Source organism: Syngnathus floridae, chromosome 6, assembly GCF_059516105.1.
Source record: "Syngnathus floridae isolate MCC-2025c chromosome 6, RoL_Sflo_1.0, whole genome shotgun sequence".
Lineage (NCBI taxonomy): Eukaryota > Metazoa > Chordata > Actinopteri > Syngnathiformes > Syngnathidae > Syngnathus > Syngnathus floridae.
Window position 1 is genome coordinate 583914 of NC_142418.1, and position 288358 is coordinate 872271.

A 288358-nucleotide genomic window follows, 5' to 3' on the forward strand; every position below is an offset into this window, starting at 1 on the left:
TCGTCCGCGCCCGGAACTTCACGGTACCACGTGTAGCCCGCGCGCATACGTACGGGGCTTACGCAAAAAGTGTCCACCTCGGCTGGTTCCCTCGGTCGGCCACGGAATGTGAAAATTCGGCCTCTTGCTCCGGATGTCCTGCCAACTTCTGCGAATATTTTCTAAGTGCCATTGGCTCTTGCTTGGTAAAGTGTACGCCTCGGCTGGTTATTCCGGTCGGCCTGAACAAGTGAAAATTCGGCCTCTTCCCCTGGATGTCCAGCCAAGTTTGGCGAATAATTTCAAAGTACCAACGGCTCTTCCGCGGTTAAGTGTCCGCCTCAGCTGGTTCCTCCTGTCAGCCAGCCAGAACAAGTGAAAATTCGGCCTCTTCCCCTGGAAATCCAGCCAAGTTTGGCAAATATTTTGAAAGTGCCAATGGCTCTTCCGCCGTAAAGTGTCCGCCTCGGCTGGTTCCCCATGTTGGCCACCACAAGCGAAAATTCGGTCTCTTCCCCTGGAAGTCTGGCCAAGTTTGGCAAATATTTTCAAAGTGCCAACGGCCCTTCCACCGCAAAGTGTCCGCCTACACTATACAAACACGACGATTATCAACAGAAATATCTTTATTTTCTCCTTGCAATGTGACCGTCTAGAGCGTACACGGTAAGTACAACTCATTATGTTTAAAAAGATTTACGTTTGTGTAGTTTGCGTTGCGTTGTATCTGTGAATGTTGGTTGAGGCTAAATGTTTAATTCCATTCCTTTAGGTTCCACGGTGGTTTTTTTTTGGCTGTATGTTTTCCACTGCAAGAAGAGGCTCGTATCATTGACCAGGAGCTACAATGGTGAGTACTCCTTTTGTCCTCCAATTATGTTAAACACTTCCTATTTCATGTCTAACAGTACCCGATTTAACAAATAACCATAAATAAATACAGTGTGGGCACTCAAGTTAACATATGTGATTATACTGCCTAATATGTCACATAATCACAAATATGTCACTAATCACTAATATGTTTATTTGTTTATCACAACACCTTTGGACCTTCAGCAATCGATTATTTCCCTTCATCTACATAGAGACAGAACGATGGTGTCTTAAACATCTCATTCATTTCACCAAATAACTTCATGCAGGTGGATAACGGCCGTCTCGGTCACGCTATGTTGCGTGATGCAGTTTTGAAGAACCAAATGCATTTATTCAATGACTAAGTCAAGCTAGATCTACGTTTATGATGTTGTAAGTGACGGTACCGATTGAAGTTGAGTCCGAAGCCAGTGGAAAACAGCGCTGCGTTTGTGCTCTCCAGGTACAAATGTTGTGATCTCTGACTGACGACCGGGCGAGACTCGAGTAAGAGATGTCCAAACGAGCTCCGGCAGGGCGGGCCAAGGCGGAGCGAAGGGACGCCCTTCAAGCTGCCAATGACGAGCTGAGAGCCAAACTGATGGACGTCCAGTTAGAACTTCAGCAGGAGAAGAACAAGGTGAAAACCTCAACAGACAGACACTGCCTCCCTGCCTGCCTCCCTGCCTGCCTCCCTGCCTGCCTCCCTGCCTGCCTGCCTCCCTCCCTCCCTCCCTCCCAGTTTTCCCGATGTAGATTTGACATGCGTGTGCCATGACTGTGTCAGCCTACATCAACAAATGCACCGAGGACGTCAACACCACTAAGAATATCATCACCCGGGGCAACCAACGACCCTGGATGACTGAGGAGGTACGTCAAACGCTGCAAGCGCGGAACTCTGCCTTCAAGTCTGGCGACAAGAAGACACTGAGGACAGCGAGTGTTAGAGATTTGTTCACTCAAACAATATCTTGCAAGAACCACACGGAGACAAGTAAGTCCTTTTTGACACCTGCAGGTGGAGAGTTCACTCACTCCAGAATGAAGTCTGAACCCTCGTTCCTGCGATGGGATATTTATTAAGAGAAACAGAGTGGGGGTTTGGGTACACTGGCTAAAGCCCTTGTCCTCTAGTCTAAACATGTCAGGGGATGTTTTACGACCTTGTGATAAGGAGGACAAGGTAAGGTATTTATTACCTGTTGCATTCCAACATAATCCTATGGTAAAGATAACCTGGAAAACCCTAACATCTCCCTCCTGATTTATCATATGATTATGTTACCCCAAACAACAAAGACAAGTAAAAAAAACATATATACGTATAATGAAGAAAGTAGAATGGTAAAAATAAAAACAACAAACAATGATAGCAACACTTTCTAGTGAAGATGAGGCATTACCTCAATACCCCAAATCAAACTTATTGTGTAAGCGAAAAACCTGCTGGCCAGATGTTATTAGCAGGAAAATTCTTACACGGCCCCGTTGCCACAGGCGACCAGAATGCTATCAATAATAAAATAAAATAAAAAGAAAAACACAGAAACAGTACATCATTGTATCCATCACTTGCGAAGCATTTTCGATGGTCAAATCATCAAGTTTCTGTAAAACATGCTCAACAGAACAGCATCTACGCAATCCACGTTTCATTATCGTCATCACATCCGTCATCTCTAAGAAGTTGTATATGTGCTCGCGTTTTCGTCAGCTGATGATGTTCTAGTCTGTAGGTGAGGTCTGTCACACACTGGCGCACACACTCGTGTCCAGTTGGCAGGCAGCATCGGACTACTCTTGTGACCACAAAACCATGATCCGTACTGAACAGGCACGTGCACTCATAGGATGCAGGTGAGGCAGTGCCTCTGAACTTCTGGATGAAGTAGGTCCCGTCCGATGGTGCAGCCATGTCGGTAGTAGAGCCCTTACACCTTGAAAACGGCTCTCTCATCCTGGCACACAGTGGTGATGTCCAAAGCTCCCATCCAGTTTCCTCCTGGAGAGCAGTCGTCGTTAATGCATTTGTGGGTGCTGCAACCCTGGATGCAACATGTGTAGTCAGCAAGACTTGGAATGGTCCCTCCCGTCGTGGCTGGCCCAGTTCCTTCTTTTGATGACCTCGATGTAGACCCAGTCTCCTGGATTGATGGGGTTGTCGACCTGTGAGGAGGAAAGATCAAGCGGCAGTAAATTTGTCTTTGACACAGTTTGAGCGTCCTGATCATATAATCTGCCAAGGACTGCTCTTCATCTGTTGTTTGCAACTCTCGTAGTCAATTGTAGTGTCCATTTAACTGGCAAATAGGAGTGTTTGCGGGAAGAGTTTGAACACTTCCTAATGATTCCCTTTAACCAAAAACTATTTATGACAGGGGCGTTCCCATTTATTGCCTCTTGGTTTGAAAGAGATTGTCTCACCCATGCCTTCTTTCTCCTCACATGCTCGTACCCACACAGGGCGTGAACACACACACACACAAAGCGATTCTAATCCATCTCTCATGTAGCTTCTTTTGATATAATCTCCTATCGGCAACTGTATAGCAGACGTTTTAGCATATAATCCCATACTCTGCTCTCTCGCTTCTACTTTTTCATGTCGGTGCAGTCGTAGGTGGCCCCTATTGCAGTCATCGACTTGTTAACTGTCGCCGTGTGACTCCTATGCATGATTGTGTGAATGTCAAAAATTGAACGTACCTAACTTTCTGACCATCAGACCTCCACTGTGGTACAAAAAACCTTACTATTGTATTGAGTAGGTACATTGAGCAACCTAGCTCCCTCCTGACTGCCAAATGTCCTGTTCTAAAATTTATATAACTCGACCTCTACGTCTTAAGCTTGATGAGCCAAAACACCAGATCTTGCTCTTGTTTCCTACCGTTTTAGCCTATTTGTTTTATCCAAATCCGTTCAATCTCTGATTATAACGTTTTCCTCTGTAGCCCTACGTATTTTTCAAATTTTTATTTATTTATTTATCAAATCTCCTCAGTTCTGTCAAACTCAGTGCACAATGAATCTCCCTTCCACTTTGAACCAAGCTTCACCAAATTTGGTAACGCCGTACCAAGGAGTGCGATTTGGTTGTCGGACACTCCAAGTCCATATCTTTTTGCCGCACGTCACCCTCTCAAGTTGGTGTTCTTTTGTTGTTGCTTCAGAGCGACCCCATCCATCACTCTTGAATGAGTCCATTGTTCAAATGAGTCAATTTTCATCATTGTGAGTTCCTCCGCTTTTCACTGTCTTTTCTCGTCCCCGAGGATGTTGTCTGTCCTCCGGAGTGTACTTGTCCCCCTCCAAGCACAACAGCAGTCTTTTCTTGTCCTTCGCCAAAGGTCAAAGGTGCTTCAGAGCCAGGCACCATTTTGTAGTTGTTCACGGCTGCAGGCGAAGACTCGGATTGGGTTTCAGGGACCCTGACACTGAGAATGACAGGCTGGGACATCAAACTTGTAAGACTATCTCCAAATGTAGCTGCTTCCATCAATTTGCTGGTAACGTTTGTTTACCAAACTTCAAATTCTTCTAATAACCGCGGTCTCATTTTTATATCGTAAATCCTGCAACTCATCCTATTTTTGAGCTACATTTTATCTATAGTTTCAATTTAATCAGACAGTATGTTGTCTTCAGTATCATTATTGAAAATCAACTCATCGAGGTCTGCTTTCCACATCAAGCCCTGATCTGTATGTCTTGACCTCTCACATATTATTGTCATGCTTGCTCAAAAATGTGACTTAGAGTATGGTGCTGTGAATTCTCAATCTCCCCAATGAAATTGGATCCCACCTCGTAGTTCTTATCGTTCTCATGTTCCTGTTAGCCTGCAATTGTCCAAATCAAAAATGTTTTCTTTTAACTGTCTTTCTTTTGAACCTCTAAATCTCTCGTGTTGCTAACCTATCTACACCAGAACAAAAATTTTTTTTTACCACAGTTTAACACCAAATGTATTCGAAAATTAATTGTCATAAAGTGTTGTATTCTTACTATCTTCCACTATCTGTCCTACTCACCCCCTCCTTTTGAGGCTTGGCAACGCCCATGCCTCACACCTTGACAAACTTTTTGGGAGAATGCGTTCTGTACTACATATGATTCCATCATCATTTAATTTGACTTTCTTTCCAAAACGCTTCTCAATTTCTCAGTTCACACATCTTCCACATGTTACTGGTTCTCCAGTTTTTCTTTCTAGTTAATTATCAATCCAAAAGCTACGTGTTTCTTTCTAACATTCAACCTGCTCAAAATCACTCTTTCATCAAAGTTGTTCTACTAATTTTCCATAGTAGTCGCCAACGACTTCAACCATTCAACCTCTCATTCAGGCAATCATCCATCAATGCTCATCATATGCATCTCACACAGTCTCCAAAAAGGAGTCATACTATCACATTGGTCCCAATTCATCCAAGCTCACCACACAACATTCATATATCATTTTCAACTCAGGTTTCCTGGTAGAACAATCCACCAGTCCAAAAAAAACTTAACTAAACCAAACAACTGGCAAATTAATCTGAATTTTTTCTTTGTTTTTAAATTTGAAGAACTCAATCTCTCAGATTTAGCTTGCATTTAGAAGTTTGTTTAATCTTATAACACAACCAATCAATTATTCCTATTAAATGTAGCATTGCAAAATCTTAAATTCACAATTTAGCTCCTTCCAATTCCTGAAAGCATGTTCTGTCGTTTTTTTTTTTTTTTTTTTTTTTTTTTTTTTTCTTTCTTCATCGAATTTCTCATGTGAGCTCGACACTTAACATGCACTAGTGTGGATTAGTTTCTGCTCGCAAACAGATTTCTCTCTTTTCCTCTCATTTTTATCTGTCAAAATTGTTTCTGTTCTGCGGTGTAAATTGAATAGACAACAGTCTAGCAAATTTCTTTATACTAAAAGTTTAGCCAATCTTCATCAATTTGGGACTTTAACTTTAACTTTAACACATACGCACACACATGCACAGCTCTCGCGTGCAGAAGGTAGGTCTCAGCAATCAATGATTCGTCACAGGCTGGCCATTTCCTGTGGTCGATCATGAGCTGGTCCCTCCCATGCACACGAGGACAGCACATTCTAATTTTATTTATTTATCTTCTAGAAGCAAGTTGCATTTCTTTACCACTTGATTTGCATATTTTAACTTTAGTGTAACACAAATTGAGCTCTAGTCATTTGTAATTTGCCACCTTATTATTATTGTTATTATTATTAAACTCCTCTTGCCCCTCGCTTGAGCCGCGGTTTGAGCTGCGGCCTTGCACCCGCTCACAGGGGCCTTATTGTGTCCTGGTCTGACGAACACTTATGACCTCATCAGTTTTCATCTTTCTAGCTTTTGTCTCTTGAATTTGTTCTCATCTCTTTGTGAAGATTTCAACCACACTCTAGCACTTCTACTACTTCTTCCACATTTCAAATTTTCTTGTACTCCATACATTTTCTTCCACTTCAGCATGTATTGCATACAATTAAGAAATCTACTTGCCATGAACTTCTCATCTCAAAGAAGAGCAGAGCAAGAGATTTACTGTTCTTATTTCCCATCTTAATTTTAGTAGTTTAAGGTTTTACAATTTTTATTTTTTTTTTTTCAATTTTTTTTTCTTTGAGGATCCTCAATGCAGGTTTAAATTGACCTTTCAACAAATTACTAGCCTGTATTAATGCCGTGGATCAATGCTAGAACTGCTATTTAGTCAATTTATCCTACCAGTCACACACTCAATCACACAAGTTATCCCTGCCTACGCGAAGTCCTCCTTTTAAAAAAAAAAGGAGCTGCTTCATCCAGTGAGGGGACTCTACAACACCCCCCACCTTCCCTGGGAACTAAAGACAACAGTCCTTGTCCCCAGCCCTGCCAACGCGAAGTTGTACTCTTTAGAATAGTGGTCGTCAAATAATGAACCACGGAGGTACTGAGATTTTATAACAGTTTGAGAACCACTGCTCCAAAAGAGACACCTCATCCAGAGGGGGACTCTACAACACCCCCTCCTTCCACAAAATTTAGTTTTTCCTGTGCACTTCTACCTTTTTACGCGTTTCACAAACAACAACACAATCACACAACTTCAGGCCTTTAACTTACTTGTCCCCTTGGTTCGTTGCACTGCCGGGTCCCGTCAATCCACCTCTGTCAGACGAAGGCAGACCAAAGATGCTGGCCCAGCGAAGAATTCTCTTCCCAGGACTTTCTTCTCCAGGTCCTCCTAATGGACGCTGGCTTGTCGACAATGCAGCACGTCCTCCTTCGTCAGCCAGATAGCGGGTATGAGGGATCCCGGGTTTCGGCACCAAAATGTTAGAGATTTGTTCACTCAAACAATATCTTGCAAGAACCACACGGAGACAAGTAAGTCCTTTTTGACACCTGCAGGTGGAGAGTTCACTCACTCCAGAATGAAGTCTGAACCCTCGTTCCTGCGATGGGATATTTATTAAGAGAAACAGAGTGGGGGTTTGGGTACACTGGCTAAAGCCCTTGTCCTCTAGTCTAAACATGTCAGGGGATGTTTTACGACCTTGTGATAAGGAGGACAAGGTAAGGTATTTATTACCTGTTGCATTCCAACATAATCCTATGGTAAAGATAACCTGGAAAACCCTAACAGCGAGAGCCAACTTGAACCGTGCCATCAGAGTAGCGAAGCGAGACCACAGTCGAAAAATTCAGGATCGTTTCCAAGACGCCAACAACACCAGGAGTATGTGGCAAGGCATACGCGCGATTACAGACTACAACTCACCCTCCCCCCCCGGTGGGTGAAGTTGATGCTGACTTCCTAAATGGTCTAAATAACTTCTTTGGGAGGTTCGAGGCACTAAACGGCACTCCAGACGCCGATGTGTTGAAGACTGTTGGTTCTAAATACGATTAGACATTAAATCACTCGCTGAAGAGGAGAAGACAACCAGAACAGGTTTACTCGCGAGGAGACCGACACTCAGTTACAACCTCCATCAGTTCTTAGTCTTTACTCCACGTGCCTCTCTTTTTAATGTTATGGTTGCCCTGGTTACAGATGCGTTGCTACACTAAGGGAGGGGAGATTGTGTCTGTAGCAACGCTGATTAGCTAAAGAATGTAGTTTGGTGTGAATTAGCACTTCATTGTTGGTTTGTGACCCCCCGCAGAGGCCGTTCCCTTTCCTCAACCAGCCGTCTTCTCTCACAGTTGGTTGACTCGTCCTCGACTGTGATCAAATACCTTGAAGCATGTTGATTGCCGCTTTGCTGTGGAACAAATGCAACTAAACCTTTGCTAAATGTATCTACTCGGTAAATTAACACACAATAACAATAAGTAACTTGTCCTAAACACACCTTAAGCAAACGTGAGGTAACTGGTATGCAGTTCCTTAAACAAACATTGAGTAAATATGGGATAACTTTTATGCAACTACTTCTAACTATATATAACCCTTAACAAAGAAAAACAGGTCTGATAAACTACAATCTATGAACCAAACCTACAGCTAAATGAAAAGGAATGAAGTTCCTGTGAATAAAACAAAGAACATGTCACCTATGCAAATAAGCCCTGCTCATTGTTAGTGAAGGCCTCTTACGGGACCAAAAACACACAGACAACATAAGCACAGGCAGGATACAAATGGCTGACAGGGATCAAAAGACATCCCTATTACATAAAAGGAAGAACCTAGATAAAAGGAAAGATAAACTCGTAAAGGCGAGGCCTCCAGGTCTGGCAGGCCAAGGCTTTACTTAAAATTAATCCAACAAAGACCCTGAGGAAAGTCAACCCCCGTAAGGCCCCTGGCCCCGACAACATTCCTGGGCGTGTGTTCAGGGAATGTGCAAGTCAGCTGGCTGGGGTCATCACAGACATCTTTAACACCTTGCTGGGCCAAGCCACAGTGCCAGCGTGCTTTAAGACTGCCTCCATCATTCCGGTGCCGAAGAAACCTCAAATAACCTCATTTAATGATTACCGGCCTGTTGCACTGACTCCGATCATGATGAAGTGCTTCACGCTGCATCGCGCTGCACCGCGGTGCACCGCGCTGCACCACTGCACCGCGCTGCACCGCTGCACCGCGCTATGGTGCTGCAACGCGCTGCACCGCGCTGCACCGCGCTGCACCGCGCTGCACCGCGCTGCACCGCGCTGCACCGCGCTACACCGCGCTGCACGACGCTGCACTGCGCTGCACGACGCTGCACCGCGCTGCACGACGCTGCGCCGCGCTGCAACGCGCTGCACCGGGCTGCACCGGGATGCACCGGGCTGCGATGACAGGGCGCTGCTGCCTATTGGTGCGGCACCCTCTCGGTGCAACCCCTCGACACTGCGCGCACGCCCTCTCGGCGCAAGGCCCTCTCGGCGCAGGGCCCTCTCGGCACTACGCCGAGAGGGCGCGCGCCGAGTGGTCGCTGCGTTGCATCAAGAGGGAGCTGTGCCGCGGCAAAACGGGCCACACGGCGAGAAGGCACCACACATAGAGGTTGCGCATCGTAAGGGCGCAGCGCCGAGAGGGCGCCGCACCAAGAGGGCCCTGCACCAAGAGGGTGCTGGACCGAGAGGTTGCGCGTGCTGTTAGCGCTGCACCTAGAGGGCGGGCCCAGGGTGCGCCAAGATGGCGCACGCATGCTGCACCAGGAGTGCACTGCGTCGACAGCACAGGCACGCTGCGCCGAGAGGGCGCTGCACTGACAGGTCAAGCGTGCTGCGCAGAGTGTGCGCTGCGCCCAGAGAATGTGCGCGCGCTGCGCTGGGAGGGCACGGTGTCTATAGGGCGCCGTTCTGCATCAAGAAGGCGCCACGCTGCGACGACAGGGCGCCGCGTCTCGCCGTGCCGAGAAGGCGCCGTGTTGCGTCAAGAGAGCGCAGCTCTGAGTGGATGCCACGCTGAGAGGACGCCGCACCAAGAAGGCGCCGCACCGACAGTGTGCGAACTGCGCAGAGAAGACACGAGCCATGCGCGCACTTCGCGTGCTGCGCCGGCAGAGTGGGCCGAGGGATGTAACGCGCCGAGAGGGCGCCGCGCTGAGAAGGCACCGTGCCGAGAGAGTGCTGCGTCGCGCCGGGAGAAAGCTGTGTCGCGCCAAGAGAGTGACGCGAGGATGCCGAAAGGTTGCCACGCCGAGGGTGCCGTGCTGCGCCACACCGACAGAGAGCCGCGTCGATAGGGTGCCGGACCATGGCGAAAGCGTGCGGCACGGCGCCACGAGGACGCCGCGGATAGAGGGAGCCGCTGCGAGAAGGCGTCGCACCGAGAGAGGTCACGGCGAGGGGGTGCGCGCGCTGCATGCGCTGCGCAAGATACGCGCGCTGCGCACGCTGCGCTGTGATGGCAGGCCGAGGGTGCGATGCAGCAAGATGGAGCTGTGCGGCAAGGGCGCTGCGCCGAGAGGGTGTTGCGCCAAGAGAACGCTGCGTCGAGAGAGCGCTGCATCGAGAAGGATCCCGCACTGCGAGCGCTGCTGCGAGAGGCTGCGCCGAGAGGACACGCGCGCACTGCGCCTAGAGGGCGCGTGCGCTGCACCAAGAGGGTGCTACGGTGAGTTGGCGCTGTGCCCAGTCAAGAGGTTCCCGGGCCGACAGGGCGTCGCCCATGCCGAAAGGTTGCTGCACCGCAGTGCTTGGGCGCTGCAAGGGCGCCGCGAGAGGGCACAATCCGTTCCAGAAAGCGGTTTGAGAAGTGAATCGGTCAAATTCCGAATCTATTTTTCCCATTACTAATAATGGAAAAATATTTAATCCGTTCCAAGACTAAAACAAAACACCTTTTTTAAGCATTTTTTAGGTTGCGCTATTTTGTCCGATCACGCAACTGCAGCGCACCACCAAACGCGCAACCTTAGGACGGCGCCGACGGCAACACTGCATTATTTAAGAAGAAAATAAGAAAAATATTCTTAAAGTCCTGATGTACAAACCAAAATTTAATTGGACCTCAGGGTGCAGGGAGCTTAATTTGGTCTGATCGGGCAACCGCAGTGCGCCGGGCACTATCTGTCGCATTGCTTTAAGAGCATCTTTGTGTTTCAGGATGGCTTTACTGCTCCCACTTGCTTTCTTTAGAGGCATGATTGGGGTTTAATACAATCCTCAAAGTAACGAAAATACAATAACGAGCGGAGTCAGTCTGCATCCGGGCCGTGCAGTCCGATTTTCTCGAGTCCTTTCAGCTCATCTCGCGAGGTTCGACCGCCGAATTTTGTTTGACAACCGAAGCAAAGAAATCTCGAATTTTTCGTTCGAATTCCGATTTGTTCGAGAACCGGGACATTCCAAAACCGAGGTTTGACTGTAACAGTAAATATATTGGAGCGAACCGGATGTGAGCGAACGCTGGTGCATCTTGCTGCCACTGTTCTCCAGTCATTTTCTTTAAAGATTTGCTCTGACATTATGCACATTCTGCATTAAACCACAAAACCTTGATGGATGTGGTACTGTTTGGCTTCATTCTGGGTTAACTTCCTGGCGGACCTGTCTGTCTGGAGCGTGTCTTTGACCGCCTTGATCAGGGGTCGGCAACCCAAAATGTTCAAAGAGCCATATTGACCCCCCCTCTCCAAAAAAAGAAATAACTGTCTGGAGCATCAAAAATCTAAATGCTTTTTATCAGCATATAATACATGAACTATTTTTGGCCCAGCCATCGCGGTAAGAGCCGGTGGAGACGGATAAATACGGAGGACAAATATAAGGCATAGACATGAATTTGGTTTGGCCTGCATGTGATCACCTTTGTGAATGAGCTCCTGCTATTTATGGATTGCACACAGGTGTGTAACCACACCCACACTCACTGGGTCACAGGGTCAATTAGGGACATGACATATCCATAGTCCATAGTTCAGTTACCAAATAGAAAACATACAAATTTCTCCATCCTGACTTTATCAACAGACTTAGTAAAAACATCGGCCACTATATATAAAGCAGTAACCAGTAACACTGCGCCGGTCATTCTGGTCAGCTGCCCAGTGTGCATCAACAAGGCAACAAGCTTCAAGTTTACATTTAGCTTTTTGTAGCACAACTCCTGGTCCAGAGAGCATTTCAAACATCTCAGAACATGTTTAGCTGCCACCCAGTGCTGTTCTTTAAGTTCAGACAAGTATTGGGATAATTTACCAACAACAAAACTTCACAACATCACTCACTGCAAGAAAATCGTCAACCCAAATAATCAACAGGATTCTGTCATTTCCAACTTTTTTACAGTAAAAACAATAGTCAGCAATATTTTGAACAAAACCATTTTCAATAAGGAAATTGTGTAACATCCTGTTAGGGTTTTCCAGGTTATCTTTATCATAGGATTATGTTGGAATGCAACAGGTAATAAATACCTTACCTTGTCCTCCTTATCACAAGGTCGTAAAACATCCCCTGAGATGTTTAGACTAGAGGACAAGGGCTTTCTATTCAGCCCACTCATACCCCCACTCTGTTTCTCTTAATAAATATCCTCTTGCAGGAAGGAGAGTCCAGAGCTCTATTCGAACATCGCTGCACGCACAGCGACGAATGGACTCTCCACCTGCAGGTGTCCAAAAGGACTTACTTGACTCCCGTGTGGTTCTTGCAAAATAAGTTGGAGTGAACAAATCTCTAACACATCCTATTCCAGTTTCGTCTTGACTGTTTCAAACCATACAGTGACTTATTGATCTTACACACAAGTTTCTCTCCTGTTTTAGATTTAACCTCAAACACTTCAGGCTGCTCCATGTAAATCACACAGTCTGTAGAGCATGGAGAACTTCTGTTTTAACATTCATCCGATGGAGCACTAAATTGTACTGTACTGCGAGCTGCATCAAAATAGGAATAGAAGTCATATCAGCAGTTGGTGAGAAGGTTTCATTATAGTCTAATCCTGCCACTTGACTACAACCTTTTGCTACATATCTGGTAAAGTCGTCAAAGTAAAAGTACTGTTCTCTATTAGAGAGTCCATTTCCTCTTTCATAGCTTTGGCCCACTGCTTATAGTCTAATCCTGCCACTTGACTGTAACCTGCTCGTCAAAGTAAAAGTATCGTTCTCTATTAGAGTTCCCATTTCCTCTTTCATAGCTGTGGCCCACTGCTTTGATTTAGAAGAGCTCAAAGCTTCTTTGGGGTTCGTGGGACATCACAAGTCACACGATAACAATAATCAATACTTGTGAATGTTTCGTCACATTTGACCTCATAATCACAATCTGAATAATATTGAGGGGCTCTCCTCTCGCTTTGGATAACGACCACTCTGGCTGCTCTCACCATCACATTTTAAGTTTGAATCACAAAACTCTATTTTTACATCAGGTGGGATATGTTGTGTCTCATCCGGTTTTGGTTGTGGGGTCTCCACCCTCTTTCTAGACTCAAAATGTTCATACGGGTCATCTGTCTGAGTGTCACATTCAATAAAACTTTTTGTAACAAACTTCACCAGTCTATTTTTGGTTACTTTCTCTGTCTCTGGATAGAAAATAAGATATGCTGAATGTTTTGGTCATAGCAAACAAATTCATATGAATATAAAAACCCGTACCATTTTTATAGATGAGCTGATTCTGTCCCTCCTTGAAGATGACTGTCGCTCCTTGCGCTGTAGCCGATTTAACAGAAAAGAAGATTATGGCACATAGAGCGCCTCCATTAGGAACATATCCACAACGCGGCCTTTACCGTTTCTCAAGCGCAACTTGGCGTGCGTGAGTGCACCAGCTGCCGGAAGTCGAATGAGGCTCCGCGATCTCATCCGCGGTGCTCATAAAGTGCCGATACGCTCGGCTGGAGCTATTTTCGGCCACCTGGCGCGAGCGCACGGCCTCCCGGTGGTGCTCCAAGTCCCACGAACTGTTAAAAAAATGTCAAATGAGCCTTCCTTAAGAGAGTTATAGTTACTCCCGCCGTTTGGCCGCTTAAAGTGTCATCGGACGCGGAGTAACGCGAGTGTCCGCTAAGTGCGACAGGTGGTGTAATTTTTCACCGTGGCCGCCAGAGGGAAGTAATTCCCCGCCACAGCTTCACCGGCAGCTTACAAATGTCTCCCTGAGCGCTTAGAAGTCCGCGCGGGGGCAGAAGCAGGCCGTGCAAGGCACCAGATGGAGCTGGACGGTCACCGGCGCCACTTGTCGTGCGCGCGCGGCCCGCTGGAAGTCCAATAAGGCTCCGCAATCTCATCCGCGGTGCTTATAAAGTGCCGAGCCGCTCGGCTGGAGCTATTTTCGGCCACCTGGCGCGTGCACACGGCCTCCCGGTGGTCCCGGGCGGCGTGCATGAGTGCGCCGGCCGCCGGAGGTTGAATGACGCTCTGCGATCTCATCCGCGGTGCTTATAAAGTGCCGATCCGCTCGGCTGGAGCTATTTTCGGCCACCTTGCGCGGGACCACCGGGAGGCCATGCACACGCGCCAGGAGGCCGGAAATAGCTCTAACCGAGGGGATCGGGACTTTATAAGTACCGCGGATGAGATCGCGGAGCCTCATTCGACTTCCGACGGCCGGCGCACTTACGCACGCCGCCCGGGCCAACCGGGAGGCCTTGCGCACGCGCCAGGTGGCCGAAAATAGCTCCAGCCGAGTGGATCGGCACTATATAAGCACCGCGGATGAGATCGCGGAGCCTTATTCGACGTCCGGCAGCCTGCGCATGAACGGGCGCCGCCCGGGACCACCGGGAGGCCGTGCGCACGCGCCTGGAGGCCGAAAATAGCTCCAGCCGAGCGGATCGGCACTTTATAAGCACTGCGGATGAGATCGCGGAGCCTCATTCGACTTTCGGCGGCTGGCGCACTCACGCACACTGCCCGGGACCACCGGGAGGCCATGCACACGTTCCAGGTGGCCGAAAATAGCTCCAGCCGAGCGGATCGGCACTTTATAAGCACCGCGGATGAGATCGCGGAGCCTAATTCGACTTCCGGCGGCCGGTGCACTCACGCACGCCGCCCGGGACCACCATGAGAACTGTGCACGCACCAGGTGGCCGAAAATAGCTCCAGCCGAGCGGATCGGCACTTTATAGGCACCGCGGATGAGATCGCGGAGCCTTATTCGACTTCCGGCTGCCGGCGCACTCACGCGCGCCGCCTGGGACAACCAAGAGGCCGTGCGCACGCGCCAGGTGACCGAAAATAGCTCCAGCCGAGCGGATCGGCACTTTATAAGCACCGCGGATGAGATCGCGGAGCCTAATTCGACTTCCGGCGGCCGGCACACTCATGCACACCGCCCGGCACCACCGGGAGGCCATGCGCACGTGCCAGGTGGCCGAAAATAGCTCCAGTCGAGCGGATCGGCACTTTATAAGCACCGCGGATGAGATCGCGGAGCCTTATTCGACTTCCAGCGGCCGGCGCACTCACGCACGTCGCCCAGGACCACTGGGAGGCCATGTGCTCGCGCCAGGTGGGTGAAAATAGCTCCAGCCGAGCGGATCGGCACTTTATAAGCACCGCAGATGAGATCGCGGAGCCTCATTCGACTTCCGGCGGCCTGCGCACTCACGCACGCCGCCCGGGACAACTGGGAGGCCGTGCGCAAGCGCCGGGTGGCAGAAAATAGCTCCAGCCGAGCGGATCGGCACTTTATAAGCACCGCAGATGAGATCGCGGAGCCTCATTCGACTTCCGGCGGCCTGCGCACTCACGCACGCCGCCCGGGACCACAGGGAGGCCGTGCGCATGCGCCAGGTGACCGAAAATAGCTCCAGCCGAGCGGATCGGCACTGTATAAGCACCACAGATGAGATCGCGGAGCCTCATTCGACTTCCGGCGGCCTGCGCACTCACGCACGCCGCCCGGGACCACAGGGAGGCCGTGCGCACGCGCCAGGTGACCGAAAATAGCTCCAGCCGAGCGGATCGGCACTTTATAAGCATTGCGGATGAGATCGCGGAGCCTAATTCGACTTCCGGCGGCCGGCACACTCATGCACACCGCCCGGCACCACCGGGAGGCCATGCGCACGTGCCAGGTGGCCGAAAATAGCTCCAGTCGAGCGGATCGGCACTTCATAAGCACCGCAGATGAGATCGCGGAGCCTCATTCGACTTCCGGCGGCCTGCGCACTCACGCACGCCGCCCGGGACCACAGGGAGGCCGTGCGCACGCGCCAGGTGGCCGAAAATGGCTCCAGTCGAGCGGATAGGCACTTTATAAGCATCGCGGATGAGATCGCGGAGCCTTATTCGACTTCCGGCGGGCCGCGCGCGCACGACAAGTGGCGCCGGTGACGGTCCAGCTACATCCGTCACCTTGCACGGCCCGCCTCTCCCACCGCGCGGACTTCCAAGCGCTCGGGGTGACGTTCGAAAGCTGCCGGTGCCGCTGGAGCGGGGAACTTCCTCCCTTTGGGGGACACAGTGAGAAGTTACACCGCCTCTCGCACTTCGCGTACACTTGCATTGCGCCGCGTCCGATGAGACTTTGCGCGGGTAAATAGTGGGAGTAACGATGACTCTCTTAAGGTAGGCTCACTTGACATTTTTTTAACGGTTCGTGGAGGCGACCGGGACCGCCGGGAGCCCGTGCGCACGCGCAGAGTGGCTGAATAATGCTCCGGCGGCCCCGGGTGATTACTAAGAGGCTCCCCGGTTGGCGTCGCGGAGCTCTGATGGTCTTCCGCGGGACTTCCAGCAGCCGGTGCACTCGTGCGCGCCGCCCGGGACCACCGGGAGGCCGTGCGCATGCGCAAAGTGGCCGAAAATAGCTCCAGCCGAGCGGATCGGAACTTTAGAGGCACCGCGGATGAGAAGGCGGAGCCTTATTCGTCTTCCAGCGGCCGGTGCGCTCACGCACGCCACCCGGCACCACCGGGAGGCCGTGCGCATGCGCCAGGTGGCCGAAAATAGCTCCAGCCGAGCGGATCGGCACTTTATAAGCACCGCGGATGAGATCGTGGAGCCTTATTTGACTTCCAGCGGGCCGCGCGCGCACGACGAGCGGCGCCAGTGACCGTCCAGCTCCATCCGGTACCTTGCACGGCCCGCTTCTCCCCCCGTGCGGACTTCCAAGCGCTCAGGGAGACATTCGGAGGCTGCTGGTGCCGCTGTAGCGGGGAACTGCCTCCCTCTGGTGGACATGGCGAGAAATTACATCTCTGGCCAAACGGTGGGAGTAACTATGACTCTCTCAAGGTAGGCTCACTTGACATCTTTTTAACAGTTCGTGGAGGACCCAGGGGACTTCCAGCCGGTCCTCGGGGGTGCATTCCTCCTCACTTTTGAGGCCCGAGGAGGCTTCCAGCAACTCGGCTAAGCATTTACCATGGCCCGCTGAGCTTCCAGAAGACTTCCAGCCGGTTCTCCGGGTGCTTTCCTCCTCACTCTTTAAGCCGGCCGAGGCTTCCAGCACCTCGGCTAAGAGTTTTCCAAGGCCCGCTGAGCTTCCAGAGGACTCCCGGCCGGTTCTCAGGGTGCTTCCCTCCCAGCTTTTTAAGCCGGCCGAGGCTTCCAGCACCTCGGCTAAGCGTTTTCCACGGCCCGCCGAGCTTCCAGAGGACCTCCAGCCGGTTCTCAGGGTGCTTTTCTCCCAGCTTTTTAAGCCGGCCGAGGCTTCCAGCACCTCGGCTAAGCGTTTTCCACGTCCCGTTGATCTTCCCAGATCTTGTAACGGGGAAATACTTCCCTCTGGTGGACATGGCGAGTAAATACACCACCTCTCGCACTTAGCGCACACTCGCATGGCTCCGCGTCCGAGGACACGGTCGAACGGCGGGAATAACTATAAGCCTCTTAAGGTAGGCTCGTTCGACATTTTTTGAACGGTTCAAGGATATATATATTATATATACTATATATTTTCACATATATAGTCAAACAATGTAAAATTATCAGTCGTTTATAATTATTATATCTATATAGTTTACATGTGATGTGTGATTTATATAATTATTATGCATATAATGTTATAATTATGTTACACTTGTTATATTATCATGATGTGATCATATCAGCGGAAGTTGGCCTGGGCTGCGGGGGAAGAGGCGGATTTTTTGCCATTGTGGCCGACCGGGGAACCAGCCGAGGCGGACACATCACGGCGCGTAAGCTCCCGGTCGCGGATACGAACCCACGCCGGGCATGAGCCACCGAGAGGCGGATAGGTGTGTGGGGGAGGGGGTTTGTGCGTGTTGGCTTCACTTGAGTTCAATTTGGTATTTTCGTCAAAAGCCATAATTTTAAGATGTAACACCTTGAGCAATATCAATATTTCTGTTTAAGTTGGAGGAACCCATTATTATGTTAAGTACTATTATGGGTTGAGATTGATCTTTATTAGACAAGATATATGTGATTAATGTTGCAATGTTTTGTCCAACCTGTATTTAACATTGGTGTTCCATCCATACCTGAATATATTAAGTTGAGAGGAGACATTAAGGGCTAGTAGGGAAAGAACGAGCAAAACAGGAAACACCTGCATCCGGTGGCCGGTGGCTGTCGGGCGCAGTGGTTGCTGCTTGAAGCAGGGTTGCCAAGACAACCAGAGGTGCAGGGATTCTGACTTTTTATCTACATATTCCAATGAGGTAATGCCGGAAGCCTATAAATATGATGCCCGAATGCAGAGAGGCGCTTCTTCCTAGTCAGGGCGTTAGCCGTGACGCTGCCCGGAGTAAAAGAACGAAGATGGATTTTTCATTCTTTTTGAGATTGAACTAAAATCTACTAAGATGAATTTCCAGAGTCTTCAAATTGGACTTGGTCAAATTTTAAGCTTCGAGGAAGGGCAGAGGAGACAGCCGCTCCGGGCAGAAAGGGGAAGTCAAGGCTACAATGCGGTCACTTCGAAGTCTTGCCTCGAATTGAGTTACTCGGCTCGAGCTTCGGGTGACTTGAGAGGGATTGGCGTCGTAAAGAAATTAGATTGATTCTGGTAGAGTCAATTTAACTCGGGTGGTTAGATTACGGACGAATCCCCTAATCCCGGCTAAAACAAACCCGATACCGGGAACCCGGTGCCACTTTGATAAAAAGTGCGCGTTTGACAACACAGAAAACATCATTCCCAGGATCTACGGTATATCTAAAATACCTAAAAGAGCTTTCAAGATGGCGGCGCGTGCACACGCAGCGGCCACTCTCTGTCCCGTCAGTACGGTGATTTGTTCGTCTAATGAGTGTTCGTCCGATAGTCTTGTGTGTTCGTCTCATCCGTGCTACAAGTACAGCAGGCAGGTTCTGCTTGACATCGGCAGAAGTGGGTTTTGCAGCGTTCTGGACTTTGAAGCGTCGACATTAAAGGCGCTCGGACTGCTACGTCCTGAAACGTCGCCGACCTCACCCGCTATTCCTCCCCCGGTTGGGAGCCGTCGGAAACGGTGTGCGAGGAAGCAGAAGAGGGGCAAGCGCGGAGGCGTCCGGGCCAGGCTGGCGGCCAACCCAGCGCGACCGGCGGTGCCCTCCATTCTTCTGGCGAACGTTCGATCGCTGGACAACAAAATGGATTACGTTCGCCTGCTAAGGTCTACGAACCGGACGGTGCGGGACTGCTGTGTGCTCGTGTTCACCGAGACCTGGTTGAGTGACAACATTCCGGACTCTGCAGTGCATCTGGAGCGGCTAGCGTGCTATCGGGCGGACCGTGCCATTGTACGAGGGGGAAAGTCGCGAGGAGGTGGAATATGCGTCTACATCCGAGAAGAATGGTGCCAGGACTCTGTAGTGGTATGTAAGCACTGCTCGCCGCTTGTGGAGTGTGTGATCATTAAGTGCCGTCCTTTTTATCTGCCGAGGGAATTTACCACGATTCTGCTAGTCGCGGTATACATCCCGCCTTCCAACATCGAAGGAGACAGGATTGCGGCGCTTGGTGAACTGTACCAGGCTGTCAGTGAACAGCAAACAGCGCACCCTGACGGTTTCACCATCTTCGCTGGAGACTTCAATCATGCCAACCTGAAGTCTGTTTTCCCGAGGCTTCACCAGCATGTTCCTTTTCCGACACGTGGATACAGCTTCCTGGACCTAGTCTACTCGGTGCAAAAGGGAGCTTTCAAAGCCACCCCCCTCCCCCATCTGGGGCTTTCTGACCATCTCACCGTTTTGCTTTAGCCCGCATACAGACAATTGGTAAAGGCATCCAGGCCGGTTCGGAGGCAGGTTCGAGTGTGGCCTGAGGGTGCCTCCGATGCACTTTGTGACTGCTTCGACACCACTGACTGGGACTTGTTTAAGCAGGCAGCCACCTACAACAATTGGACGGACATAGAGGAGTATACTGACTCTGTTACCTCTTACATCACGAAGTGCATCGATGATGTGACTTGCTCGAAATCCGTCGTCACTCGTGCGAACTGGAAGCCGTGGCTGACGGGGGCTGTCCTCAGACTGTTGAGGGCCAGGGACAAGGCTTTCAGAGCGGGGGATGAGGCTGGCTTGAGGACAGCGAGGGCCGACCTGTCCCGAGGCATCAAAGAAGCGAAGAAGGCGTTCTCGTGCAAGGTCTCCACCCACTTCAAGGACAGCAAGGACGCACGTAGCCTTTGGCGGGGCATTCAGACCATCACGGACTACAAGCCCGCGCCGAGGAGCTGTGAGGGCGATGCCCGTCTGCTGAACGATCTGAACCGCTTCTTTGCTCGCTTCGACGCCCAGAACAGCACTTGCCCGCTGAAGACCACTCCCCTCCCACAACAGCAGCCCCTGCTCCTCTCTGCCGACGGTGTGAGGAGGGCGCATGCCGCTATTGACACCCGTAAGGCGGCGGGCCCTGACAACATCCCGGGTCGAGCGCTGAAGGACTGCGCTGGGGAGCTGTCAGGTGTCTTCACGGACATCTTTAACGTTTCCCTGCAGCAGGCCATCGTCCCCTCGTGTTTCAAGGCTGCCACCATCGTTCCTGTGCCGAAGAAACCTGCACCGTCCTGGTTCAATGACTACCGCCCTGTGGCACTGACGCCCATCATCATGAAGTGCTTTGAGCGGCTGGTCATGGAGCACATCAAGTCCGTTCTCCCCCCCACCATTGACCCTTTCCAGTTTGCGTACCGTGCCAAGCGGTCCTCTGAGGATGCCATCTGCTCTGCCCTCCACTCGGCCCTCACCCACCTGGAGCGAAAGGACTCATATGTGAGGTTGCTGTTTGTGGACTTCAGCTCTGCCTTCAACACCATTTTGCCGCAGCGACTCATCTCCAAACTCGACGAGCTGGGCCTCAGTACCTCCCTCTGCAACTGGCTACTGGACTTCCTCTGTCGGAGGCCTCAGGTGGTGCGTGTTGGCGACAAAATCTCCGCCAGCATCACGCTGAGCACGGGGGCCCCCCCAGGGCTGCGTGCTCAGTCCATTGCTCTTCACCCTGCTGACGCATGACTGCTCTGCGACCTACAGCGACAAACGCATAGTGAAGTTTGCTGACGACACGACTCTGGTGGGTCTCAGCACGAAGGGCGACGAGACTCGGTACAGGTCGGAAGTTGACCTTCTGACCACGTGGTGCAGGGACAACAACCTCCTGCTGAACGTCAACAAGACCAAGGAAATCATTGTTGACTTCCGGAAGGGTCACACAACACACCTGCCGCTGATCATCGACGGTGCTGTGGTGGAGAGGGTGAGCTGCACCAAGTTCCTGGGGGTGCACATCAGTGAGGACCTCTCCTGGTCCGCAAACACCTCGTCACTGGCAAAGAAAGCTCAGCGCCGCCTGTACTTCCTGCGGAAGCTCAGGCGTGCATGTGCTCCTCAGGCAGTCCTGTCTACATTTTACCGTGGCACCATTGAGAGCGTCCTCACCAGTTGCATCGCTGTCTGGGGTGGTAACTGCACTGAACAGAACTTGAAGGCCCTTCAGCGCATAGTGAATACGGCTAGTAAGATTATTGGTGCTTCGCTCCCCTCCCTGAAGGACATTTACACCTCCCATCTCGCCCGCAAGGCAACCTCGATTGCCAGTGATGTGAGTCACCCGGCTCACTCTTTGTTTGACCTTCTGCCCTCTGGGAAAAGGTACAGGAGCCTGCGCTCCCGCACCACCAGAGTCGCCAACAGCTTCTTTCTCCAGGCTGTTAGGGCCCTGAACTCGCTACCCCCTTCTGCGTAGCGTGCGGCACTGTTGCGCTATTTTCGGGAATGTCTGCTGTACGCGCACTTGCTCCTTTTTTTTCTGCTCCTCTTATTTATTTATTGTTGTGTTATTTATTCATTATTTATTCAGCACGCTTTTGTTGTACTTGTTTACTTGTTTGTCTGTTGTGAGCCATGTCTTGTCACCGTGGGATAGGGGGGAACGAAATTTCGGTTTCTTTGTGTGTCTCTGGCATGTGGAGAAATTGACAATAAAGCTGACTTTGACTTTGACTTTGACTTTGATCCATAAACGAGGTACATCTCTCCGCCCCATTGTAGACAGCATAGGATCATACAACCTTTCAAAATCACTCACAGAAATAATAAAACCATTACTAGGACTCAGATGATCATTGCAAAAAGTCAAAACATCCCACTATCGAACTCAACCACATAAAAGTACAAAAACATGAAATGTTCATATCAAATGAGGTTATTTCACTCTTCACAAAAACACCCACACAGGCCACCATACACATAGTGCATGACAGATTATTGGCAGACAGGACACTCAAAAAGTGCACAAATCTAACAGTGTACTGTTCGATTACCTGTAGGATATCATTCAAACAGTACAGGACATCCTTCAGCTACTCCATCTCATTGCCACTTCCACATACTTCCAATTCAGAAACACAATTTACAGAAAGAAAGAAGGATTCCCCATGGGAGACCCACAGTCTGCCACCATGTGCAGTTTTTTCATGGAGGACCTGCAACAGAAAGAACTCAACAGCCCTGGATGAATACAGACCCACATTATGGGAACACTACATAGACGGCAATCTGGAAAAAGTGGAAACAGGACATACACAACACCTCACATACCATCTCAACAACATAGACACCACTGGCAGCATAAAATTCACTTACAAAGAGGAAACGGATCAATCCATAGCCTTTCCGGACATAAACATACACCACACAGACAACAGAGATATAAAAGTAAAAGTACACAGAAAACCCACACACACCGACCAATACCTGGCCTGGACATCTTAACACCCCACTATCCACAAACTGTCAGTATTCAGAGCATTACACGAACGTACAACAATAATCACGGACCAGGATGACAGAACACAGGAAGAAAAACACATACAACACGCACTTAAAAGGTGTCAGTATCCACAGTGGCAATAACTAAAAGTGAAGGACGGGTCATAAACAACACAACACAGGGAGAAAGCGCATCCACAGAGCCTTGATAAAACACAACATAAAAACCCCGGTCAAACCACACAACACTCCATCAGATACTAGTTCATCCAAAGGACAAAATACACACGCAAAATAAATGCAACTCCATATACGAGATCCCATGCAAATTATGCAATAAATCGTACATCGGGGAGACCGGGAGGAACTTTACTACGAGAAAAAACGAACACAAGGAGTTTGAGAAGGAGACAGCAACAAGACAAATGAGGAAAAAAAAGAACAAGCATAACAGGAACACTACAAGTCAGCCATCACCGACCATTGCAAAAAAGAAAATCACATAATGGCCTGGGAGAAGGCCAGACTCATCCGTAACGAAGAAAACAAACATCAGAGTTGGATCAGGGAGGCCATCGAGATCCGCAAGCGGGGCCTGAGGACCATCAACATGGACGAAGGAGCTTTCATGCTCTCTACCACCTGGAGCAGCATTCTGGAGGGGTGAACGGACAGGAGAGGGCGTGACTCACCTGTCAAATCTGACAGGTGAGCCACACCTCCATTCATCAGTTGATAGACACCTACACCAGTGACACTGATGAAGGCAAAAATACACGCCGAAACATGTAAGGTAAGTAAAACTACCTAAACGATTTTTCTGTGATAAAAGAACCAGTCAACTAATTTATAAGTGAAGACAAAATGAATTTAGTACAACTGTGGTAAGGTACTTCAGTTTTTATATTTTGTTATATGTTTTGATTTATATGCCAAATATAACTTTATAATTTGTCTTTCACAATTCATTTCCAAAAGGTAGGTAATAAGAGTGTTCTTTGATAATGAGATATGTGTTTGTATATATGTTGCAAAATATTGAGTTTTCATCCATCCATCCATCCTCTTCCGCTTATCTGGGATCGGTCACGGGGGCAGCAGCTTTAGGAGGCACTCCCAGACTTCCCTCTCCCCAGCCACTTCGTCTAGCTCATCCCTGGGGATCCCAAAGCGTTCCCAGGCCAGCTGAGACATAGTTTCTCCAGTGCGTCCTGGGGAGTCCACGGGGTCCCCTGCCGGTGGGACATGCTCGTAACATCTCCCCAACGAGGCATCCAGGAGGCATCCTAATGAGATGCCCGAGCCACCGCATCTAGCTCCTCTCAACGTGGAGGAGCAGCGGCTCGACTCAGCGTCTCTCCAGGATGACCGAGCTTTTCACCCTATCTCTAAGCCCGGACACCCTGCGGAGGAAACTCATCACTGCCGCTTGCGTTCGGGATCTTATTCTTTCGGTCACGACCCATAGCTTGTGACCATAGGTGAGGGCGGGAGCACAGATTGACCAGTAAATTGAGTGCTTTGCCTTTTGGTTCAGCTCTCTCTTCACCACGACGGACCGGTACATTACAGCCGACAGCCGACTGCACCGATCCGCCTGTCGATCTCACGCTCCATCCTGCCCTCACTCGAGAACAAGACCCCTAGATACTTGATTCCTCCACTTGGGGCAGGATCCCATTTCGGATCCGGAGAGGGCATTCCACCCTTCTCCGACTGAGGACCATGGACTAAGATTTGGAGGTGCTGAACCTCATCCCGACCGCTTCACACTCGGCTGTGAACTGCTCCAGTGAGAGCTAGAGATCACAACTTGAAAAAGCCAATAGCATCACTTTGCCTGCAAAACTGCTCCTCCTAAATCCATGATCGACGGACCCTCCTGTCCAGCACCCTTGAATAGACCTTACCAGGGAGGCTGAGGAGTATTTTCTCTGTAGTTGGTCCACACCCTTTGGTCCTCCTTCTCAAAGAGGGGAAGCACCACCCCACTCTCCCAATCCAGATGCACCGTCCCCGATGTCCACGTAATGCTGTAGAGGCGCGTCCACCATGACAGCCCCACAACATCCAGAGCCTTTAAAAACTCGGGACGAATCTCATCCACCCCTGGGGCCTTGCCTTGAGGAGTTTTTTAACTATCTCAGTGGCTTCGACACCAGAGATTGGTGGGTTCACCGGAGAGTCTCCAGGCCCTGCTTCCACAACGGAAGGCGTGTTGGTGGATTGAGGAGGTCTTCAAAGTATTCTCTCCTCTGACTCACGACCTCCCAAGTTGAGGTCAGCAGCAAGCCATCTCCACTGTAAACTGCTCCCCCCTCCTGAGACGCCGGATGGTGGACAAGAACATCCTCGAAGCCATCCGAAAGTCATTCTCCATTGCCTGGCCGAACTCCTGCCACGCCTCAGCAACTGCCAAAGCCGCGTTCCGCTTGGCCAACCGGTACCTGTCGGCTGCCTCCGGAGTCCCACAGGCCAAAACGGCCTGATAGGACTCATTCAGCTTGACGGCATCCCTTACTGCGAAGTTCCACCAGCGGGTTCGGGGATTGTCTATGACAGGCACCGACAACCTTATGGCCAGACCTCAGGTCGGCTGCCTCAACAATGGAGGCACGGAACATTGTCCATTCGAATACACCATTGGAGTCATGCGGCTCCCCAATTGGGTATGCGGCTCCCCAATGGGGTCATGCGGACCCCAAACCCCGGCTACTTTTCAGTGGTTTTTCACACTTGCCGTTCTCATCCCTGGAACCAGCCGCGCCAAGAGGGTGCCGTGCCACGAGGGTAGCGCGAGGGCACCGAGAAAACGCCGCGCCCAGAGAACTCTGTGCCAAAAAGTTGTCGCAACAATAGGGGGCCAGAAGGGCGCCGCGCCATGAGGGCGTCGTGTCGAGAGGGCCTGCGGGCTGTGCTGAGACGGCACTGCGGCGAGAGACCACTGCGCCTAGAGGGAACCGCCCCGAAAGGGCACCTTCCCGAAAGGGTGCCACACCAAGATGGCGCATCCCCGAAAGGGCGCCGCGCCAAGAGGGTGCCATGACGAGAGCGGGACACGCTGTCTTAAAAGGGCCTCACCATGAGAGGGCGTCACACTGCCAGGGAGCCGCTCCTTCTCGGCAAAAGCCATCTCGGCGCAGTGCGCAACCCTTGGCGTGGTGGCGAATGTGCGCAGCGCTGAAAGGACAACGCGGTGAGAGGGCGCCGCGGTGAGAGTGCCCTGCGTGACGGCAAAGGGATCGTCGTGACAGGGTGCCGCGCAGAGAGGGCGCCACGCCGAGAGGGCGTTGCACCGCGCTGCATTGCTTCATCGCGCTGCACCGCGCTGCACCGCGCTATGGTGCTGCACCGCGCTGCACCGTGCTGCACCGCGCGGTACATGGGTGAGTCTTTGGGTGTGTGATTGTGATTCTAGTGTGTGTGATTATTGTATGAAGTGTGTGTGTGTGTGCGCGCGCGCGTGCGTATGTGATTCTGCAACAGAGAAATACTGCACATAAGTCAACGCTCAACTTCTGACGTCACACATTATTAGTAGACAGCACACATTACATAACTAACTGTGCGTAATGGTTCCGCTATACTAAATAACCCTGAATGAAATACTCTCGGTAACGTACTAAACATAAGTCATCGAGACAACAAAATACATTTGCTGGCGACCGTTAGTCGCTGTGCCGCTGCGTAACGGCTGTAGTCATGCGTGTACGCTGCGCGTACGATACGAGACAAACTTAAAGGAGCGCGCCGAAGCTGTCAATCTCATGAAAATTTAAATATGTAAACTAAAGTACAATCACATTTGTAAATGAATGGCTTCTGGTTTTTGAAATGTAAATAAACCAATCTACTGTGATAAAACAACAAAATTGCAAGAACTGCATTAACCATCAAAGTGAAGTCTAACTGTAACTGTAGTCTTGAAACAAATATGCATAAGGAAAAACATTGCAATAAAATAATGCAAACTGCTACCGCTATTGTTGGGGAGCCTGAAGATGTTGTGTTCTTCGCTCTCGGGTGTCGGTCAAAACCAGTGACATGCGGTGAGGTACATGACTGGGGAGGCACTGATGTCATCCCCCTCGGTAAAATTTGTCTGGCACCTAACCGTGTCACAAAAAATGTTGTGGAACGCTGCTCTAGTGTGGCCTATTCATTATTTGATTTGAACTATTTTAATTAAAATCTCATATCAGCAGTCTTCACACATAAAGACACTCAATAAAGCACATGTAATATTAAACTTGTTTTCGATCGTGCGTACCACTCCGTTCCGAAGTCCCGTTGTCCAAATCAAACCTTTTAACTCCGGAGTTACTCTTACTTGACTGATGACCTCCTGCTTCGACTGAAATTCCATAGCTGAAATTTGTTTGGATATGTAATTCTCCATTGTAAAATGAATATAAGTTGCTCCGGAGTATTAGTCGCATTTTGGGGGAAATTTATTCGAAAAAATTCAACACCAAGAACAGACATGAACGAGCAACAACAAGATACGGTATGTAAAGGGAAATGTGCTTTCGGGAGTTTGGAAACATATTTTTTAAGGTTGTGTTAAACTTATAATCATATTAATATCTAGTATTGAAGTGCTCGTGTGGATTGGTGGGTGGCGAAGAATGTGCAGGCAAACTGCATGAACTTGTTTTCTTCGAAGTGTTGTGGAATAGGCCCAGATAGGGAGTACCGGACGAGAACACCTCAAGGTCGGTGAGAAACGAGAACAGCACGTCTATGTGGCCGGGCTTTGCGGGGAAAACCCAACCGCCTGACCTTAGCAACACCTGGACGGGGAGGAGATGGCCATCGACCAATCATCTCACAATGTTTTGCATGCTTTAATATTCATATTGTGTTTCTTCAAAACTGGGCAACCCGGAAGAATGTGTTGTTAGAGATTTGCTCACTCCAACTTATTTCGCATGAACCACACGAGAGACAAGCAAGTTCTTTTAGACACCTGCAGGTGGAGAGTTCACACGTTGAAGGAGTGAAGTCTGAAGCTCTCCCAACTGCAAGGACATATTTATTAAGAGAAAGAGTGGGGGCAAGAGTAGTGCTCTAGTCAAAACATATCAGGGGGTGTTTTACAACCTTGTATAGAATGGGATTCATTACCGGTTGCATTCCAACATAATCATACGATAAGGATACTCTGTAAAACCCTAACATGTGTCGTCTTTTGGTGGTCACAAAAACGCACGAGTTTTAGTGTGAGGGACCCGGGACCCAGGCCTGTATGAGTGCGCTTTGTCAGGAATAAACAATTGGTAAATTTGGTCTGATTGATCTACTGGTCTTCTCTTTGACAGAACAAACTCGCAAAATTGTTAGGTCCGCCAGTGTGTGGATTAGGACATAGCAATTTATGTGTTAAGTGTTGATCGCAATTTGGAGTCAGATCAATAACTAAAATCCGTAATCTAACAGTATGCTAACGTAACATAAACACAAACGAGAAGCTGAGAACGGGCCTGATAATAATAACTATAACATAAATAACACCTTTATCAAAACATCTGTGTCACTCCAAATCATTAAAGCCATCGATCAAGTTGGTCCTCCTTTATGTAAACAAGTCCGACGTCAGCGGCGCGTTGCAGTTCAAAATTTTCTACAGGCCCATATAACAATATATAAACTATGCATGAAATAACAATAATATAAACAACAATTTTATTGAACCATCCCTGTCACTCCAAATCAATAAATCCATCAGAATCTTCGTCTTCCGTGTCACTTGAAAAAAAAGAAAAAAAGAAAAAAAACACAGCTTTTGACGCTGGAAAGGCTACGTGCGCTGCGGACGTCAGACTAGATATATCAAATAAATGTAATATAAACAACAATTTTATCAAACCATCGGTGTCACTCCAAACCAATAAATTCATCAGAATCTTTGTCTTCTGTGTCAAAAGAAAAAAAAAAAAAAACAGCTGTCGATTCCGGACCTAGGTGCGCCGCTAACGTCAGCCTCGTTGTCAGTTGGTGGCTCCAATTATTCCACAGATCTACGTGTATATAACTATAATGTAGCGTTACCAAAGTACCAGTTAAGACATGGGTTTGGTAACAGGTGTTGTGCTCGATTTGGTTCCCCCCATGAGATTTTGTTCCCCCTGCCGAGGGAGCGCGCACGCCTTGTTTGGAAAGCGAAAAACTGATGCCATACTGCGTCGTACGGCGTCAGCGCTATATTGTTTTCAATAAAAACATGAAGAACTCACGTTTAAGTCGGTCAATTTTAATTTTTACAAAGGCTTATTCTCATTTGATTTCTTTAAGTTCATCCGCGTTCTGCCATTGAAGCGGGGTGCATTCAAAGACCGGTCATGCGACGGAAAACTCATTCACTTCACCAAAAAGCAACGATATAATTACGTGAGCTCTTCGCATATTACATATTACAAAGGAGATTTTATAATTAATTGTGATCATTCATCCATCCATTTTATTACTCAGGTATTTTCAAAGCAAATTAATATTGTTGCATTTATTAATTTGCTTTATAATGACAGCACAATATAATTAAAAGCTGACACTAAAGCAATGTCAAACGGCGGCCCCGTGAGAATAAGTACCCCCCTCCTCCCTTATTTTGAGAACGGTGAGTGCTGGACTCCAACTGGTTTTTTTTTCTGTCTTCCTGGGGGTCTGTTCAGGTAGTGTGGCAAATTTGAACAGGTTCCCTCATTCCTAGGCCAAATTACAGGGGGGAACACATCCTCACGGCGGCCCCATGAGGATATGTTCCCCGCCTTATTTTGAGAACGGTGAGTGCTGGACTCAGAGTGGTTTTTTTTCTGTCTTCCTGGGGGTCTGTTCAGGTAGTGTGGCAAATTTGAACAGGTTCCCTCATTCCTAGGTCAAATTACAGGGGGGGACACATCCTCACGGCGGCCCCGTGAGGATATGTCCCCCCCCCCCCCCCCCCCCTTATTTTGAGAACGGTGAGTGCTGTACTCCAACTGGCTCTTTTTCTGTCTTCCTGGGGGTCTGTTCAGGTAGTGGGGCAAATTTGAACAGGTTCCCTAATTCCTAGGCCAAATTACATGGGGGAACACATCCTCACAGCGGCCCCGTGAGGGAATGATCCCCCCTCATTTTGAGAACGGTGAGTGCTGGACTCCAACTGTTTTTTTTTCTGTCTTCCTGGGAGTCTGTTCAGGTTGTGTGGCAAATTTGAACAGGTTCCCTCATTCCTAGGCCAAATTACAGGGAGGGAACACATCCTCACGGCGGCCCCGTGAGGATATGTCCCCCCCCCCCCCTATTTAGAGAACGGTGAGTGCTGGACTCCAACTGGCTCTTTTTCTGTCTTCCTGGGGGTCTGTTCAGGTAGTGTGACGTTATCTGAACAGGTTCCCTCATTCCTGGGCCAAATTACAGGGGGGAACATATCCTCACGGCGGCCCCGTGAGAATATGTTCCCCCCGTTTAGAGAAAGGTGAGACCTGGACCTACACTGACTTTTTTTTTTTTGTCTTTCTGGGGGTCTGTTCAGGTGATGTGGCAAACCTGAACCGGTTGTCTCATTTCTAGCCCAAGTTACAGAGGGGGGAATACATCCTCACGGGGCAACTTTACAATATTGGATACTAAATAAATAAATAAACAAATAGATATTTTTGTTTTCCTTCTTTTGGTCAAACAATATTGTCTGGAATTCAAACTTGTCACCAAATAGCCCCAATGCTTCTATTAGAAACTGGTAAGTAATATTCACCCAAGAGATGTTATTGCCACCCAAAGAATGGTCTTGACTGTGCTATCAATGCTATATACAACTTAGTTAAGTTTTACACAGGGAAGTACTATAGCAATCCTTGTGTCTTTGTTTTCACAGATGATTTATCTAACTTGTGCTTTTTTTGTGGGAAAGCTACACATGACACAGACAACAGATGGGTAATTATGTCCGGTCTTGTTAACTAATGCATGTGATGATTAAGAAATATATTGAATTACAAATTCATTGTAAATTGTTGTCTGTTGTTCTATGTTTTTAACAGTGCACATTTTGATGTTTATAACTTCCTAACGTATAATATTTTAAAATGTATGTGCTGCATTGTATAATCTTGGTTTTTTCTTTGTTTACCAGATTCAGTGTGACGAGTGTTGCAGGTGGTTCCATCTTGTGTGTCGGGGAGCCTCCAACCGAAGGCTCTTTTTTGTGTACATGTACAGAGATTAAATGCTAAATATTTGAAGCTTGCTTGAAGAACATTTTGCTTTTTTAAATTTCTTAATAAAGTTTAAAGTTATTATTTTTTATGTATGTTATATGATTAAGAAACAAAGTTCTTTGACCAAAATAAGGACAACGAAATTGATAAAGTGCAGTAATAAAGGTATCACTGCATAAATCATTTATTTATTTTTTCTTCTCCGTTATTAAGTTCGAACTGCACAAAGCATTCAAGAATTTCCTCACTATGAGTATTCAGCATACAATAGTTAAAAGGAACATTTGTAACCCTCTCCTAAAATATGTATTGGTTTAGCTTTTCAAACATGTAAATCGAAATGCACCTCATTAATTAAACACACACACATATACACCGTTTTGAATGGGGGTAACATTTCTTCGCGGGGTTGCCGTGAGGATATGTTCCCCCCTGTAATTTGGCCTAGGAATGAGGGAACCTGTTCAAATTTGCCACACAACCTGAACAGACTCCCAGGAAGACAGAAAAAAAACAGTTGGAGTCCAGCACTCAACGTTCTCAAAATGAGGGGGGATCATTCCCTCACGGGGCCGCTGTGAGGATGTGTTCCACCCCTGTAAATTGGCCGAGGAATGACGGAACCTGTTCAAATTTGCCACACTACCTGAACAGACCCCCAGGAAGACAGAAAAAGAGCCAGTTGAAGTCCAGGACTCACCGTTCTCAAAATGGGGGGGAACATATCCTCACGGGGCCGCCGTGAGGATGTGTTCCCCCCTATAATTTGGCCTAGGAATGAGGGAACCTGTTCAAATTTGCCACACTACCTGAACAGACCCCCAGGAAGACAGAAAAAAAAACAGTTGGAGTCCAGCACTCACCGTTCTCAAAATAAGGGGGGGGGGGGTACTTATTCTCACGGGGCCGCCGTTTGACATCGCTTTAGTGTCAGCTTTTAATTATATTTTAAAGCAAATTAATAAATGCAACAATATTAATTTGCTTTGAAAATACCTGAGTAATAAAATGGATGGATGAATGATCACAATTAATTATAAAGTCTCCTTTGTAATATATACTCCTTGTAGCATGTAATGGTAGCCAAAAAGAGGAGTTTCTTTGCATCGAGGTTTATGCAAAGAGCTCACGTAATTATATTGTTGCTTTTTGGTGAAGTGAATGAGTGTTCCGTCTGTACAACTGGTCTTTGAATGCATCCCGCTTCAACGGCAGAACGCTGATGAACTTACAGATATCAAATGAGAATAATCCTTTCTAAAAATTAAAATTGACTGACGCAAATGTGAATTCTTCATGGTTTTATTGAAACAACATAGTGATGACCCCATACGGAATCGGTTTTTTGCTTTCCAAATAAGGCGTGCGCGCTCCCGCGGCAGGGGGAACAAAATCTCACGGGGGAACCAAATTGAGCACAACACCGGCTCTTTATTTCACAAATCAAGAGCTCAACATGTGAGCCAACACACACAAGCGCCCCGGATCGCTCTCCCCCCCCCCCCCCCCCCCCCCTGCTGCCTTCACGGCCTCCCTAGAAAATTGTAAACGACTGAAGTCTCCAGGCTGTTAGGACCCTGAACTCGCTACCCCCTTCTGCGTAGCGTGCGGCACTGTTGCGCTATTTTCTGGAATGTCTGCTGTACGCGCATTTGCTCCTTCTTTTTTTTTTTTGCTCCTCTTATTTATTTATTTGTTGTGTTATTTATTCATTATTTATTCAGCACGCTGTTGTTATACTTGTTTACTTGTTTGTCTGTTGTGGGCCATGTCTTGTCACCGTGGGATAGGGGGGAACGAAATTTCGGTTTCTTTGTGCGTCTTTGGCTTGTGGAGAAATTGACAATAAAGCTGACTTTGACTTTGAAAAAAAAAAAAGTCTAACAACATACACGTTGCTACTCTAAATAAACTATATATCAATAACTATGATATAAAATAACAAGTTTATCGAATAATCTGTGTCACTCCAAATCATTAAATCTCCTGACTTCGGAAGTCAGTGAATGGAACTCATTGTCAGTGAGAATCCAATTAATCCACAGCCATAGTGCGCCCTCATGCAGCATGTATGAGTCAAAGTCAGATCTAGCCTGGAATAGAAAGGAATCAACAGAATGTTGATTTTGTGATGTGTAACTACAGTGCAGGGGTGTCCAGCTCAATCTTTGATCTTGCAAGATTACGATAGACCCCTCACGCTAGGTTAGATTAGATTAGGCCTAGAAGATATCTGTAGTGTCGTCCAAGGTTGAGCATCTGGAGAAACAGAAAAACAACCAATACATTTTGGAGCATTGCTACTAAAATACATAAAGTTAGTCATCAATGGAGACTTCTTTGAGATTGACTGGATGTCACTTCCTCCAGCCCCAGTTAGAATCCTGGAACTTGTGTACTGCTCCAGCAAAGAAACACAATGTATGAAGGGGAGATGCACGTGCAAATCAAACGACCTACCTTGTACAGACGTGTGTGTTTGGACTGTCTGAACGCTGTAAATTACAAATGGTAATGTTGTTATTGTGTGACCAATATAAATGTTCTCTACCACTATAACCCTCTCTTTGGTCTTGTTTAATGGTATTGCACTACCCACAACATGCTAGTGTAACACCCAACAAGAATGTGAAACAAGTATTATTAGCATTGGGTTAGGGTTGTTTGACTAACTTTTATGTTAGATTACTATCTGAGAAAGACGGTAAGGCAAAACCAGGAGTTACTGTAGCTACTCTCTGTAACGTAAATTAGCCATGTGTAATCTCTGAAGCCAAAATTGACTGCATATAAACTGCTGATGATTCCTAACATCCTATCACATTTTAGGGCTTTTCACAAATCATTGAGATCTGTTCTTAGCCTGTCTTAGGCTATCCGTAGCCATTTTCAATATGAATTTATATTAAATAAGAGCTTACCAAGTGCAAACAAAGTCCATTGTTGTCAATAGACCAGAGGCAATATTTACTTCCTAGTTCCTGAGTTGGAGGAATGCCATTGGGAGACATCAAGTCACGTTGTTACGAGTTTTGATTGGTTCTGCAGCAAGGACCACTTTGCGGCAGTGCCTGTTGCGTTTTGCAATCAAACATTGATTTTCATAAAACGATGACCAAAAAACATCTCCCAACAATCAGAAATGTGTTAATATAAAATCTATGTAGGTCAGGAGTAGGGTGTGTGTGGTTTGTGGTGTGGTGTGTGTGTGTGTGGGGGGGGGGGGGGGGGGGGGGGTGAGTCTGCAAGAGACAGAAATACACGTCAACGCTCAACTTCTAAAGTTCTACAGTTCCGCTATACTAAATAACCATTTATGAAATACTCTCGGCAACACACGAAACATAAGTCATCGAGACAACAAAATACATTTGCTGCGTAACGGCTACTCGTACGATGCAAGGCAAACTTAAAGAAGCGCGCCGGAGTTGTCAATCAAACGGCGCACACGAAGCAAACCGCGACCGGACAAACGGCACAACAGTGGAAAGTAGTAACAATGAAATGTATATACTCACTTTGTGTCAAAGACGCACACGATCTCAGAAACATACTCAGTCGATACCTGCAACCTTTAACTTACCGTTGCGCACAAACTCTAACAATCGCGATAAGCTGAGGTAACTCACGCGAGACATAAGGCGCTGGGACGTAACTTCGCTGTGAAGGTATCTGGCGACATCTAGTGTTGTGAATGATTATATTGTCTAGACCCGGAATGTAAGACGACCCCCACTTTTTCAGTCTAATTTTCTTTCTTAATTTCAAAAAACAAAAACAAAACAAAAAACTGCAGAAATTCTAAAGAAAGATAACACAGTATACGTACTGTATCAAAGTTCGTGTGGATCGAGCTTATTGTCGCGTTTGCCATGCAAGACTCCCGCGCCAACTGACACACACACACCGGACTCATATTTTGCGATTATTTTTTTTTTAATTTAACCGTTTTGCGCACGACTTTCCACTTTTCGCCATGATCAGCTTTAATGCTCCCACTTGCTCCCTATATATATATATATATATATATATATAAAAAACTCCAAGCTGCCAAGTTACTGTTAACACTAGTACGCTTGATTAGATTAGAACAAAAGTGAATTGGAGTGGGCGGCTCCGTGAAGCACTGGGTAGCGCGTCCGCCTCACAGTTAGGAAGGTGCGGGTTCGATTCCACCTCCGGCCCTCCCTGTGTGGAGTTTGCATGTTCTCCCCGGGCCCGCGTAGGTCTTCTCCGGGCAGTCCGGTTTCCTCCCACATCCCAAAAACATGCTTGGTAGGCCGATTGAGCGCTCCAAATTGTCCCTAGGTGTAAGTGCGAGTGCAAATGGTTGTTTGTCTCTGTGTGGCCTGCAATTGGCTAGTAACCGGTTCAGGGTGTCCCCCGCCTACTGCCCGATGACGGCTGGCATAGGCTCCAGCACACCCGCAACCCCCGTGGGGACTAAGCGGTTCAGAAGATGGATGGATGGATGGATGGATGGATGGATGGATGGATGGATGGATGGATGGATGGATGGATGGATGGATGGATGGATGGATGGATGGATGGATGGATGGATGGATGGATTGGAGTGCATTTATAGTTGAATTCAAGAATGCACAGAATCCCCACGACCTCACCATATGCATCCTGTGCAGTGTAATATTCAATGATTGCAAAGGTGACTGAGAGGGTGACACTACTTCGCGGATTTTCACCTATCGCGGAAGGTCTTGGTACCAATTATCCGTGATAAACGAGGGATTACTGTACTGCCTATTTAATCTCCGGACTCTCGTCTTCACACTGTTGGTTCGTCCTCTTACCCTGCCTGTAACGCTGCCCCTGTGCTCACTGCGCTCTGCCCAAACAATTCCCGTTGCCGACCTTACCCGTGTACTGACCCAACTCGCTTTGCTCGCTGCCCGCCCTGACCACTTGCCTGTCCTTAACTACTATAAGTACTATAAGTACTATAAGTAGCAGTTTATTTTCATAGTTTGGCTGGGGGTGCGATTTATACTCCGGAGTGATTTATGTTAAATTATTAACACATTATTACTTGGTTATTAGCATATTACTTACTTACTAGTATATCACTTCACATGTTATTTTGATACTAAACCGCATAAGGGCGCTCTAGACCTGCAGAATAATTGGAACTGCAACTGACGATGAGTCTGATGTCAGTGCCGCAACTACTTCCGGAGTCAGCGGAGTTGTTTATAAGTGACACAGTGGACGAAGATTTCAATGGATTTAATGATTTGGAGTGACACGGATGGTTCGAGAAAGTTATGTTTTAGTTATTTGATATACAGGACTGTCTCGGAAAAATTAGAATATTATGATGAAATGCAATTAAAAAAAAGTCATACATTCTGGATTCATTACAAATCAACAGAAATATTGTAAGCCTTTTATTATTTTAATATTGCTGATTATGGCTTACAGTTTAAGAAAACTCAAGAATCCTATCTCAAAGTATTAGAATATTTCCTCAGACCAAGTAAAAAAAAAAGATTTATAACAGCAAAACAAAATCAAACATTTGAAAATGTCCATTAATGCACTCAGTACTTGGTTGGGAATCCTTTTGCTCAGATTACTGCATCAATGTGGCGTGGCATGGAGGCAATCAGCCTGTGGCATTGCTGAGGTGTTATGGATGCCCAGGATGCTTCAGTAACGGCCTTTAGCTCATTTGCATTGTTGTCTTTCAGCTTCTTCTTCACAATACCCCACAAATTCTCTTTGGGGTTCAGGTCAGAGGAATTGGTAGGCGAATCGAGGACAGTAATGCTATGGTCAGTACACCGTTTACTGGTGGTTTTGGCACTGTGGGCAGGTGCCAGATCATGCTGGAAAATGAAATCATCATCTCCTTAGAGCTTTTCAGCAGACGGAAGCATGCAGTGCTCTAAAATCTCTTGGTACATAGCTGCATTTACTCTGGACTTGATGAAACACAGTGGACCAACACCAGCAGCTGATATGGCTCCCCAAACCATCGCTGACTGTGGGAACTTCACACTGGATTTCAAGCGACTTGGATTTTACTCCTCTCCAATCTTTCTCCAAACTCTGGCGCCTTGACTTCCAAAGGAAATACAAAACTTGCTTTCGTTTGAAAAGAGGACTTTGGACCACTCTGCAACTGTCCAGTGCTTCTTTTCCATACCCCAAGTCAGACGTTTCTTCCGTTGTCTTGAGTTCAGAAGTGGCCTTACCATGGGAATACGGCTATTGTAGCCCATTTCCCGGACACGTTTCTGAACAGTGGCTTTTGATACCTGGACTCCAGCTTCAGTCCACTGTCTTTGAAGCTCCTCCAAATTCTGGAAGCGACTCTTCTTCACAATGCTGTTAAGGCTGTGGTCATCTCTCTTGGTTGTGCGGCGTTTCTTGCCACATTTCCCCCTTCCAACAGACTTTTTGTGTATGTGCTTTGAAACTGAACTCTGTGAACAACTTGCTCTTTAAGAAATTTCTTTTTCTGTTTTACCCTCCTGATGGAGGGTGTCAATGATGGTCCTCTGGACAGCAGTCAGATCAGCAGTCTTCCCCATACTTGTGATTTAGTTTACTGAACCAAGCTGAGTGTTTTTCAATGCTCAGAAGTGAATTAGATGATTCAAGTGATTAGTTGAATACCCTATTCGTATACTTTTTCATGATATTCTAATATTTTGAGATAGGATATTTGAGTTTTCTTAAGCTGTATGCCATAATCAGCAATATTAAAATAATAAAAGGATGGCAATATTTCAGATGAGTTGTAATGAATCCAGAATGTATGACATTTTTGTTTTTTTTAATTGCATTTCAGAAAATAAAGAACTTTATTACAATATTCTAATTTTCTGACACAGTCCTGTACACAACCAACCAACCAACCAACCAACCAACCAACCAACCAACCAACCAACCAACCAACCAACCAACCAACCAACCAACCAACCAACCAAAAGATATTTGAGTTTTCTTATGCCATAAACAGCAATATCAAAATAATAAAAGGCTTGCAATATTTCAGTTGATTTGTAATGAATCCAGAATTTATGAAATTTTTGTTTTTTTAATTGCATTACAGAAAATAAAGAATTTTATCACAATATTCTAATTTTCTGAGACAGTCCTCTACTGTAATCCCTCGTTTATTGCAAATAATTGGTTCCAAAAACCACCCGCGATAAGTGAAATCCGCAAAGTATTTATTTGTAATTTTTTTGTGTCAATAAATGTATATTGTCATGGAAGGAATGGAGCAGGGCGACCAAATGCAGCTTGGACCAGGGTTTATTGGAGAACTCAAAGACAGACTATAAGAAGCTCGACTAGGGACAAGACTAACTGAACAAAAAGACAAGATAAAGACAGGAACGACGAAGACAGACGAGATGAGAACAATCCGACAGGGGTGTGACACGCACACAGGACTTATATACGCGACAGGTAACGAGAGGGAGGTGACTGTGATTAACATAGATTGAGAGTAGACACAGGAAGGGAGGGGTGAGCACACAGACACTGACAGTACCCCCCCACAAGGGACGGCTCCCGACGTCCCAAAAATCCGAAACCCCCACGCGGTGAGCGGGGGTGATGGAAAGAAGTGCACCAGTCCAAACGACCTCACTGGCCTATGGCAAAGTCCTAACCGTGCTCGGTGGCAACTCTGGGGACATGGACCGCAATCGGCGGCTACTTAGGGACATCAAAGTCAAAGTCAGCTTTATTGTCAATTTCTCCACATGCCAAAGACACACAAAGAAACCGAAATTTCGTTCCCGCCTATCCCACGGTGACAAGACATGGCCCACCCACAACAGACAAACAAGTAAACAAGTATAACAACAGCGTGCTGAATAAATAATGAATAAATAACACAACAAATAAATAAATAAGAGGAGCAAAAAAAAGGATCAAGTGAGCGTACATGAACCGCAATCGGCGGCTACTCGGAGGACACGAACCGCGATCGGCGGCTACTCAGGGGAAACGAGCCGCAATCGGCGGCTACTCGGGGGACAAGAACCGCAATCGGCGGCAACTCTGGAATACGAACCGCAATCGGCGGCAACTCTGGAACACGAACCGCAATCGGCGGCAACTCTAGGGACACCAACCGCAATCGGCGGCAACTTGGGGGACATGAACCACAATCAGCGGCAACTTGGGGGACAGAACCCCAATCGGCGGACACTCGGGGGACAGAACCGCAATTGGCGGACACATGGCGGGTCCTGATGGTGCCGGGAGGAACTCCGATGGCGGCCGCGGGTCCGGCGTCGCGGGAGCGAAGTCCGATGACAGTCACGGAGCCGATGGCGCCGGGAGGAACTCCGATGGCGGCTGTGAGTCTGGCATCGCTGGAGCAAAGTCCGATGGCGGCCGCATAGTCCGTGGCGCTGGAACAAGCTCGGACGACAGACTTGGACCGGGTGTCGCAGCGGGAGCTGATGGAGGAAGGTCCGCATGGTGTGGAGGGGTTTGTGTGTCCTAATGATCCAAGCCAAGTTGTCTGTATACGTATATGTATATTATGGTGGAGGGGTTTGTCACGTGGCTGCGTCACCTGCCACTCGGCCACGGCCCCAATCAGTTGAATCTGAAGCTGTCCGTCTGAGTCCCCTTGCATATTTAATGCTTTCCTTGTTCGGCCTGTCTTGATCGCCCGCTTGCGTGGTCGATCGTTCTTCTTGGTGTGTTCCAGCCCGTAGCCAGCCCGACCCAGTGCAGCCTGGTCCGTCATCCAGCCCCCTTTCCGTGACGGCAACACCCCCGTCCGATCGCCGCTGCAGCGCTCTCCTGCTCCCTTCCTTCCCTGCAATAAAGTCTGTGTCGCTCTGCATTTGGCTGTACTGCCTGTTTCCTCACAGTACAGACTGACCATCACGATGCAGCCAGCGAGCGACCAGACGGCATTGCCCTGACTTTAGCGGACCGAGACCACAGTCTGTCGGTGGAGATCCGAACCTTGATTGAGGAGTGTCAGCAACAGCAGCATCAGCTGCAGCAACAGCAGCAGCAAATCAAGCAGTCCGGGTCACCACCCTCTCTTGGGACATTGAGCGCCAGGTGAAGGCAGCCTCACGCGACCAACCCGGCCTCAGCAATTGCCCGGAGGGTCTCCTATTCATCCCTGAAGACCTTCGGGCATCCGTCCTGCAGTGGGCGCACGACTCCCGTCTTGCCTGTCATCCCGGGGCTACCCGGACGAGGTACGTGGTGGCCCAACATTTTTGGTGGGCCACCTGGAAGGAGGACACTCGCGATTAAATCCGGGCCTGCCCCATCTGTAAATGTATTAAGTCGTCTAACCGTCCTCCGGCAGGGCTGCTCTAACCCTTGCCAGTTCCCCGGCGCCCCTGGTCTCATTTGTCTGTTGATTTTTGTCACGGGTCTTCTGCCCTCCGAGGGGAACACAGTGGTTCTCACGGTCGTGGACCGTTTTAGTAAGATGGCGCACTTCATTCCCTTGCCTAAGCTCCCACCCGCAAAGCAGACTGCGTCGATTCTGCTGCGGGAGGTGTTTCGACACCACGGTCTCCCGCAGGACAATGTGTTGGACCGTGGCCCGCAATTCGCTTCCGCCTTTTGGGCAGAGTTCTGTCGGCTCTTCGGCCAGCCTTTCCTCGGGCTTTCACCCGCAGTCTAATGGGCAAGCGGGGCGCCTTAATCAGGAGCTGGGCAAGTCTCTCCGGTGTATGGCCGCCGGAGATCAGCGTGGATGGGACAAACAGCTTCCAGTTCTGCTACGGGCCTCTCACCATTCCACTGCATCTTCAGGTACCAACCGCCTCTGTTCGACCACCAGGAGCGAAGTGCGGCGTGCCTGTCGGCCCTGGCCTGTGTCGAGTAACATGGTGGATGGGGAGAAAAGATGGTGCGAAAAGTGAGTATGGATTGTTCCCAGGAATAAATTGGCATTGCTGAAATTCCAAATTTTAGTAGCAGATGGTGCAAAATTTGAATTGAGAATTATTGAAAAAATTGGCATTGCTGAAATTCCAAATTTTAGTAGCAGATGGTGCAAAATTTGAATTGAGAATTATTGAATAAATTGGCATTCACTTCACTGGTTTCTTTTATATCAAACAAATTGTTTAGGTTATTCACCTGACATGTTTCGGCGGTTTCTTCCGCCTTCATCAGAGTGTCACAGATGTCATAGTGACGCATCTTTATCAGCAGATGGATGAAGGCGTGGCTCACCTGTCAGATTTGACAGGTGAGCCACGCCCTCTGCTGTCCATTCACCTCTCCAGAATGCTGTTCCAGGTTGTAGAGAGCATATAGGCTCCCTCATCCCTGTTGATGGTTCTCGGGCCCCGCTTGCGGATCTCAATGGCCTCCCTGATCCAACGCTGATGTTTATTTTCTTCTAAATTGGCATTGCTGAAATTCCAAATTTTTCCAAGAGATGGTGCCAAACCGTTACATGAGATCAAAGTTGGGCAAGACAAGTTGAACTAGCAAAAATAGAGATAAACAGAAAAACACGTGGTCGTTTTTGGGTCACGCACGGAAGCACAAATGTGGTTTTTAGTTTTGATCTTATTTTCTTTGCTTGGCTAAGAATATATTCTGTAACAGCTTAAAGCAATATTATCACTCAATCGGACCAAGGTGCCCACAACTATGAAAATGATGGTGTGTTAAAAAAATGTTTAAAAGATTGATTTAAAGGTTTGGATTTTCGATTTTATCTTTGATTGAAATGTAATTTTGAAGTGTTATTTTCATAAAAAGGGAAGTGAAGAAAAGAGGAAGTGATGTGCTTACCAGGGTGTGGCTATACTTATGGTGAGAGATAGTGCGTGGGACAGATGAAGGGCAGAAACAGCTGCAGGTGTATAAGCGTGAGAAACTGGGCAATCTTATCCTATGGGAAATATAGGTGCCAGTAAAGGGGGGGGGCAGGGAAGTCTATAAAAAGACCGCTACAGGCAGCGTCGGGGCTTCTCTCTCCCAAAGAGCGTCCATACGTGAAGAAGTCCGTACGAGTTCCAAGACTTTTTCCAAGCCTCCGGGATCTTTGTGTGAGACGCAAGATCGCTTGCCTGGATTGACTTGGATTTACTCAAAAGAATTGGACTGGACAAATTGCATGAGCAACTAGGTGAGGGGAACGACTTTTTCAGTATTTACGCGAGTGGGGGACAGTCATCAGGCAGTCGGTCCTCTCGAGGCCAACCTATTTCCATAATTGGGATTTTAGAAATAAGATCGAACTGATCACTTGATTTTATTTCCACCAAAAAATAGCACCCATATGGTAGCTACCTTTTCCTTCTTTTCTGATCTATGTTTTATAATCAAAGTACTCCGAGATTGAATGATTTTATTTGCACGGGTATCAGTGAGTGGGATTGTTCAGTTTTTGGAGGATTGAATGATTTTATTTCCACGGGTATCAGTTTGTGAAGTTGTTCAATTTTTGGAGGAATTAAGATTTGCAATTCTATTTCATGCTTCTTCAATAAATGTGTTTTATATACTCATTTAAATCCGTTGTGCGCTAATTTGTATGATATATGCAATCGATTGTTTGCGGTTGGTGTGACAAATCGATTCATTGACGGGTGGTTGTTATGGTATAAAATCGTACCGTAATAAATAAAATTAACGAATGTGTTTAAATTAGATTAGTTGGATTATTGTTAGAAGTCAAATTTGGTTAATTGTCCGTTGGTCACGGTCCCGTCCCATATTTGTCGGGCCGCGTTTACGTTTCACTCGAACAATTGCCAAATTAAATTGCCTTCAAAATTATTTGAAGGATCAGTTCATTTCGTTAAATATTTAATTCGTTTAAATATTTACTTCACTGGAGTGAGATAACGAATGTGTTTGAATTAGATTAGTAGGATTATCGTTAGGTTTAAATTTGTCTGATTGTCCGTTGGTCACGGGCCCGTCCCGTATTTGTCGGGCCGTGTTTAAGTTTCACCCGGACAATTGCCAAGAGTTTACATATAGTTTTAGAACTAGGAATTAATGTATTAAATTTCTTCTCAAATACTATTATTGTCATACTTCCATTAATTCGATCCTTTATCGAATAAAGACAAGTAGGCTCGCTACTTCAGCAACAACGTAGAGCAGACCCATATAAATAGTTACTTCGGCAAAACTAGTGCAAGGGTGCGCTAGACCAACAAATCCCTGAGGTTTTAACAAAGACATCTACAAATATCCATAACATAACAAAAGCATCAGACCCCCGAAGGGAGCCATCATTATGGCGCGGTCATTTTGACGACCTGCCTCGAATTGAGTTACTCGGCATGCGCGTCAGTCGACTTGAAAGGGATTGGCGTCATAAAGAAATTAGATTGATTCTGTTAAAATGAATTTAACTTGGGTGGTTAGATATGGACGAGTCCCTTCACCCCGGCTTATCGAACCCTTTAATGGGAAGCTGGTCACTTTAATAAAAAATGCAGGTTTGACACCTGTGTTGGCCGCTGTCATCGGGCCTGGGCGAGAGCCCGGGTGTCTCTCCTCCACACAGTTTCTGGCTACGCTCGCCAGGCAAACAAGCACCGAACGCCGGCCCCGGTGTACAGAGCGGGGCAGCGAGCGTGGCTCTCGACGCGGGATCTGCCGCTATGATCAGAATCTCGCAAACTGGCACCCCGCTTCGTAGGACGGTTTCCAATACGCAAGGTAATTAGCCCGTCCGCTGTCCGTCTGTACCTTCCAGGCTCCATGAAGGTCCATCCCACGTTCCACGTGTCACGTGTGCATGAGAGCACTTTTTTTTTCTTTGATGTTTTTCTTCCAACACAAAAACCAGATTTACCTCACATTTGCTCAGAAGATTGCTTAGGCCTTTATTATGTTGTATCACGAAAACAACACTACTCTTGAGAATCTAAACATGCACCGAAATTCCTGAAACTTTGCAAGTCCATCAAGTCTGGAAACAACATCACTATTTTACAAATATACTTTTACAAATATATTTTACAAATTACACATTTTTAACGACTTAGCCCCAGTTGTATGTTTCACCAACGTCAACATTTTTGGGAGGTATATGTAACAGACCATGATCTCCAAAACCAGCTGTTAAAGTCCACCATTTTGAAATTTCTTTTGTAGAGGTCGCTTATTGATAAAATAATAATTTAGAGTTAATTGCACATTTGAAAAATATGGGTTTGTTGCACTCTCCACACATTTTCAATGAAACACCCCTGCTGAACATTTCACCAATATCTAACAAAAATTGGAGACATACAGGTATGTAATAGCTCAAGACCTACAAAAACTCTCTGGAGCTCTTCTCTAAACTCAATGGAAAGTCAGCCATTTTCTATTCCCTTTCAGATTTTGCCTGACCATTGGCAATTTAGAGAGCTTTTATCCTGATTTACTTCATAAAAAATAAAATCCAATTTCAATGTGTCAATATTCCAACGTGCCAGTGCTGGGGCTGCAAGGGCCTAAGCTGTTTGCAGCTGTAGTATTATAAATGTATTTATATTCGATAATTAATGCAGTACCGTATTGAGAAATACTTGAATGTCATGCCATGCATCAAGGCACCGTAAGTGGCAGAAAAGTGATGATCATTGTTATGGGCCAATGTATATTTGTGACTTTTAAGCGGTGGTGACCAAAGTTTTGTACTCTAAAATGTAAAGGGGAGAAAAAACATACGTTAAAATAATTAGAATAACATAGAGAATCCATATGAAGCACTCTGTACAGAACAATCATGAGACATCTTCAAAATAAGAGGATTAAAACAACAGTAATGCCATATGCATGGTCTGCGATCCCAAATTCTAAAGACTAAAAAGTGTAACTATCAATTAGATAAATAAACAACAAACTAGTGTTTACCATCTGGTACATACGTAATGATATAAATAAAAAATATTCAAGAGACATATTTAGGTGACCATTGAAAATGTGATGACAACAAACCGCATCTGAGGTAAGCATGTAAACTTGGTCTTAATATAGATTCATGCTCAGTATGTGCAGTTACATGTTAATTTCCATGCCATCACAATAGTTGGACTCTCACTGATCCAGGGCATTATCGTGACTGCCTGGCCGGTAGTGGTGCAGGCAAAACTCCCGGATCCTACCACATGCTTCCATCATCATCTGCTCTGGGACTGTCACCACAATGCGGAAGAAGTTGGGGTACTCAAAAGCCTGTGAGAAGAGAAGAAATGGATGCACTGTGGCTAGTTATGTGATATTTTTATGACAAAGAATGCCAAAAAGTTCTTAGGGTGCATGGGAACGTACTGTGGCAGGCAGACAGAAAACTGACTGCTCGGTCACCAGCTGTTGAGTAAAGTCAACATCATTATGAAAATCTGGAAAGCTCTTTATGTCGATTCCAATCTGAAAACATGCATGCACGCACACACGCACGCACGCACGCACGCACGCACACACACACACACACACACACATACACACACACAGTCAGAGCAAACCCTCAAATTTCACACCAAAATTACAATAGCTGGTGATAATTGAAAACTGGACACAGATATGGATACCTACAGTATTATAGTATGAAACACTGCACAAACCTGTTATTAGCTATCAAAATGTATAGCCTTTGCATCAAAAAGATTCAAATTTAGTAATTGGTAAGCATCACAGTCACTCCATGAGGGTGAGAATGTGAGCGAAAATGATTGCCTGTTGTACATGGGAGTTGTGAAAAATATTGGCCAGTCCAGGGTGTGATCTTCCATTCTCCCAAAGTCACCCGGTATAAGCTCCTGCTCACTCACCCGTGAGCAGGTTAAGTGGTATAGATGGATGGTGGTATGGATGGATGGATGGATGGATGCATTATGCACACAAACAAAACATAATAAACACTTTTAAAAATAACAAGATCGATACAAGAGCTGTATAAAAAAACACCTTTACTGAGATATCAATGCTCTAATTTTTATACTATTTTTTTTTTTTATGGTTGTAGTTCTGCAGTGTTGTGAAATGGTATACAGGTAATGACTGCAGTGTCAGGAAAGGTCATTTTCTATCTCGACCTAGAAGTTCAGTTCACAAATTTTAAAATGAACTTGTTCAGATCATAGTTCTTAATTGAAATTATTTGAACTATAAGTTCATCGTTCCAAATATGAAAGGTTTGTAGTATTTTTCTTCACCACAATCAAAATTTAAAAAGTTGCTGTGAGCTTTCACCCTCTGGCATATCAGAATTTTTTCATTGTTTTCACCTATTCCATTCACACTAACATCCATGTGCTGCTATCACCTTACAATCTCAAATACATTCGAAAATTGCTAAAATTCATTCATGAGTGTGGTCCAGAATATGCCAACATAAACAATCCGCTGAAGGTGCATGACTGAAGTTGGAAACAAATGAAACATTAAATGTGTAACAAATTTAAAGTAATAATAATAATAATACATTTTATTTATAAGGCGCCTTTTAAGGCACTCAAGGTCGCCGTAGAATTATATTTGCTTTAATTAGTTTAAAATTTTTGTTAAAGAATTATTTCTTAACTTGTTTGCCCAAAGAACCAGAAAGCAGCATTACGTGTCACGTCTCGTCCCCAGTTTTGCTATGTGTCTAGGTTGCCGTAGTTTCTGTTCGCGTCACCCCTCCCCTCCTGTGTCACCTCAATCAATGTAATTACGGTCACCTGCCTCGTGTTTCATGTTTTGTATTTAAGTCCTGTCTGCCCCTCACTCCCCGTCGGATCATTGTGTTGTTATTGTCGTTATGTCTTGATGTCTCCATGTCCTGTTGTTTTCTTGTCTCACGTTCCGGTCAGTCAGTCTAGTTATTGTTTTGTTAAGTCATGTCAGTTTGCCGAGTCTGTCTTTTGAGTTCCTCCAATAAACCCTGGTCCAGGCTGCATTCGGTCGCCCTGCTCCATCTGATCCGTGACAAAATGATCAGACCACTATAGCGATCAGCGCTTGCACCCCCCTCCACCACCAGCTCCCGTCCGCGACGCTCGATCCACGTCCGTCGTCCGAGCTTGTTCCAGCGCCATGGGCTCCGCGGCCGCCATCGGGCTCCACCCCAGCGTCGCAGTACCCGCGGGCGTTGCCAGAATTCAAGCCAGCTGCGCCGGACCCGCGATTGTCCCTGGCCCCTCTCCCACTGCTGCGGTGCGTGGCTCTTGCTGCTGCCATAGCTCCGCCTTCCGAATGCCGCTGATCGTGGTCCAGACTTCCAAATGCCGGTGATTGCGGCTTTGACTTTCCGATTGGCGCTGATTGTGGTTCAGACTCCCCGTTTGCCGCAGAGTACGGCTCTGCTTCCCGTGCGTCCGCCAATTGCGGTTCTGTCCCCCGAGTTGCCGCCGATTGTGGTTTATGTCTCCCGAGTTGCTGCCGATTGCGGTTCATGTCCCCCAAGTTGCCGCCGATTGCGGATCATGTTCCCCGAGTTGCCGCCGATTGCGGTTCATGTCCCCCGAGTTGCCGCCGATTGCGGTTCATGTCCCCAGAGTTGTCGCCGATTGCGGTTCGTGTTCCAGAGTTGCCGCCATTTGCGGTTTGTGTCCCCAAAGTTGCCGCCGATTGCGGTTTGTGTCCCCAGAGTTGCCGACGAATGCGGTTCGTGTCCCCAGAGTATCCGCCGCTTGTGGTTTGTGTCCCCAGAGTCGCCGCTGATTGCGGTTCATGTCCCCAGAGTTGCCACTGATTGCGGTTCATGTCCCCACAGTTGCCACTGATTGCGGTTCATGTCCCCAGAGTTGCCGCTGAGCGCGGTTCATGTCCCCAGAGTTGCCGCTGAGCGCGGTTAGGACTTTGCCATGGCCATTTGGACTGGTGCGCTACACGCCCGCCCCCCCGTTCGCCGCGTGGGGGTTTCAGTTTTTTGCAACGTAGGGAGCCGTCTCTTGTTGGGGGAGGGGGTACTGTCACGTCTCGTCCCCAGTTTTGCTATGTCTAGGTTGCCATAGTTTCTGTTCGCGTCGCCCCTCCCCTCCTGTTTCACCTCAATCAATGTAATCACGGTCACCTGCCTCGTGTTTTGTATTTAAGTCCTGTCTGCCCCTCACTCCCCGTCGGATCATTGTGTTGTTGTTGTCGTTATGTCTTGATGTCTCCATGTCCTGTTGTTTTCTTGTCTCACGTTCCGGTCAGTCAGTCGAGTTATTGTTTTGTTAAGTCATGTCAGTTTGCCAAGTCTGTCTTTTGAGTTCCTCCAATAAACCCTGGTCCAAGCTGCTCCATCCGATCCGTGACATTACCATTAATAAAAGTTTGTGGGTTTGTCTTTATGGGTGTGTTTGTCCATCTGGGCTACTTCCACATTAATACACATGGGATGCTCATACAATTCTGGTGGTTGGGTGGTTCCAATTCAGATATACTGGTTGGTAAAATGTAACTTGTCTCTTTGCGTGCCCATTTGTTTTGTGGACATGTGTTAACTCATTTCAAAGAACCAGAAAATGTTTATAATTTGAAACATAAAAATGCAAAGGGTGCAAAGCCCAAATAAATGACTAATACAAGAAAAAACAATCTCATTAAGTGTTTCAACGACATTGAGAGCACGACAATTTTTCATAAAATTCCTGAATGCTCTCAGAAGGTACCCTATTGTTGCTGTTTGACAAGAACGAGTGGGGCTGCACGTTGTGTGGCATATGAGTTTACATCGACTGAAGTGTCATTCTGTCATCTACGCATCTCCAAGCACACGTTGCATTTTAAGTACGCACGCGCCAAGCAACTGTGTGTTGCCGGGGTTGCCAAATTGGTTTTCCACGACTAATTAAGCCTTGTTTAAGGTGTGTTTAACAGTGTTTTATTTTGATGTCTAAGAAGAGCAAACTTGAACAAAAAATAGCTGCTCTTCAAAATCGCTCCAGGCTCATTCTGGGGTGCACAAAAACGTTCACAAAGCAAAAATGCGCAACGTTCAGTTAATTTGTCCAAAATATGAACGAGTTCATGAACTTTTGTTCATTGAATGTATTCAGCTACAAAACTGGGTAGTGTCATAGTTAAATCTGTATTTAAATATTTTGTCACCTCATTTACGTAGCTACATACATGAGAAATTCAGAATTTTAGAAACAGGCCTATTAGTCCATGTAGTTCTTCCCCATAAACAAACCTAAAATACAACCAAAATGATAAATATATTGTTAGAAAATCTCTAATGTTTACCTGACATAGCTACTAAAAGTGAGCATTATTTTCTTTGTAAAGGTAAATTCTTCTTGTATCAAATCTCAGAAGAATGCTCAAGTGATCATAATGATAGTGTATGTTTCACAGTTTTTACTGATACTGTACTGTATAATACAGTGCAAAATTTTGGGCCACCATTATTATTTTTTAAACAGTGTTGTTAGCAGTGTCGTAATGATTACCAGAAGGCCCTTAAGTCTAAGTTCGACATTAAACAAGTCTGAACACCAGCATTACGATTAATAAAAGTTTGTGGGTTTGTCTTCATGGGTGTGTTTGTCCATCTGGGCTACTTCCACATTAATACACATGGGATGCTAATACAATTCTGGTGGTTGGTTCCAATTCAGATATACCGTATTTATTCTAATTATCGCCCATATTCTAATAATCGCCCAGTGTGTGTTAGCGATGACATAAATAAAAAACATTGATACCTCTAATGATCGCCCATGCTGCTAAAAATTCCCCCGAAAGGGAAGTGTGCTTTCGGCAGTTTGCAAACATATTTTTTAAGGTTGTGTTAAAGTTATCATCATATTAATATAATATCTAGTATTGGAGTGCTCGTGTGGATTGGTGGGTGGCGAAGAATGTGCAGGCAAACTGCATGAACTTGTTTTCTTCGAAGTGTTGTGGAATAGGCCCAGACAGGGGAGTACCGGACGAGAACACCTCAAGGTCGGTGAGAAACGAGAACATCACGTCCAGGTGGTCGGGCTTCTCGGGGAAAACCCAACTGCCTGACCTCAGCAATAACACCTAGACGGGGAGGATATGGCCATCGACCAATCATCACACAACTTTTTGCATGCTTTACTATTCATATTGTGTTTCTTCAAAACTGGGCAAACCGGAAGAATGTGTCGTCTTTTGGTGGTCACAAAAACGCACGAGTTTTAGTGTGAGGGACCCGGCCTGTATTAGTGCGCTTTTTCAGGAATAAACAATTGGTAAATTTTGTCTGATTGATCTACTGGTCTTCTCTTTGACAGAACTAACTCGCAAAATTGTTAGGTGCGCCAGTGTGTGGATTGGGACATAGCAACTCATGTATTAAGTGTTGATCGCAATTTGGAGTCAGATCAATAACTAAAATCCGTAGCCTAACACCCCCAAAACTTACGTTTTCCTCCGCGACCGCATGCCGACGTCATTGCACAAGTTTAAATATGACTGGTTTGACAACACGTCGAATGTCCCTTTTAAATTGTTTTTCTCCATAAACTATGATACAATTACACTCGTCACTCCACTACACTATCCTCACACAATTACGTTATCGGGGCGTGTGCTCGAACAAGACGATCGTGATAACATGACGTGTGCAACATGTGTTGTGCGACGGTAACGTGTCGCATCGATGGAGCGTCAATTGACGCACCCGCTGTTAGAGGTAGATCAAAACAGCCGCTGTTCTAGTGCTAAGAACACCAGTGAGATACAGGCATTGCATACTACATAGGGAAAATATACATATTATCGCCCATTTCAGTGCCCCTTGGCGATCGGACAAAAAGGGTTCTCTATTAATCGCCCACCATAAACCATGGACATAAACCTTCTCTAATTATCGCCCTGGGCGATAATTAGAATAAATACGGTACTGGTTGGTAAAATGTAACTTGTCTCTTTGCGTGCCCATTTGTTTTGAGGACATTTATTAACTCATTCTGTGTGAAGCCCTTGTGTTCTATTAGATAAAATTTTACAAGATATTGATTGCTTTAAGAAAAAAAATCACAATATAAACAAAGCTCAGGGTGATGTGGCCACAGAATTTTGCACAGTAACTACTGTAAACATACCATAACTCTGACATAACATAGTTTTTTTTTAATTATTTTTTTTTTTATAGAAAACAGAATTCTGATGCAATACACAGTAATAAACTTTCCTATGAGTAAAAATCAGTGCATTTTCTTTTTTCATAGCAATACTGACCATCAAATACATGGCTCCTGAGGGCATGATGGGGTTCAAGCCAAGTACAGTGGACAGCTCATTAAAACAAATCTCAGCATTGGACTGTGGAAGGAAAAGATAAACACTGTTCATGACATCATTGGGATGAAGTGCAATGTTATACCAGTCACGGTGGGACTTCAAAAATGTAGTTATTTTTGAGCCACTTGGCAATTCCTTAACTATTTTCCTTTCAAATTGATTAACTACAATTTGAATGAGCTATTCCAGAGTTAAACCTGTCACTACAACTCTACATGTATTGTTTACAACACTGTCTTTATTAATTAAGACACTATCTCCCTGAGCAGTGAATGCTTGCTAACGTAGCGAATTCAGATTTTTCATTTGGGTTTGCAAAATGTTGCAAAGATGCCCACTGATAGTCTTTACTTGTCGGAAACAGTTGTGTTTTTGCAAAGGCAGGTTCAGGTATCTTTTCCAACGCATGCTCAAGTGCAAACAGTTTGTCCCCTACTTTAGTACACAGCTCTTTGTGCTGTGTGCAAAATTATTTGGCTGGATTACTTTGCTTAACAACAAAAGTTAAAAAGAAGAAATTGGACAGGTCTCAAGACAAATTAGGAGTATATATAATAGTGTTTTTATTTATTTATTTATTTATTTATTTATTTATTTATTTATTTATTTATTTATTCATTCATTCAGCTAGATAGGGTTGGCTGTCTAACATCTTCTATTTGTAATTAATTGTACACATTGACTGTAACACATCTAACCAGTAATAATTGCTGTTTAGCAACTTTACAACATAAAAATGCCACGCTACCTACCAAGGCGGCTGCCTTAGCTAACATTGCGTGTGCACAGTGGGGCATATTCTTTCACTTGACACACTTTCATGGGGGGCGGATTGGTCTGTCTTGGCTTCTGACACATCCATCTATGCAAACGGTCAAAACCAGTGAAGAGGTGTTGCAAAATCCTGCAAGTCCTGTACGGTAGCATTTTACGTAGAAATGTGAATTCCTAAGAGATCCATTTGGAATATATTCATTCATTCGTCTGAATCTTTCATCATCACGAAGGTTGTGGGGATGCAGTGAGTCTACATTTGAATCTTGCTAGCAGCCTCAACATCACATAGTGCACCTTTAATAATAAACACCATCAGCGCAGTTAACCTATAGCCATAGATATGCTAAAGTCTTGCGTGACTAAACCACATTGACGTTTACATTCTTCTGAGGTATTTTGTCTCAACAATTTTTGTTGAATTCCAAATTGTACATTCAAGGTGTTAACACTGGAGGCACTGTCTTAAACTGTCACTATGCTGCAAATTTGCCTTCTGTTTACCTTAATGAAATGAATGGTATCATCATAGAAACCCAGACGTGTGTTGTTGAGAATTCCCTCCAGTGCACCCTGGACAATGGTGCAGGGTCCAAGAATACGTTGGGTAAGCTTTCCGAGGCCATGTCGAATCTGCAGATGTTACACAGTGTATACAATGTGAATGTTTTGCTTCAGTCTACATACATGGGCAATACAATTTCACATCATTCATTATTAGCATTATAAGTCTCCTGATGAGCACCTGTCTTTCTCTTCATAATGGAGTAAAATATACAGTATATTATATAGTATTTATATATAAATATCAGTGGCCAGGGATGGTCTTCACGTAGCTGCCTGACAGCGACGGTTTGTGGCTTAGAACCATAACAACTTAGCTCCCAGTAATCAATCACTTTTCTTTTGGGTGGGCATCAAATCCCTGGTTTTCCCTTTTCCACCTTTTCTCCCACTATTACTATGAGGAGAAATTTGTGGCAAAAATATTCACACAAATATATCTACAATTTTTACATGTGTTTTAGATCAACACATTTGTGATTTTTACATGTTTTTCCTATCCACAAATATAATTGTGATTATCAGACTTTGTTTTTTATTTTTGTGTATCATTTGTAAATATTCAATTCTGCATGTGAATTGTCATACAGTGGGGCCAAAAAGTATTTACTCAGCCACCAATTGTGCAAGTTCTCCCACTTACAACATGAGAGATGCCGTCATAGGTACACTTCAACTATGAGAGACAAAATGAAAATAAAATCCATAAAATAGCATTGTCTGATTTTTAAGGAATTAATTTGCAAATTAGAGTGGAAAATAAGTATTTGGTAAATAATAAAAGTTCATATTAATATTTTGCTATATACCCTTTGTTGGCAATGACAGAGGTCAAACGTTTTCTGTAAGTCTTCACAAGGTTTTCACGCACTGTTGCTGGTATTTTGGCCCATCGGGCAGTAGGCGGGGGACATCCCGAACCAGTTGCCAGCCAATCGCAGCGCACACAGAGACAACCATCCACACTCGCACTCACACCTAGGGGCAATTTGGAGTGCTCAATCAGCCTACCACACATGTTTTTGGGATGTGTGAAGAAACCAGAGCGCCCGGGGAAAAACCACCCAAGCACGGGGAGAACATGCAAACTCCACACAGGGAGGGCTGGAGGTGGAATCAAACCCACACCCTCCGAACTGTGAGGTGGACGTGCTAACGAGTGCTTCACCGAGCTGCCCATTCTATGTTTTATTTTCAACTAAAAATATTATCCTTAAAAATTACTGTTAAAACATTCCCTAAAAACACATCCAAGAAAGTACTGGTAAAAACACATCATTTTTTTGTATATATATAGTATATATATAGTATAATTGTTGCATTTGCCTTTCAATCAGGAAAGGGGTGAGGGTCGACAGGACTGTAATCACGGCAGGAGGAGAGAGGATCCGGCTCCTAACAGAACAGCCCATCCAAAGTCTCGGTAGGGAGTATACACCAGAGCTCTCAGACAGGCCGATGGGGAGGATGGTCCAGAAATAGCTACGAGAGGGCCTTGCCAAAATTAACAGTAGCCAACTTCCTGGGAAGCTGAAGGGGTGGTGCTACCAGGTCACTCTCTTCCACCGAGTGACGTGGCCACTAAAAGTGGGAGAAATCCCATTGTCCATGACCAGTATGCTTGACGGAATTTCGAACAGTTACATCAGAAAGTGGTTGGGCTTGCCTCGCTGTTTCGGGGCAAAAGCATTCTGCAACTGCCTGTGAACCCCATCAGCACAGGATACAGACAGGAGAAGACTCGCCTCATCTTCAAGCTATGGAAGTCCAGAGAGCAGTAGTGACTGTCCATACCGGGAGGAAGTGGAGAGCCCAGGAGGAGGTGGACCAAGCAGTCGCCAAGCTGCAGCATTAGAAGATCCTTGGAAGAGTCCAAGTCAGTCGGGCAAGGCTGGGGGCAACCAACCCAGTTGTGGTCAAATGCCACAAGTGAGCAGAGGAAGACCATGGTAGTGGAATAGGTCTCATAAGTGGTGCAGGACAATACCTAATCAAGGTGGTGTCCCAGGGGAAACAGAGAGCTTGGATTCATTGGGAGGATACCATCCATAGAGTCATAACGTGGGGCCGACATCTGGCGAACCTCACAGTCACAGCTCAGTTTCCTCCTGAAGGCAGTGTATGACACGCTTCCAGAGTTCCAGAGTCCGACCCCTCCGTGCTGCAGGAATGACCGAAGCAAGCCTGAAGAGGGCAATCAAGGAGTTGGCGGAAGAGGCCGAGAAGGCGAGTTTCTGGATATGGCTGCGGAGGAAGGAGAGCAGTTGTGGCTCAACACCAGAATGAGGTCAGTAGTGCTGTGGGGAGACATCCCAACAAAAACCCTAACCCCCTAACGGCGAGGTGTCCTGATTAGGGGAAAAAACATCACTGAAAGATGGTTCCAGCTGATGACCCAGCAGCTGACATCAAAGTGCACTGGAGGAGGTGTGACAGGCAGACATGCCAAGCAGTTAAACCTCTGCTACTCATTACTCAAATTGTTTTGTTTGCAGAAAGTAACTAATAAAGTAAGTCATAATCCAATTTATAAATCATAATCCAATTTAGCAATTTTTCAAAACAAGTAATCAGTGATGTAACTATGTTACTTTAAAATCAAGAAATCGATATTGTAACAAAATTACTTTTTCAAGGTATCTGTGTCAACACTGTCTCTAGGACCCGAGTTGCCTACCCCTGAAAGAAAACTACTCACCACTGGCAGGTAGTGACGAACTAACTAACCTCAGATTTCTGATGTTATGAAATGTGCTGATGCTTCGGAGCTTGTCTTGGGCAAGAGTGGGCGTGACAAATTAAGCCCCAATTCGGGACAATCATGTAACCATTGACAAACAAGGCCTCTGATTGTGCAGATGATGTCATTGGTTTGTTCAACGTTACTCCAAGGTATCATTGGAGAGACTCCGTGCCGTTTTGTACTAGATGTTGACAGCTTTGTTGTGAGCTTCAGGTTAGTCGGTGAGTTAGAGTTGCTCTGTGCCTGAGAAAAGATTACTCGGAGTGTAGAAGTACTCGAGTGTGTGGTCATTGTATCTTTATGTTTAGTTGCTGCATGTCATATCACCTGTATAATAAAGGTAATAAGGCTCTTTAAATCATTGTGTCCTGGTTTGAAAACCTTCAGGGATTTGGACATTTTGAACTCATTTCCATTTATACTCATAAACAGTCTGCTTATGACTTACTATTATTTACTTTAAGCGAACGTAAACTATACACCGACTGCTAAAACTGAAATATTGCTACTTTTGGTCGTCTTGTTCAGCCTATAATCTTATTTAATTCTGTATATTTTACTGCTTTGTTTTGATGACCACTTGATGGCATCATGGAGTTAATAAAGCACCTTGACACTTCAAACCATGTGCAAACCAATTGGCTGGAAAGCCTCGGTGGTTCACAAGGCTTCATTTCGCCATCATTACCTCAGGTCCAAAGATGTTCTTTCTGTCGTGGATGAGGATCCATCCCAACCTCCAACCGGGCACGAGCCAGCGCTTAGCAAGGCCACCACAAGAAATGATTGGTACATCACTGCTGAGAGATGCCAGGGAGGGGCAGTCACAACCTGGGAATACCTGAGGAAAAACAAACAAAATTAAGTTCAGTGTTGCATTTGGTCGTGGATTTTTTTTTTTTTTGTATAAATACAGAAAACCAAAATGTTCTTTGAATCTTTCGACTCCACAAAGCTTAGTAATTATGTTGGTAATGAATTTTAATGACCTCACAGAACATTCAAGAACTGTAGAAACATAAAAATGGTGACTGGGCTGTCACTTAAAGGGACAATGAAGCGGGGCCAACAATGGCACTTACAATGGGGCAAAAAAGTATTTATCAGCCACCAATTGTGCAAGTTCTACCGCTCACAAGATGAGAGATGCCTGTAATTTACATCATACGTACACTTCAACTACGAGAGACAAAATAAAATTTAAAAAATCCGGAAAATCACATTGTCTGATTTTTAAGGAATTTATTTGCAAATTATGGTGGAAAATAAGTATTTGGTCAATAACAAAAGTTCATATTAGTACTTTGCTATATGCCATTGTTGGCAATGACAGAGGTCAAACGTTTTCTGTAAGTCTTCACTAGGTTTTCACACACTGTTGCTGGTATTTTGGCCCATTCCTCCATGCAGATCTCCTGATAATTACTATTAGCACAGCAAGAATTAATGATAAAGAATTGGGAAAATATAAGAGTACATCTATTGCTGAAGGATGAAAAAATTAGCAACTGGCGGTTCAGTGTCTTGCTCAAAGACACTTCAACGTGGTCACAATGGCTGAGGATCAAATCCACAACTTCTGGGTTGGTAGAAGACCACGCTATCACTGTGCCATGCCAAGTATAAGTAAAATCCTTATTACCGTATTTTTCAGACTAAAAGTCGCATCAGCCATAAAATGCACCATAAAGGGGAAAAAGTCGCACCGGAGTTTAGGTCGCATTTTGGGGGAAATTTATTTGACAACATCCAACACCAAGAACAGACATGAACCAGCAACAACAGGCTAAACAATACGGTATGCTAACGTGACATAAACACAAACGAGGAGCTGAGAACGGGCCTGACGTAACATTAACAGTGATTCAAATAACTATAACATAAACCATCTTTATTTATCAAACCATCTGTGTCACTCCAAATCATTAAATCCATCGAATTCTTCATCCTTTGTGTAAACAACGCCGCGTGTGCGGCGCGCCGCTGACGTCGGACTCGCCGTCAGTTGCAGTTCAAATTATTCCACAGGCCCATATAACTAGATATAAACTACTATATATGACATAACAATAACATAAACAACAATTTTATCGAACCATCCCTGTCACTCTATAATCATTAAATCCATTAGAATCTTCGTGCTTTGTGTAAACACCGGCGCTTCTAACCCCAGAAGTGTGAGCGGTGCACCGCTGACGTCAGTTGCAATTCAACTTATTCCACAGGCCCATATAACTATATATAAACTATATATATCAAACTATAATATAAACAACAATTTTATCAAACTATCCGTGTCACTCCAAATCATTAAACGCACCATAATCTTCGTCCTCTGTGTCAAAAAAAAAAAAAAAAAAAAAAAAAAAACAGCTGTTGTCTCTGGAACTCCATGCGCAGCTGACGTCAGCCTCGTCGTCAGTTGCGACTCCAATTATGCCACAGCTCTACGTATATATTATAGTCACTCCCCGTATACCGCCGATTGCGGCTGGGACTCCCCGTATGCCGCCGATTGCGGCTGGGACTCCACATATGCCGTCGATTGCGGCTGGGACTACCCGTATTCCACCGATTGCGGTGCAGACTCCCCGAATGCAGCCGATTGCATGCGGACTCCCCGAATGCCACCGATTGCGGCCGGGACTCCCCGTATGCTGGGGGGTAATGACATACCAGCAAATCAGTGTGACTTCTGCTGTCGCCTTTGCAAGACCAGTTCAGATATGCATGATCGCGAATTTACACGACATTCAGGTGTGTTCGGCCATCCGCTGGGGACGGGGGGTGGGGGGGGGGGGGGTAATAGCTTATCAGCTCTGCCGAACCCCTGAAGCCGACTCACCGAACCACTGCACTACACACTGTTCTTTAAATTATTTGTCTTGCCGTTATTAGGCCGTTTTAAATGGATAATGAGCTCTTAACTCTTTACTTTCCAGCGGCGAGGATACTCGTCATCAAAAGTAATGACGTAATATCCTGTAGATGAATATTCTCGTCAACTTCTTTTTATTTTATGAATGGGCTGATGAGACTCTTTGCCACCTTTCCACTTAATATCAAGCCTATAGACTTTATAGGGGTGTCAAAATCCAGTCCTCGGGGGCCGCATTCCTGTTTTCCAAGTTTCCCTCATTAAACACACCTGATTCAAATGATCATGTTCTGCAGGAGCCTGGTAATTGAATCAGGTGTGTTTAACAAGGGAAACTTGGAAAACATGTAGGAATGCGGCCCTCGAGGACTGGAGTTTGACACCTGTGCTAGAGCGCTGTAGTGGATAACTGTGACCACATAATGGCAGAGTTGCCCTTTCTGGCTCATAAAGCGGTAATCTGCCAGTCCAAATGAAAGAACAACGGCGAGTAGTTGTGAAGTTATGGAGGAAGAAGTCAGAGAGTAAGAGAACATGGCGAAACGAAAGCGATCGGCTTTCAAGCAGCTTAAAATCGAGCAAGCTACTGCTCGTCGTAAGCAAAATGATGAAGAGCAAGACAATGGAGCGAATTTACAGGAGGTGGCTGTAAATATGTAACAGACACGGGCGTCTATTTCAAAACCCAGCCATACACGTAGTGAGTGGCAATTGTTTGTGCCACAGTTCAGATAAATTGGCGTGGTGATTAATGCTCAGATGTGGGATACAGCGACACACAAAATATGTATAACTTGTAAACAGCAAACGTGCACATGCATGTGAGCACACACGCACAAACATCTTTGTAAATAGCCCCAAATTTGTAAATAGAATCAGAATCAGCTTTATTGGCCAAGTTTATTGGTACATGTAAAAGTTTTGCTGTTTTCATACTTTATCATATATGTAAATAAAAGTTTTTTGTCTGTTATTTATCCTTTTTGAAATGTTGGCACTTGTTTTCTTGCACTCGTTTGCGCTGCTGTGACAAGTAAATTTCCCCGCTGTGGGATGAATAAAGTTCTATCATCATCATCATCATCATCATCATCATCATCATCATCATCATCATCATCTCACCATCATCATCATTATCATCATCATCATCATCATCATCAGTATAAGGTAGAATCATACTTTTTTTTTCTAATGAAAGAACTAGACTGGTGGGACAAGTAGCATGGTTATGTGGGACAAACAACTTTTGGAAGCTTAAGGGATAGGCCCATTTGAGACAAAAGACAGATTTTTTATTTTTATTATAGGGGCAATCAAATATGTCAAAGGTTCAAAGGACCAGGCATTATAAAACTAAAATATACTGTAACTCAGGGGTGCTCAAACTTTTTCAGCTTACGAGCTATTTTTAAAATGACCAAGTCACAAAGAACTACCCACTACAATAAATAAAAAAATAAAAAAATAAATAAATAAATAAATAAATAATATAGTGCGTGTATTTTTGTAACGCACTTAGAAAATGACATTGTGAGAAAAAAGTCCAACTCCTATTCCGTATGAAAGTGATACGTTTTTGGCTTCTTACTTGGTCCAGCAACCCCACTCGTTTTTGATGGTCATAAACTTTCTTTTGTTTAAAAGAAAAAAGTAAGTGCGTGCGTTGATTAGCTTATAAACTTTGGTGGTTGGTGTGTGCGCGGCTGTTAAACATGCTGCGGTGAAGGGTTGTAGTCACTGTCTATTGTGCATGTGCGGTTCACTGTGATTGCCTCCCGACAGGCCTACCTGTATGTCAATCAAGCGATGGGCTGGATTCTAGCATAGAGCTTTTTTTTTTTTTTTTAACGTCATTAAATTGCGATCGACGTATTGAGCACCCCTGCTGTAAGTGAATCTTATCAAAATGAAAAGTGTAAAATACAGTGGAGCCTCGGTTTTCGAACGTCCCGGTTCTCGAACAAATCGGTATTCGAACAAATAATTCGAGATTTTTTTGTTTCGGATGTCGGACGAAATTCGGTTGTCGAACCTTGCGAGATGAGCCGAGAGGACCCGCATGCCAACAGACTCCGTTCGTTATTACATTCTCGTTACTCTGAGGATTGCATCAACTCTAATCATGCTTCCAAAGGAAGCAAGTGGGAGCAGTAAAGCATCCTAAACACAAAGACGCTCTTAAAACAATGCGACAGTGAGCGCCCGGCGCGCTGCGGTTGCGCGATCAGACCAAATTAAGCTCCTTGCGCACTAGGTCCACTTACATTTTGGAAAGTATGTCAGGACATTAAAAATATTTTAGAAATATTGTTGTTGGCTTCCGTCAGTCTCGAGAGACTATGGATTATGTGCCTTGGTGGTCATTGGTTGCTGGACCTGCAGTTCCTTCTGTGACTGAAGAGTCCAATTCTGGAGCCGCATGCCCTGTTGCAGATGTCACAGCTAAAGGCAGTAGAGTTTCAGGGTAGCTGAGCATCTCTTCTGTGTCTTTGAGCCCTTTTCTCTTCCATTTTCTTCTCTCTGTTCTCTTCCGTTTTCTTGATGACTGATTTGGTAACGGCTTTCCACCCTGAGCGATCTGCGGCCAGTGTCTCAAATTGTACTGGTGCGATGTTGCCCTCCTTCAAGCTCCGTTTACAAACATCTTTGAAGCGGAGAAGTGGTCTTCCGAGTGGTCTAGAGCCAGAGGCGAGCTCACCATACAAAATGTCTTTGGGAAGTCGACCATCTTGCATACGGGATACATGGCCAATCCACCGCAGACGTCTGTTTGTAAGGATGGCAAACATGCTGGAAATTCCTGCTCTGGTCAAGACCTCTTTGTTGGAAACGTGATCCTGCCATGAGATGTTGAGGATTCTCCTTAGACAGCGCTAGTGAAAACTGTTCAACTTGCGTGCCTGATGACTATACAGCGTCCAGCTCTCGCTCCCATATAGAAGTGTATTTAGAACGCAGGCCTGATACACTGAGATCTTGGTTTTGATGGTGAGCGAGCTATTTTCCCACACCCTCTTTGCTAGGCGGGCTAGCACCGATGAGGCCTTGCCGATTCTGACATCGATCTCTTTGACGAGGCTGAGACTGTTAGAGATGTTGGAGCCAAGGTAGGTGAAATCTTCGATCACATCGAGGCAACAGTCGTCAATTGAGATGTGAGGGGTAGAGCTGACACCTTGAGCTAAGATGTTCGTCTTCTTTATGCGAATTGTCAGACCGAACTCTCTACAAGCATGGGCAAAGGCATTTATAAGGTCTTGGAGGCCGGCTTCGGTATGTGATGTCAGTGCCGCATCATCCGCGAACAGCATTTCACGAATGAGAACTTTGCGCACACGTGTTTTTGCTCGAAGGCGGGTAAGGTTAAATAGGCTGCCATCACTTCGGGTGTGCAGGTACACCCCTTCTTCGGATGTCTCGAAGGCATATCGTTGCAATAGTGAAAAAAAGATGCCAAAGAGAGTTGGGGCAAGGACGCAGCCTTGCTTTACCCCACTTGTAATTGGGAAGGGTTCAGATTTTAATCCATTGCACTGTACAGTACCTTTCATATCCTTGTGAAAAGAGACAATCAGTCTCAGCAATTTAGGAGGACAGCCAATTCTGTGCAGGAGTGTGAACAGACCCGTTCTACTGACCAAATCAACGGCTTTCGTTAGGTCTATGAAGGCGATGTACAGTGGTCGCTGTTGCTCACGACACTTCTCTTGCAGTTGCCTTAATGAGAAGATCATGTCGATGGTGGATCTCCCTGTTCTAAAGCCACACTGGGATTCTGGATAAATCCGTTCAGCCAGTGGATAGAGTCTGTTTAGTATAACTCGGGCAAATGTCTTTCCCACGACAGAGAGTAGGGATATTCCGCGATAGTTGTTGCAATCACTTCTATCGCCTTTGTTCTTGTATAGTGTGATGATCTTGGCATCTCGCATGTCTTGAGGCACGTTTCCTTCATCCCAGCACTGTAAGAGTAGCTTGTGGAGATGCACGAGGAGACTGGTTTGTTTGGCTGCTTTGATGACCTCTGGGGGGATGCCGTCATTTCCTGGGACTTTACCGCTAGATAGGGAATCGACAGCCTTATACAGCTCCTGAATAGTGGGCGGTTCATCAAGCTCTTCCATGACAGGTAGTGGTGTTATGCCTTCCACAGCATTTACTGTGACTTCAGTTTCCCTCGTTAAAAGCTCTTGGTAATGCTCAGCCCATCTCTCCATTTGTTTGGTTCGATCTGTAATGATTGAACCAGTGCTTGACTTCAGAGGGGCAGTTTTGGTGACAGTGGGGCCGAATGCTATTTTCATCCCATCATACATTGCCCGGATATTGCCACAATCAGCGGAAGTTTGGATATTCTGGCATATACTCTGCCAGTATTTATTTGCGAACTGCCTGGCAAACTTCTGGGTGTCAGCTCTGGCTTTCCTCAGAGCTGCAAGTGTTTTGTCACTGGGATTGGCTTTGTAGTTGGGGAGGGCTGATCGATTACGTGAGATGGCCGGTTCAAGATTCATGATTCCCGCTTCAAACCAATCTGGGTTCATCTTCGTTCTTATTCCAAAGGAGTCGAGAGCAGTTGTGTATACTGCACTTCGCATGTGATTCCATTTTTCTTCTGCACTGCCAGTTGAGCATTTGTTAAGGGCTTCTTCGATGTTAACAGCAAAGCTTTTAATTAACTGAGGGTCCTGGGTCTTGGTTGTGTTTATGCGAGGCTGGCCCTTTGGCTTTGATCTATGAGCTCGTTTAGGTTGGAGGCACACTTGACTGGCGACCAAAGCATGGTCTGTATCACAGTCTGCGCTGTGATAGCTGCGAGTGATGTTGACGCAGTTGAGGAAGGATCGTCGATTGTTTGTCTGTTGTGGGCCATGTCTTGTCACCGTGGGACAGGGGGGAACGAAATTTCGGGTTTTTTGTGTGTCTTTGGCATGTGGAGAAATTGACAATAAAGCTGACTTTAACTTTGAGTGATAATGAGATCCAGTTGATGCCAGTGACGAGATCCAGGGTGCCGCCATGACACTCTGTGGCTGGGCTTTGTAAAGAAGAACGTATTTGTGATGCAGAGATCATGAAAGGAGCATAGTTCCAACAATCTTTGCCCATTTTCGTTCACCATGCCAACTCCAAACTGGCCAATACAGCAGGGCCAAGAGGAATTGTCCGAGCCAACACAAGCATTGAAGTCTCCCAGCAGGACCAGGTGCTCAGATGCAGGTATTTCCCTGATGAAAGTCTCAAGCTCGTCGTAGAATTGGTCTTTTTCCTCTTCTGATGAGGTGAGTGTTGGGGCGTAGGCGCTCACAATGTTTACAAGGCCAGACGTGGTTTCAATGCGCATGATGAGGATGCGGGTGGTGCCCACTGTTGGTGGCGTGCAAGCAGGCAGGAGGGAGTTCCTCACTGCGAAACCTACACCATGCATACGATGTTCCCCTGGGGCCTTTCCTTGCCAGAAGAGTGTGTAGTCTTTCTCTCTGATGCTGCCGTTGGATAATAGCCTGGTTTCTTGCACTGCAGCAACGTCGATGTTCAGACGTGTCAGCTCGCGGTTGATGACAGCTGTCTTTCTAGCATCGTTTATCTGTTTCGGGTCATTGGTGATCCCTGGACATAAAGTTCTAACATTCCATGTTGCCAGTCTAAGCGCTGGCGGCTTTGATTTATTTTTATTATTGCCTGGTGCATGGATTACAGTCCGCCGTTCGGATTTTATCCAAGCTCCAAGCACCCATTGAAGCAGACGGACTGTGGCGGGTCAGCACCTAATTGGCTAGGGGCTGCCCAGTTTAGGCGGGCGGTAGCTGACCAGTGGGATGCGATGATCCCTCCCACCGTTGGAGACAACCCGTAGCGCCTGAGCTGACGCCAATTGGCTCAGGCTTAGAACTCGTAACTGCTGTCTCCCGAATTGTTTCTGTCACTAAGACAGCGACAATGAGTGACCTATCCAAGGCACAGGCCTGGGCACAGTGTATGGAGACCTTGGGTTGCCCAGTCGTCAAGATCCCCCTCTCGGCTTTGTTGGTGTGGTCCAGAGGAATGCAAGCAATACATGAGAAATATAATGCGAACTATAATGCGACCAGCGCGGTGTAGTTGCGCGGTCAGCGACGCGCTACGGTTGCGCGTTCGGTGGTGCGCTGTAGTTGCGCGATCGGAAAAAATTAAGCTCCCTGCGCACTGAGGTCCACTTACATTTTGGAAAGTACATAAGGACTTTACAAATATTTTCTAAATTTCAGCGACAGCTCTGTCACAATAATGCGACCAGCGCATTGCAGTTGCGCGGTCGGCGACGCGCTACGGTTGCGTGTCCGGCGGTGCGCTGCAGTTGCCCGATCGGACAAAAATGCGCAAATGAAAAACTGCTTAAAAAAGGCTTCTTTTTTTTTTTTTTTTGCTTGGAACGGATTAAATTTTTGTCCATTATTTGTAATGGGAAAAAATGACTCGGAATTCAAACGATTCACTTCTCAAACAGCCTACTGGAACGGATTGTGGTCGAAAACCGAGGCTCCACTGTATTAGCATATCCTATTCAACAGCTTCAACATACTGTAAGTCAGTGGTGGATGCTGTTCTTTCAAGGGCTTACATCATTAGGGCTTACATCATAAAATGTGTCGGTTTATTTGTATGTAAATTCTACGTTTTCTTCTGTAACCCTGCCATACCACCAAAGCATCTTTTCCAGGTTCTTGACTAGAGGTGGGGGAAATTTCCGATTCTTAGATTAATCACGATTCGGCCGTGGAAGAATCGAGAACGATTCGCAAATTCAGATTATTTAAATATGCCAAGTAAGGCGGAATTAAAATACTGTAAGCGCATTCTCCGAGATGCTATGCGGAACGGACCGAGAGCACAGTAGCAAACCCAGCACATCCGCATTACACTCCTCCAGAAAAAAAACCCCAAACATGGCTGAGCCTGAGATATTCAATCCACTTTGCCGAGACATCCGACCTGCTCCTATAAATTTAAAAGCAGACGTGTGGAATCATTTTGGATTCTACAATGTTGACGAAGGAAATGAATTGGACAAAAGCTACGTTGTATGCAAGATTTGTCGCGCTAAAATAAAATACTTTGGCAACACAATGAATATGAGAAGTCACACAACACGATTCCACCCTACAGAGGAAGTGAGAAAGCCGGCTGCTGCTGTTGCTACTAGCAGCCAGAGAACAATTGAGGACGCTCTGAGTAAGCTGCCAAACACATTGCAAAAGGCCAAGCGAATTACGAAAGGCATCGCGGAATTCATTGCAATGGGTTTGCAACTGTATTCGGTTGAAGAGAATCGGGGATTTCGGAGAATGACGGAGGCAACGGAGCTGAGGTACGTCATACCATCCTGACGCTATTTCACCAACACGGCCGTCCCGGCACTCTACAAGCAGACTAAAGCAGAAATAACATCATCGCTTTTGAATGTAGACCGAGTCGCCGTTACATGTGACGCGTGGACGTCTGTAGCCACCGAGTCATTTGTTACTCTAACAGCGCATTTTATAACCGGTGAATGGGAGCTGAAAGCACACGTGCTTCAAACAAGAGCAATGCATGAAAGCCACATTCAGTGAGGCAAAAACAAATGTGGAAGAAGTGCGTCATATACATAAATTAAAAATGCATAAATAATCGTTTTATAATTGAATTGTAGCCTCTGAATCGTAATCGTAATCGAATTGTGAGGTGCCTCAAGATTCCCACCCCTAGACTTGACTACTGTCCTCTCAATGGCCAGCAGAGCTAGGCTGCTTAAAAGGCCTTGGCCCATGGTGTTGCAGGTGTAAGACTTGAGTCGCTTTAAACAGGAGAAGCTCCTCTCTTCACCTGCAGATGTAGCTCCAATCGTTGCCACTAATGACAATCTGTTTGTGCACTTGTGCACTTGAGGCATTGCACTGTCCAACTCCATGTCTTTCAGAAACTGCAAGAAATCACATAGATTTCCTCTGCTGCCCTGCAAGTCCTGGTTTTAATACAGGACTTTTAACAAAGAAAATGTCACGAAGAGATTAAGTAAGTCAAGTCAACTCTGAACAGAATGAAAATCAAAAAATGGCTGTCCGATGGGCAGGAGAAAGCCCAGCATTTATCCAATGACGTTTCGCTTTGCTGCAATTTTTGCTTCCCTATTGAACTCGGTGAACGCTCAACGTCTGAACTGTTTAAAGCACTGTGAAGCTGCCGGAATGAGTTGTTGTTACCAGTGATAAGCTGATTCTGAACAAAAGTTCAGCGCGATGTAGTGCATATTTAGTCAATGACATGTACACACAACAGTATATATTTGATAACTTATTTTTTGACATTTTGGGGAAACTCCTCCGTAAGTCATCACCTTATCGTGGTGGAGGGGTTTGCGTGCCCCTATGATCCTAGGAGCCATGTTGTCTGGGGATTCATGCCCCTGGCAGGGTCAACCATGGCAAAAGGGTCCTAGGTGAGGGGTCATACAAAGCACGGCTCAGAAGACCTCTTATGATGACTAAAATATATGGACCTAGTTTTCCCTCACCCGGACGCAGGTCACCGGGGCCCCCCTCTGAAGACAGGCCCGGAGGTGGGGCTCGAAGGCGAGCGCCTGGTGGCCGGGCCTTCGCCCGTTTTGGGGCTGTCCTGGCTGACACGCCTCTGCAACATTCCGTGGACATCGGGGACGGTGCCTCTTGATTGGCAGACTGGGGTGGTGGTTCCCCTCTTTAAGAAGGGGGATCGGAGGGTGTGTTCCAACTACAGAGGAATCACATTCCTCAGCCTCCCAGGTAAGGTCTATTCAGGCGTGCTGGAGAGAAAGGTCCATCGGGAGGACGAACCTCGGATTCAGGAGGAGCAGTGTAGCTTTCGTCTTGGCCGTGGAACAGTGGACCAGCTCTACACCCTCGGCAGGATCCTCGAGGGGGCATGGGAGTTCGCTCAACCAGTCCACATGTGTTTTGTGGACTTGGAGAAGGCGTTCGACTGTGGGCCCTCGGGAGGTTCTGTGGAGGGTGCTTCGGGAGTACGGGGTGCCGAACCAACTGATAAGAGTGGTTTGGTCCGCATTTCCGGCAGTAAGTCGGATTCGTTCCCAGTGAGGGTTGGACTCCGCCAAGGCTTCCCTTTGTCACCTATTTGGTTCATAACTTTTATGGACAGAATTTCTAGGTGCAGCCGAGCCGTTGAGGATGTCCGGTTTGGGAACCTCAGCATTGCGTCTCTGCTTTTTGCAGGGTTGGGGTTAGGGCTGGCTTCTTCAAGCCGTGATCTCTAGCTCTCACTGGAGCGGTTCGCAACCGAGTGTGAAGCGGTTGGGATGAGGGTCAGCACCTCCAAATTCGAGTCCATGGTCCTCGGTCGGAAAAGGATGGAATGCCCTCTCCGGATCAGGAATGAGATCCTGCCCCAAGTGGAGGAGTTCAAGTGTCTTGGGATCTTACTCACGAGTGAGGGCAGGATGGAGCGCGAGATCGACAGGCGGATCGGTGCAGCGTCGGCAGTAACGTAGACTCTGTACCGGTCCGTGGTGGTGAAGAGTGTCACGGAACAGAGACAGGACGACCAAGTGCGCACGATCCTTTATTGAAAAGGAGGAAAGGGGAAGTGGAACGCTGGACTTGCGGTCTGGCGTGGCTGAGCAGCAGAGCACAGCGTGTAGTCGTAGTCGGAGGCAGGCAGGTTGTTGAGACAGGCGGCGATCAGGAGCGTGCTCAAAGGACGAGCAAGTAGTCAGGGCAGGCGGCAATCAGGTGTGGTCGGTCAGTTTACGGAAGCAGTTGGCAACAAAGATTGTTCAGGGGACAAAAAGGCTGTGGTGTCACGGGCAGGGTAAGGAGACGAACTGACAACCACTGGCAGAATGCACAGAGGTTAAGTAGTGGACCTAACGAGCTGTAGCAGGTGCTGGCAATTCCTTGATTTGGGCTTGGCTGAGAGTCAGGTGACGCAGGAACGTGACAGAAGAGAGAGCTGAGCCAAAAGGCAAAGCTCTCGATTTACCGGTCGATCTACGCTCCTACCCTCATCGATGGTCACGAGCTATGGGTCGTGACCGAAAGAACGAGATCTCGGATACAAGCGGCCGAAATGAGTTTCCTCCGCAGGGTGTCCTGGCTCTCTCTTAGAGATAAGGTGAGAAGCTCGGTCATCCGGAAGAGACTCGGAGTAGAGCCACAGCTCTTCCACGTTGAGAGGAGCTAGATGAGGTGGCTCGGGTATCTCATCAGGATACCTCCTGGCACCTCCCTGGGGAGGTGTTCGGGCATATCCCACCGGTAGGAGACCCTGTGGACAACCCAGGACGCACTGGAGAGACTATGTCTCTCAGCTGGCCTGGGAACGCCTTGGGATCCCCGGGATGAGCTGGATGAAGTGCCTGGGGAGAGGGAAGTCTGGGAGTCCCTCCTAAAGCTGCTGCCCCCGCGACCCGACCCCGGATAAGCGGAAGAAGATGGATGGATGGATGGATGGATGGATGGATGGATGGATGGATGGATGGATGGATGGATGGATGGATGGATGGATGGATGGATGGATGGATGGATGGATGGATGGATGGATGGATGGATGGATGGATGGATGGATGGATGGATGGATGGATGGATGGATGGATGGATGGATGGATGGATGGATTTTAGGGGAAGCCCTTGCAGTCTTAGATCAATTGCCTTTGCTCTGAGTGATAGGCTGTAATGCCTGGAAGACATTTATTAGAAAACAAGCAAAATCTTTTTTTCATAACAATTACTGTCAGTGGAGAACAGAAAAGTAAAGAAAATATAACTCCTATCAAGCAGAAGAAACAGTTTTCAGGACAATGCAGCAACCCATATGGTCGCAGCCGACCAACATTTCCTGGCAAGTTGGCTGCTGATATGAATGACCAATGCAGTCTCCCGTTTGAGACTGTTGGTAAGAATGAAGAAGCGTGCACCAGTTTAATGTATGAGTTAGCCAATCAACTATCCCGTCTTTTCTTTGCCTCTTAACATAAGTTAACAGTAGTAGCCAACACCTATGAACGTATTCCTGTTTTAATTTAGGCAAGGTCAAATAACAAAGCAGGACTGATGGCCAATTTGCATGAGGCGGAACAAAGGGTAAAACATCTGTACACGCAATGGCAACGTAAACCGGGACAGGTGGTCACCCTAAAAGCAGACAATTTTCTATTTGGTTTGTTACCATTATTGTTGAGGAGAATAAAAAAGTGTGGAACAAAAGCCAATGAGACCTATGAGTTTCACATACAAGATATTGGTTCACATTAAGGCCAAACAATATTCTTGACGCGGGCACAGGGAAGCGCCCAATGTCCCATTGGCCACAAACAAACACACTTTTGAAATAAAGTGTCACTCAAATCAGCCAACTATTTCGTAGAAAGCTGATTTATTTTATGTTTTGTACTCAGAGTGAGAGCACATACGTACATTTCTGACCTTGTCCTGTTCACTGACAGTCTCCCATCAGTGATGAAAAAAAAGCCTCATGGTCATCCCCACTCCCAATTTCCTCAACAATTTCTTCATTCCTATGCATCTGTTTTGATTGCAAACATATGCAGCCCAACATGCACAGTCATTCTTCTGCTGCAAAATGGGGAATGATCATACGTATCTTGGCAGTGTGGGGAGCTTTTGTGAATGTACTAAACAACCCCAACCTTTCCACTCCCCCAAACTCCTGCTCAACACAAACATGCAAGGCTGAGAACAAAGTGAAGCAATAGATTTGTGCACTGGATAGGAAATTAAAGTGCATTTCGTGAAAAGATGGTTCCTCATAGCTCCTTTTAATTAATGGATGGATTTTTTTTACAATTTGCGTACTATCTATGTAAGGCTTTAACAAAGCAGACTCGTATGTTTAAATAAATTCTATTGAGTAAAAATTGTTCAGTTGGAAATAGATATTAATTCAAGATTATCGTGTTTACATTATTAACATGGAACACTGACTTTAAATACGTTAATATTTACCTGTCAAATATTATTAGTCAAATAAAATTACCATTAGGAGAAATGGCTGGGAAGAAAATATTACAGGTGTCTTTTGTTTAATCACATATTCTTCCAACAGAATTTTTTATGATTACCAACATGTAAATTTCAGTTTAACAAGGGTGGGGTTAGCTCATTTTACTATAGTTAGTTCAGCGTTGCATGAGAAAATTAATACATTTTTAACACGGAACACTGACTTTAAATACGCTAATACATACCTGTCAAATATTATTAGTCAAATAATATTACCAACTGCTGAGAGGAAAATAATACAGGTGTCTTTTGTTTAATCACATATTCTTACAACAGATTTTTTTTATAATTACCAACATGTAAATTGAGTTTAACAAGGGCGAGGTTAGCTCTTTTTACTATAGTTAGTTCAGCGTTGCATGAGAAAATTAAACTAAAATATTCATCCATATTCAACACTGCTTATCCTGTTCAGGTTCGCGGGTGGTGCTGGAGCCCATCCCAGCTGACATTGGGCAAAAGGCAGACTGCACTCTGAATTGGTCACGAGCCAGTTGCAGGGCACATATAGAGACAAACAAACAATCATACCTACATGCACACCACCACAAGGGAATCTATCTGTTGCCTGCACATTGTAAGTCAGGCGAGTGTACCCCTACACCATCAGCGAATTAATAATACATAATTTAATTGATTATAAGATCCTTGTTCTGTGAATTTCCACTGACAGTCAGATCTACAGTACTGTGAAAAAGTATTTGCCCTCTTCTCAAATTATTATTTTTTGCATCGTTTTCTTATTTAAATGTTTCAGCTCATCAAATAAATGTAAATATCAGACCAAAATAACACAAATAACATTTGACAGGCCTGTGTATACCCGTGAATATAGAGGCCAGGAGGACAAAAAAAAAAGCATTTCGATCTGTCCTCAGACCTTTTTTTTTTTTTTTTAAACTTTCCCATCCCGGCCGGTCGGTCGGTCGGTAAGATAGATGGCTGGATTAGACAGATAGAATGTCACGGGGACATTCAATGTATCATATAGTATATAATGCTGTGGTATTGTCTACTATCCTCTAGGACAAATACCACAAAACAAACAATCTCTGCTGTCACTTGTATTGAAAAATGTGTCTTGCCATTTCTCCATAAAGGCTAGCCAAATGCACATGTCAATTTGATACAACATTTTAAAACCACTACAGTGGACTCACCATGTTGCCATAGATTTCATCTGCCAGGATGGGTAAACAGTTTCTGGAAGCCACTGTGAAAAACAACAACCAATAAATAAATCTATAGAGGGGATTTATGTGCAAGAGTTGCAACAGTATTGCTCCTGACCTGTGAGGATCTTCTGTAGGTGTTCTTTGGTGAAAACAGAGCCACATGGATTGGACGGGTTGGTGACAATTAGAAGGGATGTCTTATCATCAACCAGGCTCTCCAAATGTTGCAGATCCACCTCCCATGAGTTCTCCGGCTAGCAGTTTTGGAATTATTAGTTAATCATCAACTTAATGTATCACTTCTGTTAAAACATACGACACAATCAGCTTGCCACAATTGTGGTTCAACCACCTTTGATCCCCGAGAAAAATCCTTGCAAGAACCAGATCACACACAATGCAGGAGAGGAATGTCAGAGTGAGGCTTCCAAGCAGCAAAGCAGTTGAGTATTTCTTTTTAATTGTGGTGTTCATACATCAGATTTCCTGGTGTAGTAATTAGGTCCAATCAAGGCGTAGGTTCAAGGAGGAATAAAATACTCATGTAATTTGCAATTTTACTCCAGTGGATGTCTCAGAAAAGTGTAGGATTGTGCAAAATTATCTTCAAATTCAATTGATCAAATACAAATGAAGTAAAATGAAATTACTCCGCAATGCTGATGTTCTCTTCCATTATACTGGAGTTGCATGCCAAACAGCCTTGTATTAAACCATTATGTTTTGTAAGTTGTTCTATTTTTGAAGTGATGAATAGTTAATTTACATCCACAACCTCAAGATTTCTTGTTGCTTCTATGTCTATTATGTAACATGAAGTTTCAATATACAGTTGAACCCCGGAATCCGTTCCATGAGTGTTGAGAAGCGAAGCTATTGAGTTCCGAAGCAATTTGTCTAATTTTATCTATAAGTACATAAAACCACAAAAAAATCGTATGTGATTTACAAGACAAACAATAAGCTCTAAATAAATTAAACATGAGAAAATAACACGATTTAAATACAAAACGTACTTACCCATGGTAGAAGAGCCAAAGTCTTGGAAATAATGTTCCATAAGCAAATCAATCCAAATGAAAGGATGGCTATAGTTTACAACAGGGGTGTCAAACTCATTTTTGTCGCGGGCCGCATCGTAGTCACATTTTCCTTCAGAAGGCCATTATGACAGTCAACCCAAATAAATATATGAACGCCTCATATTATATACAGTAAAAGCTACAAAACTAACAATTCGTTTTCAAATCAGACTAGTGGAAACATTTCAAATATTTTAAAAAGCTGATTTTTAAAAGTGAAGACAATTTGCAATTTTAGGGATGACATCCATTTGCTGCATCCTTTGTCTTCGCGGGCCACAGAAAATGATGTGACGGGCCTTGAGTTTGACACATGTGGTTGAGAACTACTGTAGTTCTTTTTACACGGTTGTTATCGCGTGAACTCAACTTTTCAGCGTGAACCCCGTGATCTTGTGGTCTTGCTGGTGCAGCTTTCTTGACACCAGCACACTCGACCGCAATCGGGCGTCACTGAACAACAATGCCAACTAACTAACTAACTAACTAACTAACTAACTAACTAACTAACTAACTAACTAACTAACTAACTAACTAACTAACTAACGGAGGAAGCTTTGTTCAACTTCAGAGGCAAAGATTTTTCTACATTTTTCGTCAAAATCCAAATGTTGAGTGCCGAAGCGATTGAGTTCCACTGTACCTACTATGACTATCCAATACATTAATTTTAATTTTGACACTTTTGATGTGTTTGTTGATTTGGGAATCATTTATCTTTTTTTCTCCCTTTAGCAAAGCATTGCAGGCAAGTGCATCAAAAAGTGGCTATGTTCCTGACGATGAAGATTTGGCATCAAAGGGTTGACACTGTCAGACCCTGTGGAAAATCATGTGACGATAAGCTATCTTTAATGGTTGATATTAACTAAATAATTGTGTGTGAGTTAGTTTGGAGTTTAATTTAATTTGTTTAATTATGATGGAGTTTTATGTCTTCCAAAACCGCAAATCCTCACAAGGATCGCGGGAATGCTAGAACCTATTCCAGCAGTCTTTGGGCGGTAGGCGGGCACACCCTGAACTGGTCACCAGCCAATCACTGGTCACTTATAGACAATTTGGAGTGGTTTAACGACCTACCATGCATAAAGAAAATCCACGCAGGCACAGGCAGAACAAGCAAACTGCATACAGAAAGGCCGGAATCAAACCCTGCACTTCTGAACTGTGAGGTGGATGGAGTAACCAGTGCCCCAGCGTGCTGCCTAATTAATTTCATCATCCATCCATTTTCTGGACAGCTTCTCCTCACAAGGCTCACGGGGGTGCTGGAGCCTATCCCAGCCAGCTTTGGGCAGTAGACTGGGGACACCTTCAACTGAACGCAGCCAATTGCAGGGCACACATAGACAAATAGACATTCACACTAACACTCTCACCTACGGGCAACTTGGAGTGATCAATTGGCCTACCGTGCATGTTTTGGGATGTGGGAGGAAATCCGGAGTACCTGGAAGTAACCTACGCAAGCACAGAGAGAACATGCTAGGAGGAAGCGGAATCAAATTCAGCACTCTGCACTGTCACGCAGATGGGCTAATCCATATATGGGCAAACGATGGCCCGCGGGCCACATCCGGCCCACGGGGCCGTTTAATCCGGCCCGCCAAACCTGAATAAATTGTGTTATTAAATTTTTTTCGTCATTTTCCCTGCAATGAATGCATTTCCCCAGTAGATGGGGAAACGCCCGCCCGCGCATTTACTCCCGGAAGCCGTGTCAGAAAGCTCGGTGCACACTCAGAAGTGTGTGTACGTACTCAGTAGTACGGACCCGGCGCACTCCGCGCTCTATTTCTATCAGTGCCGAATTTCGAGTGTGGGTTGTGACGTCAGCATTTTCGTAATTCGCGCGCTGAGCTTTCAGATACAGTTTTACGCTAAAGCCACCCACAAACCTTCCCCTGGAATCATTCCATTAAAATGAGTGGCCCAAGGAAAAGAAAGGCGGACACTGAGTGCCGAGTGTTCAAAAAAAGAGTGGACAATTTAGCTCGACCGACGTGTGTGAGCAGACGTTCAGCCACGTGAACGTCAACAAAGCCCCGTCACAGATCTAGGTTAACGGACACCTCGGCTCTATCCTAAGAATTGCCACAACAAATTTTACTCCAGAATATGATGTACTAGCAAAAAAAAAGAGACACCAACAACACTGTTCCCACTGAAAATGAAGGGGAGTTTCTCTACTTTGTTGTAAAAAAATGCATTTTGAAAATAATTTGTACAAATAGCAGTGATTGAAACAAGCGACCATTCTCATTTTCAAACAATGCAGGATGCTCAAGGACATTGATGCACCACCTGTTTGCGACTAATCTTAACTTTTAAAGGTTTTAAGGCCAACTTTAAGGAAGTGTTTCCCGTTTCCTCTCCTCTGTCACCAGGTGTTTGTGAGTTAAAGCTCTGCTCTAATTTTCAGATATCTGTCACCGTGTTGCCGTTTTGATTCTTTATTACTTTATTTAGATGTATTCTTTCACTGATTCTTCAAGATGATGTAATTGGTCAAAATGTTTGCCGTTTTATGTGATTTTGCATCATAAGATAAACATTTTTCATAAATCTGACCTGTAGCCGCTGAAGTGATGGAAACTGTTATTCATAATAACAGCATCGTATTTAATGAGAATCACTGATAGTAGTTTTTTGGTTAAATATTTTTTTTAATGCTGTTAATAAATGCATTTGTTTTCAAAAAGCTTTTTTTGAATATCCATGCTTTACTACCTACTAAAGGCCAAAACTTTTTAGGCAATGACCTTTACATGTCATTTATATTACAGTGGAGCCTCGGTTTTCGAACGTCCCGGTTCTTGAACAAATTGGTATTTGAACAAAAAAATTCAAGATTTTTTTGCTTCGGATGTCGGACGAAATTCGGTTGTCGAACCTCGCGAGATGAGCTGAGAGGACCCGCATGCCAACTGACTCCGTTCGTTATTACATTCTCGTCACTCTGAGGATTGCATCAACTCTAATCTTGCCTCCAAAGGAAGCAAGTGGGAGCAGTAAAGCCATTCTAAAACACAAAGACGCTCTTAAAGCAATGCGACAGTGAGCGCCCGGCGCGCTGCGGTTGCGCGATCGGACCAAATTAAGCTCCCTGCGCACTGAGGTCCACTTAAATTTGGGAAAGTCCATTCGGACTTTAAAAATATTTTCTAAATTTTAGCGACCACTCTGTCACAATAATGCGACCAGTGCGGTGCAGTTGCGCGGTCGGCGGCGCGCTACGGTTGTGCGGTCGGCGGCGCGCTACGGTTGCGCGTTCGGCGGTGTGCTGCAGTTGCGTGATCGAACAAAATTAAGCTCCCTGCGTACTGATGTCCACTTACATTTTGGAAAGTATATCAGGACTTTAAAAATATTTTCTAAATTTCAGCGACGGCTCTTTCACAATAATGCGACCAGTGCGGTGCAGTTGCACGGTCGGCGACGAGCTACGGTTGCGTGTTCGGCGGTGCGCTGCAGTTGCGCGATCGGACAAAAATGAAAAAATGCTTAAAAAAGGCGTTATTTTTTTTGCCTGGAACGGATTAAAATTTTTTCCATTATTTGTAATGGGAAAACATGATTCGGCAATTCGAACGATTCACCTCTCGAACAGCCTTCTGGAACGGATTGTGGTCGAAAACCGAGGCTCCACTGTACTTCACACAAACACTACATCTATCTGCTCCTGGTTCGGCCCCCCAGTCAAAAGTTAGAATCCAATTCGGCCCGCAAGTCAAAAGATTTGCCCACCCCTGGGCTAACCAGTCGAGAACTCTTGTTATTTAATTTAATTTTTTTGATTTAATAATTGTCATGAGTTTTTTTTGAAGAGGAAATACACTGGATTTTATTAAGGGGATGAGAAGCTGTTGCATACCAGCAGGTTGTACAATCTGACCTCGATGCCAAGGGATAATGCCAAAGTCTTATATAACGAGAAGCCTGGACGTGGAACAAGGATGTTGTCCCCTGGATTACACAGGCCACTGATAGCCAGGTCAATGGCCTGACTACAGCCACTCGTCAAAATTACATCCTGCATTGGAGGGGCAGAGCAAGTAGGACATCACATTACAATCCTATTAATATTTTATGCATTCAATATTTATTCTATTCATATTGCAGAAATTTTCAGTATGTCACATGTATTTCATTTTTACTGTTATCACAGGTTAGTGGAATGTACATATCATACCTCTGCTTCTATAGAAGCCTCAGGGCAGCTGTAAAAGTTGGCTAGCACCTGTCGACTCTTTAAGTAACCTGTCAGAAAAAATACAAAGTATATAGAGATCTTAAAATACTGGTTTAACAAAGAAACAATTACAAACAAATCAAACGAAAGAGATGTGAACAATTTTATGATGCCCAAAAGTATGCACGTGTATTATAATGTAATCTAACATTAATCTTTAATTTTAGAATACACTATTAACAATACGAATTGGAATATTTCTTAATTGAATGTAAATTATTCATACTATTTAGGATTCACTTTGAATACATGAGTAATATTTTTTGACCAGGTACAAAGATTATTCTTGAGAAGATGTATGGTGCCATTTGTAGTGTCTCACGGTAACCCCCCCCCCCCCACACACACACACACACACACACATATTTTGTGACTAGCTTCACACAATGTTTTAAACACTGATGAATTTTTTTGTTTGTTCTAGAGATCTTCTAGTTATCAAATACATATATACCATATTTTCCGGACATTAAGTCGCACCTAAAAACCTAAAATTTTCTCAAAAGCCGACAGTGCACCTTATAGTCCGGTGCGCCTTATATATGGATCAATTGATGAATTTGTTGATCCATACTGGTTGTACACAGTGCTCTGCCAAAATGTTTCAGTACGTTTTAGTTCGACTAGTAAATTACAAGGTCGCATCGCTTCCCAGCATTACGGCAACCGTGATCAGGGGGCGTTCATTGAATAGCCGTTGTACCTGTGAGGCTATTTCATTTCAAAATTTGCTTCTCCGTTAATGTTTCGAGTAAATTTACAGATCGATATGGAAGGGAAACACAGGTAAGCAGGACCAATGTGTTAGATCGAACTTTAGTCAGTTCCGATCATTTTATAGATCGTTTGAGAAACGCGATTGTTTACACTTTGCTGAGGCTCACGGGAGTCTGCAAGCTGAGGCTCATGGGAGTTTGCGGGTGGCTAATGCTATAACGATAGCTGCTATACGCACGAGGCTATTTCACGTCAAAATAGGCTTCTTTGTTAATGTTTCGAGTAAATTTACGGATGGATATGGAAGGGAAACATAGGTAAGCAGTACCAATGTGTTAGATCGAACTTTAGTCAGTTCCGATCATTTTATAGGAGATCGTTTGAGAAACGCCATTGTTTACACTTTGCTGAGGCTCATGGGAGCTGTGTCTGCAAGCTGAGGCTCATGGGAGTTTGGCTAATGCTACGATGATAGCTGCTATAGTACGAGTCCCCAATCACCGGGCCGCGGACACCGGGCCGCCAAGCCGCACAGGAAAAAAGAAACTTTTTTTTTTTTATCGACGATCAATTAATTCAGGTCAAGACGCTCGGGACACGTGACATGTTTCCCCTGTCGAGCCCGCAAAGTTAGCAAAAATGAGTAAGAATTTAATTTGAAAAATATAAAATATCTGGCGATTCTCTCCCAATTACATCCGTCGGTGCATCTAAAGTTCGCCCCGTGTGTCTTGACAGGTTAATTCAGGTCAAGACGTTCGTCCCGGTCACGTGACATGTCACCCCGGTAGAGCCCGCGAAGCTAGCAAAAATGCGCAAGAAACAGAGATGTTTGGAAAGCTTCTTCGGAAAGGGAAAAAAGCCCACTGAGGAGACGGAAGAAGAAGAGACTATGACTTCTAAGAAAAGGAAAGCTGGATTAAAAAGAAAATTTCAGGAGTCCTATTTAAAATATGGATTTATCGCCACAGGTGTCTTTGACGCGCCAAGCCCACTACGCACAATATGTGGCGACAGGCTAGCTTACGAGGCAATGAAGCCTTCAAAACTGCTTCGGCACATGGAGACTAAGCATCCTGCATTAAAAGACAAACCTTTGGAAAGAAAAGAAACGTGAACAAGGACATTGTCTCCAATTACGCCTAGATGGGACCGGCTTGTTTCTGAGAAACAAACGGAGCTAATTCAACGTTATGGTGAGTTTAATTTTTTTTGTGTTTTATATTTGTTTTTATGCCAGTCGTACCATTTTATTTCATCGTATTTATATATCCATCCATCCATCCATCCATCTTCTTCCGCTTATCCGGGGTCGGGTCGCGGGGGCAGCAGCTTTAGGAGGGAGTCCCAGACTTCCCTCTCCCCAGCCACTTCATCCAGCTCATCCCGGGGGATCCCAAGGCGTTCCCAGGCCAGCTGAGAGACATAGTCTCTCCAGCGCGTCCTGGGTCGTCCCCGGGGTCTCCTACCGGTGGGACATGCCCGGAACACCTCCCCAGGGAGGCGTCCAGGAGGCATCCTGATAAGATGCCCGAGCCACCTCATCTGGCTCCCCTCAACGTGGAGGAGTAGCAACTCTACTCCGAGTCTCTCCCGGATGACCGCGCTTCTCACCCTATCTCTAAGGGAGAGCCCGGACATCCTGCGGAGAAAACTCATTTCGGCCGCTTGTATCCGAGATCTCGTTCTTTCGGTCACGACCCATAGCTCGTGACCATAGGTGAGGGTAGGAGCGTAAATCGACCGGTAAATTGAGAGCTTTGCCTTTTGGCTCAGCTCTCTCTTCACCACAACGGACCGGTACAGGGTCCGCATTACTGCCGACGCTGCACTGATCCGCCTGTCGATCTCACGCTCCATCCTCCCCTCACTCGTGAACAAGACTCCAAGATACTTGAACTCCTCCACTTGGGGCAGGATCTCATCCCCGATCCGGAGAGGGCATTCCACCCTTTTCCGATCGAGGACCATGACTCGGATTTGGAGGTGCTGACCCTCATCCCGACCGCTTCACACTCGGCTGCGAACCGTTCCAGCGAGAGCTGGAGATCACGGCCTGAAGAAGCCAACAGCACCACGTCATCTGCAAAAAGCAGAGACGCGATGCTGAGGTCCCCAAACCGGACCCCCTCAACGCCTCGGCTGCGCCTAGAAATTCTGTCCATAAAAATTATGAACAGAATCGGTGACAAAGGGCAGCCTTGGCGGAGTCCAGCCCTCACTGGGAACGAATCCGACTTACTGCCAGAAATGCGGACCAGACTCTGGCATCGGTGATACAGGGACCGAACCGCCCTTATCAGTTGGCTCGGCACCCCGTACTCCCGAAGCACCCTCCACAGAACCTCCCGAGGGACACGGTCGAACGCCTTCTCCAAGTCCACAAAACACATGTGGACTGGTTGGGCGAACTCCCATGCACCCTCGAGGATCCTGCCGAGGGTGTAGAGCTGGTCCACTGTTCCACGGCCAAGACGAAAGCCACACTGCTCCTCCTGAATCCGAGGTTCGACCTCCCGACGGACCCTCCTCTCCAGCACCCCTGAATAGACCTTACCAGGGAGGCTGAGGAGTGTGATTCCCCTGTAATTGGAACACACCCTCCGGCCCCCCTTCTTAAAGAGGGGAACCACCACCCCAGTCTGCCAATCCAGAGGCACTGTCCCCGATGTCCACGCAACGTTGTAGAGGCGTGTCAGCCATGACAGCCCCACAACATCCAGAGCCTTTAAGAACTCCGGGCGGATCTCATCCACCCCCGGGGCCTTGCCACCGAGGAGTTTTTTAACTACCTCAGTGACTTCGACCCCAGAGATTGGAGAATCCGCCTCAGAGTCTCCAGGCCCTGCTTCCTCAATGGAAGGCGTGTAGGTGGAATTGAGGAGGTCTTCGAAGTATTCTCCCCACCGACTCACGACGTCCCGAGTCAAGGTCAGCAGCACGCCATCCCCACTGTAAACAGTGTTGACGTTGCACTGCTTCCCCATCCTGAGACGCCTGATGGTGGACCAGAATTTCCTCGAAGCCGTCCGAAAGTCATTCTCCATGGCCTCACCGAACTCCTCCCACGCCCGGGTTTTTTCCTCAGCAACCGCCAAAGCTGCGTTCCGCTTGGCCATCCGGTACCTGTCAGCTGCCTCCGGAGTCCCGCAGGCCAAAACGGCCCGATAGGACTCCTTCTCCAGCTTGACGGCATCCCTTACCACCGGTGTCCACCAGCGGGTTCGGGGATTGCCGCCACGACAGGCACCAACGACCTTACGGCCACAGCTCCGGTCGGCCGCCTCAACAATGGAGGCACGGAACATGGTCCACTCAGACTCAATGTCCCCCGCCTCCCCCGGGAAGTGGGAAAAGCTCTGCCGGAGGTGGGAGTTGAAGCTCTTCCTGACAGGAGATTCTGCCAGACGTTCACAGCAGACCCTCACAGAGCGTTTGGGTCTGCCAGGTCGGACCGGCATCTTCCCCCACCATCGGAGCCAACCCACCACCAGGTGGTGATCAGTTGACAGCTCCACCCCTCTCTTCACCCGAGTGTCCAAAACATGCGGCCGCAAATCCGATGACACGACTACAAAGTCGATCATCGAACTGCGGCCTGGTGTCCTGGTGCCAAGTGCACACATGGGCACCCTTATGTTTGAACAATGTGTTCATAATTGAAAATCCGTGTCGAGCACAGAAGTCCAACAATAGAACACCGCTCGTGTTCAGATCAGGGGGGCCGTTCCTCCCAATCACGCCCTTCCAGGTCTCACTGTCATTGCCCACGTGAGCATTGAAGTCACCCAGTAGAACGATGGAGTCCCCAGAAGGAGCGCTCTCCAGCACTTCCTCCAGGGACCCCAAGAAGGGTGGGTACTCTGAGCTGCCGTTTGGTGCATAGACACAAACAACAGTCAGGACCCATCCCCCCACCCGAAGGCGGAGGGAGGCTACCCTCTCGTTCACCGGGGTGAACCCCAATGTGCAGGCGCCCAGCCGGGGGGCAATAAGTATACCCACACCTGCTCGACGCCTCTCACCGTGGGCAACTCCAGAGTGGAAGAGAGTCCAGCCCCTCCCGAGAGGGCTTGTACCGGAACCCAAACTGTGCGTGGAGGCTAGTCCGACTATATCTAGTCGGAATCTTTCTGCCTCGCACACCAGCTCGGGCTCCTTTCCAGCCAGAGAGGTGACATTCCATGTCCCAAGAGCCAGCTTCTGCAGCCGGGGATCAGACCGCCAAGGTCCCTGCCTTTGGCTGCCGCCCAGCTCACATTGCACCCGACCCCTTCGGCCCCCCCCACAGGTGGTGAGCCCATGGGAAGGGGGACCCACGTTTCCATTTCGGGCTATGCCCGGCCGGGCCCCATGGGCGAAGGCCCGGCCACCAGACGCTCGCCTTCGAGCCCCGCCTCCAGGCCTGGCTCCAGAGGGAGGCCCCGGTGACCCGCGTCCGGGCGAGGGAAAACAAAGTCCATTTATGTTTTTCATCATAAGGGGCTTGGGTGAGCCGTGCTTTGTCTGACCCCTCACCTAGGACCCGTTTGCCATGGGTGACCCTACCAGGGGCATGAAGCCCCCGACAACATGGCTCCTAGGATCATAGGGGCACGCAAACCCCTCCACCACGATAAGGTGACGACTCGCGGAGGGGCGTATTTATATATTTATTATAAATGTATTTATTTATATAAAGGCCGGTCCGCGAAAATATTTCTGACACGTACTGGTCCGTGGCGCAAAAAAGGTTGGGGACCACTGTGCTATATATAGCACGAGGCTGTTTCATGTCAAAATAGGCTGCTCTGTTAATGTTTCGAGTAAATTTACGGATCGATGTGGAAGGGAAACACAGCTAAGCAGTACAAATGTGTTAGATCGAACTTCAGTCAGTTCCGATCATTTTATAGGAGATCGTTTGAGAAACGCGATTGTTTACACTTTGCTGAGGCTCATGGGAGTCTGCGAGCTGAGGCTCATGGGAGTTTGGGGGTGGCTAATGCTATAATGATAGCTGCTATACGGACGAGGCTATTTCATGTCAAAATAGGCTGCTCTGTTCATGTTTCGAGTAAATTTACGGATCGATATGGAAGGGAAACATAGGTAAGCAGTACCAATTTGTTAGCTCGAACTTAAGTTAGTTCCGATCATTTTATAGGAGATCATTTGAGAAGCGCGATTGTTTACACTTTGCTGAGGCTCATGGGAGTCTGGGAGCTGTAGCTCGTGGGAGTTTGCGGGTGGCTAACGCTATAGTGATAGCTGCTATACGCACGAGGCTATTTCATGTCAAAATAGGCTGCTCTGTTAATGTTTCGAGTAAATTTACGGATCGATATGAAAGGGTATACATAGGTAAGCAGTGCCAATGCGTTAGATCGAACTTTAGTCAGTTTTGATCATTTTATAGGAGATAGTTTGAGAAACGCGATTGTTTACAGAGGGCTCGTTGGTTATTGGCTCGTGGTTGCATATCGCAACGTTCGTCAACCTCAGTTTGTTGCAGTGTAGCTTTTATTTTATGCGCCTTTTACTCCCGTGCGCCCTATATATGAAATCATTTCTAAAATAAAAAATTCAATGAGGGTGCGCCTTATAATCCAGTGCCCCTTTTGGTGCGAAAAATATGGTAAGATAAATTGTTTGCACCTAATTCCCTTTAAAATGATATACAATGCAGTGGTACCTCTACTTACAAACTTAATTCGTTCTGTGATCAGGTTTGTGAGTAAAAAAAATTGTAGGTAGAACGTTTCCCATAGGAATTAATGTAAAAGCACAGGATGACTGTGAGTCAGGCTGAAAACAAATCAATCTTGTAACCACTAGACTCCTTACATTTCCCTTGTGTTACTCATATTGCATGTTATATATTCTTTCTTATGTATTCATATGTATGTATATATTTGTATTTATGTAATGTTTTATTTCTTATGTTTTGGCCTGCCTGGGGACTACTATGAAAACTCGCTTTGTAGCTATTATTTGGCATGTTTACATTCGTTTTTATACTGATGTTCATTCAGGAATAGGCTTATAGCATACCCGCGAGCGACCCTCATGAGGAAAAGCAGTTCAGATAATGAATCAATGGATGAATGAACAGATCTACAAAGAGTACTTAGCTTAAAAAGGTGCGACTGTAATTTGACTGGTTTTTGATTTAACCATTTCATACAGTTTATCTCCAAACTGAAAAAAAGAATAATTCTTAATAGTTTACACCATTTTTGAAAGAGTGCTTGAATCTTGAATGTGACTAAATATAGCTGTTATTTTCAGCATGAGGACATTTACTTGCATCAGTCTGTTATACTCTAAATTTAGGCTTAGATCATACGTATGTTGACAAATTATCACAACCATTACATGAAAAGTGGTAACATTTCCTTTAAATTCAAGTTTTGTGAGTGAGACAAAAAAAACTTAAAATTGTATTTTAATTAATTGGAGGCTTTAAATTACCTGTTGGTGTGAATGTGAAGCACTGTGACTAATCATATTTAGAATTTGCTGCAGTTTGTATTAATTTATAAGTAAAACTCACCAACGGAAGGAGCATAGCCATTGTATTGTTGCGAATCTACAGAATCTTTCATGGCTTGAAGTACTGCATCATCCGTAGGAAGGTTTCCAAAGACAGTAGGATCCCCTAAAGAGCACATGTACAAGTCAGCTTTGTACCTCATACAGTGTACTATAAGTAATAAGTAATACGTAATAAGTATATAATAAGTAAGTAATACGATACGGTTTTAGAAGTTGCTGAGGCATGCACTGTTCCGTCATGATACTGGCATCGTATATAGCTTAAAGAAGCTTCTTACCAATCGAAAGGCTTATCATGGGTTTATCTGGGTTTGGGGAGATCTTCATTTCATCCACAATGGTCCTGATGGGATTAAAGGTGTTGTTAGCCATCAAAGAAGGCTTAACTTCCCATGTCTTGCTGCCGCGGTTGTCTTTGACAGGATAAGAATTTCCATTTACACTGACATTGGCCTTCCCATTGACTCCATTCCCATTCAGGCGTTTGTCATTGGTATTCTCATTCCTCTGAACCAAGTAAGACTTGGTATCCTTTCTGGCACTGTTATGGAGAATGATTGTTAGAAGAGTAAAACAGAAAGATTTCCCATGGTCAAAAGAAAGTAGGCCTACAGTATGTCACTTTCTAATAATCTATTTGCAGTACTTGCGTTTGATCTATAAAATGACTATTATTTAGTAAAAGATTGACATGAACCAGCACAACATAGTGGAAATATATAATATATATATATATATATATATATATATACTCTATCGACCATTATAATACAATCTCACTCATGCATGCAGACCGGACAGCACTTGTGCTATTGTTAGTAGTAGTAGATGTAGTACTAAGAGTAGTTGTTAACGTAATAAGATTTAATAATTAAAATATTATGAAGAAATAATCATTCAAATACGTACAAATAAATGTCATTTATCGACACAGTTTCATTTGTCAACACAATTCTTATTTTGTTTTGGATTGTACAGCTCATCCTGTATGAGTATTAATTACTACATATTATTATATTATTGTTGTTATTTATTGGTATATCTTACAGTAGATGCCGTACTTTTTACAGAAGCAATAGCATGATTTACTGAAACTTTAAAAGTCGGAGTCCTTAAGCAGCGTGTAAATGTAGCCTCACAGTAACCAGCATTGTGAAACCTGGAAAACTTATTTATTAAACCCACACACAACTCATTTTAATAATATCCTCAGAAAAAGAGGTGAATAAACCCGGAAATATTAATATTTAATTCACTTTAAATGCATTTATTATGAAGCAGATGAGCAAGGTACCATCATTATCACCTTAATGTAATAAATAATACGTCTCGTTTTTACTAACAAAATGTTACTCAAATATCAGGTAAATAATGATATTCTTACCTCATGATGAATTCACGGTTTTCCAAAATCAGCTTTGGCGTCAGTTGAGAATTCTTGCAATAATGAATGCAGAGAGCTTTGATTGGCCCATTTTATAGCAGGAGTTCAGAAAATGGGTGTTGAAACAGCCCATATTTTCATTGGTGGAGACTGAGAGGGTTGCGCTGCTACACCCCCCTTACATCACTAACAAGAACCATACCACCTCCAACCCTCACCAGCATTGTATCCACGAGAAGGGGGGTATATTCAACAGAGCACATGCGTCCTGATTTTGCAAGAAGTGCACCAAGTGTCAAAAGAGAAATGCGCCAAAAGTATAGTTGCCGTAGAACTGATTAATTTATATTTAGTTAAGATAATGTTTTATGCTGCATTGTCTACTTTAGTAAACCAATGACTATTGAGAACTAAAATGTGAAAAAGCACCTCTACTTATGGAACACGGTGTTCAAATGGTGTTGAATTGTCTCCAGAAGTGTTTTGTTAACCAACCTGTCCTCAAAGATGACACTAGTCTTCCCTATGAAACCTTACACTCCAAATTGTTTGTTTAACAAAACTATAGCCTCGGGAGCTTAAATGCGTTTTTCATGGAATAACAAAATATTACACGAGCTTTTATCAGCTTATAATTGTAACACAATTTATGGAGCTGAATAACATGCTTAGTCCATCCGAATATGCACTCAAAATTATTGAGTTGACATAATATTTTTATGCCATTTATAATTTCAGTCTTCATGTGTCTTCAACTTTATAATAGTAGAGGGTTAAATTCATTGTTTTTTTTAGCATAGCAGTATACCATAAACGTGTCTTAATGACAAGTTGTTTGGTAAAGGGTAAATGTTGTGTTAAAACAGTAATGCCTATTTACTTTCACATTGAATGTTAACGTGTTTACATAATTCAATTAAGTGTTGTGTTTGTCTCGAAAGTATTTCACTTTAAAATTCAAATTGCTATTGTTATGACTATTTTCTACAAATGTACCCACCCAGCTGATGTTTATTGTAACTAAATAATTGCATTTTTTTTTCAAATGTATAACTATGAGATCTAAAAGAGTAGCCATGGGTCAACAAATGTTATTTGACTTAGAGTTTGCCACAAACCTCCAGAATGTCCAGTGATGTTTTAAAATCAATATTCAGTCAGGCAGAAGAGTTTGAACAAAACACACCAGAGGGGTATTCCAGAAATCTGTGAAAAGTCTGAGTCAGTTAACTCTGAACTGAGGGAAACTCTGAGTTATCCGTTCCAAAAAGAGAAGTAACTTAAACTCTGGGTCCGTTACTGCGGTAACTTACTCTGTTAACATAACCTGCTCGCTGGCATGTTTACTATAAGAGACCCAGAGTTTCAACCTGTCTCCTCCCACACAAAGAAAGCAGTTAATCATGGATTGGCCATTAATTCAAAATCCGATCGACATGGAAGCCGTAATAAATCGGAACGCTTTACGTCGTGAGAGAATCTTCTGAAACAGATTAGATGTTTTATCATTTGTAGAAGAATATCTTTTCAAACGCTACTGCTTTTCTTTGAACAGTATAATTTATCTCAATAATCGTCTCCGGCCGTGGGATGCCAGATAGTGTAGTGCAGTGCTTCTCAATTGTTTTCTGCGATAATATTCAGTTCAAAGTAATCAACAACATTAACTCAGGACCACAATATATAAAACACTTTAACCTACAAAACAAAAATTTGTATAAATATTTGTGCTGTTTTTTTTTTTTGTTTTTTTTTAATCAAAATGAGGCAGCATGGCGGAGACCATAGCCAAAGCTGCAGGCAGTGTATCAGCTCTTCTGCAATGGTGTGTTGTTTTTTTGCACTGAGCAATTTAGAAGTAGCGTACTTTATATGATGCTAACAGTGAAGTAGCGTTAACAAAGCGGGATTATTATTGGTAATATTCAGTCCGTTTTCGCTGAAAAAAACTCAAGAATCTTATCTGGATGATTGGGATGCAATGTCTAAGCGCCGCCTTAATATTTTTGTCTTCATACTGTCCGCTGCCAACATTTTCAGGCACAGTAAACCTACCGGTCTTTCCTCGTCTCCCACCGTAGTCACACTGAAGCCAAGTGCTACTTACGCTTCGTCATATTTCCTTGTCTTAGTTTTCGGGTGACTCTTATTTCTCTCATTTCCGTCTCTCTCCGCTTTTTTTTTCAACTTTTCCACGGTGTACTGTGTGGGTATGTTCCGTGCGCTCTACACTACAGCCCTGCGAGCATTTTGACATCTAATAGACATCTATTAGACGTCTATTAGACGTCTATATGCTAACCAGACGTCTCGGCTCGTGTTGGCTCGTGAGTGAAGGATTCGTTCAAAAAGAACGAATCTTTTCAGTGAACGAGAGTGAACGAATCACTTCCTAAAACGATTCATTCTTTTTTCCGTTCATATAACTTCAACCAGTAGGTGTCGGTAATGCCCATTGAAGCTGGTGCCACTTCGCCGTAAAACAAAACGAAAAAGAAAATAACGTAACTTCCCGTTCACGAACGAGTCGTGAATTGCATTTCCCGTTCACCAACGAACGAATCTGTTAGTGAACGAATCACTCAGTGAGTGAATCACTTACTGAGTATTTCACATTTCCAGTTCACCGCGAGAACGGATCAGTGAGGGAACGAATCCTGGCTTTTCCGTTCGCGAACGAGTCAATGAGTAAACTGCCTTTCTGTGCATCAACGGATCAGTCAGTGAATATGTTGCGTCTCCTGGTGTGAACTATGTAAGCCAAAATGTAGATTTACGATTTACTAATAGTAGGTTTTAAATAACGTGTATGCATATTTATGCCTAAATATTGTTATCCAATATATCGACTGCAGTTTCACATTGGATTGCTGGTTTGAGATGTATTATTATTATTATTATTATTATTATTATTATTATTATTATTATTATTATTTTAATAAACATTTATGTTATACCCCTCCGTGAGTCGTCACCTTATCGTGGTGGAGGGGTTTGCGTGCCCCTATGATCCTTGGAGCCATGTTGTCATTTCATGCACCTGGTAGGGTCACCCATGGCAAACGGGTCCTAGGTGAGGGGCCAGACAAAGCACGGCTCACAGAAGCCCCTTATGACGATTGAAATAAATGGACTTCGTTTTCCCTCGCCCGGACGCGGGTCACCGGGGCCTCCCTCTGGAGCCAGGCCTGGAGGCGGGGCTCGAAGGCGAGCGTCTGGTGGCCGGGCCTTCGCCCATGGGGCCCGGCCGGGCATAGCCCGAAATGGAAACGTGGGTCCCCCTTCCCATGGGCTCACCACCTGTGGGAGGGGCCGAAGGGGTCGGGTGCAATGTGAGCTGGGCGGCAGCCAAAGGCAGGGACCTTGGCGGTCTGATCCCCAGCTGCAGAAGCTGGCTCTTGGGACATGGAATGTCACCTCTCTGGCTGGAAAGGAGCCCGAGCTGGTGTGCGAGGCAGAAAAATTCCGACTAGATATAGTCACACTAGCCTCCACGCACAGTTTGGGTTCCGGTACAAGCCCTCTCGAGAGGGGCTGGACTCTCTTCCACTCTGGAGTTGCCCACGGTGAGAGGCGTCGAGCAGGTGTGGGTATACTTATTGCCCCCCGGCTGGGCGCCTGCACATTGGGGTTCACCCCGGTGAACGAGAGGGTAGCCTCCCTCCACCTTCGGGTGGGGGGACGGGTCCTGACTGTTGTTTGTGTCTGTGCACCAAACGGCAGCTCAGAGTACCCACCCTTCTTGGAGTACCTGGAGGAAGTGCTGGAGAGCGCTCCTTCTGGGGACTCCATCGTTCCACTGGGTGACTTCAATGCTCACGTGGGCAATGACAGTGAGACCTGGAAGGGCGTGATTGGAAAGGAACGGCCCCCCTGATCTGAACCCGAGCGGTTTTCTATTGTTGGACTTCTGTGCTCGACACGGATTTTCAATAATGAACACCATGTTCAAGCATAAGGGTGTCCATGTGTGCACTTGGCACCAGGACACCCTAGGCCGCAGTTCGATGATCGACTTTGAAGTCGTGTCATCGGATTTGCGGCCGCATGTCTTGGACACTCGGTTGAAGAGAGGGGCGGAGCTGTCAACTGATCACCACCTGGTGGTGGGTTGGCTCCGATGGTGGGGGAAGATGCCGGTCCGACCTGGCAGACCCAAACGCTCTGTGAGGGTCTGCTGGGAACGTCTGGCAGAATCTCCTGTCAGGAAGAGCTTCAACTCCCACCTCCGGCAGAGCTTTTCCCACGTCCCGGGGGAGGCGGGGGACATTGAGTCTGAGTGGACCATGTTCCGCGCCTCCATTGTTGAGGCGGCCGACCGGAGCTGTGGCCGTAAGGTCGTTGGTGCCTGTCGTGGCGGCAATCCCCGAACCCGCTGGTGGACACCGGTGGTAAGGGATGCCGTCAAGCTGGAGAAGGAGTCCTATCGGGCCGTTTTGGCCTGCGGGACTCCGGAGGCAGCTGACAGGTACCGGATGGCCAAGCGGAACGCGGCTTTGGCGGTTGCTGAGGAAAAAACCCGGGCGTGGGAGGAGTTCGGTGAGGCCATGGAGAATGACTTTCGGACGGCTTCGAGGAAATTCTGGTCCACCATCAGGCGTCTCAGGATGGGGAAGCAGTGCAACGTCAACACTGTTTACAGTGGGGATGGCGTGCTGCTGACCTTGACTCGGGACGTCGTGAGTCGGTGGGGAGAATACTTCGAAGACCTCCTCAATTCCACCTACACGCCTTCCATTGAGGAAGCAGGGCCTGGAGACTCTGAGGCGGATTCTCCAATCTCTGGGGTCGAAGTCACTGAGGTAGTTAAAAAACTCCTCGGTGGCAAGGCCCCGGGGGTGGATGAGATCCGCCCGGAGTTCTTAAAGGCTCTGGATGTTGTGGGGCTGTCATGGCTGACACGCCTCTACAACGTTGCGTGGACATCGGGGACAGTGCCTCTGGATTGGCAGACTGGGGTGGTGGTTCACCTCTTTAAGAAGGGGGGCCGGAGGGTGTGTTCCAATTACAGGGGAATCACACTCCTCAGCCTCCCTGGTAAGGTCTATTCAGGGGTGCTGGAGAGGAGGGTCCGTTGGGAGGTCGAACCTCGGATTCAGGAGGAGCAGTGTGGCTTTCGTCTTGGCCGTGGAACAGTGGACCAGCTCTACACCCTCGGCAGGATCCTCGAGGGTGCATGGGAGTTCGCCCAACCAGTCCACATGTGTTTTGTGGACTTGGAGAAGGCGTTCGACCGTGTCCCTCGGGAGGTTCTGTGGAGGGTATTTCGGGAGTACGGGGTGCCGAGCCAACTGGTAAGGGCGGTTCGGTCCCTGTATCACCGATGCCAGAGTCTGGTCCGCATTTCTGGCAGTAAGTCGGATTCGTTCCCAGTGAGGGTTGGACTCCGCCAAGGCTGCCCTTTGTCACCGATTCTGTTCATAATTTTTATGGACAGAATTTCTAGGCGCAGCCAAGGCGTTGAGGGGGTCCGGTTTGGGGACCTCAGCATCGCGTCTCTGCTTTTTGCAGATGACGTGGTGCTGTTGGCTTCTTCAGGCCGTGATCTCCAGCTCTCGCTGGAACGGTTCGCAGCCGAGTGTGAAGCGGTCGGGATGAGGGTCAGCACCTCCAAATCCGAGTCCATGGTCCTCGATCGGAAAAGGGTGGAATGCCCTCTTCGGATCGGGGATGAGATCCTGCCCCAAGTGGAGGAGTTCAAGTATCTTGGAGTCTTGTTCACGAGTGAGGGGAGGATGGAGCGCGAGATCGACAGGCGGATCGGTGCAGCGTCGGCAGTAATGCAGACCCTGTACCGGTCCATTGTGGTGAAGAGAGAGCTGAGCCAAAAGGCAAAGCTCTCAATTTACCGGTCGATTTACGCTCCTACCCTCACCTATGGTCACAAGCTATGGGTCGTGACCGAAAGAACGAGATCCCGGATACAAGCGGCCAAAATGAGTTTTCTACGCAGGATGTCCGGGCTCTCCCTTAGAGATAGGGTGAGAAGCTCGGTCATCCGGGAGAGACTCGGAGTAGAGTCGCTACTCCTCCACGTTGAGAGGAGCCAGATGAGGTGGCTCGGGCATCTTATCAGGATGCCTCCTGGACGCCTCCCTGGGGAGGTGTTCCGGGCATGTCCCACTGGTAGGAGACCCCGGGGACGACCCAGGACGCGCTGGAGAGACTATGTCTCTCAGCTGGCCTGGGAACGCCTTGGGATTCCCCGGGATGAGCTGGATGAAGTGGCTGGGGAGAGGGAAGTCTGGGAGTCCCTCCTAAAGCTGCTGCCCCCGCGACCCGACCCCGGATAAGCGGAAGAAGATGGATGGATGGATTTATGTTATAACTTGTCTGGTGTTTTATTCCTTGTTTTTATATTCGCCAGTCAAAACATAAAAACCAGACATTTGGTTAACTACATATGACAATATGTATATGTGTTTTTATATGAGTTGGTATCCCCAAAATTAACAAATGTCAGCATAACATTTTTTTTCAACCTTATATTCAAACACAAAAACATTTGATATAATAACACCATCAATGACAAGCCAACAAATACAAAATCAAACCATCAATGTCGGCATAAAGTGTGTCGGCTGGCAATGGCATAGCGACAATGCTGTCTGTCATTCACTCGTGAATCTTTGCGAACGACCAATCAGCAGCGCCAGCGAGCGTTAGATGGAGGAGGGACTTTACGAGTCAGTGACGTAATTTCCCATTCACGAACGAGTCCGTGACGCAACTTCCCGTTCACGACCGGGTGAGAGACTGTTGCCAACGTATCAGTGTTAGGTGGCGGACCGAAGCTCGCTAGAGGCTTTCGTTAGTGAAATGATTGATCTGGTTGTAGGGAGGATGTGATATTTTAATATGACCTACATAGATTTTATATTACCACATTTCTGATTGTTGGGAGCTGTTTTTTTGGTCATCGTTTTGTGAAAATCAATGTTTGATTGCGAAACGCAACAGGCACTGCTGCGAAGGGGTCCTTGCTGCAGAACCAATCAAAACTTGTAATGTCACGTGACTTGATGTCTCCCAATGGCATTCCTCCAACTCAGGAACCAGGAAGTAAATATTGCCACGGATCTATTGACAACAATGGACTTTGTTTGCATTTGGTAAGTTCTTATTTAATATAAATTCATATTGAAAATGGCTGAGGATAGCCCCGAGGCTAAGAACGTGCAGTGTGAAAAGCCCTAAAATGTGATAGGATGTCAGGAGTCATCAGCAGTTTATATGCAGTCAATTCTAGCTTCAGAGATTACACATGACTAATTTACGTTACAGAGAGTAGCTACTGTAACTCCTGGTTTTGCCTGACCGTCTTTCTCAGATAGTAATCTAACATAAACGTTAGTCAAACAACCCTAACCCAATGCTAATAATAGTTGTTTCACATTCTTTTTGGGTGTTTCACTAGCATGTTGTGGGTAGCCATTAAACAAGATCAAAGAGAGGATCATAGTGGTAGAAAACATTTATATTTGTAACACAATAACAACATTAACAGTTTTCAGACAGTCCAAACACATACACACACACACACACACACACACACACACACACACACACACACACACACACACACACGTCTGTACAAGGTAGGTGTTTCACAGAAGTGCTTGTATTCTCTTTGATACTGTATGTTCCCTGCACTCGTCTTCGTCATTTTTCTCAGTTACGTGTGCCTCTGCGTCTTCTACATTTGATGGGGGGTTAGATAGAGATAATGTGATGACTAACTTTATGTATTGTAGGAGTAATGCTCTAAAATGAATTGGTTGTTTTTCTGTTTCCCCAGATGCTCAACCTTGGACGACACTACAGATATCTTCTAGGCCTAATCTAATCTAACCTAGCCTAAGGGGTCTATTGTAATCTTGCAAGATCAAAGATTGAGCTGGACACCCCTGCACTGCAGTTACACATCACAAAAGTACTATTCTGTTGATTCCTGTCTATTCCAGACTAGATCTGACCTTGACTCATATATGCTGTGTCCATGTTACAGGATTAAGATGCTGTGTCCATGTTACAGGATTAATACACATCTCTCACACCCATATTCATAGCTTTCTCTTTAAGAGAAGAAACAGAGCAAATTTCACGGCCAGTCCAGTCAAATAAAATACAGTAATTATGTGCCATATGTTTAAAGTGTATCATCAAAGACTCCTATTATTCCAACTGTTAGGTTTGTTCCCAGTTCTTTATCTTTAAGGCTCGCTATGCTAACAGCAATTACCGAGAGGCAGCCTTCACAGTTTAACTATTTAATGTATGCCAGAATGATCGATGCACAGCTGTGGAGCCCTTTCTGCGAGATGCGGAAGAAGGTCTAACTCCCAGTGCCAAGGTGCTCTTATACTACTCTGGGCCGACTTCCTGCAAGGAGGCGACTGCCTAGCCTGTGTGATAATGTGTGACCTTGTAGTCTTCACTGAGAGCGACTTCTACATATGTGCAAAGAGTGTCATAGAGAAGAGAAAGCTAATGAAGCAAGAAAAGGGTTACAGAGATATAACGGCATAGCTCCAGCTACCTAGCTAATCACATGTGCCAAAGAGGCCTATTCTAACACAACCACAGACTGTTTACTCTTCTTCCTTCTAGGAAGCGATACCGGACTCTTCGGGTCAAGACGAGTAGACTGAGGAAAAGCTTTTTCCCCTCTGCCGTCATCGCCCTGAACTCCGCAGCACAACACCCCTGTCATCCCCCTGAACTCTTATCATTCTGAACCCTGCAGCACATCAACCCCACCACCACAACACCTGTATTACCTGCATATACTGTCCATATCTGCATATAATTGCTGCATTCCTATCCTATATATTTATTCATCACTCTTACTCCGCTTGTACATATCTGTTCATATCTGGTTATACTGATACTGTTGCATATTTATAACCCAATATTCTAGTACCGCCTGCAAATATTTGTTCTACTGCACCTTATTGTAAATACTTAGCTAGTCATATCCGTACTCGTCCCTCATGTATATTAACCCGCATAGTATAACTCACCTCATATTTACCTGGTTGCACTGTACCTACTGCTCAGTATTACTTTTTACTCTGCACTTTACTGCTTTTTGCACTTCTGGTTGGATGTCAAAGTTCATTTCGCTGTACTGTACTTGTGCTGTACATTGACAATAAATTTGAATCTAATCTAATTTGGTACGAACCTTTTGCGGTCTTTTTCATTTTTTCCTTCCTCTTGCGGGCAGCCTCTATGTTCCGTGTGTTTGCAAATCGCACGTAGGATTCTCTGTGGTAACCTGCATTAGCTAGCACATCTGGAATCGGGCTGTTAACTGTTAAGTTGAATGTTTTAACAGCAAATTGTGCTATTGCACTCTCTGGGACATCTAAATTAGCCCACTACAATGTACAATTAATAAATTTGACCCAACTTGTCTCTGAAAATGGAATTATTTTAGTGGGCTCTACATGAATGGCACACATGCCTGCAGCACCCCATCTTCAATCTTTCCCACTGTAAATACCTAAATAAATAAATACGCCACCTAGTAACGTTACAAGCACTAATATCACGTTAACGTTAGCCATCTAGGTTAATTGCAAGCAAGTTCGGTAACGTCAGTATGGCTGAATACAATTTTCGAAATACAAGAGGAAATATGCCAGGGTTCAACTATCATAGTAAAATTTTATGAAAACATTACACAAGTTGGATCATAGTCTTGAAAGTTTTATTAGAATTGTATTTACTGTCTTCCGATGCAATGCAGACAGCATGCAGTTCCATCTTGTTTACATTTTGGGGGGGGGGGGTCCTTAATCCCCGTATGCAAATTGTTATTGGTTTATCAGATAGAGGTGTCCAACGATATGCATGAGAAAACATTTCATTAAAATGTGAGATTGTGAAAAAGGATGACCAAAAATGAAATCCAAACAAATTGTTTTTGACTTAATCTGATAACTAGATATCACACACAAAGAATCGTGTGCTCCCTCGATGCAGATCAATCAAGTTCACTTAAATCGCGTTCGGCCCGCCGTCTATGTGTAGGTGTTGTATTATAGAAAGAAATGTGTTAATTACCCGAGCTAATTATTATTATATAAAATAATTGGGGGGGGGGGGGGGGGGTTGTGTAGTTGTATTGTTTGATGTGTATGGGTTGTTTCCACTGGATGTTGGAAGGAAAAAAAAAAAAAAAGCCGGATCAGTGTGTGCGTGTGTGGGGAATTCATTGAACGATTCGTTTGAACGAATCTTTTGAGTGAACTGATTCTAAAGATTCAGTTCACCTAAAACAACTGGAATGCACATCACTAGTCTCGGCTAAAATACGTCTAAAAATTGTCTAAAGGTGTAATAAATATAGACGTCTATGCCGTGGACGTCTATAGCATAGACATCTAAAAGACGTATTGTTGGATTTTGTCCACAATTTAGGGAGCGCGCTATCTGCGCCCCACGGCAAAAGCCATTGCCAATCACCTGTTATCCAATTTACTCACCGCATGCTCGTTTGATTTCTTCAGATTTAGGAAAATGCTCAGACACTGAAGCAGAAATTAGACTTACACAGGTTGGTTGAGTTCAATCACAATTCTTGAAAAACACGTCACCGGCTCTGTTTTCAGGAAAGTACAATACAGCGCTGGGCCCTTCAAGAGCAGAAAGTCTCCATTCAGAAAAGGCCACGTTCAAGGTTCTTTGGTCAGTTTATATTCAGTTGCACATGCCAGTGTGGGCCGAGTTTGATGGGTGATGAGTCTTTGGGGTGGGGCAAGTTCGCAGGAGAGTCTGATTCCATGGGAGTGGGTGCTGGTTCGGTGAGAGCTGGTTCCGAGGGGTTGGGTGCTGATTATGGGCGATTCGATGTGTGGGGGCTGTTGTTTTCCTTTCCGTCTTTCAGCCTTGACGATCATCTTTGGCTTGGCTGTCTCCCTCTGGCACCTGCTGGTTTTATCTCCAAGTGACCTTCCTGTAAACATTCTCCATTCTTGCACATGCACTGTCGCATCTCATCCATTCATCATTCTTTCAATTTTGTCATTCTGTACGGAATTATGTGAGCTTTTGGCTGTGACATCATCAATTTATTAATGTTCCCTGACTATGCAAAGTTTGTACTCACCACTTACCATGTTTTTGTTTGTTTGTTCTTTTGATACTCCATGTACTTGCTTACGTCATCATATTCTTAGTTTAATCATGCTTTCAACCATATCTTTTCTTTGTTAGGCAAACTATTTCCCTCTGTCCAGAACGTTCAGTAATAATCAAAAACTGGCGTCTACCATTCGTCAAAACATAAGATACAATCAAGTACTGAACATTTTTAGACAACTTTGGCAGTGTCCGTGGTTTAGAAAATCATCAGGCATGCATTAAACAGCTCCTTAAGGGTCATTAAGCTATTCAGGCAATATATCAAAAAACATTTATTTCAAAGTGCTCAGAAATATATATCAGATCATAAAGTTATAAAAACCTTTCTCATTACCACTTATCAAAAATGTCTAGTTATGTCTTCTTTATTGATTTGGTGTGTAGGTATAATTATATGCTTAAACTATTTCTTTTATTGATTTAACATGTGAATATACTTTTCTGCTTATGTACTTTATTCAATGAGGTTTGAGCATATGTTTTTAAAGTCAAAAAGTCCCAATGATCATCGTCACACACACATCTGGGTGTGGTGAAATTTTTCCTCTGCGTTTAACCCATCCCCATGTGATTTTGATCCATCCCCTGGGGGAGAGGGGAGCAGTGAGCAGCAGCGGTGCCGCGCTCGGGAATCATTTGGTGATCTAACCCCCCCAATTCCAACCCTTAATGCTGAGTACCAAGCAGGGAGGCAATGGGTCCCATTTTTTATAGTCTTTGGTATGACCCGGCCGGGGTTTGAACCCACAACCTTCCAGTCTCAGGGCGGACACTCTACTACTAGGCCACTGAGCTGGTTTTTTGTAGCTAGGCAGGACTTTTTGTATTTCGACCCCATTCCTTCTATATATATATAGTATATATATATAGAAGGAATGGGGTATATATATATATATATATATTATATATATATATATATATATATATATATATATATATATATATATATATATATATACACACATATATAAATATATCTGATGTGTGTGTGTGTGTGGGGGTGAGAGAGGATATACCTCAGTATTCAGAAAAATATCTCAACTTTTGGATTGCAAAGCTCCAGCAAGCGCCTGACAAATTGCTGCATGCGCATCAAAGTTGACAAGTACTCGGTAAATCGGAGAAGGGAGCTAGGCCCAACAATTTTAAGTTTTTTATCACAAATGGGCTTAGCAGCCAACTATTGAACCTTGATATTTCGAGCTGACCCTTTGATTAGTAATGTGACTTGACATTGACCTTGTGAATCATGTGACTTTCTTGAAATGCAATCTCACACTTTCTCAAAAACATTGTTTCCAACATGTAAATTTTAACAGAAATAATACAATCCAATACATTTAATCATTCTTTAATCTTCCAAACAGCTGCAGCAGCAACAAAACACCACTAAGACAGTGAAAACAGTAAATTCATTTATTCATTCATCTTCCGAACCGCTTATTCTCGTGGGCGGGCTGGAGTCTATTCCAACAGTCCTTAGGCGGTAGGAGATGAGTCAAGAAGTCAAAAGCCTAATCCTGTTAACATGATTAGCAGTTGAGACCTGTTAAATGTTGAAGATTCAAGAATTTTTATTGGCCATGTTTGAGCATGCCAAACAAGGAATTTGACTTCGGTACATCTCAGCCTCTGTTCAACATTTAGGTGACTAACAACACTCAGGACGTGCGAAAATTGACAAATATTCTCAAACATCCCCTGATCTTAAACTCCCAGGAGGGCAAGGGAAAACTCAAAACATCCATCTATCCATCCATTTCCTATACCGCTTGTCCCCACCATCAAATATGAAATATTAAACCCTAAACCAGCTATAAGTTGTGTAAATAATGTACATAAGTTGTATTGCTTTGTTTTAAACAACCAATGATCCCTGTGAATTGTGGTTATTTCTGTAACCTGATATATATTAGGTTATTCCATATCAAGAGTTTTTATTCGCCATGTTTGAGCATGCCAAACAAGGAATTTGACTTCGGTACATCACAGCCTCTGTTCAACATTTAGGTGACTAACAACACTCAGGACATGTGAAAATTGACAAATATTCTTAAACATCCCCTGATCTTAAACTGCCAGGAGGGCAAGGCAAAACTCAAAACTCCTACTAGGGGTAATGAGAAACCTTGAGAAGAGACCACAGATGGGAGGAGCAGTTCTACATTTCATACACTTTCCTCTCAAACAATCAAAGCAGACGTAAAATGAAACAAAGATGTGGATCGATGATCATATTACAAGTATTTACATGTACAAAATACCTCAAATATATTGAGGTATGAGGTATGGATACTTTTGATTCCTTATTGTTGCTAAATGGTGAAACTTTTCACATTTTAGAGAACAGGATTAAATTTCATGAAAAGATTCGTCACGTTCACATGATCCACAAGGTCTATTTCATTATTGATGAAAGGGTCAAGTTACTAAAATACGCAACAATTGCAGAAAAACACAAATTTTGAACCTTTTTTTGAATTCTCTTTCTAATGATACCTGTTTTGTGACAATTGTCCCAGTACTTCCTCAGATAATACAGGTTTAAAGGTTGGGTACCACACACCTTTTAGCCAGAAATATCCAAATTCGACAGGCCGTAACCCCCCAACCCTTGCTCTAACCGCCTTAATTTTGAGATTCGATGTTGAGCCATGACTATCAACAATTACACCAAGTTGCATTAAAATCAAAATACGCTTTGGCACGGAATAACCCTCAAACACTTGGTGGCTCGATCAGGTCTCTTCTATTGATTGTATGTCTGCCAGTTGACATTGATGAAAGTTTTGCTATCCATGTGATCAATGTAAAGCACTCCATCCAAGTGGTCCATTTCATGCTGGAGGATTCGAGCAGGCCAACCGCTGACCTGCCAAGTTGTATCTTCTCCTTTCTCATTCAAACCTAGTGGTAAATAAACACAGGAATCTGTTTTCTCAGTTTTTGCAGATTAGATTGACAACAACATACAGATCTAAAATAGAGTACCTGATACTTCCACAGACAGATAACGTGGAACAGTGGCAGAAAAGCCACAAATGCTCTCACAGGCTTCTTGAAAGAGCACTATATGCCAATCCAGTACCCTCATTTGGGGGTTGACAAATATTCTCAATGGCTGGACAGAGAGTCCACGAACTTTTCTTGACACTGGTGAACTGTCATCCAACAACTTCTGAGAGTACTCCAAGGCGAGGATTCTAAGTGGCACACCGATCTGAGGAGCGCTAATTCCAACACACTCAAATTTACGCATAACTTTGACCATTGTATTTATTACCTTCTGAACCTCAGGTCCTTTAATAGCTGCAGGGTCAATTGTTACAGCTTTTGATCGTAACACTGGGTCCCCTATCTGACATACATGGTTGTATGGTGGACTGGGAGGGGATATAATCTTATGTTTAATGTACTGGAAGTAGGACCGCACCTTAATGTCGGTGGAGTAAGAGTTTAAAACAGGTGCACGTGACTTTGGTAAAATTTGTAGAAAATGAGAGGAAAGAACTGCATGTCTTAAACCCATGAAGTACAGCTGAAGCTTTGTAGAACATTGAGCCATAGTGAGGCCAGACCCAGGAATTCAGGAGAAAATGCTGCAAGAATATGATAAACAGATAATGATTTAGAAAAAAACTGTACTCTGTATTAATGCCAATTTGCTTAGGCTCAGTAGTAATTTAAAAAACATACTAATACATCTCAAAATTGTTGAACATCTCCTAAAGTGGACTCTGGACTTCATGAGGGATCAACATCGGGCCACAGTCAGGCAGAGCCAGGAATTCAGTTGAAAATGCTGCAAGAATATGATAAACAAGAGTGATTTAGAAAAACGGAAATCTGTATTAATGCCAATTTGCTTAGGCTCAGAAGTCATTTAAAAACCATAATACAAAATTGTTGAACATCTCTTCTAAAGTGGACTTCGGAGTTTATGAGAGATTAAACCCAACCACAAATACTGAATTTTTGTGAATATTTCATGCTCCCCTAAAAGCGATTTAAATTGCCTATTCTGCAGTTTTTCTCAATTAATATATATAATTCATTCACTGCACGCACATAGCCACCAATTTACTGCACACAATTTGTGGTATTATATTATATAATATTATATTTATTATTATTATTTTTATTATAACTCCAAAAAACATACAAAGAAAAATCTACGCCCTTCTTTGATTAACAAAAAAGAAGCTCTGTGTTTCTTAGCACGTTCCTTCCACTGGGACTCTAACCCACGCCAGATCCCTCAGCTCGGAAAAACAGACAAAGAGTCTACGCACTTCTTCGATGAACGAAAAGGAAGCTCTGCCTTTCTTAGTCTGTTTCTTCCACTGGTACTTGAACCCAAGCTGTATCTCGTGCACCTCTACGTTTTACGCGTTTCACAACAACACAATCACACAACTTCAGGCCTTCAACTTACTTGTCCCCTGGTTCATTGCACTGCCGGATCCCATCAATCCACCTCTGTCAGACGAAGGCAGACCTAAGATGCTGGCCCAGCGAAGAATTCTCTTCCCAGGACTTTCTCTTCCAGGTCCTCCTAATGGACGCTGACTTGTCGACAATGCAGCACGTCCTTCTTCGTCAGCCAGATAGCGGGTATGAGGGATCCGGGTCACGGCACCAAAATGTTAAGAGTTTTGCTCATTCCAACTTATTTTGCAAGAAACACACGGGAGACAAGTAAGTCCTTTTAGACACCTGCAGGTGGCGAGTCCATTCGTCGCTGTGCGTACAGCAATGATCGAATGGAGGTCTGACTCTCGGCTCCTGCAAGAGCATTTTTATTAAGAGAAACAGGGTGGGGGTAAAAGTGGACTGAATAGAGAAAGCCCTTGACCTCTAGTCAAAACATAGCAAGGGGTGTTTTACAACTTTGTGTAGGATGGGACAAGCTAGGTTATTTATCACAGATTGCAATCCAACATAAGCATAAAACTAATCCAGCTAGGTTATTTATTACAGGTTGCATTCCAACATAAGCATAAAACTAATCTAGCTAGGTTATTTATTACAGGTTGCATTCCAACATAATCATAGGATAAAGATAACCTGGAAAACCCTGACAGTAAGGGTCCTCTGCCTTTTTCAGGAGGTTATTCACAGTCTGCACTGCCCTTTCCGCTTCACCATTACTCTGTGGAAATCCTGGGCTGCTTGTGATGTGCGTGAACCCATATAAGGTTGCAAAGGAGGTGAAGTCTCAGCCAGAAAATTGTGGCCCGTTATCCGACATCAGGATCTCAGGGATGCCATGCCGAGCAAAGATAGACTTAAGATGAATGATGACGTCAGTGGACCTGGTGCGAGATAACTGTGCAATCTCCACGTACCTGGAGAAGTAATCAACCACGAGCAAGTATATTTTACTTCCCTGGACAAAAAGGTCTGCCCCCAACTTTTGCCAAAGTCTTTCAGGGCACCCTGATGGCATGAGTGACTCTTTTGGGTTGTGTCGCTTTTGCATGCATGTCCTGCAGTTCAGTACCATTTCGTTCACTTGCTGGCTGAGTCCCGGCCACCACACAGACTGACGTGCACGTGCTTTACATTTCACGACACCTAAGTGACCGTGTAATTTGAATAGCACGTTGTTCCTCATTGCAGAGGGTATTACCAGTCGTGTGTCCTTCAGCAGTAAGCCATCTTTCACTGTTAATGGAGCTCGCTCCGGCCAGGTTTTTCAGCGCTGGTTCCTGTTTTGCATGTGCTGGCCATCTTTCCGTGCACATGGTCATGACACGTGAGCAGACACTGTCGGTTTTCAATTGCTCTTTCAGGTTTTCTGTATATGATGAGCTGACAGGTAGACTCTCAATGACACAGTCACATATATGTTTGTGCTCTCCATCAGCTCCTGGTCATCAGTGGACATGCGTGATTTTACAAGTGCACGTGAAAGTGTGTCTGCTGTCCAAAGCGACTTTCCTGGTACGTGCACAATGGAGCATGTGTAGCGCATCAGCCTCATCTTGAAACCCTGGATTCTCTGTGGCAAAAGATCCAGTGCTTGGGCTCCGAGCAGGCTGAGAAGGGGTTTATGGTCGGTCTCCAGGCAAAACTCCTTTCCGATGAGGAAATCCCGAAACCGTTCACAGGCCCATGTGAGGCCCAGAGCCTCCTTCTCCACCTGTGCGTATTGTTGCTCAGTTGGAGTGAGTGACTATGATGCGTAAGCCAAAGGCTTCCATCCTTCCCCCCATTTCTGGAGAATAACGCCCTGATGATGCATCAGCAGATACTTTGGTGTCTCTGCCCGGGTCATACATAGCCAGCACCGGAAGAGAGGACAGAGCTTTCTTTGGGTCTTCAAACTCTTCTGCCTGGTCCATGTCCCAGCAGTTTTTCTTCGAGAGGAGGTCACGGAGCGGTTTATCTTTTTCAGCTAGCTGGGGAATAAACCTTCCCAGCTGGTTGACCATGCCGAGAAAACTCCTTAATTCACTCACATTTGTGGACTCTGTCATGTCTGTGATGGCCTCTGTCTTTCTTGGGTCAGGGCGAATGCCTGCGGCTGTGATGATATGGCCCAGGAAGACTACTTCGCTCTTAGAGATTTCACACTTGTCCACATTCAGTGTGATGCCTGCTTTTTCCAGTCTTTGTAGCACGGCATTAAGTCGAGTGTCATACTCTTCCTGCTCCCGCCCCCACACCAACAGATCATCGATGTGTCAAACCACACCGTTGAGCCCCTCTGTGAGCTCCGCCATCCTGCACTGGAAATGTTCGGGCGCAGAAGCGATGCCAAATGGAAGACGGTTAAAGTGGAACTGTCCGAAGGGTGTTATGAATGTAGTGTACTTGGCTGACTCCTCCGTTAATGGAATCTGCCAAAAGCCCATGTTGGCATCCAATTTGCTGAACAGTTTTGCTCCAGTAAGCGTTCCCAGGCTTTGTTCCACAGATGGGAGAATGTATTTTTCACGGCACACATACGCATTCAAGCTGGTTAAATCCACACACAACCACATCTTTTTGGTCTTTTTTGGGCACGACCACCATGCCGGCACACCAATCAGTTGGCTCCTTCACCCGGCTGATGACGGCCAGAGCTTCCATGCGCTGGAGCTCTCTCTTGACTTCACCCACCAGACGTAGTGGAATCCTCCTGGTTTTTTTTTACTGAATATGGCACGGCACCTGGCTTGAGCTTTATGGTGTATGGTTGTTGTAGCTTACCCAAACCGCTGCACAACTTGGGGTAACTTGCCTTGAGGGTCTCCATGTCTATGCTGTCGACTCGGATGAGCAAGCCAAGGGCTTTAACGGCTGGCAACCCAAGCAATGGCGTGCTCAGGTTTTGAACAACATAAACCTTCTCCATGGTCTGCTTGGCTCCTTTCCTCAGCTGCAGTCTGGTGAACCCTGACACGTCCAGTGGAATTCGTCCTGGACCCAAAAAGGGTGTTTCTGGCTTTTTGAGAACAGGCTGCTTTGTGTTGGAAAAGATGTTTTTAAACTCAGTCTGTGATACAGCAGTAACATCCACACCAGTATCGAGTTTGAAGGTGACATTTCTATCTATTATGGTTATATCAGCAGTCCATGTATGGCTATCTGATGTCACTGAGCCCAGGAAGAAGCTTTCCTCCTCTTCCTCTATACCGTGCATAGCTTTACCTGCACGACACACACGCTGGTAGTGACCTTTTTTCCCCACACGTGTGGCACTTGGCATCGTTGGCAGGGCACTCGTGCTTAGGGTGAGGTGCGCCACCACATTTGTAGCACTAGGAGCCTTTTTGGTTTATATTGCTGAGTGGCTTAGCTCCATTACTTTTCAACTTATTGAATCTTGGCTTTTCTTTTTGCTTTCGGCCTTTACATACTCTGTCTACAGAGCAAACATCCATCTGCTTTACACCACTGGCGTCACTCCTCAGTGTGTTTTGCTGCTTTTTAATCTCCCCAGATTGTCTTGCCATGTTAATAGCATTTTCAAGATTCTAATCTTTCATGCGTTCTGAGAGCCATGTGTCAGCCAGTCCAACCACTATCCTGTCCCTGATTATCTCATTATGCAATGTCCCATAATTAGTGTTCAGCTAATGCATACAGAGCGGTGACAAATGCATCAACAGTCTCATTTGCTTCCTGTTTGCGCATATTAAAGCGTGCTCGTTCATAAACAATGTTCTTTTTCACTATAAAGAACGAGTGGAAACCATCTCTCACTTTAATGTAGTCACGCTGGTCTGCTTCAGTGAACTTCAAGCCTCTCAAAATGTCATCTGCTTCGTCTCCCATACAGTATATCAAGTATATCACCTGATGTTCTTCAGAGCTTGCTGTTAAGTTGCTTGCCTGACGGAATCTCTCATATCTCCTTATCCACTTTATCCACTCGTGCGGCTTGGAAAAATCAAAGGGCTCCGGTGGTTGAATGCTAAACGTAGCGCTGGGTGTGTTAGCCATCATTCTAGCTCCTTCCCTACTCCGCTCGTCTTCTCCGTTACTCATTTGTTCTTCCTCACCCGTCTCGTTGTTTCCCTCCGCGGTGGACGTTTCTCCGTGTGGGTGACTGTTTCACAGCACTTCTGACACCATGTTGTGTTTATACGGAGTAGAGATGAACGCGAATGCAACTTCTTTATTCAGCAACTTTTTATTTCCCCCCCACTCGTGTCTCACATAGCAGTACCATGCCCCTGGCGCGCCACCAACTGTCAACATTATGCGAGACCTCCAATAACACACTATATAATATTAATAATAATAAAAATAAATAATAATAATAAATAATAAAAGCCTAAAAAGCGCTGGAGTTTGTGTGATTGAGTGTGTGACTGGTAGGATAAATTGACTAAATAGTTCTAGCATTGATCCACGGCAATAAAACAGGCTAGTTGAAAGGTCAATTTAAACCTGCATTGAGGATCCTCAAAGAAAAAAAAATTGAAAAAAAATTGTGAAACCTTAATCTACTAAAATTAAGATGGGAAATAAGAACAGTAAATCTCTTGCTCTGCTCTTCTTTGAGATGAGAGGTACAGGGCAAGTAGATTTCTTAATTGTATGCAATACATGCCAAAGTGGAAGAAAATGTATGGAGTGCAAGGAAACTTGAAAGTTCAAATGTGGAAGAAGTGGTAGAAGTGCTAGTGTGGTTGAAATCTTCACAAAGAGATGAGGACAAATTCAAGAGACAAAACATAGAAAAATGAAAACTGATGAGGTCACAAGTGTTTGTCAGACCAGGACAATAAGGCCCCTGTGAGCAGGTACAAGGCCGCAGCTCAAGCAGCGGCTCAAGCAAAAGGGGCAAGAGGAGCTTCCGCTCCTATGCAAATCATGTATCAAAATTTAAAAGATCTGAAACCTCTCCCATATGAAAGCAAAACATGTCATTGTCAGGTTATCAAAAAAACTCTTTAGATTATTAGATAGAGCTCCTGTCCATCCAAGAAGTATGACAATGCTGTTTGTATGCCCAATGACAAATGACTAGAGATCAAATTGTGTGTGTACACTAAAGTTAAAATATGCAAATCAAGTGGTAAAGAAATACAACTTGCTTCTAGAAGATAAATTTAAAAAAAAAAAAAAAATTGAATGTGCTGTCCTCGTGTGCGTGGGAGGGACCAGCTCATGATCGACCGCAGGATATGGCCAACCTGTGACGAATCATTCGTGCTGGGACCTACCTTTCGCACGCGAGAGCTGTGCATGTGTGTGCGTATGTGTTAAAATGATGAAGATTTGCTAAACTTTTATTATCAAGAAATTTGCTAGACTGTTGTCTATTCAATTTACACCGCAGAACAGAAACAATTTGGACAGATAAAAATGAGAGGAAAAGAGAGAAATCTGTTTGCGAGCAGAAACTAATCCGCACTAGTGCATGTTAGTGTCGAGCCCTCATGAGAAATTCGAAGTAAACAAAACAACAGAACATGCTTTCAGGAATTGGAAGACGCTAAATTGTGAATTTAATATTTTGCAACGCTACATTTGATGGGAATAATTGATTGGTTGTGTTATAAGATTATACAAAATTCTAAATGTAAGCTACATCTGAGGGATTGAGTTCTTCAAATTTAAAAACAAAGAAAAAATTCAGATTAATTTGCCAGTAGTTTTTTTTAGTTACGTTTTTTTTTTGAATTGGTGGATTGTTCTACCAGGAACCTTGAGTTGAAAATGATATATGAATGTTGTGTGGTGAGCTTGGATGAATTGGGACCAATGTGATAGGAAGACTCCTTTTACGAGACTGTGTGAGATGCATTTGATGAGCATTGATGAATGATTACCTGAATGAAAGGTTGAATGGTTGAAGTCGTTGGCGAATACTATGGAAAATTAGTAGAGCGACTTTGATGAGTGATTTTGAGCAGGTTGAACACTACAAAGAAACACGTAGCTTTTGGATTGATAATTAACTCGAGAAAAAACTGGAGAACCAGTAACACATGTAGAAGATGTGTGAATTGAGAAATTGAGAAGCGTTTTGGAAAGAAAGTCAAATTAAATGATGATGGAATCATATGTAGTAAAGAACACATTCTCCCAGAAGGTTTGTCAAGGTGTGAGGCATGGGCGTTGCCAAGCCTCGGAAGGAGGGAGTGAGTAGGACAGATAGTGGAAGATACAACACTTTATGACAATGAATTTTCGAATACATTTGGTGTTATACTGTGGTAATTTTTTTGTTCTGGTATCATGCAATGTATATCTCACTAGTAAGCGTAAGTGTGACCGGGTCATGTTTTGGGTCAGGTTCGTGAGGAATTGTTTGGGCCTTGGTCCATGAACGTAGACTAATTGGCACGAGACACGTCTGGTTTCCATTAACAACTGACAAGAGATGCACTGTGTTGAGTTGAGGAGGCTGACTGTGGGGTCATAGATCGTCCAGCAGCCCCGTGTGCACCCACCCAAGTGAGGAAAGGAGTGTTTTCTCATAAATAATGAGGAGATACGTATTGGGAGTAATCTGTTGGTCTTTTCTTTAAGACCCTTTAAATCGTTTTCTGGTGTAGATAGGTTAGCAACACGAGAGATTTAGAGGTTCGAAAGAAAGACAGTTAAAAGAAAACATTTTTGATTTGGACAATTGCAGACTAACAGGAACAAGACAAAGATAAGAACTAAGAAGTAGGATCCAATTTGATTGGAGAGACTGAGAATTCACAGCACCATATTCGAAGTCACATTTTTGAGCAAGCATGACACAGTTAATAAAATTTAAGAGGTCAAGACATATATCAGGGCTAGATGTGGAACGCAGACCTTGATGAGTTAATTTTCAATGATACTGAAGACAACATACTGTCCCATTAAATTGGAACTATAGATAAAATGTAGCTCAAAAAATAGGATGAGTTGCAGGATTTACAATATAAAAACGAGACCGCTGTTATTAGGAGAATTTGAAGTTCGGTAAACAAACGTTACTAGCAAATTGATGGCAGCAGCTACATTTGGAGATAGTCTTACAAGTATATGTCCCAGCCTGTCATTCTCAGTGTCAGGGTCCCTGAAACCCAATCCGAGACTTCGCCTGCAGCCGTGAACAACTACAAAATGGTGCCTGGCTCTGAAGCACCTTTGACCTTTGGCGAAGGACAAGAAAAGACTGCTGTTGTGCTTGGAGGGGTACAAGTCCACTCCGGAGGAAATACAACATCCTCGGGGACGGAAAAGACAGTGAAAAGCGGAGGAACTCACAATGATGAAAATGGACTCATTTGAACAATGGACTCATTCAAGAGTGATGGATGGGGTCGCTCTGAAGCAACAACAAAAGAACACCAACTTAAGAGGGTGAAGTGCAGCAAAAAGATATGGACTTGGAGTGTCCGACGACCAAATCGCACTCCTTGCTACGGCGTTACCAAACTTGGTGGAGCTTGGTTCAAAGTGGAAGGGAGGTTCATTGTGCACTGAGTTTAACAGAACTGAGGAGATTTGATAAAAAATAAAATAAAATTTAAATAATACATAGCGCTACAGATAAAAGCATTATAATCAGAGATTGAACGGATTTGGATAAAACAAATAGGCTTAAACGGTAGGAAACAAGAGCAAGATCTGATATTTTGGCTCATCAGGCTTAAGAAGTAGAGGTCGAGTTATATAAATTTTAGAACAGGACATTTGGCAGTCAGGAGGAAGCTAGGTTGCTCAATGTACCTACTCAATACAATTGTAAGGTTTTTTGTACCACAGTGGCGGTTCGATGGTCAGAAAGTTAGGTACGTTCAATTTTTGACTTTCACACAAACATGCATAGGAGTCGCACAAGGCGACAGTTAACAAGCCAATGACTGCAATAGGGGCCACCTACGACTGCACCGACATGAAAAAGTAGAAGCGAGAGAGCAGAGTATGGGATTATATGCTAAAACGTCTGCTATACAGTTACCAATAGGAGATTCTATCAAAAGAAGCTACATGAGAGATGGATTAGAATCCCTTTGTCTGTGTGTTCTGTGTTCGTGCGTAATCTCTGTAAAGTTGTGACAGTCTGTTTTCGTTCGTCTGAACTTTGTATGCCGTTATGTGTATGTGTGCGTGCAGATGTGTGTGTGTGTGTGTGTGTGTGTGTGTGTGTGTGCGCGCACACCCTGTGTGGGTGCGGGCGTGTGAGGAGAAAGAAGGCATGGATAAGACAATCTCTTTTAAACCAGGAGGCAATAAATGGGAAAGCCCCTGTCATAAGTAGTCTTTGGTTAGAGGGAATCATTAGGAAGTGTTCAAACTCTTCCCGCAAACACTCCTATTTGCCAGTTAAATGGGCACTACAATTGACTATGAGAGTTGCAAACAACAGATGAAGAGCAGTCCTTGGCAGATTATATAATCAGGACGCTCAAACTGTGTCAAAGACAAATTTCAAATGCCTGATCTTTCCTCCTCACAGGTCGACAACCCCATCAATCCAGGAGACTGGGTCAACATCAAGGTCATCAAAAGAAAGAACTGGGCCAGCCACGATGGGAGGGACCATTCCAAGTCTTGCTGACTACCGCAGTGAAGATCGCTGTACGGCCCAGTTGGATTCACCTCAGCCACTGCAAGTTGCAGAGAGTGCTGGACCCCTAATTCGGAGTGGTGGGGCGTCTCAATGATGGTGAGGAACGCCCCCCCCCCCAATCTGAACACGAGCAGTGTTCTATTACTGGACATCTGTGTTCGACACGGATTGTCAATAATGAACACATTGTTCAAACATAAGGGTGCCCATGTGTGCACTTGGCACCAGGACACCAGGCTGCAGTTCGATGATCGACTTTGTAGTCGTGTCATCGGATTTGCGGCCGCATGTTTTGGACACTCAGGTGAAGAGAGGGGTGGAGCTGTCAACTGATCACCACCTGGTGGTGGGTTGGCTCCGATGGTGGGGGAAGATGCTGGTCCGACTTGGCAGACCCAAATGTACTGTGAGGGTCTGCTGGGACCGTCTGGCAGAAACCCCTGTCAGGAAGAGCTTCAACTCCCACCTCCGGCAGAGCTTTTCCCACGTCTCGGAGGAGGCGGGGGACATTGAGTCTGAGTGGACCATGTTCCGTGGCTCCATTGTTGAGGCAGCCGACCAGAGCTGTAGCCGTAAGGTGGTCGGTGCCTGTCGTGGCGGCAATCCCCGAACCCGCTGGTGGACACCGGCGGTATGGGATGCCGTCAAGCTGAAGGAGTCCTATCGGGCCGTTTTGGCCAGTGGGACTCCGGAGGCAGCCGACGGGTACTGGATAGCCAAGCGGAACGCGGCTTCCGCGTTTGCTGAGGCAAAAACCCGAGCGTGGGAGGAATTTGGTGAGACCATGGAGAATGACTTTTTCTGGTCCACCATCAGGAGGGGGAAGCAGTGCATCGTCAACACTGCTTACAGTGGGGATGGCGTGCTGCTGACCTCGACTCAGGACGTTGTGAGTCGGTGGGGAGAATACTTTGAAGACCTCCTCAATTTCACCGACACACCTTCCATTGTGGAAGCAGGGCCTGGAGACTCTGAGGCGGTTGCTGAGGCAAAAACCCGGGCGTGGGAGGAGTTTGGTGAGGCCATAGAGAATGGCTTCCGGACGGCTTCGAGGAAATTCTGGTCCACTATCCGGCGTCTCAGGAGGGGGAAGCAGTGCAACGTCAATACTGTTTACAGTGGGGATGGCGTGCTGCTGACCTTGACTTGGGACGTCGTGAGTCGGTGGGGAGAATACTTTGAAGACCTCCTCAATTCCACCGACACGCCTTCCATTGTGGAAGCAGGACCTGGAGACTCTGAGGTGGACTCTCCAAACTCTGGGGTGGAAGTCACTGAGGTAGTTAAAAAACTCCTCGGGGGCAAGGCCCAAGGGGTGGATGAGATCCGCCCGGAGTTTTTAAAGGCTCTGGATGTTGTGGGGCTGTCATGGCTGACACGCCTCTGCAGCATTGCTTGGACATCCGGGACGGTGCCTCTGGATTGGCAGACTAGGGTGGTGGTTTCCCTCTTTAAGAAGGGGGACCGGAGGGTGTGTTCCAACTACAGAGGAGTCACACTCCTCAGCCTCCCTGGTAAGGTCTATTCAGGCGTGCTGGAGAGGAGGGTCCGTCGGGAGGTCGAATCTCAGATTCAGGAGGAGCAGTGTGGTTTTCGTCCTGGCTGTATAACAGTGGACCAGCTCTATACACACAGCAGGATTTTCAAGGGTGCATGGGAGTTTGCTCAACCAGTCCACATATATTTTGTGGACTTGGTGAAGGCGTTCAACCGTGTCACTCGGGAAGTTCTGTGGAGGGTGCTTCGGGAGTACGGGGTGCCGAACCAACTGATAAGATTCGCCAACAGCTTTTACCCTACAGCGGTAGTCACACTAAATGCCGCAAAAAAAAAGATCATCTGCTTTAACGAGCAGAAAAACAGCTGTAATCTACATGTTTACATTTACATGTCTACATTTTAACTAGCAATTAGCAATATGGTGGTGTGCAATTGCATGTCTTTTTTTAACAAAAATATGGGGGGGTGCAATCACATGTCACTTGTTTGTGTATGATCTTTTGTGTGGTTTTTAGTTTGTATAGACTTTTAGCTTGTATTTTTTATTTTAGCCGATGCACTGATCGGTTGGCACTTTTAATTCCGTTGTACATGTGACAATGACAATAAACATCTATTCTATTCTACCCTCACCTATGGTCACAAGCTATAGGTTATGACCGAATTAAAAAGATCCTGGATAAAAGCGGCCGAAATGAGTTTCCTCCGCAGGGTGTCCGGGCTCTGCCTTAGAGATAGGGTGAGAAGCTCGGTCATCCGGGAGAGACTCGGAGAAGAGCCGCTGCTCCTCCACGTTGAGAGGAGCCAGATGAGGCGGCTCGGGCATCTTACCAGGATGCCTCCTGGACACCTCCTTGGGGAGGTGTTCCGGGCATGTCCCACCGACAGGCGACCCCGTGGACAACCCAGGACACGCTGGAGAGACTATGTCTCTCAGCTGGCCTGGGAAAGACTTGAGATCCCCCTGGATGAGCTGGACGAAGTGGCTGGGGACAGGGAAGTCTAGGAGTCCCTCCTAAAGCTGCTGCCCCCGCGACCCGACCCCAGAAAGCGGAAGATGGATGGATGGATGGATGGATGGATGGATGGATGGATGGATGGATGGATGGATGGATGGATGGATGGATGGATGGATGGATGGATGCGTCATATAGCAGACAAACACAGTGACCTTTGAGAAGTGAAATGGAGTTTATAGGATTTACAGAAAGTGTGCAATAATTACTTGAACAAAAGTAGGCAGGTGCATAAATTTGGGCACCCCAACAGATACATCTTCCTTTTGCAGAAATAACGTTCTCTATACCCTTCCTATAGCTTCCAATGAGAGTCTGGATTCTGGTTGAAGGTATTTTGACCATTCTTCTCTACAAAATCTCTCCAGTTACAGGTATTTAAGGTGGCCAGTTGCAAGTTGTTCTCCTCTTTGCATCTTCTCTGAATAGTGGCAACATGGGAGCCACAAAACAACTGGCAAATGACCTGAAAACAAAGAGTGTTCAACGTCATAGTTTAGGGGAAGGATAAAAAAAACTAGCGCAGAGATTTCAGCTGCCAGTTTGCACTGTGAGGAACATAGTGAAGAAATGGAAGACCACAGGGACAGTTCTAGTTAAGGCCCGGAGTGGCAGACCAAGTAAAATCTCAGATAAGCAGAGGCGAAGGATGGTGAGAACAGTCAAAGTCAACCCACAGAGCAGCTCCAAAGCCCAACAACATGATCTCCGTACTGATGGTGACACTGTGCATCGTTCAACTATTCAGCGCACTTTGCACAAGCAGATGCTGTGTGGGAGAATAATGCGGCAGAAGCCTTTTCTGCTGTGGACTGATGAAACTAAAATTTTGTGATTTGGACATAAGAAGGGGCGGTATGCATGGAGGAAGAAGAACACAGCATTCCATGACAAACTTGCTACCCACAGTCAAATTTGGTGGTTTGCGCTTCGTTTTGTTGTCACAAACGAGGCAGGACAACCAAATGCAACATGGGCTCTATATTTGGGAATGGTTAAGGAGGTCTGGAATGCCGGCAAGCTGACAAGTCGGTCAGCGAGCCCGAGTCGTGGGTCATCAAAGCAGAAGGGCATAGAAAGCTTTTTAAAGCTATTTAAAAAGTATTTAAAGATACAATAAGTTTCAAAAAGTGTTGTAAGTATAATAAAGCTAAAGCATAATAAAGTGTTTTATAAATAGAATTATAAAAAAGTCGTGCGGACAGCCACACACGAAGGAAAAATGCACCCCGTGCTGATAGCTGATAGCGTGGGGCGTGCACTGAGGACAAGCGCGCACGTAGGAAAAAAGCACTGCCGTCCAGGATTTGGGACAGCGGCCGGCAATGAGCACTATTAGCGCGTGCCTCTGGGAAATGTGCGGGATACCCTCACGCTAGGCTGCAGGGGCACGTCAGCACGCCAAGAGCAGAGCCGTGACACGTTTACACTTTAAACATTACGTTTTACGTAATCGGGGCGGTAAACAAATCAGAGGACTTCACGTAACATGTAGACTAGTTACCTTCGCCCCGTTGATAAATAAATACTATTGTTTGTGTAAAGAAAAAGCATGCGGCTCTTTAGCACTCCCCTAGCGGCTCCCTGAAATTTTTGCAAAAATGCGTGAAAATGTAAAAATATGTTGTTGTTTTTTGTTGGTTTTTTTTAAATATGTTTTTTATATGGTAATCGTGACACAACCATTCTTATGCTGTAAAAATGTATGTAGTTGTAAATATATTAAAAATACCAAATTTAAGAATGGCGTCAAATGGCAAAATTGCGTCATGGCCTACGACACAGCACGGGCAAGTTGTAAACAAACAGGAGTGTGAGTGATGGGCCATCGATTCAAAAGGCAAAAAGAGAAAGATTGCTGATGAGAACAGAGGGTTTAAGAAAGAATGGACTGAACTATTTGCTTTCATTGCCAATGCTGAAGCATTGCCTGCATGTTTGATTTGCAATGAGAAGTTGTCAAATAACAAGAAGAGGAATTTGGAGCAACATTTTCAGCTAAAGCATGCTAAACTTGCTGCCGATCACCCAGTTGGAAAAGTTAGCTAAAATGTAGCTATTTAGGGCACTTAATGTTGAAGTAAGGTCACTTCTAGTTTGATTTGGGTCACTTCCGGTTTGATTAGAGGCACTTCCGGTACAGCTGAGGTCACTTCCGGTTTATTTGGGGTCACTTCCGGTTTAAAAATGTCACTTTCGGTTTAAAAATGTCACTTCCGGTTTGATTTGGGGTCACTTCCGGTTCACCTAAGGTCACTTCCTGTTTACCTAAGGTTACTTGCGGTTTGATATGGGGCACTTCCGGTTCATTCTGGGTTCATTGGGGGCACTTCAGAGTCAATCCAAGATGGCCGCCACACTGGAAGTGGGGGTGAAGGAGGTGAATATGGTATGGCCATCGCCTTCACACAATTAAAACAAGAAGATGAACAATAAGAGTGATAGCACGCTAGCTGCTCCCTATGCACAGCAGAGTCCGGAAAGATGACAGTCAACCAGGCCACTGTGAACACGAGCACACAGCAGGCACGCACTGTCCGGTTCGTGGAACCTATCAGGCGAACGCAACCCATCTTGTCGTCCCGCGAACGAACGTACGCCAGGAGAATGGAAGGCACGGCTAGGCGAGCTGGGTTGGCCGCAAACCTGGCCCGACGTCTCCGCGCTCGCCCCTCTTCTCTTTGTTTACATTCACTGAAGCTTAACGCGTACAACTTGAGACGTCATGAGACGTCACTTCCGGCTGGCGGCTCGGTGCAGTCAAACTCGTCTGCGCGGCAAATTTATAATTATATTTTTTCAGAGCAACAGCTTCTTTTTCGTTGTTTCGATCGTCAATTTATATTTACAAGCCCATAAGCTAACAGATCGGCTCACAGATCGGCTGCATTTTCCGATACCCGATCCATCTATTTTGTTGATATCGGGGCCGATATCCGATCCAGATATCGGATCGGTGCATCTCTAATTGATACCACTATTTTTTTTAAATATAATTTTAATAGTAGGCATAAAATGCATGTATTGACAGTCTATGTTGCATTATAAAAGGCTTTTAGATTTTTGCGGCTCCAGACAGGTATGTTTTTGCTATTTTTGGGCCAATATGGCTCTTTGAACATTTTGGGTTGACGAACCCTGGCATAGACAAAGAGATATGCTTACGAGGTACAATTAGAGCTTTCTGGAAAGCCAGGATCATTGCAGAAGACCGACGTAACGCCGACGAGACAATGACGAGAGGGAACTTGGCATGTTTAATGGCGAACTTCCCCAACTGTTTAATTTGGATACAGAAGATGAGGACTTGGACGGATTTGTGTACGAGTATCAATTAACAATAATGTCAGTACAGCAGAGCACATGGTTAAACAGTAGAATAAAGTACAACCGAACTCACTGTCTTGTTCCCGTGACTTTTTTTGTTTACCGTAAGTCATGGCATGCATGCGTCCTATAATGCAGTGCGCCCTGTGTGGATGAAATACAAAATAGACCCCGCAATTGAGTCTGCGCCTTTTAACCCGAAACGCCTTTTGGTGCGGAAAATACGATAAACACAGTTGCAGACCCTATGAAGAGGGACTGAAAGAAAAAAGAAATAAAAGAACAAAGACAAAATGGACTCATTTGGGAGTGCCGCTTGGTCCAGCCCTGAATCATCATCATCATGAGAATCTAAGGTGAAAGAATGCGAAAGACTTGCACGAGCCACATGAAGTCTCCAATACCAAACTGAACACCTTGCTAAAGACTGCTAAAGTATTACGGAAGTTGGTGGAGTTTGGAACAAAAGGGATGGAAGGATATTTGGGTGCTGGGGCTGACATAACTGAGGAGTTTTGATAAAAAGGGAATAAGGCTGCTTATTTACACGTAAACGGGCATTAAAAACAACAAAATACATGGACATAGACAGTAACGATACACTAATAATAACACATCATGTAACAGATAACGTGATCAGACACTTTGCTTGGTGGACGATTGATAAAAATGTTATTTGAATCATGGAATTTTATGATTTGACCAGTGAACAATGGGATTCGCTTCACAGGAGGCCATCACACACACATATATATATATATATATATATATATATATATATATATATATATATATATATATATATATATATATATATATATATATACACACACATACATTATATGAAAAAAAAAAAAAAAAAAAAACTTTTCCTCACCCCCCGTGGGTGGTCTCTTTTTCCCTTCAAGCTCGGGTCCTCTACCAGAGGCCTGGGAGCTTGACGGTTCTACGCAGTATCTTTGCTGTTCCTAGTACTGCACTTTTCTGGACTGAGATGTCAGATGTTTTTCCTGGGATCTGTTTCAGCCACTCCTCCAGTTTGGGGGTTACTGCCCCTAGTGCTCCAATGACCACAGGTACCACTGAAGTCTTAACTCTCCAGGTCTTCTCCAGCTCTTCTCTGAGCCCTTGATATTTCTCAAGTTTCTCATGTTCCTTTTTCCTAATGTTACCATCATTTGGGATGGCTATGTCAACCACAACGGCTTTCCTCTGCTCTTTGCCCACCACCACAATGTCCGGTTGGTTCGCCATTACCATTCTGTCTGTCTGGATCTGGAAGTCCCAGAACAAGAACAAGTCCCTAGCCATTAACAGCTACTACAAGTGATGAAAACCCAATCTCATTGTGGCGGTGTAAAAACACTTAGTTCTCCGCGTAAGTTAACAAGTGGAAATGATGTTAGGAAAGTAGCGCCAAAATGCTGCCGAAAATAAAGCGGATGTTGTCGCATCACTGCTGCCAGTTAGTTAGGTTAACAGGGGGAAGCCAATTTCCGCAAGATGCCGTCGCGGCAGGCGGGCGAATGCTCGCGAGTCGCCGAGGCTAACGTTGTCCGGCCAGCTTTTCCTTCGCTCTCTTAGAAAGTTTACGTGGTATAACGCTGTTCTGTTTTTTCCTCGGTCTTTTCCCGCAAAGCTTATAATATGAGCACACCTTGCTTCACCTCGCTCTTTTACAGTAAAGCTTATAATACGAGCGCCTGGCTCGACCACGAGGAAATAAAACACGGCTGGTTGACTGCAGTAACATTGGCACACCCCTACAAAATGGCGTAACCCCTTAACAGTGCACTATATAGAAAATAGTATACAAACATGCACAATCGGAAACATTCCGTCAAGGAGGTAAATAGCTGATCACGTAAGGCCAATTGACCAATCAGAGACATTTAAATTTAACGTTTAACGCTAGCTGGAGAGATATACCAGTCGTACAAAAAAAAAAAAAAAAAAAAAAAACAGTTAACTACATACACTAATAGATCCACCCAATGCGCTTTAGCGAGTAGATGGAAATTTTACTCACCCTGTCTCATATTTTAGGGGCGAAATGCGACTACTTGGGAAGTTTCTCATAACTGTTTTTTAAATCCATAGTAGGCTACCTGTTTTTATCTTGCTGCTTGAAACCCCAGGATCAACCACAGGTTTACCAGTTCTGGTGCACATCAACTCGGATGTTCATGGGAGTCGCTGATGGTGTTTCACTTGCCTGTCTTGTGTGCCAAGACAAGAGATGGTCCGCTCGAGTCAGTCCACTCCACACAGCACCGGTGTTGTGCTCGATTTGGTTCCCCCGTGAGATTTTGTTCCCCCTGCCGCGGGAGCGCGCACGCCTTGTTTGGAAAGCGAAAAACCGATGCCGTACGGCGTCGTACGGCGTCAGCACTATGTTGTTTTCAATAAAAACATGAAGAATTCACGTTTGCGTCAGTCAATTTTAATTTTTATAAAGGATTATTCTCATTTGATGTCTTTAAATTCATCCGCGTTCTGCCATTGAAGCGGGGTGCATTCAAAGACCAGTCGTAAAGACGGAACACTCACTCACTTCACCAAAAAGCAACGATATAATTACGTGAGCTCTTTGCATAAACCTCGATGCAAAGAAACTCCTCCTTTTGGGTACCGTTACATGCTACAAGGAGTATATATTACAAAGGAGACTTTATTCTTAATTGTAATCATCATTCATCCATCCATTTTATTACTCAGGTATTTTCAAAGCGAATTAATATTGTTGCATTTATTAATTTGCTTTAAAATGACAGCGCAATATAATTAAAAGCTGACACTCTAGCAATGTCAAACGTGTTCATTTAAGAAAAAGCCACACACGTTTTGTGATCAAATCTTTCATAACGACAATGATTTGAGTGAATTGATTTGAATGAATAATTGAGAAGAAATTTCAGTTCTGAAGGCTCCTTTTGTCCCAAGCAAAGTGAAAGGTGGTGGGATAAAAATTGTAACAGGAACGCTATAAAATATGTCAAGGCGTGAATATTTGTGCCCCCCTCCCATTTTGAGAACGGTGAGTCCTGGACATCGACTGGCTTTTTTTCTGTCTTCCTGGGGGTCTGCTCAGGTCGTGTGGCAAATTTGAACAGGTTCCCTCATTCCTGGCCCAAGTTACAGGGGGGGAACATATCCTCACGGGTGGCCCGTGAGGATATGTTCCCCCCCTTATTTTGAGAACGGTGAGTCCTAGACTCCAGCTGTTTTTTTTCTGTCTTCCTGGGGGTCTGCTCAGGTAGTGTGGCAAATTTGAACAGGTTCCCTCATTCCTGGCCCAAGTTACAGGGGGGGAACATATCCTCACGGGTGGCCCGTGAGGATATGTTCCCCCCCTTATTTTGAGAACGGTGAGTCCTAGACTCCAGGTGTTTTTTTTCTGTCTTCCTGGGGGTCTGCTCAGGTAGTGTGGCAAATTTGAACAGGTTCCCTCATTCCTAGCCCAAGTTACAGGGGGGGAACATATCCTCACGGGTGGCCCGTGAGGATATGTTCCCCCCCCTTATTTTGAGAACGGTGAGTCCTAGACTCCAACTGTTTTTTTTTTCTGTCTTCCTGGGGGTCTGCTCAGGTAGTGTGGCAAATTTGAACAGGTTCCCTCATTCCTAGACCAAGTTACAGGGGGGGAACATATCCTCACGGGTGCCCGGTGAGGATAATAATAAGGCTTACAGCACCTGGTATTCCCTCACGGTCTACCATCCATGACACAACCAGGTCCGAAACAGGCTTTCTTCCAAGACTTTTGGTGTTTCATGGAAACAGGTCTATCATAAAACGTTATTGACAGCTTTTTATGTGGTAGCACCAATTTGCTGTTGCGACGTGCTGTTTGCTGTATCAAAGTAAATGTCATGCAAACGGGAAAAACACTACATGGAAGCGCAATGTGTTGTGTTGGGTTCTTTTTTAAATAAAGACTGCTGCTTTGAGTTCACAGGGAGCCAGCCTCTTTATTCAGTGGACAAAGCCTTACTCTAGTGGTAAAAATGTGAACTACAATGCTATGGATGACACCACACAATATAGGTTTCAAACTCAGGTTATAGTTTCAAAGTCGGAGTTGAAACTAGGCTTGCAGTTTCCAAATGCTGTACGTGATGGCAGTTGTAAAAATTTGCTTTAACGATTGAAGTGAAAAAAAAAAAAAAAAACAGCACCTGATATTCCCAGGCGGTCTCCCATCCAACTAGGCGAGATCCTGCTTAGCTTCTGAGATCGGACGAGAGCGGCTGTTCTCAGGGTAGTACAACCGTAAGCCACAATTGGCCTCAAAATTTTGCATTTTATTGACACAATCGCCCCAAAATCGCCGAGCCAACTGATAAGGGCGGTTCGGTCCCTGTATCACCGATGCCAGAGTTTGGGTCCGCATTTCCGGCAGTAAGTCGGATTCGTTCCCAGTGAGGGTTGGACTCCGCCAATTCTGATTCTGGCGGATTCTGTTCATAACTTTTATGGACAGAATTTTTAGGCGCAGCCGAGGCGTTGAGGGTGTCCGGTTTGGGGACCTCTGCTTTTTGCAGACGACGTGGTGCTTTTAGCTTCTTCAAGCCATGACCTCCAGCTCTCACTGGAGCGGTTCGCATCCGAGTGTGAAGCGGTCAGGATGAGGGTCAGCACCTCCAAATCCGAGTCCATGGTCCTCGGTCGTAAAAGGGTAGAATGCCCTCTCCGGATCGGGGATGAGACCCTGCCCCAAGTGGAGGAGTTCAAGTATGTTAGGGTCTTGTTCACGAGTGAGGGCAGGATGGAGCGCAAGATCGACAGGCGGATCGGTGCAGCATCGGCAGTAATGCGGACTCTGTACCGGTCCGTCGTGGTGAAGAGAGAGCTGAGCCAAAAGGCAAAGCTCTCAATCTACGCTCCTACCCTCACCTATGGTCACAAGCTATGGGTTGTGACCGAAAAAACGAGATCCCGGATACAAGCGGCCAAAATGAGTTTCCTCTGCAGGGTGTCCGGGCTCTCCCTTAGAGATAAGGTGAGAAACTCGGTCATCCGGGAGAGACTCGGAGTAGAGCCGCTGCTCCTCCACGTTGAGAGGAGCCAGATGAGGTGGCTCGGGCATTTCATCAGGATGCCTCCTGGACGCCTCCCTGGGGAGGTGTTCCGGGCATTTCCCACCAGTAGGAGACCCCGTGGACAACCCAGAACGCGCTGGAGAGACTATGTCTCTCAGCTGGCCTGGGAACGCCTTGGGATCCCCTGGGATGAGCTGGATGAAGTGGCTGGGGAGAGGGAAGTCTGGGAGTCCCTCCTGAAGCTGCTGCCCCCGCGACCCGACCCTGGATAACTGGAAGAAAATGATGGAAGAGGATGGATGGATGGATGGATGGATGGATGGATGGATGGATGGATGGATGGATGGATGGATGGATGGATGGATGGATGGATGGATGGATGGATGGATGGATGGATGGATGGATAAAATCGCCCCTAAAGTTTTCCGAGCAGTTACATGAGCTACAAATCGATAGGGGAAAGAGCCGCTGTAAAAAGGATACGGTCACTTCAACATGTCTCGACCAAGTAGTTACACGGCACAGGCGTCGGTTGACTTTAGAGGGATTGGCATCCTAAAAAGAATAGATTAATTCTGTCGGAATTGATATCTTAGAGGCGGTTAGGCTCGGGCGAATCTTTTCCTGTCCCGACTTGGAAACTATCGTCTCCCTGTTTTAGCGCCTTCGTGTTGCAGAGGGAACAAGGAGCGTTTTTAACTCTTTAAACGGAGAGTCGGGTCACTTACATTTGATAAGTGCGGATTGGACACTTTCCATAAACAAATTTTGTATCCCGCTTGGAAGGTTAAATCTTGCTTTGTACATAATCTGAGCTGTCTTGTGTTTGATCAGATCCTGGAATTTCAAAGTTTGTGTTATTTATTATTATTATTATTATTATTATTTGTTATTTGTTTGTATGCTCCCGATATTCCTTGTTATTGTTTTTTCTTATTGCTCTTTTTTGTAATGTGCACAATGGCTGTAGGTTGGACTTATAGGTGTACAGGTGCTCCACACAGTAGCTCAAATATGGCAATATGAGTGCATTATAGAGAATATGTAGGGATCTGGAGTCTAGGATGCTTCTTGCTTTCCTCAAAATTGCAATAATCTTTGACATTTTTGTTTTTACATGATTAATATGTGATTTCCAGCTGATTTTATTGTTAACGATCACACCCAGGAATTTTATTTCAGAAACTCTTTGTATAATAACATTGTCAAGTTTCACTTCCAAATGAGGGTTCGATTTATATTTTCCGAATAATGTGAATATTGTTTTACTCAAATTCAGTGATAATTTGTTTACATTAAACCACCTTTTGAATATATTCATTTCTGTTGTGATTGTTTCCATAAGCTGCTGTACATTGTCCCCAGCGCAATAGATGTTTGTATCATCAGCAAATAAAATGCATTTAATTATTTTTGATACATTACATCAGTCATTGATGTAAATTATAAACAGTTTAGGACAAAGGACAGACCCTTGAGGAACTCCACATGTTATGGGCAGCAAGTCAGATACATGATCTCCAATTTTTACAAATTGCTGCCTGTTGCTTAAGTAGCTCCTCACCCAATCCAGACCCTCTGGTGCTATATCTCTCTAATATGTTGCATAGAATGCCATGATTTATTGTGTCAAATGCTTTAGATCTCCCCTCCGTGAGTCGTCACCTTATGGTGGTGGAGGGTTTTGCGTGCCCCTATGATCCTAGGAGCCATGTTGTCGGGGGCTTCATGCCCCTGGTAGGGTCACCCATGGCAAACGGGTCTTAGGTGAGGGGCCAGACAAAGCACGGCTCACAGAAGCCCCTTATGATGAGAAAAATAAATGGACTTCGTTTTCCCTCGCCCGGACGTGGGCCACCGGGGTCCACCACTGGAGCCAGGCCTGGAGGCGGGGCTCGAAAGCTAGCGTCTGGTGTCCGGGCCTTCGCCCATGGGGCCCGGCCGGGCACAGCCCGAAAAGGAAACGTGGGTCCCCCTTCCCATGGGCTCACCACCTGTGGGAGGGGCCAAAGGGGTCAAGTGCAGTGTGAGCTGGGCGGCGGCCAAAGGCAGGGACCTTGGCGGTCTGATCCCCGGCTGCAGAAGCTGGCTCTTGGGACATGGAATGTCACCTCTCTGGCTGGAAAGGAGCCCGAGCTGGTGTGCGAGGCAGAAAAATTCCGACTAGATATAGTCGGACTAGCCTCCACGCACAGTTTGGGTTCCAGTATAAGCCCTCTCTTCCACTCTGGAGTTGCCCACGGTGAGAGGCGTCGAGCAGGTGTGGGTATATTTATTGCCCCCCAGCTGGGCGCCTGCACATTGGGGTTCACCCCGGTGAACGAGAGGGTAGCCTCCCTCCGCCTTCGGGTGGGGGGACGGGTCCTGACTGTTGTTTGTGTCTATGCACAAACAACAGTCAGAAGCCCTTTGAGACTGTTTGTGATTTAGGGCTATACAAATAAACTTGACTTGACTTGACTTGACTTGCACCAAACGGCAGCTCAGTGTACCCACCCTTCTTGGAGTACCTGGAGGAAGTGCTGGAGAGCGCTCCTTCTGGGGACTCCATCGTCCTACTGGGTGACTTCAATGCTCACGTGGGCAATGACAGTGAGACCTGGAAGGGCGTGATCGGGAGGAACGGCCCCCCCGATCTGAACCCGAGCGGTGTCCTATTATTGGACTTCTGTGCTCGACACGGATTGGGTGTCCATGTGTGCACTTGGCACCAGGACACCCTAGGCCGCAGTTCGATGATCGACTTTGTAGTCGTGTCATCGGATTTGTGGCCGCATGTTTTGGACACTCGGGTGAAGAGAAGGGCGGAGCTGTCAACTGATCACAACCTGGTGGTGGGTTGGCTCCGATGGTGGGGGAAGATGCCGGTCCGACCTGGCAGACCCAAACACTCTGTGAGGGTCTGCTGGGAATGTCTGGCAGAATCTCCTGTCAGGAAGAGCTTCAACTCCCACCTCCGGCAGAGCTTTTCCCACGTCCCAGGGGAGGCGGGGGACATTGAGTCTGAGTGGACTATGTTCCGCGCCTCCATTGTTGACGCGGCCGACCGAAGCTGTGGCCGTAAGGTCGTTGGTGCCTGTCGTGGCGGCAATCCCCAAACCCGCTGGTGGACACCGGCGGTAAGGGATGCCGTCAAGCTGAAGAAGGAGTCCGATCGGGCCGTTCTGGCCTGCGGGACTCCGGAGGCAGCTGACAGGTACCGGATGGCCAAGCGGAACGCGGCTTCGGCGGTTGCTGAGGCAAAAACCCGGACGTGGGAGGAGTTTGGTGAGGCCATGGAGAATCACTTCCGGACGGCTTCGAGGAAATTCTGGTCCACCATCCGGCGTCTCAGGAGGGGGAAGCAGTGCAACGTCAACACTGTTTACAGTGGGGATGGCGTGCTGCTGACCTCGACTCGGGACGTCGTGGGGAGAATATTTCGAATACCTCCTCAATTCCACCTACACGCCTTCCATTGAGGAAGCAGGGCCGGGAGACTCTGAGGCGGATTCTCCAATCTCAGTGGCAAGGCCCCGGGGGTGGATGAGATCCGCCCGGAGTTCTACAAGGCTCCTGATGTTGTGGGGCTGTCATGGCTGACACGCCTCTACAACATTGCGTGGACATTGGGGACAGTGCCTCTGGATTGGCAGACTGGGGTGGTGGTTCCCCTCTTTAAGAAGGGGGACCGGAGGGTGTGTTCCAATTACAGGGGAATCACACTCCTCAGCCTCCCCGGTAAGGTCTATTCAGGGGTGCTGGAGAGGAGGGTTCGTCGGGTGGTCAAACCTCGGATTCAGGAGGAGCAGGGTGGCTTTCGTCCTGGCCGTGGAACAGTGGACCAGCTCTACACCCTCGGCAGGATCCTCGAGGGTGCATGGGAGTTCGCCCAACCAGTCCACATGTATTTTGTGGACTTGGAGAAGGCATTTGACCGTGTCCCTCGGGAGGTTCTGTGGAGGGTGCTTCGGGAGTACGGGCTGCCGAGCCAACTGATAAGGGCGGTTTGGTCCCTTTATCACCGATGCCAGAGTCTGGTCCGCATTTCCGGCAGTAAGTCAGATTCGTTCCCAGTGAGGGTTGGACTCCGCCAAGGCTGCCCTTTGTCACCGATTCTGTTCATAATTTTTATGGACCGAATTTCTAGGCGCAGCCGAGGCGTTGAGGGGGTCCGGTTTGGGGACCTCAGCATCGCGTCTCTGCTTTTTGCAGATGACGTGGTGCTGTTGGCTTCTTCAGGCCGTGATCTCCACTTCTCGCTGGAACGGTTCCCAGCCGAGTGTGAAGCGGTCGGGATAAGGGTCAGCACCTCCAAATCCGAATCCATGGTCCTCGATCGGAAAAAGGTGGAATGCCCTCTCCGGATCGGGGATGAGATCCTGCCCGAAGTGGAGGAGTTCAAGTATCTTGGAGTCTTGATCACGAGTGAGGGGAGGATGGATCGACAGGCGGATCGGTGCAGCGTCGGCAGTAATGCGGACCCTGTACCGGTCCGTTGTGAAGAGAGAGCTGAGCCAAAAGGCAAAGCTCTCAATTTACCGGTCGATTTACGCTCCTACCCTCACCTATGGTCACGAGCTATGGGTCGTGACCGAAAGATCGGGATCCCGGATACAAGCGGCCGAAATGAGTTTTCTCCGCAGGATGTCCGGGCTCTCCCTTAGAGATAGGGTGAGAAGCTCGGTCATCCGGGAGAGACTCGGAGTAGAGTCGCTACTCCTCCACGTTGAGAGGAGACAGATGAGGTGGCTCGGGCATCTTATCAGGATGCCTCCTTGACGCCTCCCTGGGGAGGTGTTCCGGGCATGTCCCACCGGTAGGAGACCCCGGGGACGACCCAGGATGCGCTGGAGAGCTGGCCTGGGAACGCCTTGGGATCCCCCGGGATGAGCTGGATGAAGTGGCTGGGAAGTCTGGGAGTCCCTCCTAAAGCTGCTGCCCCCGCGACCCGACCCCGGATAAGCGGAAGAAGATGGATGGATGGATGCTTTAGATCAGTGGCTCCCAAAGTGGGCGGTACCGCCCCCCTGGGGGCGATGGAAAGATCTGGGGGGGCGGTGAGGACGAAGGGGGCGGTAGGGGGGCGGCAGTCCGAAGTCGAAGTCAGAAGTTTGAACGTTTGTTTGACGATTTGTACACATGTGCAGTAGGACGAGTCAGTCTAGAGGGGGGGGGGGGGGATAGGGGGTGGACGGACGACGATTTGTACACAACATGTGCAGTAGGACGAGTCAGTCGATTGGGGGGGGTGGACGACTTGTACACAACATGTGCAGTAGGACGAGCCAGTGCAAAGTTTGGGCAAAGTTTGTGTGTATGTGCGCTTGTGTGTGTGCGCGCGTGTGAGTGTGTGTGTGTGTTGGGAAGGCGAACGATTCGGTGAACGATTCTTTTGAACGAGTCTTTTGAACGATTCTTTTTAGTAAACTGATTCTAAAGACTCAGTTCACTTCAAATGACTGGAATACACATTACTTACAACTGGCTGTATCCAAGACTGAAGTTTCTGAAATGAAAGCCCTTGAAATTGAGATCAGTGCTAAAGGAGATTAGGGTCAGGGTATACAGGACTGTCTCAGAAAATTTGAATATTATGATGAAGCTCTTTATTTTCTGTAATGCAATTAAAAAAGCAAAAATATCATACATTCTGGATTCACTACAAATCATCTGAAATATTGCAAGCCTTTTATTATTTTAATATTGCTGATTATGGCATACAGCTTGAGTTCTAAAAACATTTACAGTATGTACACTTGTACCTTGTTATAAAGAAGTTGTTATAATAATAAAAGCATTCTAAAAACATATTTACAGTGTGTATACTTTAGCTACGTATATACATACACCCGCACACATGCACACACACGCACGCGCACGCACACGCACGCACGCACGCACGCACGCACGCACGCACGCACGCACGCACGCACGCACGCACGCACACACACACACACACACACACACACACACACACACACACACACACACACACACACACACACACACACATTTTCCTTTCGGTTTTTCCTCTCAGGGGTCGCCACAGCGAACCATCCGTTTCCTTCTCACCCTATCACCCTTTTCTCACCCCACCTAACTTCATGTTCTCTTTCACTCCATCCATAAATATGGTCACCGTGATTTTCGGACTAAAAGTCGCTCCGGAATATAGTAGGTCGCATTAGCCATAAAATGCACAATAACGTGAAAAAGAACATATATAAGTCGCTCCGGAGTACAAGTCGCATTTTGGGGGAAATTTATTTGACAAAATCCAACACCAAGAACAGACATGAACGAGCAACAACAGGCTAAACGATAGGTATGCTAACGTGAAAAAAACACAAATGAAGAGCTGAGAACGGGCCAGACGTAACATTCAGAGTTATTCAAATAACTATTACTGTTAGGGTTTTCCAGGTTATCTTTATCATAGGATTATGTTGGAATGCAACAGGTAATAAATACCTTACCTTGTCCTCCTTATCACAAGGTCGTAAAACATCCCCTGACATGTTTAGAATAGAGGACAAGGGCTTTAGCCAGTTTACCCAAACCCCCACTCTGTTTCTCTTAATAAATATCCCATCGCAGGAACGAGGGTTCAGACTTCATTCTGGAGTGAGTGAACTCTCCACCTGCAGGTGTCTAAAAGAACTTGCTTGTCTCCCGTGTGGTTCTTGCAAAATATTGTTTGAGTGAGCAAATCTCTAACATTTTGGTGCCGAAACCCGGGATCTCTCATACCCATCATCTGGCTGACGGAGGACGACGCGCTGTACACCGTCGACGGGCCAGCGTCCATTAGCCGGACCTGGTAAAGAAAGACCTGGGAAGGAAATTCTTCGCTGGGCCAGCATCTTAGGTCTGCCTTCGTCTGACAGAGGTGGATTGACGGGACCCGGCAGTGCAACGAACCAGGGGACAAGTAAGTTAAGGGCCTGAAGTTGTGTGATTGTGTTGTTGTTTGTGAAACGCGTAAAAAGGTAGAAGTGCACAGGAATAAGTAAATTTTGTGGAAGGAGGGGGTGTTGTAGAGTCCCCCTCTGGATGAGGTGTCTCTTTTGGAGCAGTGGTTCTCAAACTGTTATAAAATCTCAGTACCTCCGTGGATCATTATTTGACGACCACTATTCTAAAGAGTACAACCTCGCGTTGGCAGGGCTGGGGACAAGGACTTTTGTCTTTAGTTCCAGGGAAGGTGGGGGGTGTTGTAGAGTCCCCTCACTGGATGAAGCAGCTCTTTTTTTTTTTGTGTAAAAAGGAGGACTTCGCGTTGGCAGGGCTGGGGACAAGGACTGTTGTCTTTAGTTCCCAGGGAAGGTGGGGGGTGTTGTAGAGTCCCCTCACTGGATGAAGCAGCTCCCTTTTCATGCAGAAAGGGAGGACTTCGCGTAGGCAGGGATAACTTGTGTGATTGAGTATGTGACTGGTAGGATAAATTGACTAAATAGCAGTTCTAGCATTGATCCACGGCAATAATACAAGCTAGTAATTTGTTGAAAGGTCAATTTAAACCTGCATTGAGGATCCTCAAATAAATAAATAAATAATAATAATAATAATAATATTTTTGAGAAAAAATAAATTGTATAACCTAAAACTACTAGAATTAATATGGGAAATAAAAACGGTAAATCTCTACCTCTTGACGGAGATGAGAAGTACATGGCGAGTAGATTTCTTAATTGTATGCAATATATGCCAAAGTGGAAGAAAAAGTATGGAGTAGAAGGGAAGTTGAGAGTTGAAGTGTGGAAGATAGTAGTTGATGTTTTGGAAGAGAGTGTGGATAAAAAGAAAAATGGACTGAAAAAGAAAAGAGAGAGAATTGGATTGTGCTAAAATGTGGTTAAAAGCTTCACAAGAGAGAAGAGAACAAATCCAAAAGACAAAAGATAGAAAGATGAAAGGTGATGAGGCTGAGACTATGTTTGTCAGGCCGGAAGACAATGAGGCCACAGTGCGCAGGCGCACTGCCGCGGCCACGGCTCCAGCCGAAGCTCAAGTAGAGGAGCAAGAGGGGCCTTCCGCTCGTACACAAAACTTGTATCCAAGCTTAACAAACCTGCAGCCCCCCCCATATAACAGCAAAAGAAGTCAGGGTCACATTAGTAGGAGTCCTGTACAAACAAGAAGTTTGACCACTGCTGCTAGATTTTCTCAAAATTTAGACAAGGTTGATGTATGCCCAATGATACAGGTGCCAAACCCTAATGTAGGGGAAGGCCAACTCCCACATACATATGTTTTCCGGCCATGGACTTTGGAAGAGGCAAGAAAAGCAGTTGAAGGGGTTACCCCTGTTGCTGAAGACCCAGATAAATGGGCAGAGGACATGGCTGGAATTATACATTCCTATAGACTGAATGGACATGAGGCAGGAGAAGCTGCAATGTCCTCCTTGGGAAAAGACTGGGCGAAGGTTAGAGGAAATTATACAGGTAGAAATAATCAAGGGCCTTTTCCCTATCCCATTGAGGAAAATCAATTGGGAGGGGAGTATGCAGCACAATGGAATGGTCTTGTGCAAAGAGTGCGAACTATATTTCAAAGACGAGCGAATTATGGTCATTTGGCAGGAATAAAACAGAAGCCTGGCGAAGATACTGATGATTTTCGTTTGAGATTTGAAAAAGAATTCAGGGTGCATAGTGGCATCCCATTCAATGATACAGCTGAGAGTGCTTATCAACAACAGCTTAAAAATGCGCTCCTCACTAATATCCGCCCTGAAATAGGCAACTGGGTGAGGAAACATTTGGTGGAAGTGGACGTTGCAAGTGTGACTACAACTATGCAATGGGCCAGACATGCTGAAAAAGTGATCAAAAAAGGCAAAAGTTCTGATGTATTTCATCTAGATAATGATGATGAACTAGATGAAGATACAACAGTCTTCTTCCAAGGGTCCCAGCAAGGCAGAGGAGGAGGTAGAGGCCAACAAGGTCGCAGGCCGCCATATAATTCAAAACCCCCACGAGATTCTGACAACTGTTGGAACTGTGGGAAACGTGGCCACTGGTCAAAAGACTGTTTTAGAAAAAAACAATATCAATCAAAGGGTGCAGGAAGGGGCAGAGGAAAGGCCAAATTCTCAGCATGACTAGATCCCCCCCCTTTGACCTCTGGTGCTCCTATAGAGGAAGAAATAGTAGATGTCCATACAGCATGGGACATTCTGAGTGCATTAAAAGAAAAACCATATGTTACTCTAAACATTGGAGGCAGTGATGTCGAGTTTTTGTGTGATACCGGGGCTTGTAAAACCGTGATAAAAACTAAAGTCCCAAATCTAAAAGCCTCCCAAAATACTATTTGGGTGAAATCTGCTGATGGGCAGGTACACAAGGAGAGTATCTCTAATCCAGTTGAAGTGAGAGATAAGGAAACTGGAAGCATGGTTTCAGTTTCGATTGTCCTATCTCCAAAATGTCCCATAAACCTGCTGTGACGAGATCTGATGACTCGGTTGGGAATTGCAATAATTCCAGTAAAGGATGGCATGCGAGCATGTAGAGTGAGAGATGTGGACTCATATGCTGCACAAGCAGGTGAACAGATTTACTGCTCCTATGCCATCCCTCCTGAACGAAATCCTAAACTCCCAAGCAGATTGCTGAGTGAAGCTCGAAAACAATTGTCCCAACCTGAATCAGAAATGATTTGTACTGAATTACATGTCACCATGAATATTCTCACTGATCCACAAAATGACTATATTGGAAGTTTTCTCAGCGACACAGAAGTAACTTTAATAATCACTGCTCTGTACACTGATCGCAGGTCATTTGCGGCTGCCGCTGTACTCTTGCCCGCTCCTCAGAAAGACAGATACAAACTGTCGGCTGTACCCCACATCTCATTGTTTAAACCTCACAGTATAACGTGGGCAGATGTCGGTTCCCGAATTAAACTTGCTGGATCTGTGACTGATTATGAGGACAAAGGTGATGGGTGGAGCTACAGTACCAGTTGTGACGTGTGGAAGCAAACAGTGTGTGAAGTGGCTGTAGGCAGAGCAGGCGCTTGTGCGCTTCCCTGACTAGTTGACATTTGTTTGAATGAAAAGGAGGAGGGGGAATTGGCTGGGCTTCCTGAAAAACTGTGGACCAAGGGCCCATCTGATGTAGGACTTTTAACATCCATTTCCCCAGTACAGATCAAACCAAGACCAGAGTGGCGTCCGAGAGTTAAGCAATATCCTTTAAAACAGGAGGCAATAAATGGGATTGCCCCTGTTATAAATGATCTTTTGGCAGGAGGAATCATTAGGGAATGCTCGGATTCTCCTTGCAACACTCCCATTTTTCCAGTCCAAAAGGCCGACAAAATTAATTGGCGAATGATACAAGATTTACGAGCAGTGAATGATGCAGTGCAAACAAGAGCACCCAATGTGCCTGACCCACACACACTTCTGAACACTTTGAAACCTAATCAGAAGTTTTTCACAGTAATTGATCTCAGCAATGCATTTTTCTCAGTGCCAATTCACCCAGACTCACAGTTTTGGTTCGCTTTTACCTTTAAAGGACAAAACTATACATACACCAGATTGCCACAAGGATTTGCTGATAGTCCAACTATTTTCACTCAAGCTATCATGGCCTGTTTGGCTAATTTTCAGATGTCAAACAAAAGCCAACTTCTAGTTTATGTAGATGATCTCCTGGTAGCCTCTGAAACTGAAGCTGCTTGCAAGGCAGACTCCTTAGCATTGTTACACTATCTCTGCAAAACAGGGAATAAAGTGAACAAAAATAAGTTACAATGGGTCCGACAGGAAGTGAACTATTTAGGTCACACTTTGTCGGCTTCTGGAAGACAGATACAAAGTACCAGAAAGCAGATTATTTCAGATGCACCGAAACCTGAAACAAAAAAACAAATGATGTCATTTTTGGGGCTCTGCAATTACTGCAGAGCATGGATCCCACATTATGCGGAGAAAACACAACCGCTGCTGGATATTGTGCATGGAGTTCCCATGACAATGACAGAAAAAATCATGTGGACACCAGCAGCGGATGATGCTTTTGTAGTGCTGAAACAGGCTCTGGTAGAAACCACAACTCTTATCTTGCCAGACTACAATAAAACCTTTGTGCAAACAGCAGACTGCAGGAATGGTTTTATGACCTCAGTGTTGCTGCAGGGTCATGGCAACAAACTAAGACCAATTGCATTCTATTCAAAAAAACTGGATCCAGTGGCTCTGTCTTTGCCAGACTGTGTTCAAGCAGTATGCGCGGCAGCACTTGCAGTGAGACAATCTGCAGATGTGGTGCTCTTTCACAAAATGGAGCTGCTAGTTCCACATGCTGTAGATGTGTTGCTGCTGCAAAGCAAAATGAACTTTTTGTCACCAGCCAGACATCTGTCCTACACTGCTATACTTCTGTCACAACCACACATCGTGATAAAGAGGTGCACAGTCCTTAACCCAGCAACGTTGATTCCGTTGCCAGGGGATGGAACACCACATAACTGTTTGGATGCTACAGAACATCTACAGCTGCCCAGAGAAGATTTAAGTGACACGCCGCTTGATAAAGGGGAAAAGTGGTTTGTGGATGGATCATGTTCAAAGGATCCTAAAGGAAACAATCAAAGTGGTTATGCAATTGTGAAATTGCCAAACCAGATTGTTGAAGCAGAGAAGCTTCCATACACCAGGTCAGCACAGGCTGCTGAGCTGATTGCTCTAACAAGAGCTTGTCAATTAGCGGAAGATAAGGAAGTCACTGTATACACAGACAGTCAGTATGCGTTTTCTACTCTGTTCTATTTTGCAAAACAATGGGAGCGCAGAGGGATGACAACATCAACCGGTAAGCCGGTTACCCATGCCTCCTTGTTAAAAGACTTGTTGCAGGCCATTCTTTTACCTGCTAAACTAGCTGTGTGTAAATGTGCTGCTCACACCACAGGCAGTGATGAAGTCTCAAATGGAAACAAATTAGCAGACAAAATTGCAAAAGAAGCAGCTGCAGGGAGACATGGCCATGAATTTTTTTTAATGGGTTCAGATGACACACAACTGGCAGATATGCAGGGCAATGCTCCAATGGTGGAGAAACGAATGTGGACGACAAAAGGTGCAATAGTGGATACAGATAATATCCACCGCATCAATGACAAACCTGTTTTACCAAAATCACTTTTTAAGGCAGCAGCGCTTGCGACACATGGGCTTTGCCATGTGTCGACAGGAGGGATGAAGACCATCATAGATCAACAATTCACTACCTTTGGTTTAGATGCTTACTTAAAAAAAATTTGTAAAGCATGTCCTGTTTGTGTGAAACATAATCCACAAGGAAACATGAGACCTAAGAGAGGCTCATTTCCAAAACCCTCTTATCCATTTCAAATCATGCATATGGATTTCATTGAACTCACACAAAGTGGACCTCACAAATACTGCCTAGTGATGATTGATGCATTTTCCAAATGGGTGGATATAGTTCCATCTAAACGCGCAGATGCCTTAACAGTGGCAAAAGCCATCTGCAAAACCATCATACCAACTCATGGCATCCCCCAGACCATTTACAGTGACAATGGTCCACACTTTGTGAACCAAGTTGTGCAGAACATGGCTGTACACCTTGGAATAACGTTAAAAAACCACTGTGCTTGGCATCCTTCGAGCGCAGGCCTGGTTGAACGGGCAGATTTGACCATCAAAAGCAGGTTGAAAAAATGCATGGAAACAACAGGCAGACCTTGGCCAGAGTGCCTCGACTTAGTGAAGCTCTATATGAGAATTACTCCCACTTCAGAAGGACTAACACCTTTTGAAATCATACATGGGAAACCATATAGACTACCAGTGTTCCCTGCAGATTTGCAAAAAGCAGATGAAGAACAGACCTTGGCAGATTATCTAATCAGGACGCTCAAACTGAAAGATGTGTCAAATGCAAATTTACTGCCGCCTGATCTCTCTCCCTCACAGGTGGACAACCCCATCAATCCAGGAGACTGGGTCTACATCAAGGTCATCAAAAGAAAGAACTGGGCCAGCCCACGGTGGGAGGGACCGTTTCAAGTTTTGCTTGCTACTCCCACGGCGATTAAAATTTCTCAACGGCCCAGTTGGATTCACCTCAGCCACTGCAAGTTGCAGAGAGTGCTGGACCCCTAATTCGGAGTGGTGGGGAAGGCTAACTACAAAGGGGCCCCATTGTTTAGGGTGAGGCGTCTCAATGTTGGTGAAGAATCCATCGATCCCCACTCCGCTAGGCGAGGGGATGTCCCGGTGTCTCTGCCATCCTAGTAGCAACGGGGCTCCATATGCCAGATGGATCCTCTGCTGCGTTGTGGTTGGAGCGTGCTATGGTCTATTGACTCATCTGAACAGACCAAATGACAATGTTGCCCGTGGTAAACGATGGTCACATGATGAGAACTTTGAGGACTGGTCATGGGACCCCAGAAACCCATACGAAACCAACACTTGGTACCGGTATGTCAGGTTCACTGTGAGAGCTCACACACAGGAGGGATGCTATGTGTGTTCGAAACTCCCCCCTTCCTCCACGCAAGTTCGCTTGGAGGCGAGAGCAATGAATGTCACTGAAGCAAAATGTATGGCATCCATGGGAGGAGTTGGATATCAGCACCGTGCCGTCGCAGTCAAGGATGCCGACCCTTACCGCCCTGGGCTTGCTGACGGTGCCTGTGATCAGCTATTCTGGACAAATCTCAATGTGACTGTTAAAGGGCGAACAATACCACAAGTGGCCTACACAGAGAGACCAGCTGGAGTGAATTACACATGTTACATCCAAGGTAACAAGACCCACGTCTGCATTAACGACGACTGCTCTCCAGGAGGAAACTGGATGGGAGCTCTGGACATCACCGATGAGTGTCAAGATAAGAGAGCCATTTCAGGTGGTGAGGGCTCGCCAACCAACATGGCTACACCATCGAATGGAACATACTTCATACAGAATGGGTGGTGGCTTTGTGGTCACAAGGTTTATCCGATGCTGCCCGCCAACTGGACAGGAGTGTGTGCACCAGTGTGGGTGACAGACCACACCTACAGGATACGACACCATTTGTTGACAGGAGCACATAACTCTACTGGACGTCGACGCAGGGCAGTTGCAACCTTTGACCCTCATGACCCTGTCTGGGGTGCGAACGTTCCAGATGACCATAAAGTATGGTCCGTCGGAGACAAAGTTGTCCTTGCGCTCTTTCCTCAGATTGGGGTTGGGAAACTATCGCTCTTCATCGAGACACTGAACTATCGTTTTCAATCCTTTGTGAATCTCTCACTGCAAGTCAACGATGGACAAAATAGAGAGATTCAGGCTATTAGACTGATGGTCTTGCAAAACAGGATGGTTCTGGACTTGTTGACGGCAGCACAAGGTGGTGTGTGCCACATCATTGGGACTTCCTGTTGCACATACATACCAGGAGAAAATGACACCCACATAAACGACGCCATGAATTCGCTGAAGAACTTACAGCAGGCCATGTCTAAAGACAAGGTCCCACATCAGTTTGATTTCTTTTCATGGCTATTCTCTGGCAACTGGTGGCAACTGCTGTTGAAATTGCTGTCTCCTGTGCTTGTTGTGCTGGTGGTGTTGTGCTTGTTTACGACCTGCGTTATCCCAATTTTGAAGTCTGCTGTGTCGAAGTTTGTGTCCTCTACTGTAGCCCAGGTTCATATACAACTTCTTAGAGATGACGGATGTGATGACGATAATGAAACATGGATTGCGTAGATGCTGTTCTGTTGAGCATGTTTTACAGAAACTTGATGATTTGACCATCGAAAATGCTTCGCAAGTGATGGATACAATGATGTACTGTTTCTGTGATTTTCTTTTTATTTTTTTTATTATTGATAGCATTCTGGTCGCCTGTGGCAACGGGGCCGTGTAAGAATTTTCCTGCTAATAACATCTGGCCAGCAGGTTTTTCGCTTACACAATAAGTTTGATTTGGGGTATTGAGGTAATGCCTCATCTTCACTGGAAAGTGTTGCTATCATTGTTTGTTGTTTTTATTTTTACCATTCTGCTTTCTTCATTATACGTATATATGTTTTTTTTACTTTTCTTTGTTGTTTGGGGTAGCATAATCATATGATAAATCAGGAGGGAGATGTTAGGGTTTTCCAGGTTATCTTTATCATAGGATTATGTTGGAATGCAACAGGTAATAAATACCTTACCTTGTCCTCCTTATCACAAGGTCGTAAAACATCCCCTGACATGTTTAGACTAGAGGACAAGGGCTTTAGCCAGTTTACCCAAACCCCCACTCTGTTTCTCTTAATAAATATCCCATCGCAGGAACGAGGGTTCAGACTTCATTCTGGAGTGAGTGAACTCTCCACCTGCAGGTGTCTAAAAGAACTTGCTTGTCTCCCATGTGGTTCTTGCAAAATATTGTTTGAGTGAGCAAATCTCTAACAATTACATAAATAACACATTTATAAAACCATCTGTGTCACTCCAATTCATTAAATCCATCGATCGTCCTTTATAGAAACGATGCCGCGTATGCGCCGCGCCGCTGAAGTCCAAATATTCTAAATATTCCACAGACCCATATAACGATATATAAAGTATATAGCAAATAACTATCATATAAACAAAATTATTATCAAACCATCTGTGTCACTCCAAATCATTCAATCCATCAATCAAATTCCTCGTCCTTTGTCAACAATGCCGCGCATGCGCCCTGACGTCAGCCTTGTCGTTATTCCACAGATCCAGTATATAACTATATTATAGCGTTAACAAAGCACAAGGAAAGACGTGGGTTTGGTAAACGTCTCTTTAATTAACAAAACAAGAGTTCAACGAGCCAACAAGTACTGAACTGTAACGATAAAAACATACAAGTTGCTATAGGAAATAAAATATATCAAATAACTAACAAATAGTTCACCACCACACGGCCCCAAGCACCGGCGTGGACTTCTAGGTGTGTGGCGGCGTGGACCTCTATCCCCGGAGGTGGCACTTCCAGCCACGGAGGTGGAAGAGAGCTCCATAGAATAGGACCGGGTGTGCGTAAAAGCCATGTCCGAGCCCCATCCACCGTCCCCGGACAGCCACCCGGCCGAGCGCCGGTCCACGACTTCCATCCACGGAGGTGAAAGAGAGCTCCATAGAGTAGGACCGGGTGTGCGTAAAAGCCATGTCCGAGCCCCATCCACCGTCCCTGGACAGCCACCCGGCCGAGCGCCGGCCCCCGACTTTCAACCACGGAGGTGAAAGAAAGCTCAGTAGAGTAGGACCGGGCGTGTGTGAAAGCCATAATAGTTTTTCAAACCTGACGTCACCACTGACGTCACTTGAAATTCAAATTACAGTAATCCCTTGCTACATCGCGGTTCATTCATCGCAGTTTAATTTTTTTTTCTTTTTGAATTTTTTACAATTTTTGAAAAAAATCACATATAAGTCGCTCCTCAGTATAAGTCGCCCCCCCACCCAAACTATGAAAAAAACCCGCGACTTATAGTCCGAAAATTACGGTAGTTAGCTTAGTTGTAGCGTTCCCTGCTTGACCTTTGAATGAAAATGGCTGATGAACGCTGTGATGAAGAAGGTTCTCGCAAAAGAAAGCGTAGTAGGAAGCGAGTCGTCTGGTGACTGTAAAAAACTTCAAATACGACGCTCGTGCATGTGAGTGTGGAAGAACAACAGGGAGGGGTGGGGAAGAGGGACCTGCGCTTGTGCAGCATTCAAAAATGGACAAATAGGTAGTGATTTCTGACCTGTCAGGAATATCGTCTGTAATGCCTTTAACATCATATTTGAATAACGTTTTGAGTTTCCGAAAAGGTTGTTCAAAAGTGTCTTTTGGTTATTCAGAATGCACTAAAAAATATAATGTGCAGTCGGTGCACCAAACGGACATGGTGCATTAGTTGCATCAAGGCTTGGAAAGAGGTTAAGGTGCTGTAGAACACAATCCGGGTGTGAATGGGTGAATGTGAAACTTATAATGGACAAATAAAAGCATGACACTCTGGCACCCCAAAAACTCAGCGAAAAAACAAGGCCGTGAATTGTGAGCAGCAATATAAGCAAGGTAACACTGTAATGAATAATTTCCAATTCAGAATTAATTCTACGCAACATACCTGTAGGGCATATCCTCGCAGTCTCTCTTGGACCATACATAGTTCCCACTGGACATCACTGCTATGATTCTCCAGGGCCGTCTGAAGGAGGTAACACTCGCACCGTGCAAGAAAAAAGGCACACGAGAGGCAAAGGAGATCATCCAAAATCAATGAACCGACTGTGTGTAACTGGAGATAAAGCTGCTCCCGCCATGTTGAACATTGGTATCCTAGCAAGCCAAACAGTTTTTCAATCTGTGCCACTGACAACACAGGTTTGATGTAGTGTGTGAACATGCCCGAGTACATCTGAAAGACAAGAGAACCAAACACGATATGAAATTATTTCTTTCCCATTAAATACTGCAGTAGTTATGATTTATATAAACATAAACACAAAGCATTTTAAAAAGCAATTAACTTTGACAACTTTGTACTCTTCCCTCCAGGGTCCAAGATAGAGGTTCAGAGCTGCTTGTTCCAGAATCTCAAATGCTTTGGCAAGGCCACGCAGTCCTCTTCTTGCTATCACTTGTTTGGCGCTACCCAATTTAGGTGCTTATGTGAATGTTGCTTCCACTTTGAGTGAGTCTTCCATAACCTTTAGAGGGTCTAGACTCGAGCAGTGGGTTTCTAGAGCATTATTGTGTCTCAACAGCTCCTCCACCTGCTTCCAGAGCTCCTCATCCCTGCAAGCCAGGTATGAGCCTCGTTTCACTATTTGCTGCTCTAACGTGTGATCATAAGCAGCCACTAAATGTCGCACTCGTTCGTGAAACATGCTCATCTTGGGCTCAGCTGAGAATGACAAGAAAAACATGACAAATAATGACATAAGGATTGCACAGACAGGCAGATAAGTGAGAGCAACGCATACTGTCTAATCAACTTTTTTTTACTGAATCCCTTAAATAGATTATTAATATTTCTGGCATGTATCATGAGATTAAAGAGCTGCCAACCAAGTGAAATTCACTTGTATCATGAGATTAAAGAGCTGCCAACCAAGTAAAATTCACTTCCAGAACACTGTCTGAATTAGAATATTTGTAACCTTTCGTCAAGAACATTATTGCGGGACCTTGTTTCAGCAGTATATCATTGTTGTCCTGTGAAACAAAGTGTGTAGTGCTGTATACGATTGAAATGTAATTCGTTCACTTGTTTGGTTGGTCGTAGCATTACGTTTATCGATTTATAACTTTGCAGACTTAAGTGTGTGACCTCACCGGACGCATTTTATTTATTTATTTTTTTTACACGGGAACTTATCACCTGTCAACGGGTGTAGGCAAAATCCTGCTTTCTACTAATAAATCCTACTTCCTACTAATGTCGCAAGGAGGCTGAGTCTTTGACGTCAGCCATTTTTTTTTTTACATTGACCTTCTTCATTTTCATCCTGTTATTTTACGTTTGTATTATTTATTCAAGTTTATAATGCAGAGTCAGTTCCAGGTAAATACTAACTCATTTCAAACTAACCGCACCCCAGTACAAGTCGCATTTTTGGGGGAACTTTATTTGACAAAATCCAACACCAAGAACAGACATGAATAGGCAACAACAGGCTAAACGATACGGTATGCTAATGTTACATAAACAAACGAGGAACTGAGAACGTGCCTGACGTAACATATTAACAGTTATTCAAATAACTATAAAATGAATAACACCTTTATCAAAACATCCATGTCACTCCAAATCATTAAATCCATCGAAATCTTCATCTTCTGTGGAGTCTGCTGACTCCAGAAGTACATGCGGCGCTGAGGTCAGACTCATCGTCAGTTGCAGTTCCAATTGTTCCGCAGGCCTATATTACTAAACAAGACTGTCTCCAAAAATTTGAATATTGTGATAGAGTTCTTTATTTTCTGTAATGCAATTAAAAAAACTAAAATGTCATACATTCTGGATTCATTGCAAATTAACTGAAATATTGCAAGCCTTTTACTATTTTAATATTGCTGATTATGGCATACAGCTTAAGAAAACTCAAATATCAAATTTTCGGACTATAAATTGCGTTTTTTTTTCATAGATTGGGTGGGGGGCGACATACTGAGGAGCGACTTATATGTGAATTTTTTCAAAATAAAAAAAAAAAACAAAGTGAAACCGCGATAAACGAACCACGATGTAGCAAAGGATTACTGTAATTTTAACTTCAAGTGACGTCAGCGGCGCGGCGCGGCAGTTGTTTACATAAAGGACAAAGATTCGATCACGGGAGGACGAAGGGCCCCACGTACTACCGGCATCATTAGCGGATTTGTTTGTAAGTGACACGGAGGACAAAGAGTTTGAAGAATTTAATGATTTGGAGTGACACAGAAGGTTTGAAAAACTATTATGGCTTTTACGCACGCCCGGTCCTACCCTACGGAGCTCTCTTTCACCTCTGTGGATCAGGGATGAGAACGGCAAATGGAAAAAAAACACTGAAAAGTAGTCTGGGGGCCGCATGCCCCACTGGGGGCCACAGTGGCCACAGGCCCCTATTGGGGGCCACAGGGCCCAAAGGCCCCCCATTGGGGGCCGCAGGGGGCCAGGGGCAACGCCCTGGAAGGGGCTCAGGGGGCAAAGCTCCCTGGAAACTCCTGGATTTTGGCAGTATAGCAACCCCAAAACGATTAATTTCATCACTCAATTTCAACAGTTTTGTTAAAAAAAATATTCCTGCTTGGTGGGCTACCAAGGTGAATATAATGCAGTCAAGCCTCGGTTTTTGAACACAATCCGTTCCAGAAGGCGGTTCAAGAAGCGAATCGGTCGAATTCCGAATTTATTTTTCCTATTACAAATAATGGAAACATTTTTAATCCATTCCAAGACTTTTTAAAGCATTTTTTCATTTGCGCATTTTTGTCCGATCGCGCAACTGCAGCGCACTGCCGAACGCGCAACCGTAGCGCGTTGCGGTCTGTGACAGAGCCGTCACTGAAATTTAGAAAGTATTTTTAAACTCCTGATGTACTTTCCAAAATTCAAGTGGACCTAAGTGCGCAGGGAGCTTAATTTTGTCCGATCGCGCAACTGCAGCGCACCGCCGAATGCGCAAATGTAGCGCGTCACCGATCGCCCAACTACACCGCGCTGATCGCATTATTGTGACAGAGCCATCACTGAAATTTAGCTTAATTTAGTCCCATTGCGCAACCACATTCACAATCACTGTCGCATTGCTTTAAGAGCGCCTTTGTGTTCCGAGTTGATGACGCTGCTCTCGAGCCATGCCCATCTGAAGCAGTTCCTGATCCCGTTCGACTTGTCTATTTCCCTGGCACGATCCTCGTCTTTTTTCTCTAAAACTTACGCCATGCTGGCTAAAACTTTTGCTAATTGGGCAAATGAGTAGGCTTTAGTACTTTGTTAACGCTACAATATAGTAGTTATATACTAGATCTGTGGAATAACAACGAGGCTGATGTCAGCGGCGCACGCGCGGCGTTGTTGACAAAGGACGAGGAATTTGATTGATGGATTTAATGATTTGGAGTGACAGATGTTTTGATAATATTATTGCTTATATAATAGTTATTTGATATATAATTTATATATCGTTATATGGGCCTGTGGAATATTTTGAAGTGCAACCGCCGTCAGCGGCGCGCACCCGGCCGGTATTGTTGACATAAAGGACGATCGATGGATTCATTGATTTGGAGTGACACAGATGGGTTTGATAATATTATTGCTTATATAATAGTTATTTGATATATAATTTATATATTGTTATATGGGCCTGTGGAATATTTTGAAGTGCAACCGCCGTCAGCAGCGCGCACCCGGCCGGCATTGTTGAGATAAAGGATGATCGATGGATTTATTGATTTGGAGTGGCACAGTTGGTTTTATAAACGTGTTATTTATGTAATAGTTATTTGAATAGCTCTGAATGTTACGTCAGGCCCGTTCTCAGCTCTTCGTTTGTGTTTATGTCACGTTAGCATACCTATCGTTTAGCTTGTTGTTGCTCGTTCCTGTCTGTTCTTGGTGTTGGATTTTGTCGAATAAATTTCCCCCAAAATGCGACTTATACTCCGGAGCAACTTGTGTTTTTTTTCACTTTTTATGGCTAATGCGACGTATATTCCGGAGCGACTTTTAGTCTGAAAAATACGGTATCTCAAAATATTAGAATATCATGAGAAAGTATACTAGTAGCAGAGATGGGGACTCGAGTCACTGTGACTTGGACTCGAGTCGACTCGAGTCGCTGTTTTGATGACTTGTGACTTGACTTGACAAAAAATGAAAAAACTTGAGACTCGACTTGGACTTGGAAGTTAAAGACTCGAGACTTCAAGATTCAAGATTCAAGAGTTTTTTATTCGCCATGTTTGAGCGTGCCAAACAAGGAATTTGACTTCGGTAAATCACAGCCTCTGTTCAACATTTAGGTGACTAACAAGAACACTCAGGACATGTGAAGAACGAAAGATATTCTCAAACATCCCCTGATCTTAAACTCCCAAGAGGGCAAGGAAAAACTCAAAACTCCAGCTAGGGGAAATGAGAAACCTTGAGAAAAGACCACAGATGGTAGGGTCCCTCTTCTAGGAGACCAGGCTGCAATGGATGCAGAGAGGACACATAGTACAAACAGTGTAGACAAAAAAGGTGTGGAAAGCAGGATGTTATTGCACAGTAATGACTCTGAGACTCTAAGAGTGGTGTGAGTTCATCAGAGCGACAGCCTGGGGGAAGAAGCTGTCTCTGTGTCTGCTGGTTTTAGTGTACAGAGCTCTATAACGGCGTCCGGAGGGGACTTGACTTGAGACACGATGACTTGAATGACTGCAGTGTTATTTAGTTTATGTTTTCAGTTTGAATATAAAATTAATACATTTAAAAAAATAATATCGATAACACGGTAGGAGCGCAGGCTGAGAATGGTGTTGTCATGATTGGATCACTACCCTGTCAATCAATCAGTCGTGCCCTCTCTACCTACCGAACGTGTTTGTTGGAGAATCACACCCCCTTATATCAGACATGCGCAAACATGTTAGCGGGAGCTGTACCGCGAATCATCACCTTCGGCTATTGCAATTACTTTTATGACGGCCAAAGACGGACAGCACAGTGCGAGATATGCAACAAAAACATTTCTTCTTTCAGATTTTTTTCAGATTATTTTTTCATATTTGCAACTCAAATGTGTCAGACACTGTCGGCAGACGTTCATTTGTTTAGATTGACCTGTCAATAAATCATTGTATGAGGTCATTTCTTTTTTGTTTGATGAGATGGTGTATTTTACTGAATATCTGTAATTACAGTGTAAATCCAAATTATTGTCATATTTTTTAAACAGGTTAGACACATTGGACAATGATGGTTGCTTAAAGTTACTGATATCTTGTCTTTTCACTACTAAGATAAGATTCTGTGGGTAAAATTGAAATAATGAGGTAACTTGACTTGGACTTGACCGATTTAAGGACTTGACTTGGACTTGATTTGACCTATTTAAGGACTTGACTTGACTTGACCAAGAAAAAAAAGACTTGGGACTTACTTGAGACTTGAAGGTTAAGACTTGAGACTTACTTGAGACTTGCGCATGTGTGACTTGGTCCCATCTCTGACTAGTAGGGTATTCAACTAATCACTTGAATCGTCTAATTAACTCAAAACACCTGCAAGGGTTTCCTGAGCCTTGAAAAACACTCAGCTTGGTTCAGTAAACGAAATCACAAGTATGGGGAAGACTGCTGATCTGACTGCTGTCCAGAGGACCATCACTGACACCCTCCATCAGGAGGGTAAGACATAAAAAGAATTTTCTCAAAGAGCAAGCTGTTCACAGAGTGCAGTTTCAAAGCACATCCACAAAAAGTCTGTTGGAAGGGGGAAATGTGGCAGGTAACGCTGCAAAACCAAGAAAGATGACCGCAGCCTTAACAGCATTGTGAAGAAGAGTCGCTTCCAGAATTTGGAGGAGCTTCAAAGACAGTGGACTGAAAGCTGGAGTCCAGGTATCAAAAGCCACTGTTCACAGACGTGTCCGGGAAATGGGCTACAATAGCCGTATTCCCATGGTCAAGCCACTTCTGAACTCAAGACAACAGAAGAAACCTCTGACTTGGGCTATGGAAAAGAAACACTGGACAGTTGCAGAGTGGTCGAAAGTCCCCTTTTCCGACGAAAGCAAGTTTTGTATTTCATTTGGAAGTCAAGGCGCCAGAGTCATGAGAAAGGCTGGAGAGGAGCAAAATCCAAGTTGCTTGAAATCCAGTGTGAAGTTCCCACAGTCAGCGATGATTTGGGGAGCCATGTCAGCTGCTGCTGTTGGTCCACTGTGTTTCATCAAGTCCAGAGTAAATGCAGATGTGTACCAGGAGATTTTAGAGCACTACATGCTTCCGTCTGCTGAAAAGCTCTACGGAGATGATTTCATTTTCCAGCATGATCTGGCACCTGCCCAGTGCCAAAACCACCAGTAAATGGTGTACTGACCATGGTATTACTGTCCTCAATTGGCCTGCCAATTTCCCTGACCTGAACCTCATAGAGAATTTGTGGGGTATTGTGAAGAAGAAGCTGAAAGACACCAGACCCAACAATGCAAATGAGCTAAAGGCCACTATTGAAGCATCCTGGGCATCCATAACACCTCAGCAATGCCACAGGCTGATTGCCTCCATGCCACGCCGCATTGATGCAGTAATCCGTGCAAAAGGATTCCCAACCAAGTACTGAGTGCATTAATGGACATTTTCAAATGTTTGATTTTGTTTCGCTGTTATGTTTTTTTTTTTAACTTGGTCTGAGGAAATATTCTAATAATTTAAGATAGGATATTTGAGTTTTCTTAAACTGTATGCCATAATCAGCAATATTAAAATAATAAAAGGCTTGCAATATTTCAGTTTATTTGTAATGAATCCAGAATGTATGAGATTTTTCTTTTTTTAATTGCATTACAGCAAAGAACTTTATCACAATATTCTAATTTTCGGAGACAGTCCTGTATACTGTATAAACTACTATATATCAAATAACTAACATAAATAACAATTTTATCAAACATTCCGTGTCACTCCAAATCATTGTATCTATCAAAATCTCCGTCCTCTGTGTCATTTAAAAAAAACGCAGCTGCTGACTCCAGAAATACATGCGCCGCTGATGTTAGACTCATCATCAGTTGCGGTTCCAGTTATTCCACAGGCCTACTATAACTATATATAAACTTTATATCAAATGACTATAACATAAATAACAATTTTACCAAATCATCCGTGTCACTCCAAATCATTATACAGTCAAACCTCAGTTTTCGACCACAATCCGTTCCAGAAGGTGGTTCGAGAAGTGAATCGTTCGAATTTTGAATCTATTTTTCCCATTACAAATAACTGAAAAAAAATTAATCTGTTCCAAGACAAAAAAAACATCTTTGTTTCCATTGGCATTTTTCCATTGGCGCATTTTTGTCCGATCGCGCAACTGCAGCGCACCGCCAAACGCGCAACTGTAGCGCGCCGCCGACCGCGCAACTGCGCCGCGCTGGTCGCATCATTGTGACAGAGCCATCGCTGAAATTTAGAAAATATTTTTAAAGTCCTGATGTACTTTCCAAAATTTAAGTGGACCTCCGTGCGCAGCAAGCTTGATTAGTCCTCAAATTAACGAAAATACAATAACAACGAACGGAGTCAGTCGGCATCCGGGCCGCACGGTCGGGGATTCTAGGGTCCTCTCGGCTCATCTCGCGAGGTTCGACCACCGAATTTTGTCCGACAACCGAAGCAAAAAAATCTTAAATATTTCGTTCGAATTCCGATTTGATCGAGAACCGGGACGTTCGAAAACCGAGGTTTGACTGTATCTATCGAAATCTCCGTCCTCTGTGTCACTTAAAAAAAAAACGCCGCTGCTGACTCCGGAAATACATGCGCCGCTGACGTCAGACTCATCGTCAGTTGCAGTTCCAGTTATTCCACAGGCCTACTATAACTGTTAGAGTGGCGCTCACTCTAATTTAATTTTGCAAGAACCACACGGGAGACAGTATGCCCTTTTTAAGCACTTGCAAGTGGACAGTCATTCGTCGCTGTGCGTACAGCGATGATCGAATGAGGTCTGACTTTGGATTCTTGTATTTATTGAGAGAAAGCAGGGTGGGGGTGACATTGGACATGTTTGATGGTCACCTCAGCAACTGGTTAATCAGTGCGGAGGGTACCAGCTCATTGTTTTACAAGGTTGTGGAAACAGAAACGAGTGGAGCATTTCAGATGACTGAATGTTTCCACACCATTTGGAAAGTTTCAACAACTGAATGGTTAAACTTTTTAGACTCAAGGAAAGGTAAAAGGTTTAAACAAAGTTAATAATTCTAGTCTACATTGCAACATAATCATACGATCAAAATAATCTGTAAACCCTAACATATCCCTCCTGTTTATCATATGATTATGCCAACCCCGATCAATCAAACTTACGTAAGTAAGAAAATATAATGAAGAATGAGGAATAGTAAAAATAATAATAAAAAAGATCAATAAAAAAACTGACATGATAGGGGACGGGTTGGGGATCGTGAAGGGTGATACATGATAAAAACAACAAACAATGACTGCAATAATTTCCAGTGAAAATGAGGTTTTTCCTCAATACTCCAGTCCAAGTTTAGTGTGTGAGTGAAAAACCTGCGGCAAGATGTTTTAATGCAGGAAAAGTCTTACACGGTTCCTCTGCCTTAGGCAACCAGAATGCTATCAATAAAAAAGAAAAAGAAAAACACAGAAACAGTACATCATTGTATCCATCACTTGCGAGGCATTTTTGATGCTCAAATCATAAAGTTTCTGTAAAATATGCACGGCTAAACAGCATCATCGCAATCTTCTTTCCGCAGCGCATCATAGTCAGCACATTTGACATCTCTGATATGTTGTATTTGCACCTGTGCCATGGTAGAAGACAAAGATCTTACTACAGCAGACTTCAAACACAGGACAACACAGGTTTCAAATAAGCACAATAACACCAGCACAACAAGCACAGGAGTCACAAATTTCAACAGCAGTTGCCACCAGTTGCCAGAGAATAGCCATGAAAAGAAATCCCATTGATGTGGGACTTTGTCTTTTGACATGGCCTGCTGTAAGTTCTTCAGTGAATTCATGGCGTCATTGATGTGTCATTTTCTCCTGGTATGTATGTGCAACAGGGAGTCCCAATAATGTGGCACACGCCACCTTGTGCTGCAGTCATCAAGTCCGGAACATCCTGTTTTGCAAGACCATTAGCCTGAATCTCTCTGTTTTGTTCATTGACCTGCAGCGAGAGATTCACAAAAGATTGGAAACGATAGTTCAGTGTCTCGATGTAGAGTGCTTGTTTTCCAACTACGATCCAAGGAATAAGCCCATGAACAACTTTGTCTCCGACGGACCATACTTTATGGTCGTCTGGAACATTCGCACCCCAGACAGGGTCATGAGGGTCAAAGGTTGCAACAGCCCTGCGTCGACGTCCAGAAGAGTTGTGTGCTGTCGTTAGCTGATGTTGTATCCTGTAGGTGTGGTCGGTCACCCACACTCGTGCATACACTCGTGTCCAGTTGGCGGGCAGCATCGGACAACTCGTGACCACAAAGCCACGAGCCATTCTGAATGAAGCAGGTCCCGTCCGATGGTGCAGCCATGTTAGGGGGAGAGCCCTGACGCCTTGAAATGGCTCTCCTATCTTGGCACTCAGCGGTGATGTCCAAAGCTCCCATCCAGTTTCCTCCTGGAGAGCAGTCGTTAATGCATTCGTGGGTTTCATTTTCTTGGATGAAACACGTGCAGTCCATTCCAGGTAGCCTTTTTGTTCAGGCCACTTGTGGCATCTGTCGTCCTTCAACAGTCACATTGAGACTAATCCAAAAGAGTTTGATCACAGGTTCTTTTCTGTGAGTCCAGCGCGGTAGGGGTAGCGTCACTGACTGTGACAGCACGGAGTTGAAATCAAACTCCTCCCACAGAGGTCATGCATTCCGCTTTGGTGACAGTCATTGTTCTGGCCTCCAGGTGAACTTGCGTGGAGGAAGGGGGGGAGTTTGGAACACACAGCATCCCTCCTGTGTGTGGGATCGCACAGTGAACGTCACACACCGGTACCAAGTGTTGGTTTCGTATGGGTTTCTGGGGTACCATGACCGGTAAAGAGTTCTCATCATAGGACCATCTTCTTCCACGGTTAACATTGTCAATCAGTCCATTCAGATGAGCCCGCAAAGCATAGCACGCTCCAGCCACAACGTTGCTACTAGGATGACAGAGACACCGGGACATCCCCTCGCCTAGCAGAGTGGGGATCGATGGATTCTTCACTAACATTGAGACGCCTCACCCTAAACGATGAGGCCCCTTTGTAGTCAGTCTTCCCCACCACTCCGAATTAGGGGTCCAGCACTCTCTGCAACTTGCAGTGGCTGAGGTAAATCCATCTGGGCCGTTCAGCAATTTTTACTGCAGTGGGGGTAGTCAGCAAGACTTGGAATGGTCCCTCCCACCGTGGGCTGGCCCAGTTTGTCCTTTTTGATGACGTTTATGTCGTCTCAGTCTCCTGGCTTGCAGCAGTTGTTGACCTGTGGGGAAGAAAGATCAGGCGGCAGTAAATTTGCATTTGACACATCTTTCAGTTTGAGTGCTCTGATCATGCTATCTGCCAAGGACTGTTCTTCGTCTGCTTTTTGCTACTCTTGTAGTCAATTTTATTGCCCTGTTGAACTGGGCAAATAGGATTGTTTGCGGGAAGAGTTTGAGCATTTCCTAATTTTCCTAATGATCCCTCCTAACCAAAGACCATTTATGACAGGGGCTATCCCATTTATTACCTCCTGTTTTAAAGGAGATTCGCTGATCTTGGTTGGATTTGTACTAGGGTAATGGACATTAAAAGTCCTACATCAGATGGGCACTTTGTCCACAGTTTTTCAGGAAGCCCAGCCAATTCCCCCTCCTCCTTTTCATTCAAACAAGTGTTGATTAGCCAGGGAAGTGCATAAGTGCGTGCCCTTAACAGCTACACCACTTCCTCATAGCTTATTTAGTCACTTTTCAATCATCTTCCAATTGCTTCAAGCAAAAGTCTAAAAAAGCTTGAGAAAATTTTAACTTAATGGTATGACGCCAAATGTATTAGAGATTCCATATGTCGTAAAGTGTTGTATTACTATCTGTCCTATTCCCTCCCTCCTTCTGAGGCTTGGCAACGCCTATGCCTCACACTATGTCAAACTTTTTTTTTTTGGAAGATGTGTTCTTTACTACATATGATTCTATCATCATTTACATCTTCTGCATGTGTTACTGGTTCTCCAGTTTTTTCTCTAGTTATTTATCAATCCAAAAGCAACTTTTTTTTCTCAGCATTCAACTTACTCAAAATCACTCTCTTCAAAGTCGCACTACTAATTTTCCACAGTAGTCTCCAACAACTTCAACCATTTAACCTGTATTTTCCTTTCATTCAGGCAATCATTCGTCAATGATTCAATCAATCACGAAGTGCATCGATGATGTGACTTGCTCGAAATCCGTCGTCACTCGCGCGAACTGGAAGCCGTGGCTGACAGGGGCTGTCCTCAGACTGCTGAGGGCCAGGGACAAGGCTTTCAGAGCGGGGGATGAGGCTGGCTTGAGGACAGCAAGGGCCGACCTGTCCCAAGGCACCAAAGAAGCGAAGAGGGCGTTCTCGTGCAAGGTCTCCTCCCACTTCAAGGACAGCAAGGACGCACGTAGCCTTTGGCGGGGCATTCAGACCATCACGGACTACAAGCCCGCGCCGAGGAGCTGTGAGGGCGACGTCCGTCTGCTGAACGATCTGAACCGCTTCTTTGCTCGCTTCGACGCCCAGAACAGCACTTGCCCGCTGAAGAACACTCCCCCCCCCCCCACACGAGCAGCCCCTGCGCCTCTCTGCCGACGGTGTGAGGAGGGCGCTTGCCGCTATTGACACCCGTAAGGCGGCGGGCCCTGACAACATCCCGGGTCGAGCGCTGAAGGACTGCGCTGGGGAGCTGTCGGGTGTCTTCACGGACATCTTTAACGTTTCCCTGCAGCAGGCCATCGTCCCCTCGTGTTTCAAGGCTGCCACCATCGTTCCTGTGCTGAAGAAACCTGCACCGTCCTGCTTCAATGACTACCGCCCCGTGGCACTGACGCCCATCATCATGAAGTGCTTTGAGCGGCTTGTCATGGAGCACATCAAATCCGTTCTCCCCCCCACCATTGACCCTTTCCAGTTCGCGTACCGTGCCAAGCGGTCCTCTGAGGATGCCATCTGCTCTGCCCTCCACTCGGCCCTCACCCACCTGGAGAGAAAGGACTCATATGTGAGGTTGCTGTTTGTGGACTTCAGCTCTGCCTTCAACACCATTGTGCCGCAGCGACTCATCTGCAAACTCGACGAGCTGGGCCGCAGTACCTCCCTCTGCAACTGGCTACTGGACTTCCTCTGTCAGAGGCCTCAGGTGGTGCGTGTTGGCGACAAAATCTCCGCCAGCATCATGCTGAGCACGGGGGCCCCCCAGGGCTGCGTGCTCAGTCCATTGCTCTTCACCCTGCTAACGCATGATTGCACTGCGACCTACAGCGACAACCGCATAGTGAAGTTTGCTGACGACACGACTCTGGTGGGTCTCATCACAAAGGGCGACGAGACTCAGTACAGGTCTGAAGTTGACCTTCTGACCACGTGGTGCAAGGACAACAACCTCCTGCTGAACGTCAACAAGACCAAGGAAATCGTTGTTGACTTCCGGAAGGGTCACACAAAACACCTGCCGCTGATCATAGACAGTGCTGTGGTGGAGAGGGTGAGCTGCACCAAGTTCCTGGGGGTGCACATCAGTGAGGACCTCTCCTGGTCCGCAAACACCTCGTCACTGGCAAAAAAAGCTCAGCGCCGCCTGTACTTCCTGCGGAAGCTCAGGCGTGCATGTGCTCCTCAGGCAGTCCTGTCTACATTCTACCGTGGCACCGTTGAGAACATCCTCACCAGTTGCATTGCTGTCTGGGGTGGTAACTGTACTGAACAGAACTTGAAGGCCCTGCAGCGCATAGTGAATACGGCTGGTAAGATTATTGGTGCTTTGCTCCCCTCCCTGAAGGACATTAACGCCTCCCATCTCGCCCGCAAGGCAACCTCGATTGCGAGAGATGTGAGTCACCCGGCTCACTCTTTGTTTGACCTTCTGCCCTCTGGGAAGAGGTACAGGAGCCTGCGCTCCCGCACCACCAGACTCGCCAACAGCTTCTTTCTCCAGGCTGTTAGGACCCTGAACTCGCTACCCCCTTCTGCGTAGCGTGCGGCACTGTTGCGCTTTTTCTGGAATGTCTGCTGTACGCGCACTTGCTCCTTTTTTTGCTCCTCTTATTTATTTATTTATTTATTTATTTATTTATTTATTTATTTATTTATTTATTGTGTTATTTATTCATTATTTATTCAGCACGCTGTTGTTATACTTGTTTACTTGTTTGTCTGTTGTGGGCCATGTCTTGTCACCGTGGGATAGGGGGGAACGAAATTTCGGTTTCTTTGTGTGTCTTTGGCATGTGGAGAAATTGACAATAAAGCTGACTTTGACTTTGACAATGCTCATTTGCATCTCACACACAGTCTCCAAAAAGGAGTCTATCACATTGGTCCCAATTTATCCAAGCACTCCACACAACATTCATACCATTTTCAACTCAAGGTTCCTGATAGAACAATCCACCAGTCCCAAAAAAAACCTCAACGCAAAAAAACTGCTGGCAAATTAATCTGAATTTTTTTTCTTTGTTTTTGAATTTAAAGAACTCAACCTCTCAGATTGAGCTCACATATAGAAGTTTGTATAATCTTATAACAAACCAATCAATTATTCCTATTAAATGTAGCATTGCAATGCCTTAAATTCACAATTTTGCTTCTTCCAATTCCTGAAAGCATGTTGTCATTTTTTTTTTTTGGGGAATTTCTCATGAGGGTTCGACACTAACATGCACTAGTGTGGATCAGTTTCTGCTCACAAACAGATTTCTCTTTTCCTCTCATTTTTATTTTTCAAAATTGTTTCTGTTTTGCTGTGCAAATTGGATAGACCAAAGTCTAGCAAATTTCTTTGCCCTAAAAGTTTAGCCAATTTTCATCATTTTAACACATGTGCACACACATGCACAGCTCTTGCGCATGAACGGTAGGTCCCAGCACCAATGATTTGTCACAGGCTGAGTCGCTCACTGTTTCTTTGTCTTATTTTTTGTGTTTTCTGTGTCCTCTGCTGTCCATCTCGGATCACTTTTACCAGAGAAGCACTGTTAAACATCGGTCAATCGTCTTCTGATATTTTCTCTCCTGTTCTCTCTGATTCAGATTGTTTGTCGGAGATTTTAGCCGGAGCGGCGGTGCTATACAAGCTAGCGCGACGGCGGCGACACGGAAAACGAGCCGGAGCCCTCGTAAAGCTGAGGCAGAGAGGATTTCGTTCTGCCCTACTGTCAATTTATCTGGCGAATGTCCACTCCCTGGCGAACAAGATGAACGAACTGCTGCTCCTCACTTCAAGGAACACGGACTTCAGCAGATTCGCCGCGCTGTTTTTTGTTGAAACGTGGCTTAGCGAACGAACCCCCCACCACGCCGTGAAGTTAGCTGGGTTTCGGCTAACGCATGCAGATCACAGCGCGGAGCTCTCCGGAAAATCAAAGGGAGGTGGTCTCTGTTTCTACATCAATGAACGTTGGTGTATTGATGTCACGGTGTTGAAAGAGTTTTGCAGCCCTCTCCTAGAAACACTTTTCATAAACTGCCGGCAGTTCTATTCACCACGAGAGTTCTCCTCGATCGTCATGGCGGCTGTTTACATTCCACCACACGCACGTGCGAGTGAAGCCACGCAGATGCTGGCTGACCAGGTGACAGACATGGAGAAACTTCTACCAAATTCACTAATCATTGTTCTGGGTGTTCTTAACAGGGCGGACCTCGCACACGAACTCCCCAGATACAGACAGCACATAATGTGTCCCACCAGAGGGGCACAGACACTGGACCACTGCTACACCGTAATTAAGGATGCATACCACTCTGTGGCTCGTGCAGCTTTAGGACTCTCGGGCCACTGTCTAGTTCATCTGATCCCGGTCTACAGGCAGAAACTAAAAACTTCAAAGCCTGTGGTGAGGACTGTGAGGAAGTGGACAGTGGCGTCAAGGCAGGACCTCCAAGCCTGCTTTGACTGCACCGATTGGGGACTTTTTGAAGCTGCAACTTCAGACCTGCATGCCTTCACTGACACTGTCACATCATACATCAGTTTTTGTGAGGATCTGTGTGTGCAGACTAAGACCTTCTGCATGTACAACAATGACAAACCTTGGTTTACACCAAACCTCAGGAGGCTGCGCAAAGTCAAGGAGGAGGCCTGCAGGAGCGGCGACCGGGACCTGTTCAAGCAGACCAGAAACACTGAACCGAGAGGTCAGGAAAGCCAGGAGGTGTTACAGGGAGAGCCTGGAGAGACACCTCTCTGCCAATCCTGATCCCTCAACATTGTGGAAAGGTCTGCAGAGCATCACGCGCTTCAAGAAACTAACTCCTGTGGAGAGCCCAAGGCTTGCTAACCAGCTAAACAGGTTCTACTGCAGGTTTGATCGGTCCTCCCACACAACAGGACCTCCTGCAGCACAATCTACACACTCACCTCCCACCACAACTGCTCTGACCACACCTCCATCACCGTTGTCACCTACTCTCTCTCTTGCAGAGGCCGCGCCCGCACTCCAGATCCGCGAGGAGGAAGTGCGCCAGATGTTCCGGAGACAAAAGATCAGGAAGGCACCGGGCCCAGACGGCGTGTCACCTTCCTGCTTGAAAGTCTGCGCTGAGCAGCTGGCGCCCACCTTTGCACGGATCTTCAACCGTTCCCTGGAGCTGTGTGAGGTGCCCTCATGCTTCAAGAGCTCCACCATCATTCCAGTGGCCAAGAAGCCCGCCATCACAGGTTTGAATGACTATAGACCTGTCGCACTGAGATCTGTGGTCATGAAATCTTTCGAGAGGTTAATGCTGAACCACCTGAAGGATGTCACGGGCCCCCTGCTTGACCCCCTCCAGTTTGCCTACCGGGCAAACAGGTCAGTGGATGATGTGGTCAACAAGGGACTGCACTACATCCTGCACCACCTGGACACCCCAGGAACGTACGCCAGGATCCTGTTTGTGGACTTCAGGTCGGCGTTCAACACCATCGCTCCTGACATCCTCCAACAGAAGCTCATCCAGCTCCCGGTGCCTGCCTCCACCTGTCAGTGGATCACCAGCTCCCTGACCAACAGGAGACAGTGTGTGAGGCTGGGGAGTATCACATCTGACACCCGGACCACCAATACTGGAGCCCCTCAGGGGTGCGTCCTCTCCCCACTGCTCTTCTCTCTCTACACCAACGATTTCTCTTCAGGTGACTCTCCTGTGAAGCTCCTGAAGTATGCCAACGACACCACTCTCATCGGGCTGATCCAGGATGGTGATGAGACTGCGTACAGACAGGAGGTGGAGTGGCTGATCCACTGGTGCAGCCAAAACCACCTGGAGCTGAACCCGCTCAAGACCATGGAGATGACAGTGGACTTCAGGCGAGACACTTTACCACTTTCACCCCTCACTATCCGCAGTAATACTATTCTCTCCATAGACACCTTAAATTCCTGGGAACCACAATCTCTCGGGACCTGAAATGGACCGGCCACATAGACTCTGTGCGGAAGAAGCCCCAGCAGAGGCTGTACTTCCTGAGACAGCTCAAGAAGTTCAACCTGCCACGGGAGTTACGGCCGAAACTGTCAGGAAAAGCTACTAAGGTAAGACCTTGCAACTTGTCAGAACAAAAGAATACTATGGCTAATAAGGTTAGCTCACAGCTACACGACAACATTTATATGCACATTAAATCGGACTTCACTTAACGAGTTCTCCAAGTGATTTTCACCGCGTTATCCGTTGACCGTTTCTGTGCCGCTGTTATTTCAAAAAGCAGTGACGGTAGATATCCCATGATTCCACTCGAGAGCGCGAAAACTACTCATTTTCTCAAGTTATTGAGTAAGAGTAAGTAATAATTGTAGTTGTTGAAACCGATTGGTATGATTGGCCCATCCTCAAATATTCTGACTGGTATTTACTAAATATATTATGAATATCTTAGAATGATAATTAGTTTGTCAAATATTAATTTATTTTGTCAAACAAGCTTAATAAATATAAGTAAATATAAGGCGAAAATAACTAAATTTTCAACATTTATTTTGATATATCCAACTCAAATTATCTGCTTTGTGATTTTTCGAGATTTTATCAAGTTAATATACTTTTTTAATATTGTGATATATACTAAGGCCCTGAATGACTTTTTAGAGTGCATGGTACCTGTTCTAAAGAAACACACAGGCAAAGCAAGTTCCTGGGAACCACAATCTCTCGGGACCTGAAATGGACCAGCCACATAGACTCTGTCCGTAAGAAGGCCCAGCAGAGGCTGTACTTTCTGAGACAGCTCAAGAAGTTCAACCTGCCGCAGGAGCTGCTGTAGATCTTCTATACTGCCATCATCCAGTCTGTCCTCTGCACCTCCATCACTGTCTGGTTTGGATCGGCCTCCAAACAAGACAAGCAGACTGCAACGGACAATCAGGACTGTAGAAAAGATAATTGGAATCAACCTCCTATCTATCCAAGGCTTGTACCTGTCCAGGACCAGGAAACATGCAAGTAACATCTCTACAGACCCTTCTCACCCAGGTTGCAGTCTGTTTGAACTAGTCCCCTCCGGACGGCGTTATAGAGCTCTGTACGCCAAAACCAGCAGACACAGAGACAGCTTCTTCCCCCAGGCTGTTGCTCTGATGAACTCACACCACTCTTAGTCTCAGAGTCATTACTGTGCAATAACATACTGCTCTCCACACCTTTTTTGAATTGTCTACACTGTTTGTACTATGTGTCCTCTCTGCATCCATTGCAGCCTGGTCATCCGAGAAGAGGGACCCTCCCATCTGTGGTCTCTTCTCAAGGTTTCTCATTTCCCCTAGCTGGAGTTTTGAGTTTTTCCTTGCCCTCTTGGGAGTTTAAGATCAGGGGATGTTTGAGAATATTTGCCATTTTTCACATGTCCTGAGTGTTGTTGTTAGTCACCTAAATGTTGAACAGAGGCTGTGATTTACCAAAGACGAATTCCTTGTTTGGCACGCTCAAACATGGCGAATAAAAACTCTTGAATCTTGAATCTCCTGCAGTCGATCATGAGCTGGTCTCTCCCACACACGCGAGGACAGCACATTCTAATTCTTTATTTATCTTTTGGAAGCAAGTTGTATTTATTCCCCACTTGATTTGCAAATTTTAACTTTAGTGTGCACACAATTTGATCGCTGGTCATTTGTCATTGGGCATACAAACAGCATTGTCATACTTCTTGTATGGACAGGAGCTCTAATAATCTAAAAAAAAATCAAATAATCTGACAATGACATGTTTGGCTGTATGGCCATCTATTATTTCTTTCTCTGTATGAGCATGAGCGGTCAAAGGGGAGGAAGCTTGTCATGCTGAAAATTTGACTTTTTCTCTGCCTCCTCCTCCACCCTTTGATTGGTTTTGTTATACATGACGACACACTCTTGCCAAGTGTCCCTGTTTCCCACAGTTCCAACAGTCCAAATTTGATGTGGAGTTTGAATTGAATGGCGGCCTGCGGCCTTGTTGGCCTCTACCTCTTCCTCTGCCCCTTTGGGAACTTTGGAAGAAGACTGTTGTATCTTCATCTAGATCATTACCATCATCATCTAGATGAAATACATCAGAACGTTCGCCTTTTTTGATCACTTTGTCAGCGTCTCTGGCCCACTGCATGGTTGTTGTAACACAAGCAGTGTCCGCTTCCACTAAGTGTTTCCTCACCCAGTTGCCTAAGTCAGGGGGGGAACCAGTGAGGAGAACATTTTTAAGATGTTGCTGATAAGCACTCAGCTGCATCATTGAATGGGATGCCACTGTGCACCCTGAATTCTTTTTCAAATCTTAATTGAATGGCAGCCTCATCACTTTTTATCTTTCTATTTTTTGTCTCTTGAATTTGTTCTCTTCTCTCTTGTGAAGCTTTCAACCACACTCTAGCACAATGCACTTCTCTCTTTTCTTTCCTTTCTCAATCCCTTGGGGTGTCCTAGCCACACTTTTCTCCAAAAGTTCTACCACACCGTTCCACATTTCAACGTTCAACTTTCCTTGTATTCCATACTTTTTCTTCCACTTAGGCATGTATTACATACAATTAAGAAATCTACTCGCCATGTACTTCTCATCTCCTTCAAGAGCTAGAGATTAACCATTCTTATTTCCCATCTTAATTTAGTATTTTAAGTTTATACAAATTTTTTTCTTTGAGGATCCTCAATGCAGGTTTAAATTGACCTTTCAACAAACTACTAGCCTGTGTTATTGCCGTGGATCAATGCTAGAACTGTTTTAGTCAATTTATCCGACCAGTCACACTCAAACACACAAACTCCAGCGCTTTTTTATTTTTAGGCCTATCCAGGATGGGTGTAAAACCCTCCCAAACAGCTTGGAAAAAACGGACAAAAAAAGAATCTACGCCCTTCTTCAATTAGGAAAAAGAAGCTCTGTTTTTTCTTAGACCGTTCCTTCCACTGGGACTAGAATCCCAGCTTGGAAAAACCAAAGCCGTACCTCATAGCTCGGACAAACCAAAGCCGTATATCTCGTAGCTCGGACAAACCAAAGCCGTATATCTCGTGCACCTTTAACCTTTTTACGCGTTTCACAACAACACAATCACACAACTTTAGGGCTTTAACTTACTTGTCCCCTGGTTCGTTGCACTGCCGGATCCCGTCAATCCACCTCTGTCAGACGAAGGCAGACCTAAGATGCTGGCCCAGCGAAGAATTTTCTTCCCAGGTCTTTCTTTTCCAGGTCCTCCAAATGGACGCTGGCTTGTCGAAAATGCAGCACGTCGTCCTCCGTCGGCCAGATCGCGGGTATGAGAGAATCCGGATCACGGCACCAAAAAATGTTAGAGTGGTGCTCACTCTAACTTATTTTGCAAGAACCACACGGGAGACAGTATGCCCTTTAAGCACTTGCAAGTGGAGAATTTGCTCGTTACTGTAGGTACAGTAATGTTCGAACAAAGTCTGCCTTTGGATTCTTGCAAGAGAGTATTTATTGAGAGAAAGCAGGGTGGGGGTGACATTGGACATGTTTGGTGATCACCTCAGTAACTGGTTAATCAGTGCGGAGGGTCCCAGCTCATTGTTTTACAAAGTCGTGGAAACAGAAACTAGTGGAGCATTTTAGATGACTAACTAAGCAAGAATGTTTCCACACCATTTGGAAAGTTTCAACAACTGAATAGTTAAACTTTTCAGAGTCAAGGAAAGGCAAAAGGTTTCAACAAAGTTAATAATTCTAGTCTACATTCCAACATAATCACACGATCAAAATAATCTGTAAACCCTAACAATAACTATATATAAACTATATATCAAATGACTATAACATAAATAAAAATTTTATCGCACCATCCGTGTCACTCCAAATCATTAAATCCATCGAAATCTTCATCCTCCATATCATTTATAAACAACGCCTCTGCTGACTCCGGAAGTACGTGCAGCGTTGACGTCGGACTCATCGTCAGTTGCGATTCCAGTTATTCCACAGACCTATATAACTATATATAAACTATATTTCAAATGACTATAACATAACAATTTTATCGAACCATCCGCATCACTCCAAATCATTAAATCGGAAAATACGGTAAACTGTTTGGCATTGCTGCGGGTATTGTGAGAGCTTGTGACAGAGCACAAAGAAGCGTTCTGGTGGAAGAAAAACCAGGGGCGCGAGTGACAGGTGATACAGGAGTGATCGGTTCCTACCCACCTTGTTGCCCTGACTCGCTTGAGCGATACAAGTACAAATTCTGCACAATTGAGTGTGCTGTCGAGAGTGGTCGCCGCGAAGGAACTGCTTCAATCCTGCGCACCACAGGGTCAAATCTTGTTCTCTAAACCCCCTCATTATTATCAACTTCTTTTTATTATCTGCTCCTTATCTATTATTATTTTTATTATTCACAGGAGCCGTAGTAGTGGTGTTAATTTAGCTAGCTAGCAACATCTCAAAAGTCCTCTCGTACTGTTTTAAAAAGAAAATCTTTATTTTGTTCAACTATTCAGTAAGAGACGAAAGCAGCTGCATTTGAAAAATGAGCCTGTAACAAAAGTGACTCTCCTGTTTGTGCTCCTATTTGCTCTTCAGAGCTCAAACATTCATTTCCTGGCAATCAGTAAAGAAAGAAAGTTTGAAAAATAGAAAATCTTGTTCTCCTGTACTCAATCTCATGGGGTATCGTCTTGTGGGATTTGTGTCTCGTTCTGTCCCTATTGTTAGTAAATCCACCAGCAGTGCAACAAGCTCCCAAGGCGTGCAAAGACATATTTCAATGTGATGAGTGGTAATGTTTGCCTGGAAAAGGGAGTGTAGAAAACTGTTTACTACACCGCTCCGCCAAGCAAAACCCATAGTAACCAATGGGAGTATTTTACCGCAAGTTTCTTATTGGAAGTTCCTCCCACATTTATTTCCCCGTGAAAGCCCTCAGGAACACTATTTCACGTTAGAACTGCATGGGATACCGGTAGCAGTACTGTACCAGGATATTTCTGTGCCAAAATTTGCTCAAAATCATTTATTAGCACCAGTATTCTACATTTGATTTCTAAATCAAACAAACAAAAATGGTGGCTCGCCAACTCTGTCTTAAAGGTAAGTATACATGCATGCAAAGCTGCATGTCTACTGATGTGTGAAATTCTTTAAGTGCTTGGCCCGCCTCCTTCTGCATGTGGGAAGAGAAGCGCTTCCTTGACGTGCACCAACATGCCGCACGGGCTTCCTGTGGCTCAGAGAATAGACTTTAAAGCTGCTCTGCTTGTGTACAAGTCTCGCCATGGCCTCTCCTCACAGTACATGTGACATGTTAGTGCCATATGAACCATCTCGCATTCAGGGACCGACCTTCTGCTGGTGCCCAGAGTCAGGAATAAACATGGAGAGTCACCGTTTTAGATTTGTGCAACTCAGACATGGAACATTCTTCCCGAAGAAGTGAGACAGGCCCCCAGTCTGACAGTGTTTAAAATCAGACTTAAAACAATTCTGTTTAGCACTACATATGACTGAAATGGATTATTTAAAGAGTTATTTAACAGTTTAAATTTTAATGTTGATTTTAAGATGACTATTAGTATTAAGTTCTTCATAATGAGTTTAATGTTTATTTTCCGTACACCACTTTGAATTGCTTTATGTACAAATGTTCCTATACAAACAGTTACTATAGGTTGCTGCTTGGATTCCAGGTAGCGACTTATGTTTTGTTGCTCTAAAAAAAAAAAAAAAAAAAAAGGTAGAAGCTTTTCTCTTTCTCCATTTTGGAGTAGGAACACTTGAAATCTGGTCGGCCTCTGAAGCTATGAACTGCGGAATAATTCAGGAAATAAAAAGTAACTAAGCTTACAATAGCTATATTTGACTGGGTGTTTTTTTTTTACCACAACATAGGTTTTAATTACACCGAATTAAATAGCGACTTTCACCCTTACAATTCGGATTTCAGTAGATTCTCCGTCAAAAACAAAACTAAGACATATTCAGAATGTCGACAGCTACACACGACATTCGACGGTATCATCCAGAATGCTTGCGAGCTACCAACTTGCAGCTATGATACGGAGCACATCATTTGACAGACAGTTCGGAAAAAATTCTAATCAAACCAAAACACAACACAACACACACACGCGCAAACTCACCCGTACTTGTTTCTTCACAGTTCAGACGCTTGTCAATAATAGACTAAATGACGCTGGGGCCACGCTATAGAGCCACTTTTCGCCAATTGACTGTCGAGACCTAAGTATACACGTCGTGTCACGTGACACAGGATTTAACTCAATGAGGAGCGTTTGGTTTCAGATCTGGGTAGTTTGGGCGAGTGGACCTCTGTTTTCAGAGGTTGATTTCGAAACAAAATGTTATAATGGGGAAAAAATAAAGTTAGTCACACGCCTTATCATTAAGCGACGCATCTTTGTCAAGTCTCAAGAGCTACTCAAGAGCTACACGATAGCTCAGACATCTTTACCGTCATGCTTGAACGCGCATGTTCAAAACTGGAGCGTGACTTCAGTACATCTGATGGAGGGAGGGAGGTAAAATCAAACAAGCGATCCCAAATTTAAAAGCCACCTTGCTCGGTAGAGCAGAACAAGATCGCAACTTCACTGCTTGAGTAGCTCAACTTGCAAGCTCATCAAAACTGTCATGTCGAAGTCAGACAGGCAGGGACAGTCGGCTCTGGAATTGGTAAAGCCCTGCTGAATAAAGGTAAGGCTGACCACTTGGAGAGGTACATGCACACACAACAGATTTACGGTTTCTGTGCAGTGTTGATGCTCTAAAAGCCTATGTTAAAAAATTTAAATTACAACTTTTTCGCATCGGTTGCACTGGTGCACCCAAATTGTTTTCTTGGTTGCACCAGCACAAAAGTTAGGTAGAGTGATCCTTAGTCTTTCACGGGGGATGTATTCTAGAACTACCGGCAAAAAATACCTGACTGCTGGTTATGTCCATTCTGTTGAGTCACAGCCAGTGGAGCGAAATGGAGAAGATGCCAGCCATGGCAGCACATAAAATGATCATATATTATAATTGTAGATATGTGAACAATCTAATGATTAGAAACTAGCAATTGGACAAACATACTGTAATGAAGCTGTGTAATTATGCATTCCTTAGGTCATGGCCGAGTAGCAGCAAGAAAAAGGGAATATCCGAGCAATAATAATAAACTTTATTACAGGCTTTTGGCCCACAGGGTAAAAAACAAACATCACATACATTAAAATAAATAAAAAGGGTACATTTCAAATGTTATGAAAGGCACTCATGCCAGCGTCCTCTGATGGTGGATGTGTACCTTATCGCACTACATCCAGTATACCTCACAGATGAATGCTGACGTCAATAAAACAAAATTACGTACTTCCCACAAAGTGATCTGAGCAGATGTAAGAATGGATAGTTGGCTTCCAAAGCTAGGAGCTGTTGCGGCCATGTTCCGCCTGTTAGGTTACGGATTCTAGTTATAGATCTGACTCCAAATTGCGATCAACACTTAACACATAAATTGCTATGTCCTAATCCACACACTGGCGCACCTAACAATTTTGCGAGTTTGTTCTGTCAAAGAGAAGACCAGTAGATCAATCAGACCAAATTTACCAATTGCTTATTCCTGACAAAGTGCACTAATACAGGCCTGGGTCCCGGTTCCCTCACACTAAAACTCGTGCGTTTTTGTGACCACCAAAAGACGACACATTCTTCCGGGTTGCCCAGTTTTAAAGAAACACAATATGAATATTAAAGCATGCAAAATATTGTGAGATGATTGGTCGACGGCCATCTCCTCCCCGCGTCGGCGCTATCGCTGAGGTCAGGTGGTTGGATTTCCCCGCGAAGCCGGGCCACACAGACGTGCTGTTGTTCTCGTTCCTCAACGACCTTGAGATGTTCTCGTCCGGTACTCCCTGTCTGGGCCTATACACAACACTTCAACGAAAACAAGTTCATGCAGTTTGCCTGCACATTCTTCGCCACCCACCAATCCACACGAGCACTCCAATACTAGATATTATATTAATATGATTATAAGTTTAACACAACCTTAAAAATATGTTTGCAAACTGCCGAAAGCACATTTCCCTTTATTCCCTCTCATGACCTCATTTATGAGGTCATCACCCGTTACTTTAGCAAACAGCTACCAGCGCGCTGTCGATCCTTCCTTCCCCCCGCTGCTCATGTTGAGTCACCAGGGTATATTCGCCCATCGGTGGCAACGGGCCAACGGTTTTCTCGATCAACCGGACAGTGAGTGACCTAATACATGGAATACAACAACAATCGCATAAAATCATAATTGTAGTAAAAATAGCCACAGCAACAAGCACAGACACGATGAGGCTTTTCTAGCTTCCGAACGTTTTTATCCAATCAGACCAAATATCGGTGTGTACACCTGAATGATCTTTCATCTTTTTGTTCAGTGTCCTTAGTCCTTCCAACGCCCTGGTCAGTCGGCCTCCTGGTGCCGTGTTGTTTGGGATGAAAGTACAACATGCATCACCAAACATTCCACACACACCATGTTCCTTAGTCAATAGCCTGTCCAACGCAATTCTTTTTTGGAACGCAATTAACGACGTTGCAGCCAATTGTTCATGAACTGCGGCGAATGATTCAGCTGTATAATTACCCAGTCGTTGGACATTGTAATGAAAGTAATTAGTACGGTCTACATTTTTATTGGGAGTGATCCATAGGAAGATACTTTCGAATCCCGAGAACACTTGATTAACGAGTTTATACTTATCTGGCACACCCCGGGGATCTCCTATAGTGTCAATATATGTTGGATCGTCGTCGCTCAACCACTGGGGCAAAACGTCTCTTTTGCTTGCTTCAGGAGCCCCGCCAGTGGGGACTCCAGGTTCCAATTGAGATTCTGTATTTCAATGGGGACAACCACCACAGGCATTATCAACGACACGAGGGCACAGATACCTGATGCATTCTTCGGCAAGCAATCCTATAATTTGTCATCTCCACACCACAACCAGATGTCACTGGTCTTCCTCTGCTCCTTCCATCATTGCTGGGTGAATTCTGGCATGTCCTGTTAAAGCTTGAAAGCAAGTGAATTTGGAAAAAAACTTTGTATATTACAATTACAAATTGAAACCTACTCACCCATTTCTATTTTACCACTCCCCCTCTTTGACACATTCACCCAATGTGTCATTATGTATCAAAAGGAACCTGCAAAGCGTCCCCTCTCATCACCATACTCATTGTAGACAGGCCCACGGAACCTCTAGTTACCATCTGGGCCCCGGGACCATCACCCCAAGTCCTTGAAACTTGACTGTCCACCACACACACTCAGCAACACAAACAAAAATCATTGCACTCCTGTCAGTGAGCTTATAGCCCGGCTGACAGCGGACATTTGTACACACAAAAACAGACATCAAGTATCAAAATAAAATGAATCCTGGCGCCCGCGGATCATGTCCTGGAAACCACGTCATCAACAAGTTCATCATAAAAACCAAAAGGGCAAGGGTTAACATATTCTTGTAAATCCAACACAAACTTTCCACGAATGCAATCGACAACCTGCAAAAAGGAAAACAAGTTACGCAAGCAACGCGCAATCCGCTCCTTGGCTGGTGGCTGATGCTGCAAATAAAATCAAGTCACACAGAAAAACAAAGCAGAGCGTGCTATTGTCGCAAACACATTCAAGCGTCAAACAATTGGTCACTGTCCACCTAGTCCGTCACCCCGTCGGGTGAGCTCAAAGTCGTCACACGTCCGCCTCTTTCGGCCAACGATATTGAGGCCGTTTGATAGGCTGCGTCTCATCCATTTGGAGATCATTAGGGGCCACCGAATGACAAAACCCGACATCAAATGGACCCTGGGACCACAGTGTGTTGGGCAAGGCCGCCAGCATTACTTCAGCGTCCTCATGATCAGTTGACTCCCTACCGTGTGTGCGGGACACCAACATCATCTCCAGCAATCCTGTGTCTGCCATGGGTTGTTTAATTTGGTATGCATTCTGAGACTCAGACCAGTACAAATTAGGAATGTGAGTTTTCCGCCAATCGGTCTGTTGCAACAACTGCTTGACCATTGAGCCCAATTGTCTGGCCTCGTGTCCTGGGGCAAGAGCCAGCGAAATGTGTGGCACCCCTTTCTCTGTCATTTTGAACCACTGCATTTGTTCATATGTCAATTCAGTTGCCGCTGCGACTCCCTCTTTACCAGTCAAAATGGATGATGAAGTTAAATCCCACATGTGCCCTTCAATTTCTTCAAACAAATCATCACTTTTTCGGTCATAATATAGAGTGCAATGCAAAGGATCAACAGGTGGGTGGTATGGCGCCAGTGAGCAGATCCAGGGCTTCCACAGTAGGTAGGTCGAGAACACACTGCCACCAGCAGGGGTCTCTGGCTCCAGCCTGGCCCAGTAGATGGTTGCAGTTTCTGCTTCTGCCGGTAGGGGCGCCATCAGCCACTGACCATGTTGTTGTAGCTGCTGTGAGCACTGGATGCTGACTCCATCTGGAAATTGAATAATCACTCCCTCTGGCCCACACAGAATTCTGGCTTGAACGGCTGACAGCAAGTCCCTTCCCATCAAGTTGATCGGAGTGTCTGTGGAATGGATGTATTTGTGCCACAGTCTACACCCTGTCCGGGTGATCACAGTTTCAAGTGGTTTGGTAAAAGGCAGAGTACGTGGTTGTCCCGAGAAGCCGACTAAAGTTGTTGTTTTCTTTGACAGTGAGGATACAGGAAGGGCAGTGTTTATTGATGAATAAGTTGCTCCTGTGTCCACCAGCATCTTCACAGGTTTTTCCTTCCACTGTCACATGAAGCATTGGCTCCGCCGGGCCACTGCTTTCCTGGCTCCCCGGGCAGCCCTATTCAAATTGTCCACACCAGAGATCATCATGTTGGTAGTACTGACCTCCGTGCATTTGTGGGCGGGTGGCTCCGCGCGGTCGATACTGTGGGCATTCTTTTGCCCAGTGGTCGGTTTCGCCGCAGATGAAACATGCGTTGGGCGAATGGGGTTTGTATGCTGCCCTCCCCGGGTAAGCAGGTGCACTCCCTCCCCGGCCTCTGTATCCGCCCCGGAACTGGCCCCTTCCGCGCCCCACCACCTGAAGAGCCTGTGACATTTGCATTTCCTTTTTCTGTGATTTAGACTGTTTATCTTCACCATGCATTTTTGCCAACTGTAATTTCAACAACTGTTTAGATTATGCGTCTGTCTCGTTTTCAACTTTAGCTTGTGAGTCAGTGAACATTCTGCAGTGATGCAAAAGATGACGTTTAAATCGTTCTTCGGCACAAACCAGAATGTCAGGATCTGACATTAGCCGCTTCTTCACATCTGGCGGAAGTCCATCCAGCAGCGCCGTTCGGAAGAGCACCTCTGCCTCGTGCGTGAGAGCCGGATGGCGACCTGTGGTTTCAATCCAACTCTCCACAGTAGCGCTGCTACTTGTGGCAAGGGCACCTCCCTCCCCAGTCTCGCTGTGCCTGCTGCGTCCTCAATTGCCTGCAATTGCACTAGGGAGCATGCTCCTGCCAACATCTGGCGCATGTCACCGAGTGTACAGCTCTGCCCACTCATCAGAGCCAAAAATTTGTTTAGCCACACCTTGCCTCCTCTGTGAAGTGGGGGCATCTTTTCCATCATCGCGGTCACATCACGGAGCACCATGGGCTCGTAGTGCTGACCGCCCGATGTGGTCACCAGCCGACACATCAATTCATTTTTCTGCACCTCGGCCTGTGTCATCTGTCCCTGACCTATGTCTTGACCTCTCAAACGTCATTACCTGTGTCATGCTTGCTAAAAAATGTGCCTTAGAATATGGTGCTTTGAATTTCCAATCTCCCCAATCAAATTGGATCCCGCTTCTCAGCTCTTCTTTCTCATGCTCCTGTTAGCCTGCAATTGTCCAAATCAAAAATGTTATTTTCTTTTAACTGTCTTTCTAAAGTCAAAGTCAGCTTTATTGTCAATTTCTCCACATGCCAAAGACACACAAAGAAACCGAAATTTCGTTCCCCCCTATCCCACGGTGACAAGACATGGCTCACAACAGACAAACAGTAAACAAGTATAACAAAAGCGTGCTGAATAAATAATGAATAAATAACACAACAATAAATAAATAAATAATTAATTAAGAGGAGCGTAAAAACGCGTACAGCAGACATTCCCGAAATTAGCGCAACAGTGCCGCACGCTACGCAGAAGGGGGTAGCGAGTTCAGGGCCCTAACAGCCTGGAGAAAGAAGCTGTTGGCGAGTCTGGTGGTGCGGGAGCGCAGGCTCCTGTACCTCTTCCCAGAGGGCAGAAGGTCAAACAAGGAGTGAGCCGGGTGACTCACATCTCTGGCAATCGAGGTTGCCTTGCGGGCGAGGTGGGAGGTGTAAATGTCCTTCAGGGAGGGAAGCGAAGCACCAATAATCTTACCAGCCGTATTCACTATGCGCTGCAGGGCCTTCAAGTTCTGTTCAGTGCAGTTACCACCCCAGACAGCGATGCAACTGGTGAGGACGCTCTCAATGGTGCCACGGTAGAATGTAGACAGGACTGCCTGAGGAGCACATGCACGCCTGAGCTTCCGCAGGAAATACAGGCGGCGCTGAGCTTTCTTTGCCAGTGACGAGGTGTTCGCGGACCAGGAGAGGTCCTCACTGATGTGCACCCCCAGGAACTTGGTGCAGCTCACCCTCTCCACCACAGCACCGTCGATGATCAGCGGCAGGTGTGTCGTGTGACCCTTCCGGAAGTCCACAATGATTTCCTTGGTCTTACTGACGTTCAGCAGGAGGTTGTTGTCCCTGCACCACGTGGTCAGAAGGTCAACTTCCGACCTGTACCGAGTCTCGTCGCCCTTCGTGATGAGACCCACCAGAGTCGTGTCGTCAGCAAACTTCACTAATGCGTTGTCGCTGTAGGTCGCAGTGCAGTCATGCGTCAGCAGGGTGAAGAGCAATGGACTGAGCACGCAGCCCTGGGGGGCCCCCGTGCTCAGCGTGATGCTGGCGGAGATTTTGTCGCCAACACGCACCACCTGAGGCCTCTGACAGAGGAAGTCCAGTATCCAGTTGCAGAGGGTGGTACTGAGGCCCAGCTCGTCGAGTTTGGAGATGAGTCGCTGCGGCACAATGGTGTTGAAGGCAGAGCTGAAGTCCACAAACAGCAACCTCACATATGAGTCCTTTCTCTCCAGGTGGGTGAGGGCCGAGTGGAGGGCAGAGCAGATGGCATCCTCAGAGGACCGCTTGGCACGGTACGCAAACTGGAAAGGGTCAATGGTGGGGGGGAGAACGGACTTGATGTGCTCCAAGACCAGCCGCTCAAAGCACTTCATGATGATGGGCGTCAGTGCCACAGGGCGGTAGTCATTGAAGCAGGACGGTGCAGGTTTCTTCGGCACAGGAACGATGGTGGCAGCCTTGAAACACGAGGGGACGATGGCCTGCTGCAGGGAAACGTTAAAGATGTCTGTGAAGACACCCGACAGCTCCCCAGCGCAGTCCTTCAGCGCTCGACCCGGGATGTTGTCAGGGCCCGCCGCCTTACGGGTGTCAATAGCGGCAAGCGCCCTCCTCACACCGTCGGCAGAGAGGCGCAGGGGCTGCTCGTGTGGGGGGGGAGTGGTCTTCAGCGGGCAAGTGCTGTTCTGGGCGTCGAAGCGAGCAAAGAAGCGGTTCAGATCGTTCAGCAGGCGGACGTCGCCCTCACAGCTCCTCGGCGCGGGCTTGTAGTCTGTGATGGTCTGAATGCCCCGCCAAAGGCTACGTGCGTCCTTGCTGTCCTTGAAATGGGTGGAGACCTTGCACGAGAACGCCTTCTTCGCTTCTTTGATGCCTCGGGACAGGTCGGCCCTCGCTGTCCTCAAGCCAGCCTCATCCCCTGCTCTGAAAGCCTTGTCCCTGGCCCTCAACAGTCTGAGGACAGCCCCCGTCAGCCACGGCTTCCAGTTCGCGCGAGTGACGACGGATTTCGGGCAAGTCACGTCATCGATGCACTTCGTGATGTAAGAGGTAACAGAGTCAGTATATTCCTCTATGTCCGTCCAATCGTTGTAGGTGGCTGCCTGCTTAAACAAGTCCCAGTCAGTGGTGTCGAAGCAGTCACGAAGTGCATCGGAGGCACCCTCAGGCCACACTCGAACCTGCCTCCGAACCGGCCTGGATGCCTTCACCAATTGTCTGTATGCGGGCAAAAGCAAAACGGTGAGATGGTCAGAAAGCCCCAGATGGGGGAGGGGGGTGGCTTTGAAGGCTCCCTTTTGCGCCGAGTAGACCAGGTCCAGGAAGCTGTCTCCACGTGTCGGAAAAGGAACATGCTGGTGAAGCCTCGGGAAAACAGACTTCAGGTTGGCATGATTGAAGTCTCCAGCGAAGATGGTGAAACCGTCAGGGTGCGCCGTTTGCTGTTCACTGACGGCCTGGTACAGTTCGCCAAGCGCCGCGGTCCTGTCTCCTTCGATGTAGGAAGGTGGGATGTATACCGCGACTAGCAGAATCGCGGTAAATTCCCTCGGCAGATAAAAAGGACGGCACTTAATGATCACAAACTCCACAAGCGGCGAGCAGTGCTTACATACCATCACAGAGTCCCGGCACCATTCTTCTCGGATGTAGACGCATATTCCACCTCCTCGCGACTTTCCCCCTCGTACAATGGCACGGTCCGCCCGATAGCACGCTAGCCGCTCCAGATGCACCGCAGAGTCCGGAATGTTGTCACTCAACCAGGTCTCGGTGAACACGAGCACACAGCAGTTCCGCACCGTCCGGTTCGTAGACCTCAGCAGGCGAACGTAATCCATTTTGTTGTCCAGCGATCGAACATTCGCCAGAAGAATGGAGGGCACCGCCGGTCGCGCTGGGTTGGCCGCCAGCCTGGCCCGGACGCCTCCGCGCTTGCCCCTCTTCTGCTTCCTCGCACACCGTTTCCGACGACTCCCAACCGGGGGAGGAATAGCGGGTGAGGTCGGCGACGGATCAGGACGTAGCAGTCCGAGCGCCTTTAATGTCGACGCTTCAAAGTCCCGAACGCCGCAAAACCCACTTCTTTTGAACCTCTAAATCGCTCGTGTTGCTAACCTAACCTAACCTAACCTTAAAGAAAGGACAAACAGATTACTCCCAATACCTCCTCATTATTTACAAGTTAGCCCCCCTTTCTTGAACATTCTCTGATCCATGCCGTCTTCCTCCTCACACGCCTGCACCCACACAGGGTGTGCACATAAACGCACACACCGAGCACGCACACAACAGCTCAATCTCACTGCTTCAAACATTCACTGAGAAACTCACACTGTCCCTGCCCCGCCCGGGCCATAGCACCCCCCGTGCGAGGGGGGGTCGCGGCATCAATGTTGACTTACGAGCTGGCCATTTCCTGCAACAATCATGATGCCGGGCCACCGCCCGCACGAGCATAGCACAGGCCCACGCGCACAGCCCAGACCCGCGACTACGCGCGAGTGCAGGCACGCTCATCAGTCTCAACCTCTCAAAGGGCAGGCCAACTTTGCTGTTGCGCCCTTCATCATGTTCACATTCGACATCTTTCAATGTCTTCTTCACAACATTTGTTGTCTCTTATTCTCATCCTATCAAGCCACCGTTCTAGTAACTTTCTGTCACACACCTTATTTTCTCTACTGCCACACCTTGCTCATCTTAGTTTCTCTAACCAACTTAAACACACCATTGTCCACTTCTCAATTTCCCTATTATCGCTCAAAAGCCTCCTAAACATTCTCCATTACTGATTTCTTCCATAGAACACACATCTCACTCACACACACTGATATACACACCCACTCATGAGGATCCTCTGCGCGCACACACATTCTCCCCCCAATTTGGTTCATTTTGGATATTTTAGCGGTCTGATCTCTCACAGGAGGAACTGTTACCACCGGATATTTTTTGAGGAGGCCTCACTTCCCCTCGGGGATCTCTTTATTAACCCCAGCTATTTGAATACCACGTCACCGCACCCTTGTCCGCCACGACGAAGCACTAGATCCCTGACCTATCCGTAGTACGCGTAAGTCCCTGACTTTACCGTACACGTTACACACGTAAGTTCCAAACTTATTCACCGTATGTATCTTAACTTCATGCACACCTTATTTGATCTGAATTTGATCTCTTAAATTTCCTCTTTCAATTTGCAGCATTTCGACTTATAGTAACAGGTATTATGCTTACCTTATCGGTGATGAGCTCAGGGTTGAGGAGACGTCGTACCAGCTCAACGTTGTGCGCTTATTCCAAACAGTTCGCCGACCGGGAGACAGTGTCCCTGACACTGTCCGGTGTCTTGGCTAAAGACCACGAGTTGTCAATTACCCTTCTCTTGACATCACGTCCGCGGTCACCAAGAAATTGTTAGGTTACGGATTCTAGTTATTGATCTGACTCCAAATTGCGATCAACACTTAACACATAAATTGCTATGTCCTAATCCACACACTGGCGCACCTAACAATTTTGCGAGTTTGTTCTGTCAAAGAGAAGACCAGTAGATCAATCAGACCAAATTTACCAATTGTTTATTTCTGACAAAGTGCACTAATACAGGCCTGGGTCCCGGTTCCCTCACACTAAAACTCGTGCGTTTTTGTGACCACCAAAAGACGACACATTCTTCCGGGTTGCCCAGTTTTAAAGAAACACAATATGAATATTAAAGCATGCAAAATATTGTGAGATGATTGGTCGACGGCCATCTCCTCCCCGCGTCGGCGCTATCGCTGAGGTCAGGTGGTTGGATTTCCCCGCGAAGCCGGGCCACATAGACGTGCTGTTGTTCTCGTTCCTCAACGACCTTGAGATGTTCTCGTCCGGTACTCCCTGTCTGGGCCTATACACAACACTTCAACGAAAACAAGTTCATGCAGTTTGCCTGCACATTCTTCGCCACCCACCAATCCACACGAGCACTCCAATACTAGATATTATATTAATATGATTATAAGTTTAACACAACCTTAAAAATATGTTTGCAAACTGCCGAAAGCACATTTCCCTTTACGCCCTACGAAGCGCCGCCACCCAGCTATCCTTTCTGCTCTGGTCCGCAGGGAACCAACTTCTTGGTATCGCTTTTTTGGAAGCGATAGGCACATCCTATGGCACAACAACTGTTCACCATGGTTTAAGTTGCCTAAGTAACAACTCTGCCACGATCTCCAACCGATAAAATGCTGAAATTGCACCAGTACCACCCTTGGCCCAATTAGCGTCCGCCGCTTTTTGCCACCCAAACAAACCGTCGGCCGGTCTGTGACGTCACGTGCATATCCTCTATATGCATTATCCATCATCTATCCATCCATCCTCTATACCGCTTGTCCCCACGGGGGTCGGGGACGTGCTGGAGCCTATCCCAGCAGTCGTCGGGCGCGAGGCGGGGGAGACCCTGAACCGGTTGCCAGCCGATTGCAGGGCACACAGAGACGAACAATCATCCGCACTCGCACTCACACCTAGGGGCAATTTGGAATGCTCAATTGGCCTACCAAGGATGTTTTTGTGATGTGGGAGGAAACCGGAGTGCCCGGAGAAAACCCACGCAGGCACAGGGAGAACATGTAAACTCCACACAGGGAGGGTCGGAGGTGCAATCGAACCGGCACCCTCCTAACTGTGAGGCAGACATGCTAATCAGTGTGCCACCAAGCCGCCTATATGCATTATTTAGAAATCTAAATACCAATGTACCAGTGACGTGCGGTGAGGGTTGGGGTTGGTGAGGCACTGACTCAGTCAGATTTACAAACATACCGTATGACGCTAAGGCACTAACTCACAAGTCAGACTTACAAGCATACATGGTTGTTATCCCATTCTTGATTAAATTGAATAACATTTTAAACACACCACTGTACATTTAAACACACCACTGCAGTATTCTTACCTTTACTTGTAAATGAAGTCTTTTTTAGAGTACCAATCCTTTTGAAACGAATGTGTTGTAGTCCGTCCCGGGAGGCCCGTAGTTTGAATTAATCCTCGCAAATCTGGCGTTGGTCTCCCCTTACTTATGATTTCTTGCTTTGACTGAAAGTCAAGTTTTGAAAAATTTCTTATCTTCGAGATTATATCCTCCATTTTCAGGGAAAATAAAGCCAAATAGCAACCCGTTAGCACCGAATGTTGTTGGTTGTTTTTCTTTTCTTTTTTTTCTTCTTAATTTACTCTTGCATTTAGTCGTGTCGTGAACTATTAGCCGCAGGCTCGCTATCGCCCTATCTTTGAGGCAAAAGTACTGGCTGCCTCAAGGCCCGTATTTTCCCGCTGACTGCAAGCACGCGCCGTTTGCACGCGTTCAGTACAGTGTGTGAGTGGTGCACACTCTCACACGCACGCCCTGAGAGGCACTACCTGTCACTGCTGTCCTGTCATGATTCTCTTGTCCCGTTGTTATTTTAACAAGAAATACAGCTATTATGACTATAAAAATGATCCAAATGTATAGGAAACACACCAAAATTGCATTAAAAGCATAGACCACAGGACAGATATTATATTATGTTTTATTATATTATTCATTTTTTAACAACTTATGGTGACAGCTGAGGAAACCATGTTGAGCCCTTTACCGCCCCTGGTGGCAAGCCTGTTTTTATGATCTGCTTTGAACTCTTGTTTGGCTTAACCTTCTGCCTGTCCTCGACCACGAGCTTGCTATGCCCGTCTGCTTCGATGATGCATGATGCGTGGTCACTGAGCGGCTCGTCAGATTGCCTCGTCATCCTGATCTGCCGGCATTCCAGTCCTCCTTGTCTGCTTTAAACTTTGTGTGAGCCCGACATTCCAGCCCTCCTTATCTCCTTTAAACTATGTCTGGGCCCACGTTGCATTTGGTTGTCCTGCCTTGTTCGGGAAACAACGAAGTGCAAATCAGAGATGCTGCTGATTGTGGTGATGTGAACTAAGTGGAAGATTGGCAATGTAGCGCGACTGCAGAGGCTGAGATAAACCGTGATCAGTAGTGATGGGCACATGAGGCTTCCTTGGGGTTTGAGGCTTTCCCACCAAACGGTTTGCAAATAAGTTCATTTCTCGAGGCTTCATGTGCACACAAACCCCCCTGCTGGTCAAAAGGAGTAATTTATTCCATTAATGAGAATTACATTCACCTTTATATTTAGTTTCATGTAGCCTTACCAAAATGAATAAGATTTATTTCTGTATGTGCATTCACGTGTAACATTGAAGGAGGTGGAATATTGTGTTTCAATATGTAAATAAATACCATGAATGTCTGTCAAGACACTAAAAGTTGACAGAACAGATTTTGTTTGGAAAGGCTGCTGTGTTTTAACAAGGAAAGACTGATGTGCTCATGGAACAAGATTACTTGTACTTGTGAACAGTAAAGAGGAGTGCTTGTGCAACTGAGGGGGCGGTTATTGTTTTTTATTCAATAACAATATTATCTGCCAAATTACAATAGACTGACATATCTGCCAAATTACAATAGACTGACATGTGCTCCCCTATGGCTGTATATGGTTCCCTGTCTGGGAATCGAACCCAGGGAGCAGGCAGTGAAAGCTCTGCATCCTAACCACTTGACCATCAGGGACACCTTGAAAGAGAATGCAAAAGATAAATGCAAACTTCAATGAAATAGGGCACCATACAAAAGAACACCTTATTTGGGGAACTGAGATCAAAATGTTCCCACACTGGTGAATGTTTCATTTTCTCGCAGGCTCCATGAAAACGATTCATTTGCAAAGAATCTCGTACTGTAGCACAGAAACGTGAATTGCGCAGGCAAGACGCTTATATGTGTCAGCCAATCACGGCACCCGTCAAGCAGACAAAGCCTCGTCTGTGTGTCAGCCAATCAGCGGCAAGGATACTGATCAACATGTTCTCATTGGTCTCCTCTTTACCGGCCAATAGTGTGCTGTAAAATCACATGGGCATATGGGCGCTAAGTGACGCTGCAAAAAGCCGCGATGCATCGAATATATCCGCAATAATTGTTTTCCTAAAAACCGGCAATGCACCAAGGTTGCAATAGGTGAAGCGTCAAGTGGCGAGGGATCACTGGATTTAATATCCCAAAACATAGTGTTTCTTGTTGACCGCTAGAGTGCATGGGTGTATTGCAAGTCAATTAAAAGCGTGGTTTACCTCGCAAAGCATTGCAGTATCCAACCTCAGAATTACCACATTACACTAACCCTGGGGAAATTATGCCAAGCGAAACAAAATTGAGTCACGGTTGCACATGAATCTTCTGTTGCATTGTCGTCCAGTATACAATATTAAAGCGTTTTAAACCCGCCCCCAAACTTTTTTTAGCTACATAAACTTTTTATTATTCCCTTAATAACACTGTTTTGTGCATGTATTGTACCTTTACAGTCGATGAATGAAAAGACACGTGATATTTTCACATGTCCCTAGTCGGTACTCCCGACTCCTTCTGCACCGGTTGGTGCGCATGCCTGGCTGCCGCCTCCTGCGCTTGAGCTCAGTCATGTCCGCAGTGACGCACATTGTTCAGAGGCACACCCCGCGCTATCAGGGTTCATTGCCGCTGTGCCGTGCACGTAGGGGAAAAAAGCACTGCCGTCCCAATGCCAGCCGCACACCTTGTGCTTGTGCTCAGTGATGCTCATTGCTTAGAGCAAACCTGGGCAAATTACGGCCCGCGGGCCATATCCGGCCCTTTGTGCGTCCCCGTCCGGCCCGCATGAGGTCAATCGTAATTTAAAAAAAAATAAATAAATTGTGTCGTGCGTACAATACAACTGTTTCGCTTTTATTTTGAAAGGCGTCGCACTTCCGTGTAGCGTACGTGTATGTGAGCTGTGCGTGAAGGTGAACAGTGCGAAGTAATGCTGTCCGAGAAATGTGTGCTGACCCTCAGAAAAGAAAAATTGACAAGGAGCGCCATGTTTTCAACAAGACATGGACTGCCAAGTATTTCTGTACAGAAATGAAAGGTAAAGCCATGTGCCTGATTTGTGGTACACAGGTCGCTGTGTTTAAAGAATATAATTTGAGTCGCCACTACACGACCAAGCATGAGAAAAAATACATCTGTCTGATAAACAGCGCGCATCAGAGGCTGATGCATTGCTAGCAAAACTGCAAGCCCAACAAGGACTTTTTATCAAACTTCACACCCAGAGATGGAGCGGCTTTGTCATTTGAGGAAAAGTTAAAGAAGTTAAGAATAAATTGTACTGATAAATAATTGTTTTTTATTTGACCGTTACACCACAATTTCACATAGCTTAATATAAATATAAACAGAGTAATTGTATTTGTTAGAGATTTGCTCACTCCAACTTATTTTGCAAGAACCACACGGGAGACAAGTAAGTCCTTTTTGACACCTGCAGGTGGAGAGTTCACTCACTCCAGAATGAAGTCTGAACCCTTGTTCCTGCGAGGGGATATTTATTAAGAGAAACAGAGTGGGGGTTGAGAGTGGGGGTCAGAGTAGACAAATGGCCGAAGCCCCTGGCTGATCAAAGCACAGAGTGGGGGACAGAGTAGACAAATGGCCGAAGCCCCTGGCTGATCAAAGCACAGCAGGGGGTCCTTCACGATGTTGTGTGAACAAAACACTTTGATTGCTTCCTCTGCAGCTAGTCAATCAGTTCAAAAGATCTTAGCACTTTGTTCTACTACTTTTGTTAAGACAGGACAAGCGAGTTTAATTATTACAGGTTACATTCCAACATAATCATAGGATCAAACTAACCAGAAAACCCTAACATCTCCCTCCTGATTTATCATATGATTATGCCACCCCAAACAACAAAGACAAGCAAGAAAACATATATACGTATAATGAAGAAAGCAGAATGGTAAAAATAAAAACAACAAACAATGATAGCAACACTTTCCAGTGAAGATGAGGCATTACCTCAATACCCCAAATCAAACTTAATGTGTAAGCGAAAAACCTGCTGGCCAGATGTTATTAGCAGGAAAATTCTTACACGGCCCCGTTGCCACAGGCGACCAGAATGCTATCAATAATAAAAAAAATAAAAAGAAAAACACAGAAACAGTACATCATTGTATCCATCACTTGCGAAGCATATTTGATGGTCAAATCAACAAGTTTCCGTAATACATGCTCAACAGAACAGCATCTACGCAATCCACGTCTCATTATCATTATCACAACTGTCACGTCTAAGAAGTTGTATATGTGCTCGCGTTTTCGTCAGCTGATGATGTTCTAGTCTGTAGGTGAGGTCTGTCACACACTGGCGCACACACTCGTGTCCAGTTGGCAGGCAGCATCGGACAACTCTTGTGACCACAAAACCATGATCCATACTGAACAGGCACGTGCACTCATAGAATGCAGGTGAGGCAGTGCCTCTGAACTTCTGGATGAAGTAGGTATTCTTCTAATTACCAGTACCAACTATTTAAAATAAATAATTTAGTGCATTTTACAATGGAAGAAAATTGAGCAGGTTTAAGTTATCGTAGGTGTGGCCCTCTGACACAACTCAGGTCTTTCATGTGGCCCCTTGTAAAAATTAATTGCCCACCCCTGGCTTAGAGGTACACCCCGCGCCGTGAGCGCTCATTCGTGATGTCCTGTCTCTTTCTGCCTTTCCTTTGTCTGTCACATCTCCACTTTCGCCCTGTTGGCTGACTGTCACCCTCCGCGCGTCGCCCATATGGAACTGGGCGTGCTAACTGGCGGTGATTGCCATCACCTGGACCGTGTTACCCACTGATTAGGGTGTGTGTATAGACGCTGTTCGTCGCCGGTCAGTCTACGCTGTTTCGTCTGCTTTGACACACGCACGCCTGCCACCTCATTCCCGTGTGCCTGATGCTCTGTGTAATGACATGCCACCAAGACGCACGACGCAAGCTCGCTGACCGGCTTGCCAGTCACCTCGTGCACCCGCTTGGCTGGCGTTCTCGTCTCCCTTTTACACTTTTTCTCCCTGGCTGGTTGTCTGCCTTGACACACGCACGCCCACCAACTTATCCTCGTTTGCCTGATCTGCTGTGTAATGAGATGACGCAGGATGCAACACCTGCTCTGTCAGTCGCCTCATGGATCCGCTCTGCTGGCGTTCAAGCCTCCCTTTTCATCTTTTCACATTCCCTAAATAAATAGTCCGTGTTGCACATGGTTTTCCTGCCTTCGTGACAGGCTGGCTGCCGCGCTTCCTGTGTTTTTCCACAGTTACACACAAAATAAATGTTTGAATGTTTTTGTGGGTCTTGTACTGGCACAAATGTTGAATTTTTGGTAAGTGTGATGTTTTGAAATTGGTGGGCATGAGCTGAACAGTCTAAATTTAAAACAGTTTGCATCTGTCAGGTCACCATCGGAGTTCCTCCCGGCGCCATCGGCTCCGCGACCGTCATCGGACTTCGCAACCGCGACACCGGACCCGCGGCCGCCATCGGAGTTTCTTCCGGTGCCATCAGGACTCGCAGCCACCATCGGGCCCCACCCCATCATAGCCGGACCCGCGACCGTCGCCAGACTTCAATCCAGCTGTGGACAGCCCCGCCTTCCAAATGCCGCTGTTCGCGGTCCGGACTTCCAAACGCCGCTGATTGCCGCTCTGACTTTTGGTATGCCGCCGATTGTGGTTCGTGTCCCTAGAGTTGTTGCCAATTGCGGTTCGTGTTCCTAGAGTTGCCGCCGATTGCGGTTCGTGTTCTAGAGTTGCCGCCGATTGCGGTTCGTGTTCCAGAGTTACCGCCGATTGCGGTTCGTGTCCCTAGAGTTGCCGCCGAATGCGGTTCATGTCCCCAGAGTTGCCGCCGATTGCGGTTCGTGTCCCCAGAGTTGCGTGTCCCCAGAGTCGCCGCCGATTGCGGTTCATGTCCCCAGAGTTGCCGCCGGCCGCGGTTAGGACTTTGCCATGGCCGGTGAGGCCATTTGGACTGGTGCGCTTCCCCCCCGCGCCCCCGTTCGCCACGTGGGGGTTTCGGTTTTTGGGACGTCAGGAGCCGTCCTTTTGTGGGGGGGTACTGTCACGTCTCATCCCCAGCCGTGTTACTATGTGTGTTACTGTTGTCTTGATTTCTGTCTGTGTGCTCGCCCCTCCCCTCCTGTGTGTCCATGATTAGTTTGATTATTCTTACCTGCCTCTTGTTACCTGTCGTGTGTGTATATAAGTCCTGTCTGCCCCTCACGCCCCGTCGGATCATTGTGTGTGTGTGTGTTGTGTGTGTGTGTGTGTGTGTGTGTGTGTTGTTGTCTTGATGTCTTTTTAGTTCCTGTTGTCGTTTAATGTCTTCATGTCCTTTGTGTCACACCCCTGTCGGTTAGTCCTCTAGTTATTTTGTTAAGTCATGTCAGTTTGCCGAGTCTGTTTTTGAGTTTTTCCAATAAACCCTGGTCCAATCTGCATTTGGTTGCCCTGCCCCATCCGATCCATGACAGAATCACTCAAAGAAAATTACAAATTAGTGGAGAAAAACAAAATAAGAATTATAATTTTCAAATTTGTGTGGGTCTTATGATAGGAAAAATTTTACTTTTTAGGTAAGAGGCAAGTTTTGGAATCATTAGGGATCCATCCATCCATCCATCTTCTTCCGCTTATCCGGGGTCGGGTTGCCCGGGCAGCAGTTTTAGGAGGGACTCCCAGACTTCCCTCTCCCCAGCCACTTCATCCAGCTCATCCCGGGGGATCCCAAGGCGTTCCCAGGCCAGCTAAGAGACATAGTCTCTCCAGCGTGTCCTGGGTCGTCGCCGGGGTCTCCTACCGGTGGGACATGCCCGGAACACCTCCCCAGGGAGGCGTCCAGGAGGCATCCTGGTAAGATGCCCGAGCCACCTCATCTGGCTCCTCTCAACGTGGAGGAGTAGTGACTCTACTCCGAGTCTCTCCTGGATGACCGAGCTTCTGACCCTATCTCTAAGGGAGAGCCCGGACACCCTGCTGAGGAAACTCATTTCGGCTGCTTGTATCCGGGATCTCGTTCTTTTGATCACGACCCATAACTCATGACCATAGGTGAGGGTAGGAGCGTAAATCGACCGGTAAATTGAGAACTTTGCCTTTTGGCTCAGCTCTCTCTTCACCACAACGGACCGGTTACAGGGTCCGCATTACTGCTGACGCTGCACTGATCCACCTGTCGATCTTGCGCTCCATCCTCCCCTCACTCGTGAACAAGACTCCAAGATACTTGAACTCCTCCACTTGGGGCAGGATCTCATCCCCGATCCGGAGAGGGCATTCCACCCTCTTCCGATCGAGGACCATGGACTCGGATTTGGAGGTGCTGACCCTCACCCCGACCGCTTCACACCTGGCTGCGAACCGTTCCAGCGAGAGCTGGAGATCACGGCCTGAAGAAGCCAACAGCACCACGTCATCGGCAAAAAGCAGAGACGCGATGCTGAGGTCCCCAAACCGGACCCCCTCAACGCCTCGGCTGCGCCTAGAAATTCTGTCCATAAAAGTTTTGAACAGAATCGGTGACAAAGGGCAGCCTTGGCGGAGTCCAACCCTCACTGCGAACGAATCCGACTTACTGCCGGAAATGCGGACCAGACATCGGTGATACAGGGACCGAACCGCCCTTATCAGTTGGCTCGGCACCCCGTACTCCCGAAGCACCCTCCACAGAACCTCCCGAGGGACACGGTCGAACGCCTTCTCCAAGTCCACAAAACACATGTGGACTGGTTGGGCGAACTCCCATGCACCCTCGAGGATCCTGCCGAGGGTGTAGCACTCAATGTCCCCCGTCTCCCCCAGGACGTGGGAAAAGCTCTGCCGGAGGTGGGAGTTGAAGCTTCTCCTGACAGGGGATTCTGCCAGACGTTCCCAGCAGACCCTTACAGAGCATTTGGATCTGCCAGGTCGGACCACCATCGGAGCCAACCCATCAGTTGACAGCTCCGCCCCTCTCTTCGCCCGAGTGTCCAAAACATGCGGCCGCAAATCCGATGACACGACTACAAAGTCGATCATCGAACTGCGGCCTAGGGTGTCCTGGTGCCAAGTGCACAGATGGACACCCTTATGTTTGAACATGGTGTTCATTATAGAAAATCCGTTTCGAGCACAGAAGTCCAATAATAGAACACCGCTCGGGTTCAGATCGGGGGGAGGGGGGGGGGGCGTTCCTCCCAATCACGCCCTTCCAGGTCTCACTGTCATTGCCCACGTGAGCATTGAAGTCACCCAGTAGAACGATGGAGTCCCCAGAAGGAGCACTCTTCAGCACTTCCTCCAGGGACTCCAGTAAGGCTGCGTACTCTGAGCTGCCGCTTGGTGCATAGACACAAACAACAGTCAGGACCCGTCCCCCCACCCGAAGGCGGAGGGAGGCTACCCTCTCGTTCACCAGGGTGAACCCCAATGTGCAGGCGCCCAGCTGGGGGGCAATAAATATACCCACACCTGCTCGACGCCTCTCACCGTGGGCAACTCCAGAGTGGAAGAGAGTCCAGCCCCTCTCGAGGGCTTGTACAAGAGCCCAAACTATGTGTGGAGGCAAGTCCGACTATGTCTAGTCGGAACTTTTCTGCCTCACACACCAGCTCGGGCTCCTTTCCAGCCAGAGAGGTGACATTCCATGTCCCAAGAGCCAGCTTCTGCAGCCGGGGATCAGACCGCCAAGGTCTTTGGCCGCCGCCCAGCTCGCTTTGCACCCGACCCCTTTGGCCCCTCCCACAGGTGGTGAGCCCATAGGAAGGGGGACCCAGGTTTCCTATTCGTGCTGTGCCCAGCCACCAGACGCTCACCTTCAAGCCCCGCCTCCAGGCCTGGCTCCAAAGGGGGGCCCCGGTGACCCGCATCCGGGCGAGGGAAAACAATCCATTTATGTTTTTCTTCATAAGGGGCTTGTGTGAGCCGTGCTTTGTCTGGCCCCTCACCTCGGACCCGTTTGCCATGGGTGACCGTACCAGGGGCATGACGCCCTAGACAACATGGCTCCTAAGATCACGGGGCACGCAAACCCCTCCACCACGATAAGGTGACGACTCACGGATGGGATTTTAATATATAATATAATAAATATATAACATAATAAATATATTACATATATAATATATAATATAATTTAGATATATAATATAATAAATATATAATATGAATATAATATTTAATTTAAATTCCACAGCATTCAGGACCTCATTGCAGTCTGGGAGAAAGCAATTTATAAAAAATGTTTTTTGCATATTGTGAGTGTCCCAGACAATAATAAAGAAATTGATCTTTGATCACATTTGTTTTCTCATTGAGCCCTCAATTCTCTTCGACTTCAGTGTACAGTGTCGATCTTATGGACGAACCTTCATTACTATTGTTGGATTTGGTCCACAATTTGGGAAGCGCACTATACGCGCCTCACGGCAAAAGCCATAGCCAATCACTTGTTATCCAATTTACTCACTGTGTGCTAGTTTTATTTCTTCAGTTTTAGGAAAAGGCTAAGACACCGAAACAAAATTTAGACTTACACAGGTTGGTTGAGTTCAATCACAATTCTTATTAAGAAAGCTCTGTTTTCAGGAAAGTGCAATACAGCGCTGGGCCTTTCGTGCGACCATGCTCAAGAGCAGAAAGTCTCCATTCAGAAAAGGCAACGTTCAAGGTTCTTTGGTCAGCTTATATTCAGTTGCACATGCCAGTGTGGGCCAAGTTTGATGGGTGATGAGTCAGGGGGTGTGGCAAATTCACAGAAGAGTTTGATTCCATGGGAGTGGGTGCTGGTTCGGTGAGAGTTGGTTCCGTGGGGGTGGGTTCTTGATTATGGGCGATTCAGTGTGTGTGGGGGCTGTTGTTCTCCATCCCGTCTTTCGGCCTTAGCGATCACCTTTGGCCGGGTTCTTGGTTTTCCTCCTGCCACTCTTCCTCCGGCACCTCTACCGGTTTTATCTCCAAGTGCCCTTCTTGTTGACCATTCTTGCACATACATCCACTTTGCCCACTGTCACACACCGCCCATTCATCATTCTTTCAATTTTGTCATTTTGTACAGAGTTATGTGAACTTTTGGCTGTGACATCGTCAATTTATTAATGTTCCCTGACTATGCAAAGTTCTTACTCACCACTTATCATGCATTTGTTTGTTTGTTCTTTTGACACTATCTTTTGACACATATCTTTTCATTGTTGAGCAAAACATTTCCCTCTGTCCAGAACATTCAGTAGTAATCCAAAGCTGGCGTCTAGCATTCATCAAATCATAATATATAATCAAGTACTGAACATTTTTAGATGACTTTGGCAGTGTCCGTGATTTAGAAAATCATCAGGAATGCATTAAAAAGTTCCTTAAGGGTCATTAAGCTATTCAGGCAATATATAAAAAAACATTAGTTATTTCAAAGTGCACAGAAATACATATCAGATCATAAAGTAATAAAAACCTATCACCTATTACCACCTATCAAAAATGTCTAGTTATGTCTCCTTTATTGATTTGGTGTGTAGGTATAAATATATGCTTAAAATGTTTCTTTTATTGATTTAAATATGTGAATATACTTGTCTGCTTATGTACTTTATTCAATGAGGTTTGAGCATATTTGTTTTTGTAGCTAGGCAGGACTTTTTGTATTTCGACCCCATTTCTTCACTATTATTTAGTTTTTTATTTAGGTTCCAGCTGCACAAGAACATACTCGGCACAGACACAAAAATACATAAATAAAAATTCAATCATGGCGATTAGTAAGAAAAATTTGAAATAGAAAAGTATGTGGTAAAAGAGTGTTTCAATATAGTAAAAATTAACTGGTAGTGAAGTGAACAGCGTAATGGAACAACAGCAGCACAAAAAACAATTCCATTGCAATTGCAGACACAAATTGTCTTTGAAATAATAATAAAAAAGACATTCATGGCGGTTACAAATTGAGAACATAAAAAATAATGCTACAGAAAAATATTTTTAAAACTGTTAAAGAATAGAGCGTTGCGCTGGTGATAAAGTTTAATGATAATGTCAGCAAAGAGATAGCACAAGTATATATCCATTCATAACAGTGGAGGCGTTACCACACTCCACCGGAAGCAACCTTACAGTTGAGGGTTTATTTAGAAATGAACAACGTGCTTTATTTTGAAATGAAACGCATCTCTTCCCGTTCTGACAGCGGAGGCGGCTCTGCAGTGGAGAGTCCACGGGAACTAACCTCACGGTGAGTCCTCCAGCCAGCGACTCTTGTGCTAAGGGCAGAAGAAGAAAACCGAATTTCAGGAACGTAATGTTTACAACAGAGGGTATATGTTATGTCTCCTGAGCTGATATTTTCTAAGGTAGGTTCTGCTACGAAATACGAACGTCAGTGTTTACGAAGACATTTAGTCACTGACAACGCATGAAATGATCAAATGGAACCGTCGGGTTTTTTATTTTAAATGTAGGTGAGGATAAGCGGTTCAGATAATGGATGGATGAATTTATTACGTCTATATTAATACAGATATCGAACCATACGATTCTAACGTCGTTGTTGTAAATACTATTCCACAGATAATGATGTACCTGAACGAGATCAGTGAACGAAAGTTCGTCAACTTGCCCATATTTTGGGCGAACATGATGAACTTAATAGTATTTGTGTCTTTTCTTTTGGAACGCCCTCAACCTTGTGTCTGTAAATGGCTGTGAACCACAATTTACTTTAGTTCAAAACTGCCAAGTTTCTTTTGACTAGCGTAAAAAAGAAAAACGACGAAATACGATCCTGCATGTTCCGGGGATAAATGGCCGGAGGCTACTTGGCAATCTATAATAATATATGTAATAATAATAAATATATATCTGTCTGTTTGCCTGCCTCTCTCTCTCTCTCTCTCTCTCTCTCTCTCTCTCTCTCTCTCTGACTCTCTCTCTGACTCTCTCTCTGACTCTGTCTCTCTCCCCCTCTCTCTCCCTCTCTCTCTGTCTCTCTCTGTGTCTCACTCTCTCTCTCTCTGTCTCCGTCTCCCCCCCCCTCTCTCTCTCTCTCTCTCTCTCTGTCTGTCTCTGTCTCTATCTCTCCCCCCCTCTCTCTCTGTCTCGCTCTCTGTCTCTCTCTCTCTCTCTCTCTCTCTCTCTCTCTCTCTCTCTCTCTCTCTCTCTCTCTCTCTCTCTCTATCAAGCAAAAAATGTGAACAGACTGTCTGTTGCCAAGATCTGGGAGGTAATTATGTATTGGTAAGTGTAGTCACAGTAATAAAATAATTATAATCTACACAGAAATATAAGTCGGCATTTCCTCCTATCTGAGTCAATCTAAACTTAAAAGATTTTTTTAATGGTGTATGGCAGCACTATAGGAAAAATTGAAGTTCAAGTAATTTACATTAAACAAATCACAGATTTGTGGCTTTGTTCATTAAAGATCATTGGATTCTTCAGCGATTTTGACGCCGATTGGCTTGTGACAAACATGACATCTCGTCATGTGATACAAGCCATATGTGTACATTTATAATCGAGGCGTTATAGTACACATATCATGGAAAATTCACTTTTTTTGTTTTTAAATTCATTTTTTTTGTGTATTTGGAGTCTCCAAGAGTGTAGAAAAGTGTAATATATCCCCCCAGGTGCTGCAGAGATACTTTTAATGGAAAACTGAACGGAGTAAAAACTAGACCCCAAACAGATCATCAAAGTATCTTTGCAGCACCTGGAGGGATAGATTACGCTTCTACACTCCTGGAGACTCCAAATACAGTCAAACCTCGGTTTTCGAACGTCCCGGTTCTCGAACAAATCGGAATTCCAACAAAAAATTCGAGTTTTTTTGCTTCGGTTGTCGAACAAAATTCAAAGGTTGAACCTCGCGAGATGAGCCGAAAATACCCGAGAAAACCCGACCGCGCTAATGTCGACTGACTCTGTTCATTGTTATTGTATTTCGTTACTTTGAGGATTGTATTAACCCCTAATCATGCCTCCAAAGAAAGCAAGTGGGAGCAGTAAAGCCATCCTAAAACACAAAGACGCTCTTAAAGCAATGCGACAGTGAGCGCCCGGCGCGCTGCGGTTGCGCGATCGGACCAAATAAAGCTCCCTGCGCACTGAGGTCCACTCAAATTTTGGAAAGTACATCAGGACTTTAAAAATATTTTCTAAATTTCAGCGATGGCTCTGTCACAATAATGCGACCAGCGCGGTGCAGTTGCGCGGTCGGTGGCGCGCTACGGTTGCGCGGTCGGCGGTGCGGTGCAGTTGCGCGATCGGACAAAAATGCGCAAATGAAAAAAATGCTTTAAAAAAGCGGGGTTTTTTTTAGTCTTGGAACGGATTAAATTTTTTTCCATTATTTGTAATGGGAAAAATAGATTCGGAATTCGACCGATTGACTTCTCGAACCGCCCTCTGGAACGGATTGTGGTCGAAAACCAAGGTTTGACTGTGCACAATAAAATGAATATCAAAGCAGATAAAGTGGATTTTCCATGATATGTCTCTGTGCAAGAAACCATCACAGTAAAGTAACTATGCATCAATGCCCATGCTCGGTGGTGTACTGCCTGCATCGTCCGTGAGAGTTTTAAGGGAAAAATAATTTCTCTTCATCTTAATGATCCCTCACTGTACAATGGCCAGGGTGGTCTGACTCAACCATCAATCTATTTCAGACTTATTGTTTTGGTCCAATTTTAACTCCATCCGCTGTGTCGTTCTGTTTTAGTTAAAGCAAAGCTAACCGGAGCTTGTGCTATCTGTTTTTTGCGATAATATTTTGTAATGCATGTCACATTGTTCTATTTGGCTGCATTTAATGTCATCCATTAGTACTGACAATAACATTTGCGTTATCATCAAGCAAACGTGTTCATTTGATTGCTAATGACACAGCGTAACATTGCTCTGAGTATCTGTGATTGAGTGAGTGTGTGTGTCTCTGCTTTTTAGCCCACTCCCAGAATTTGCAACACAACAAACAAAACATAAAAATCAATTTTTTTTAAATATCTAAATGAAATCTATTGGCGCAGGCAGCAGATTCTGGCTCTTTAAACTGGATCCTGGTTAGCAAGGCGCTTGTGCATTTGTATCCTTACCTTTGAGACAGAGCTGGCGAGCTGCCTTTTTTTTTTTTTAAATACCTGTCTTAAAAATAAAAGGGATCAATTTGTTTTTGATGCCAAAATATCAATGTGCAATACTCGTACCGGTATCCCGTGCCACACCTCCGGGCCGCATCGCCCAGCCGGCCACGTAACAAAGAAGTTCTCTGCCCGTTGCTGATGGCGGTCCGTCGCCTGCCGTCCATCCAGCCGGAGCAGGATAAGCAGTGGCGTCACACCTCCAGTCAGCCAGTCTGCGTGCGTCATTGCGTTGCCAGTAAGCCAGCCCGTGTGCCTCGATTACGAATAAACAACTGCGAGACAACACCTTGGGTTCGTCTTGTTGAAATTTAAATGTTGAAAGATTCAGAGCACCAGACTTCCAACCATGTGTGGCCAGCCGAGTGTGGCCATTTATAGCACCTCCTTTTTGGATACATGGCGGAGGGAGTACCCCATACGTCAGGGGTGGGCAAACATTTTGACTTGCGGGCCGAATTGGGTTCTAAATTTGGACCGGGGGGCCGAACCAGAAGCAGATGGATGTAGTGTTTGTGTGAAGTAATATAAACAACATGTAAAGGTCATTGCATAAAAGTTTTGGCCTTTAGTAGGTAGTAAAGCATGGATGTTCAAAAAAAGTTTTTGGAAAACAAATGCATTTATTAACAGCATTAAAAAAAAAATCACCAAAAAACTGCTATGTGATTCTGACACTGTTTTTTGAATAACAGTCTCCATCACTTCAGCGCCTGCAGGTCAGATTAATGAAAGATGTTTATCTTATGAGGCGAAATCACATCAAGCGGCAAACATTCCGACCAAATATATCATCTTGAAGAATCGGTGAAAGAATACATCCAAATGAAGTAATCAAAACGGCAACACGGTGAGGGATATCTGAAAATCAGAGCAGAGTTTTAACTCACAAACACCTGGTGACAGAGGTAAGGAAATGGGAAACACTTCCTTAAAGCAGCCTTAAGAACTTTACAGGTTAAGGTTAGTCGCAAACAGGTGGTGCATCAATGTCCTTGAGCATCCTGCATTGTTTGAAAATGAGAATGGTCGCTAGTTTCAATCCCTGCTATTTGTACAAATCATATTCAAAATGCATTTTTTACAACAAACTTAAGAGCCCCCCCTTCGTTTTCAATGGGAACAGTGTTGTTGGTCTCCCTTTTTTTGCTAGTGCATCATAGTCCGGAGTAAAATTTGTTGCGGCAAATCTTAGGAGAGATCCGAGGTGTTGGTCCGTTTACCTAGATATGTGACGGGTTGATGTTCATGTTCATGTGGCTGAACGTCATGTCGCGTAGGTCGAGCCAAATTATCCACTCTTTTTTAAACACTCGTCACTCAGTGTCCACCTTGCTTTTCCTTGGGCCACTCATTTTAATGGAAGGATTCCAGGGGAAGGTTTGTGGGTGGCTTTAGTGTAAAACTATATCTGAGAGCTCAGCGTGCGAATTACAAGAATGCTGACGTCACAGCCCATGCTCTAAATTGGGCACTGATAGAAATAGAGCGCGAGTGCGGCGTGTCCGTACTACTGAGTACGTACATGCACTTGTGAGTGTGCACCGAGCTTTCTGACACGGCTTCCGGTAGTAAATGCGCAGGCGAGCGGTTCCCCATCTACTGGAGAAACGCAGTCATTGCATGCAAAATGACCCAAAATGACCCAAATGGCCGTAGTTTTGCCCATGTCTGCCATACGTGGACTGTAAATGTAAATAAAACTGAACCCTTCCAGATTTCAATTGAATATACAGTAGTCCCTCGTTTATTGCCAATAATTGGTTCCTCTACCACCCGCAATTGGTGAAAATCCGCGATGTAAAGAAAATATATTGTTACAATATCCATAAATTACTTTTATAAACCTTTATTGTATTTTTAAAAACTGAATTGTACTTTGAAATGTTTTTTGTATTTTTAAACAGTTTTGTAAACATTTTACTCAAACTGATTTTCATAAAAAATCTTTATTTAAATAAATCAGAAAGTAAAGGAAATAAATAGCAGTAAATATATTGTTACAATATCCGCATAAGACTTTTATGAACCTTTATTTTAGTTTTATACGCGTTGTTTTTTAAACACTTTTTTGTATTTTTAAACATTTTTGTAAAAATGTTAAAGTCAAACTGAATCCATCCAGCCATTTTCTGTACCGCTTTGTCCCCATGGGGGTCGCGGGCATGCTGGAGCCTATCCCAGCGGTCATCGGGCAGTAGGCGGGGGACACCCAGAACCGGTTGCCAGGTACACAGAAACAAACAACAATCCGCACTCGTACTCACACATAGGGGCAATTTGGAGTGCTCAATCGGCCTACCAAATATGTTTTTGGGATGTGGGAGGAAGCCGGAGTGCACGGAGAAACCCCGGGCACGGGGAGAACATGCAAACTCAACACAGGAAGTGTTGGAGGTGTAGACTTTCAGAAATAAATAATAAACTAAATTAGAGTAAATATATTGTTATAATATCCACACAAGACTTTTATGAAACTTTTTTGAAGTGTCTGGCTCCTCTCTGCTCTTGGATGCTAGCTGGCTGATGTGCCCCTGTGGCCCAGTGCGAGGGCATCCGCACAAGACTTTTACAATTTTATTTGTATACACTATTGTACTTTTAGAAACGTTATTGTATTTTAAACACTTTTTAAAACATTTTAAAGTGTAAAGGTGTCACGGCTCCGCTCTACTCTTGCCGTGTTGGAGCCCAGCGTCAGGGCATCAGCCCAAGACATTTATAATTTTATTTTTTAAACACTTTATTGTAGTTTTAAACATTTAAACATTTTAAAGTGTAAACGTGTCACGGCTCCACTCTGCTCTTGATGCGCCCCGGCAGCCCAGCGTGAGGGCATCCAAGGCAAGCCCCGCGCTATTAGTGCTCATTGGCGCTGTCTCAAATCCTGGATGGCAGTGCTTTTTTCCTACATGCGCGGCAGCACGCCCCACGCTACCAGCGCTCATTGCCGTGTCCCGTCTGTTTCTGCACTGCGGTGCATTTTTCCTTCGTGCGCGGGTGTCATGTCTCCACTCTCGCCCTGCTGGCCGGCTCACGTGCCCTCCGCTAGACCTCTGAAGCGCGCGTCGCCAATACGGAACTGGTAACCGTCAGTCTTCACCGTTTTGTCTGCTTTGACACGAACACCTGCCACCTGATTCTTTTTTGCCTGACCTGCTGTGTAACGAGATGCCCGCACGACGCAAGCTTGCTGACCTGCTCGTCAGCTTGCCCCATTTTCCTGCAATTCTAGTAATGACACACCAATTTGATGCGCAATTTGTCTTCACGGGCCACATAAAATGATGTGGCGGGCCGTATCTGGCCCCCGGGCCTTGAGTTTGACACCTGTGCTCTAAGCCAATCATCGGAAAGGATACAGTTCAACATGTTCCCATTGATCTCCTACCGGCCAATAGTATGCTGTAAAGTCATGAGCAGACCCCACGCTCTAAGTACGCCGCAAAAAGCCGCAATGCACCGAATATAGCCGGAATATTTGTTTTCATAAAAACCCGCGATGTACTGAGGCCGCGATAAATGAACCGCAAAGTAGTGTGGGATGACTGTATAATGATATAGTAACAATTGAACTTACGAAAAGCCCCAGAAAGCGTTGTGTTTGCGTACCTTGGTGACTTAGTGAAAGAAAACAGACAAACGTGAAAGAAACGTCACTCTTGCTGTGGATTATCAATTTCAGCATTTCATGACAGGAAGAGTTTCTGATGTAATATAATTTCAAGTTTTTGTTTTTGCTTTTACAGTTTTGGCAACCAAAACCACAAGGTTACTTGTTTCTACATAAAAGTAGCGCTGTTGATTACGGGCTTCCTTCTTTTTAGAGATACATGATATATATTGGACCGATAATGTATCGGTCGATATTTGGAACATGTCATAATTTCCCGTTGGTTAGATAATGCAAAACAGGTTGATATTTAGGCCGATATTGAAAGCCGCATCAAACACACTAATGTTCAACAGGTCTCCTTGACTCTAAAATCAATTTGTCCGTCCGTCCGTCCGTCCATCCATCCATCCATCCATCCATCCATCCATCGTGTACCGCGAGGATCCCGTGCGTGCTGGAGCCTATCTCAGTTGAGTATTAGGCGGAGTACACCCTGAACTGGATGCCAGCCAATTGCAGGACACACAAGCATTCACACTCACAATCACAAAAGGACAATTAAGAGCGTCTAATTAACCTACCATGTATGTCTTTGGAATGTGGGAGGAAATTGTAGTACCCAAAGGAGACCCACTTAGGCACAAGGAGAACGTGCTAATTCCTTACAGGAAGGCAGAGCCGGAATCAAACCCCACAGCGCTGAACAATATTCAGAAATTCATTATAAAAAAATTACGAGCGCAGGGTCCTATGCGCTTAAATGAAAGTTGTAGCTGAGGCTCCCTCAATTGTTACCCCGCCCACGAGACTTGGCACTTGGTCTGCTTCAAGGGCCGCTGAAGTGCCGGGATGCAGGAGAGTGATAACTTTTCCTTTTTAGCTGTACTTTTACTTATGTACCTTTGTTGCTGGATACTGGGTCTGGCAGCCGGCGTCGTAAGTGGCAAAGAGAACATAGAAAAAAGCAGGACAGCCGAGCTTTGCATAATTTTAACATACCAGACGAGCGAGCCAAACAAGCAGGACCTCTGTGGATTTTTGTTTGGGCTGGTAGGTAGCGAAGGCAACGTATAAAGAAAAGCGAGACAGGTGAGCCGAGCTGGAACTCAGCTACTTGCTAACAGTGGCTACTAGCTATGTGCCATCTTGGTCACGGCACTGTACAGTACCTACTGTACTCCTACTAATACAGACTGGCCACGAATCGTTCAAGTGCAGCTGTGATGAGTTAAATATTAAATCTTTTTTTTTTTTTTCCAAAGTCATGGGGAAATGTAAGTTTTTCAATGACTGGTTGGAGGAAGCTGTATTCAAAGACTGGCTTAGGGCAGTTATTGGTAACAACCAAGAGGCTTATTGCCATGTCTGTAAAAAAACCCAACAACATTAATATTACGTAGTTGGGGCTGAATGCCGTCAGGTCGCACATGGAATCTAACCCAAGCCAACAGTTAAAGATGTGCCAACAGGGTGGGCAGGTTAACATTTCAATGTTTTGCAGTAACAGGACGTCTATACTACCACAAACCTCCACCACTCCCGAGCGAGCCACTGCCAGTGATAGTGTTATCAGCACCGGGAGTACAATGTCATACGGCGGAAGCTTATGCTTCCCTTCAGTGTTTACCAAACACCACTCATTTATCTCCAATGAGGGCAAGCGAGGCAAGGAAAGCTATCCCATGATATATTTAATGACTCAGAAATAGCAAAAAGCTTTGCGTGCAACAAGGGCAAGACCGGCGACATAATCAAGTTTGATTTAGCGCCATACTTCAAATAAAAGCTAGTTACGAGCGTCGACAAAGCCGGACTGTTTGTTCTCACGTTTGATGAAAGTGGGTTTTCTCCGGGCGCTCCGGTTTCCTCCTGCATCCAAAAACATGCTTGGGGGGATGACTGAGCACTCCAAATGGCCCCTTGGTGTAAGTGCGAGTACGAATGATTGGTCGTCTCTGTGTGCCCTGCGATTGGCTGGCAATTAGTTCAGGGTGTCCCCGGCCTACTGCTCGATGACTGCTGGGATAGGCTCCAGCACGCCCGCGACCCCCGTAGGGACAAGCGGTATATAAAATGGATAGATGGATGGACGAATAGATGGACCGATGGAATAATAATTGCAATTAGACTTAAACTGAACTTTATTTATTTATTTTACTTATTTATTTATAGGGATAGGCTCCAGCACGCCCGCAACCCCCGTGAGGACAAGCGGTACAGAAAATGGATGAATGGATGGATGAATGGATGGATGGATGGATGGATGGATGGATGGATGGATGGATGGATGGATGGATGGATGGATGGATGGATGGATGGATAATAACGAGAGCTGCGAGCAGCTGTAAAGAGCCTTTGCAGCCCTGACAACATTGCGGTACTGCCACATTGGGATACTGGCACATTGGAATTGGAATTTTTTGAAAATGAATTACATCAGATTAAGAGATACTGTAATTTCCAGACGATAAGACACACCTGAATATAAGATGCACCAGCTAAATTTGAGGGAAAATCCTGTTTTGTTCATATACAGTCAAACCTCGGTTTTCGACCACAATCCGTTCCAGAAGGTGGTTCGAGAAGTGAATCGTTCAAATTCCGAATCAGTTTTTCCCATTACAAATAATGGTAAAATGTTTTAATCCGTTCCAAGACAAAAAAAACCCGCCTTTTTTAAGCATTTTTGTCCGATCGCGCAACTGCACCGCACCTCCGAAAGCACCTCCGAACGCACAACCGTAGCACGCCGCCGACCGCGCAACTGCACCACGCTGGTCGCATTATTGTGACAGAGCCGTCGCTGAAATTTAGAAAATATTTTTAAAGTCCTGATGTACTTTCCAAAATTTAAGTGGACCTCAGTGCGCAGGGACCTTAATTTGGTCCGATAGCGCAACCGCAGTGCACCGCATTGCTTTAAGAGCGTCTTTGTGTTTTAGGATGGCTTTACTCCTCCCACTTGCTTTCTTTGGAGGCATGATTAGGGGTTAATACAATCCTCAAAGTAACGAAAATACAATAACAATGAACAGAGTCAGTCGGCATCCGGGCCGTGCGGTCGGGTTTTCTCGGGTCCTTTTGGCTCATCTCGCGAGGTTCGAACTCCGAATTTTTGTTCAACAACCGAAGCAAAAAATCTCGAATTTTTCATTGGAATTCCGATTTGTTCGAGAACCGGGAAGTTCAAAAACCGAGGTCTGACTGTATAAGCCGCACCGGACTTTGAATCCTACGTATCACGTTAATAAATTCTTCTGTTTTACATTTTACTCATTCAGTTGTGGTCTGTATAAAGTCGAACAGCGATGCTTTTGTCTGAATTCCCCATTTTGATAGCATGACATGTCCTTCTTTTATACTTGTTCTGAGGTGTGGCTCAGAGCAAGTCGTTTTGGTGTGGTCTCTTTAAATGCAAATGAGATACTTCCCACCCCACTCCCTCCAGAACTCAAGATGTGCACCTCCCTTTCCGGTCGACATATTTGTAGTTTTTTAGCCAAGGTAGCGGTTTCTTGCGCCGCAAACTTTTTGATTGATTAAAAGATATCAACGGCAGAAGACTTGTCTATACATACATAACATGTAACAAAATAAATCCCCTCACAATATTTATGAACATGTCTTGTAAACAAGCACTGCAGTCAAGTTAACCAGTAAGATAATGCTAGCCTTAGCGAGAAGCTAACGAATGCCTTTAACACATTATTGTGTTCCCAAGAATAATACAGCACCTTCGATGCAATTCATCTAATACAACTTCTGTAATTTTCGGACTATAAATCGCTTTTTTTTTTCATAGTTTGGGTGTGGGGGGGGCGACTTATAATGAGGAGCGACTTATATGTGAATTTTTTCAAAACTTCCCCCCCCCCCAAAAAAATAGTGAAACCGTGATAAACGAACCGCGATGTAGCAAGGGATTACTGTAATTTGAATTTCAAGTGACGTCAGCAGCGCGGCGTGGCGCGGCGGTTGTTAGAGATTTGCTCACTCCAACTTATTTTGCAAGAACCACACGGGAGACAAGTAAGTCCTTTTAGACACCTGCAGGTGGAGAGTCCATTCGTCGCTGTGCGTACAGCGATGTTCGAATGGAGGTCTAAACTTTCCCAACTGCAAGGACATATTTATTAAGAGAAACAGAGTGGGGGGAAGAGTAGGCTGAATAGGAAGCCCTTGTGCTCTAGTCAAAACATATCAGGGGGTGTTTTACGACCTTGTGTAGGATCTTATTCATTACCGGTTGCATTCCAACATAATCATACGATAAGGATAATCTGAAAAACCCTAACAGCAGTTGTTTACAAAAAGGACAAAGATTGATCACGGGATGACGAAGATGACGAAGAGCCCCACGTACTACCGGCATCATTAGCGGCTTTGTTTCTAAGTGACACGGAGGATGAAGCGCTTGAAGGATTTAAGGATTTGGAGTGACACAGAAGGTTTGAAAAACTATTATAGCTTGATGAGTCGGCATCGAGTATTTGTCTCTGGCCCCCTGCCTGGGAGAGGCACTGATGAGAGGTTTAGTAGATTAGTCTCCCTTAATCGATGGATGGCTGGGTTCTGTAAAAAGCAGGGACTATATTTTATAGATAACTGGTCCTCCTTCTGGGGCCGCCCCGACCTGCTGAGGAAGGACGGCCTTCACCCTAACCGTGAAGGCGCCTTCACTCTTTCTAGGAATATAGATTACTGTTTGAGCCACTCATGACAGGTCACTTTAGAGCAGGCCAGGGCACAGGTGATTAGACCACCTGTGAGGATGGGTTTGAAGTCTGTTAAGTTAAAGTTAACTAGCGCTAGGCTAGACTTTCAGCATACACATAGCTCCTCGTGTAGACTAGAGCCAACAGTTTAAATTGTGCTGCAGTACACATAAAAACACTTTCTACTGGGGTAGTAGACAAATCCAATCACTCCGTCCCGACCGGTCTTGCTAATGAAACGGTGCCTGTTTTAGATAACTTCACATGTGTAACAAATATTCATCATCAAATCCCCACGGTCGTTTCCTCTCACCGCGCTAATAAACTTTTGAGAGGTGATGTTAGGCCTAGAGAACACAATTTTACTCGCATCCTGTTTAAAAATCCTTCGATAGATACGCACCCTGATCGACCGATTACCCTTAAACTCGGTTTTATGAATATTAGATCGCTTCATACGAAAGCAGTTCTCGTTAATGACCTTATCACGGAACATAATCTAAACGTTTTTGGTCTTTGCGAGACCTGGTTAAAACCTAATGAACTGCTGCCACTTAACGAGGCCTCGCCTCCAAATTTTGTGAGCTCGCATGTGGCACGTCCTCGAAAAAAGGGTGGGGGTGTCGCCCTCATCTCAAATTCTGAGCTTAGATTTAGGCCTCGCTCAATTCACGTATTTAAAACATTTGAAGTTCTCATTGTCCAATCCACTGCTTTACCGTCATTCTTTCTTGCTGTTATTTACCGTCCACCTGGGGCTTACTCTGGCTTCCTGGATGAATTTTCAGAATTTGCGGCTGATCTAGTGACAAATGCAGATAATATAGTTATCATGGGTGATTTCAACATCCACATGAATTCACCGACAGAACCACTGACTTCGGCATTTCAGACTTTAATCGATACGTTTGGTTTTACGCAAGCCGTACAGGCAGCAACGCATAAGAATGGAAATACCTTAGATCTGGTATTATCCCGGGGACTAGCAACCTGAAATATAGCAGTACTGCCATACACTACTGTTCTGTCTGATCATTTCTTAATAAAATTTGAAATTTTAGTTCCTTGTCAAAGACAAGAGAGCAATCAGAATTATAGCAGCCGTAATTTTAACTCCATGACTGCAACTGCGCTATCTGAGTTACTGTCGCCGGCAACCGCCATGTTTCCCGCATACAGCGGCTCTATTGATAATCTTACAAATGAATTCAATGCGACATTATTAAAAGCCATCGACTGTGGCACCGCTACATCTGAAAACTCGCCGCAGATGGCCAACTCCGTGGTTCACAGATGAAACACATACGCTTAAACAATTATGTAGAAAGCATGAGCGCAGATGGCGTTTAACCAAACTTGAGGTTTTCCATCAGGCATGGAAGGACAGCCTCCTGAAATATAAAGATGCGCTTATCTTAGCAAAAACTCGTTATTTTTCGCAAGTCATTAATCTCAATAAAAACAATTCTAAATACCTATTTGATACAGTGGCAAAGCTAACTCTGCGCCAGCCGACCCCCGATAGCTCCTTCCACTCAGCTGACGAGTTTATGAAATTTTTTGCTCAAAAGATTGAGTCCATTAGGGACGAGATCAAGAATACCATTCCAATCGCTCATCCGGTTACTAGCGCTGGGGATCATGCAATAACCCTCTCAAATTTTAAAAGCGTGTCCCTTGAAATGCTTACAAAATTGGTTAGTGCGGCTAAACAAACAACATGTTTACTCGACCCGCTTCCAGCCAAACTACTTAAAGAATTATTTCCAATTTTAGGACCGTCCTTCTTAAATATAATCAATCTGTCTGTTTCCTCTGGGATAGTGCCAACAGGCTTTAAAACCGCTATTATTAAACTGCTACTTAAGCGAGCAAATCTTGACCCGGACTGTCTCAGTAATTATAGGCCAGTTTCAAACCTCCCATTCATAGCAAAACTTCTTGAAAAAGTAGTAGCGCAGCAGCTTATTGATTACATGGTCGCTAATAATCGATATGACTCTTTTCAGTCTGGCTTTAGAGCTAATCATTCCACAGAGACAGCACTTGCTAAAGTGACTAATGATCTCCTCATAGCTATGGATTCAAATACGTCGTCTGTATTGTTACTACTCGATCTTAGTGCTGCCTTTGACACTGTAGACTTCGATATTTTATTAGGGCGTCTTAAAAATTGTGTTGGTATCTCAGGGTCAGCACTCAGCTGGTTCAATTCCTATCTATCAGACAGGATGCACCGAGTGGTCCATGGCAATACGTCCTCTGAGCTCTATAATGTTACTTGTGGTGTCCCACAGGGATCGGTACTCGGACCGATTTTATTTAATATTTATATGATTCCGCTTGGGGACATAATACGTAAATATAATATTAGTTTTCAATGCTATGCGGATGACACCCAATTATATATGCCGTTATCGATGACATATCCGCGGGACTGTTGTAATCTCGAGGCGTGCCTTGCGGAGATCAAGCAATGGATGTCTCTCAACTTCCTTCGTCTTAACCCAGATAAAACTGAGATGTTGATAATTGGTCCTACTCGTTATCAACACTTATTTAAGGAAACCACTATAACTATAGATAACCGTGCTATCACTCAGAGTGATACGGTAACTAATCTCGGGGTAATATTTGACCAAACGCTCTCCTTTCAAAAACACATTAAGAATATAACCAGGATTGCGTTTTTTCACCTTCGTAATATTGCTAAGATTCGTCCGATCCTCTCGACCGGGGATGCGGAAACTATTATACATGCGTTCGTCACGTCGCGCCTGGACTACTGTAATGTATTATTCTCTGGTCTTCCTAAGTCCAGTATCAAAAGTCTACAGTTAGTGCAAAATGCCGCTGCGAGGCTGCTCTCACGGTCAAGAAAATGTGATCACATTACCCCAATATTAGCCAAATTACATTGGCTCCCGGTCCATTTAAGATGTGACTTCAAGGTTCTTCTACTAACCTATAAATCACTGCATGGCTTAGCGCCTTCATATCTTGTCGACCTAGTCGTTCCTTATGTTCCGTCTCGTAATCTTCGTTCGCAAAACGCTAGTCTTTTAGTTACACCGAGGGCCAAGAAAATGTCTGCAGGTTCTAGAGCATTCTCTATTCGGGCTCCAGAGCTTTGGAATGCCCTACCAATGGATATTAGAACTACTACCTCAGTAGAAACATTTAAGACACGTTTAAAGACACATTTCTATGAGATGGTCTTTAACTAACTTGTAGTGGCCGATTTGGCCGGAGTTTGTTTTGTTCTCTCTGCCCACCCCCTCCCTGGCTGGGGAGGGGGTTAGGTGGCGCAAAAGCTGATAGCGGCTAGCTGGATTCTCGGGGACCAATTCAAGATGAAGAAACTGCAGCTCAACCTCCTTGAAGACACTGCCAGGACAATCGAGGGCACCTCCGACATCCATTTTTTCATTGATTTTCATATTAGGTATTACCTGTGCCCTCTCTGCATCCATTACAAACTGGTGATCCTGAAAGGGGGATCCTTTCATCTGTGGTCCCTTCTCAAGGTTTCTGATTTTCCCCTGGCAGGGTTTTTTTGAGTTTTTCCTTGCCCTTTTGGGAGCTTAAGATCAGGGGATGCTTTGAGAATAATTGTCAATTTTGGCTATGTGAAGCCCTTTGAGACTGTTTGTGATTTAGGGCTATACAAATAAACTTGACTTGACTTTTACGCATGCCCGGTCCTACTCTACGGAGCTCTCTTTCACCTCCGTGGATGGAAGTCGGGGGCCAGCGCTCGGCCGGGTGGCTGTCCGGGGACGGTGGATGGGGCTCGGTCATGGCTTTTACGCACGCCCGGTCCTATTCTATGGATCTCTCTTCCTCTTCCGTGGCTGGAAGTCCACGCCGCCACACGCCTGGAAGTTTGTTTTGTTGAATAAAGAGCCGTTTACCAAACCCACGTCTTTCCTTGTACTTTGTTAACGCTACAATATAGTTATATACTAGATCTGTGGAATAACGACGAGGCTGATGTCAGGGCGCACGTGCGGCGTTGTTGACAAAGGACGAGGAATTTGATCGATGGATTTAATGATTTAGAGTGCACAGATGGTTTAATAATATTATTACTTATATAATAGTTATTTGATATCTAATTTATATATCGTTATATGAGCCAGTGGAATATTTTGAAGTGCAAGCGCTGTCAGCGGCGCGCAGCCATTGTTGACAAAGGACGATCGATGGATTTAATGAATTGGAGTGACACAGATGGTTTGATAAACGTGTTATTTACTATGTAATAGTTTTTTTTAATAACTCTGAATGTTACGTCAGGCCTGTTCTCAGCTCTTCGTTTGTGTTTATGTCACGTTAGCATACCTATCGTTTAGCCTGATGTTGCTCGTTCATGTCTGTTCTTGGTGTTTGTCGAATAAATTTCCCCCCAAAATGCGACTTATACTCCGGAGCGACTTATATGTTTTTTTTCACGTTATTGTGCATTTTATGGCTAATGCTACCTATATTACGGAGCTACTTTTAGTCCGAAAATTACGGTACTCAAAATACACCCACAAGAAGTGAAAACAGAGCGCAAAGCTCTAAAATTAGCTGAAAGACTGACGCTAATGCTATGAAAACGAGTGCATAGACACGCATTATTATTAAAGTGAACTACAGCTTGTTATATTTGTCATCTCAAGCTTACCGGTTTACCGTGTCTGTTGTTTCCGTAGTTTGGAGGAACTGAACCATCAAGTCTTTCGGCGAATCCTTCTCTATACTGACAAAAGATTTCTGAAATACTCATCCTTGAACAAGTAGGACTTTGCCCACAGACGTGGGAACACTGCTTTATAAATTAAATTTGACCAGACACTTCTTAAAGGTTCTGATGACTTCTTTGAGGTTCTGATGCTGGGGGGCGGTTGTGTGGATTGATGCATTCAACAACGGAACGTTTTGATCTCTCCACTTCGGCATCCTTGAGTTTTTTGGACTACAAAAGTCTCTCCGAGTAATAAAAATGGCGGATTTGAGAAACCGTTTGGCCACACCCATAACCTTGTTTGGGATTCCCTCCCCAACGGATGTGATGTAATAGATAAAAATACGTAATAGAAAATTGAGATAACGGAACGAAGTAAAAACATTTCCCCCTAACAGATCGTACAAGTATCTCTGCAGCACCTGGAGGGATAGATGACACTTTTATACAATCTTGAGGACTCCAAGTACACATTAAAATGAATATAAAAGCACAAAAAGTGGATTTTCCATGATACGTCTGGTGTAGGTGTTCCTTCGCAGGTGTTTTAAATGAATTATCTTAAATTCTATTACCTGTATTGTATGTAATTTTACGGTATCATAAAAATCATGACAAATATATGGATAAGCTGCACAGGACTATAAACTGCAGGGTTCCAAGTTTGTGCAAAAAGTAGTGCCTTATAGTCCAGAAATTACGGTACTTTGATAAAATATAACCTCAATAGTAGGCCAAAAGTGAAGCAAAATCTAGAAATCTGATTCTTGTTGAGTTTAAAGTAGGGCTCCAGGGACTTTTTGTAGGTCTTGGGCTGTTAAGAACATGTACATATGTCTTCAATTTATTTTAGATTTTGGTGAAACTTTTAACAGGGGTTCCTTCATTAAAAAATTGTAGAAAACACAACTCAGCCATATTTTAAAAGGTTTTAACATCATGAGGGCCTCTTCCAAGCAAATATTAAGTAGAGCTAGTTGACCTGTTCGGCGATAAACTTCAAAGAATAATGTTTATTTCCTGTAGCCAGTAAGTGGCACTACCACTACGATGAAAAAATTGTCCTTTGTACTTCCACCCACTCCGTTTGAACCTGTAAAATATTTTACATCTATAACCGATGATTTTTTCTCCCTCCTTTTCCATAAATTTAAACATTTTTTTTAAAACTTGAATCATGCTGCATTTTTGTATCAGCAGGGCCATTGGAGATCCATCAGCGATTGAAAACCTAGTAAACCATGAAGAAGAAAAGTAGATGCCTAAAGTCATCCAAAGTGTCACAACAGAGCAGGAGAGTACGTGAAGGGAAAATACTTTGTTTAAGTCGAAGGCAAACTCAGAGAAACATCTATGTGACTCCAACAACATCTGACCAACTTCATGGAGATGACACAACAGATTCTACCTACACTTTGACTGACAAGGAGAAGCATTCAGATGTCAAGTCAAAATCCCCCAGTGAGTGTCTGGTTGATTTAGCTGTTTACAGCATGTTCAAAAACAATTAAATGTAAAGTTCAAGTAGCTGCTGATGCCAAATATACATTGTGATTGGAAGTGTTGGCAGTGAATAATTTTAAATTATAGGACACTTGGGCCATGTTTTAGAATGAAACGTTTCACTGAACATGATATGAATTTTCACCATAATTTGTCAATTGATGCTATATTTCATCCCAAAAGGACTCCCCACTGCCGTCTGCAGATTGTGCCATGGAAAGTTTTCTCCACAGAGTCTGCTGCATGCCTTCAACAAATGGCCTCAGAATTTTCCCAATATTGTTAATGACGAAGCGTATGCTGTTGGCCAGTCACCCTCTTTATTTCATCTCGACTTCCAGCAACTGGTTGGAGTGCAGTTGGACCCTGACCCTCGATTATCGGAATTTGTTTGCAAGAAATGTCATCACAAGTTCTATAAGTGCCACAATATTTTGTTCAGGTTTTTGCAGATGGTTAATCTCTTGCCTGCTGGCGGAGACAATTCTAAAATCAGGTGAATTTTTGAGAAGATTACAATATTTGTTGTGAAAATTCAGTTTTTACTTTGATGAGTATATTAAGTTTCAGTGTACAATAAATATTCCTATTTTTTTTCAGGCCTAATCCAATGTTTGCAGACTTTTTAAACAATGGGTCAACAAGTAAGAAAAATCATCATCTACACTTTGTCATTATTAGAACATCAGTTACTTACTTATACTACAATCTGAAACACTTTTGTTATAATTTCTCTTTCATCCAGGTTCATCATTCTTTTCTTCAAACGCCGCATGCCTTCACAACCTTGTGTCATGGGCTCATCATCATGGAGAGGCTTGCAAATCTTGCCCTGACCTGAAGGGGGTGCTTGAGGGCCAGTGCTGGGGCTCGGTCAAAACAGTGTGGTGTTGTGCTGATGGCCACAGCTACTCTATGGACACACAGACCACCTCAGCCAGGTTTGGTTATGTGCTCAATTCAGGAGAGCGTGGAAACGGTGTAAGAAATATTGCAGGGGAGGTGGACTGTGACGAAAGGAGCACAGCAGTTGGAGTAATCTGTCAGGCTCAGCAAAGTTCACCAGCAGTCTCTCCACTGATTCAAAGTTCTGCACTTGCTGACTGGACTTGCAGCGCTGAAGGTACAGTTACAATTTAACCCATCATTCCAAGTTTAACATCTTTCAATGAAATTTCCAGCATTTTTCCTAACAGCCCAACTTTTCAACCAATATAATGTACTGTAGTAACCATTTGGAAATATTTTTCACCATAATTTTGTCCATTACAAAAAAATACCAGTACTTTTGTGATTGACACCACCACAATGGATATGAAGCAAACAAAATGATTCAAGTAGGGCTATCACTATCGAATATTTTTTTAGATTAATTAATTCCATCGATTCAATGGATAACATTTTGTTTTGCATTTGCGTGTATTACAATTTTATAGATTATTTATTGGTGTGTATTCATTTAGTATTTTTGTGAATAAAAAAAACAAAAAAAACGCAATATCCCACCGGCAGTGGCATGCTGGGACAATTTTTCAGCCCCGGAGTTTCAAATCCCACCGGCCCAATGGCAGGCACACAGAATAATAGAATAATACCTCTATTATCCTGACCGCTATGTCACTTGACTCCACTATTTAAGTGCTGACAGTGGGTGACTATAACAGAAAATAAAAGATAATAATATATATATGATAAAAATAAAAAAATATAATAAAACACATAACTAAGATAGTCAGTAGGCTACTGTAGCATTTGAATTATGTTTTATGTTGCATCATTAATATTATTTTGCATTACTAAAACGATATGCAGTATATTTATCTTCTAAAATGCAAGGTGAATAGCTAGCAGAGCATCCAAGCCTGATATTAGCATACTAATTAGCCCGTGTTGTGCCCTAAACCCCTAACCTGGGCTCTTTACCATTTTCATCTTCAGTTGGTCTTCTTAAAATCATATTTGTGAATTTTGCACACTTGGCAGCATCATCCTGTAAAGTCTTCCTTTTTTGTATCCGAGCTTTTTCAGCCCCACCAGGCTTTTTTCTGTCCAACGTTTAATTCACTGGCTACACCTCTTCCATACACCAAGCGTCATCCAGGCATGAAGCTAAATTGGAATCTATCAACTTCAATGAGTGCGGGGGGAGGGGCGTTTGAACATGCAATGGTATACCCCAACATTAGACGCATAAGAGAGAACTGCGATGCAAAAAACGTGTTCTATGACATTGTGTGGTGGATTTTCTTGAATAAAAAAAATATACAACTTAATTCGGTGGTAGCCCATAAATGATGGCCCAGCTCCACCCCCATATTGAAGAGTCTTCCCTTCAACTAGCGTCATCGAGGCACACGAGCTAAATTGGACTCTACCAATTTCAATGAGTGATGGGGGTGCGTGGGGGTTTGAACACGTAAAGGTATCTCCCAACTTTAGACACAGGGAAGAGAACTGTGATGCAAAAGGGGTGTTGTAGGTCATAATATGGTGAAATTGAAAATGGACTGAATTAAAATCATGAAATAAACTTAAGTAACTTGTAGCCTGTAAAATGATGGCCCCCACCGGCCCCACATTGGACCGGCCCTCCGGGAAACGTCCTGACTCCTGATTAGCCAGCACACCATTGCACACAGGAGACATTGATGTGCTTGCCAACTTTTGAAAGTGATTCAGTTACTGGTTCAGTTGTTGGTTTCCAAAGTAAAAGCAAATCTCTACTCAATATTCAATTTAAATATGTGGTTTTCTTCTAAATTAATAGAAAGTAAGGAAACTCAACTGAATATATTTTATAACATTCACATAAACAATTATAAAGAACACAGAAAAACTATACTGCAATAATGGGAAAAAGTCATTTTCCAAGAATTCACTGTATATGGCTGCTTGTGACGATCATTGGGACTTTGTCCACTGACTGTTGTTTTCTTTTACTTGGACTTTGGTGTCATGCATCCATTCTGACCAACCTTTAAGTCAGAAACTCCACTTTTTCTTTAGTAACTCTATGTATCTTCTCTTCATCTGTTTGTATTCCTTAAGTACATTGATTATAACTTTGTCTCAAAAATTTGCAGTTTCTTCTGTTGAGGAGCAGCAAAAGGACGAGCACGCTGATAGTGATCTATCTGACAGGTGTGTTCCAATTTCCCTCACTGTTATCACTATTTATATTTAGAATAGAAATGGGGTTGCAGAAACAGTGCCCGGTATAACATACCGTTTGGGCAAACTATATGACTTGAAAATACTCTCACAAGCATGTGTCACTGATAATTACTGACAGTAATTTTCTAATAAAATAATTTGAAGGCGACATTGGCGAATTCAATCATGAATGTGATTGCGTCACTTGACAATGGCAGATCTTGGGACAGCCAAGTGGTTACCAATACTATGTTATTTAATCCCACTGTCAAGTCAAGTCAAGTTTATTTATATAGCCCTAAATCACAAGCAGTCTCAAAGGGCTTCACATAGACAAACAAATTGACAATTATTCTCAAAGCATCCCCTGATCTTAAGCTCCCAAAAGGGCAAAGAAAAACTAAAAAAAACCCTACCAGGGGAAAAATGAGAAACCTTGAGAAGGGACCACAGATGGGAGGATCCCCCTTTCAGGATCACCAGGCTCCAATGGATGCAGAGAGGGCACATAAAATACATAATATAAAAAAAAAATCAATGAAAAAATGGATGTCCAAATCAAAGCGAAGAGCTGCCGGAGGTGCCCTCGATTGTCCTGGCAGTGTCTTCGAGGAGGGTAATCCGCTGCAGTTCCCTCATCTTGATTGGTCCATGAGAATCCAGACAGCCGCTGTCAGCTTGGGTGTCACCGAACCACCTCCCCAGCCGGGGAGGGGTGGGCGGGGAGCGAAAACACAAACTCCCGCCGAATCGGCCACTGCAAGTTAATTAAAGGCCATATCATAGAAATGTGTCTTTAAACATGTCTTAAATGTTTCTACTGAGGTAGCAGTTCTAATATCTATTGGTAGGGCATTCCAAAGCTCTGGAGCCCGAATAGAAAATGCTCTAGACATTTTTTTGGCCCTCGGAGTCACTAAAAGACTAGCGTTTTGCGAACGGAGGTTACGAGATGGGACGTACGGAACAACTAGGTCGACGAGATATGAAGGCGCTAAGCCATGCAATGATTTATAGGTTAATAGAAGAACCTTGAAGTCACATCTTAAATGGACTGGGAGCCAATGTAAGTTGGCTAATATTGGGGTAATGTGATCAAATTTTCTTGTCCGTGAGAGCAGCCTTGCAGCAGCATTTTGTACTAACTGTAGACGTTTGATGCTGGACTTAGGAACACCAGAGAATAATGCGTCACAGTAGTCCAGGCGTGATGTAATAAACGCATGTATAATAGTTTCCGCATCACCGGTCGAGAGGATCGGACGAATCTTAGCAATATTACGAAGGTGAAAAAACGCAATCCTGGTTATATTCTTAATGTGTTTTTGAAAGGAGAGCGTTTGGTCAAATATTACCCCGAGATTAGTTACCGTATCACTCTGAGTGATAGCACGGTTATCTATAGTTATAGTGGTTTCCTTAAATAAGTGTTGATAACGAGCTGGACCAATTATCAACATTTCAGTTTTATCTGGGTTAAGGCGAAGGAAATTGAGAGACATTCATTGCTTGATCTCTGCAAGGCACGCCTCAAGATTACAGCAGTCCGGCGGATCTGTCATCGATAACGGCATATATAATTGAGTCTCATCCGCAAAACATTGAAAACTAATATTATATTTACGTATTATGTCACCAAGTGGAATTATATAAATATTAAATAGAATTGGTCCGAGTACCAATCCCTGTGGGCTACCACATGTAACATTATAGAGCTCAGAGGACGCATTGCCATGGACCACTTGGTGCGTCCTGTCTGATAGATAGGAATAGAACCAGTCTAGTGCTGACCCTGAAATACCAACACAGCTTTTAAGACGCGCTATTAAAAGCACTGTTAAAGGATTCCTCACAAACACAATGTTTGAAATTGTCAAATAGTAAAATATTGTCTTTGTGTGATTTCCAACTATTGATATACAAGCAAAGCAAAATTTATATAGACCACCACGGTTTGACACTGAGTGGACTCAGGAAAGTTTTTTTCCTAGTGCACATACAGATATACAAATAATATATCCTGTTCTTAAATTATTACTTGTTTACATAGTTGTCCCACAAATGTAAATATCGGACTAAGATAATCTACGTAAACATCAGTGCCTGAATAGGGCTTTGAGGTGCCGGCTATAGGTGGTCCATGACTCAGCTCCGTACAACAGGGTAAGGAGGACAACAGCCCTGTAGACCAGGAGCTTGGTTTGGGCCTTTAAATCCCGGTCTTCAAAGACTCGCACTAGCTCCACTAGCACAGCTCAGGCGATGGTTGATGTTAGGGTTGACAAATTATCTTGATGGTATGATTATGTTGGAATGTAGACTAGAATTATTAACTTTGTTTAAACCTTTCACCTTTCCTTGACTCTGGGAAGTTTAACCATTCAGTTGTTGAAACTTTCCAAATAGTGTGGAAACATTCTTGCTTAGTTAGTCATCTAAAATGCTCCACTAGTTTCTGTTTACATTAGATCGTAAAACAGCCCCTGCTCTGATCTCACCAGACGCCGGGGGTTCACCAAACCTGTCACCTCCACCCTGCTTTCTCTCAATAAATACTCTCTTGCAAGAATCCAAAGTCAGACTTCGTTTGAACATCGCTGTATGCACAGTGACAAATGATTGTGCCCAAAGGGCATATAGTCTCCCGTATGGTTCTTGCAAATAAGTTAGAGTGAGCACCACTCTAACAGTTGATCTCTGAGTCTATGTCAGCTTTTGATGAAAGAAGGCTGGCAAGGTAGAGGAAGTGGTCAACGGTTTCAAGCAGGGTGTTGTCCACTTTTATGGTGGGTTAGGTAGATGGTTGGTTGGGTGGAGGTTGATGTAGGACCTGTGTCTTTGTGATGTTTAATGTTAGACCCAGGGTTCTGTATGCCTTAGCAAATGCATTCAGGATGCCCTGGAGGTCCTCGGCAGAGTGTGCTGCGATGGCATTATCATCAGCATATTGGCGCTCCATGATGGTGGTGTTGGAGACCTTGCTCTTGGCTTTGAACCTGAGCAGGTTGAAGAGCCTGCCATCAGTCCTGTAAACAATTGGGATCCCCTGAGGCAGCTCCTCGCCAATAAGGTGGAGTATTGCAGCTATGAAGATTGCGAACAGAGTTGGTGCAATGATGCATCCCTGTTGCACACTAGTTTCGACTGTGAAGGGCTTGGACTCCGAGCCGCTGTTGGTGAGCACTGTGGCTGACATGCCATCATGTAGAAGCCTCAGTATCCTGCCTCATGACAGCCGTACCTTATTAGTAATACTCCATGGGGCCTGGCGGTCTACAGTGTCAAAGGCCTTTGTCAGGTCTATGAAGGCCATGTACAGACGCTGCCCTTGCTCACGGCATTTCTCCTGGAGTTGGCGTGCCGTGAAGATCATGTCGGCTGTACCTCTGGATGGACGGAAACCACACTGTAATTCTTGGAGTATTTCCTCAGACAGTGGTAGCAGTCAGTTCGCCAGAACATGGGCAATGACTCTGCCTGTTGTTGACAGGAGTGAGATGCCCCTGTAGTTTCCACATTCTGCCTTGTCCCCCTTCTTAAATATGGTCACTATTAAAGCATCTCTGAGCTCTGAGGGAAGGTCTTCTTTTTCCCAGACCTTGAGGAGGAGGGCGTGGATGTGGTACAGGAGCTCTGGTCCACCTTCTCTTAGGATCTCTGCTGGGATCCCATCTGGACCGGTGGCCTTGTTGTTCCTAAGGCTCCTGATGGTATCTTGAACCTCTGTCATGGTGGGAGGTTCCCCCATGTCTTCTCTGATGGGACTCTTGGGGATGTGGCTGATAAAGTCTGGATCGGTTATGCTGTCACGGTTGAGGAGTTCCTGGAAGTGCTCCTTCCACCGTGTGTTGATGGACTCGTTGTCCTTCAGCAGCTCCTGCACGTCCTTCGACCGCAAGGGATTCAGGCCAAGGTAGCTTGGGCCATAAACAGCCTTGGTAGCGCTGAAAAAGCCTCTGGTATCACCAGAGTCTGCCAGAGTCTGGATTTCCAGAGCCCTTTCTGTCCACCAGGAGTTCTTGAGTTCCCTCACACGGCTCTGGACTTCCGCCTTAGCTCTGGAGTGAGCCGCTCTTTTGATCGGGCATGTTGTCATTTTGCCAGGCATCAAAGGCTTTCATTTTATTGGAGATGAGCTGTTCTATCACACTGTCATTGTCATCAAACCAGTCCTGATGTTTTTTGGACTGCATTATAAAGTGCACTGTGTTTTTTTTTGAGTAAATTATAAGATTTTAAGTGCGCCCTATAGTGCAGAAAATACGGTACTACAGATGCAGTATTTGCTTTGAGGATTCTGATGATGAAGTACAGAGAGGGTCAGAAGGAGCTGCATTGTGTCTTTGTAGATCTGGAGAAAGCATATGACGGTGCCCAAAGAGGAACTGTGGTATTGTGTGAGGAAGTCTGGAGTGGCAGAAATGTGAGAGTGGTACAGGATATGTACGAAGGTTTCAGGACAGGAGTGATATGTGCTGTAGGAATGACAGAGGAGTTCAAAGTGGAGGTGGACTGCATCAAGGATCAGCTCTGAGCCCCTTCTTGTTTGCAATGGTGATGGACAGGCAGACAAATGAGGTCAGACAGGAATCTCCATGGACCATGATGTTCACAGATGACATTGTGATCTGTAGTGAGAGTAGGGAGCTGGTGGAAGGAAATCTAGAGAGGTGGAGATATACCCTGGAAAGGAGGGGAATGAAGATTAGCCGAAAGAAGACAGAATACATACATGTGTGTAAATGGGAGGGATCCAAGTGGAATGGTGAGGCTAGAGGGAGTAGAGATCCAGAAGGTAGAGGATTTTAAGTACTTAGGGTCAACAGTCCAGAGCAACAGAGAGTGTGGAAAAGAGATGAAGAAGCGCTTCCAAGTAGCGTGGAACGGGTGGAGAAAAGTGTCAGGGGTGATGTGTGATAAAAGCGTATCAGGAAAAATGAAGGGAATGGTGTACAAGGCAGTGGTGAGACCAGCGATGCTGTATGGTTTAGAGACAGTGGCACTGGGAAAAGGGTCTCTGATGATTGCTGCGAATGGTTGAAAAAAACACCACGTTGAACGTTCAAAGACCTAACGGCAACCTGGAAAAGTCTGGGATCATGGTTTCAAATGTACCATATGCTGCACACTGAACCAAACAGGGCGTCAAAGGCCAACAAACACACCTTACCTGAGGCAAGCGTATAAAAAGGTACAATTAAACTTTGCCAAGAACTACCTGGACAAACCACAAGCCTTTGTGGAAAATGTTTTCTGGACGAACTAAACAAAAATGATGGCGATTTATACCAATGTATGCAAAAATTGAATGGATGCAGAAAAAGAAGGGGTGCCAATACCAATACAGCGCTCAGTGAAGAGGCTCTCTGCACGCCGCTGGCTGCATTCCAATTCCATTCCCGATAACTAACTGCAGGACAACCCCTGGAGGTCGGCTTACTGGAAAGATTGGGAGCACCAGACTTCTAGCGAGGAGGCTGACCCTTCTGCTCTATGTGGCTATTTAAAGCACCTCCTTTTCAGACAGTGAGCTGAGGGCGTAGGGCAAAAGGATAATGTAAGAACCCTTACAGATTTTATGTAATTGATTGAACGATTTATGAACAATTCAGCTCACATAAATCCTTTCAGAACACGTCGTGTTTGCGTATGTCAGTGACAGTTTTTCAGGTTTATGAGGTTGAAATGGGCTTAAGTAGAGGTGTCCACATGCATTTTGAGGCTGTTTGATTCCTGTTATTTTGACATTACAAACAATATCTGTACAATGATTTCCAATGGGGAAATTGTACTCGCTTGATTCAGTGACGTCATCAATCAAGACATGAAGGGAGGGGGGCGCCATATTCCTCATTAAGTGGATGTTTCTGAAGGCATTCGTTGTTTCATTATTTTTCCAAAGTTAATGGATAAATTAGAAAATGCTAACTTTTTTTAATTTTCTTAATTAAAAAATACATTAACTGGGATGGTTAGTGAAAAATGGACTATCCTAACTTTTGTGTCACTTTAATGAGGTTTACTTTAATTGAAGTAGTTTCATTTATTTTTGAGCTTGACTCAAATCCCCTTCCTTCTTCCAGCTGAAGAAGAAAACACCCACAACCTTCTTGCAGACAGAAGCTGCATGTGTTACACAAGGATCTTTGGCACTTTCTTTCTGAAAGAACACAATATATTTACCACAAAATGGTTAAGTCAAACTAAATCAAATTAGTCGCGAATATAATGAATCGTCATTTTATTGTATTTTTAAACACTTTATAAACATTTTTAAGTTAATCTGACTTTTAGAAACATTCTTCAGGGCTTCACTAAAACTCACAAGGTCACAAAAGACTATTGTAAATGTGTCACGGGGGGGAGAGAATGACATACCAGCTCTGCCGAACCCCTGAAGCCGACTCACTGAACCCCTAGGGTTCGATCGAACCCAGGTTAAGAACCACTGATCTAAGGTGTACACTGGAGCCTCGATTTAACGGTCTGATAAGGGGAGCGAGGTCTGAGAGCTGATGTCTGTTAAATTGAAAATTGACATTTTGTGTCAATACTTCTCAAGAGGTTGCAATCTTTTTTACTTGAAACTGACTGGAGACAGAATGTCAGGAGGTAAATCCACTTCTTTTTACAGACCAACTGGGCCCAACAAGCGACAACAAATTCCAAATACCTCTGAGGATCGTAAAGTAAAAAAGAAACCTGGACCTAAACCTGGCTGGAAGAACAAGTTCAAACCCAAAGGGTAAACGCATTGCATGTCTTACGATTTCTTAAATACACACACATGCACGCATGCACGGGTGCGCGCGCACACACACACGCACGCACGCACGCACACACACACACACACACACGCACACACACACACACACACACACACACACACACACACACACACACACACTTGTTTTAAGGAGTTGAAAGTGAAATTCTAATAGGTCTTATGGACGAACCTCCATTACTATTGTTGGATTTGGTCCACAATTTGGGAAGCGCACTATTCGCACCTCATGACAAAAGCCAGAGCCAATCACCTGTTATCCAATTTACTCACTGCATGTTCATTTTCTCTTTCAGTTTTAGGAAAATACTAAGACACCGAAACAAAATTAGACTTACACAGGTTACAATTTTTGTTAAGAAAGCTCTGTTTTCAGGAAAGATAGAATACAGTGCTGGGCCTTTCGTGCGACAATGGTCAAGAGCAGAAAGTCTTCATTCAGAAAAGGCAGCATTCAAGGTTCTTTGGTTAGCTTATATTCAGTTGCACATGCTGGTGTGGGCTGAGTTTGATGGGTGATGAGTCTATGGGGGCGGGGGAAGTTCGCAGGAGAGTTGGGAGTGGGTGCTAGTTCGGTGAGAGCTGGTTCCGTGGGGTTGGGTGCTGATTATGGGCGATTCGATGTGTGTGGGGGGGGTGTTGTTTTCCTTCCCGTCTTGGCGATCACCTTTGGCCGGGTTCTTGGTTTTCCTCCTGCCGCTCTTCCTCTGGCACCTCTACCGGTTTTGGCTCCAAGTGTCCTTCCTGTAAACATTCTCCTCCATTCTTGCACATACACCCACTTTACCCACTGTCGCACCTCGTCCATTCATCATCCTTCCAATTTTGTCATTTTGTAAAGACTTATGTGAAGTTTTGGGTGTGACATCATCAATTCGTTAATGTTCCCTGACTATGCAATTTTCTTACTCCTCACTTACCATGCATTTGTTTGTTTGTTCTTTTGACACTCCATGTACTTGCTTACCGTATTTTTTGTACTATTAGTCGCGTTTTTCTTCCTGCTTTGGGTGGGGGGGGCGACTTATACTCAGGAGCGACTTATATGTGACCTTTTTCACAAATTTTTACTTGATCATTAACACTACTCACTTACTAGTATAGTTGATCACTTCACATGTTATTTTCACTTTAAACCGCATGAGGGCGCACTATAGCTGTGGAATAAATGGAGCCTCACTGACAATGAGTTCAATTCATGACTTCCGAAGTCAGGAGATTTAATGATTTGGAGTGACACCGATTATTCGATAAACTTGTTATTTATGTTATTGTTATTTATGTTATAGTTATTTGATATATAGTTTATTTAGAGTAGCAACGTGTATGTTGTTAGACTTCAGTAGTTTCCGATTTTCTAGGGAGGCCGTGAAGGCAGCGGGGGGTGGAGAGCGATCCAGGGCGCTTGAGCTCTTGATTTGTGAAATAAAGAGCCGGTTATCAAACCCATGTAGTTATATACATAGATCTGTGGAATAATTGGAGCCGCCAACTGACAACGAGGCTGACGTCAGCGCGCACGTAGGTCCGGAATCGACAGCTGGAGTGACACGGATGGTTTGTTAAAATTGTTGTTTATATTACATTTATTTAATATATCTAGTCTGATGTCAACAGCGCACGTAGCCTTTCCGGCGTCAACAGCTTTTTTTTTTTTTTTTCTCTTTCTCCAAGTGACACGGAAGACGAAGATTCTGATGGATTTATTGATTTGGAGTGAAACGGATGGTTCGATAAAATTGTTGTTTATATTATTGTTATTTCATACAAAGTTTATAGATTGTTATATGGGCCTGTAGAAAATTTTGAACTGTAATGTGCCGCTGACGTCAGACTTGTTTACATAAAGGAGGACCAACTCGATTGATGGCTTTAATGATTTGGACTGACACAGATGGTTTGATAAAGGTGTTATTTATGTTGTAGTTATTTGAATGACTTTTATTTTTACATCAGGCCCATTCTCAGCTTCTCGCTTGTGTTTATGTCACATTAGCATACCGTATCGTTTAGCCTGTTGTTGCTCGTTCATGTCTGTTCTTGGTGTTGGATTTTGTCGAATAAATTTCCCCCAGAATGCGACTTGTACTCCGGATGTTTTTTTTCACTTTGTGCATTTCATGGCTGATGCGACGTATATTCCGGAGCGACTTTTAGTCCGAAAAATACGATACTTTGTCACATTCATAATTTAATCATGCTTTGAACCATATTTTTTTATTATTAGTCAAAACATTTTCCTTCTGTCCAGAACCTTCAGGAGTAATCCAAGGCTGGCGTCTAGCATTCTAGCAAATACGACGTCACATCAAGCATTAATAAAAACATAAGATATAATCAAGTACAGAACATTCTTATACACCTTGAGCAGTGTTCGTGATTTAGAATAACACCAAGCATGCATTAAATAGTTCCTTAAGGGTCGTTCTGCTATTTAGGCAATATATCAACAAACATTTGTTATTTCAAAGTGCACAGAAATACATATCAGATCATGAAGTTATAAAAACCTGTCATTACCATATATAAAAATGTCTAGTTATGTCTTCTTTATTGATTTGGTGTGCAGGTATAATGATATGCTTAAAATGTTTCTTTTATTGATTCAATATGTGAATCTACTTGTCTGCTTATGTACTTTATTCAATAAGGTTTGAGCATATCCGTTTTTGTAGCTAGGCAGGACATTTTGTATTTCGACCCCATTCCTTCACTATCCCACACTCTTCAGATGGCCATCTAATGTCTGATTTGATCCTCTTCTGTGCTAAGAACCCTGTTTCACAAATCATAGCTAAGACAGGGAGGACCAGCATAATGTGAAGCTGCTGGATGTTCTGTGTGAGACAGACAAAAAGAAGTAAATGATGCATTCAAGCACTGTGGGTTAGATAGCATAAAAGCTAATATTTATTTACTTTATTAAATGTACTTTATTAGTGTGAAGGCGATGGTTATGTTATTCTACACCATTTACTTTCTTCTTCTTCTTCTTCTTCTATTTCATTCTCCTCACTTTTTTGTCCTGCTACTACTTCCACATAATTCAACCGATTCACTCCATTCCACTTTTGACGTATTCCAAATATTCACGAGATGAGCGCTTCCATTTTTCTCATTCCGAGGATTTTCTGTTTTTGCAAAATTTGCAAATTTAAGACAAATTTCGTTCCAGTTTGAAATTCACATCATTCAGCACATTCAAATCACGTTCGGGAATATTTCGACATTCCCAAAATTGCCAAATTCAAAACTTTCACGTTTTCACGTTTAACATTTCCGCAAAATTTCACAAAATTTCTACATTTTTCAACCGATTCAACCCATTCCAATTGTAAACTTTTGCCTACCTATCCCACAACATCCCACTTACCAAATATTCCAAATTTTCAATTTTGAAATTCACGCCAAATTCTCCAAAATTTCGTTTTTCCCTTCTAATTTCGACTTTTTTTCACCCATTCAACTGTTCATCTTTTGCTTACCTATTCCAAAACTTCCCACTTACCGAAAATTCAAAATTTTCAATTTTGAAATTCACACCAAATTCTCCAAAATTTCACTACACTTCTCATTTCTACCGTATTTTTTGGACTATAAATCGCGTTTTTTTTCATAGTTTGGGTGGGGGGGCGACTTATACTCAGGAGCGACTTATATGTGAAATAATTCACACATTTTCAAAATTCAAAAATCCGTAATGTAGTGAAACCGCGATAAACGACCGCGATGTAGCAAGGGATTACTGTAATCTGAACTGCAACTGCGGCGCGGTGCATAAGCGGCGGTGTTTTACATAAAGGACAAAGGATTCGATCACGGGATTTAATGACTTGGCGTGACAGAGATTGTTTGCTAAAATTGTTGTTTATAATTATATGGGGCTGTGGAATAATTTGAAGTGCAACGACCGTTAGAGGCGCGCACCCGGCATTGTTGACATAAAGGATGATCGATGGATTTAATGATTTGGAGTGACACAGATGGTTTGATAATATTATTGCTTATATAATAGTTATTTGATATGTAATTTATATATCGTTATATGGGCCTGTGGAATAATTTTAAGTGCAACCGCAGTCAGCGGCGCGGTGCGCATGCGGCATTGTTGACATAAAGGACGATCGATAGATTTAATGATTTGGAGTGACACAGATGGTTTGATAAAGGTGTTATTTATGTTATAGTTATTTGGGTAACTGTCAATGTTACGTCAGGCCCGTTCTCAGCTCTTCGTTGATGTTTATGTCACGTTAGCACACCTATCGTTTAGCTTGTTGTTGCGTTCATGTCTGTTCTTGGTGTTGGATTTTGTCGAATAAATTTCCCCTAAAATGTGACTTATATTCCGGAGCGACTTATATATATTTTTTTCACGCTATTGTGCATTTTATGGCTAATGCGACGTATATTCCGGAGCGACTTTTAGTCTGAAAAATACCGTACTGTGTCCTCCTGGTTGTCTGGCAAGCTATCATATTTGAAAATGTTGAAGAATTTGACAGCCTTAGTTGTGTTAGACTCAAAAATTCTGTTATTGTAAAACTAAATCAATTTAATAAATTATATTTATCATCTACATATGTTTATGATACACGTGTCAAGGGGGGAAATTCATCTTGCTTTCAGATGTTTCACAGTACATTTGATTGTTCCTTCCTTTTATCAAGTTTAGTGCCTGGCATTATCATCTTCTGTCAGCTCCTGCTTGTTGTTTGAGTATTATTGTCTGTATGTTGCATCATAGATATTAGAAATACATATATGTACAAATTGGACTGTTCTATGAACCAAACATATACCTGAAACTTGTAGCGTGATTTCACACTCTTCTTGCTGCTTATTCAAATTTACATATCCAGTGGGATGTCATTCCTCTGAAGCAGGAGGCTAAAAATATGTATGCCACCAAACATCAACAAACAAATAGTTAAAGGCCACAAAAGTGATTTCTTAATATGTATCATACAGAATTAACAAAATAGGTGAATAAAATGATAAGTGGCTCCAATTAAAATAATATTCTGAAAGAATGCACAAGCCTTTGTAGCTTGGCCTGAGGAGGGGACCGAGGCGGTCCGATCCCTCGCTACAGAAGCTGGCTCTAGGGACGTGGAATGTCACCTCTCTGGAGGGAAAGGAGCTCGAACTAGACACACACACATCTTGGGTTCTGGTTACCAGTCTTCTTGAGACTTGGACTCTCTTCTAATCTGGATTTGCCCACGGTAAAAGGTACCAAGCAGGTGTGGGCATACTTATAGCCCCGCAGCTGGGCGCTTATACATTTGGGTTCACCCCAGGGAACGACAGGGTAGCCTCCCTCCATCTCAGGGTGGGGGGGACGGGTCCTGACTGTTGTTTGTGTCTACATATGCACCAAACAGCAGTTCAGAGTACCCACCCTTTTTGGAGTCTTTGGAAGAAGTGCACCATTAACAAAGTGGAAACGGGGTGCCGCTGACCAACTCGGGACGTCGTGGTTCGGTGGGGAGAATTCCACTGACACACCTACCATATTGGAAGCAGAGCCTGGTGACTCTGAGGTGGGCTCTCCCATCTCTGGGGTTGAAGTCACCGTGGTAGTTAATAAGCTCCTCGGTGGCAAGGCCTGGGGGTGGATGAGATCTGCCCGGAGCTCTTAAAGGTTCTGGGTGTGGGGCTCTACTGGCTGACACACTTCTACAGCATTGCGTGGACATCGGGGACAGTGCCTCTGGATTGGCAGACAGGGGTGGTTCTTTTTAAGGAGGGGGTACCGGATGGTTTGTTACTACAGAGGAATCACACTCCTCAGCCACCCTATTCAGGGGTGCTGGTGGAGAGCAGGGTTCATCGGGAGGTCGAATCTCGGATTCAGGAGGTGCAGTGTGGTTTTCGTCCTGGCCGTGGAACAATGGAAAAGCTCTATACCCTTGCCAGGATCCTTGAGGGTGCATGGGAGTTTGCTCAATCAGTCCACGTTTTGTGGACCTAGAGGAGGCGGTCGACCTTGTCCCTCGGAGAGTTCTGCGGGCGGTGCTTCGGCAGTACTGAACCCTCAGGGCGGGTCGGTCCCTGTACCACCATTGTCAGAGTTTGGTCTGCATTTCCGGCAGTAAATCGGATTTGTTTCCAGTGAGGGTTGGACTACGCCAAGGCTGCCCTTTGTCACCGATTTTGTTCCTAACTTTTTCTAAGCGCAGCCGAGGGATTGAGGGTTACCGCTTTGGTTACTGTCAGGTCTAAGCACCATCAGATATTTATTTAAACACTGAAACAGAGAAGAGAAGACAACCAGTAATTGCTTTACCTGCAAGGAGAACGACAGAGAGCTCAGTGACATTCTCTACCAGTTCTGAAGTTCCCTGTTTCACCTCCTCTCTTTTTATTCTGTTAGGATGCCAAGGTTACATAGGTGTTGCTACACTAAAGGGTTGGGGAAATTGCAGCAGTAGCAACACTGTTCAGCGAACATTGCAATAAATGGATTGTTGTTCAAGCAGACACGAGGCGTGTCCTTTCTGTCACCCCGTCTGTGACCCCGACAGTCAGGGTCCGGTTGCTGTTTTGTTCCTCCTCCGCTGGTGGACACCTCCTCAGCTGACTGACACCTTCTCGGCTGTGGTTAGTGAGTCATTTCGAAGCTGCTGAGTGCTGTTTTCCTGTGGAACAATGCAACTAGACTTTCTTTTGCTAAGTTTCTTTTCTTGCCAAGCTATCTAGTACAACACACAATAATATTGAGTAAATATGGGATAACTTATATACAATTACTTCAACAGTGACCTTAGCATTGCATCTCTGCTTTTTGTAGATGGTGTGGTGCTTTTGGCTTCTTCAAGCCGTGATCTCCTGCTCTCATTGGAGCGGTTCACAGCCGAATGTGAAACGGTCGAGATGAAAATCAGCACCTCAAAATTAGACCATGGGTGTGCTGGAGAGACTGTCTCTCAGCTGGCCTGGGAATGCCTTGGGGTCCCCCGGGATGAACTGGACAAAGTGGCTGGGGAGAGGGAGGTCTGGGCTTCCCTGTTAAACCTGCTGCCCCCGCAACCCAACCCTGGATAAGCGGTAGAGGGAGGGAGGGATTCATGGATGGATGGATGGATGGATGGATGGATGGATGGATGGATGGATGGACGGACGGACAGTAAACTGACCTGGTTTAAGAAATCTCTCTAAGACCCTTAAAACATGTGGTGTAGCCACCTTGTCCTCTTAACCCCACTAGGCTTCAGCACATTTATGCCCAAAACAGCACCAATGACAATGAGCTCTCTCATTGACTTTTAAATTAAATGAAATCTAAACGGTTATACAATTGCTCATCATTAGATTGTCCCTCAATGTAGCTAATTTAAATCTGAAAACAGTCAGATGATAAATGGGAATACATCTCGACTTTGCACGGATCTTCAACCGTTCCCTGGAGCTCTGTGAGGTTCCCTCGTGCTTCAAGAGCTCCACCATTGTACTGGTGGTCAAGAAGCCTGCCATCACAGGTTTGAATGATTACAGACCTGTCGTCCTGACATCTGTGGTCATGAAATCCTTTGAGAGGTTGGTGTCGAACCACCTGAAGGACATTACGGGCCCCCTGCTCAACCCCCTGCAGTTTGTCTACCGGGCAAACAGGTTGGTGGATGATGCGGTCAACATGGGACTGCTCTACATCCTGCAACACCTTCCTGACCAACAGGAGACAGCATATGAGGCTGGGGACCATCACATCAGACACCAGGACCACCAACACTGGTGCCCCCCCAGGGGTGCGTCCTCTCCCCACTGCTCTTCTCTCTCTACACCAATGATTGCTCCTCAGGCGACTCTTCTGTGAAGCTCCTGAAGTATGCGGACGACACCACTCCCATCGGACTGATCCGGGACAGAAAGTGAAGCGGATGGTCCATTGGTGCAGCCAAAACCACCTGGAGCTGAACCCGCTCAAGACCGTGGAGATGACAGTGAACTTCAGGAGAGACCCTTCACCACTTCCACCTCTCACTATCCTCACTCATGCTATTCCCTCCACTGACACCTTCAAGTTCCTGGGATCAACAGTTTCTCGGGACCTGAAATGGACCGGCCACATAGACGCTGCCCGGAAGAAGGCCCAGCAGAGGCTGTACTTTCTGAGACAGCTCAGGAAGTTCAACTTGGCACAGGAGCTGCTGAAGACCTTCTATACTGCCATCATCCAGTCTATCCTCTGCACCTCCATTACTGTCTGGTTTGGATCGGCCACCAAGCAAGACAAGCACAGACTGCAACGGACAATCAGGACTGCAGAAAAGATAATCGGGACCAACCTCCCATCTATCCAAGACTTGTACCTGTCAAGGACCAGGAAACATGTAAGTAACATCTCTACAGACCCTTCTCACCCAGGTCACAGTCTGTTCGAACTACTCCCCTCCGGACGGCGTTACAGAGTGCTGTACGCCAAAACCAGCAGAAACAGCTTCTTCCCCCAGGCTGTCGCTCGGATGAAGTCACACCACTCATAGAGTCTCAGAGTCATTACTGTGCAATAACATCCTGCTCTCGAGGCTTTATCTTTGAATTTTCTCTATCAGGGGTGTCAAACTCATTTCACATTGTGGGCCACATGCGGCCTCGGTAGATGTCAAGTGGGCCGGACTGTTAAAATTATACCATAGTCTGCTATAAATAACCAAAATATCATGTCTTTCCTTTTTTTTAGTGTAAAGAAGCACAGGAACATTAGGAAAATGTTGACATTTAATGAACATTCGTTTTACAAAACATTTCATGAAACACCTCAGATTTGCTTACATAAATGTCTAAAATGTCTTCGGTTGTTTTGGTGTCCATCATTGGCACCAACTCAAAAAACTCTTCAGTAACAGTCAATGTCTCATCAACTCCACGATTAAATAAGGCCAGTTGTGCCACGCCTGTGATGTCAGTGCTCTCGTCAATTGCAACGGAAAATGCAACAAATGTCTTGACTCTGTTTCAATTGGCTCTCTAAATCTGCTGATAGGTCCGAAATCTTCTCTGCTATAGTATACCTCGTCAGGCTAATATTAGCAAAAGCTTGTCGTTTCTCGGGACATACAAGTTCAGCCGCCTTCATCATTCATCGTTTAACAAAGTTACCATCCGAATACGGCTTTGATGCAAATGCTATTTCGCTGGCAATTAGTTTGCTGGCTTTTACCGCTGCTTCACTGACTTGTCGGCTCTGGATGAAAGTTGACTGCTGTTTCCTCAGACCCGCCTGCAATTCGTTGATCTTATCTCTTCTCACTTACCCTTGCAAGCCGTCATATTTTTCGCTGTGTGTTTCGTAGTGGCGTTGAATATTATATTCCTTCAATACTGAAACTTGTTGCAAACACACCAAGCACAAAGGTTTCCCGTGCATTTCTATAAGTAAATAGGACGTGGTCCATTTTTCATTGAAAATTCTACACTCCGTATCTACTTTTCTCCGTTTGGATAATGACATTTTGGTTAATGAGGATGTAGGGGAGGGGTAGAGACCAGGGTAGAAACAACGTCGTAACAAGCAGCAATTGGTGCATTGCTACCGTCTGCTCTGTTGTGTCTGTCTTCTCTGATCAAAACAATGTTGTCTTCTACTCTGATCAAAAACAGTGTGCCCCATAGCGGATAATCCATGAATTGCATATTATTAAAAATATTAATTCCGTGTCTTTTATGCATTTTTTCACTTTTAAATTATCCTGCGGGCCTAATCGAACGCGGGCCTGATCGAACCCCCTTGCGGGCTGGTTCCGGCCCGCAGGCCGTATGTTTGACACCCCTGGTATATATTACGTGTACCATGTGTCCTCTCTGCATCCATTGCAGCCTGGTCATACTGGAAGAGGGATCCTCCCAACTGTGGTCTCTTCTCAAGGTTTCTCATTTCCCCTAGTAGGACTTTTGAGTTTTTCCTTGCCCTCCTGGGAGTTTAATATCAAGGGATGTTTGAGAATAATTGTCAATTTTCACACATGTCCTGAATGTTGTTAGTCACCTAAATGTTGAACAGAGGCTGAGGTCTACCGGAGTCAAATTCCTTGTTTGGCATGCTCTAACATGGCCAATAAACTTCTTGAATCTTGAATCTTTAAGAGAGAGCATTATCTCATAGTCTTACCTAAGAGGCATACAGTGGAAGGGCAGAATGTGTTCACTTGCCTTTTGTTGCCAAAGTACTATAACCCATCCTTTGCTGGCCAAATTAGGAGCAGTATCATCAGCATCCAGTGCAATTACTTTCACTGGTGACGAAAAGCAGCAAATGTTTTCTTCGAGGCAGAAGACATTCCTAAAATTAATTTGAAAAACAAAAAAGATAATACAAATTAGGGATGCACCAATACCAATATTGGTTTGGGGTATCAGGTTTGTACAGGTTTGTACTTGTACTCATGACACAGGAGCAGATACCAGTAACCGATACCACATTAGTTTTACGGCAGCACCTCCTGCGTACATCTACAGCTAGCACACAACTCGAGCGAGTGAAGGAGTAATGTCAGCTGTGTGGAAGCATTTCAAAATAAATGAGAGTGACAAAAGCAAAGCGGACTGTAATATTTGCAAGGCAAAACTGTCTCGAAGTGGGTCCACAAGAAATGCGTATAATACCAGCAACTTGATAAAACATTTGAAAACTCACCACGACAGAGAGTATAAAGCATTTGCCAGCAGAGGAGCGCAAAGAAAGCAACCAACTTTACAAGAGACTTTGCAGAAGTGAGATGTCTTCGGACAATCCACGAGCAATAAAATTCACTAGTTTGATTGCAGAGTATATCGCTCTTGACGATCAACCAGTCATGTGTGGATGATGTGGGCTTTAGGCGTCTTTTGAGTGAACTTGAGCCACGGTATGAAATACCTAGCCACATTACAGACCGTGTTTTACCAAAGGTGCATGAGAATGTAAAAAGGCACATTACTGACTTGCTTCAAGGAGTTTCTGCCCTTAGCTTCACTACGGATATATGGACATCTAGTGTTAGCCCTGTGTCGCTGATCAGTTTGACAGCACAGTGGATTGACAATAATTTCACCCCACGAACGTTCTACGTGCAAGACAGCTGCGCGGCTCTCACACAAGTCAGGCTATATTGACTGTATTTGACGATATGCTGCAAGTGTGGGCAATACCCAAAACTGCAGTTCATGTTGTGTTACGCGTAAATATGATTATGGCAATGACTGACAGAGCCCTCCCAAGCCTCCCGTGTGTTGCACACACATTGCAACTCGTTGTGCATGAAGGTGTTTTGGCACAAAGAAGCGTGGCTGATGCTGACGCAGTTGCACAAAGAAACATTGGGCACTTTAAACACGCTGCGTTAGCCTATTTCCGCTTCGAAGAAATACCGTAATTTTTGGACTATAAGTCGCGTTTTTTTTCATAGTTTTGGTGGGGGGGGGACTTATACTAAGGAGCGACTTATGTGAATTTTTTCACAAATTTTCAAAATTCAAAAAAATAAAAAGTTAAACTGCGATAAACGAACCGCAATGTAGCAAGGGATTACTGTAATTTGAATTTCAAGTGACGTCAGTGGCGCGGCGGTTGTTTACATAAAGGACAAAGATTCGATCACAGGATGACGAAGGGCCCCACTACTCCCGGCATCATTAGCGGCTTTGTTTGTAAGTGACATGGAGGATGAAGAGTTTGAAGGATTTAATGATTTGGAGTGACACAGAAGGTTTGAAAAACTATTATGGCTTTTATGCACGCCTGGTCCTACTCTACGGAGCTCTCTTTCACCTCCGTGGATTGAAGTCGGGGGCCGGCGCTCGGCCGAGTGGCTGTCCAGGGACGGTGGATGAGGCTCGGACATGGCTTCTACGCACGCCCGGTCCTACTCTACGGAGCTCTCTTTCAACTTCGTGGATGGAAGTCGGGGGCCGGCGCTTTGCCGGGTGGCTGTCCGGGGACGGTGGATGGGGCTCGGACATGGCTTTTACGCACGCCCGGTCCTATTCTATGGAGCTCTCTTCCACCTCCGTGGCTGGAAGCGCCACCTCCGGGGATGGAAGTCCACGCCGCCACACACCTGGAAGTCGACGCCGGTGCTTGGGGCCATGTAGTGATGAACTGTTTATGTTATAGTTATTTGATATACAATATTTCGTATAGCAACTTGTACATGTTTTTACCGTTACAGTTCAGTACTTGTTGGCTCGTTGGACTCTTGTTTTGTTAAATAAAGAGACGTTTACCAAACCCACGTCTTTCCTTGTACTTTGTTCACGCTACAATATAGTTATATACTAGAGCTGTGGAATAACGACGAGGTTGACGTCAGGGCGCACGCGCGGCGTTGTTGACAAAGGACGAGGAATTTGATCGATGGATTTAATGATTTGGAGTGACACCGAATGTTTGATAATGTTGTTTATATGATAGTTATTTGATATATACTTTATATATCCTTATATGGGTCTGTGGAATATTTAGAATATTTAGACGTCAGCGACGCGGCGCATACGCGGCATCGTTTCCATAAAGGACAATCGATGGATTTAATGAATTGGAGTGACACAGAAGGTTTTATAAATGTGTTATTTATGTAAGTTATTTGAATAACTCTGAATGTTACGTCAGGCCCGTTCTCAGCTCTTCGTTTGTGTTTATGTCACGTTAGCATACCTATCGTTTAGCCTGTTGTTGCTCGTTCATGTCTGTTCTTGGTGTTGGATTTTGTCGAATATATTTCCCCCAAAATGCGACTTGTACTCCGGAGCAACTTATATATGTTTTTTTTTCACGTTATTGTGCATTTCATGGCTAATGCGACCTATATTCCGGAGCGACTTTTAGTCCGAAAAATACGATACAGATGCAGCTGAACCAACCCCTGAAACGGCTACAGCAGGATGTACAAACGAGATGTAAAAGTACGTTCGTCATGTTTCAATCTTTGTATGAGCAGAGGAGGGTTTTAGGGATTTACGGTGCTGAGTTTGACCTACCAGACAACTTCACAGCTTACCAGTGGGCTCTCGTGAAGAAGACTATTGCTGTTCTCGCCCCATTTGAGGAACTGACCAGAAAAGTTAGCTCCCACAATTCATTGGCCTCAGATATCATTTCTGCCACAACTGTCCTCCAGGGGGCGCGGTGCGATACCAAGGGGGGCGCGTGTGACACCAGGGAACATGCTTTTCTTTTGGCTGTACTATAAAGGGTAATTAGACATCCACTGCAGTAGGTGGGAGTGGCGGTATCACTGGAAGAGTATTCACTCTACAGTGTAGAGCGCACGCAACATATGCACACACAGCACAGAGCAGGCAATAAAAAGTGCAGTGGGACACCATGGAAAAATATTGAACAGGGTTGAAAAGAACGGCGGAGAGAGACAGAGATAAGCGAATTGAGAGTTACATGAAAGCTAAGACAAGGAAATATGACAAAACGTACGTAGCGCTCGGCTTTAGTGTGACTACGATGGTAGACGAGGAAAGACCGGTGTGTTTACTGTGCCTTACAATGTTGGCAGTGACAGTATAAAGCCAAATAAATTAAGGCGGCACTTATAAAGTCATTGCACCCCAATCAAGCTGATAAGATGCCAAAGGGTTTTTCAGCGAAAACACGCAGAAAATTGTGAACAATCATCCCACTTTGTGAATGCAACTTCAGTCAATCAGCAAGCACTCTATGCATCATATAAAGCAGTGTACCAAATTGCTCAGTGCAAAAAAAAACACACACCATTGCAGAAGAGCTGATACTACCTGCAGCCTCATGTTGCCTCATTTTGATTAAAAAAACTGCATAAATTGTTTTATTCATTTTTTGTTTTGTAGGTTAAAATGTTTTATGTATTGTGCTCCTGAGTTAATGTTGCTGATTACTTTGTATTTAATATCATTTATTGCTGTTATTTAATTTAATATTATAAATGTTTATTATTATTTTATTGTATTTTTTCAGCATAAAATGGCAGTTGGTCAAGAATGTTTATAGTTTGTGTTAGAGATTTGTTCACTCAAACAATATCTTGCAAGAACCACACGGAGACAAGTAAGTCCTTTTTGACACCTGCAGGTGGAGAGTTCACTCACTCCAGAATGAAGTCTGAACCCTTGTTCCTGCGAGGGGATATTTATTAAGAGAAACAGAGTGGGGGTTGAGAGTGGGGGTCAGAGTAGACAAATGGTCGAAGCCCCTGACTGATCAAAGCACAGCAGGGGGTCCTTCACGATGTTGTGTGAACAAAACACTTTGGTTGCTTCCTCTGCAGCTAGTCAATCAGTTCAAAAGATCTTAGCACTTTGTTCTACTACTTTTGTTAAGACAGGACAAGCGAGTTTAATTATTACAGGTTACATTCCAACATAATCATAGGATAAAACTAACCAGAAAACCCTAACATCTCCCTCCTGATTTATCATATGATTATGCCACCCCAAACAACAAACAATGATAGCAACACCTTCCAGTGAAGATGAGGCATTACCTTAATACCCCAGATCAAACTTATTGTGTAAGCGAAAAACCTGCTGGCCAGATGTTATTAGCAGGAAAATTCTTACACGGTCCCTTTGGCCTAGGCGACCAGAATGCTATCAATAAAAAATGAAAAGAAAAACAAAGAAACAGTACATCAGTGCATCCATTACTTGCGAAGCATATTTGATGGTCAAATCAACAAGTTTCCGTAATACATGCTCAACAGAACAGCATCTACGCAATCCACGTCTCATTATCATTATCACATCTGTCACGTCTAAGAAGTTGTATATGTGCTCGCGTTTTCGTCAGCTGATGATGGACTAGTCTGTAGGTGTGTTCCGTCACACACACTGGCGCACACGCTCGTGTCCAGTTGGCGGGCAGCATCGGATAAACCTTGTGACCACAAAGCCACCAGCCATTCTGTATGAAGTATGTTCCGTTCGATGGTGTAGCCATGTTGGTTGGAGAGCCCTTACACCTTGAAAACGGCTCTCTCATCCTGGCACACAGCGGCGATGTCCAAAGCTCCCATCCAGTTCCCTCCTGGAGAGCAGTCGTCGTTAATGCATTTGTGGGTCCTGCAACCTTGGATGTGTAGTCAGCAAGACTTGGAATGGTCCCTCCTGTCGTGGCTGGCCCAGTTCCTTCTTTTGATGACTTCGATGTAGACCCAGTCTCCTGGATTGATGGGGTTGTCGACCTGTGAGGAGGAAAGATCAAGCGGCAGTAAATTTGTCTTTGACACAGTTTGAGCGTCCTGATCATATAATCTGCCAAGGACTGCTCTTTATCTGTTGCTTGCAACTCTCGTAGTCAATTGTAGTGCCCATTTAACTGGTAAATAGGAGTGTTTGCGGGAAGAGTTTGAACACCTCCTAATGATTCCCTTTAACCAAAAACTATTTATGACAGGGGCGTTCCCATTTATTGCCTCCTGGTTTAAAAGAGATTGTCTTACCCATGCCTTCTTTCTCCTCACACGCTCGCACCCACACAGGGTGTGAACACACACACACACACACACACACACACACACACACACACACACACACACACACACAAACAAAAGATTCTAATCCATCTCTCATGTAGCTTCTTTTGATAGAATCTCCTATTGGTAACTGTATAGCAGACGTTTGAGCATATAATCCCATACTCTGCTCTCTCGCTTCTACTTTTTCCTGTCGGTGCAGTCGTATGTGGCCCCTATTGCAGTCATTGTCTTGTTAACTGTCGCCGTGTGACTCGTATGCATGATTGTGTGAATGTCAAAAATTGAACGTACCTAACTTTCTGACCATCCAACCTCCACTGTGGTACAAAAAACCTTACTATTGTATTGAGTAGGTACATTGAGCAACCTAGCTCCCTCCTGACTGCCAAATGTCCTGTTCTAAAATTTATATAACTCGACCTCTACGTCTTAAGCTTGATGAGCCAAAATATCAGATCTTGCTCTTGTTTCCTACCGTTTTAGCCTATTTGTTTTATCCAAATCCGTTCAATCTCTGATTATAATGCTTTTCTCTGTAGCCCTACGTATTTTTCAAATTTTTATTTATTTATTTATCAAATCTCCTCAGTTCTGTCAAACTCAGTGCACAATGAATCTCCCTTCCACTTTGAACCAAGCTTCACCAAATTTGGTAACCCCGTAGCAAGGAGTGCGATTTGGTTGTCGGACGCTCCAAGTCCATATCTTTTTGCTGCACTTCACCCTCTCAAGTTGGTGTTCTTTTGTTGTTGCTTCAGAGCGACCCCATCCATCACTCTTGAATGAGTCCATTGTTCAAATGAGTCAATTTTCATCATTGTGAGTTCCTCCGCTTTTCACTGTCTTTTCTCGTCCCCGAGGATGTTGTCTGTCCTCCGGAGTGTACTTGCCCCTCTCCAAGCACAACAGTAGTCTTTTCTTGTCCTTCGCCAAAGGGCAAAGGTGCTTCAGAGCCAGGCACCATTTTGTAGTTGTTCACGGCTGCAGGTGAAGTCTCGGATTGGGTTTCAGGGACCCTGACACTGAGAATGACAGGCTGGGACATCAAACTTGTAAGACTATCTCCAAATGTAGCTGCTTCCATCAATTTGCTGGTAACGTTTGTTTACCAAACTTCAAATTCTTCTAATAACAGCGGTCTCGTTTTTATATCGTAAATCCTGCAACTCATCCTATTTTTGAGCTACATTTTATCTATTGTTCCAATTTAATCGGACAGTATGTTGTCTTCAGTATCATTATTGAAAATCAACTCATCGAGGTCTGCTTTCCACATCAAGCCCTGATCTGTATGTCTTGACCTCTCACATGTTATTGTCATGCTTGCTCAAAAATGTGACTTCGAGTATGGTGCTGTGAATTCTCAATCTCCCCAATGAAATTGGATCCCACCTCGTAGTTCTTATCGTTCTCATGTTCCTGTTAGCCTGCAATTGTCCAAATCAAAAATGTTTTCTTTTAACTGTCTTTCTTTTGAACCTCTAAATCTCTCGTGTTGCGAACCTATCTACACCAGAACAAAAAATTTACCACAGTATAACACCAAATGTATTCGAAAATTCATTGTCATAAAGTGTTGTATTCTTACTATCTTCCTCTATCTGTCCTACTCACTCCCTCCTTTTGAGGCTTGGCAACGCCCATGCCTCACACCTTGACAAACTTTATGGGAGAATGCGGTCTTAACGACATACGATTCCATCATCATTTAATTTGACTGTCTTTCCAAAACGCTTCTCAATTTCTCAGTTCACACATCTTCTACATGTGAAACTGGTTCTCCAGTTTTTTTCTAGTTAATTATCAATCCAAAAGCTACGTGTTTCTTTCTAACATTCAACCTGCTCAAAATCACTCTTTCATTAAAGTCGCTCTACTAATTTTCTATAGTAGTCGCCAACGACTTCAACCATTCAACCTTTCATTCAGGCAATCATTCATCAATGCTCATCATATGCATCTCACACAGTCTCCAAAAAGGAGTCATACTATCACATTGGTCCCAATTCATCCAAGCTCACCACACAGCATTCATATATCATTTTCAACTCAGGTTTCCTGGTAGAACAATCCACCAGTCCAAAAAAAACTTAACTAAAACAAACAACTGGCAAATTAATCTGAATTTTTTCTTTGTGTTTAAATTTGAAGAACTCAATCTCTCAGATTTAGCTTGCATTTAGAATTTTGTATAATCAACCAATCAATTATTCCTATTAAATGTAGCATTGCAAAATCTTAAATTCACAATTTAGCTTCTTCCAATTCCTGAAAGCATGTTCTGTCGTTTTTTTTTTTTTTTTTTCTCTTCATCAAATTTCTCATGTGAGCTCGACACTTAACATACACTAGTGTGGATTAGTTTCTGCTCGCAAACAGATTTCTCTCTTTTCCTCTCATTTTTATCTGTCAAAATTGTTTCTGTTCTGCGGTGTAAATTGAATAGACAACAGTCTAGCAAATTTCTTTATATTAAAAGTTTAGCCAATCTTCATCAATTTGGGACTCTAACTTTAACACATACGCACACACATGCACAGCTCTCGCGTGCAGAAGGTAGGTCTCAACAACAATGATTCGTCACAGGCTGGCCATTTCCTGTGGTCGATCATGAGCTGGTCCCTCCCATGCACACGAGGACAGCACATTCTAATTTTATTTATTTATCTTCTAGAAGCAAGTTGCATTTCTTTACCACTTGATTTGCATATTTTAACTTTAGTGTAACACAAATCGAGCTCTAGTCATTTGTAATTTGGGCATACAAACAGCATTGTCATACTTCTTGGATGGACAAGACTTCTAATAATCTAAAAGAATTCTAATAATCTGACAATGACATGTTTTGCTGTCATATGGGCATCTATTCTTTCTTTCTCTGTATGAGCATAAGCGGTCAAAGAGGAGGAAGCTTGTCATGCTAAAAATTTGGCTTTACCTCTGCCCCTTCCTGCACCCTTTGATTGATATTGCTTTGCAGAACGACACTCTCGTGCAAAGTGTCCTCGTCTCCCACAGTTCCAACAGTTGTCTGAATCTGATGGGGGTTTTGATTTGAATGGTGGCTTGCGACGTTGTTGGTATCTAACTCTTCCTCTGCCCCTTTGGGAACTTTGGTTGTATTGAAGATTGTTGTATCTTCATTTAGATCATTATCATCATCTAGATGAAATACATCAAAACTTCTGCCTTTCTCAATCCCATTGTCAGCGTCTCTGGGCCACTGCATGTTTTTTGTAAACCAAGCAGTGTCCGCTTCCACCAAGTGTTTTCTCACCCAACTGCCCAAGTCAGGGGGGAAACCAGTGAGGAGCGGAATTTTAAGATGTTGCTGATAAGCACTCTCATCTGCATCATTGAATGGGATGCCACTATGTACCCAGAATTCTTTTTCAAATCTCAATTGAATGGCGGCTTCATCACTTTTCAACTTTCCATCTTTTGTCTTTTGGATTTGTTCTCTTCTTTCTTGTGAAGCTTTCAACCACATTTTAGCACAATCCAATTCTCTCTCTTTTCTAATTTCCTTGTATTCCATACATATTCTTTCACTTCAGCATGTATTGCATACAATTAAGAAATCTCCTTGCCATGAACTTCTCATCTCAAAGAAGAGCAGAGCAAGAGATTTACCGTTCTTATTTCCCATCTTAATTCTAGTAATTTTAGGTTATACAATTTCTTTTTCTCAAAAATATTATTATTATTATTACTTATTTATTTCTTTTATGTCTTTGAGGATCCTCAATGCAGGTTTAAATTGACCTTTCAACAAATTACTAGCCTGTATTATTGCCGTGGATCAATGCTAGAACTGCTATTTAGTCAATTTATCCTACCAGTCACACACTCAATCACACAAACGCCAGCGCTTTTTTAGGCCTCATGGCTCGGACAAACCAAAGCCGTATCTCATAGCTCGGACAAACCAAAGCCGTATCTCATAGCTCGGATAAACCAAAGCCGTATCTCATAGCTCGGATACACCAAAGCCGTATCTCATAGCTCGGACAAACCAAAGCCGTATCTCATAGCTCGGACAAACCAAAGCCGTATCTCATAGCTCGGACAAACCAAAGCCGTATCTCATAGCTCGGATAAACCAAAGCCGTATCTCTCGTGCACACAACTTAAGGCCTTTAACTTACTTGTTCCCTTGGTTCGTTGCACTGCCGGGTCCCGTCAATCCACCTCTGTCAGACGAAGGCAGACCTAAGATGCTGGCCCAGCGAAGAATTCTCTTCCCAGGACTTTCTTCTCCAGGTCCTCCTAATGGACACTGGCTTGTCGACAATGCAGCACGTCCTCCTTCGTCAGCCAGATAGCGGGTATGAGGGTCCCGGGTTTCGGCACCAAAATGTTAGAGATTTGTTCACTCAAACAATATCTTGCAAGAACCACACGGAGACAAGTAAGTCCTTTTTGACACCTGCAGGTGGAGAGTTCACTCACTCCAGAATGAAGTCTGAACCCTTGTTCCTGCGAGGGGATATTTATTAAGAGAAACAGAGTGGGGGTTGAGAGTGGGGGTCAGAGTAGACAAATGGTCGAAGCCCCTGACTGATCAAAGCACAGCAGGGGGTCCTTCACGATGTTGTGTGAACAAAACACTTTGGTTGCTTCCTCTGCAGCTAGTCAATCAGTTCAAAAGATCTTAGCACTTTGTTCTACTACTTTTGTTAAGACAGGACAAGCGAGTTTAATTATTACAGGTTACATTCCAACATAATCATAGGATAAAACTAACCAGAAAACCCTAACAGTTTGAATAATTATAATCTATTTTTTAATTTCAGGCAAAGTGATGCACTTTGAATCTGTTCTGTTACAGACTAAAAAATGTTATTAATAAAGTTATTCTTTATTTTAAGCTGATCTTTCTTTTTTATTTAGTTTTTTTTTTTTCCTTAATGTTAATAACATGGGCCGGGGGCGCGAAATGTTTTCTTCTCCTGGGGAGGGGCATCACAGAAAATAATTGAGAAGCACTGTGTTAACCTGAGAGGCAGAAGAGGACCATGACATCAAAACTATAAAGTTGACCTTGACTGCAGCTGTTAGGAGGCAATTTACTGATGCACAGAGAAATCCCCTGTACAGCATCTCAAATTTGCTTGAACCGAGGTAACGATTGTCATATGTTTTGATACTTTGTGTATTGTAATCATTTTTACTCTAATTTAATTATTAATCAATAATCATGGCATGTTTTCCACCAATATAGTAACAGTGCCAATTAGTACATTGCAATAAGTAAATTTTACTCATATTGCTTATATTACTGCAGTTGAGTTGGAGACCTACATGGGAGAAGCTACAATTTCTCGAGAAGAAAATCCATTGCAGTAGTGGGCAGTTAATAAAATGCGTCAACCTACTTTGGTCAAAATGTCACAAACGTTTCTTTCAGCACCTTCTAGCAGTGTGGATAACGAAAGTGTCACACATTGTAGATGAAAAACGAAACAGATTATCTGTGGATACTGCAGAAATTCAGCTTTTTTTGAAAAAGAACCTTCCACTTACATTTTCCAAGTAGGCATTGTAGTAGCTAACAGAAAATATTGAACAAACAAGGTCATGCAGTTCTCAAACTTAAGTTGATGTAATTTTTTTATAATTTTTTTTGCTGGTTAGCTTCAACCAAAAATGTAAGTTATTTATGTCAAAGAGGTGTTCTTAATATATTTTTATACTTTTTGACGTATTTGAAAGTAATAAAAAAGTAAGCCATTTTATGTTGACTGTTAAACAACTGTTAAAAAGGTTTTCAACTGTAACATTTGCTGCTTGTTGAATTGGAAAATAAAAATAACATTTAAGTTGTGTAGATATATTTTATGTATTTTCGACAATGCAACTCTGTATCGGCAAGTACTGTAATCAAAGTATGGGCTTGGGCATTGGGTATGTACATCCTCGACCTCCATGTGTCCACTGGTGCACTGGTCTTCCTCTCAGTAAGATGAATCTGTACACAATGATGCATTTTTTTGTACCGACATCTGTGTCTTTGTCGATCAAAATTGCCATATACGTCACCATTCTTCAGATGAACGTGTGTGTTTTGGATCATAAGCAGATCTTTTCTTCACACTTTGGTAGAGGTTAACCTTGGTCTGATTAGTTCATAAAGCTTTGTACGAAAACCTTTGTGGCCCATCTATGTACTTATTTGAAAAGTCCAATCTTCTTTTTGCTGATGAGTGGTTTGCATCTTGTCGTATGACCTGTATATATTATCCTCTCAAAGTCTTCGAACAGTGGCTTGTGTTTCTTTCACCTAAGCCCTGTGGAGGTGTTGTCGCTGACTGTTGTCTGGGTCTTTGTTCACAGCTTTTACAATGTTACCATCTTCAATTACTGTTGATACCCTTGACTGACATGTTCAATGTTGGTTGCTGAGTACACCAGTAGTTTCTGTCTTTTTCAGGATATTCCAAATTGTCTTATTGGCTATGCCCAATGTTTGTACATTAGCTCTGATCGTTTTCCCTCTCAGCTTCAAAATGGTTTCACTTTCTCCCATACCTCTCCGGTTTTCATGTTTGCTTAACAGCAGATGCAGTTTTCACAGGTGAACTCCAGAGACAAGAAGCACTATCTAATGTTTGACCAATCAGTAAATGCAAAAGGCAACGCCTGACCAACTAACCAATTAGAAACACCCATCAATCACGTGTTCCAGTACTTTTGGTCTTTTTAAAATAAAGATGCTCTGTCTTGAGTTGTATAACACATCTAGTGTTCAACATAAAAAATCATAAAATTCATAAAAAGTACCCCTGCCTCGAATACATTCAATCATAGTACCGTATTGGCCCAAATATAAAACGACCCAGATTATAAGACGACCCCCTCTTTTTCAAGAATCAAGTTTGAAAAAATACTTTTTGAACACCAAATTTAATTTTTATACAGAAAATAATTACAGTCCATCTGAAACAAATGATTATAACAATATATTCGTGAGAAAAAGCATGTTATTTTGCGTCATTCAAATCATACAAAAACTATCTATCACATCTAAGATCTGAACATTTAAATGTGTAAACTAAAGTACAATCACATTTGTAAATGAATGGCTTCGCTTCAGGTTTTTGAAATGTAAATAAACCAATCTACTGTGATAAAACAACAAAATTGCAATAACTGCATTAACCATCAAAGTGAAGTCTAACTGTAACTGCAGTCTTGAAACGAATCTGAATAAGGAAAAACATTGCAATAAAATAACACAAACGGGTTTAAACTTGAAAGTAGCTGAGATCTGTCATGTCAGAACAGTGCTCCTCACAAACATCCTCTGCCTCGCTGTGCTCAGTGTCACTGTCCTCACTCCCATCCTGTGGCTCCGCTGGCTCCTCCCATAGCATGTCTTCCTGACTGCTGTCCAGGGCATTTGATATGCAACATTTTTTAAAACCGTGGATGATGCTCTTTGGGGAAACTGCATCCCACGCATGGAGGATCCACTCACAGAGCAAACGTACCGGAGGCTTCTGAATCTTTCTCTCCAAAGTCAGAGGGCAGGCGCTGGGCTAGACTTGTTCTGCGTCGCAGTGTTAGTCCGTTACGCCGCATCATTCTTTTACACCAGCCGAGGCTTGCTTTGAAGTCAGCGGTGGGTATGTTCTTTGGCTATTTCCACGTCCTTGAGCAGAATGACACCTCTGCTGATTGGCATCCCGTCCTTTCTTTTCTCGTCCACGTATGCGCACACCCTCCTGTCGAGCTCTTGAAAGCAGCCGCTCTGAGGACCACGGAAAGCTTTTCTCTGATTGTGAGCATTTTTTAGGCGATCTATTTGAGCTCTCCATCTGCGTACATTACACTCTGTGAGACCATATTTCACAGCCGCTTTGCAATTGTTTGAAAACTCTGCCTCATTTATGACCATCATCTTGAAGTTTGCATCATAACTCAGCTGCCTGTTAACCTGGCCAATCTTCGACCTACTTTTCTCCAGATTGTCGCTACGTTTCTCCATTTTCTGTGATCTCTTCTCTTATTTTCTTCTCTTTTCTTTCTTACTGCTATTTTTTTATTTTTCTTCTTTGTGCTACCGCTATTTTTATTTTTATTCTTCGTGACGGTTTCGCTTTGGCCTGGGGAGTTAAGTTCAGCATTCGCTTTAAAGATATCTGGCGCCATCCCGCGTTGTGAATGGGTATAATGTCTAGACCCCGAATGTAAGACGACCCCCACTTCTTCAGTCTTATTTCAATGCAAAAAACACCGTCTTATATTCAGGCCAATGGGGTATATCGTAAATATGAATAATTAACTTTTGCACCACAAAAACATGAAGACAAAGAAAAAGTAGGTAAAAACTTTCCCCGTCTGGCTAAAAGAACTGTTTAAAATAGTAAACTTGAAGAAAGTATGAACCTTTACAATTTTTAAAAATAAAAATGTGTGATCAACAAAATTACTGGGCATGTTTTGCATTTTCTGCAGTAAACACTAAGATGTCTTTGGCTTTTGTATGCTGTGAGACACCCACGAATTTACCGACAGCTTGTCATTGCTGTCTTCAGAGTCAAAAGACAAACCTGGGCCAATGATGTCACGTACGCTTTGGTTGAAAGCTGTTTTGTTTTCTGTTTCCAGGGAGGAGCTGCCCAACATCTACAGGTGTCTGTATCAGGGCTGCACTGCTGTCTATAGAGCTCCAGATGGTTTAAAGGTCAGAACCCTAACTAGGTCCAGCTCTGTGACTGAAATCTAGTTCTACACTGATGCTCACATCCATAAAGGGAAACTATCATCGTCATTTAACCACATGTCGTGTGGATCAATCTTACCAGCTGCTGTGGAATGGAATGGAACAGATGTCATTGTGCAGCGCGAAACCAATTGGAAGTCGGACAGCCGTGTTTACAGCTTGTGCCGTTAAACTATCAATAATCTGAAAATGATCAATTTTCAGATGTGTGATTCAAACCCAAGAAAAACTTTGACAGTTAGAATTGACGTGAATTTCTTCCATTTCTATGCCTCTAAAAATTGAGAATGTGCAGTGAAATCACCAGAACAAATGTCAGAAACTCAACAAAATGAATTGGCTGCTACCACACACAAAACAGTATAAACCACATCCAGTCTGAGCGGCTAACAACCCACTCAGACGAAATCCACCTTGTTACGACACCGATTAGAAGAAACTGGACTGCCCAAACCAGGATTAGACCTCGGCATGCCCTCGACCAACGAGTATGGATTGACCTTCGCCAGAAGACGCGTAATGCCACATAGAAAATTCTAATGCTTCTTTGTGCTGGTGCTTTGACTGCTGTCCCTAGAGTTTTCCCGCTACAATGTCAATATGGTGGGTCTCTGTGAGCCCAGGTGGCAAGGTGGCCTGTGAGACCACTGCTTCATATGGAGCGGCCCTGACACTCGAACGGGCCTTCACGGAGTGGCGCTGGCCTTGTCCAAACACACGCATCAGTCACTCGTCATTTGGAACTCAATTAAGGATCATCTTCTGCCCGCTCAGTTCCTCCACCTACATGGCAAGATGTCAGTGTAAGAGACATTCCTTTTTATTTTATACCCACATGTAACATTGTGCTAGAGGAGCACTTGAATCTTTGACTGAGCTTTTTTTTTTTTTACCTTTTGCTGATCTTACATAGAGTTGTAGTGGACTCTTATTTGACAATTTTATTTTGATTTATTTTCACTGTTATTTCGAAGTACCATAAACACTTATTTTGAAGTGCATTAAAGGTGAGATGGCTGCCGTCACCTTTAACCTTATGAGTCACGCTTGTAGAATAGTCAGTAGAATTGTTTGCAGGACGTGGTGGTTACACAGCTCTTTACGAGCCCTTTGGAAAGCCCTTTGGAAAGCCCTTTTTGAAATTGGAGGAAACGGTCAGTGATCCTCGCTTACGCCCCCACACCGACTTCGCCGATGACGCAGACAAGGACACCGTTTCGACCAACTCCACCATCATTATCCTCACCAATGCCAAGCCAACATTTTCCGCCTCTTCCAGAGAAAGACCATCACACCAAATCCCCATTGGCGACAAGACTAATGACAACCGAAAACGCCGGCTTTTCCTCTGCCATTCAAACCACTTCTGAATCACTGGCACCTGGCTCCCCCGCAAACCGACCCATCATTGGACCTGGTATAGCCTGGATGGAAAACCCCAAAAATCGATTGACCACTTCAACATCTCTTGCCATTGGCGATTATCCGTCACCAAAATAGTCTCCTCCGGCCTCCGTGATCCCACCACTACTTCTCCATACAGACCCTCCATCCCCAATGCCATCACTGCCCTGGCTGACGATAACATCATGGACTAGGAGACTTTCAAACTAAGGGTTAACTCGTCAGCCCAGAATGTATTGGGAATATTAATGTCTCTTCCCAAAAAACTATCGATTTCAAAGACGACCCTTGACCTTGACTACTGCCAAGAGGCCCGTCTCTGTGGTGATATGCTCAGAGGCTGTATGCTGCATGCAAAGCGGCCATTGGAGCTGACAGGGAGGAATATAGGGGGGAAGAGGTTGAACGGCTGGAATCAGCACGGTTAAAAGACCTCAGACAGGTCTTCATGTTGCACGTGCCGGACTATGCATCAAGGCCATCCTCATGAAGGATGCCATTGGAAGCCTCTTGACCACAGAAACCAACTGCCTTCAAAGAAAGACCACTTCAGCCACCTTTATCCTCCAGTGTCCACCAAACCCTGTCTGGTTACTGCTGCCAACTCAGCAATCCCAAACTCCAACTGCAAAACTGACCCAGTCTCAACCAGCAAGGTCAGAGAAGCAATAAGAACCCTGAAGGCACCTGGAATTTGTGCCATCATTTGTGCCATCGTGCTTTTTACCCTCCATAGTCCAGTGGTTCAACCACGTCATTAACCACGTGTGGGTGCAGAGCAACCCCCCCCCCCCCCCCCACACACACACACACACACACTGGCAACCTCCATCTGGCTGACCTTGAATATGCTAATGACACCACCCTGTTCAGCAACTCCCTCCAACATCTGAGCAGTGCTTTTACGATCGAAATTTGCTTGCATTCCATTGCATCTTGCAGAGGCGCTGTGTGCGTAAACATTCCCACCGGAGTGTATGGAGGTAATGAACCTTGTCATCCATATTGTGAACAAAATAATTGCAAAAGCATTAAACCACCGCCAGTTCCGTGAATTGCTAGATGACGTTGACTGCGAATATGCCGATCTCCTGCTGCACAACAAAGTCCGCTGGCTATCCAGGGGCAACGTTTTGCGTCGCTTTGTTTGTTTGTATTTGTAGTCTAAATTATTTTGATAGTAGGCATACAGCTCATGTATTGAGAGTCTATGTTGCCTTATAAAAAGCTTTTAGATTTTTGCGGCTCCAGACAGGTATGTTGTTTTTGGGGGGGGCTCTTTGAACATTTTGGGTTGCCGACCCCTCGTCAAGACACTCTGGCCAAGATCTGCCTGTTGTTTCCATGCATTTTTTTCAACCTGCTTGTGATAGTTCTATTTGTCCGTTCCACTAAACCTGCACTCGAGGGGGATAAGCGCAGTGTTTTTTTAACGTTATTCCAAGGTGTACAGCCATGTTCTGTACAATTTGGTTCACAAAGTGTGGACCATTGTCACTGTAAATGATTTGGAGGATGCCATGAGCCGGTATGATGGCTTTGCAAATGGCTTTTGCCACTGTTAAGGCATCTGCCCGTTTAGATGGAACTATTTCTACCCATTTGAAAAATGCATCAATCATCACTAGGCAGTATTTGTGAGGTCCACTTTGTGGGAGTTCAATAAAATCCATCTGCATGATTTGAAATGGGTAAGAAGGTTTTGTAAATGAGCCTCTCTTAGGTCTCATGTTTACTTGTGGATTATGTTTCACACAAATAGGACATGCTTTACAATTTTTTTTAAGTAAGCATCTAAACCAAAGGCAGTGAATTGTTGATGTATGATGGAACTCATCCCTTCTTTTGACACATGACCAGGCCCATGTGTTATATTTGCTGCTGCCTTAAAATATGATTTTGGTAAAACTGGTTTTTCATTGATGCGGTGGATATTATCTTTATCCATTATTGCACCTTTTGTCATCCACAATCGTTTTTCCACCATTGGAGCATTGTTCTGCATGTCTGTCAGTATAGTTTTATCTATGAGTTGTGTGTCCTTTGAATCTATTTAAAAAACTTCATGGCCATGTTTCCCTGCTGCTGCTTCTTTAGCAATTTTGTCTGCTAATCTATTTCCGTTTGAGACTTCATCTGTGCCTGTGGTGTGAGCAGCACTTTACACACAGCTAGTTTAGCAGGTAAATGGATGGCCTGCAACAAGTCTTTTAACAAGGAGGCATGGGTAACCGGTTTACCGGTTGATGTTGTCATTCCTCTGCGCTCCCATCGTTTTGCAAAATAGAACAGAGTAGAAAACGCATACTGACTGTCTGTGTATACAGTGACTTATTTATCTTCTGCTAATTGACAAGCTCTTGTTCGTGCAATTAGCTCAGCAGTCTGCGCTGACCTGTTGTATGGAAGCTTTTCTGCTTCAATAATGTGGTTTGGCAATTTTACAATTGCATAACCACATTGATTGTTTCTTTTAGGATCCTTTGAACATGATCCATCCACAAACCACTTTTCCCACTTATCAAGTGGTGTGTCACTTAAATCTTGTCTGGGCATTTGTAGATGTTCTGTAGCATCTAAACAGTTATGTGGGGTTTCATCCCCTGGCAACGGGATCAGCGTTGCTGGGTTAAGGACTGTGCATCTCTTTATCACAATATGCGGTTGTGACAGAAATGTAGCAGTGTAGGATAGGTGTCTGGCGGGTGACAAAAAGTTAATTTTGCTATGCAGTAGCAACACATCTACAGCGTGTGAAACTAGTAGATCCATTTTGTGGAAGAGGACCACATCTGCAGATAGTGTCACTGCAAGCGCTGCTGCGCATACTGCTTGGACACAGTCTGGTAAGGATTGAGCCACTTGATCCAATTTTTTTGAATAAAATGCAATTGGTCTTAGTTTACTGCCATGACTCTGCAGCGATACTGAGGTCAAAAAACCATTCCTGCAGTCTGCTGTTTGCACAAAGGTTTTATTGTAGTGTGGCAAGGAGAATCCGAGCACTTCCTAATGATTCCTTCTGTCAAAAGGTCATTTATAACAGGGGCAATACCATTTATTGCCCCCTGTTTTAAAGGATATTGTTTAACTCTTGAACGCCACTCTGATCTTGGTTTGATCTGTACTGGGGGAATGGACGTTAAAAGTCCTACATCAGATGGGCCCTTTGTCCACAGTTTTTCAGGAAGCTCAGCTAATTCCTCCTCTTCCTTATCAGTCAAACAAATGTTGATTAGTCAGGAAAGCGCATAAGCGCGTGCCTTTCTAACAGCTACATTCAAGGTTCAAGAATTTTATTTGCCATGTTTGAGCGTGCCAAACAAGGAATTTGACTTCGGTACATCACAGCCTCTGTTCAACATTTAGGTGACTAACAACACTCAGGACGTGAGAAAAATGACAAATATTCTCAGACATCCCCTGATCTTAAACTCCCAGGAGGGCAAGGAAAAACTCAAAACTCCAACTAGGGGAAATGAGAAACCTTGAGAAGAGACCACAGTTGGGAGGATCCCTCTTCCAGAATGACCAGGCTGCAATGGATGAAGAGAGGACACATAGTACAAATAGTGTAGACAATTCAAAAAGGGTGTGGGGAGCAGGATGTTATTGCACAGCAGTGACTCTGAGACTCTATGAGTGGTGTGAGTTCATCAGAGCAACAGCCTGGGAGGAGAAGCTGTCTCTGTGTCTGCTGGTTTTGGCATACAGAGCTTCTATAACGCCGTCTGGAGGGGAGTAGTTCAAACAGACTGCAACCTGGGTGAGAGGGGTCTGTAGAGATGTTACTTGCACATTTCCTGGTCCTGGACAGGTCCAAGTCTTGGATAGATGGGAGGTTGATCCCAATTATCTTTTCTGCAGTCCTGATTGCCCGTTGCAGTCTGTGCTTGTCTTGTTTGGAGACCGATCCAAACCAGACAGTGTTGGAGGTGCAGAGGACAGACTGGATGATGGCAGTGTAGAAGGTCTTCAGCAGCTCCCGCCGCAGGTTGAACTTCTTGAAAAGGTTCAGGAAGTACAACCTCTGCTGGGCCTTCTTCCGGACAGAGTCTATGTGGCCGGTCCATTTCAGGTCACGAGAGATTGTGGTTCCCAGGAACTTGAAGGTGTCTGTGGAGAGAATAGTATTACTGCTGATAGTGAGGGGTGAAAGTGCTGAAGGGTCTCGCCCTGAAGTCCACTGTCATCTCCACGGTCTTGAGCGGGTTCAGCTCCAGGTGGTTTTGGCTGCACCAGTGGACCGGCCGCTCCACCTCCTGTCTGTACGCAGTCTCATCACTGTCCCGGATCAGTCCGATGAGTGTGGTGTCGTCTGCATACTTCAGGAGCTTCATAGGAGAGTCACCTGAGGAGAAATCGTTGGTGTAGAGAGAGAAGATCAGTGGGGAGAGGACGCATCCCTGTACCCCAGTATTGGTGGTCCGGGTGTCAGATGTGATGCTCCCCAGCCTCACACGCTGTCTCCTGTTGGTCAGGAAGCTGGTGATCCACTGACAGGTGGAGGCAGGCACAGCGAGCTGGATGAGCTTCTGTTGGCGGATGTCAGGAGTGAAGGTGTTGAACGCCGAGCTGAAGTCCACAACCAGGATCCTGGCGTACATTCCTGGGGTGTCCAGGTGGTGCAGGATGTAGTGCAGTCCCTTGTTGACCGCATCATCCACCGACCTGGTAGGCAAACTGGAAGGGGTTAAGCAGGGGGCTCGTGACATCCTTCAGGTGCTTCAAAAGTCAAAGTCTGCTTTATTGTCAATTTTTTCACATGCCAAGACATACAAAGAGATCGAAATTACGTTTCCCACTATCCCACGGTGACAAGACATAGTACACAATATACATACAAGTAAACAACACAAAAGGTAAAAACAAGAAGGCACAAACATTGAATAAATAAGAGCGATGAATAAATAATGAATAAACAAATAACATAATAAATAAGAGGAGCAAAAATGGAGCAAGTGTGCATACAGCAGACAGTCAGAATATAGCGCAAAAGTACAGGACGTAACGCAGGAGGGGGGAGAGAGTTCAGGATCCTAACAGCCTGGAGTATGAAGCTGTTGGTGAGTCTGGTGGTGCGGGAGCGCAGGCTCCTGTACCTCTTCCCAGAGGGGAGAAGATCAAACAGAGAGTGAGCGGGGTGACTCACATCACACACAATCGCGGTCGCCTTGCGAATGAGATGGGAGGTGTAAGTGTCCTTCAGGAAGGGGAGTGAAGCACCAATAATCTTACCAGCTGTGGTCACTATGCGCTGCAGGGCCTTCATGTTGTATTCAGTGCAACTACCACCCCACACAGCGATACAACTGGAGAGGACGCTCTCAATGGTGCCACGGTAGAATGAGGTCATGATGACCGGAGGAGCACTTGCTCGCCTGAGTTTCCCCAGGAAGTACAGGCGGCGCTGAGCTTTCTTTGCCAGTGATGCAGTGTTGGTGGTCCAGGAGAGGTCCTCACTGATGTGGACCCCCAGGAATCTGGTGCTGCTCACTCTCTCCACCACAGCACCGTCGATGGTCAGTGGCAGGTGCTGGGTGCGACCCTTCCAGAAGTCAACAACAATCTCCTTGGTCTTGTTGACGTTCAGCAGGAGGTTGTTGTCCCTCCACCACGTGGCCAGAAGGTCGACCTCCGACCTGTATCGAGTCTCGTCGCCCTCGGTGATGGGACCCACCAAAGTCGTGTCGTCGGCATATTTCAGCATGCGGTTGCTGCTGTAAGTCGCAGTGCAGTCATGTGTCAGCAGGGTGAAGAGCAGTGGACTGAGCACGCAGCCTTGGGGAGCCTGTGCTCAGCGTGATGCTGGCGGAGATATTGTCACCAACACGTACTACCTGAGGCCTCTTACAGAGGAAGTCCAGTAGCCAGTTGCAGAGGTAGGTACTGAGGCCTAGCTTGTCAAGTTTGCAGATGAGTCGCTGTAGTACAATGGTGTTGAATGCAGAACTGAAGTCCACAAACAGCAATCTCACATACGAGTCCCTCCTCTCCAGGTGGAAGAGGGTTGAGTGGAGGGCAGAGCAGATGGCACCCTCAGAGGACCGTTTTGCTCGGTACGCTAACCTCTCGAAAGATTTCATGACCACGGATGTCAGAGCGACAGGTCTATAATTCAAACCTGTGATGGTGGGCTTCTTGGCCACTGGAACGATGGTGGAGCTCTTGAAGCACGAGGGCACCTCACACAGGTCCAGGAAACGTTTGAAGATCCGTGCAAAGGTGGGTGCCAGCTGTTCAGCACAGACTTTCAAGCAGGAAGGTGACACACCGTCTGGGCCCGGTGCCTTCCTGATCTTTTGTCTCCGGAACATCTGGCGCACTTCCTCCTCGCGGATCTGGAGTGCGGGCACGGCCTCTGCAAGAGAGAGAGTAGGTGACAACGGTGATGGAGGTGTGGACAGAGCGGTTGTGGGGGGAGGTGAGCATGTTGATTGTGCTGCAGGAGGTCCTGTTGTGTGGGAGGACCGATCAAACCTGCAGTAGAACCTGTTTAGCTGGTTTGCAAGCCTTGGGCTCTCCACAGGACGGGGGGTTCGTTTCTTGAAGCCCCTGATGCTCTGCAGACCTTTCCACACTGTTGAGGGATCAGGATCGGCATAGAGGTGTCTCTCCAGGCTCTCCCCGTAACACCTCCTGGCTTTCCTAACCTCTCGGTTCAGTGTGTTTCTGGTCTGCTTGAACAGGTCCCAGTCGCCGCTCCTGTAGGCCTCCTCCTTGGCTTTGCGCAGCCTCCTGAGGTTCGGTGTAAACCAAGGTTTGTCGTTGTTGTACGTGCAGAATGTCTTAGTCTGCACACACAGATCCTCACAAAAACTGATGTATGATGTGACAGTGTCAGTGAGTTCGTGCAGGTCTGAAGTTGCAGCTTCAAAAACTCCCCAATCGGTGCAGTCAAAGCAGCCTTGGAGGTCCTGCCTTGACTCCACTGTCCACTTCCTCACAGTCCTCACCACAGGCTTAGAAGTTTTTAGTTTCTGCCTGTAGGCCGGGATCAGATGAACCAGACAGTGGTCCGAGAGTCCTAAAGCTGCACAAGCCACATCCTTAATTACGGTGTAGCAGTGAAGACTGTCCGATGTTTAACAGCGCTTCTCTGGTAAAAGTGATCCGGGATGGACAGCATAGGACACAGAAAACACTCAAAATAAGACAAAGAAACAGAGTGCGACTCACCGTGGCGGCCATCCGCGGCGCCATCTTGACGTCAATCTAACAGTGTCGTCATCACACACTGTTTGCGTCTACATGTCACAACTAGTACTTTAGCTCCACCCATCACCTTTGTCCTCATAATCAGTGACAGATCCGGCAAGTTTAATTCGGCAACCCACATCTGCCTATGTTATACTGTGAGGTATAAACAATGAAATGTGGGGTATATACGACAACTTGTATTTGTCTTACTGAGTAGCACAGCAGCAGCTGCAAATGACCTGCGATCAGTGATTGTTAAGGTTACTTCTGTGTCACTGAGAAAACTTTCAATAGATTCATTATGTGGATCAATGAGAATATTCATGATGACTTGTATTTGATTACAAGTCATTTCTGATTCAGGTCGGGACAATTCTTTTCGAGCTAACAGTAAACTGCTTGGTAGCTTGGGATTCTGTTTAGGCGAGATGTCATAGGAACAGCAAACCTGTTCCCCTGCTTGTGCAGCATATGAGTCAACATATCTTACTCTACATGCTCGCATACTGTCCTTTACTGGAATTATTGTAATTCCCAATCTAGTCATCAGATCTCGTCTCAGCAGGTTTATGGGGCATTTGGGGAATAGGACAATCGAGACTGAAGCTATGATTCCCGTTTCATCATCTCTTACTTCAACTGGATTGGAGATACTCTGCTTGTGTACCTGCCCATCAGCAGATTTCACCCAAATAGTATTTTGGGGGGCCTTTAGATTAGGGACTTTTGTTTTTATTACGGTTTTACAAGCCCAGGTATCACATAAAAACTCTATTTCACTTCCTCCAATGTTTAAGGTAACGTGTTTTTTCTTTTAATGCACTCAGAATGTCCCATGCTGCATGGACATCTACTATTTCTTCCTCTGTAGGAGCATGAGAGGCCAAAGGGGAGGAATCTAGTCATGTTGAAAATTTGACTTTTCTTCTGCCTCCTCTTCCACCCCTTGAGTGGTTTTGTGTTTTGCTATAAAACTCTTTTGACCAGTGTCCACGTTTCCCACAGTTCCAACAGTTGTCTAAATCTGGTAGGAGTTTTGAATTGAATGGCGGCCTGCGACCTTCTTGGCCTCTACCTCGTCCTCTGCCCCATTGGGAACCTTGGAAGAAGACTGTTGTATTTTCACCTAGGTTATCATCATCATCATCATCTAGATGAAATACATCAGAACTTTTGCCTTTCTTGATCACTTTTTCAGCATGTCTGGCCCACTGCATGGTTGTTGTAACACTAGCAGTGTCCACTTCCACCAAGTGTTTCCTCACCCAGTTGCCTATTTCAGGGTGGAAACCAGTGAGGAGCGCCTTTTTAAGCTGTTGCTGATAAGCACTCTCAGCTGCATCATTGAATGGGATGCCACTATGCACCCTGAATTCTTTTTCAAATCTTAAGCGAAAATCATCAGTATCTTCCCCAGGCGTCTGTTTTATTCCTGCTAAATGACCATAATTCGCTCGTCATTGAAATATAGTTAGTACTCTTTGCACAAGATCATTCCATTGTGCTGAATACTCCCCTCTCAATTGATTTTCCTCAGCGGGATAGGGGAAAGGCCCTTAGTTATTTCTACCTGTATAATTTTCTCTAACCTTAGCCCAGTCTTTTCCCAAAAAATACATTGCAGCTTCTCCTGCCTCATGCCCATTTAGCATGTAGGAATGTATTATTCCAGCCATGTCTTCTGCCCATTTATCTGGGTCTTCTGCAACAGGGGTAACCCCTTCGACTGCATTTCTTGCCTCTTCTAAAATCCATGGCCGAAAAACATATATGTGTGGAGGGTGGCCTTCCCCTCCAATAGGGTTTGGCACCTGTATCATTGGGCACACATCAGCATTGTCTAAATGTTGGGAAAATCTAGCAGCATTGGTCATACTTCTTGTTTGTACAGGAGTTCTAATAATCTGACCCTGACCTTTTTTGCTATTATATGGGGGAGGGTGCAGGTCTGTTAAATTTGGATACAAGTTTTACATAGGAGCAGTAGGCTCCTTTACTATCTACTAACTAAAACTACTATCAGTGATTCTCATTAAATACGACACTGTTATTATAAATAACAGTTTCCAACACTTCAGCGCCTGCAGGTCAGATTTATGAAAATATGTTTATCTAATGAGGTGAAATCACATCAAACAGCAAACATTCTGACCAAATATGTATATCATCTTGAAGAATCAGTGAAAAAAAAAAACCTAAATTAATAAAGAAATCAAAACAGCAACACGGTGACGTATATCTGAAAATCAGAGCAGAGCTTTAACTCACAAGCACCTGGTGACAGAGGTGAGGAAACGGGAAACACTTCCTTAAAGTCGGCCTTAAGAACTTTAAAAGTTAAGATTAGTCGCAAACAGGTGGTGCATCAATGTCCTTGAGCATCCGGCATTGTTTGAAAATGAGAATGGTCGCTAGTTTCAATACCTGCTATTTGTACAAATTATTTTCAAAATGCATTTTTTTTTTACAACAAACTAGAGAAACTCCCCTTCATTTTCAGTGGGAATAGTGTTTTTGGTCTCCCTTTTTTGCTAGTGCATCATAATGTGGAATATAATTTGTTGTGGCTATTCCTAGGATAGAGCCGAGGTGTTGGTCCGTTAACCTAGATCTGTGACGGGCTTTGTTGACGTTCATGTGGCTGAACGTCTACTCACACACGTAGGTTGAGACAAATTGTCCACTCTTTTTTGAACACTTGGCATTCAGTGTCCACCTTTCTTTTTCTAGGGCCACTCATTTTAATGCAAGGATTCCAGGGGAAGGTTTGTGGGTGGCCATAGCATAAAACTGTATCTGAGAGCTCCATCCATCCATCCATCCATCTTCTTCAGCTTATCCGGGGTCGGGTCGCGGGGGCAGCAGCTTTAGGAGGGACTCCCAGGCTTCCCTCTCCCCAGCCACTTCATCCAGCTCATCCCGGGGGATCCCAAGGCGTTCCTAGGCCAGCTGAGAGACATAGTCTCTCCAGCGCGTCCTGGGTCGTCCCCGGGGTCTCCTACCGGTGGGACATAACCGGAACACCTCCCCAGGGAGGCGTCCAGGAGGCATCCTGATAAGATGCCCGAGCCACCTCATCTGGCTCCTCTCAACGTGGAGGAGTAGCGACTCTACTCCGAGTCTCTCCCGGATGACCGAGCTTCTCACCCTATCTCTAAGGGAGAGCCCGGACATCCTGCGGAGAAAACTCATTTCGGCCGCTTGTATCCGAGATCTCGTTCTTTCGGTCACGACCCATAGCTCGTGACCATAGGTGAGGGTAGGAGCGTAAATCGACCGGTAAATTGAGAGCTTTGCCTTTTGGCTCAGCTCTCTCTTCACCACAACGGACCGGTACAGGGTCCGCATTACTGCCGACGCTGCACCGATCCGCCTGTCAATCTCACGCTCCATCCTCCCCTCACTCGTGAACAAGACTCCAAGATACTTGAACTCCTCGACTTGGGGCAGGATCTCATCACCGATCCGGAGAGGGCATTCCACCCTTTTCCGATCGAGGACCATGGACTCGGATTTGGAGGTGCTGACCCTCATCCCGACCGCTTCACACTCGGCTGCGAATCGTTCCAGCGAGAGCTGGAGATCACGGCCTGAAGAAGCCAACAGCACCACGTCATCTGCAAAAAGCAGAGACGCGATGCTGAGGTCCCCAAACCGGACCCCCTCAACGCCTCGGCTGCGCCTAGAAATTCTGTCCATAAAAATTATGAACAGAATCGGTGACAAAGGGCAGCCTTGGCGGAGTCCAACCCTCACTGGGAACGAATCCGTCTTACTGCCGGAAATGCGGACCAGACTCTGGCATCGGTGATACAGGGACCGAACCGCCCTTATCAGTTGGCTAGGCACCCCGTACTCCCGAAGCACCCTCCACAGAACCTCCAGAGGGACACGGTCGAACGCCTTCTCCAAGTCCACAAAACACATGTGGACTGGTTGGGCGAACTCCCATGCACCCTCGAGGATCCTGCCGAGGGTGTAGAGCTGGTCCACTGTTCCACGGCCAGGACGAAAGCCACACTGCTCCTCCTGAATCCAAGGTTCGACCTCCCGACGGACCCTCCTCTCCAGCACCCCTGAATAGACCTTACCAGGGAGGCTGAGGAGTGTGATTCCCCTGTAATTGGAACACACCCTCCGGTCCCCCTTCTTAAAGAGGGGAACCACCACCCCAGTCTGCCAATCCAGAGGCACTGTCCCCGATGTCCACGCAACGTTGTAGAGGCGTGTCAGCCATGACAGCCCCACAACATCCAGAGCCTTTAAGAACGCCGGGCGGATCTCATCCACCCCCGGGGCCTTGCCACCGAGGAGTTTTTTGACTACCTCAGTGACTTCGACCCCAGAGATTGGAGAATCCGCCTCAGAGTCTCCAGGCCCTGCTTCCTCAATGGAAGGCGTGTAGGTGGAATTGAGGAGGTCTTCGAAGTAATCTCCCCACCGACTCACGACGTCCCGAGTCGAGGTCAGCAGCACGCCATCCCCACTGTAAACAGTGTTGACGTTGCACTGCTTCCCCCTCCTGAGACGCCGGATGGTGGACCAGAATTTCCTCGAAGCCGTCCGAAAGTCATTCTCCATGGCCTCACCGAACTCCTCCCACGCCCGGGTTTTTGCCTCAGCAACCGCCGAAGCCGCGTTCCGCTTGGCCATCCGGTACCTATCAGCTGCCTCCGGAGTCCCGCAGGCCAAAACGGCCCGATAGGACTCCTTCTTCAGCTTGACGGCATCCCTTACCGCCGGTGTCCACCAGCGGGTTCAGGGATTGCCGCCACGACAGGCACCAACGACCTTACGGCCACAGCTCCGGTCGGCCGCCTCAACAATGGAGGCGCGGAACATGGTCCACTCAGACTCAATGTCCCCCGCCTCCCCCGGGACGTGGGAAAAGCTCTGCCGGAGGTGGGAGTTGAAGCTCTTCCTGACAGGAGATTCTGCCAGACGTTCCCAGCAGACCCTCACAGAGCGTTTGGGTCTGCCAGGTCGGACCGGCATCTTCCCCCACCATCGGAGCCAACCCACCACCAGGTGGTGATCAGTTGACAGCTCCGCCCCTCTCTTCACCCGAGTGTCCAAAACATGCGGCCGCAAATCCGATGACACGACTACAAAGTCGATCATCGAACTGCGGCCTAGGGTGTCCTGGTGCCAAGTGCACACATGGACACCCTTATGTTTGAACATGGTGTTCATTATTGAAAATCCGTGTCGAGCACAGAAGTCCAACAATAGAACACCGCTCGGGTTCAGATCAGGGGGGCCGTTCCTCCCAATCACGCCCTTCCAGGTCTCACTGTCATTGCCCACGTGAGCATTGAAGTCACCCAGTAGAACGATGGAGTCCCCAGAAGGAGCGCTCTCCAGCACTTCCTCCAGGGACCCCAAGAAGGGTGGGTACTCTGAGCTGCTGTTTGGTGCATGGACACAAACAACAGTCAGGACCCGTCCCCCCACCCGAAGGCGGAGGGAGGCTACCCTCTCGTTCACCCGGGTGAACCCCAATGTGCAGGCGCCCAGCCGGGGGGCAATAAGTATACCCACACCTGCTCGACGCCTCTCACCGTGGGCAACTCCAGAGTGGAAGAGAGTCCAGCCCCTCTTGAGAGGGCTTGTACCGGAACCCAAACTGTGTGTGGAGGCTAGTCCGACTATATCTAGTCGGAATCTTTCTGCCTCGCACACCAGCTCGGGCTCCTTTCCAGCCAGAGAGGTGACATTCCATGTCCCAAGAGCCAGCTTCTGCAGCCGGGGATCAGACCGCCAAGGTCCCTGCCTTTGGCTGCCGCCCAGCTCACATTGCACCCGACCCCTTCGGCCCCTCCCACAGGTGGTGAGCCCATGGGAAGGGGGACCCACGTTTCCATTTCGGGCTATGCCCGGCCGGGCCCCATGGGCGAAGGCCCGGCCACCAGACGCTCGCCTTCGAGCCCCGCCTCCAGGCCTGGCTCCAGAGGGAGGCCCCGGTGACCCGCGTCCGGGCGAGGGAAAACAAAGTCCATTTATGTTTTTCATCATAAGGGGCTTGGGTGAGCCGTGCTTTGTCTGACCCCTCACCTAGGACCCGTTTGCCATGGGTGACCCTACCAGGGGCATGAAGCCCCCGACAACATGGCTCCTAGGATCATAGGGGCACGCAAACCCCTCCACCACGATAAGGTGACGACTCGCGGAGGGGTATATCTGAGAGCTCAGCACGCGAATTACGAGACTGCTGACGTCACAGCCCACACTCGAAATTCAGCACTACTCAGTGGCCTAGTAGTAGAGTGTCCGCCCTGAGACTGGAAGGTTGTGGGTTCAAACCCCGGCCGGGTCATACCAAAGACTATAAAAATGGGACCCATTGCCTCCCTGCTTGGCACTCAGCATTAAGGGTTGGAATTGGGGGGTTAGATCACCAAATGATTCCCGAGCGCGGCACCGCTGCTGCTCACTGCTCCCCTCTCCCCCAGGGGATGGATTAAAATCACATGGGGATGGGTTAAATGCAGAGACAGAATTTCCCTGAAGGAGTAATCCCAAGGGATTAATAAAGTGGAGTCTAATCTAATCTAATCTAATCTAATCTAGAAATAGAGCGCGGAGTCCGTACTACTGAGCACGTACACTCACTTGTGACACGGCTGCTGGGGTAAATGTGCGGGCGGGCGTTTCCCCATCTACTGGGAAAATGCAGTCATTGCAGGGAAAATGACCCAAAAAAATCTTTAATATTACTATTTATTTAGGTTTGACGAGCCGGATTAAATGGCCGCGTGGGCCGGATGTGGCCCGCGGGCCGTAGTTTGCCCATGTCTGGCCTAGTTGCTTTTAATTGTCAACACTCATAACGAGTGACCCCCCCCCCCCCCATTTAGGTACAAAATCGGTGGTGGGATTGTCTATTGAAGTAAGTCTTTGTTTTCACCTTGGTATTGTCCTCCAGAAGCATATCAAAGAGCATCATGAAGAAGTAAGGGAGCGACCCTGTCCCCACCCTGGATGCAACAAGGTCTTCACCATTGACCGTTACTTGCAACGACATGTAAAACTCATCCACACAGGTATGGTTGGTTAAATCCAGTGCTTCTCAATTTTTTTCTGTGATGCCCCCCACAGGGAGAAGAAAACATTGCGCGCGCCCCATGCTTGTACCCTTATTAAAATTAAATTAAAAAAAATAAATAAAAAAAATCAACTTACAATAAAGAACAATTTTATTAATAACATAATTTTTAGTTCGTAACAACGTATTAAAAGTGCATCACTTTGCCTGAAATTAAAAAATGAACTAAAATTATTTAAACTACAAACATTCTACATATCTATTGCTATCGCTCGCCACGCAGCAGCTTTCAAGAGCAGAAGAAACGAATGTGGAGAGGAATGAACAAAACCAAGGTTCTCAAGAGTGAAAGGAAAATATGCTTGGAGCAGTATTTTCCGCCTAGCTTGGACGCGCTGCCATCACGGCGCCTCTGAGCCAGTGTTGAAACTCTGTTGGACACTCTATTTACCACCTTTTTACCATGCCGACGAAAGTGGAAAAAGAGCTTAAGGAAGCACTCGATTTTCTGACTGCGGCGATGGAGGCCGTCAGACTGGAGCAGAAAACAATTCTCAACTTTGTTGAAGAAGTTAGAACGCTACGACTACAACTCAATGAAAAGGAGAAAACAATTGCACATTTGGAAAATCGAGTGTCGGACCTCGAGCAGTACACAAGAATGAATGACATAATTGTCACTGGACTTGCGATTAAACCCCGGTCATTTGCCTGGGCGGTGGCGGGTTTCGATGAGACCAACCAGGCCGACTCAACCAGCGCAGAACAACAGGTGACAGCCTTTTTCCTGTCCAAGGGCATAGGACTGGACGGGCGTAGCATAGAGGCCTGTCACCCACGCAGAGAAGGACAAGCGACAAACCTGCTGTAATCCTGAGATTTGCAAACCGAAAACATAAAACGGCACTGTTAAAACAAAAGAAAATGCTGAGAGGATCCGACGTTTACCTGAATGAGCACTTGACCAAAAAGAATGCGGATATCGCCAAGAAAGCTCGCTTTTTACGAAAGAACAGAAAGATCCAATCCACATGGACAGCAAATTGCAAAGTCTATATGAAGCTGAACGGAACGCCAGAGGAATCCAGAGGGATGGTCGTCAGAAGTGTAGAAGAATTGAACAAGTATCAGTGACAATCAGACGACAACTACACAAGGTAACAACGCTGTTTATTTATGGACTGGCTACCTGTGGAAATGACTGTGGACTGAAATTGCATTAGACTCTTCTGATATAGTTGAACTCACTGAACTTAACATGCATGGATTTATGGACTGGCTACCTGTGGAAATGACTGTGGACTGAAATGGCATTAGACTCTTCTGATATAGTTGAACTCACTGAACATAACATGCATGGATTTGAATATAACATTGACCCTGATAGCAACTTCTTTAAGAATGTAAACAGCAATTGTGGTTATTATACAGATGACCAATTTAATGCCAAAATCAATGTAAATCAAGGACTGTCAATTATCCATTTTAATAGCAGAAGCCTTTACGCCAATTTTCAACATATTAAGGAGTACTTATACCATTTTAAGAAGCAATTCAATATTGTAGCTATTTCTGACACTTGGATTAACTCCGAGAAGGGTGCAGATTTTGAGTTGAAAGGTTATGAACTCAAGTACAAGAGTAGGATGGATAAAAAGGGAGGGGGAGTGGCCTTGTTTGCAGACCAGAATTTCAACTTCAAGGTGATCGAAAATATGACTGTAACTATTGCTGATGTAATGGAATGTATTACCATAGAAATCGACATGGGGAAAAAAAGAAATGTAATTGTTACCGTATTTGCCGGTGTATTGGTCGACCTTTTTCGATCCAAAATCGACCGGAAAAAAACGACTTCGACTTATACACCGAGTCATAAAATGTAACTTCGTATTCATCGCTTCAAATGTGATGGTAACCAAGGCCGTTTCTCATGCATCTCATTGTGCGTGGGTGTGCGTCCGTCAGGCTCATCAAACAGCGAGAAACTGAATCATTATAAAGCGTTTGTCGCATTAACACGCATCCTCAGCAACAATTTCAAATATTCTCACCTCAATAACGGACATCGAAAGCCAGGCAGCGACGATGACTGCTAGGGGGAAATACTGGGTATTGAGCGAATGTGCGAGTCATCGCGTGTCAAGCAACGACAATAACTACCGGTACGTAAACATTCAATCGCCATGTCTAAATGAATGTCATTGGCAATTAGAAAATATTCGCCAAACTTGGCCAGACTTCCAGGGGAAGAGGTCGAATTTTCACTTGTTCTGGCCGACCGGAGGAACCAGCCGAGGCGGACACTTTACGGCGGTTGAGTCGTTGGCACTTAGAAAATATTCGCCAAACTTGCCCGGACTTCCAGGGGAAGAGGCCGAATTTTCACTTGTGGTGGCCGACACTGGGAACCAGCCGAGGCGGACACTTTACGGCGGTTGAGTCGTTCGCACTTTGAAAATATTTGCCAAACTTGGCCAGACTTCCAGGGGAAGAGGCCGAATTTTCACTTGTGGTGGCCGACATGGGGAATCAGCCGAGGCGGACACTTTACAGCGGTTGAGTCGTTGGCACTTAGAAAATATTCGCCAAACTTGGCCGGACTTCCAGGGAAAGAGGCCGAATTTTCACTTGTTCTGGCCGACATGGGGAACCAGCCGAGGCGGACTCTTTATGACGCAAGAGCCGTTGGCACTTAGAAAATTTGAACCGGGCGGCGTGCGCAAGTGCGCGGCCCGCTGGAAGTCGAATGAGGCTCCGCGATTTCATCCGCGGTGCTTATAAAGTGCCAATCCGCTCGGCCGGAGCTATTTTCGGCCACCTGGCGCGTGCGCACGGCCTCCCGGCTGTGCTGGGCGGCGTGCGCGAGCTCGCCGGCTGCTGGAAGTCGAATGAGGCTCCGCGATCTCCTCCGCAGTGCTTATAAACAGCCGATCCGCTCGGCGGGAGCTATTCCCGGCCACTTGGCGCGTGCGCACGGCCTCCCGGATGTGCCGGGCGGCGTGCGCGAGCTCGCCGACTGCTGGAAGTCGAATGAGGCTCTTCGATCTCCTCCGCGGTGCTTATAAAGAGCCGATCCGCTCGGCGGGAGCTATTTCCGGCCACTTGGCGCATGTGCACGGCCTCCCGGTGGTGCCGGGCGGCGTGCGCGAGTGCGCTGGCCGCTGGAAGTCGAATGAGGCTCCGCGATCTCCTCCGCGGTGCTTATAAAGTGCCGATCCGCTCGGCTTGGAGCTATTTCCGGCCTCCCGGTGGTGCCGGGCGGCGTGCGCGAGCTCGCCGGCCACTGGAAGTCGAATGAGGCTCCGCGATCTCCTCCACGGTGCTTATAAACACCCGATCCGCTCGGCTGGAGCTATTTCCGGCCACTGCGCATGCGCACGGCCTCCTGGAATTTGAACACATTTCGTCAATAAATTTAGCATATTTCTGATTGAATTTTGAAGTTTAATATAATGCAACAATTGAGCTCGACTTATACAAAGGATATATCATAAAATCGTAAATTTCCGTCGAATTTTAGGGGGTCGACTTATACACCGAGTCGACTTAGACACCGGCAAATTCGGTAATTGTGTTTATCGCGCTCCTGGCTCCAGCATTGACATGTTTAAAGGGCATGTAAAGACACTATGGGGTCCCAAATTGTATTTGATAAAGGTGGGCTTGTATTTTTGGAAACTGTTGTGAATTTTTTTAAAAAATTGCAAATTGAGGAGTAATCGATGAAAAATGAACGGTTTGTATGTGATCGTTGAAGTTCATCCCGGAAATTGCCAAAGTGACTGTGACATAGATTATAGGAGGCCGAGCGTTGCCGAGTTACTTAGCCCATGTAAGCATAATGGCGGATACAGAAGTGGAAGCGATGTTGTCTGACGAATCTCCCTCAGATGATGCTTCACCTTCTGACGAAAATGAAGAATAGTATGATTTCTTTCTTGGGGTACAAAGCTACCAATTTGAACCAGTGAGAAGTACCCCAGCGACTGAAGCATCGCAAAACGAAGGCGCAGAAGGTACAGCCAGAGAAAATCAATGGCTATAACCCCAGCGACTGAAGCATCGCAAAACGAAGGCGCAGAAGGTACAGCCGGAGAAAATCAGTGGCTATATACTGATATTGTTTTGGGTGTCCAATTTAATAAATTCTAAGCAAGTTGCAAAGAACATTTCTTTTAATAATATATTCGGCAACATATTTTTTTTATAGGGTAGAAAACAGTAGGAAAATTAATTTTTAGGACTGGGAAAACCCATGAACGATTATTACTTTGGTGTGCTAATTCTTATTTTCCCTTTGCACACAGTATGTTACTACCAAAGTTACACCTATAGTTATAAGCCTAAACTGTTTTATTTTCCAAATAACATAAAGGTAACATTTTCATACCCCAAGAATCTCCCTTTTGGCAATTGCACGGCTCTGTCTTGGCACTTTCGAGGAGGGGTGGGTGAACTTGGGGGGGCTCCGTTGTCTCTATTATGCTTATATGTGAAGTATTGAAGACAAAACACCAGGAAATTGTATGGATCTTCGCGCTATCAATCAGTAAACAATGGGGGGAATCCTATCATCTACGTCACAGTACCATGTGATCCAGAATGGCACGGTTCATGACAGGGGTAGGAAAGATCGCGAAATACACACAAATTGACTGTGTTTGGCTCACGAATACAATTTTATTTCAAATTCTATAATATTATTTGGATACAGGTGAATATAATCGAACATTCTGAGTGGTTTTTAAAACATGTTAAAGGTGCCTTTACATACACTTTAAGGACATTATGGAGGGATTATTTGCCAATACAAACCAGAAACTGAACTTCATCTGTGGTGATCTCAATATAGACCTTCTGAATCCCAACAAACAGACTGACGAGTTCTATGATACATTGTTTAGTATGTGTCTCTTGCCCATGATCACCAAGCCAAGCAGAGTAACATCACATTGTGCCACTCTCATTGATAACATACATATTCACTAATAGCTTGGAAAACAATATCATTAGTGAGTTATTGCTGAATGATATAAGTGACCATTTGCCTTATATCATTGAAGTGCAAGCGCCCTCAGCCGCGCGCACCCATTGTTGACAAAGAACGATTGATGGATTTAATGAATTGGAGTGACACAGATGATTTTATAAACGTGTTATTCATGTAATTGTTTTCCTTAATAACTCTATATGTTACGTCAGGCCCATTCTCAGCTCTTCGTTTGTGTTTGTCACGTTAGCATACCTATCGTTTAGCCTGTTGCTATCGTATCGAACGATCAATGGATTTAATGAATTGGAGTGACACCGATGGTTTTATAAACATGTTATTTATGTAATAGTTGTCCTAAATCACTCTATATGTTACGTCAGGCCCGTTCTCAGCTCCTCATTTGTGTTTGTCACGTTAGCATACCTATCGTTTAGCCTGTTGCTATCGTATCGAACGATTGATGGATTTAATGAATTGGAGTGACACAGATGGTTTTATAGACATGTTATTCATGTAATAGTTGTCCTTAATCACTCTATATGTTACGTCAGGCCCGTTCTCAGCTCTTTGTTTGTGTTTGTCACGTCAGCATACCTATCGTTTAGCCTGTTGTTGCTATAGTTTAGCCTGTTGTTGCTTGTTCATGACTGTTTTTGGTGTGGGATTTTGTCGAATAAATTGCCCCCCAAAATGCAATTTATACTCCGGAGCGATTTATACCGTAATTTTCGGACTATAAACCGCGACTTTTTTTCCAAAATATTAGTCAGGTGCGGCTTATATAAGATTTTTTTCGTGATTTTTGTGATGACTTGATCACTTTTACTCTTAACACTATTATATACAGTAAAAGCTACAAAACAAACTGACAAATAACTCGTTTTCAAATCAGACGAGTAAAAACTGGTCAAATATTTAAAAAAAAGATATTATTAAAAGTGAAGACAATTTGCAATTCTAGTAATGACACACAAATTTGATGCACAATTACTCTTAACACTATTATATACAGTAAAAGCTACAAAACAAACTGACAAATAACTCGTTTTCAAATCAGACGAGTAAAAACTGGTCAAATATTTAAAAAAAAAGATATTATTAAAAGTGAAGACAATTTGCAATTCTAGTAATGACACACAAATTTGATGCACAATTTGTCTTCGTGGGCCACATAGAATGATGTGGCGGGCCGTATCTGGCCGGCGTGCCGTATCTGGCCCCCGGGCCTTGAGTTTGACACCTGTGCTCTAAACCAGTGGTTCCCAAAGTGGGCGGTACCGGCCCCCCTGGGGGTGGTGGAAAGATCTGGGGGGGCGGTGAGGACGTAGGAGGAGGTAGGGGGCGGTAGTGGGGGCGGCAGTCCGAAGTCGAAGTCAGAAGTTGAAGGGGGTGGTAGTGGGGCGGCAGTCCGAAGTCTATGTAGTCACTACATAGACAGCATAGACTACAAAAGCAAAAACTCGGGTTTGTAATTTCAAGCTTGTAATGTTCAGAATTTTATCTTATAATAAAAACCGCATTCTGGCGGTCAACATCATCTTGAGTTCAAGTCAACATGAAATTGGGGACTCGCCAGAACGCGCCGTGTTGTGTTGTGTTGAGCTTGTTAGGGTGGTGCATTCACTGATATATATTGTTACGAATGTACATATATGACATTGTACCTGTGTGTGCATGTGTGTGTGCATACATGCGTGTTCGCGCGTATGTCATTGTGTGGGTGGCGAGGGTGGCGTGCCTTAGATCACGTCCGCCACCATTTTCTGTGAGTAAATGGAAGAAAATGAATACGTGAGAGGGTAAACTTGCTTTTGCTTAAATTGGTTCACAAATACACATTTGTGTTTAACCTTTCTCTTTTCAAATTGCAGCATACCCTGTGGGGGGGGGGGGTGGCACTAGGAATTCACTGGGGAGCCAAGGGCGCGCTAGCCTGAAAAAGTTTGGGAACCACTGCTCTAAACCCTTTCTCTTACTCTGCCATGTGACTCAAAGATTACACAAAGCAGTGGCGCTGTTTGGACCATCTGCATTGTATTAAAACCCAATCAATCAGCATTTAAATTAAATTCTTCTGACAGTTTGCTCACCAAAAACAAGTTGTAATGAATGTGAACTTTTAATGCATTTTATTCAGAAGGTTACTTTGAACCTTAAACGGCGGCGCGGCGTACTTATGGATTTTTACGGCCTCCGGCCTCCAGGGGGCGCTCTAGCAGGAAGCAAGAGCGAGACAGGCGAAGAAGAAATAATGCGCCGAAGAAGACGCGCGAGTTTGTGTTTATATTTCGCGCATCATGCAGAGCGCGATCAAGACGGACATTACTGAAAGGAAGCCTTTATACACAAACCGTCATCATGGGGGACAAAAGAAATGCATATGATGCCGCTTTTAAGCCAAAGGCAGTCGATGTTGATGACATTATCTTGTGTCTACTCTGGAGCGTACTTATGGATTTTTACGGCCTCCGGTCTCCAGGGGGCGCTCTAGCAGGAAGCAAGAGCGAGACAGACTAAGAAGAGATAATGCGCCGAAGAAGACGTGCCAGTTTGTGTTTTGATCGTCTCGCGCATCACGCACACACCCGCACTCACAAAGACGGGAAGCTTTTATACACAAACCGTCATTATGGGGGACAAAAGAAATGCATATGATGCCACTTTTAAGCTATACGTGTCGCTCGCTAGTTTAATGTAATTTAGCGCTTCGTGCATGAATAAGATTAGAATGAACAGACCCTCATCACACTCGAAGAAATGCATAAAAGCGACGACGAAAGAGAGACTGAGAAAGTGTGAGGCGAAGGATATCTAAAGCTATTCCAATCGGACACTAAGGAGGAAGACTTCGATGGTTTCAGTGCACAGGTGGAAGATGAAGACGGCTCTTTTTTTACTTTTACGGTATGTTTTTTTTAACCAGCCCTGTTAGTGCTGTGCTACCGTGTCGCTGCTGTGTTACCACCGCGTCTCAGTGACTTTGCTGTGTTACTTTGCAGTGTTTGGAAAGAAATGTTAAGGTATGTTATTAAAGCTTTAGAAAAACTTTGTGTCCAGTCTTTCTTTGCTAATAACTCGTCTGCACACTTCCGCGTTGCTGCGGTACTACTGATGCGTCACAGGGAATGTTTAGAAAGACATGTTCAAGTATGTTATTAAAACGTTAAAAAGGCTTTCTATGTACTGTCTTTCTTTGTAAAAAAACTCGTGTGCATGTGCGGCTTATAGTCCGGTGTGGCTTATGTAAGAAAAAAACTGAAATATCCATGAATTTTACCTGGTGCGGCTTATAATCCGGTGTGCTTTATAGTCCCGCAATTACGGTATATGTTTTTTTTTTTCACTTTTTGGGGCATTTTATGGCTGTTACGATTTATACTCCGGAGCGACTTATAGTCCGGAAAATACGGTATCCTGAACACTTCATGGATAATAACAAGATCATAAACAATATGGAAGATATGGTCAATGATTTGAATGCATTTTTCGTGAATGTAAGACTGCGGCTGAGGGTATCAGTGACCCGTTGATAAAGCAGGCGAGAGCAGTAGGAGATGGTATTGAAATTAATCCAAGTTCAATGTTCTTGAGAGCGGTTGATGAGAAAGAAGTTTTAGATATTATAAAATCATGCAAAAATAAAACATCTACAGATAGGAACGATGTTGACATGGCCTTAATTAAGGAAGTTGTTGATGGAGTGGTAAATCCTCTGACACACATCTGTAATTTGTCCTTTAGAACAGGTACCTTCCCAAGCAAAATGAAAATGACTAAGGTTATCCCACTGTATAAAACAGGAGATAAACATCTCTTTACAAATTATAGACCTGTTTCTCTATTATGTCAATTCTCTTAAATCTTGGAGAAGGTTTTCATTGTGAGACTGGATAGCTTCACTGAGATACACAACTTGCTAACTGACAGCCAATATGGATTTAGAACAAATAGATCAACAACTATGACACTAATGGATTTGACGGAAGAAATAACTAACTGTATTGACAATAAGGAATATGTGGTAGGAGTATTTATTGATTTGAAAAAAGCTTTCGATACCATTGACCATAACATATTGTATAAAATGGAAAGATATGGGATGAGAGGTGTAGTATTGAGCTGGTTAAAAAGTTACATTACTAATAGACAACTGTTTGTTAAGATGGATAATATCATCATGCCTAGACTTTACCTGTGGAGTCCCACAGGGGTCAGTGTTGGGCCCCATATTATTTATTCTGTACATAAATGATATTTGTAAGGTGTCAACAATCTTTAAATGTATTATTTTTGCGGACGACACCAACATCTTTTGTTCTGGAAATAACTTAAAGATACTATTGGAGACCATTACAACTGAATTGTCCAAACTTAAAATATGGTTTGACATTAATAAATTATCATTGAATGTAGACAAAACCTAACTGATGGTATTTGGAAACCGTAAAATAGATACAAAGGTTCAAGTAACAATAGATAGTGTCAATATTGAACAGGTTTATGAGATCAAATTTTTAGGAGTAATATTAGACAATAAATTCTGTTGGAAACCTCATATATGTAAGATACGTTAGAACCAAAGTAGCAAGGAGTATTGCAGTACTGTGCAGTGCAAAACATATTCTGGAGCAGAGAATGTTGTATACTCTGTCGTGTTGTCTTGTTTTACCATATTTGACTTACTGTGTGGAGATATGGGGAAATGCATACATAACCACTTTAAAACCAAAACCATTAATCACCAAATGATTCCCGAGCGCGGCACCGCTGCTGCTCACTGCTCCCCTCTCCCTCAGGGGCTGGATCAAAATCACACAGGGATGGGTTAAATGCAGAGGACACATTTCACCACATCCAGATGTGTGTGACAGCGGCGCGGCGATTGTTTACCTAAAGGACAAAGATTCGATCACGCGATGACGAAGATGACGAAGGGCCCCACGTACTACCAGCATCATCAGCGGCTTTGTTTTTAAGTGACACGGAGGATGAAGAGTTTGAAGGATTTAAGGATTTGGAGTGACACAGAAGGTTTGAAAAACTATTATGGCTTTTAAACACGCCCGGTCCTACTCTACGGAGCTCTCTTTCACCTCCGTGGATGGAAGTCGGGGGCCGCCGCTCGGCCGGGTGGCTGTCCGGGGACGGTGGATGGGGCTCGGACATGACTTTTACGCACGCCCGGTCCTACTCTATGGAGCTCTCTTTCACCTTCGTGGATGGAAGTCGGGGGCCGGCGCTCGGCCTGGTGGCTATCCGGGGACGGTGGATGGGGCTCGGACATGGCTTTTACGCACGCCCGGTACTATTCTATGGAGCTCTCTTCCACCTCTGTGGCTGGAAGTGCTACCTCCGGGGATGGAAGTCCACACTACCACACGCCTGGAAGTCGACGCCAGTGCTTGGGGCCGTGTGGCGGTGAGCTATTTATGTTATAGTTATTTGATTTTTTTTTTTTTTTGTGTAGCAAGTTGCATATGTTTTTATCATTACAGTTCAGTAGTTGTTGGCTCGTTGAACTCTTGTTTTGTTAAATAAAGAGCCGTTTACCAAACCCACGTCTTTCCTGGTACTTTAAGGCTACAATATAGTTATATACTAGATCTGTGGAATAACGACGAGGCTGACGTCAGGGCGCACGCATGGCGTTGTTGACAAAGGACGAGGAATTTGATCGATGGATTTAATGATTTGGAGTGACACAGATGGTTTGATAAAATTGTTGCTTATATAATCGTTATTTCATATATAATTTATATATCGTTATATGGGCCTGTGGAATATTTTGAAGTGCAAGCGCCGTCAGCGCGCACCCATTGTTGACATAAGGGACGATTGATGGCTTTAATGATTTGGAGTGACACAGATGGTTTTATAAACGTGTTATTTATGTAATAGTTATTTGAATAACTCTGAATGTTACGTCAGGCCCGTTCTCAGCTCTTCGTTTGTGTTTATGTCGCGTTAGCATACCTATCGTTTAGTTTGTTGTTGCTCTTTCATGTCTGTTCTTGGTGTTGGATTTTGTCGAATAAATTTCCCCCAAAATGCAACATATACTCCGGAGCGACTTACATATGGTTTTTTTTCCACGTTATCGTACATTTTATGGCTAATGCGACATATATTCCGGAGTGACTTTTAGTCCAAAAAATACGGTACTGTTAAATTTTTGGATTATAAGATGTTTTTGTTATTTTTCTTTTGTTCTTTTTTAGTTTTAATGTTCTCACTTGGAACTAAGTGATGGATAGGGGTAGGACATGATAAGCTTAGGCTTCTTCCTACTCCTTTTTGAACAGTGATATATATTGTTTGTTGTTAGTTTTTGTTGTTTGTTTTTTTATTGTTTTCATTCTTTAAATCATGTTCGAAATAAAGATTCATTTATTCATTCATTCATTTTTGACCAACTGCCATTATATGCTGAAAAAATACAATACAATAAAATAATAATAAACATAAATATTAAATAACAGCAATAAATTATATTCAATTCAGTGTAATCAACAACATTAACTCAGGAGCACAATATATAAAATATTTAAACTTAAAACGAACCAAAAATGAGTAAAACTATTTGTGCTGTTTTTTCTTTTAATCAAAATGAGACAGCATGACCAAGACCATTTCCACGACTGCAGGCGGTATCAGCTCTTCTGCAACGGTGTGGGTTTTTTTGGACCGAGCAATTTGGTACGCTACTTTATATGATGCTCTCAGTGTTTGCTGATTGACTGAAGTAGCATTCACAAAGTTGGATGATTGTTGGCAATATTCAGCCTGTTTTCGCTGAAAAACCTCAAGCATCTTATCAGCGTGATTGGGGTGCAATGTCTTTAAGTACCGCCTTAATTTATTTGGCTTCATACTGTCCGTTGCCAACATTGTAAGGCACAGTATACATACCGGTCTTCACTCGTCTCCCATCGTACTCACACTGAAGCCGAGCGCTACGTATGCTTCATCATATTTCCTTGTCTTAGCTTTCGTGTGACTCTCATTTCTCTTATATCCGTCTCTCTCCGCCGTTCTTTTCAACCCTGTCAAATATTTTTCCATGGTGTCCCACTGCACTTTTTATCGCCTGCTCTGTGCTGTGTGTGCGTATGTTCTGTGCGCTCTTCACTATAGAGCGAATACTCCTTGCACACACTCTTACAGTGATACCACCACTCCCACCTAGTGCAGTGGATATCTAATTACCCTATAATCTAGTACAGCCAAAAAAAGCATGTTCCCTGGTGTCACACGCCCCTCTCCCCCTGGTTTCGCACCGTACCCCTCCCCCAGGGGGCCGCGCCCCACTATTTGTGAAGGACTGGTTTAATCAATAGAAGCTTGGTCTATCTTTAAGTCTGGACAGTTGTTTACAGCAAATAAACTGTAATTGTCAGTCATTGAACCATTATTATTTTGACCATGCATCTGTCATCGCTAAATTACAATTCGTTCCTGCTATTTAGGACCATCCGAGCTGCTTCTGCTGCTGTTGCTGCTTCGTCTTCTTCTTGTTCTTAGCATGTTGGCGACAGTCAATCGGCATTGAGACTTACCTAGACCTACGAAACTAAACCAAAAGTAATTGATGACAAAATATTCTTGGAATAAATAATTTTACCAAAACAGAAAACCAAACGCATATAAATAAATACCCATAAATAAAGCTAAAACGAGAACTGAAACCCTGGTCACTACTGGTAAGTTCTCTAAATCAGTGGTCCCCAACCTTTTTTTGTGCCACGGATCGGTTACTTGTCAGAAATAGTTTCGCGTACCGGCCTTTATGTAAATAAATAATACGTTTATATAAATAAATAATACCTTTATAATAGATATATAAATACGATGAAATAAAATGATACGACTGGCATAAAAACAATCATAAATCACATAAAAAAAAAACTCACCATTACGTTGAATTAGTGGGAGCACTGAGCTTGTTTCTTAGAAACGAGCTGGTCCCATCTAGGTGTAATCGGAGACAATATCCTTCTTGTTCACGTTTTTTATCTTTCAAAGGTTTGTCTTTTAATGCAGGATGCTTGGTCTCCATGTGCCGAGGCAGCTTTGAAGGCTTCATTGCCTCGTTAGCGAGCCTGTCGCCACATACTATGCAGAGTGGTCTTGGCGCGTCAGAGTCACCTGAGGCGAATAATCCATATTTTAAGTAGGACTCCTGAATTTTTCTTTTAAATGCAGCTTTCCCTTTCTTAGAAGTCGTAGCCTCTTCTTTTTCCGTCTCCTCATTGGGCTTTTTTTCCCTTTCCGAAGAAGCTTTCCAAAAATCTCTGTTTCTTGCTCATTTTTGCTTGCTTCACGGGCTCGACTGGGGTGACATGTCACGTGATCGGGACGAGCGTCTTGACCTGAATTGACCTGTGTTAAGACACATCGACGGATGTACAGTTGGGAGAGAATCGCCAATTTTTTTATCCATCCATTCATTCTCTGTACAGCTTTGTCCCCACGGGGGTCGCGGGCGTGCTGGATCCTATCCCAGCTGTCATCGGGCAGTAGGCTGGGGACACTCTGAAATGGTTGCCAGCCAATCGCAGGGGACACAGAGACAAACAACCATCTGCACTCGCACTCACACCTACGGGCAATTTGGAGTCTCTCTCCGCCGTTCTTTTCAACCCTGTCAAATATTTTTCCATGGTGTCCCACTGCACTTTTTATCGCCTGCTCTGTGCTGTGTGTGCGTATGTTCTGTGCGCTCTTCACTATAGAGCGAATACTCCTTGCACACACTCTTACAGTGATACCACCACTCCCACCTAGTGCAGTGGATATCTAATTACCCTATAATCTAGTACAGCCAAAAAAAGCATGTTCCCTGGTGTCACACGCCCCTCTCCCCCTGGTTTCGCACCGTACCCCTCCCCCAGGGGGCCGCGCCCCACTATTTGTGAAGGACTGGTTTAATCAATAGAAGCTTGGTCTAGACCTGGGGTGTCAAACATGCGGCCCGCAAGAAGGTTCGATCAGGACCGCGTTCGATCAGGCCCGCAGGATAATTTAAAAGTGAAAAAATGCACAAAAGACACGGAATTAATATTTTTAATGATATGCAATTCATGGATTATCACACTGTTTTGATCAGAGTAGAAGACAACATTGTTTTGATCAGAGAAGAAGGACTCAACACAGCAGAAGGTAGCAATGCACCAATTGCTGCTTGTTACGACGTTGTTTCTACCCTGGTCTCTATGCCTCCCCTACACCCTCATTAGCCAAAATGTTATTATCCAAACGGAGAAATGTAGATACGGAGTGTAGAATTTTCAATGAAAAATGGACCACCTCCTATTTATTTATAGAAATGCACGGAAAACCTTTGTGCTTGATGTGTTTGCAACAAGTTTCAGTATTGAAGGAATACAGTATTTTTCGGACTATAAACCGCATTTTTTTTTCAGTTTGGGTGGGGGGGCGACTTATGCTCAGGAGTGACTTATATGTGAATTTTTTCACAAATTTCCAAAATTCAGAAATCCGCGATGTAGTGAAACCGCAATAAACGAACCGCGATGTAGCAAAGGATTACTGTAATCTGAACTGCAACTGCGGCGCGACGCATACGCAGCGGTGCTTCACATAAAGGACAAAAGATTCGATCACAGGATTTAATAACTTGGAGTGACAGAGATTGTTTGATAAAATTGTTTATAATTATATGGGCCTGTGGAATATTTTGAAGTGCAACCGCCGTCAGCGGCGCGCACCCGGCATTGTTGACATAAAGGACGATCGATGGATTTAATGATTTGGAGTGACACAGATGGTTTGATAATAATATTGCTTATGTGATAGGTATTTGATATATAATTTATATATCGTTATATGGGCCTGTGGAATAATTTGAAGTGCAACCGCAGTCAGCGGCGCGCACCCGGCATTGTTGACATAAAGGACGATCGATGGATTTAATGATTTGGTGTGACACAGATGGTTTGATAAAGGTGTTATTTATTTTATAGTTATTTGGATAACTGTCAATGTTACGTCAGGCCCGTTCTCAGCTCTTTGTTTGTGTTTATGTCACGTTAGCATACCGTATCGTTTAGCCTGTTGTTGCTCATTCATGTCTGTTCTTGGTGTCAGATTTTGCCGAATAAATTTCCCCCAAAATGCAACTTATACTCCGTAGCGACTTATATATGTTTTTTTTCACTTTATTATGCATTTTATGGCTAATGCGACGTATATTACGGCGCGACTTTTAGTCCAAAAAATACGGTATAATATTCGACGCCACTCTTCACAGCGAAAAATATGATGGCTTGCAAGGACAAGTGAGAAGAGATGAGATCAACGAATTGCAGGCGGGTCTGAGGAAACAGCAGTCTTTCATCCAGAGCCGACAAGTCAGTGAAGCAGCGGTAAAAGCCAGCTAACTAATTGCCAGCGAAATAGCATTAGCATCAAAGCCGTATTCCGATGGTAACTTTGTTAAACGATGCATGATGAAGGCGGCTGAACTTGTATGTCCCAAGAAACTACATGCTTTTGCTAATATTAGCTTGACGAGGAATACTATAGCAGAGAGGATTTCGGACCGATCAGCAGATTTAGACAGCCAATTGAAACAGAGTCAAGTCATTTATTGCATTTTCCGTTGCAATTGACGAGAGCACTGACATCACAGTTTTGGCACAACTGGCCTTATTTATTCGTGGAGTTGATGAGACATTGACTGTTACTGAAGAGTTTCTTGAGTTGGTGCCAATGATGGACACCACAACAACCAAATACATTTTAGACATTTGTCTACAGAAATCTGAGGTGTTTCATGAAATCTTTGGTAAAACGAATGTTCATTAAATTTCAACATTTTCCTAATGTTCTTGTTATGCTTTACACAAAAAAAAGGAAAGACATGATATTTTGGTTATTTATAGCAGACTATGGTATAATTTTAACAGTTCGGCACACTTGACATCTACCGAGGCCGCATGTAGCCCACAATGTGAAATGAGTTTGACACCCCTGGTCTAGACAGTATAACCATTCACAACACTAGATGACGCCAGATACCTTTAAAGCGAAGTTACGTCACCGCGCCTTACATCTCGCGTGAGTTACCTCAGCTTATCGCGATTGTTGGAGCTTGTGCGCAGCGGTAAGTTAAAGGTTGCAGGTATCGACTGAGTATCAGTGACGTGCGGTTAGGGTTGGGGTTGGTGAGGCAGGCTCACTATCGCCCCATCTTTGAGGCAAAGGTACTGGCTGCCTCAATGCCCGTATTTTCCCGCTGACTGCAAGCACGTGCCGTTTGCACGCGCTCAGTACAGTGTGTGTGGTGCACACTCTCACACGCACGCCCTGAGAGGCACTACCTGTCACTGCCTCAGCCTCCATGATTCTCATCTCCTGTTGTTATTCGAACAAGAAATACAACTATTTTGACTATGAAAATGATCCAAATGTATAGGAAACACACCAAAATTGCATTAAAAGTAAAGACCACGGGACAGATATTATATTATGTTTTATTATATTATTCATTTTTTAACAACTTATAGTGACAGCTGAGGAAACCATGTTGAGCCCTTTACCGACCCTGGTGGCAAGGTGAGGCACTGCCTCACCTGCCTCCTATGAGTGCACGTGCCTGCTGAGTATGTTGGTGTGATCGTGTGCGTCTTTGACACAAAGAGAGTATACACATTTCATTGTTACTACTGTCCACTGTTGTGCCGTTTGTCGCGGTTTGCTTCGTGTGCGCGCCGTTTGATTGACAGCTCCGGCGCGCTCCTTTAAGTTGGCCTCGCATCGTACGAGTAGCAGTTACGCCGAGGCACGGCGACTAACGGTCGCCAGCAAATGTATTTTGTTGTCTCGATGACTTATGTTTGGTGTGTTGCAGAGAGTATTTAATTTATGGTTATTTAGTATTGCGGAACCGTTACGCGCAGTTAGTTATGTAATGTGTGCCGTATACGAGTGTTGTGTGACGTCAGAAGTTGAGCGTTGACGTGCTGTATTTCTGTTGCAGAACCACACACACACATACCCCACAAACCACACACACGCTTCACTCAGTACATTTTTGCCATTTTGCTTGTATACCGCTATGAGCCACAGTGCCTGTTACTTTTTTGCCAATAATTCAGTAAAGCAATCAAAACTGAACCACGTCTTCCCTCCTGTGTTGTGACCGACACCCGGGGGCGAAAAGAGCATAACCATCCGAGCCAACCCCCTATACCAATGGTTCTTAACCGGGGGGTGCGAGGATACCCTGGGGTAAATTTACAATTTTTTGGGGATAATGGTCGGGTAACCGAAAAAAGTGAAAAATTCTGGAAATCAAGAAGTCATTGTGTTAATTGGCATTAGGGATAATTCTAATTAAGCCTTATAGCTGTAAAGTAAAACAATTATTATTATAATTATTTAATATAAAAAATATAATATTTTTTATGTATTTGTTATTTGTATTTTATGTATTTTTAATTTATTTTTGTAAGTAATAAAGTTAAGTACTGTTAAATGAATAACAATACACAATAAAAACTTGTGAAGCTAACATGATGAACAGGTATGCTTCAGAACACAGTTACTCAGAAAACATTGATCACAACGTGTCTAGTACGTGTCACTCACTGCATAAACCTGCTTCGGCTTCACACTGTTAGTTTCACTTCAATCATTAGCCGAGGTAGACCTAAGAAGGTATGTATGTGTACTGCCTCGTGTTATATATTTAGTAGTAATACACTTTTCTCATAATTAGAATGCCATGCTATAATAATTAATAAGCTTTGCCTTTTGTCTCCCTCTTGCACATAAAAAGCAAAAAATAACAACAAAATTCTTGTTTTCCAGGTTTATCTTCAGTATGTCCAAAAAACGAAAGTGGAATGATGACTATGTTAAGTATGACTTCATGTGTGTTACTGAGAAGGATAGTACACAACGTCCACAGTGTATCCTATGCAGCACCAGCAAATTTGAAGCCATCAAAGCTCGATGAACATTTTAAGAACAGACATGGTGGCAAGGATGCAGGGAATGATATTGCAACATTACGAGTCAAAAGAGCTAGGTTTGATCGTGCCGGCACTTTGCTGACACACGGATTTTCACCAACAGCAAAACCTTTACTACATGCTTCTTATCAAGTTGCATACCTGTTGCTAAGTCAAAGAAGCCCCATACAATTGCCGATGAATTGATCAAGCCGTGTGCCCTTGAAATGGCAAAGACTGTTCTCGGTCAGGAAGCTGCGAGAAAACTGGAACAAGTGTCTTTATCAAATGATGTACCGTAATTTCCGGTGTATAAGCCGCACGGTGTATAAGCCGCACCAGCTAAAATTCGGGGATATTTTAGTTTTTTTCTTACATAAGCTGCACCGGACTATAATCCGCACGTGCACACGAGTTTTTTACAAAGAAGGACAGTACACAGAAAGCCTTTTTGAAGTTTTAATAACATACCTTAACATTTCTTTCCAAACACTGCCTGTGACGCGGCAGTAATATCGCAGCAACACGGTAGCACAGCACTAACAGGGCTGGTTAAAGTAAAGAAAAAGAGCTTCATCGTCTTCATCTTCCTCCTGTGCAGTGAAACCGTCGAAGTCTTCCTCCTCAATTTCCGATTGGAATAGCATTAGATATCCTTCGCCACACACTTTCTCAGTAAATAAAACATACAGGTAAAAGTCACTGAGACGCGGCGGTACCACAGCAGCAACACGGTAGCACAGCACTAACAGGGCTGGTTAAAATAAAAGTAAAAAAAAGAGCTTCATCGTCTTCATCTTCCTCCTGTGCAATGAAACCGTTGAAGTCTTCCTCCTCAATTTCCGATTGGAATAGCGTTAGATATCCTCCGCCATACACTTTCTCAGTATCTCTTTCGTCGTCGTTTTTATCCATTTCTTCTAGCATTTTCCATGATGAGGGTCCACGAAATAAAGAAAAGGGTGCCGCAACACAATGTCATCAACATCAACTGCCTTTGGCTTAAAAGCGGCATCATATGCATTTCTTTTGTCCCCCATAATGACGCTTTGTGTATAAAAGCTTCCTTTCAGTAATGTCCGTCTTGATCGCGTTCTGCGTGATGCGCGAAATGTGGTAAACAAACTAGCACGTCTTCTTCGGCGCATTATCTCTTCTTCGCCTGTCTCGCTCTTGCTTCCTTATAGAGCGCCCCCTGGAGGCCGGAGGCCGTAAAAACCCATAAGTATGCCGCATTCATTTAAGCCTCAGGGTTCAAAGTAACCTTCTGAATAAAATGCATTAAAAGTTCACATTCATTACAACTTGTTTTTGGTGAGCAAAATGTCAGAAGAATTGAATTTAGATGCTGATTGATTGGGTTTTAATACAATGCAGATGGTCCAAACAGCGCCACTGCTTTGTGTAATCTCTGAGTCACATGGTTTAGAGCACAGGTGTCAAACTCAAGGCCCGGGGGCCAGATACGGCCCGCCACATCATTCCATGTGGCCCACGAAGACAAATTGTGCATCAAATTCGTGTCATTACTAGAATTGCAAATTGTCTTCACTTTTAATATCTTTTTTAAAAATATTTGACCAGTTTTTACTCGTCTGATTTGAAAACGAGTTAATTGTCAGTTTGTTTTGTAGCTAATAGTGTTAAGAGTAAAAGTGATCAAGTCATCACAAAAATCACGAAAAAAATCTTATGTAAGCCGCACCTGACTATAAGCCGCAGGGTTCAAAATTTTGGAAAAAAGTCGCGGCTTATACACCGGAAATTACTGTAATCCGTAACCGAATCGTCGACATGAGTGATGATATCCTGGAGCAAGTTGTTGTTGACATCAAGGCCAGTCCAGTAAAGATTAGCCTACAAGTGGATGAGTCAACAGATTTGTCAAATTGTTGTCAGCTATTGGTATTAGTCCGGTACGTGAAGAACAATAAAGTGGAAGAAAGTTTTCTCTTCTGTCACTCACTGAAGACAACATCGAAAGCCATATATGTGTTCAGTATGATAAAATAATTCTTCACAAGATACCAACTTCATCTTGACAGGATTGGTTTGATATGTACTGATGGTGCACCAGCCATGCTGGGCAATCGTTCAGGGTTTGCTGCATTGATGAGAAAAGAAATTCCTGACTTGAAGATTACCCACTGCTTTCTTCATCGGCAGGCTCTTGCAGCAAAAACATTGCTCCCAGACCTGAAAAAGACTTTGGAGATTTGTGTGAAGATTGTGAATATGATTCATGGTCGTGCTCTGAATCATCGACTGTTTCAGTCATTTTGTGAGGAAGTGGGTCAGGAACACACTGTGCTGTTGTACCATACTGAAGTGAGGTGGCTGCCACGTGGGCGTGTGCTACCTTGTATGTTTGAATAACGAGAAGAAATTTAGCAGTTTCTCCACGGACTGGGACAAGAACTGGCTGGATATTTTGACGATCCTGAATTTGTTCAAATGCTTGCCTATTTGGCTGATGTGTTCACAGATGAACTCAATCGCTCACTACAAGGAAGAGGGATGAACATTTTGATTGCAAGTGAGAAGTTGGCTACATTCAAAGACAAAATTGTTTTGTGGATTAGCTGTGTAAAGAAAGGGAACTTGGCAAATGTTCCTTCCCTTGAAGAAACACTCACAGAGGATGCTTCCCTACATTCAGATTTTGTTTCAAAAATTGTTGAACATCTGCAGATACTGTGCACCTCATTTGATGACTACTTCTCGTGTGGAGAGCTAAAACCCTGTGGCGACTGGATCCGGCACCCTTTTAAGCAGAATATGGTAGATGTTGATGATGATAGCAACATCAAGGAAGATCTCATCGAACTGAGAAACAATCGTGGAATCCAAATGGAGTTTGCCAATGGTCACTTGGAGCACTTCTGGGCTTCTCAGTTGGAAACATATCCTGCACTGGCAAAGAAGGCTCTCACTGTGCTCGTGCCTTTCGCGACTACTTACCTCTGCGAGACTGGGTTTTCCTGTCTGCTTCACATCAAAACCAAGAGCAGAAATCGTCTGGATCCTCAACACGACATGCGAGTGGCACTCAGCACCAAGACACCAAGATTTGATGCCATCATAAATGGAAAGCAACAGCAACAAAGTCACTGAGTTTGGGGCTCAGCCATAATAATTCACAACACACCATGCATAGTACAAGCACAATGTTTTTTTTTGTTTGTTTTTTTTCCTAGTATGAAAGTAATCTTGATTTTTGTAATCCTGCAATGCATTATTTTGTTGTCAGTTGTGTAAAAAAAGAATTAAATACATGATGGTTTTGTTACTTACACATGATGATTATGATATCAATATTGCTTTTCATCAATTCTGGAAGGGGGTGCGAGAACTGGTTGGTGAATTGAATGGGGTGCGAACAAGGAAAAAGGTTAAGAACCACTTCCCAACAATAGCGGTAGCAGTTTGCATTATTTTATTGTTTTTCCTTCTTCAGATTTGTTTCAAGACTGCAGTTACTGTTAGACTTCTCTTTGATGGTTAATGCAGTTATTGCAATTTTGTTGTTTTATCACAGTTTTATTTACATTTCAAAAATCAGAAGCCATTCATTTACAAATGTGATTGCACTTTAGTTTACGTATTTAAATGTTCAGATATTAAGATGTGATAGACAGTTTTTGCATGATTTGAATGAGGCAAAATAACATGCTTTTTCTCTCAAATATATTGTTACAATCATTTGTTTCAGATGTACTGTAATTATTTTCTGTATAAAAATTAAATTTGGTGTTCAAAAAGTATTTTTTCAAACTTGAGTCAAAGTCTTTTTTCAAACTTGAGTCATGAAAAAGAGGGGGTTGTCGTACAATCAGGGCCATATATTCGGGCCAATACGGTATTTTTTCTTTGTTTTTATACGGATGTGGTTTGCCAAACGAAGCCATCCAACTCCCCTTATGACTCTGTTCCTCTACATTTAAGCAGGCTCTTCCAAGTCTCCTGGCCTTAATCAATATATATTGTCAAATTTTGGACCAATTTCCAAGGTGTCTTTTATTTAAAAAAAATCAAGAAATAGTAATGCACATGCAATCAAAATCTTTCTAGAATGAAAAATTATGGTGGTCTTACAGACAGATTTTCAGATGATGCATAATGTGTCAGCCCTTTTACGAGATTTTAATTACATCTTCCCAGCCAATTACTTGGAGAGTCCAGGGCAATTCAATAAAGAATTCAGTTGGATCAAATTATCTTATCAAGTAATCAGGCAAAAAAATATTAGTCGTGAATCAATGGTTTTCATTGTCTAATTTATATTTCAAAGTCCAATTTTTTTTAAAAACCAAATTTTTGGTGCACCCCTAGTTCTCTCTTTGGGGTATATTAATGTCATTATGTTGTGATTTTGCTGCTCTGGCTCACTGACATCAAATTTGCCTTTATGTAGTCCGTGAACTACACTGAGTTTCACACGCTTGGTTTAGGCCTTTCAAGCAATTCCGTTATTTCATTGAGATGCTAAACTAGGCTGTAAATGAAATGGTGTTTACCGTATGTTGTCTGTTTTTCAGATGAGAGGAACTACATCTGTGACCAGTGCGGACAAACCTTTAAACAGAGGAAACATCTCTCAGTTCACCAAATGAGACATTCAGGTGTAAAACCTCTACAGTAAGTACTATATTAAAAATATAGCTTTAAATATAGTCTTGGACATGAACCTCTGTAATAAATACTATATTAAAAATATAGCTTTAAATATAGTCCTAGAAATAAACACTTACATCTCAAGACATTACCAATTGATTGATAATAATTCAGGTGATTATAAAACTTTTCTTACTGCAGTTCTATACGTATTCATTTTCCCTACAGTGGGGCAAAAAAGTATTTAGTCAGCCATCAATCGCGCAAGTTCTCCCACTTACAAGATGAGAGATGGCTGTAATTTTCATCATAGGTACACTTCAACTATGAAAAACATAATGAGAAAAAAAATCCATAAAATCACATTGAAGAAGAATTTACAAGAATTTATTTGCAAATTATGGTGGAAATAAGTATTTGGTCAATAATGGCCTCAATCGGGGGCTCCATGCAAGATCTCACCCCGTGGGGTCAAAATGATCACAAGAATGGTGAACAAAAATCCCAGAACCACACGGGGGTACATAATGAATGACCTGCAGAGAACTGGCACCAAAGTAACAAAGACTGCCATCAGTAACACACTATGCCGCCAGGGACTCAAATCCTGCAGTGCCAGACGTATCCCCCTGCTTAAGCCAGTGCATGACCAGGCCCGTCTGAAGTTTGACATTCTATATGACATTATCCCAATCCTCTTCTGGATCATCCAAATGCTCTCTAGCGAACTTCAGATGAGATTCACACTAGGGTGACTATAGCAGATGCTTCAAAGGGAGATATTCAAGAAGTTGGGCATGCCAAACAAGGAATTTGACTCTGGTAGATCACAGCCTCTGTTCAACATTTAGGTGACTAACAACATTCAGGACATGTGCGAAAATTGACATTCATATCATTATATCATCAATTTGGAAATTCCTTGGCCAAATCATTGAATCGCTGTTGTGATCGAAAACACACGCAACATGGTTGCGGCCATATGAGAGGCAGAGTGCTCTGCGCATGACATAAAAAATATCTTGCGAGTCAAGCTGGCCGTTTATTATGTTTGTTTGTACATGTGAGGCGCACATCCATCCGTCCATCCCTCCGTTCGTCCATCCATAAATCCAACCCACCTACCCACCCTTGTCTATATTATAAGAAATAAATATTGAAATATTTCAGCTTCAGTTATTCTTGATGTTTTAATTTTGTGAGATACATTTGTATAGAAATTCCAGAATTTTATTTTAAGACTTGCTCATTTTAGAAATACAAATATTTCATGGATAATGTGTTTTTCTTACAGATGTGAAGTTTGTGGCTTCCAGTGTCGTCAGCGGGCGTCATTGAAATATCACATGACTAAACACAAGGCAGAGGCTGACTTGGAATTTGCCTGTTTAATATGCAGCAAGCGTTTTGAGAAAGCCCATAATCTCAACGTTCACATGTCCATGGTCCACCCACTGACTCAAACCGAGGTGCAGAAGAAAGGCAACCAGCAGAAGCCACACTCTGCATTTTGCAGCCTGCAAAACAACACAATGAACAGGGAGACAATGCCACAAGAACAAGACAGATGATGTCATGAAGACTCACAGCTTGTGGTGTACTATGGAGGTTTTTGCTTTGACTGATGGTGCTGCACAAAACCTTATGTATATTTGCCTTTACCGTAACAACTTGTTTTACTTTTTAAGCTTGTTATCAGATAGCAAGCAAGCTATTCATAGACGTAGTTGTGTTGACTGACATCAGATTTGTCTGTATGATCTGGAATAAAATATGTGCAAGTAAAATGCAGATTTCCTCCTGTTATAGTGCTTTAATTTGTCTTTAAAAAGACAGGTCACATCGTTATTCACGTATTTCTTCATTTTGTAATGTTTCCGAGAACATGAAAGAAAAACATCTGATGTCTTGCAGTTATTTGGTGAGGTTTCGTTGGGCCAAAGTTGCCTTCAAAGGAAAGGCAGCTCTGGAATGTCGCTGTGCAGGTCCAAGTGTGTAGACAAAGCTGCTGCCACCTCTGGGTCAACGTTGTTACACAAAGACTTCAGCTGCACCAGTAAACACAACAGTAGAGACATTAGAACCAGAAGAGGATGAAGAAAGCTTATGGTGTGTGCGTGCGTGCGTGCACCCGCTTGCGATGCCTAGAGAAGAGAGTGGAAGGGTGCGTCTGAGAAATGGCCTTCAACAGAAAGATTTTGGTACGGCTCAGAATCTCCCAAGAATCCATCTGACCTCAGTTGTCACAGATGTAAAGAGAGCATATTCAATTGAATTGAACAGGGTAGATATATGGCATGAGGTTTGAGGCTTGGTCACCTGACTTTCAAGGGTTCCGGTGACAGAGGACCCATCCAGGAAGAGCTGCAGCAGACAGATATGGCAAAAGACGGCAGTGTTGAGAAAGCCTTGACAACGTACAACTCTTTTTTTAAAGATCAGGGCTCTGTCGAAGCAACAGGCTTAAACAAACAGACAAACAAACATGATTTGTTTAGAGGAAAAATAACTTTGATTGACATATTTGGACTACTAATAATTATTTTTCCAAGCAACTTCTTTTAACAAACACTAAATACGTTAACCTGTAGAAGGCCCATGGCATCAGACGATTAAATTGGTCTGACATCACCAAGGTAACACTGCGGTAAGCACCTTTTTCAGCATCTATGGAAAGTTATATCCTGTTCATTTTAAATGTTTATTAATAATTTTTAATTACATGCATAAATCATTAAAGTGAAATCGGTAACATATGCATTATCCTTTAATAATAACCACCAGAAATCCCCACAAAATCACACAAGAGTAAATTCAGTGTTTAAGTAGAGATTTCTCATGTCGCATAATACAAGTATTATGATACCAATCAAATTAACCTAAACTGCTTTTATTTTCTACAAGTAGCTATCGTGTCTTTTTCTAATCAGTAAGATTTTCAGAGAAAGAAAGAACCTTTACCGTCAGAGTTAAAGATTAGTAGAAAGTCAGCAGAATCCACCAACACAGTCAGCACTTCTGTGCATAGTTGTAGCGCTTTCTGATAGCAGCACTCCTGAGAAACAGTAGTAACATTACAAACTCAAGAGGGGGATTTCTGAGATTCAGCAACTTCTTACCCAAACCAAAACTGTATGTAAAAACATCTGGTTTTCATTTGGGTACAATTCTAGGTTGAGGATATTGTAAATAAATGAAAAAAAAACTAAACAATAAATACAAAAATGTAATTCAAGGCAAGATAAGGCAACTTTATTTATATAGCACAATTCATACACAGGGCAACTCAATGTGGTTCACACAACCAGAAGCACAGCATCTAAATGAATTAACAGAACAACGGAGGACTTCCGCAAAACAAACAGACCAAAATTAATAATAATAATTAGAGCTGTGTACTCGCTTAAATTTCACCCAGGTTCAGACACTCAAAAACAGCAGCATTTTTCTTTGTAAAGAGCACTGTAGCATGATACGAAATAAAAAGCTTTCATCCTGGACATGTTTAGCTGAAACACCCAAAGTTTGAAAACAATTGGATTAAATCTCTAGGCGTTCATTAAAATTTGACCTCTATGGTGCCCAATGTCAAAACAAAGTTAAAATGGCAGACTTTTTGTAAGCTTTAGCAAATGTTTTTTTATAGGTCTTGGTCTGTGACATACCTACGTATGTCTCCCAAATTTTCACAAATCTTGGTGAAAGGTAGAACCAGGAATGCTGTGTTAAAAAATTGTAATGGACTCTGTAGAGTAATTTTTTTTTAAACTCGTACATAAAATCTCTGAAATATAACTGGGTCTGATGTATGTGCAAAGTTTCATGAGATTTCGCCCGGTTAAGACCCTCAAAAACAGCAAAACAATAATGATAATAATTTGTTGAAGCTGTCTGTTCACCATTGGTGTATGAATGTGTGTGTGAATAGGTGAAGCAGTGAGGCATTGTAAAGCGCTTTGGGCACCATGTGGTGTAGATAAAAGCGCTATATAAGTGCAGTGCATTTACCATTTGCTTAACGGGTTTTAAACCATTGTGACGCCTGACTGCAGTCGTGTGCGGGTTGTGTCTGGAAAGCAGCACCGGCAATACCTCAAGAACATGTGGGTCAACGTTAAAGAGTTGTGAGTCATGCAATAAAAAACATGTAAAAAGAGAGCTACTGTACTTGTAAGCAATAACCATCCTTTTGTTCACATTGATACGCTTTTGGGACATTATTTCCGGGACATAGGCTCATTTACCATGTGTGTTTTTTTGTGGTTATATGTACTGTTTTAGAAAAAAAAATAGAATTGCTTCGGAATTTGAATGCATTCCTTTTGGAACAAATTAGTGTTGTGTTCCAGGGTTCTACTGTATTATGAAGGAGACATTTACAATTTCTGGAGAAATTTCATGTGTAGGCTGAAATGCTGAATGAAAAAATATGGAATTGTGGAATGATCGCCAGAAAGCATTTGACAATCATGATATCTAGATCAATAAACTGGAGCATTATAGGATTAGGGGTATGACCCCGAACCGGTTAAAAACCTACTTAAAAGAAAAGAAGCAGTTTGTTAACTTGGGTGAGTTTCACTCAAAGGAATTTGGACATTGTGCGAAGCGTTCTTAATTATCTTTGTAAACTTTCTCACTTACTCAAATTTGTTGGGTTTTTTTGCAGACGATACAAGTATTTTGGTTTCTGGTGAGAGAATGCGATATATTTTAGATATTACCTCAGATTTCAAAAAAGTAAAAACTATGCTTTGATAAAAACTATTGATCAATAAACTTAAATTAGACAAAACTAATGGTATTTGGAAAGCAAAGAATGAAGTAAAGCCAATATCAGACTACACAAATGTAGTGATACTGAGCCAACATGGTCAATGGTAAAAATGGTGAATTTTTAGCAAGTTGGAATTTTTGTCATGTTAAAATTGTTATCAAGACAAATTAAATGAGCTCTATGTATTTAATTTCAGATATGAGCAATGTGAATCTGTTATATCGATCATGACATTGGGATTGAACAGAATTTTTTTTGTGGGAAATGTTTTTTGGCATGTTGAAAATCGTCAAGGCAAATTAATGAGGTGAGTGTTTTGAATTTAAAATGGAAACTTGTTTTGTTCAATGTGTCATTTGTAATGAGTAGGGATTTTTTGTTTGTGTTTTTTTTGCGGGGGTGTCAGAGGAAGTGCAATTTGTATTTACAGTCAGTGCTGTAGTTGGTCTGCTGTGTTTCCACGTGCAGGTCTTGCAGGCCGAAATGCCGACATTTTTAGGCGGACTGAAGAAAACCGCTTAGCTGGGGGTTATTGTACTTCAGAGTTCTTTACATCTTGAGAACTACTGACTATATTGTTGGGTGTAGTATGTTTTTAAGCTTAAATGAGTGTGACTCACCTGAGGATACACAAGTGCTGACATGTAATTGTTCACACACAAGAAAAACAAGAAAACTTGAACTTGAAAAAAAGGTCACAAATTAACATCCACAAGAATACAGTGGAGCCTCAGTTTTTGAACGTCCCAGTTCTCAAACAAATCGGTATTCGAACAAAAAATTCGAGATTGTTTTGCTTCGGATGTCGGACGAAATTTCGGTTGTCGAACCTCGCGAGATGAGCTGAGAGGACCCGCATGCCAACTGACTCCGTTCGTTATTACATTCTTGTTACTCTGAGGATTGCATCAACTCTAATCATGCCTCCAAAGGAAGCAAGTGGGAGCAGTAAAGCTGATCATGGCGAAAAGAGGAAAGTAGTGCGCAAAACGGTTGAATTTAAAAAAGAATTAATCGCAAAATATGAGTCCGGAGTGCATGTGTCAGAGTTGGCGCGGGAGTTTTGCATGGCAAAATCGACAATGAGCTCGATCCTGAAAAACAAAGACGCTCTTAAAGGAAGTGATGCTGCGAGAGGGGCGACTATGCGTACCAACAAACCTTTGCTCTTTGTTGTGCTTTTTTTCGCCCTCACAATTTAAAAATATATATTTTACTATAAGAATGAAACAGACAAGCGAGTTGCTACAGATACAGCAATACATTCCCCAGCCTAGCCTACTCTATTAATTCAGTTTATTATTTATGTTATTTATATATACATTATCTACTCACATATTTATGTAGTTTATGGTGTAAAATAATGAAAAAATGCTTTAAAAAAGCATTTTTTGGCTGGGAATGGATTTTTTTTCCCATTATTTGTAATGGGAAAATATGATTCGGAATTTGAATAATTCACTTCTCGAACAGCCTTCTGGAACGGATTGTGGTCGAAAACTGAGGCTCCACTGTAGAGACACTGTTATGTGTTCTGTTGTGCTATTTTATATGTTCTATAAAGCGCTTTGTTACCATGACAGCTGTTGTAAAAATGCAACATTAAGATGTATTGTATTGTATTGTATTGTATTGTATTGCATTGTATTGTATTGTATTGTATTGTATCTAAATAGCAGTTTCTCAAGTGACCCCTATTTTGACCAATTCTAATGCCAACCTGACATTATTTTGTTGCCTTTTGCTATGTTATAGGAACCTTGAGATCATCTCAAGGTAGCTTCAGTGGATTTTACTTAGCTGAAAAGGCATTAGTTTATTTTCAACTTTTTTGCTTGTTTGTTTGTTTGTTTGTTTGTTTGTTTGTTTGTTTGTTTGTTTGTAACAAAAACAGTTGCTCATTCAAGCATGCTTGCATTAAAAGCCAGTTACAGTGATCCCTCGCCACTTTGCGCTTCATCTTTTGTGAATGCGCTACTTTGCAGGTTTATAAGTGACGCAAGAATAAATACATGCTGATAGCGCGGGGAGTGCCTCTGAGCAATGTGTGTCACTGTGCACGAGCGCAGGAAGCACGGCAGCCAGCCTGACAAGAACGAGGCAGGTCAACCATGTGTAGCATGGACTGTTTATTTAGGGAATGCAAAGAAAGGAAAAGGGACGTTGGGACGCCAGTAGAGCAGGTACACAAGGCGACCGACGAGCTGGTCAGCGAGCTTGCGTCGTGCGTCGTGGTGGCATCTCGTTACATAGCGGATCAGGCAAATGGGAATCAGGCGTGTGTGTCAAAGCAGACAACCAACTACGCCTACCGCTAGCTACACAGTGGATCGAGCAAACAGGTGGGAGGCGTGCGTGTATCAAAGCAGACAAAACGACGAGGACTGACGGTGTTTGGCAACTATATACACGCCCGAATCAGCGGGTAACAAGGGACAGGTGGTGGGAATCAGCGCAGATTGACACGTGCAGTTCCGTATTGGTGACATGCGTCCCCGAGGTCTAGCGCGGAGGCACATCAGCCGGCCAGCAGGACGAGGGCGGAGACGTGACACAGCCACGCACAAAGGAAAAATGCACTGCCGAAAGATGCACTGAAAGAGGGTTATGCGCGAATAAGTGCTCAGAGGGGCGTGCCTCTGAGCAATGTGCTTCACTGAGGACAAGCGCGGGGTGCGTGGCTGGCTGCTGCGCACGTAGAAAGGAAGCACAGCCATCCAGGAGTGCTTTTCTTCCTACATGTGCAGGACACTGGCAATGAGCTCTGATAGCACGGGCCATGTTTCTGATGCAATGAGTGAGTTCAAGCGCTGGAGGCGGAAGCCGGGCATGCGCACCAACCAATGCAGAAGGAGCCGGGACGTGAAAATATCACGTGTTTGTTCTTTTATTTACATTAAAGGTACAATATATGCACCGAACAGTGTGGGAATTGTTATAAAGGGAATAAGAAAGGTTTATGTAGCGTTAAAGTATTGGGGACGGTTTAAAAAGCTTTAATATTGTGTACTGCAGTGGTTCCAGTAAAAAGCAGACTAAGGATATGGGTTACTGGAACCATGTCCTGTGGTCTGATGAGACCAAGATAAACATATTTGATTCAGATGGTGTCTGGCGTGTCAGGATATCCTGAAGACAAGCAGACTAAGGATATGGGTTACTGGAACCATGTCCTGTGGTCTGATGAGACCATGATAAACATATTTGGTTTAGTTGGTGTCCAGCGTGTGTGGCGGCAACCAGGTGAAGAGTACAAGGACAAGTGTGTCTTGCCTACAGTCAAGCATGGTGGTGGGAGCGCCATGGTCTGGAGCTGTATGAGTGCTGCCGGCACTGGAGAGCTACAATTCATTGAGGGAACAATGAATGCCAACATGTGCTATGGAATACTGAAGCAGAGCATGATCCCCTTCGTAAACTGGGCCGCGGAGCAGTATTCCAGCACAATAACGACCCCAAACACACCTCCAAGACAACAACTGCCTTCCTAAAGAAGCTGAGGGTGAAAGTGATGGACTGGCCAAGCATGTACCCAGACCTAAACCTCATTTAACATCTGTGGGGCATCCTCAAACAGAAGGTGGAGGAGCGCAAGGTCTCCAACATCCAGAAATCAGGGTTATCGGGTTACCCGAAAACATTGAAGGACCCAATCCAATGGCCTTCTTCACCAGGATGATTGAGGAGGTTTTCGAAGATGTTGTCGAGTCACCCGTGGAATACGAACGAGCACACAGATCCCTAGCTAAGAAATCCCCATCTGATGAACGCCCAAGACCGGTAATTATTCGTCTCCTTAAACACCAGGTAAAGGACATGATCGTCCGGTATGCCCGGTCAACAGAGGCAAGCTGAATTACCCACCAGAGGTATTGGTACAGCGAAAAAAGTACAAGGACCTGTATGCAAAGGGATTGGTAGGATCATGAATAGAGAAGGTGGTGTTTCAGGTGCTTTCTAAAAGCAGCCTGTGAAGATATGGATCGGATATGGACTGTTAGCTCATTCCAGAGTGAGGGCCCTCTAAAGTGGATGTTGTATTGATGGCGTGATGTTCGACAGGAAGGTGGGTGGAGATTGTCCCTCTGTCTTGTTGGATATGAATGAATGTCTGATACAAATGTGGAAAAATTATGAAAAGTGGCTGGAAGATGGTGTTTCCTATTCATTATATGTATTTATGGATGAGTAGACAGGTTTGATGAATATTTACTTTATCAATTGACAGTAGTGAATAATTTCTAAACAGTGGTGCCGATGGTTCTTATCTATTTGAAAATGAGATCATTCTTAGGAACTTCTTTTGTATGATGAATAGTTTGTTGAGGTATGTTGGATATGTGGCTGCCCAGACTATGTTGCAGTAATTGAGAAAAGGAAATAGGAAGCTATAATAAAGAGTGAGATGAGCATAAGGATGGACCAGGGGACAAACTTTTAGTGAAATACCTAGCATTTTCATAGATCTTTTGCAAACCAAATCAATATGTTCTGACCAGTGTAAGGATTTGTCTACTATAACACCTAGGAATTTTGTGCTAGTAACTTGTTGGATTTCATTATTGTTTATGTAAATTTTGGTCTGTTCTTTGGGGCAAGATTATTTATATTGCAGAAGATCATGGAGTTACATTTTTTTATACTGAATGTCAACTTATTTGTTTTGAACCATTTTGTAACAGAGGACAACTCAGCATTCACGCTTGCAATGAGGGAATTAAAATCACCATGGGTGGCAACGAGGTTTGTATCGTCCCCAAATGACAGAGGGAGAAAATTAGAACAAGACATGGAGAAATCATTTATGTACAACAAAAACAATAGAGGACTCAATATTGAGCCCTGCGGGACCCCAAATAGTATTTTAGATCTGTTAGATGATCAACCATTTATACATACATATTGTTCTCTGTTGGCGAGGTTGTTTGTGAACCATTTCAGGGCAGAATGGTTTGTTTTAGCCGGGTTCGGAGATTCGTCCGTAATCTAACCACCCGAGTTAAATTAACTCCACCGGAATCAATCTAATTTCTGTACGACGCCAATCCCTCTCAAGTCACCCGAAGCTCGAGCCGAGTAACTCAATTCGAGGCAAGACTTCGAAGTGACCGCATCGTATTGATGGCTCCCCGCTAGTGTTTGAAGTTCTTATTTTGTTACGAATATTTTTTAGATGTCTTTGTTAAGACCTCAGGGATTCGTTTGTATAGCGCACCCAAGCACTAGTTTTGCCGAAGTAAATGTTGATATGGGTCCGTTCCACTTGGTCGCTCATGCAGCGAGCCGACCAACTTTTTCATTCGAAAGAGAATCGAATTAATAAAAGTGTGACAATAATAGCGTTTAAGAAGAAAATTAATGCACTTTATATGATTAATTCTAACTTCCTATACGTAGATCTAGCACTTGACCGTCGGAGTTCTTCACCCCACTTAATTGCTTAAAAAAAAAATAGCAACTTTCTTAAACCGAATAAAAATGTCGTGCTCTATTTAGATTTGCCCAATAATTAATTTGGAAGGCAAGTCTATTTTTTGATCGTGTCCCATTTAACTTTTGACGCGGCCCGACAAATTTAGGAACTGGGCCGCGCCCGACGGACAGTTGAAATACTTTTATCCTCCACCAACTTCAATGATTTATTTTAATCGTTGTCGTTATGTTATTTAGAGGAAGTAAATTCTCAACCGAATTCACTTTTAACGAAATCAAGTCTTCCGTTAAATATTTACGAAAGTTATTTAATTCTCTAACTTGCTCGGAGTTACTTTTTACGCGGCCCGTCAAAAAGGGGAAGCGGGCCTGAGCCTTTCAAATAGTTAAATAACTTTCCGTTCTATACAAAACCAATAATCCGATTTAAACACTTCCTTTAATTTATTCAGACGAAACAACTTTCGAACGGATCAAAATTCACTCGTGGCTCAGATAACTACGGAAGTTATTTAAGTCTCTAACTTGTTCGGAGTTCCTTTTTACGCGGCCCGTCAAAAAGGGGAAGCGGGCCTGAGCCTTCGGTTGCATATTCAGTACAAATCCGCGCACAACGAAGTAAGTAATATACAAAACACATTTATTGAAGAAACATGGAATAGAATTACAAATCTCAATTACTCCAGAAACTGAACAACTTCACTCACTGATACCCGTGTTAATAAAATCATTCAACCCCAGAACAATTCGATTGCAAAACACAGTTCATAAAAAAGGGAAGAGGTAAATACCAGCTGCGTGCTATTTTTGGTGGAAGCAAAGTCGAGTGATCAGTTCGATCTTGCTTCTAAAATCCAAATTAGAGAAACAGGCTGGCCACGAGGGAGCCGGCGGCCCGATGACTATTCCCCCCTCTCGCTAAAATACATAAAAACGGTCATCGTCACCTATTTCTCCTATAAAGTTGTCCAGTCCAATTTTTGGGAGTAAATCCAAGTTAATTTCAGTCCAGCGATCCTGCGTCTCACACAAAGATCTTTGGGACTTTGGAAAAAAAATCTTGAAACTCCTCCGGGCCTCTTCACGTATGAGCGCTCTTTTGGGGGAAAAAGCCCTGAAGCTGCTCCTGCAGGACCTTTTATAGACCTCTCCGTCCCCCCCCTCCCCTTTCTTTTCTCCTGTACTTTCCCTATAGGGTAAGACTGCCCAGTTTTCCCACGCCTATAGAAGGGACTGGCCAGCTTTCTCACGCCTATAGAGGGAACTGGCCAGTTTTCTCACGCCCATAGAGGGAACTGGCCAGTTTCCCCACGCTTGGTTATCTGTGGCCTTCAGCAGCTGTTTCCGCCCTGACCACGCAGTACTTTCCACCAAATGCACAGCTAGTGGTAAAACCTTTCACTTCCCCTTTTCTTCTCTTCCTGTTACACGAAAATAACTTTTTAAAGTTACGCTTCAATTAACTCTGAAATAAAAATCCAAACCCTTAACCTACTTCTCTAAACAATTTATGTCACGCCACTATTCTCATAGTGACGGGTCTCTTGATCGAATTGACAAATAATATTGCTTAAAGCGGTTACAAAATACATTTTTAGCCAAGCAAAGAAATCAAAAATAAAAATCACATTTGTGCTTCTCCAAACAATTTATGTCACGCCACTACTCTCATAGTGACGGGTCTCTTGATCGAATTGACAAATAATATTGCTTAAAGCGGTTACAGAATACATTTTTAGCCAAGCAAAGAAATCAAAAATAAAAATCACATTTGTGCTTCCCCAAACAATTTATGTCACACCACTATTCTCATAGTGACGGGTCTCTTGATCGAATTGAAAAATAATATTGCTTAAAGCGGTTACAGAATACATTTTTAGCCAAGCAAAGAAATCAAAAATAAAAATCACATTTGTGCTTCCATGCGTGACTCACACTCTGACACCGTGCTACTCTTTTATTTCTATTTTACCATGTTTAGCTTATTGGCTCCTCTTTTGGTCTCACGTTTTGGTCTGGCGCCATCTTTTGGACAAATTTGGAATTTCAGCTCTGCCAATTTATTCCTGTGAACAATCCATATTCTACCATTTGCACCATCTCTACCCCCATGTTACATGACAAAACTCATGACGATGCTGTAGAGTTCCTCAACACTAGGAGGGTCAAGAATGGAGAGTGAAGGAAACTGCCCTTTAATTAGGCAACTGGGGCTTGTATCAGAGGATGAGAAGCTAGATGCCAAGGTAACGCCAACATTTACAAAGAAATCATTGAAACCATTCGAAATATCTATTGGGTTAGAATAGGCTCCATTCTTCCCCAGCATCTCACTTGGGGTAGATGCTTTAGATTTTTTGCGATGTAATAAATAGTTATGACATCTTCTGGTGTTGCTCCGTTCGTTTTAATCTATACGTTGCAGTCTCTGACCCACATTACTAGAATCTTGTTTTCTTTCTTCAGTTTGCATGCGTTCCAGGCTATCTCAGCATTCTTAGTGAGGTGCTCATTTAGGTAAACACCCATTCCTTGTAGTTTCCTCTCTTGCTTCAAAAGATCCACTTTATGTTTCATATTGATAAACCGAATAATAATTTTCGGCGCATCTTTTGGTCGTTTTCAGTTTCTTGGGAGTGTATGACAAGCAGCAATGTTTCCTTTCTGGAGTTCCATATGCTTACTCTAAAAAAACTGGACTACCAGATTTTCAAGTGTTGACAGTTTGTCCGATGGAGAGTCATCTGTCGAGGGATCCGGAGGACCCGCCGCCCTGGCATAGGAGCGGTGTGATGTTTTAAGACCAGTAATTATGAGGTCTTCTTGTCGGGAGTACTGCTCCAGTGCATCTACTCTCCGTTCAAGCGACAAGATTTTCTCATCTTTCTCCTTGGATAATTTATTAAGCTCAGTTAGTTCAGTCGTTAGCTGGAGCAGGGTGGCTTGCTGCTCTAAGAGTGTGGTAAGGTCTTGCCGCATGAAGTCAATGTATGATTTGAGTTCATCGTAGCCCTCTTTTTTGGGGGGCGGCATAGCGTAAGCAGATCTAGACTAAAAACGAGTCACACTGCTAAACGCCGATATTCAATACTTGTTGGTGGGGCTAAAATGGCTAAACATGTAGGCTACGTTAGCATCGTTGCCTACAATGCCATTTGACTTCCTTCCTTTGGCAGATGTTGTTGGTGTTGTCCGTTATTGGTGTTAGTTTCCCGCGGCCACGGTGAGGGAAGCCGAAGCCCACACACTGAAGCAAGGAGAACGTGTGTTGTCCAAGTCGGTGCAGCGAAGGGTCGCGAAAAGGTGAGCGTGTTCGTCCGCGATTGCGGGTCACCGAAGGCGGCCGACAGCTTGTCTCAGGCTAAGTGCCTTATTTATTATTATAGAGCTCTCTTTTCTTGTGTTTTATTTGGGCCAGTGGGTTCCGAAGTTGTAGTCAAAGGACGACCTCCAACATGGAAATAAATGGGATGGTTGCAGTATTATAGTCCAGTGTGGCTTATATAGGATTTTTTCTGTGATTTTTGTGATGACTTGATCACTTTTATACACTTGTAAAAAGGCTGTGGACCGCTGTTGAGCGGCACCACTTTGCTGGCCGGAGGGATATGTGACACGGTCACTGGGGAGAAAAGTGGTGTGTTGATCGCATGTCCATCCGCCAGGCAAACAGCGCCGTGTAAGTCACACAAAGAAGAGACAGAACGTGATCAAGACGGACATTACTGAAAGGAAGCTTTTATACATAAACCGTCATTATGGGGGACAAAAGAAATGCATATTACACCGCTTTTAAGTTAAAGGCAGTCGATTTGGCCCTTTGTTGATGGCATCGTGTTGTGTCACCCTTTTCTTTATTTATTTCCCAGTCACGTCTACTCTGGAGCTATACGTGTAGCTCGCTAGTTTAATGTAACTTAGCGCTTCATGCATGAATAAAATTAACATGAACAGACCCTCATCATGGAAAATGCTAGAAGAACTGCATAAAAGCGACGATGAAAGAGAGACTGAGAAAGTGTGTGGCGAAGGATATGTATCGCTATTCCAATCAGACACTGAGGAGGAAGAGTTCAATGGTTTCAGTGCACAGGAGGAGGATGAAGATGGCTCTTTTTTTTACTTTTACTGGTATGAATTTTTAACCAGCCCTGTTAGTGCTGTACTACCGTGTTGCTGCTGTGTTACCGCTGCGTCTCAGTGACTTTTACCGGTATGTTTTTTTTAATCCAGCCCTATTAATGCTGTGTTACTTCCGTGTTGCTGCCGTATTACTGCCACTTCACAGGCAGTGTTTGGGAAGAAATGTTGAGGTATGTTATTAAAACTTTAAAAAGGCTTTCTGTGTACAGTCCTTCTTTCTAAATAACTCGCGTGTACACTTCCGTGTTGCTGCGGTACTACTGCTGCGTCACAGGCAGCGTTTCGAAAGACATGTTGAAGTATGTTATTAAAACTTTAAAAAGGCTTTCTGTGTACTGTCTTTCTTTGTAAATAACTCGTGCGCACGTGCGGCTTATAGTCCGGTGCGGCTTATATAAGAAAAAAACTAAAATATCCCCGAATTTTAGCTGGTGCGGTTTATATAAGAAAAAAACTCAAATATCCTCGAATTTTAGCTGGTGCGGCTTATAGTCCGGTGTGTATATATATATATATATATATATATATATATATATATAAAAAAAAAAAAAAAAAAAAAAACTTTTCCTCTTTTTCTCTTCAAGCTCGGGTCCTCTACCAGAGGCCTGGGAGCTTGAGGGTTCTACGCAGTATCTTTGCTGTTCCTAGTACTGCACTTTTCTGGACTGAGATGTCAGATGTTTTTCCTGGGATCTGT

General features: G+C 44.7%; 4 protein-coding genes and 4 long non-coding RNA genes across 32 annotated transcripts in view; 3 read left to right on the forward strand and 5 right to left on the reverse strand.

Moving 5' to 3' along the window:
• Positions 1 to 1829: 1829 nt before the first annotated feature.
• Positions 1830 to 36526, reverse strand: LOC148395907 (uncharacterized). Its single transcript, XR_015859129.1, has 4 exons — positions 34629 to 36526; positions 13525 to 13695; positions 13388 to 13444; positions 1830 to 7119 (listed from the first exon to the last, which is right to left on the reverse strand). It is a non-coding gene; the product is annotated as an uncharacterized LOC148395907 (long non-coding RNA).
• A 1596-nt stretch (positions 36527 to 38122) lies between these two features.
• On the reverse strand, positions 38123 to 90223 carry LOC148395908 (uncharacterized). Of its 2 annotated transcripts, none has more exons than XM_088379676.1 (3): positions 87534 to 90223; positions 86545 to 86632; positions 38123 to 40944 (listed from the first exon to the last, which is right to left on the reverse strand). In XM_088379676.1, exon 3 carries the CDS (start codon positions 39986 to 39988, stop codon positions 39050 to 39052), a length of 939 nt encoding a protein of 312 aa, XP_088235802.1. In that variant the 5' UTR covers positions 39989 to 40944; positions 86545 to 86632; positions 87534 to 90223; the 3' UTR covers positions 38123 to 39049. The 2 variants fall into 2 exon arrangements, with proteins under 2 accessions (XP_088235802.1, XP_088235803.1); XM_088379677.1 differs by lacking the exon at positions 87534 to 90223 and adding an exon at positions 86740 to 87521.
• On the reverse strand, positions 43910 to 86502 carry tat (tyrosine aminotransferase). 2 transcript variants are annotated; one of them, XM_088379675.1, is made up of 13 exons: positions 85427 to 86502; positions 84490 to 84583; positions 84321 to 84385; positions 84041 to 84145; positions 76729 to 76796; positions 76411 to 76569; positions 71567 to 71705; positions 71437 to 71489; positions 56055 to 56207; positions 52564 to 52692; positions 51223 to 51306; positions 45370 to 45468; positions 43910 to 45273 (listed from the first exon to the last, which is right to left on the reverse strand). In XM_088379675.1, the coding sequence occupies exons 2-13, from the start codon at positions 84516 to 84518 to the stop codon at positions 45136 to 45138; spliced, it is 1221 nt and encodes a 406-aa protein (XP_088235801.1). In that variant the 5' UTR covers positions 84519 to 84583; positions 85427 to 86502; the 3' UTR covers positions 43910 to 45135. The 2 variants fall into 2 exon arrangements, with proteins under 2 accessions (XP_088235801.1, XP_088235800.1); XM_088379674.1 differs by having other exon boundaries at positions 84321 to 84583; positions 85427 to 86499.
• Positions 90224 to 92175: 1952 nt separating the features above from the next.
• LOC148395910 (uncharacterized) lies at positions 92176 to 94608 on the forward strand. The gene is made up of 3 exons (XR_015859204.1): positions 92176 to 92538; positions 93225 to 93359; positions 94037 to 94608. It is a non-coding gene; the product is annotated as an uncharacterized LOC148395910 (long non-coding RNA).
• Positions 94609 to 95995: 1387 nt separating this feature from the next.
• Positions 95996 to 160601, reverse strand: pdf (peptide deformylase, mitochondrial). 12 transcript variants are annotated; one of them, XM_088379683.1, is made up of 5 exons: positions 160462 to 160601; positions 137582 to 137872; positions 100274 to 100379; positions 99569 to 100176; positions 95996 to 99484 (listed from the first exon to the last, which is right to left on the reverse strand). In XM_088379683.1, exons 4-5 carry the CDS (start codon positions 100140 to 100142, stop codon positions 99327 to 99329), a joined length of 732 nt encoding a protein of 243 aa, XP_088235809.1. In that variant the 5' UTR covers positions 100143 to 100176; positions 100274 to 100379; positions 137582 to 137872; positions 160462 to 160601; the 3' UTR covers positions 95996 to 99326. The 12 variants fall into 12 exon arrangements, with proteins under 12 accessions (XP_088235809.1, XP_088235814.1, XP_088235808.1 ...); XM_088379688.1 differs by having other exon boundaries at positions 100280 to 100379; positions 137582 to 138361; positions 160462 to 160600; XM_088379682.1 differs by having other exon boundaries at positions 137582 to 138361; positions 160462 to 160599.
• Positions 160602 to 183415: 22814 nt separating this feature from the next.
• znf276 (zinc finger protein 276) lies at positions 183416 to 277464 on the forward strand. Of its 12 annotated transcripts, none has more exons than XM_088379665.1 (11): positions 183416 to 183487; positions 200656 to 200919; positions 201145 to 201457; positions 201562 to 201605; positions 201707 to 202084; positions 204045 to 204102; positions 210749 to 210859; positions 234958 to 235033; positions 235650 to 235875; positions 273233 to 273332; positions 274603 to 277464. In XM_088379665.1, the coding sequence occupies exons 2-11, from the start codon at positions 200700 to 200702 to the stop codon at positions 274877 to 274879; spliced, it is 1803 nt and encodes a 600-aa protein (XP_088235791.1). In that variant the 5' UTR covers positions 183416 to 183487; positions 200656 to 200699; the 3' UTR covers positions 274880 to 277464. The 12 variants fall into 12 exon arrangements, 11 of the variants coding, with proteins under 11 accessions (XP_088235791.1, XP_088235792.1, XP_088235788.1 ...); XM_088379666.1 differs by having other exon boundaries at positions 183420 to 183487; positions 200659 to 200919; XR_015859202.1 differs by lacking the exon at positions 274603 to 277464 and adding an exon at positions 250602 to 250719 and having other exon boundaries at positions 183443 to 183605; positions 273233 to 273264.
• Positions 210866 to 220979, forward strand: LOC148395913 (uncharacterized). Its single transcript, XR_015859205.1, has 2 exons — positions 210866 to 212455; positions 212573 to 220979. It is a non-coding gene; the product is annotated as an uncharacterized LOC148395913 (long non-coding RNA).
• Positions 275102 to 288358, reverse strand: part of LOC148395914 (uncharacterized) — a 17921-nt gene continuing 4664 nt past the window's right edge. Inside the window, exons 2-6 of the long non-coding RNA XR_015859203.1 lie at positions 276270 to 276363; positions 275894 to 275975; positions 275628 to 275672; positions 275440 to 275538; positions 275102 to 275356 (exon numbers count right to left, since the gene is read on the reverse strand). This is a non-coding gene — a long non-coding RNA (uncharacterized LOC148395914). The remainder of the gene's footprint in view (positions 275357 to 275439; positions 275539 to 275627; positions 275673 to 275893; positions 275976 to 276269; positions 276364 to 288358) is intronic.

What these genes read in the sequence shown, in the direction of transcription:
- LOC148395908 (XM_088379676.1), bottom strand. Translation starts at nt 39,988, where the DNA reads ATGGTCAGTCTGTACTGTGAGGAAACAGGCAGTACAGCCAAATGCAGA.
- tat (XM_088379674.1), bottom strand. An exon ending in ATGAAATCTATGGCAACATG is followed by an intron (nt 56,208 to 71,436) that starts GTGAGTCCACTG and finishes GTTTTTCCTCAG; the next exon opens with GTATTCCCAGGTTGTGACTG. An exon ending in ATACCATTCATTTCATTAAG is followed by an intron (nt 51,307 to 52,563) that starts GTAAACAGAAGG and finishes TTCCTTCCACAG; the next exon opens with TCCAATGCTGAGATTTGTTT.
- pdf (XM_088379691.1), bottom strand. Translation starts at nt 100,142, where the DNA reads ATGGCTCAATGTTCTACAAAGCTTCAGCTGTACTTCATGGGTTTAAGA. An exon ending in TCTGTCTGTGGAAGTATCAG is followed by an intron (nt 99,485 to 99,568) that starts GTACTCTATTTT and finishes ATTTACCACTAG; the next exon opens with GTTTGAATGAGAAAGGAGAA.
- znf276 (XM_088379665.1), top strand. Translation starts at nt 200,700, where the DNA reads ATGAAGAAGAAAAGTAGATGCCTAAAGTCATCCAAAGTGTCACAACAG. An exon ending in CTGGACTTGCAGCGCTGAAG is followed by an intron (nt 202,085 to 204,044) that starts GTACAGTTACAA and finishes AAAAATTTGCAG; the next exon opens with TTTCTTCTGTTGAGGAGCAG. An exon ending in TCAGGTGTAAAACCTCTACA is followed by an intron (nt 273,333 to 274,602) that starts GTAAGTACTATA and finishes TTTTTCTTACAG; the next exon opens with ATGTGAAGTTTGTGGCTTCC.